At 31.8% G+C, this 280,172-nt stretch overlaps 1 protein-coding gene and 1 long non-coding RNA gene across 2 annotated transcripts; both read left to right on the plus strand.

Annotated features, from left to right (window-relative positions):
• The first annotated feature begins 121,303 nt into the window (after positions 1 to 121,303).
• LOC119602386 (slo-interacting protein 1) lies at positions 121,304 to 239,414 on the plus strand. The gene is made up of 6 exons (XM_037953881.1): positions 121,304 to 122,113; positions 179,739 to 180,179; positions 180,942 to 181,250; positions 181,316 to 182,462; positions 182,579 to 182,811; positions 236,868 to 239,414. The coding sequence occupies exons 1-6, from the start codon at positions 122,081 to 122,083 to the stop codon at positions 237,594 to 237,596; spliced, it is 2,892 nt and encodes a 963-aa protein (XP_037809809.1). The 5' UTR covers positions 121,304 to 122,080; the 3' UTR covers positions 237,597 to 239,414.
• LOC119602387 lies at positions 193,104 to 194,194 on the plus strand. The gene is made up of 2 exons (XR_005231336.1): positions 193,104 to 193,317; positions 193,385 to 194,194. It is a non-coding gene; the product is annotated as an uncharacterized LOC119602387 (long non-coding RNA).
• Positions 239,415 to 280,172: the final 40,758 nt, after the last annotated feature.

The raw sequence follows: 280,172 nt of genomic DNA on the forward strand, positions 1-280,172 counted from the left end.
ATTTTCTGAAAGAGGCTTTATATGGGGGCTAGGGGCAAATATGGACCAAGCCTGATAAAATTTTGTGAGTATATTTATTTTTATTAACATAATTATGAGCTCAGAAGCCCTTTTCGGGGGGTTCTGTTGTATGGGGGCTAGGTGAAATAATGGACCGATTTTAATCATTTTCAATTTCTGATCGGTCTATAATTGGTCATAGTTCCCATACAAGGTCCTTTCCCGAAAATCACTTAAACTCACATAAGTCATTACTTAATTAAGATATGCATATAAAATTTGGTACAATTATTGTTCTTATTAGTGTTTATAAACCGGTTAACCGAAAAACCGGTTTTCGGTTAACCGGGTTATCCGGGTTTTAAGTCTCGGTTAACCGGTTTAAAAAAATTTTAATTTTTAGTACAAAATTGAATGTTTTTTTATTGTGGTTTTTAAAAATTTTGGATAGATAATTCTAAAAATTATTTTCCGTTTGTGTATATGAAAACAGACCTAAGATTGTTAAACAAAAGTTAGGAAAGTTAAACATATCTACATATATTATCTATATAAAATGGAGATTGACAATTTCAGACAATCATGAAATTAGTAAAATGTTGGCATTTAAACCAATAAGAAAGTATAGTCGGACGTGACCGACCGTATGATACCCTACACCAGTTATGAATATTAAATGTGATTTATTTTTCATAGTAAAGCATTTATTTACAATATTCCCTTGTTCCGATACATTTAAGCAATTTATGGATGAAAAACTAATTTTCTGAAAGAGGCTTTATATGGGGGCTAGGGGCAAATATGGACCAAGCCTGATAAAATTTTATGAATATATTTATATGTACATAATATTTTATTGTGCTGAATTTCATCGAGGTATTTGTGTTTATAAGTTAATTGTGGACATTCAAGTAATTTTCTGAAGGGGACTTTGTATGGGAGTTAGTGTCAAATGAGGCCCGATCTCTATGAAATTTGACAAGGTTATCAATGTGCCGCTTTTTATCAATATACAGGTATATTTAACATAATTATGGGCTCAGAAGCCCTTTTCGGGGGGTTCTGTTGTATGGGGGCTAGGTGAAATAATGGACCGATTTTAACCATTTTCAATAGGCTTCGTCCTTGGGCCAAAATTCATCCAATTATCTTGAAAATTGCGACCTGTACCTTGCGCACAAGGTTTACATGGACAGCCAGCCAGCCGGCCAGACGGACGAACAGACGGACGGACAGACGGACATAGCTTAATCGACTCAGAAAACGATTCTAAGCCGATTGGTATACTTGGTACAGAACGAATATTTTTGTATGTTACAAACATCAGCACAATCCCAATATACCCTCCCCACTAAAGTGGTGTAGGGTATAATTACTTGATAGTCCTGGAGATACCATTTTTATACCCTACACCACTATAGTGGGGAGAGTATTATGCTTTTGTGCTGATGTTTGAAACACTCAAAAATTTTGATCCTACACCCACCTTAACGTATACCAATCGGCTCAGAATAACTGAGTCGATTAAGCTATGTCCGCCCGTCCGTCTGTCTGTCTGAGTGTCCCTGCAAACCTTATGCGCACGCTACAGGTCGCAATTCTCAGGATAATGAGGCGCGTACGCCTCATTAAGCCCAAGGACAAACATTACTGAAAATGGTTAAAATAGGTAAATTATTTCACCTAGCCCCCATACAACCGAACCACCCACCAATAGGGCTTTGGAACTCATAATTATATTAAATGTTCTATTATTTCAACAAAAATTGACGAAACTTAGTTTTACAAAAGTCTAAATGATACTGCCGATTTTCGTAATAATCGGGCCTCATTTGACCCTAGCCCCTATACAAAGTCTTCTTCAGAAAATGACTTGAATGTTCAAAATGTTCAAAGATAATTTGAAATTTAGCACATATTCTTCTCTGGATCAAATGAGGAAGACTGCTGAAAATGATTGAAATCGGCCAGCAACTGTACAAACAAACCCAAAACACCCTCCCACAAATGCTTTACTATCTCTACAGACTTTTATATAAGTCTAAATGATACTGCCGATTTTCGTAATTATCGGACAGCATCATCAAAAAGTGGCAGAACTATGTTAATGACCTTGCTGAATTTTATAATAATCGGTCCTTGTTATCTCTCATATATGTATGTATGTAAATCTATCCACCAAATGTTATGTCTTCTTTCAGTAAATCAGTTTTTATACCCTTCACCTTCGTGAGAGTAATTTCTATAATATAATTTTCCGACCCTATAAAGTTTATACATTCTGGATCCTTATAGGTAGCGGAGTTGATTAAGCTATGTATGTTGAAATCAGTTTTTAGAGGACCCCATATATCGGCGAGATCCGAATCTTCAATAATTCTGTTAGACATGCTTTCGAGAAGATCAGTCCATAAAATCCGGGAGAACCTCTGAAAATTTCATAAAAAATTGAAATTTTTTATTCATGCTCAGACAGACACTTTAAACCAACAACAACAAAACACATAATCATACACTAAATGTTTTATTGTACTTGTTTATAAAAACAAAGCTGGGCATGACGTTACTTTACGAACGAAGCAGTGTGTTGTTGCTAGAAACATGAAATTTAGTATGTAGAGCCCGGATTAGGTACAAACACATAAAAGGGGATTTTTTTTGTACTTTTTCGTCTACAAAAGGTACTTTTTGAATTTTCTATAATATTGAACATTAAATTAAGTATGTAGAGCCCGGATTAGGTGAGAACCTATAAAAAGGGGTTTTTTGGTACTTTTTCGTTCTACAAAAGGTACATTTTGAATTTTCTATAATATTGAACCTATAAACATGAAATTAAGTAAATTAACTAATATTTCTGTAAGTAAATTAACTAATATTTTTTATACCCTACGCCACCATAGTGGGGAGGGTATTATACGTTTATGCTGATGTTTGTAACATATTGGTCCTACACCCACCTCAAAGTATACCGATCGACTCAGAATCACTTTCTGAGTCGATTAAGCCATGTCCGTCCGTCCGTCCATTTGTCCGGCTGGCTGTCCATGACCCTAGCCCCCATACAAGGTCCCCTTCAGAAAATGACAATAATTCCCTAATAAACACTAGTATCACGATGAAATCCAGCATACATACCTCTAATGTAAACGTAAAGCCACGTACCAAAATTTGTAAGGATAGGCTCATATTTACCCTACACCACTTTAGTGGGGAGGGTATATTGGGTTTGTGCTGATGTTTGTAACATACAACAAGTAAGAAAGTATAGAAAGTGAATATTAAATGTGATTTATTTTTCATAATAATTCATTGTTCAGATACATTTAAGCAATTTATGGATGAAAAACTAATTTTCTGAAAGAGGCTTCATATGGGGCTAAGGGCAAATATGGACCTAGCCCGATGAAGTTTTGTGAATATATTTATATAATACTAGCTATACCCAGTGTGCTTTGTTACCCTAAAAGCAATATAAATAAAAAATCTTCTTAATAATTTTGAAGATTCTAACTGTAATGTTTTCCAGAGATACATTTTTTCCGAACGTTAATTAAGATTTTAATGTAATCGATGACAAATTAAAAAAAATCTAATATTTTTCCGGATATACGAAATTTTGTATTTAATTCATATAGGCCAAGACCCCATTGAAAGTCCGTCCGTTATTCTCTAAATGTTCACATTAATGTCAAAGATCTTCATGTAGAATTTGAAGATTCTAGCTCTAATAGTTTCTCAGATATAATAATTTTTCTATTTAATTCATATGGGAACTCATAGCCCGCAGATGAAAGTCCGCCCTTTTTTTCCCCAAAATTTTCATATGTATAATAAGGTTCTTCTTGCAATATTTGAAGAATCTTGTTCTATTAGTTTCCCAGATAAGCGAAATTTTGTATTTAATTCATATGTGAGGTGCGAAACCCCCATTGAAAGTCCGCCCGTTATTCTCTGAATGTTCACATGAATGTCAAAGTTCTTCAATTAAAATTTGAAGATTCTAGCTGTAATAGTTTCTCAGATATAATAATTTTCCTATTTAATTTATATGGGGGCTCCAAGCCCCCCATGACGAAAGTCCGCTCTTTTTTCTCCAAAATGTTCAGATGAATATTTAAGTTCATAGTGCAAAATTTGAAGAATTTAGTTCTATTAGTTTCCCAGATAAACCAATTTTTGTATTTTATTAATATGGGAGGTGCTGCTCTCCTCATGTTTACAAAATGTTTACATGGATATTAAAGTGCAAATTTTCAATATTCTAACTGTAATAGTTTCCAAGATAAACGAATTTTTGTATTTAATTTATATGGGAGGTGCCACGCCCCCTAATGCTAATCCGCCTACTTTTTTTCTTAAATAATTATATTGATACTAAAGTTGCTCCGACAAAATTTGAAGACTCTAACGATTATATTATCTCAGATATACTAATTTAATATTTTCTTAATATGGGCGTGGCACGTCGCCCACATGAAATTTCAACATAAAAAGTAGCCTATAGTTCCTTCCAGACATACAGGAAGAAACTGTGAAAATTTCAGGAAAATCGGTCCAGCCGTTTACCAGTCTATAAAGCACAAACATACAAACAACATACATACATACATACATACATACATACATACATACATACATACATACATACATACATACATACATACATACATACATACATACATACATACATACATACATACATACATACATACATACATACATACATACATACATACATACATACATACATACATACATACATACATACATACATACATACATACATACATACATACATACATACATACATACATACATACATACATACATACATACATACATACATACATACATACAAACACACTTTCATTTTTATATATATAGATTCATATGGGAGGTGCCTCGTTCCCTATTGCTAGTCCGCCTATTTTTTGTCCTAAATATTCATGTTGTTAATAAAGTAGCTCTGAAAATTTGAGAACTCTAACTGTTATATTTTCTCAGATATACTAATTTAAGATTTTATTATATGGTGTCACGCCCACTATAGATAGGCCGCCCATTTTTTTCCACATATGTTCATATGGATGTCAAAGTTGTCCATACAAAATCTGATGACTCTAGCTGTTGCAGTTTCTGAGATATGCAACTTTTAATTGTTATTTTGGATGTAGGCGTGGCACCACGCCCACTTAAAATTTCTAAATAAAAAGTAGCCTATAGTTCCTTCCAGACATACAGGAAAGCACTGTGAAAATTTCAAGAAAATCGGTCCAGCAGTTTAGCCGTCTATAGACTTCAAACAAACAAACAAACCCACAAACAAATAAACACACATTCATTATACCCTACACCACTTTAATGGGGAGGGTATATTGGATTTGTGCTGATGTTTGTAACAAACAAAAATATTCGTCCTAGACCCACCTTAAAGTATACCAATCGGCTTAGAATCGTTTTCTGAGTCGCTTAAGCTATGTCCGTCCATCTGGCTGGCTGGCTGTCCATGTAAACCTTGTGCGCAAGGTACAGGTCGCAATTTCCAAGATAATTATATGAAATTTGGCATGCACGTTTTATTTGACCCAAGGACGAAGCCTATTGAAAATGGTTAAAATCGGTCCATTATTTCACCTGGCCCCCATAGAACAGAACCCCCCGAAAAGGACTTCTGAGCTCATAATTATGTTAAATATACAGATATATCGATAAAATACGGCACAACTAAGTTTTATAGAAGTCTTGATGACCCTGCCAAATTTCATTAAGATCGGGCCCCATTTGACCCTAGCTCCCATACAAAGTCCCCTTCAGAAAATTACTTGAATGTCCCAAATTAACTTATAAACACAAATATCGCGATGAAATTCAGCACAATAAAATATTATGTAAATATATTAACAAAATTTTATCGGGCTTGGTCCATATTTGCCCCTAGCCCCCATATAAAGCCTCTTTCAGAAAATTAGTTTTTCATCCATAAATTGCTTAAATGTATCGGAACAAGGGAATATTGAAAATAAATGCTTTACTATGAAAAATAAATCACATTTAATATTCATAACTGGTGTAGGGTATCATATGGTCGGCCTCGCCCGACTATACTTTCTTACTTGTTTTTATATATATAGATGTATATTGTAAAAAATACACAAGATGACAAACATAATTATATGTGAGAATTTGAGAAAAGACTCAAACAACAAGTGCATTTTATTGCATGCAATATTTTTAGGAAGGTACCATAGAGACAGATGTGTACGTTTAATTAGTAAATAACTACTAACAGTCTTATGCAAAAAAAATCTTATTATGACCTTAAAGTGTATATTAGTTAACAACAACTTTTAGCTTAATAATCCATTGTTAAAAAAGTGTATACAAAAACAGTATTTTAACTAAAATACATTTTAATGTTTTTTTAGATTTGATGCTGGCAATACCATTATTTTATTCTGTCAATATTTTCATAATGTTGTATATGAACGATTATTAGTTCATTTGGTATTCGTGTCTAATATTATTTTTTTATGCTTTTATATAAAATAATTGTTTTTAATAACATAAAAATGGGGTTGGAGTTGTTTATTTAATAAAAACAACGTATAAATCAAATAAAACAACTAATGTAATTGCAATATTATATTTTGATTAAAGAAAGTAATCGAGTAACGTTTTCTTTAAATTTGCATTGATATTTTACACATCACTAAACTATTTTATAAACAAAATTTATATTTTTGGCAAAAAGAAAAGAAAAACAAGTAAGAGTGTTATATTCGGCAATGCCGAATCTTATATACCCACCATCAAACCTCGTTTGACTAGAATGAAACTTACTTATGTCGAACTTCATCTATATACTCGTATTTTTAGGCCAGTTATAAGCGTTAAAGTAATTTTCTGAAGGGGACCTTATATAGGGGGTAGGGTCAATTATGGGTCGATCCTAATATAATTTGGTAGACAGAATTTGGTTCGTATTAAATTTATTTGTGTCGAATTTCATCGCTACACTCGTATTTTTAAGCCATTAATGAGCGTTGCAGTCATTTTCTAAAGGGGACCTTATATGATGGGTAGAGTCAATCATAGACCGATCCTCATAAAATTTTTTAGATAGATTTTGACTCGTATGAAACTTTCTTATGTCGAATTTCATCTATATACTAGTATTTTTAAGCCAGTAATGAGCGTTAAAGTCATTTTCTGAAGGGGACCTTATATGGGGGGTAGGGTCAATTATGAACCGATCCTCATAAAATTTTGCATAATGATTTTGGATCATAAGAAACTTCCATATGCCGAATTTTATCGCTATATTCGTATTTTTAAACAAGTTATGGCTGTTAAAGCTGATTTTCGAGGGGCCACTTGTATGGGGGCTATCAGAAAATGTGGACCGATATTGCCCATTTTCAATACCAAACAAACCTTACCTGTTAGAAATATTTATGTAAAATTTCAACCCTCTAGCTCTTTCCATTGGGACTCTATCGTGCTTTCAACAGACAGACAGACAGACAGACGGACGGACGGACAGACGGACAGACATGGCTAGATGGACTTAGAATTTAATGAGGACCCAGAATATATATACTTTTGTGGGTCTATGACCAATATTTCGATGTGTTACAAACGGAATGACAAAATCAATATACCCCCCATCTTTTTTGATGGTGGGTATAACAAGTAAGAAAGTATAGTCGGGCGAGGCCGACCATATGATACCCTACACCAGTTATGAATATTATATGTGAATTATTTTTCATAGTAAAGCATTTATTTTCAATATTCCCTTGTTCCGATACATATAAGCAATTTATGGATGAAAAACTAATTTTCTGAAAGAGGCTTTATATGGGGGCTAGGGGCAAATATGGACCAAGCCCGATAAAATTTTGTGAATATATTTATATTTACATAATATTTTATTGTGCTGAATTTCATCGCGATATTTGTGTTTATAAGTAAATTTGGGACATTCAAGTAATTTTCTGAAGGGACTTTGTATGGGAGCTAGGGTCAAATGGGGCCCGATCTTTATGAAATTTGGCAGGGTCATCAAGAATTTTATAAAACTTAGTTGTGCCGTATTTATCGATATATCTGTATATTTAACATAATTATGAGCTCAGAAGCACAGAAGCTTTACTATGAAAAATAAATCACATTTAATATTCATAACTGGTGTAGGGTATCATATGGTCGGCTTCGCCCGACTATAATTTCTTACTTGTTTTGCATAAGACGGTAAATGTTTTGTTTGTTTTTATGACAAGTAAAATGTTTTTTCTTTTTCAAAACAAAAATTTTAAACCTTAAAAAAATCGTAACAATATATTTATTATTATATATTATAGGTTTTGAAGAAGTAATGTGTCGTACAGTTCATTTCATTCCCGTAGTCGTGATCGAAATAAAATTCGAATCGAAATTAATTTCGATAGTGCATAATTTTCTCATGAAGTTACTCGATACGAAACGAATTGAGTTGTTGCTTCAGTGTTGTAAAAAACTTTCATAATATAAAATGGTTAAAATCGGTCCATTATTTCACCTAGCCCCCATACAACAGAACCCCCGAAAAGGGCTTCTGAGCTCATAATTATGTTAAATATACAGATATATCGATAAAATACGGCACAACTAAGTGTTATAGAAGTCTTGATGACCCTGCCAAATTTCATAAAGATCGGGCCATCCCCTTCAGAAAATTACTTGATGTCCCAAATTAACTTATAAACACAAATATCGCGATGAAATTCAGCACAATAAAATATTATGTCAATATAAATATATTCACAAAATTTTTTCGGGCTTGGTCCATATTTGCCCCTAGCCCCCATATAAAGCCTCTTTCAGAAAATTAGTTTTTCATCCATAAATTGCTTAGGAATATTGAAGATAAATGCTTTATTATGAAAAATAAATCACATTTAATATTCATAACTGGTGTAGGGTATCATATGGTCGGCCACGCCCGACTAATTTCTTACATGTTTTTCATAAGACTGTAAATGTTTTGTTTGTTTTTATGACAAGTAAAATGTTTTTTCTTTTTCAAAACAAAAATTTTAAACTTTAAAAAAAATCGGAACAATATATTTATTATTATATATTATAGGGTGATCGAAATAAAATTCGAATCGAAATTAATTTCGATAGTGCATAATTTTCTCATGAAGTTACTAGATACGAAACGAAAAAACTTTCATAATATATTTTACAATACTGAACGAAGTGTTAACAAAACTCATATATATGTTTCATTATAATTCAAAAATTTAAAGCAAAATTAAAAAAAAAAAAAAAAAAACAAATTAAATGCAGAGAGGAGTTTTTTATGCAAAATATAATATTCCAAGCAGCGTTGCCACTTTGGTCCAATTGGACCAAAATTGGTAGTTTCAAACCTCTAAAATGAATTTTGGTAGTTTGGTTGGTAGGTTTAAATTTTGGTCCAAATTTGGTAGGATGAGATAATTTTGATTTCATGCATATGAATTTATAAACATTTCTGACCTTGTTATGGCAAAGTAATAAGAATTTTAATAAATACGTCAATCTCAGGTTTATCCTTGTTAAGTTTATATTGTTTATTCTAAGAAAATATTAAGTTTCTATGTATTTCAACATTTCTGATTCATGAATGTTAGTAAGTTAGTTGGTTTGAAATGAGGATGTTATATAAAATCCGAAGGAATACTTGTAGGCCTGCATCGGTCCCGTTGTGAACTTCCTAACCAATGCCTCAGGTGGGAATCGAACGCACGACATCAGGTCTGACTATAACATAAACCACTAACCTACTGGAGGCCACACTAATTAATTTTTTTCTAAGAAGCCAGATTCATGAATGAATATATAATTTGGTGGGTCTAATACCTTACAAACGGAATCACAAAATTAATATACCCCAATCCTTTTTTTGATGGGTATAAAAATATTAGGGGTATATTGATTTTGTGATTCCGTTTGTAAGTATATATTTTTTCTAGGTTTTTATTTGATTATAAGACGATATATCCATGTCCGCCAGTCTGTCTGTTGAAACAGTTTTTTAGGAACCGAAATCTATGTCTATTGGTCCACGATTGATCCTATTACAGACATATAGCCCCTTTTACGGAAAATAATTTTATTATCAATAAATAGCAAATTAATTCACCGTAGTATAATAAAAGGATTTATCCATAAAGTCCTCAATTTATACGATAGATGCTGATGGTGGATATACATATATGATTCGTCATAGCCGAATATAATACTATTAAAATTTTCTCGGGAATGATTTTGGTACAAATTTTGTCGAAAACAGCAATTATGTATTTCATAACTATATAGTACCAAAGTATTTGGAAATTTTGTCTAATTACGTAAAAGTAAACCATTGATTTTTTGGAACAAATCATTGTATGATATTACATATTAGTTTTAAAAGTAATGGAACTCTAAACAGAAGCAATTGTCCCTAAGGAAAAATTTGGTAGTTTTTGTAACGTTTTGGTAGTTTTTTGTCGGAACTTTGGTAAGAAAAATAAATTGTGAGTGGCAACGCTGATTCCAAGTGATATGTAAATACAACATGGATCTTTGTTTAGTTATTTACTTTTATTTATTTGGCAGATATTGGTTGCATTGACGGAACAAAATGCTTGACAAATCAAAATGTCGTAAGGGACTTAACATTGGAAATTAATCCTATATATATATAAAACAGACTGTTTGTTTGTGTGTTTGTTTGTTACGCTTTCACGGCAAAACTACTGAACCGACTTACATGAAATTTGGACCTCTAATAGGTCTAACCCCAAAAGGAACAATCGGCTATATAAAATTTTGATCACATTCCACGCCCCTGTTTACGCCCACTTTTTGTAAAACTATTGTTACACCAATTTTGCAATCGCAATATGCAAAAACTACTAAACCGATTAACCTGAAATTTTTCATACCGATAGGTATAAGCTTAGAAAGAACTATAGGATATATATAAGAACTTGATCCGATGCCACGCCCCTTTCTATGCCCACTTTTTATAAAACTATAGTTACCTATATCTTATCCTATAATTATATGATAGAGAAAGTCTGTTTCAAGGTTGGCAACCGAAACGAATAACGGTATCGGTAACGATATCGGTATTAAATTTTTTATTATTTCGGTATCGGTAACGGTATTTGAATTATATCGGTATCGATATACCGGTATAATACTAATATATCGGTATTATAATAAAATGTATCAAACCTAACAAAAAGTAAAAAGAAAAATATAAATAAAATTGATTTTGTATATTCAAAGGGAAATAAATAAGCTTTTAAACATAAGGAACACAAAAGTTTACAAATATTTAAAATTTTTATTAAGAGATCATAAAAAATAAAATTATTATAAAGAAAAAATAATTCATTTAATTAACGAATACTTTAATGTAAAAAAACATTTAAGTAACTTTTCATATCATATCCTAAGGATCACAAAAGTTTACAAATATTTAAAATTTGTATTAAGAGATCATAAAAAATAATTCATTTAATTAATAAATACTTTAAAGTATAAAAACATTTGATTAGCTTTTAATTATTTTTGGTAAATAAACAAAAATAAAGTTTTAATTTTTTAATTTATGAGACTTTACGATAACACATCAACTAATATTTTAAAACAATTCCGCATTAGATCGAATAACTACTACTGACTAGGGGTTCATGATATACTTCACTCCAGAAAATAAACGTTCCACACTTACTTGTGTGGCTGGTACAGCTAGCATTACTTACTCCGGTTTGACTTTGCTTTGTTCTTTCCACCAATTGAGAACATTTACATGTCTTTGTACACGTTTTTCATTCCTAAAAGCATTTAGCAATTCACGTATTTTATCGTTGTTTGGTGTTGAAATGGAATTTTCTTTTTCCATATTTTTGAGGATTGCTTCTACGCAGTCAGAGGACGAACTTGAGCTACAACTTATATTATCATCAAGGGATATGCAAGAGTTTTGGGAAATTATGTCCATTTTAACACTTACTCTTACGATATGGTCAATTGCTCGTTGGACAAGAACACCTTTCAGAACCAGGTTCCAACGAGGATCCATAAACTCCTAGGAAGGCTTCATTCTCAAAAAGAATGTCTTCCTTCTTTTTTATTTCCTCAAGTAATTTATATGAGAAATTATTTTTAACCTTTTGTAGTTAAATTTTACAGGTAAACCAGGCGTCGAAGGCGTCTCCAAATGTTAACTGTTCTTTTTGAAGAATTTTCGTGGCTATAATAGCTGGTCGTAAAGCTCCCACAGCATCTTTTATATATTGCCACATTTCATTGGATATAAAAAAAATCATTATTAGCTCTGGATAAATTTTCACAAAACTGTTTCATTTTGTCATCCACAAGTGACGACAGCATTTCAAAAGTAGACGACCACCGAGTAGTACAATCAATTGTAGGTTTAGTGAGATTCTGATTTTTTAATAACATATTTATATTAGGCGTTCTTAATTTTTTAATAACACCTCGGGCCTTTTCAATAACTTTGAGCATTTCAGGCTCCTTAAGAACAGCATTTACAGCAAGTTGAAGGGTGTGAGCTGCACAGCGAATGCCTGTGTATAAAGAGCTTAATTAAATTTGGCTTTAATACGTGAAAAGTTAAAAGAAAAGTCTTACCTATGCATTTTGTGTTTAAAGTAAAATTTTCGAGACATTCATCAAATTCTAAATCACCGTTCTCTTCATTTTCATTAATTTCTTCAAACTCGTTAATCAATGATATACATTTTAACATATTTCGACCGTTGTCTGTTGTGCATGAATAAATCTGATCTGTAGAGATGTTATACTTCTGAAGTATGTGTTTTTAGATATTCTCCAGTATGACGTCCAAAAAGATCTGATACGGCCAATGTTCTTAGAACAATTTTGTCATCATCTATAAATTGAGCATTTACACCTTAAACAAAAGGTTATATACATACATTTTTAAATAATATGTAGATGTTATAACTTACCTAAAAAAGCTCTGTTTAAATATGTAAGACCATCTATTTTCAACGAAATCAATTTTCTTTCCATTTCTGTTGAAATTCTTGAAATAATTTCCTTATGCTTTTTTATTACTTCTTCTTTAATAATTTTTCTATTTATTGTCGAATTTCCAAGTCCTTTTAAAATGGGATCGATGATTTTGCGGAAACCTGAATCCTCAACAACTGAAAACGGTCTTCCATTTACGGTGCAGAGTTCTACGCAAGACTTGAGCAGAACCTCTTTGGACATTGTTATATGTACTTTTAACATATTTAATATGCTTCTGCTAAGAACTGATGTCGATGGATTATCTTTTTTTACACTTTTATTTTGCATTTCTTTCGAAATCTTCTCCCAAATTTGTTTGTGATGTGTTCTAATATGGCATGCTAAATTGGTACCGTGATCATTCTATGTATAAACAATTTTTATACCCTACACCACTATAGTGGGGAGGGTATTATACGTTTGTGCTGATGTTTGTAACACACAAAAATATTGGTCCTACACCCACCTTTAAGTATACCGATCGACTCAGAATCACATTTTGAGTCGATTAAGACATGTCCGTCCGTCCGTCTGTCCGACTGGCTGGCTGGCTGGCTGTCCATGTAAACCTTGTGCGCAAGGTACAGGCCGCATTTTTCAAGATAATTTGATGAAATTTGGACCAAGCATGTTTTTTGGCACAAGGACGAAGCCTATTGAAAATGGTTGAAATCGGTCCATTATTTCACCTAGCCCCCATACAACCGTACCTCCCGATTTGGGCTTTTTATGCCATAATTACGTCAAATATGCTATTATCTCTCTAAAAATTGGCACAAATAAGTTTTATATAAATATAAATGACACTGCAGATTTTCGTAATGATCGGCCCTTATTTGACCCCAGCCCCCATACAAACTCCCCTTCAAAAAATGTCTTAAACGTCTAAAATTGACTTGTAACCATTTGTATCGCAATGAAACTCAACATAATTAACTATTATTTAACAATATATCCTTTTCCCAAATTTATTGAGGATCGGCCCATGTTTGACCTATACTCCTATATAAAGCCTCATTTAGAAAATTTGTTTTTTATCAATAAATTGCTTAAATACTTTGGAATTAAGGTAAAATTCAACATAAATGTTTCTTTGTGAAAAATTTAAATTTTTAAACAAGTAAGAAAGTATAGTCGGGCGAGGCCGACCATATGATACCCTACACCAGTTATGAATATTAAATGTGATTTATTTTTCATAATAAAGCATTTATCTTCAATATTCCCTTGTTCCGATACATTTAAGCAATTTATGGATGAAAAACTAATTTTCTAAAAGAGGCTTTATATGGGGGCTAGGGGCAAATATGGACCAAGCCCGATAAAATTTTGTGAATATATTTATATTTACATAATATTTTATTGTGCTGAATTTCATCGCGATATTTGTGTTTATAAGTTAATTTGGGACATTCAAGTAATTTTCTGAAGGGGACTTTGTATGGGAGCTAGGGTCAAATGGGGCCCGATCTTTATGAAATTTGGCAGGGTCATCAAGACTTCTATAAAACTTAGTTGTGCCGTATATTATCGATATATCTGTATATTTAACATAATTATGAGCTCAGAAGCCCTTTTCGGGGGGTTCTGCTCTATGGGGGCTAGGTGAAATAATGGACCGATTTTAACCATTTTCAATAGGCTTCGTCCTTGGGTCAAATAAAATGTGCATGCCAAATTTCATCCAATTATCTTGAAAATTGCGACCTGTAGCTTGCGCACAAGGTTTACATGGACAGCCAGCCAGCCAGCCAGACGGACGGACATAGCTTAATCGACTCAGAAAACGATTCTAAGCCGATTGGTATACTTTAAGGTGGGTCTAGGACGAATATTTTTGTATGTTACAAACATCAGCACAAATCCAATATACCCTCCCCACTAAAGTGGTGTAGGGTATAAATATACTCATGGTGTAGGGTATTATATGGTCGGCCATGCCCGACTATACTTTCCTACTTGTTTGTTTTAAAATGTCTTTAAATTTATATTTTTCAATTAAGATGTGCGCGTCACTTTTGATTCAAAGAAAAACTTGTTTTATTGTTTACGAAAATAAATTAAGTAAATAACAAAAGCAGAGTTGCAATAGATGAGTTGAAAATTACTACTTAATTTTTTTGCTACTATTTTCAATCAGTAGTAAAGAAATGGAAATAAGATTTTTTGGTAAAGTTTACTATATTAATACCGGTATGAAAACGGTATTGATACCGATATAATAACGGTATTGTTCCGGTATGATACCGGTATAAGGGTAAAGGGTATTTGAATACCGGTATTTATACCGAAAAACTTATTACGGTATCGGTATCAATACCGGTATTCAATTTTAAACGGTATTTCATCGGTATCGGTATTAATAACGGTATCGGTTGCCAACCTTGGTCTGTTTGTTACGCTTTCAGGGACAAACTACTGAATCGATTTACATGAAATTTAGAACACTAATAGTTCTATTCTAAAGTAGAACAATAGGCTATATAAAAAATGATTTGACGTCACGATTCTTCTTATGCTCACTTTTTTTTCATTCGAGACTTACAGAAAACTACTGAACCGATAGGTCTGATCTCAAGATCAGGATCGGACGCCACGCCCCTTTTTGCACCAACTTTTTGTAAAACAATTATTAAACCAAATTTACGTTGAGGCTTACACAAAACTACTGATCCGATTTTCATGAAATCTGTTATAGTGACTGTTGTGGAATGAACAGTACATATGAAACTCTTTTTTACTATTTCACTACATAACTAATAAACTTATTTACATAAAATTTGGCATTTAATAGGTCTAACCTCAGAAGTTAACAAGTTAGAGTGCTATATTCGGCTATGACGAATCTTAAATCCCCTCCACCAGCAAGCTACTTTTTATTAAAAACCATTTAGCTATCTAATTTTTAGATAACTTGACTTCATATAGGACGAATTACGGGCCTCTCCAGAAAAATTTCGTAGTGTAATTCATATGTATGTATACAAAACATATTTGTGTCGAATTTTATCAAGATAGCTTTATTTAACAATGAAATATCCCTGCCAGCAAATTTGAGTTTAATTTTGGATAAATGAACTAAATTTACACTATTAAGGCTCAAATTCATGTTTCTCAGTGCTAAATAAAAATATTTACAAAAACAAAATACATTATTTTCTAATTTTTATCCCATTTTTGTAAAATTTAAGTTCGATCTAATATACCAAAAAGAAACGTAAATGATAATAATTAGATAGAATAAAAATGTATAAAAAGAACACTTTTTAATACACTAACAAGATAATTTAAGGCAGAATTATTTTTGCTCTCAAAATTTAGAAGAAAAAGTGTTTGTATATTTCAGTAAATATATTAAGTTTATAGTGATCAGTTGTGTGAATAGTAACACATTGTGAAATTTTGTAATGATTTTATTTAAAATTTAATATATAAAAAATAAATTTAATATATAATAAACATAAGTGAGAGATTAGTGAGTATAAACAATTTTAAATTATTCATAAAGTAAGAGAAATAAAGAAAATGTATTATAAAGTCGCTTTTACTACATAAAATAGTGTAAAATTAGATAAATTTCCAGTTTCCCTATTGCTATGGCAAAACTGGAAATTTTACTAATTTTACGCACTTTTATGCTATAAAAAGTGACTAAAAACTGAAACGAAATCGACTCACTAAGTAAGTATTAAACAGGAGGAACAGTTTCTTACCAACGCGGTCACTTTTCTTCCTTTCAAATTGTGCAATATTAGATGTTTTTTAGATATTTTTACCTACACGTTGTTACGTTATGGATACTATTTATATAGCAATTGTTTGCAGGGATGTGAGTTTAAATGTTTTTCGGAAGAGAGCCTTATATGGGAGTTATGACCAGTAATGGACCGATCCGGGGAAAAATTGTTAGACTGATTTATACGTATACAAATCACATTCAAGTTGAATTTTATTTGATGATTTTCGGAAGTGGACCCTATATGGGAGCTTTGACCAATTATAGTCTTATCCGAAAAAATTTCGTAGAGTGATTCATATAAAGACGAAACATATTTGTGTCAATTTTATCAAGATACCTTTATTTGACAATTAAATATGTGCGTTTAAGTGATTTCCGGAAGTGGGCCTTATATGGGAGCTATGACAAATAATGGACCGATCCGAAAAGAAATTTGGTGTAATGATTCGTATGTACACAAAACATATTCAGTTCGAATTTTATTTTTTTCGAGGTAGCCTGAAATTTTTAATCATAACTCTTAACATCGTGAACCGGTTTTACTGATTTTCAATACCAAACTGTACCGGATAATAAGGAATGTTTTGGGGTAATTTCGTGAATTTTTATTGCTTCGTTTTAACGTGAGCGTGTTTTACACAGACAGACAGACGGACGGACGGACATAGCTAAATCGACTCAGAATTTCAAGTATCAAGGATAATGATCAAGAATATATATACTTTGTTGGGTCTCAGATGAATATTTCTTGGTGTTACACACGGAATGACAATGTTATATATACCATCTATCACCACTGATGGTGGTAGAGGGTATAAAAAACTCTATATGATATTGATTGGATGATACACACATTTTTATGTTCACTTTTTGAATAACTGCTATAACACCAAATTTCTAGGCCAAATATAAAAAAAACATAAACCGATTTTCAAGAAATTTGGCAACATACAGTGTTTGAGGAAGAGAATGTTTTATACACCAAATCCAAATAAATACACCTATAGCACTAATTTCGGGCCTGTTGTGATCTTAATGAAATGCAATGACCTTTTTCCGTCCACTTTTTGTTACATTCATAATGCTAAAGATCATGATATATAATTCTCATAGTATATGAGAATTATTATTCAGTTAAATTTTTAATCAAAAATTTATTTTTATATGAAAACTCTAAAATGTTTGTAGATCCTTAACTAACTATTCGATTAGGTAAAATTATAATCTGTATTCAATTTAATTTATTATCAAAAATCGATTTTCATCTAAAGCGTTTTCCACGGGGAAACTGTTTTTATTCAAAAACCTGTAATCTGCTGTATATTCTCAGAAAATAACTATTTTAAAACAGAATCTTTATTAGATCTTAAATGAATGTCTACGATGCCACATTTGTATGCAGAATAAAAACTACTGAACAAAAACCTCTTCTAAAATAGGGAAAATAATATATTCATATTACATTTTCACTTAAATTCTAATTTTAAATCGGCTGTGGTTCCTTCCTTTAACACCTAAATCTATCTAGAAAATCATTCATATCTCCCCTTAAAATTTCTATTTATATAACTCTTAAAAAAATTACTTTAAATAACTCTCAATTTGAGAAAACAATAAAGATCCGTAATCACTCATATTTTCCATACAAATCAAGTTTTATAGCAAAAATAAAAAATTTAAATTTATTGTTAATCTAGATAACAATAAAAATCTATGATCAGGTAAATATGCCATAAAAAATTATCTTGATATAAATTCGGTTGGCATTTTTCAAATGCAGCTCAAATCTAATAAACCATGAAGATATGTATTTGAGTACTCATTAGAATGTCCCGAAAGGCAGCACTTTTGCAAATCTTATATAGGTAGACCTCTCAAACGATGCATATAAAATTTGGATAAAATGATCTTTCGATATCTTTTTATACTTTTAGAAAACTATCCACCAAAACTTCTGCACAACCTTTTCTAATTTTTTTTTAATTAGAGGAAGACGTGGATATTTTAATAAGTAAAATTATTTGGGTATCTGCTTTGTACATCTAACGATATTTGACCTTTATTTCTTCGGATTTAATAACCCAGAGGGAAAAAGAGGCAGTAAAGAGGCCTTACTAAAGGCATTATTTTGCAGACACAAGCACACCCCTCTGCATTGCAAAAACATTTCAATTTTACACGGCGTGTCATTGTCAGCCAAGTGCTTGCCTTCTCGCTTCTATTAAAAGGCTGATAGAAGGCTTCCTTAAAAAGGCCTATTAAACGGTCTTCCGTTGTAGGCCTATAACGTAATGTATATAAGATGGTCTTCCGTTAAAGTCATATTAGAAAATCTTCAGTCAAAGGCTTTGTAAAAAGTCTGTATAGGAAATTATTATAAAAGTTTTAGGGATATATTCATAGGAGTTTATTTTCATAAAAAAAAATTGATAAATTCTTATCCTAAGACTTTTAATATAATTACCTAAGCAGACATTCTACAATGCATGCGGAAGCATGTGTTATTAGGGAAGACATTATTAATAAATTCGACATTAAACATATGAAATTGGTACATGCGTATTTTTAATTATAAAAGCCTACTTTACGAGAACTTTACAACATAAAGTTTTGCAAAAGACTAAATTTTATTTGGAATGTAAAAAAATACATTCTTCTGTTTTCAGGTAGCGGTTTATAAAAAAGAGGGCAAAATAAATTTTATAGAGTCGATTTTAGAGAGCCAATATATAAAAATAATTGCAAACCCAATCATGTTTGAATTTTAATAATTGTTTGTTTGGCATTGTTTTGCAATGCAACATGTAATGTGCATGAATCCTACAAGAAGGGGAAGCTATGTGCTTGTGGAATATCTTCCGCGAGAAGGCAATGAGGAATGAGTATCGCATCTTTTAGAATGAGTAAATATGTCTCTTAGAAGGCCTAAAAATCAAAGTCCTACCATTTTTCCCCGCTGGGAAGTGGTGTCAAAATTCAGTCAAAACATTAGCTAATGAATAAAAATAATATGTTTAAACATACTTTTGTATAAATGGATGTATTTTTGAGAAACAATGATAAGACAAAAATGGTGGTTTTACTCTTAAATGAACTACTCAAAATTATTTGTCAAATTTAAAGTTGTTTTATTTTCACTGTCAAGATTCAAGGGTTCTTCTTATTTTTAACAGAACAGAACAGAAAAAAACTTAATTTTGTTATTTTTAAAGGAATTTGAAATCTTCCAAATTTTTCATAATTTTGTGCAGAATGTTTCATAATCGTTTCAAAGTTTCTTCAATTGCCTGCACTTTTTCAAAAAGAAAGAAAATCGCTTGAAATTTTGTACGGTTAATGGTACGTATTTTTGTAGTTTATAAAACGACCCGAATTTCTCAAAAAAAGTTTCCTAAATGTTTCTAAAAATTAGTCAAAATTTTCTAATTAAAGCTAATTTTCAATTTGTAAATTTTTAAGGGACATATTTGTCCAGAAACTGACTTTAAGTATTAAACAAAATACAGACAAATATAATAACTATTTTATCGTTATAAGCTAAATTTTGACATCTATTAAAAAAAACTTTAGACATTACAGACAGAATAATATTCTCTTTATTTTAGAAGAAACCCGGGCAACACCGGGTACGCGCAGCTAGTATCGATATAGAAACAATTTTTCATATGGTATAAAATCCTACAAACAAAATTTTTTCATTCTTTTTTTGATAATAGACTTACTAGACTTGCAAAAAAATATAATGAAACGAAAACTATTTCAAATGTTTTGGTTTTTATATTTATTTTTAATTTTTATATCCTGTCTATATATATATATATATATATATATATATATATATATATATATATATATATATATATATATATAATGAATGTGTGTTTGTTTGTATGTTTGTATGTTTGAACGTTATAGACTACTAAACGGCTGAACCGATTTTCTTGAAATTTTCACAGCATATTCCTGCATGTCTGGAATAGGTAATAGGCTACTTTTTATTTCGAAATTTCAAGTGGGCGATGAGCCACGCCCACATTAAGAAAATATAAAATCCGTATATTTTAGATAATATAACAGTTAGAGTCCTCAAATTTTGTCGGAGCCACTTTAGTGTCAATATGATCATTTAGGACAAAAAGTAGGCGGACTAGCATTAGGGGGCGCGGTACCTCCCATATAAATTAAATACAAAAATTCGTTTATCTGGGAAACTAATAGAACCAAATTCTTAAAATTTAGCACGAAGAACTTTAACATCCATATAAACATTTTGGGTAATAAATTGGCGGACTACCCATGAGGGGAGCGGCACCTCCCATATTAATTAAATACAAAAATTCGTTTATCTGGGAAACTAATAGAACTAAATTCTTAAAATTTTGCACAAAGAACTTTAACATCCATATAAACATTTTGGGTAAAAAATTGGCGGACTACCCATGAGGGGAGCGGCACCTCCCATATTAATTAAAAACAAAAATTCGTTTATCTGGGAAACTAATAGAACTAAATTCTTAAAACTTTGCACGAAGAACTTTAATATTCATCTGAACATTTTTAAGGAAAAAAGAGCGGACTTTCATCTGGGGGGCTTGGAGCCCCCATATGAATAAAATAGAAAAATTCGTATATCTGAGAAACAATTAGAGCTAGAATCATTAAATTTTACTTGAAGAACTTTGACATTCACCTGAACATTTAGAATATAACGGGCGGACTTCCAATGGGTTACTTGGTACCTCCCATATGAATTAAATACAAAATTTCGTTTAACTGGGAAACTAATAGCACTAGATTCTTCAAATTTTGAACAAATTATTTTAATAATCATCTGAATATTTTGGAGGAAAAAGGGCGGACTTTCATCCGGGGGGCTTGAAGCCCCCACATGAATTAAATTCGTATATCTGAGAAACTATTAGAGCTAGAATCTTAAAATTTTACATGAAGAACTTTGACATTCATGTGAACATTTAGAGAATAACGGGCGGACTTTCAATGGGGGGCTTGGCACCACATATATGAATTAAATACAAAATTTCGTGCATCTTGGAAACTCTTATATTATTCAAATTTTTTGTAGATAGATAGAAATTGGCGATAGATAGAAACTGGCGAACTTGCAATAATTTGCTTGACATCTTTTATATGTAACATATAATAAATCTGGTATTTATTTATACATATTCCTTTTAGGGTAGCAAAGCATACTGGGTATAGCTAGTATATATATATACAGTGATTAAAATGACTAATATATTAGTAACCTAAATGCATATTTTCTCCTATGCATACGTATGTAATATTAAAATATAAATATATTTTATGAATATAATATATTTAATTGTTCCCATTCGAAATATTTCTAGTATTTTTGCTAAAAATATTTACCCATACAAACTATTGCATATTACAGCTTACAGACAAATATAAAATGTTTTCACATACAATATATTACGCAGCAACTCGCTAACATATTTATAATACCCACATATATTTCATATGGCTTGCCTATAATATTAAAATATTTTCCTACACAAATTATTCGAAGTCAACAATATTGAAGCCATGCAAGCAGTAATATACGAACATGAAATGTACGCAAGCAGAGCATATATGTGCCGACGAAAACACGAAACAAAACGATAGTCGCGACTATCAGGTTACAATATTTTTACTATCAAACTTAAATATTATTTACTATAGGAAATGACTTATGGTCTAAAATTTAACATTTCATGTTGAACTTGAAAAATTATAAAATGTGAAAAATGTATGCAAGATATAACCAAATTTTATTTAGAAAATAATTGAAAACGTTTATATCTATGTATGTTTTATGTATATTATGGGAAAAATGTATGCATAAAATAACCAAATTTTAATTAGAAAATTTTTGAATTGAATTATTGAATGTATGTATTTATTAAATTTATGTTTAATTTTTATGTGGAGTATTAAAATGTATGTATTTGTATTGATTGTAATATAATTAGAAAAAATTATATAAATACTTAGAGGATCATATGAATGTAAAAATATATTCAAATATGCAACACCATTTATATCTGGTTTTGTATATACATATGTATGTATGTAAGTATGTGTGAAACAATAACAAAAAACACATTCGTCATAAAAATGACCTGTAACAGCACTTTTCTTTCCTACTTTTCACGCACATTCCATAACGGTGGATTACGATAGGTCATTATACCCTACACCACTTTAGTGGGGAGGGTATATTGGATTTGTGCTGATGTTTGTAACATACAAAAATATTCGTCCTAGACCCACCTTAAAGTATACCAATCGGCTTAGAATCATTTTCTGAGTCGATTAAGCTATGTCCGTCCGTCCGTCTGGCTGGCTGGCTGTCCATGTAAACCTTGTGCGCAAGGTACAGGTCGCAATTTTCAAGATAATTGGATGAAATTTGGCAAGCACGTTTTATTTGACCTAAGGACGAAGCCTATTGAAAATGGTTAAAATCGGTCCATTATTTCACCTAGCCCCCATACAACAGAACCCCCCAAAAAGGGCTTCTGAGCTCATAATTATGTTAAATATACAGATATATCGATAAAATACGGCACAACTAAGTTTTATAGAAGTCTTGATGACCCTGCCAAATTTCATAAAGATCGGGCCCCAAATGACCCTAGCTCCCATACAAAGTCCCCTTCAGAAAATTACTTGAATGTCCCAAATTAGCTTATAAACACTAATATCGCAATGAAATTCAGCACAATAAAATATTATGTAAATTTAAATATATTCACAAAATTTTATCGGGCTTGGTCCATATTTGCCCCTAGCCCCCATATAAAGCCTCTTTCAGAAAATTAGTTTTTCATCCATAAATTGCTTAAGTGTATCGGAACAAGGGAATATTGAAGATAAATGCTTTATTATGAAAAATAAATCACATTTAATATTCATAACTGGTGTAGGGTATCATATGGTCGGCCACGCCCGACTATAATTTCTTACTTGTTTTTTCCCTGAATTGGTGGAGGGAAGAAGATATGTACTAGTAGAAATTCTCTTTCCTACTTTATCATTTTACGCACATTCCTTAACGATGGTTTACGCAAGATCCTTTTTTTTGCTTTACTTGAATTTGTGGTGGGGAGAAGAGGAAAGAAATATCATTATTATTTAGTCTCTCTCATGCAAATTCAAAAGGTTGGCAATGGCATATGCAAATTTATTGACACCTATATATTTTTTTCTTCGCGCCTGTTCATTCATTATTGTAAGATAATTGAGTGTATGTAATAATAATTTATAGAAATGTGACACATGCATATGAAAAACATACTTGTATATGTATGTAATACACTCATACATTTTTGTTGTTTTAACCTTTCACAATGTAAAATTACAAAAACAACTTTTTATGTCCCCTCTTAATTTTTTGCCATCCTGTTACAAATTTCTAAAATACCTATAATTTCCTTCATTATTGATCATTTCATAGACACTACTAATGCATTACTACCTGTTTACAAACTTATTGTCATCCTGTTACAAACAATATGTTTAAATATAGCCTGTAAAAACAATTTTTTACATATATACATATTTGAATATATTTTTACATTCATATGATCCTCTAAGTATTTATATAATTTTTTTCTAATTATATTACAATCAATACAAATACATACATTTTAATACTCCACATAAAAATTAAACATAAATTTAATAAATACATACATTCAATAATTCAATTCAAAAATTTTCTAATTAAAATTTGGTTATTTCATGCATACATTTTTCCCATAATATACATAAAACATACATAGATATAAACGTTTTCAATTATTTTCTAAATAAAATTTGGTTATATCTTGCATACATTTTTCACATTTTATAATTTTTCAAGTTCAACATGAAATGTTAAATTTTAGACCATAAGTCATTTCCTATAGTAAATAATATTTAAGTTTGATAGTAAAAATATTGTAACCTTATAGTCGCGACTATCGTTTTGTTTCGTGTTTTCGTCGGCACATATATGCTCTGCTTGCGTACATTTCATGTTCGTATATTACTGCTCGCATGGCTTCAATATTGTTGACTGCGAATAATTTGTGTAGGAAAATATTTTAATATTATAGGCAAGCCATATGAAATATATGTGGGTATTATAAATATGTTAGCGAGTTGCTGCGTAATATATTGTAAGTGAAAACATTTTATATTTGTCTGTATGCTGTAATATGCAATAGTTTGTATGGGTAAATATTTTTAGCAAAAATACTAGAAATATTTTGAACAGAACCATTTTTTAAATATGCATATTTTTTAATATTTATTTATTTTTAAATATGAGGTAAATGCATATTTATTGCAAAGTCAAAAATAAAAATATAAAAGCATCTACTAATATTTAAACTCTGTATATATATATATATATATATATATATATAGCTAGTATATATATATATATATATAGCTAGTATATATATATATATATATGTATATATATATATATATATATATACTAGCTATACCCAGTGTGCTTTGCTACCCTAAAAGGAATATGTATAAATAAATACCAGATTTATTATATGTTACATATAAAAGATGTCAAGCAAATTATTGCAAGTTCGCCAGTTTCTATCTATCGCCAATTTCTATCTATCTACAAAAAATTTGAATAATATAAGAGTTTCCAAGATGCACGAAATTTTGTATTTAATTCATATATGTGGTGCCAAGCCCCCCATTGAAAGTCCGCCCGTTATTCTCTAAATGTTCACATGAATGTCAAAGTTCTTCATGTAAAATTTTAAGATTCTAGCTCTAATAGTTTCTCAGATATACGAATTTAATTCATGTGGGGGCTTCAAGCCCCCCGGATGAAAGTCCGCCCTTTTTCCTCCAAAATATTCAGATGATTATTAAAATAATTTGTTCAAAATTTGAAGAATCTAGTTCTATTAGTTTCCCAGTTAAACGAAATTTTGTATTTAATTCATATGGGAGGTACCAAGTAACCCATTGGAAGTCCGCCCGTTATATTCTAAATGTTCAGGTGAATGTCAAAGTTCTTCAAGTAAAATTTAATGATTCTAGCTCTAATTGTTTCTCAGATATACGAATTTTTCTATTTTATTCATATGGGGGCTCCAAGCCCCCCAGATGAAAGTCCGCTCTTTTTTCCTTAAAAATGTTCAGATGAATATTAAAGTTCTTCGTGCAAAATTTTAAGAATTTAGTTCTATTAGTTTCCCAGATAAACGAATTTCTGTTTTTAATTAATATGGGAGGTGCCGCTCCCCTCATGGGTAGTCCGCCAATTTTTTACCCAAAATGTTTATATGGATGTTAAAGTTCTTTGTGCAAAATTTTAAGAATTTAGTTCTATTAGTTTCCCAGATAAACGAATTTTTGTATTTAATTAATATGGGAGGTGCCGCTCCCCTCATGGGTAGTCCGCCAATTTATTACCCAAAATGTTTATATGGATGTTAAAGTTCTTCGTGCTAAATTTTAAAAATTTAGTTCTATTAGTTTCCCAGATAAACGAATTTTTGTATTTAATTTATATGGGAGGTACCACGCCCCCTAATGCTAGTCCGCCTACTTTTTGTCCTAAATGATCATATTGACACTAAAGTGGCTCCGACAAAATTTGAGGACTCTAACTGTTATATTATCTAAAATATACGGATTTTATATTTTCTTAATGTGGGCGTGGCTCATCGCCCACTTGAAATTTCGAAATAAAAAGTAGCCTATTACCTATTCCAGACATGCAGGAATATGCTGTGAAAATTTTAAGAAAATCGGTTCAGCCGTTTAGTAGTCTATAACGTTCAAACATACAAACATACAAACAAACACACATTCATTTTTATATATATAGAATAGATATATATATATATATATATATATATATATATATATATATATATATATATATATATATATATATATAAATTAATGTGTTTGTTTGTATGTTTGAACGTTATAGACTACTAAACGGCTGAACCGATTTTCTTGAAATTTTCACAGCGCATTCCTGTATGTCTGGAATAGGTAATAGGCTACTTTTTATTTTGGAATTTCAAGTGGGCGAGGAGCCACGCCCATATTAAATCTGTATATTTGAGATAATATAACAGTTAGTTGTGCTTGAAGCCCCCATAAGAATTTAATAGAAAAATTCGTATATCTGAGAAACTATTAGAGCTAAAATTTCCAAATTTTACTTTACTTTCATCTGAACAATTAGAGTATAACGGGCGGACTTTCAATGGGGGACTTGGCACCTCCCATATTAATTAAATACAAAATTTCGTTTATCAGGGAAACTTATAGAACTGGATTCTTCAAATTTTGCTCAAATTACTTTAGTATTCATCTAAACATTTTGGAGATATGAATTAAGTAGAAAAATTCTTATATCTGAGAAACTATTAGAGCTGGAATCTTTAAATATTACATGAAGTACCTTGACATTCTTGTGAACATTTAGAGAATAATTTGCGGACTTTAAATGGGGGACTTGTCACTTCCCATATTAACAAAATACAAAAATTCGTTTATCTGGGAAACTAATAGAACTAGATTCTTCAAATTTTACATAAATTACTTTAATATTTAACTGAACAGTTTGGAGGAAAAGGTTCAGACACTCATCTGGGGAGTTTGAAGCCCCCACATGAATGAAATAGAAAAATTTTATATCTGAGAAACTATTAGAGCTAGAATCTTCAAATCTTCTTACCTAAAAGGAGAGGCTATAGAAGGCAGAGCTCGCTGGAGTGTTGGCTATTGATTGTTTTTTTTTTGTGTCTGATTGTATTGTCGAACTTGTCCTCTTAATGTGTTGTTGTTCTTCTTTATTTTTGTTTAGGATTTTCTATATGTTTCCTTTTTGGTTTTGCATGTTAACTTTCATGATGTCCGTCCACGAATGTTGTTTTCTACATGTATTTTCAATTGTGTTGTTTTTCGAGTTTCTGTGTGTTTAGTGCGATTTCCTGAAAATTGTAAAATTTATTAAAATAAATGTGCAAATAGTTATTGTAATGTACTTATCTGTTTTCTTTTAGTTTGTCCAGTTCATTCATTAAATGTTTATTTTAGAGATGTTGTTTGTAGAAAGATGGTTGATCGTATCTGCATGTGTTTTGTTGATTGTGTATGTACGCCAGCTACTCGGTGTAGAAACGTCGCTACTATAATGTAGCAACGCAGTGAAAATACTCATAGTGCAGTGTTGCATTTTTTGTTCAGGAATGAAAATTTTAATTTTGGCGGGTTTATAAAAAAATTAAAATAAATTATGAATGGAAATAGTAATTTCTAATTTTTATGAGAGCCTGATACCATATCAACCACGGACAGATATTTAGGATGATAATTAAGGTTCAGGAGGAGAATAGAGGAAGAGTATGTAGCAGGGCACTAAAATCTTGGAAAACTTGACATGAACAACGAATGTGGATAAAAAGAAGAAAGTAACAGATTTAATTATATATTTCAAATATATAATTTTTGGGAAAAATGTATTTGGATTAGTAAACATATACAGTTAAAGGTATGAAAACTGGCAACATACATTTTCCAGTAAATGTCAGTAGTTAAGTGCTAAGGGAACAAAACCAAATTTAAGAGCGATACTGAAGTCAACAAGATAAGACATAGGTTAGGTTAGGTTGATAGGAGGATGTATACTACATCAAATCCGAAGAAATACACCTAGGCCACTATCGGGCCTGTTGTGCGCTCCAATTCAAGAAAGACAAAAAAAAAAAATGTTCACTGGATGTATTATTTTTCCATGTTCAGCAACTCAGTTTCCTGGAAGTAATTCCTAATAATCTTCCAATCGGTGTTGGTTAAGAATGTTATTTCCGGAATAACATCACTTCCAAGATACTTGGATCTAACTTCGACGAATGCCTGACAATGGCAAAGAAAGTGCTCCAGAGTTTCTACATTCGTCTGAATCCGCACGTCCAATTTTGTATAGATGTGCACGTAATCCTGTGTGTCCACTCAGAATACGTACCATCATACTAACCTCAGACTTGCTCATTTTGAGAAGATTTCTCGTCTAGCTCTCATTAGGGTCACCCCATAGAATCTTTGTGGTTCTACCCACCGTTTCATTATTCCAAGAGGCCTTGTGGGATTATCTCATCCATATTTTTAATTCATCTTTTATTGCGTCGAATGGTTTTGCGTTTGTCAGGTTAACTACCTCGAGCTCCCTTCCCTTTAAAGCTATTACATTCGCCCTTTCGTTGCCGACTACTCCCGAGTGGCCTGGTACCCATATGATGTGAACCTTACCTCTGGGAGAGTATTCAGTTAAAGCTTTCTTACAATCCAATACGGTCTTAGATTTAACTCTATCACCTGATATCGCACAAATTTCCTTCTGGCTGTCGGTAAATATATTAAGCCCTGTGGGCGCCATATTTATTCTAATCCAATTTACACATTACGTTATTGCTCGTACTTCTGCCTGGAAGCTTGATTAGGTAAACGGTGGTATATTTCTGTTTCTGGGTCTTCAATATAGAACCCCAGGCCAACTTTGTCCCCTAATTTAGAGCCATCCGTGTAGCAACGGATTCCTACTGGTATTTGCTCTAATGTTCCGCTTGACCAAGACATTCTATCTGGGATTAGCGTTTCAAAGTTTCCGACATATTCAGTGTCTGGTATGCGATCAGGCACGTCCGATGAATGTGTATAACCTTCCAATGTGTCCAGTATACATTGATGACGTGTCCTATAACCGTTTTTGGCCAGTTCGCCTAAAGTAAAGAGCCGTTCGGCTGTAAGCGCCGCCTCATATCTTATATATGTTTCAATGGTTGAAGTAGTACACATGGCACCACTTATACCCAAGCAGCATGTACGCTGAACTCCCTGTAGTAGTTTGATATTACACTTTTTGTCCAAAGCAGTCCACCAGATTATTGAAGCATAAGCTAGAATTGGTCTAATTACACTTTTATAAAGCCAATTTGTCATAGTAGGACTAAGACCCCATTTCATGCCTATGGTTCTCCTACATATCGCCCAGCACCTATGTGCCTCGTTGATCCTATCCTCTATGTGGTGTCTCCATTTTAATTTCCGGTCAAGTATTACACCTAAGTACTTAACTTTGTCTGTCACCGGTATCTTCTTGCCCAGGAAGCAAGGTTCAGTATATGTAGAAATTTTTGTCTTTCTTGTGAAAAGACAGATTTCCGTCTTCGCCAGGTTAACATTGAGGCCTCTCGGTTGAGCCCAGCTCAAGGCCGTATTCAGAGCCTCCTCAGCTCTTCTACACAAGTAATTTGGATCCTTTCCCTTTAAAAATATTACGACATCGTCTGCATAGCAGACAGGTCTAAGTCCTTTCTCGGTTAGGGTCCTTAGGAAGCTATTAATCGTGGTAACCCAGAGTAAAGGTGACAAAATGCCACCCTGTGGTATACCGCGAAATACCTTTTTCCTGATAGTTATATCGTACATCTCGCAGCTTATCCATCTGTTCCTTAGCATGTAGTTGATCCAGTTACGGAGCACCCGGTCAACATAAAACTGGTCTAGGGATTGGATAAGGGTATCAGTGTGCACGTTATTGAAAGCGCCTTCGATGTCAATGCATACCGCCAGTGTATACAGTTTGCTATCGAAAGATTCGCCTATGTAGTGGACAACTTCATTTAAAGCGGTTTCCACCGATCGTCCCTTTACATAAGCATGCTGCTTATATTTAAGGTCTTTGTATGGTATGCTGCTTTTAACCATGCTATCGACTATCCGTTCCAAGGTTTTAAGTAGGAAGGACGTAAGACTTATCGGTCGATAGGACTTAGGTGTCGCATAGGTAGGTTTCCCTGGTTTGGGTATAAATATTACCCTTGCATCCTGCCATTTAAGATAAGACATAAATAAGAAAGTAATTAAGCTGTGTGGTTTTGAAATAATTTGTTTTTTATATATATGTGAGAAAATAAAAGGGGGACGTAAGTTAACGAAGAAAATTGTATATTGAAAGTTTCCTAATTAAAAATTTTATTAACAGCTGGTTATATTATACAAAGAACACCTGAGAAAAACTCAAATGAATGTCTTCCCGAAAGCCACACCGAACTAAACATTGTAGCCAGGTAACCCTTTTGTAAAAAATTTAAATATATGTATGATGCGACGTTTGTTAATATAAATATAATCATAAGCTTATGCTAATAACGTATCCGGTGGTGTAAAAATCGATCTGTGTAATAAGCCTCAATTGGTACGCTTTAAACAATAAAAATAGAGACACTTATAAGCAATTGTTTTAAATTGTTGACTCGCAACTGAGAGGATATAAAGAAAAATCAAAATAAGATAAAAATGATCCAGAATATACATAGTTTAAGTTAGTCTTAAGTGTAGTTGTGTTTTTGTGAGCAAAGTTTATAAATGTCGCGTACAATGTTTTGATTTATGTAATGTTTGTCTTTTATTTTCATTATACATAGCCCTCGATACACATAAAGAAAATGATGATTCGTCTAGAGCCCAATTAAAAACGATTAATATTGATATTGTTTCTATATAGTGACGGACTACTATATATATATATATATATATATATATATATATATATATATATATATATATATATATATATATATATATATATATCCTCAGAGAGCTCTTTTAGAAAATAAACAATAATACTGACGTAACTAAAGAATATAAATAAACGAGGGAAATTTGTATCAATGTTTGTATATATGTCCTTTTTCGGTAGTTTTAAGTTAATAATCCCATAATTTAAGACTACATTAGCTTAATAAATAAGAATGATTGGAATTTGATTCTGTTGAATAGTTTCTTTATTAATTTGGTACAGGTGATGATGGATTGGTAAAGTGAAGGTAAGGTCATGTGGATTTGTGGGTCGTTAGCCAAAATGATGCGGATGCAGCTACGACAAGATCGGGAGGGCAGAAGAGACAAGCAGCTGTCTCAGAATATCTTCATGTGGTTGTTTTGGTTTGTTAGTTTCAGTGTTTCTGTCTATTTTTAGTTTTCTCTTTTTGTTTAGTGTTCGGTTCTGTGTCTGGTGAGTAGGGTTGAAACCGCCTGAGGTCTACACATGCCAAGCTAGCAGGAAACCTCACCAGGAATCACGATCCGTAACAAAATGGCGCCCAATTAAATGAGACAACTTAAGCAACTTCTCAAATCCATGGAAAGTAACTTAAGTTGCGAGGAGGTAGGACACGTACAACACCAAAACGTGTGGCAATAGCCAATTAGACTTTTTTTATAGACCAATTGCAGCCGGGATTCATATCGCATGAGTTGACTGGTTTAACTGCTCTAGGACGATATGGAGAGTGTATGTCAGTGGAACACTTGGATGTGATGATCGGCGAAGAGATGCTTTAAGAGATTAGACACAATATCTTGCGAGTGACTCCGAGTGTCCCCAACTGTATTGTGTTCGTTTCTTTTTTGGTTTTGAATTAATTTTTGAGTTTACTCCGAAATCGTTGTTAGTATGATCATGTGTATAACGAAGTGTGTTGTATCAGCGTTAAGTTTCAGTCTTGCTAGTAACTAATTTTAGAATAAACCTGTAGTTTTTGTTGTTGAGAATCATGTTCAGTCTTAAATGTTGTACAACGTCTGATATCCTGTCATTGATATGTTTCATGAAGTGTGTTGTATCAGAGTTGTATCCATTTGTCCTGAAAATGATTTCAATTTTATAAAGTTATTTATTATGTTAAGTGTTAGTGATACCTGATAGCCTGTCATGATCTGTTTCGTGAAGTGTGTAGTATCAGTGTCATGTGCAATTTAGCTGTAGGTAACTTTGTCTTTTTTGTAGTAATGTTGTTTGTATGCCACATGAAGAATTCAAAACGTTTTGTTAACCGCTTTGACCTCTACATCCGTCCATCATTGCCTACTAGGGTGATCGATTATTCGACATTTTCCAAAAACCGGTTTTCGAATAGTTCGAATAGTTGACATTTAAAAAAAACCGGTTGATATTTTTCAAATTCAGAAAAAACCGGTTAACCGGTTTTTCATTATAAATAAAAAAATATATTTTAATTTGAAAAACTTAATGTTTATGTTTACATTTGATTAATAAAACATGGCCCAAAATGATTTTTAACAGTTTAAAAGATTATAACTTTAGATCTAGTCGTCTGATTTACATTATTTCTTTAATATAAAGAAATTAGGAGAAGTGGGACACTTCTGTTAAACATAAGGTACTATGTAATCCTAGCTTATTTTAAAAGCCCTGTTTAGGAAATTTGCATAGGCATTCCAACACTTCCATAAAATTTCAGCCGTAAATTAATTATTGTAATTGGAATATAACCTTAAGATTGATAACATTTTATCAAACAGTTATCAATTTTACAAATAAATATTTTTAATTAATTAGAAAAATCAAAAAAGTTTAACCAAATGAGCTGTAGAAAAATATACGCTAGTTCCTCGACTCGAATATTTTTAAAATTTAGACGGGCTGTATTATTATTTACTTAAAAATTTCATTTAAATAATCTTTGAATACAAAGCAATAAAAGTATTCGAAACCGGTTTTTAAAAAGTGAAAAAAAACCGGGTTATTCGATATTCGAAAAATCAACATTAAGAAAAAACCGACACTGGTGAAGCAGAAAAAACCGGTTTTAAAACCGGTTGAAAAATCGAGTCGATCACCCTATTGCCTACACCAATAAAAGAAACTTTTAGTTTATGATTGATTATTTTTATTATATTTTAGTTTTATTTATTTAATATCTACATGTTTATTATTTTATTTATTTATTGCATGAGTTTTATTATCCAAATTTATATATATGCCCATGTTATTATAATAATTTTATTGACTTAATTATTTATTGATTATTTACCTATTTATACACTTACTAGCTATACCCAGTGTGCTTTGCTATCCTAAAAGCAATATAAATAAAAAATCTTCTTAATAATTTTGAAGATTCTAACTGTAATGTTTTCCAGAGATACATTTTTTCCGAACGTTAATTAAGATTTTAATGTAATCGATGACAAATTAAAAAAAAAAATCTAATATTTTTCCGGATATACGAAATTTTGTATTTAATTCATATAGGCCAAGACCCCATTGAAAGTCCGCCCGTTATTCTCTAAATGTTCACATTAATGTCAAAGATCTTCTTTTAGAATTTGGAGATTCTAGCTCTAATAGTTTCTCAGATGTACGAATTTTTCTATTTAATTCATAAGGGAACTCACAGCCCCCAGATGAAAGTCCGCCCTTTTTTTCTCCAAAATGTTCATATGTATAATTAAATTCTTCTTGCAATATTTGAAGAATCTTGTTCTATTAGTTTCCCAGATAAGCGAAATTTTGTATTTAATTCATATGTGAGGTGCCAAACCCCCCATTGAAAGTCCGCCCGTTATTCTCTGAATGTTCACATGAATGTCAAAGTTCTTCAATTAAAATTTGAAGATTCTAGCTCTAATAATTTCTCAGATATAATAATTTTCCTATTTAATTTATATGGGGGCTTCAAGCCCCCCATGACGAAAGTCCGCTCTTTTCTCTCCAAAATGTTCAGATGAATATTTAAGTTCTTAGTGCAAAATTTGAAGAATTTAGTTCTATTAGTTTCCCAGATAAACCAATTTTTGTATTTAATTAATATGGGACGTGCTGCTCCCCTCATGGGTAGTCCGCCAATTTATTTCCCAAAATGTTTACATGGATATTAAAGTTACTCGTGCAAATTGTTAATATTCTACCCTCATGAGTAGTCCGCCAATTTATTTCCCAAAATGTTTACATGGATATTAAAGTTACTCGTGCAAATTTTTAATATTCTAACTGTAATAGTTTCCAAGATAAACGAATTTTTGTATTTAATTTATATGGGAGGTGCCACGCCCCCTAATGCTAATCCGCCTACTTTTTGTCCTAAATAATTATATTGATACTAAAGTTGCTCCGACAAAATTTGAAGACTTTAACTATTATATTATCTCAGATATACTAATTTAATATTTTCTTAATATGGGCGTGGCACGTCGCCCACATGAAATTTCAACATAAAAAAGTAGCCTATAGTTCCTTCCAGACATACAGGAAGAAACTGTGAAAATTTCAGGAAAATCGGTCCAGCCGTTTAGCAGTCTATAAAGCACAAACAAACAAACAAACATACATACATACAAACACACTTTCATTTTTATATATATAGATTCGTGCCTCGCCCCCTATTGCTAGTCCGCCTATTTTTTGTCCTAAATATTCATGTTGTTAATAAAGTAGCTCCGAAAAATTTGAGAACTCTAACTGTTATATTTTCTCAGATATACTAATTTAAGATTTTATTATATGGGAGGTGTCACGCCCACTATAGATAGGCCGCCCATTTTTTCCACATATGTTCATATGGATGTCAAAGTTGTCCATACAAAATCTGAGGACTCTAGCTGTTGCAGTTTCTGAGATATACAACTTTTAATTATTATTTTGGATGTAGGCGTGGCACCTCGCCCACTTAAAATTTCTAAATAAAAAGTAGCCTATAGTTCCTTCCTGACATACAGGAAGGCACTGTGAAAATTTCAAGAAAATCGGTCCAGCAGTTTAGCCGTCTATAGACTTTAAACAAACAAATCCACAAATAAACCCACAAACAAATAAACACACATTAATTTTTATATATATAGATATGTTATTTATTTTATTCAATTATACTATTATGTGTTTTCTATTTATTTAATTGCATGCTTAGGTTAATCACTTATATACATATGTCCCATTTTTACTTTAAATTTAAGTTATCAATTACTCACATTATTATGAAATTTTTTTATATTAGTTTTCGTATTCATTTTATTATCTATTTATATATTTAATTATTTATTTACTTGCTTATTTTTTCTCTTTTTTTGCATGCTGTAGTTCTTAAAACACTTATTTGTTTGCTTAAATATTCATTTATTTATCTTTTTTTTTTAATTTATTATTTTATCTTTTTTTTGTGCATGTTTTTTTATTTACTTTTATTATATTAATATTAACGTTTATATTATTATTAATTTTTTGACATCATTTTTTATTGATATATATTGCAGTTTAGATCTTAGTTTATTACTTAATTATTTATTTATATGTTTATTTATATGTTTACTTATTCATTTATCCAGATATTTATGTTTCCAATTCTGCATATTTCTGATTTCACTTTTATCACAATTGATTTATCCTATCACTTCATGTTTCTTTGATTATTATAAATTGAACGAGTTTTTTTTTTGTTATTTAAAACACATATTAAATTCGAATCATTTGCCACTTTTCGTCACTTAATATTCACTAAAATGTTGCCAACTATTTTTTTTTGTGTATATAATACTGTAAGCATATTATTAAAATTTAGGATTTATTGAAATCATATCCTTATATTGTTGCCACGATATTTAGGAGATTCAGAACACTGCGCAAATCTCCGATCAATTCAAAATCCCCAAAATTATCCACCTGCCTTGATTAGCTTATGAGATTTAGTGCAATAGGAAATCCGCAATAAACGATTTAGTAAAACTTGATCAACTCTGTGATATTAGTTTTAGGTGTACTGTCTCTTGTTTCTTTTTTATACCCTTCACCTTCGTGAGAAGGGTATATATAAGTTTGTCATTCCGTTTGTAATTTCTATAATATAATTTTCCGACCCCATCAAGTATATATATTCGGGATCCTTATAGGTAGCGGAGTTGATTAAGCTATGTCCGTCTGTCTGTCCGTCTGTCTATCTGTCTGTCTGTCTGTCTGTCCGTCTGTGTGTTTGTCGAAATCAGTTTTTAGAGGACCCTAGATAACCGCAAGATTCAAATCTTCAATAATTCTGTTAGACATGCTTTCGAGAAGATCGCTATTTAAAATCAGCAAAATCGGTCCATAAATACCGGAGATATGAGCAAAAATCCGAGACAACCTCTGAAAATTTCATAAAAAAGACAATTTTTTTCATGCTTTGACATAAGCAACAACAACACTGCTTATTCATTGAGTATTTCGTTTCATATGTTTGGATGGCTGTGTGTTTCATTGCCTTGTAAATATTGTTTTTGTTTCTTGGTGCATTTAGTTTCGCATGTTTGGATGTCTGTTGTTTTCTTTGCGTTGTGTATTTTGTTTTTGCTTTTTTGTGAGTATTTCGTTTCGTATCACCCAATTTACACGATGATTTTTTTTCATGTTTGCCCAGACGTCTGTTTTCATGTTTGTCGATGGGTAGAGAAGAATGGGGGGTAAGAAAACAAACATGATTTGGGATTTTCATGATTGTTTTTGACATTCCTCTTTAAACTCATTCGTACTGTTGATATTATGCTCATGTAAAAAATAATTATGTCTTTTTTTACATGAAAACATTAAAATTTGCATTAAAAAAATACTATAGCGTGTTATTAATTTTTTTTAAATCAAATTAAATGGTTTTTATGTTAAAAACTTCATTTTAGTTTTATTACGAATAAGTAATTAAAAAGGATTATACAATTAAACATCAAAAAAAGACATGCATAGTTGCATGTAAAAAATCGCCGTATAAATGTTCGTTATTTTTTAGAAGATTCTCAAAAGAGAATTGGAAAAAACAGACGTCTGAAAAGTCTTCATGTAAATTGCGCCTATGTTTCATTGCCTTGTATATATTGTTTTTGGTGTATTCAGTTTCGTATGTTTGGATGTCTGTTGGTTTCATTGCGTTGTGTATTTTGTTTTTGTTTTTTTGTGTATTTCTTTTCGTATGTTTGGATGTCTGTTGGTTTTACTGCCTTCTGTATTTTGTTCTTTTGTGTGTTTATTTCGTTTAGCGTTGTTGTTGTTCGTTTTGCTATTGCTATAATCTATATATATAAAATTCTAACGTTACTGACTGACTGACTGACTGATTCACTGACTGATTCATCATCGCACAGCCTAAACGGTTGAAGCTAAAGAGCTGAAATTTGGACAGGAGGTTGGTCTCCCGCCAAATAGATCCACTAAGACGGGATTTTTGGAAATTCGAATGTTTAGGGGGTAAAAAAGGGTAAAGACGGGTAAATTCGGTAACCTTATATCTCATAAACTAGAAAAGATACAAAAACAGTTTAAAGCTTATCGCCGTTCATTTAAAAAATAAACGGACAGGTGTCTGGTACTTTTTTAAAATTCGGCCCCTTTAGGGAATAAACGGATAAAAACTGTATTTTGGTACTTTTTTCGCACCCCATGTATCTTTTAAACCAGTGCACATTCAAAAAATATTTTTGACTCCTTCATAACTTAACGAAAAAATAAAAATATGAATTTAGTACTTTTTGGATATTCGGACGTTTAAGGGGTTAAAATTGTACCTATTTTTGGTACTTTTTTCATAAAACATTGTTTTTGGTTTATTAACTTATACATATGAATACATAATAACGGGCTCCCACTACGATGTTGCAACTTTTTGGAATAGAATTTTTATTTCGTTAATGGGGAGGAAAAAAGTACCAAAAGGGGTAAAAACGGGAAATTTGATTTTATTCAACCACAATGATCCAATTTAGATAAAATTTTTAAATTTAGAAACACTAAATATCCTAATGGGGTGTTATTTGGAACCTCGGTATCAAGTGATATTTTTTGGTACTTTTCATTCTCCAACTGGTCCTTTTTGAGTTTTCTATGATATTGAAATAGAAACATGAAATTAATAATAAAGGGACTTTTCGCTACTTTTTCGTTCTACACAGGTACTTTTTTGAGTTTTCTTTAAAATTAAACCTAGAAACATGATATTAAGCATGTAGAGCTCGGAGTAAATGGGAATCTATAAAATGGGACTTTTTGGTACTTTTTCGTTCTTCAAAAGGTACTTTTTGAATTTTCTATAATATTGAACCTAGAAACATGAAATTAAACATGTAGAGACCGGAGTAAATGAGAATCTATAAAAGGGGACTTTTTGGTACTTTTTCGTCCTTCGACTGGTACTTTTTGAGTTTTCTATAAAATTTAACCTAGAAACATGAAATTAAGCATGTAGAGCCCGGAGTAAATGAGAATCTATAAAAGGGGACTTTTTCGTCCTTCGACTGGTACTTTTTGAGTTTTCTATAAAATTTAACCTAGAAACATGAAATTAAGCACGTAGAACCCAGAGTAAATGAGAATCTATAATAGGGGACTTTTTGGTACTTTTTCGTCCTTCGACTGGTACTTTTTGAGTTTTCTATAAAATTTAACCTAGAAACATGAAATTAAGCATGCGGAGGCCTTAGTAAATGAGAATCTATAAAAGGGGACTTTTTTGTACTTTTTCGTCTTTCGACTGATACTTTTTGAGTTTTCTATAAAATTTAACCTAGAAACATGAAATTAAGCATGTAGAGCCCGGAGTAAATGAGAATCTATAAAAGGGGACTTTTTGGAACTTTTTCGTCTTTCGACTGGTACTTTTTGAGTTTTCTATAAAATTTAACCTAGAAACATGAATTTAAGCATGTAGAGCCCAGAGTAAATGAGAATCTATAAAAGGGGACTTTTTGGTACTTTTTCGTCCTTCGACTGGTACTTTTGAAGTTTTCTATAAAATTTAACCTAGAAACATGAAATTAAGCATGTAGAGCCCAGAGTAAATGAGAATCTATAAAAGGGACTTTTTGGTACTATTTCGTCCTTCGACTGGTACTTTTTGAGTTTCCTATAAAATTTAACCTAGAAACATGAAATTAAGCATGTAGAGCCCTTAGTAAATGAGAATCTATAAAAGGGGACTTTTTGGAACTTTTTGTCCTTCGACTGGTACTTTTTGAGTTTTCTATAAAATTTAACCTAGAAACATGAAATTAAGCATGTAGAGCCCTTAGTAAATGAGAGTCTATAATAGGGGACTTTTTGGTACTTTTTCGTCTTTCGACTGGTACTTTTTGAGTTTTCTATAAAATTTAACCTAGAAACATGAAATTAAGCATGTAGAGCCCAGAGTAAATGAGAATCTATAATAGGGGACTTTTTGGTACTATTTCGTCCTTCGACTGGTACTTTTTGAGTTTTCTATAAAATTTAACCTAGAAACATAAAATTAAGCATGTAGAGTCCTTAGTAAATGAGAATCTATAAAAGGGGACTTTTTGGTACTTTTTCGTCTTTCGACTGGTACTTTTTGAGTTTTCTATAAAATTTAACCTAGAAACATGAAATTAAGCATGTAGAGCCCGGAGTAAATGAGAATCTATAAAAGGGGACTTTTTGGTACTATTTCGTCCTTCGACTGGTACTTTTTGAGTTTTCTATAAAATTTAACCTAGAAACATGAAATTAAGCATGCGGAGGCCTTAGTTAATGAGAATCTATAAAAGGGGACTTTTTGGTACTTTTTCGTCCTTCGACTGGTACTTTTTGAGTTTTCTATAAAATTTAACCTAGAAACATAAAATTAAGCATGTAGAGCCCTTATTAAATGAGAATCTATAAAAGGGGACTATTTGGTACTTTTTCGTCCTTCGACTGGTACTTTTTGAGTTTCCAATAAATTGAACCTAGAAACATGAAAATAAGCATTTAGAGCCCGTAGTAAATGAGAATCTATAAAAGGGGACTTTTTGATACTTTTTCGTTCTTCAAAAGGTACTTTATGAATTTTCTATAATATTGAAAATAGAAACATGAAAGTATGCATGTAGAGCCTGGATTAAGTGAGAAACTATAAAAGGGGACTTTTTGGTACTTTTTTGTTCTTCAAAAGGTACTTTTTGAATTTTCTATAATATTGAACCTAGAAACATGAAATTAAACATGTAGAGCCCGAATTAAGTGAGGACCTATAAAAGGGGACTTTTTGGTACTTTTTCGTTCTTCAAAAAGTACTTTTTGAATTTTCTATAATATTGATCCTAGAAGCATGAAATTAAGCATGTAGAGCCTGGAGTAAATGAGAATCTATAAAAGGGGACTTTTTGGTACTTTTTCGTTCTTCAAAAGGTACTTTTTGAATTTTCTATAATATTGATCCTAGAAGCATGAAATTAAGCATATAGAGCCTGGAGTAAATGAGAATCTATAAGAGGGGACTTTTTGGTACTTTTTCGTTCTTCAAAAGGTACTTTTTGAATTTTCTATAATATTGAACCTAGAAACATGAAATTAAGCAAGTACAGTCAAGATTAAGTGATAACCTATAAAAGGGGACTTTTCGGCACTTTTTCGTTCTTCAAAAGGTACTTTTTGAATTTTCTATAATATTGAACCTAGAAACATGAAATTAAGTACGTAGAGCACGGAGTAAGTGGGAACATATAAAAGAGGACTTTTTTGTAATTTTTCGTTCTTCAAAAGGTAGTTTTTGTGTTTTTTATAACATGAAATTAACCATGTGGAGCCCGGAGTTAATGAGAATCTATAAAAGGGGACCCTTTGGTAATTTTTCGTTCTTCAACTGGTACTTTTTTAATTTTCTATAATATTGAACTTAGGAACATGAAATTAAATAAAAGAGGTCTTTTGTTACTTTTTCGTACTTCATTGGTACTTTTTGAGTTTTCTAAAATATTGAATATATAAACATAAATTTAAATAGGGGACTTTTTGATATTGCAGATATATATACATTTACAATAATATTTATTTTATTCCATTACGATGAGGGTAGCGAAGCACACTGGGTATAGCTAGTCTATATATAAAAGAGTAGCGTTACTGACTGACTGATTCATCATCGCACAGCCCAAACGGCTGAACATAGAATCACGAAATTTTGACAGTAGATGTGTTTTTGGTTATGGAAGGATTTTTGGAAATTTGTACATTTAGGGGTAAAAAGGGAAAAACGGGTAAAACAGGTTTTCTTTATTATCTTACACAAAATTAGTGATACAATAAAAATTTTAAATGCACCTGTATCTACTCTTAAAATGAGCAGATGAGTGTCTGGTACTTTTTTGAAATTCGTACTTTTAAGGGGTAAAGATGTGTGACAAAGGTGATTTTGGTACCTTTTTTGGCCCTTTATAACTTTTTAACTAAAAAACAAATTAAAATTTTTGTAAATATTTTGAATATATCTCCCAAAATTAGGAGACACCTGTTTCGTACTTTTTTAAAATTCAGTCCTTTTTGGGTGTAAAAGGGAGAAAACTGTATTTTGGTACTTTTTTTAGCACATTAAGAAAACTTTTTCGATCTATGAAGTATTCCTATTGAATTACGGACTAACTCTATAATATTTATTGAAACAAAATTTTTGCTATTTCACTGGCGAAAAAAGTACCAAAAAGGAGGAAAATGGGAAATTTAATTTTATTCAAACTCATTGAGCCAATTTTTATAAAATTTGAAAAAGTAGTTTATTTACTCACACAAAATAAGCTATTGTTATATTATTTTGGGATTCGAGTACTAAGGCCTATATAGGACCAAATACGTGTATATTGTTTGGTACTTTTTGAAAGCACAATTTTTCTGGAACAAATGAATGCAGATTTGAATCGTTTGAGTTTTATTTGTGATATAGATTTAAATACGGAACATTTTGCAAACTTAATACTCAAAAAAGTATGTATGTTATATAATATGAATTGAAAACACATGATTATTAAACATACTCTGTCCTCATTGAATAAGATTCTTTAAGAGAGAACTTTTTAGTACGTTTTATCTCATAAATGGTATTCAACCTAGGAACATAAATTTTAACATACATGATCTTGACTGAATAATATTCTGTAAGTGGGAACTCTTTGGTACTTTTCCATTCTTCAAATGGTACCTTTTGGATTCTCTATAATGGTTAACCGGAGCACATGACATACGGTCCTTATTAAATGAGAATTTAATTGTACTTTTTCGTTTTTCCGATGGCACTTTTTGATATTTTTATGATTTTGAACATAAAAATATAAAATTTAAAATGTAGGGACCTTAGTGAATGACAATCTACGGAAAGGGACATTTGGTACTTTTTCATTCATCAAATTATATATTTTGAATTGTATATAATATTGAACACAGAAACACAAAATTTTTGATTAAATGAGAATCTATAAAAGGTATTTTATAGTACTTTTTTCAAATAGTACTTTCAACATTTTCTATAATATGGAAGCTAAACGAATGAAACTACAAATACAAGCTTCTTACTGAATGCGAATTTTTTCACGTGATATTGAACGTAAAAACTGAAACATAAAAAATTTTAATCAATTGTAATTTCCTATAATAGTAAACAAAATTTTGTATGTATTTAATTTTGATTAGGGTAGCGAAGCACCCAGGGTATTCTAGTAATGGTATAAATGGGAAAATGAAATAAATTAAAATTTTATAGAATTGATATTTTTAAATACACTGTGGTGAAGGGTATATAAGATTCGGCATAGCCGAATATAGCACTCTTACTTGTTTTATATAAATATTATTCGAGGTGCAATATAGTCTAAGTTCTATCTTGTCCTGTGTCCAAAATAAATGAATCTGAAAAGAAAATAATAGTAAACACAAAGTAAAGCTTCTTATCATAATTTGATTATGTATACTTCCCGTAATTACTGCAGATGGAAAGATGCTGACAATGATTCTGAAGAGATATCTGAATCGTTTACACGTAAAAGATAATCAGATATTAGCCATAAAGTGATGGAAAGATTTCTGATTAGGGAATATTGAATTGAGGCATAACCCATCTTTGTTTTTTTTTTTTTTTGCCTCAATAATAAATTGTGGACGTTCGAATAATATATTTAGGACAATTGTGCCCTACTGATCCAATGACAGTAACAGGAAATGTTTAATATTGATACTATGGGTAGCCTATACAATGTTTTCCTCCGGAAAATATTTGGCAGAGTGCCTTTGTCACATAAAACGGCTATAGGATTTCACATGTCGTAGAAGTTGCATCATGAAGTGAGTGCGAGGTTTCCTGAAATCATAGTAGATTAAATCCAAGGGGAAATATTAAATAAATACTACATACCTGTTTTTATTGCACGGCGAACATAAAACGGCTATAGGCTACGCCAGCGAAACCGGAGTTTTGTTGCGGGTGGGTCTTACCTAAAAGGAGAGGCTATAGAAGGCAGAGCTCGCTGGAGTGTTGGCTTTTGATTGTTTTTTTTTTTTTGTCTGATTGTATTGTCGAACTTGTCCTCTTAATGTGTTGTTGTTCTTCATTATTATTGTTTAGGATTTTCTATATGTTTTCTTTTTGGTTTTGCATGTTAACTTTCATGATGTCCGTCCACGAATGTTGTTTACTACATGTATTTTCAATTGTGTTGTTTTTCGAGTTTCTGTGTGTTTAGTGCGATTTCCTGAAAATTGTAAAATTTATTAAAATAAATGTGCAAATAGTTATTGTAATGTACTTATCTGTTTTCTTTTAGTTTGTCCAGTTCATTCATTAAATATTTATTTTAGAGATGTTGTTTGTAGAAAGATGGTTGATCGTATCTGCATGTGCACAGTGGGGCAGAATGGAAATTTTTTGGAAATAAATCTGGCATTTCTAAACGGCAGATCCGATCGGGATAAAATTTGGCGTGAGAGTAGCCAAGGAGTATTCGAGTTTAAGTTCTGAAGATGAACCCCGCAGATGCCCCAGGGACGAAGCTGTGGCGGCTCAAAGTATGGTACCTACGACATGTAAAATTTTTAAACTCGTGCCATTTTTTTGTTTTTCACCCAAAAATTTTGCAAACTTAATACTCAAAAAAGTATATTTCTAAGCGAAAAGGGGAAAAATTGTACTATTTTTATTAGCACTTCCCACTAAGGTACAATTTATTCCACTTTTGGTACTTTTTCTTACTTCAAATTATACTCTCTGTATGTTATATAATATGAATTGAAAACACATGATTATTAAACATACTCTGTCCTCATTGAATAAGATTCTTTAAGAGAGAACTTTTTAGTACGTTTTATCTCATAAATGGTATTCAACCTAGGAACATAAATTTTAACATACATGATCTTGACTGAATAATATTCTGTAAGTGGGAACTCTTTGGTACTTTTCCATTCTTCAAATGGTACCTTTTGGATTCTCTATAATGGTTAACCGGAGCACATGACACACGGTCCTTATTAAATGAGAATTTAATTGTACTTTTTCGTTTTTCCGATGGCACTTTTTGATATTTTTATGATTTTGAACATAAAAATATAAAATTTAAAATGTAGGGACCTTAGTGAATGACAATCTACGGAAAGGGACATTTGGTACTTTTTCATTCATCAAATTATATATTATGAATTGTATATAATATTGAACACAGAAACACAAAATTTTTGATTAAATGAGAATCTATAAAAGGTATTTTATAGTACTTTTTTCAAATAGTACTTTCAACATTTTCTATAATATGGAAGCTAAACGAATGAAACTACAAATACAAGCTTCTTACTGAATGCGAATTTTTTCACGTGATATTGAACGTAAAAACTGAAACATAAAAAATTTTAATCAATTGTAATTTCCTATAATAGTAAACAAAATTTTGTATGTATTTAATTTTGATTAGGGTAGCGAAGCACCCAGGGTATGCTAGTAATGGTATAAATGGGAAAATGAAATAAATTAAAATTTTATAGAATTGATATTTTTTAAATACACTGTGGTGAAGGGTATATAAGATTCGGCATAGCCGAATATAGCACTCTTACTTGTTTTATATAAATATTATTCGAGGTGCAATATAGTCTAAGTTCTATCTTGTCCTGTGTCCAAAATAAATGAATCTGAAAAGAAAATAATAGTAAACACAAAGTAAAGCTTCTTATCATAATTTGATTATGTATACTTCCCGTAATTACTGCAGATGGAAAGATGCTGACAATGATTCTGAAGAGATATCTGAATCTTTTACACGTAAAAGATAATCAGATATTAGCCATAAAGTGATGGAAAGATTTCTGATTAGGGAATATTGAATTGAGGCATAACCCATCTTTGTTTTTTTTTTTTTTTGCCTCAATAATAAATTGTGGACGTTCGAATAATATATTTAGGACAATTGTGCCCTACTGATCCAATGACAGTAACAGGAAATGTTTAATATTGATACTATGGGTAGCCTATACAATGTTTTCCTCCGGAAAATATTTGGCAGAGTGCCTTTGTCACATAAAACGGCTATAGGATTTCACATGTCGTAGAAGTTGCATCATGAAGTGAGTGCGAGGTTTCCTGAAATCATAGTAGATTAAATCCAAGGGGAAATATTAAATAAATACTACATACCTGTTTTTATTGCACGGCGAACTCGTAGGTAGAGTTGTAGACTCTTAATCCCAGGGTCGTGAGAGTTCCCCACGTTGGATGCATTCAAACACAACTCGCACACCGTTCCCTCTGGCTACGCCAGCGAAACCGGAGTTTTGTTGCGGGTGGGTCTTACCTAAAAGGAGAGGCTATAGAAGGCAGAGCTCGCTGGAGTGTTGGCTTTTGATTGTTTTTTTTTTTTTTTTGTCTGATTGTATTGTCGAACTTGTCCTCTTAATGTGTTGTTGTTCTTCATTATTATTGTTTAGGATTTTCTATATGTTTTCTTTTTGGTTTTGCATGTTAACTTTCATGATGTCCGTCCACGAATGTTGTTTACTACATGTATTTTCAATTGTGTTGTTTTTCGAGTTTCTGTGTGTTTAGTGCGATTTCCTGAAAATTGTAAAATTTATTAAAATAAATGTGCAAATAGTTATTGTAATGTACTTATCTGTTTTCTTTTAGTTTGTCCAGTTCATTCATTAAATATTTATTTTAGAGATGTTGTTTGTAGAAAGATGGTTGATCGTATCTGCATGTGCACAGTGGGGCAGAATGGAAATTTTTTGGAAATAAATCTGGCATTTCTAAACGGCAGATCCGATCGGGATAAAATTTGGCGTGAGCGTAGCCAAGGAGTATTCGAGTTTAAGTTCTGAAGATGAACCCCGCAGATGCCCCAGGGACGGAGCTGTGGCGGCTCAAAATTTTTAAACTCGTGCCATTTTTTTGTTTTTTACCCAAATACAAAGATTTTTATATTTTCGCTCGACGAGATCTTTAAAAAACATGCTTGGACATACTACTTATCTCTTATAATATTCGAGTTATAGGCATTTAAAAATTTAGTGATACAAAATTTACCATACCTTGGTCCGCCTTTTTTTGAATACCGGGCGTACTTTTGGACCAAATGGACTCAATTTTTTCGTGTTAGTTAGACAACAAAATTTCCAATAATATACAAAAAATTTCAGATCAATATCATTTACAGATCCAAAAATATACGTTTTTTAATTTAAAAATTCAAAAAATCCGTTTTTTTGCCCAAAATGTGTCTTAACTCTTTTATTAATAAAATAAAATTTTCTTTAAGAACATATAACAATTTTATAGTTTTCTAAAAGGTATCTTTACGCAGAACGCTTTGGCGTAAAAAACTTGTCCTATTTCTTGAAAATGTTGCCACTGCGTCCTTCCGAATATGACCTATTTTTTATCAAAACTTCAACTTTGGGCGACATGTTCTAAAATCCCAAAGCTGGGATCAGAAAACCGAAAGCAGTTTTGGAAACCTCAATATGTTTTCTATTTACTCCAAAAGTATTTTCCCAGCCCTGAAAGAAATGTGGACCCTATGGGCAAAAATGTAAAAAATCCCATTTTTGGGATTTTCATTCCTATTTTTGGGAATTGCGGGATGCCCTTTGACCTTTTCAATTTTTTTTTGCATTTTCTTATTTGAAATGACAAATTTAACAAGCGTTGAAAATTTCATTGAGTTTTGTTCATAAATAAAGATTTTGTCTTATATTACATATTTGTTAAATTTCTAAAACTATGATTTATATCAAAATTTTAATAGGGTCGCAGATAGCTACAACTATTTAGTCCATATTTATCTCTTAATATCATTTTTTAGTTAGATATGGAAATTCTCGACCCTTTACAAAAAAATTCAAGCCAATATCTCAATTACATTCAAAAATATGTTCATTTAAACCTGTATTAGTATTAAATATGACAGAACATGTTTAAATCTTATATTTACCAATTTTCTATTTATTTGCTTATCCTTATAATTGAAAGGTCTTATTATGCTTAAATTTATTTTTTACCTAAATTTTTTCGACAGATCATTTCGTTCTGTTTCGTTTATGATCATGTAGGTAAAAATATACAGGTAATGATAATTTCGATTCATTCACTAATAAGAAATATCAATGACTGAATGAATTACAGGTTATAGTAATATAGTCCTAAATGTTAATAGGTAGACAATTCGTAATTTTTTACTTTGGAATACCTGTATCGGAAATGACAAGAATTGGTATATAAGTAAACTTCTCAGATTTTAAGTACCATATTTAATAAATCTACAATGAAGATTACATTAAAGTACGAAGAGTTGTGTTCCGTTTTATTATGGAGTGTATCTTCAAAAGGGCCAGAAAGAATTGAAGACATTTCAAATTATATAAAAACTACATATAGTAGAAAAGTAGACAAAACAGGCATATCAAAATTTGAAAACTTTTTGATGTAAAAAGTAAGTCTGTGGATGGAAATCAAAAGAAATTTCGATTAAAATTTTGTAGTTGGATGGAAACTACTACGGAAATCTCAACTTACAACACATCAACAGGAGCGCCTTGCTAGTCATACGAAGACTTATGTTCAAGGTAAAAAAAAAGAGGGTCACACAAAAACTTTTTTCAATCTCAAATGAGGAAATTGCTGATACATTTAACGAAATGCTGAAAAAGGAAAACCAACCTATGGATGCCGTACATATTGCAACTATTCTTCCTAATGCATCACCAAAACGACTTAAGCGAATTGTGGAAAGTATACCAACTCCAACATCATAATCATATTTTACTGAAGAGGAAGCAATAGCGCTTATGTTGGAACTGGGTCTCAGTCGAAATAAGTACCAAATATTAAGGACACAATATATTACCATCATACAAGGCGATCCAGGAAAAAAAAACAAACTATCCTACCATCACCTATTGCTGTTAATGATGTGGAAGCTTGTATTGATATATCATCTTTGCTCGAAAACACAGCATCAAGAATTGTGTCAGACTTTTCAGAAGACCAACTAAGGAAAATTCATAACTGTGATGTTGTCTTAATGTGTAAGTGGGGATGTGACGGTTTATCAGCACTTCCAGAATACAAACAAGCTTGTGGAAGTCGGACATTAGCAGACTACAAAAGTGTATTTATGTCATCATTAGTGCCATTACGAATTCTTTCATATTCCCTTAATCCATCATCGTCAAGCATCGGAAATTCATTTGAAGATATATGGATCAATACAACTCCGGGTTCAAAAAATTTTTGTAGACCCATTGGATTTGAATATATAAAGGAGTCAAAGAAAACAACAAAAGATTTAGTGGAATATTTAAAAGATGAAATAAATGTACTGGAGCCCATTTGCATAAAAATAAAGGAATTCTCTATTAACGTATCATATCAGCTAAGCTTAACAATGATTGATGGAAAGGTCAGCAATGCCATAACTTCTTCCTTCTGGAGATGCTCAATATGTAATGAGAAAAAGTCGCAATTCTCAAATATAAACAAAAGCAGAAGTATTAATGAAGAAGTCCTGTCTTTCGGAATTTCACCACTTCATGCCAGAATACGATTTTTGGATTACTTTTTACACATAGCATACGACCTCAAATATAGAAGTGTGCCAGAGAATCTTACTAAATCAACAAAAAATAATGAAGAATTGAAAGAACTGAGAGCTACGGAAAAAAGCAGAATCCAAGAAGAATTTAAAGTTCAGATGGGATTAAACATCGACAAACCACTTCCAAGTTGCGGTAGTACAAATGACGGTAATACGGCGAGAAGGTTTTTTCGTGATTTTGAAATTACTTCAAAAATAACTGGAATCGACAAGGAGTTGCTTCGAAGAGTTAACACTATTTTAATGGCACTGAATAGTAAACATAAAATTAATGGAAATCGATTTGGGGAATATACATCTGAAATTTCTAAATTACTTGTATCTCTGTATCCATGGAGGGAACTAACACCAATAGTACACAAAGTATTGTGTCATGGTCAAATAATAATTGAATCGAATATTCTTCCAATTGGAGAGTTAACAGAAGAAGCCCAGGAAGCGAGGAATCGAGATTTTAAGCATGTTCAACTATTCAGCTCAAGAAAATGCTCCAGGCAATCACAGAATGAAGATATTTTTAATAGTTTACTTCTATCTTCTGATCCTGTTCTTTCAACTATGCGAAAAAGATGGATTTGTTATGAAACTCTATCATCTCAAAACAAGGAAAAGATTTAAAGGACTTATATTACCTTCTGGATATGTATACCGATATGACAGATTATTTTATAGAAAATAAGTAGTGTTAGGAATTAACTATATAAGTAGGTTGTAAGAATTAATTGTATTATGTTTAAGAAAAACAGTTCAAATAAAAAAGCCATTATATATACCATTTCGGTGGGCGGGAAAGGTGGTTTGTGTGGGGTGATTTAGGTGTTGTTGTGCGTGGCTCATAATAAAATTATAATTTTTTTATTGTATATACAATGTTATAGTCTTTAATAAAATAATTAACTAAATAATTTTTAAAAATTGTCCAAATATTTTATTCAACACCAAATGTATGTTCTGTCATACTTAATACTAAAATATGAAATTAAAGGACACAGGTTTAAATGAACATATTTTTGAATGTAATTGAGATATTGGCTTGAAATTTGTAAAGGGTCGAGAATTTCCATATCTAACTAAAAAATGATATTAAGGGATAAATATGGACTAAATTGTTGTAGCTATCTGCGACCCTATTAAAATTTTGATATAAATCATAGTTTTAGAAATTTAACAAATATGTAATATAAGACAAAATCTTTATTTATGAACAAAACTCAATAAAATTTTCAACGCTTGTTAAATTTATCATTTCAAATAAGAAAATGCAAAAAAAATTGAAAAGGTCAAAGGGCATCCCGCAATTCTCAAAAAATAGGAATGAAAATCCCAAAAATGGAATTTTTTACATTTTTGCCCATAGGGTCCACATTTCTTCCAGGGCTGGGAAAATACTTTTGGAGTAAATATAAAACATATTGGGGTTTCCAAAACTGCTTTCAGTTTTCTGATCCCAGCTTTGGGATTTTAGAACATGTCGCCCAAAAGTGAAGTTTTGATAAAAAAATAGGTCATATTCGGAAGGACGCAGTGGCAACATTTTCAAAAAATAGGACAAGTTTTTTACGCCAAAGCGTTCTGCGTAAAGATACCTTTTAGAAAACTATAAAATTGTTATATGTTCTTAAAGAAAATTTTATTTTATTAATAAAAGAGTTAAGACACATTTTGGGCAAAAAAACGGATTTTTTGAATTTTTAAATTAAAAAACGTATATTTTTGGATCTGTAAATGATATTGATCTGAAATTTTTTGTATATTATTGGAAATTTTGTTGTCTAACTAACCAAGGTATGGTAAATTTTGTATCACTAAATTTTTAAATGCCTATAACTCGGATATTATAAGAGATAAGTAAGCATGTTTTTTCAAGATCTCGTCGAGCGCTTTCAGAAAATATAAAAATCTTTGTATTTGGATGAAAAACAAAAAAATGGCACGAGTTTAAAAATTTTACATGTCGTAGGTACCCTACTTTGAGCCGCCACAGCGCCGTCCCTGGGGCATCTGCAGGGTTCATCTTCAAAACTTAAACTCGAATAAGGAGTATTTTATTCCGATCGGATCAGCCGTTTAGAAATGCCAGATTTATTTCCAAAAAATTTCCATTCTGCCCCACTGTGATGTGTTTTGTTGATTGTGTACAAAGTATATTAATAAAGTAGCGACATCTCTTGTTGTACAACAACATCTACAACAACCACATGTATTTTGTTTTTGGAATAATTAAAGATTGTGTCAAGATAAAATTTCCTTTAACAACAATGCGAACAAAACATAAATAAAAAATAGTACTTTTAAGTTGAAAATATTATGGATTTAATTATATTATTATATATTATACAATATATAACACTTTTAAACTACTTTAAAACCACTTTTAATTCACTTTTTCAACTTTTCACAAATTTTAACAAATAGCAAGACACAATTTAAAAATAGTGACGTAAACAATGTTAACAATTTTCAAAACAAACTTTGACAACTTGCTTCATTTAACTAGTTTAAAAAAAATAGTCAGCTGTTCAAGTGATGCTACTTTATTAATTTACTTTGATTGTGTATGTATACCAGCTACACGGTGTAGAAACGTCCATACTATAATGTAGCAACGCAGTAAAAATACTCATAGTGCAGTGTTGCATTTTGTGTTCAGGGATGAAAATTTTAATTTTGGCGGGTTTATAAAAAAATTAAAATAAATTATGAATGAAAATAGTAATTTCTAATTTCTATGAGAGCCTGATACGATATCAACCACGGACAGATAATTAGGATGATAATTAAGGTTCAGGAGGAGAATAGAGGAATAATATGTAGCAGGGCACTAAAATCTTGGAAAACTTGACATGAACAACGAATGTGGATAAAAAGAAAAAAGTAACAGATTTAATTATATATTTCAAATATATAATTTTTGGGGAAAATGTATTTGGATTAGTAAACATATACAGTTAACGGTATGAAAACTGACAACATACATTTTCCAGTAAATGTCAGTAGTTAAGTGCTAAGGGAACAAAACCAAATTTAAGAGCGATAATGAAGTCAACAAGATAATACATACAATAATAGGTCTAACTCCAAACCGAACTATAGGCTATATATAAGATCTTGATCCGATGCCACACCCCATTCTACGCCCAATTTTATAAAACTATCCTTACCTATATCCTATCCTATAATTATATGATAGAGAATGTCTGTTTGGTACGCTTTCAGGGCCAAACTAATGAACCCATTTACATGAAATTTAGAACACTAATAGTTCTATTCTAAATTGAATAGGCCATATAATATCATGAGTGGACATCACTATTCTTCTTGCTCACTTTTTTCTATATAATTGTTATACAAAATTTTCATTCGAGACTTACAGAAAACTACTGTACTGATTTACATGAAATTTAGTATACCGATAGGTCTGGCCTCAGGAGGAACTATCAATTATATATAAGATCTGGATCGGATGCCACGCCCCTTTTCACGCCAACTTTTTGTAAAACAATTATTATACCAAATTTACGTACAAGCATACAAAAAGTACTAATCCGATTTTCATGAAATATGTTATAATGAATGTTGTGGAATGAACAGTACGACACATTACATCTTCAAATCGTATAATCTATATATATAAAAATGAATGTGTGTTTGTTTGTATGTTTATATGTTTGTATGTTTGAACGTTATAGACTACTAAACGGCTGAACCGATTTTCTTGAAATTTTCACAGCGTATTCCGGCATGTCTGAAATAGGTAATAGGCTACTTTTTATTTCGAAATTTCAAGTGGGCGATGAGCCACGCCCACATTAAGAAAATATAAAATCTGTATATTTGAGATAATATAACAGTTAGAGTCCTCAAATTTTTTCGGAGCCACTTTAGTGTCAATATGATCATTTAGGACAAAAAGTAGGCGGACTAGCATTAGGGGGCGTGGCACCTCCCATATAAATTAAATACAAAAATTCGTTTATCTGGGAAACTAATAGAACTAAATTCTTAAAATTTAGCACGAAGAACTTTAACATCCATGTAAACATTTTGGGTAATAAATTGGCGGACTACCCATGAGGGGAGCGGCACCTCCCATATTAATTAAAAACAAAAATTCGTTGTTCTGGGAAACTAATAGAACTAAATTCTTAAAACTTTGCACGAAGAACTTTAATATTCATCTGAACATTTTTAAGGAAAAAAGAGCGGACCTTCATCTGGGGGGCTTAGAGCCCCCATATGAATAAAATAGAAAAATTCGTATATCTGAGAAACTATTAGAGCTAGAATCTTTAAATTTTATTTGAAGAACTTTGACATTCATCTGAACATTTAGAGTATAACGGGCGGACTTCCAATGGGGTGCTTGGTACCTCTCATATGAATTAAATACAAAATTTCGTTTAACTGGGAAACTAATAAAACTAGATTTTTCAAATTTTGCACAAATTATTTTAATATTCATCTGAATATTTTGGAGGAAAAAGAGCGAACTTTCATCCGGGGAGCATGAAGCCCCCACATGAATTAAATTCGTATATCTGAGAAACTGTTAGAGCTAGAATCTTCAAATTTTACATAAAGAACTTTGACATTCATGTGAACATTTAGAGAATAACGGGCGGACTTTCAATGGGGCGCTTGGCACCACATATATGAATTAAATACAAATTTTTCACAGATAGATAGAAATTGGCGAACTTGCAATAATTTGCTTGGCATCTCTCATATGTAACATATTGTTAATCTGGAAAACTATTGTAGTTAGAATTTTCAAAATAGTTAAGTGGGTTTTTTATTTAATCAGTTTAAACGGCTAAACTGATTTTCTTGAAATTTTCACAATATCTTCCTGTATGTCTGGAAGGACTTATAACTGCTTTTTATGTTGAAATTTCAAATGAGCGAGGTCCCATGTATAGAGTCCACAAATTTTGTACAAGTAACTTTTGTTTAAATACAAATATTTTGGACAAAAATAGGGAGTTCAGCAAAAGCTGGCGTGGCACCTCCCATATGAAGTAAATACCAAAATCTAATTATTAAAATATGTATATCTAGAAAACTATAACAGCCAGAGTCCGCAATTTTGGTGCCTCTCACGTGAAGTAATTACAAGAAATTGTATATTCTTATCTATATATATAAAAATGAATGTGTGTTTGTTTGTATGTCTGTATGTTTGAACGTTAGAGTCCTCAAATTTTGTCGGAGGAACTTTAGTGTCAATATAATCATTTAGGACAAAAAGTAGGCGGACTAACATTAGGGGGCGTGGCACCCCACATGAATTAAATAGAAAAATTCGTATATCTGAGAAACTATTAGAGCTAGAATCTTCAAATTTTACATGGAGAACTTTGAAATTCATGTGAACATTTAGAGCATAAGGGGCGGGCTTTCAATGGGTGGCTTGGCACAACATATATGAATTAAATACAAAATTTCGTGCATCTTGGAAACTCTTATATTATTCAAATTTTTTATAGATAGATAGAAATTGGTGATAGATAGAAACTGGCGTACTTGCAATAATTTGCTTGACATCTTTCATATGTAACATATAATAAATCTGGTATTTATTTATACATATTCCTTTTAGGGTTGCAAAGCACACTGGGTATAGCTAGTCTATCTATATATATAAAAATGAATGTGTGTTTGTTTGAACGTTATAGACTACAAAACTGCTGAACCGATTTTCTTGAAATTTTCACAGCGTATTCCTGTATGTCTGGAATAGGTAATAGGCTACTTTTTATTTTGAAATTTCAAGTGGGCGAGGTGCCACGCCCCTATTAGAAAATATTAAATCCGTATATTTGAGATAATATAACAGTTAGAGTCCTCAAATTTTGTCGGAGCCACTTTAGTTTCAATTTATTTAGGATAAAAAGTAGGCGGACTACCATTAGGGGGCGTGGCACCTCCCATATAAATTAAAAACAAAAATTCGTTTATCTTAGAAACAATTACAGTTAGAATCTTAAAATTTTGCACAAATAACTTTAACATCCATGTTAACATTTTGGGAAATAAATTGGCGGACTACCCATGAGGGAAGCGGCACCTCCCATATTAATTAAATGCAAAAATTCGTTTATCTGGGAAACTAATAGAACTAAATTCTTCAACTTTTGTACTATGAACTTAAATATTCGTCTGAACATTTTGGATGAAAAAGATCGAACTTCCATCTGGGGGGGCTTGGAGCACCCATATGAATTAAATAGAAAAAATCGTATATCTGAGAAACTATTAGAGCTACAATCTTCAAATTTTACTTGAAGAACTTTGACATTCATCTGAACAATTAGAGTATAACGGGCGGACTTTCAATGGGGGACTTGGTACCTCCCATATTAATTAAATACAAAATTTCGTTTATCTGGGAAACTAATAGAACTAGATTCTTCAAATTTTGCACAAATTACTTTAATATTCATCTAAACATTTTGGAGAAAAAAGGGCTGGCTTTTATCTTGGGGGCTTGAAACCCCCACATGAATTTAATAGAAAAATCCTTATATCTGAGAAACTATTAGATGTAGAATCTTTAAATATTACATGAAGTACTTTGATATTAATGTGAACATTTAGGGAATAATTGCGGACTTTAAATGGGGGACTTGGCACTTCCCATTTTAATTAAATACAAAAATTCATTTATCTGGGAAACTAATAGAACTAGATTCTTCAAATTTTGCATAAATTAATTTAATATTCAACTGAACATTTTGGGGGAAAACGAGCGGACTTTCATATGGGGGGCGTGGAGCCCCCATGTGAATTAATTAGAAAAAATCTTATATCTTAGAAACTATTAGAGCTAGAATCTTCAAATTTTACTTGAAAAACTTTGACATTCATCTGAACAATTAGAGTATAACGGGCGGACTTTCAATGGGGAACTTGACAACTCCCATATGACTTAAATATAAAATTTCGTTTATCTGGGAAACTAATAGAAATAAATTCTTCAAATTTTGCAGAAATTACTTCAATAATCATCTGAATATTTTGGAGGAAAAAGATCGGACTTTCATCCGGGGAGCTTGAAGCCCCCACATGAATGAAATAGAATAATTGTATATCTGGAAACTACTAGAGCTAGAATCTTCAAATTTTACATAAGAAACTCTGACATTCATGTGAACATTTAGAGAATAACGGGCGAGCTTTCAATTGGGGGCTTGGCACTACATAATTGAATTAAATACAAAATTTCATATATCTTGGAAACTATTATATTATTCAAATTGTTCATAGATAGATAGAAATTGGCGAACTTTCAGTAATGTGCTTGGCATCTCTAATATGTAACATATTGTAAATCTAGAGAACTATTATAGTTAGAATCTTCAAAATCGTTAAGTGGGTTTTTTATTTATACTGCTTTTAGGGTAGCAAAGCACACTGGGTAAAGCTAGTCTATATATATAAAAATGAATGTGTGTTTATTTGTTTGTGGGTTTATTTGTGGATTTGTTTGTTTGAAGTCTATAGACGGCTAAACTACTGGACCGATTTTCTTGAAATTTTAACAGTGCCTTCCTGTATGTCTGGAAGGAACTATAGGCTACTTTTTATTTAGAAATTTTAAGTGGGCGAGGTGCCACGCCTACATCCAAAATAATAATTAAAAGTTGCATATCTCAGAAACTGCAACAGCTAGAGTCATCAGATTTTGTATGGACAACTTTGACATCCATATGAACATATGTGAAAAAAATGGGCGGCCTATCTATAGTGGGCGTGACACCTCCCATATAATAAAATCATAAATTAGTATATCTGAGAAAACATTAACAACATGAATATTTAGGACAAAAAATAAGCGGACTAGCAATAGGGGGCGAGGCACCTCCCATATCTATATATATAAAAATGAAAGTGTGTTTGTATGTATGTATGTTTGTTTGTTTGTTTGTGCTTTATAGACTGCTAAACGGCTGGACCGATTTTCCTGAAATTTTCACAGTTTCTTCCTGTATGTCTGGAAGGAACTATAGGCTACTTTTTATGTTGAAATTTCATGTGGGCGACGTGCCACGCCCATATTAAGAAAATATTAAATTAGTATATCTGAGATAATATGATAGTTAGAGTCTTCAAATTTTGTCGGAGCAACTTTAGTATCAATATAATTATTTATATTTATATAAATTAAATACAAAAATTTGTTTATTTTGGAAACTATTACAGTTAGAATTTTAAAAATTTGCACGAGTAACTTTAATATCCATGTAAACATTTTGGGAAATAAATTGGCGGACTACCCATGAGGGGAGCAACACCTCCCATTTTAATAAAATACAAAAATTGGTTTATCTGGGAAACTAATAGAAATAAATTCTTCAAATTTTGCACTAAGAACTTAAATATTCATCTGAACATTTTGGAGAAAAAAGAGCGGACTTTCGTCATGGGGGGCTTAGAGCCCCCATATAAATTAAATGGGAAAATTATTATATCTGAGAAACTATTAGATCTAGAATCTTCAAATTTTAATTGAAGAACTTTGACATTCATGTGAACATTCAGAGAATAACGGGCGGACTTTCAATGGGGGGTTTGGCACCTCACATATGAATTAAATACAAAATTTCGCTTATCTGGGAAACTAATAGAACAAGATTCTTCAAATATTGCAAGAAGAACATTATTATACATATGAACATTTTGGAGAAAAAAAGGGCGGACTTTCATCTGGGGGCTGTGAGTTCCCATATGAATTAAATAGAAAAATTCGTATGTCTGAGAAACTATTAGAGCTAGAATCTTCGAATTCTACATGAAGATCTTTGACATTAATGTGAACATTTAGAGAATAACGGGCGGACTTTCAATGGGGTCTTGGCCTATATGAATTAAATACAAAATTTCGTATATCCGGAAAAATATTAGATTTTTTTTTTTTTTTTTTTTAATTTGTCATCGATTACATTAAAATCTTAATTAACGTTCGGAAAAAAAGTATCTCTGGAAAACAGTTAGAATCTTCAAAATTATTAAGAAGATTTTTTATTTATATTGCTTTTAGGATAGCAAAGCACACTGGGTATAGCTAGTCTATATATATAAAATTCTAATGTTACTGACTGACTGATTCATCATCGCAAAGCATAAATGGTTAAAGCTAACGAGCTGAAATTTGAACAGGGGTTGGTCTCCCACCAAATAGATCCACTAAAACGGGAATTTTGGAAATTCGAATGTTTAGGGGGTAAAAAAGGGTAAAAACGGGTAAAATCGGTAACCTCATATCTCCTAAACTAGAAAAGATACAAAAATAGTTTAAAGCTTATCGTCGTTCATTTAAAAAAAATAAGCGGACAGGTGTCTGGTACTTTTTTCAATTTCGGCCCCTTTAGGGAATAAACGGATAAAAACTGTATTTTGGTACTTTTTTTGCACCCCATGTATCTTTTAAACCAGTGAACATTCAAACAATATTTTTGACTCCTTCATAACTTGACGAAAAAATAAAAATATAAATTTAGTACTTTTTGGTTATTCGGATGTTTAAGGGGTGAAAATTGTACCTATTTTTGGTACTTTTTTCATAAAACATTGATTTTGGTTTATTAACTTATACATATAAATACCTAATAACGAGCTCCCACTACGATGTTGCAACATTTTGGAATAGAATTTTTATTTCGTTAATGGGTAGAAAAAAAGTACCAAAAGGGGTAAAAACGGGAAATTTGATTTTATTCAAACACAATGATCCAATTTAGATAAAATTTTTAGATTTAGAAACACTAAATATGCTAATGAGGTGTTATTTGGAACCCCGGTACCAAGTGATATTTTCTGGTACTTTTTTATTCTATATCTGGTACTTTTTGAGTTTTCTTTGATATTGAAATCGAAACATGAAATTAATAATAAAGGGACTTTTCGGTACTTTTTCGTTCTACACAGGTATTTTTTTTTTGAGTTTTCTTTAAAATTAAACCTAGAAGCATGAAATTAAGCATGTAGAGCCCAGAGTAAATGAGAATCTATAAAAGGGGACTTTTTGGTACTTTTTCGTACTTCAACTGGTACTTTTTGAGTTTCTATTAAATTTAACCTAGAAACATGAAATTAAGCATGTAGAGCCCGGAGTAAATGAGAATCTATAAAAGGGGACTTTTTGGTACCTTTTCGTTCTACAAAAGGTACTTTTTGAGTTTTCTATAAAATTTAACCTAGAAAAATGAAATTAAGCATGTTGAGCCCGGAGTAAATGAGAATCTATAAAAGGGGCATTTTTGGTACTTTTTCGTTCTTCAAAAGGTACTTTTTGAATTTCCTATAATATTGAACCTAGAAACATGAAATTAGGTATGTAGAGGATGGATTAAGTAAGAACCTATAAAAGGGGACTTTTGGTACTTTTTCGTTTTTCAAAAGGTACTTTTTGGATTTTTGTATAATATTGAACCTAGAAACGTGAAATTAAGCATGTACCTATAGCCCGGAGTAAATGAGAATCTATAAAAGAGGACTTTTTGGTACTTTTTCGTACATCGACTGGTACTTTTTGAATTTTCTATAATATTGAACCTAGAAACATGAAATTAAGCATGTAGAGCCCGGAGTAAATGAGAATCTATAAAAGAGGACTTTTTGGTACTTTTTCGTACTTCGACTGGTACTTTTTGAATTTTCCATAATATTGAACCTAGAAACATGAAATTAAGCATGTAGAGCCCGGAGTAAATGAGAATCTATAAAAGGGGAGTTTTTGGTACTGTTTCGTTCTACGAAAGGTACTTTTTGAGTTTTCTATAAAATTTAACCTAGAAACATGAAATTAAGCATGTAGAGCCCGGAGTAAATGAGAATCTATAAAAGGGTACTTTTTCGTTCTTCAAAGGGACTTTTTGAATTTCCTATAATATTGAACCTAGAAACATGAAATTAAGTATGTAGAGCCTGGATTAAGTGAGAACCTATAAAAGGGGACTTTTTGGTACTTTTTCGTTCTTCAAAAGGTACTTTTTGTGTTTTTTATAATATTGATCCTAGAAACATGAAATTTAGCATGTGGAGTTTTTTAGAATCTATAAAAGTGGGCCCTTTGGTAGACATAAAACTAAGCAATCAGGAACGTGAGTGAATGAAAATTTAAACTGGAATATTTTCTGGTACTTTTTCGTTATTTAATTGGTACTTTTTGAAATTTCTATAATATTGAACTTAGGAACATGAAATTAAATAAAATAGGTCTTTTGGTACTTTTTCGTACTTCACTGGTACTTTTAGAGCTTTCTAAAATATTGAATATATAAACATAAAATTAAACACGCAGTATCCTAATTGAACGAAAATTAAAAAAGGATACTTTGGTACTTTTTTGTTCTTTTACTAGTACTTTTCTATAATATTGAACCTAAAAACATAAAATTGAACATGCAGCTTCCTGATTGTATAAAACTCTGTATGCGACTTTTTTGGTTTCTGGTCATGCGTCATCCTGATTTAATGAAAATATATAAAAAGGCACTGTCTGGTACTTTTTCGTTCTTCAACTGTTTTTTTTTTTTTTTAATTTTCTGTAATATTGAGACTAGAATGATAAAATCAAACTTAAAGAGTTCTCTAAAAGAGGAATTTTTGATATTGCAGATATATATACATTTACAATAATGATATTTATTTTATTCCATTACGAAGATGGTACCAAAGCACACTGGGTATAGCTAGTATATAATAAATATATATGGGACTCTTTTTTTACTCTTTCACTACATAATTTCTAAACAGATTTACATAAAATTCTCTAACCTCAGAAGTTAAAAATGACTCTATATGATATTGATTGGATGCTACGCACATTTTTATGTTCACTTTTAGAATAACAGCTATAACACCAAATTTCTAGGCTAAATATAAAAAACATTAACCAATTTTCAAGAAATTTGGCAACATACAGTGTATTTTTGGAATCAACTTTTTGATCTGGATTTTATGCTTCATGAAATTTTGCATGACAATAGTTCTATCGTGGAAGGTTAGGTAAGTTTGAGGAAGAATAAAATCCGAATAAATACACCTATACCACTAATTTCGGGCCTGTTGTGATTTTAATGAAATGCAATGACCTTTTCATTTTTTGTTACATTTATAATGTTCATGATATATACTTCTTATAGTATATGAGAATTATTATTTAGGTAGTTAAAATTTTAATCAAAAATTTATTTTTGTTTGGAAGCTCTAAAATGTTTGTAGGTCCTTAACTTACTTTACGATTAGGTAAAATAAAAATCTGTAATCAATTTAATTTATTATCAAAAATCGATTTTCATCTAAAGCGTAAAATCGGTTGTAGATTCGTATATTCCATCACTTATATTTTCCACCGGAAAACTATTCTTATTTCAAAACCTGTAATCCGCTGTATATCCTCAAAAAAACTATTTTAAAACAGAATCGGATGTAGTTTACTACGATCGAGAAAATAGCATATGGAAATTTTTTATCAAAATTATATTGTTGTAGATCCGTATATATTACTCCCATCACTTATATTTTCCACCGAAAAACTATTTTTATTTCAAAACCTGTAATCTGGTGTATATTAGGGTGGGTCGAAAAAAAAGTTGAGTCAGTCACCCCCTACGATTAAAAAAAATATAAAAAATATTTTTTTACCACGCCTAGAAATACCGCCCTTTTTGTTTTTTTTTAACGTCGCCATTTTAAGTCCGATTGTAACATATAATATATCAATATTTATGGCTTGACTGTAGCTATATTTCACCCTCTGACAATTTTTTAATTCGACGTCATATTCTATGCTCGACTTCTGATATCTCGGATCCTTCCCCAAAATCTATAAATTGTGGCTGTACTGTAATAAAGTACATTTAATTATATGAGCTATTTGCTTCTAAAATGCTCACTTTTATGCATAAACAGCTATTTTACAGATATTTAAAACTACCTGTATAGTTTTAACTACAAACAATTAATTTGCTAGGGATATGGTCGAAAACTATTTTTTCAAATTAATTTACAATACAAAAATTTCATTCTGCCCCCTATCTTAACACAAGAAAGATAATTTTATTCAGCATATAATTTTATTCATCTATATATATAAAATTCTAACGTTACTGACTGACTGATTGACTGATTCATCATCGCACAGCCTAAACGGTTAAAGCTAAAGAGCTGAAATTTGCCAGGGGGTTGGTCTCCCACCAAATAGATCCACTAAGACGGGATTTTTGGAAATTCGAATGTTTAGGGGGTAAAAAAAGGGTAAAAACGGGTAAATTCGGTAACCTCATATCTCCTAAACTAGAAAAGATACAAAAATAGTTTAAAGCTTATCGTCGTTCATTTAAAAAATAAGCGGACAGGTGTCTGGTACTTTTTTCAATTTCGGCCCCTTTAGGGAATAATCGGGTAAAAACTGTATTTTGGTACTTTTTTTTGCACCCCATGTATCTTTTAAACCAGTGAACATTCAAACAATATTTTTGACTCCTTCATAACTTGACGAAAAATAAAAATATAAATTTAGTACTTTTTGGTTATTCGGACGTTTAACGGGTGAAAATTGTACCTATTTTTGGTACTTTTTTCATAAAACATTGATTTTGGTTTATTAACTTATACATATAAATACATAATAACGGGCTCCCACTACGATGTTGCAACATTTTGGAATAGAATTTTTATTTCGTTAATGGGTAGAAAAAAAGTACTAAAAGTGGTAAAAACGGGAAATTTGATTTTATTCAAACACAATGATCCAATTTAGATAAAATTTTTAGATTTAGAAACACTAAATATGCTAATGAGGTGTTATTTGGAACCCCGGTACCAAGTGATATTTTCTGGTACTTTTTCATTCTATATCTGGTACTTTTTGAGTTTTCTTTGATATTGAAATCGAAACATGAAATTAATAATAAAGGGACTTTTCGGTACTTTTTCGTTCTACACAGGTATTTTTTTGAGTTTTCTTTAAAATTAAACCTAGAAGCATGAAATTAAGCATGTAGAGCCCGGAGTATATGAGAATCTATAAAAGGGGGTTTTTTGGTACTTTTTGTACTTCGACTGGTACTTTTTGAGTTTTCTATAAAATTTAACCTAGAAAAATGAAATTAAGCATGTAGAGCCCGGAGTAAATGAGAATCTATAAAAGGGGACTTTTTGGTACTTTTTCGTTCTTCAAAAGGTACTTTTTGGATTTTTGTATAATATTGAACCTAGAAACGTGAAATTAGATTTAGAAACACTAAATATGCTAATGAGGTGTTATTTGGAACCCCGGTACCAAGTGATATTTTTTGGTACTTTTTCATTCTGTATCTGGTACTTTTTGAGTTTTCTTTGATATTGAAATCGAAACATGAAATTAATAATAAAGGGACTTTTCGGTACTTTTTCGTTCTACACAGGTATTTTTTTGAGTTTTCTTTAAAATTAAACCTAGAAGCATGAGTAAGTGAGAATCTATAAAAGGGGACTTTTTGGTACTTTTTCGTACTTCGACTGGTACTTTTTGAATTTTCTATAACATTGAACCTAGAAAAATGAAATTAAGCATGTAGAACCCGTAGTAAATGAGAATCTATAAAAGCGGACTTTTTGGTACTTCTTCGTTCTACAAAAGGTACTTTTTGAGTTTTCTATAAGATTTAACCTAGGAAAATGAAATTAAGCATGTAGAGCCCGGAGTAAATGAGAATCTATAAAAGGGGACTTTTTGGTACTTTTTCGTTCTTCAAAATGTACTTTTTGAATTTTTGTATAATATTGAACCTAGAAACGTGAAATTAAGCATGTAGAGTCCGGAGTAAATGAAAATCTATAAAAGGGAACCAAAGTATTTTTTCGTACTTCGACTGGTACTTTTAGAATTTTCTATAATATTGAACCTAGAAACATGAAATTAACTATGTAGAACCTGGATTAAGTGAGAACCTATAAAAGGGGACCTTTTGGTACTTTTTCGTTCTTCAAAAGGTACTTTTTGGATTTTTGTACAATATGGAACCTAGAAACGTGAAATTAAGCATGTAGAGCCCGTCCTTCGACTGGTACTTTTTGAGTTTTTATAAAATTTAACCTAGAAACATGAAATTAAGTATGTAGAGCCCGGAGTAAATGAGAATCTATAAAAGGGGACTTTTTGGTACTGTTTCGTTCTTCAAAAGGTACTTTTTGAATTTCCTATAATATTGAACCTAGAAACATGAAATTAACTATGTAGAGCCTGGATTAAGTGAGAACCTATAAAAGGGGACCTTTTGGTACATTTTCGTTCTTCAAAAGGTACTTTTTGGATTTTTCTATAATATGGAACCTAGAAACGTGAAATTAAGCATGTAGAGCCCGGAGTAAATGAGAATCTATAAAAGGGGACTTTTTGGTACTTTTTCGTCCTTCGACTGGTACTTTTTGAGTTTTCTATAAAATTTAACCTAGAAAAATGAAATTAAGCATGTAGAGCCCGGAGTAAATGAGAATCTATAAAAGGGCACTTTTTGGTACTTTTTCGTCCTTCAAAAGGTACTTTTTGAACTTCCTATAATATTGAACCTAGAAACATGAAATTAAGTACCAAAAGGGGACTTTTGGTACTTTTTCGTTCTTCAAAAGGTACTTTTTGGATTTTTGTATAATATTGAACCTAGAAACATGAAATTAAGCATGTAGAGCCCGGAGTAAATGAGAATCTATAAAAGGAGACTTTTTGGTACTGTTGCGTTCTACAAAAGGTACTTTTTGAGTTTTCTATAAAATTTAACCTAGAAACATGAAATTAAGCATGTAGAGCCCGGAATGAATGAGAATCTATAAAAGGGGACTTTTTGGTACTTTTTCGTCCTTCGACTGGTACTTTTTGAGTTTTCTATAAAATTTAACCTAGAAAAATGAAATTAAGCATGTAGAGCCCGGAGTAAATGAGAATCTATAAAAGGGCACTTTTTGGTACTTTTTCGTCCTTCAAAAGGTACTTTTTGAACTTCCTATAATATTGAACCTAGAAACATGAATTAATTGAAAAAGGATACTTTGGTACTTTTTTGTTCTTTTACTAATACTTTTCGAATTTTCTATAATATTGAACCTAAAAACATAAAATTGGACATGTAGCTTCCTGATTGTATAAAAATCTTTATGCGATTTTTTTGGTTTCTGGTTGAAAATTAAACATGCGTCATCCTGATTTAATGAAAATATATAAAAAGGCACTGTCTGGTACTTTTTCGTTCTTCAACTGTTTTTTTTAATTTTCTGTAATATTGAGACTAGAATCATAAAATCAAACTTAAAGAGTTCTCTAAAAGGGGAATTTTTGATATCGCAGATATATATACATTTACAATGATATTTATTTTATTCCATTACGATGAGGGTAGCGAAGCACACTGGGTATAGCTAGTTAATAATAAAATCACGTAGGTACATAAAAACTAAACATTTTATTTTATAAAAATCGATGAAAAATTAAGGAGTTTATAAAAATATTTCATGTTTTTACCATACAATTACTTGCATGTTTCTCGTTTTTTTAACAATTTTCAAAAATGTTTATACTAATTTTTATAAAATGTAATAAATTTATTTAAAGATATATTAACTTTTCTTAAATAGTTATATATTTTTAAAGAAGTTCTTGAAATAAAAACTAATAAAAAACAAGTAGGAAAGTATAGACGGGCATGGTCGACCATATAATATCCTACACCATGAGTATATTTTTAAAATTTTTATTTTTCATAAAAAAACTTTTACATTTAATTTTACCTTAATTCCAAAGTATTTAAGCAAGTTATTGATAAAAATCAAAATTTTCTAAATGAGGCTTTATATAGGAGTATAGGTCAAATATGGGCCAATCCTTATTAAATTTGGGAAAAGGATATATTTTTAAATAACAGTTAGTTTTGTTTCATTGCGATACAAATAGTTACAAGTCTATTTTAGACGTCTAAGACATTTTTTGAAGAGGGGTTTGTATGGGGGCTAGGGTCAAATAAGGGCCGATCATTACGAAAATCTGCAGTGTTATTTATACTTATATGAAACTTATTTGTGTTAATTTTTAGAGAGATAATAGTATATTTGACGTAATTATGGCATAAAAAGCCCAAATCGGGAGGTACGGTTGTATGGGGGCTTGGTGAAATAATGGACCGAATTTGGGCTTCGTCCCTGTGCCCAAAAACATGCTTGGTCCAAGTTTCATCAAATTATCTTGAAAATTGCGGCCTGTACCTTGCGCACAACTTGTAGATGGACAGCCAGCCAGCCGGACAGACGGACGGACGGACAGACATGTCTTAATCGACTCAAAAAAATGATTCTGAATCGATCGGTATACTTTAAGGTGAGTGTAGGACCAATATTTTTGTACACCACTATAGTGGTGTAGGGTATAAATATTAGTGGGGAATGATACCAGTTATGAGTATATCTAAAATGTGTAAAATGCCTATATATGGAAGCTAGGATCAATTATAGACCGATCCCAACAAAATTTTGTGGAGTTAGATATGCAGAATTTTATGATAATGGTAGTGTTTAAGAGGGAAATAACGGCAAGCCACAATTAAAGGCTCCGATTTAATACATCTTCAAACAACTTCGTCCTTTGGTAAAATGAAATATTTGAGCCCATTTTCATAAAATTATCTGGAAAATCTCGATTTGTAGTTTGACAACAAGGTTTACATGGACTGACAGTAGGACGGACATAGCTAAACCACTATATTGCTGTAGGATATATGTAGTTAACTTTCTTTTATTTTGAAAGGAAGTTGGATCTGAAATGGTTTATAACTGAAAAAATTAAAAGGATTTCTGTTTTATATAGTGGCAAATTAATTGTTTGTTGTGAGAGCGGTTGATAAATACTTGAACATTTTTAAATATCTATAAAATAGGTGTTTTTGCATAAAAGTGAGCATTTTAAAAGCTAATAGTTCATATAATTCAATGTACTTTATTTCAGTATAGCCACAATTTTAGATTTTGGGGAAGGATCCGAGATATCAGAAGTCACGCATAGAGTATGACGTCGAATAAAAAAATTTTCTAAGAGTGAAATATAGCAACAGTCAAGCCATAAATATTTATATATGACATGTTACGATCGGACTTAAAATGGCGGCGTAATATATAAAAAACAAAAAGGGCGGTATTTCTAGGCGTGGCAAAAAAATATTTTTTATATTTTTGGAAATGTTATTAACATATCTTTAATCCTAGGGGGTGACTGACACAACTTTTTTTGTCCATAGAGACCGACCCACTCTAGTGTATATCCTCAGAAAATAACAATTTTAAAAGAGAATCGGATGTAGTTTCCTACGATCGAGAAAACTATAAACTATATTAGATCTTAAATGAGTGTAATATAATAGGGTAAAAAATATATTTTTCAACTTAAATCTACAAATCCATCTAGAAAATCATTCATATCTCCCCTTAAAATTTCTATTTACATAACTCTTTAAAAATTTACTTTAAGTAACTCTCAATTCAAGAAAACAATAAAGATCCTAAATCACTCATATTGTCCATACAAATCGAGTTTTATATCAAAAATATAAAATTTAAATTTATTGTTAAATCGAGATAGCAATAAAAATCTGCAATAAGTTAAATAAGACATCAAAAAAATTATCTTGATAAAAATTCGGTTGCCATTTTTTAAATGCAGCTCAAATCTAAAAAATCCTGACATGTATTTGACTATTTGAGGTGGACCTCTCAAACGATGCATATAAATCATTGCTTATATAAAATATGTATGAATTCATCTTTCAATATCTTTCAAAAATTCTGCAAGTATGTAGCGCCATATTTATTTCAAGCTTTTCAAATTAAATAATGATTTTGAATAATTCCAGCACACATTTTCCATTTGCCATTAACAAATTCCGAAATTTTTTAATTCGAGGAAGATGTGGATATTTTAATAAGTAAAATTATTTGGGTAACTTTTTGTATATCTCACGATATTTGACCTTTAAACCTTTATTTCTTCGGATTTAATAAGTGATGTCTAAATCCATCCAAAATTTTCGTCTGGATGCATAAAAGCTAATGAATAAAAATAATATTTTTAAACATACTTTTTTATAAATGTATGTATGTATTTTTGTGAAACAATGACGAAAAAATGGTGGTTTTATACTTTAATGAACAACTCAAAATTGTTTGTCAAATTAAAATTAGTTTTGTTTTCTCTGTCAAGATCAAGGATTCTTCATATTTTCCTAGGACAGAAAAAAAAGTAATTTTGTTCTCTTTAAAGGAATTTGAAATCAATGAGCCCGATTTTTTCATGATTTTGTGTAGAATTTCTCTTAACCGTTTCAGACAGCAAAAAAATCGCTTGAAATTTTGTACGGACCTTTGCCTCTTTACACCAGGGGCACTAATATTCAAAGTACGGTGTTACCTAAGTTAAATTGAACAGTTCTGTTCAGTTCAGTAGATTTACTGCACATGGAAAAAATAAAACAAATAATTTGAAAGTATCCTTAGTTCCCTACCAGTGATTGAAGATGCTGATTTCAGTATAATTTTTCAAAAAAGTTTCATAAATTTTTCTAAAAATTAGTCAAAATTTTCTAATTCACTTTTCATTCTAAATTTTTTAAGGATTTTTTGGTCCAGAAACTGACTTTAAGGATTAAAAAAAGGCAGAAAAATATAATAACTATTTTATCGTTATAAGCTAAATTTTGATATCTATTTCAAAAAAAGTTATTACAGATAGAAAAATATTCTCTTTACTTTTCGAAGAATCCCAGGCAACGCCGGATACACGCAGCTAGTAATAGAATATATCCTTTCTATAATGGTATTAATCCCAAATTCTAAACCCTCTATTGCGTTATGATTTGTCATGAATTTTCGATGCAAATTGGACTTTTTGTAGCATATTTTTAACATTTCATCGAAATACCTTAATGTTTAATTCCATTTTTACCCATTCTAATGTGTTCGAATTGTTAAATAGTGCAAAATTGGCCAAAAATTGCCGGTAAGTTTATATTACCTTTTAATGGTCCTAAAACTTTTTGGACTCTCACACAGAAAAAATAAATTACGATTCAATGCTAGAATTCACCAAACCAAATGCAAAATTGGTTAAAATCGGACATATCGCGAAAATTGTATATTTAGTAAACAGATTCGCACAGAATTAATTGAAAAAAAAAATATTTTTTCTCAATTAAAAAAAATATGCTATTAGCTAATAAATTTATTAAAAATTCACTACAATTTCAAACAAATTTTAAATATTTACTGAATACTGAAAAGAAGAAACATACTTTTTTAATTACAACACTTATAAGAAACTCCAAATTTTATTTCTCATTTTTGTACTGTTAAAACTAAAATACTTATACATTAAATGTTATAAACCAAATAAGAATTATATCAATTCATTTTAGTACATTCCAAAAGTTGTTTTGTTGTTGTATTCCACATGCAGACATAAAAACATAACTCAAAAAAAACATTTATTGAATGAAATAAAAATATTTATAAAAATCGAAATTAAATTTAAACAAGCGATTGTTTGGAAAAGAATTGGTCATATTTTTTTCTGTGAAATCATTTCAAAAAAATAGTTTTATAGGTGATTCAAATACTTTTACTAATTTATTTTATTTTTTATTCATGTTATTTAAGATACATATATATTTTGAAAGTGAGAACCTCGATTCTGCTGTCGGGTTCCATATATTAAAAAAAACTGCTGCTAAAACCAACTTATATCTGAAAAATCTAAACGAAAAGTCTGTTTAATTTTCAGAAATACATTTCTATTTAATTTTTTCAAAAGAAATGAAAAACATCTTTTTTTAAATATTTTGTTACACACCCAATCCATTATAATAACTTGTTTCTATTATTTTTTTGTGATTGCAAAATTGGTGTAATAATGGTTAGGTTAGGTTAGGTTGATAGGAGGATGTATACTACATCAAATCCGAAGAAATACACCTAGGCCACTATCGGGCCTGTTGTGCGCTCCAATTTATGAAAAAAAAAAATTTCACAGAATGTATTATTTTTCCATGTTCAGAAACTCAGTTTCCTCGACGTAATTCCTAAGAATCTTCCAATCGGTTTTGGTTAAGAATGTTATTTCTGGAATAACATCACTTCCAAGATACTTGCATCTAACTTCGACGAATGCCTGACAATGGCAAAGAAAGTGCTCCAGAGTTTCACTGTCCTCTCCACATGCTCTACATTCATCTGAATCCGCACGTGCAATTTTGTATAGATGTGCACGTAATCCTGTGTGTCCACTCAGAATACGTACCATCATACTAACCTCAGACTTGCTCATTTTGAGGAGATTTCTCATCTTGCTCTCATCAGGGTCACCCCATAGAATCTTTGTGGTTCTACCCACCGTTTCATTATTCCAATAGGCCTTATGGGATTCTCTCATCCATATTTTTAATTCAGCTTTTGTTGCGTCGAATGATTTTGCGTTTGTCAGGTTGCCCTGTTTGTCATTCGCCCTTTCGTTGCCGACTACTCCCGAGTGGCCTGGTACCCATATGATGTGAACCTTACTTCAGGGAGAGTATTCAGTTAAAGCTTTCTTACAATCCAATACGGTCTTAGATTTAATTCTATCACCTGATATCGACCTAATTGCCTTCTGGCTGTCGGTAAATATGTTAAGCCCTGTGGGCGCCATATTTATTATAATCCAATTTACACATTCCGTTATTGCTCGTACTTCTGCCTGGAAGCTTGTGTTATGATTAGGTAAATGGTGGTATATTTCTGTTTCTGTGTCTTCAATATAGAACCCCAGGCCCACTTTGTCCCCTAATTTAGAGCCATCCGTGTAGCAACGGATTCCTACTGGTATTTGCTCTAATGTTCCGCTTGACCAAGACATTCTATTTGGGATTAGCATTTCAAAGTTTCCGACATATTCTGTGTCCCCATTCACGCCTATGGTTCTCCTACATATCGCCCAGCACCGATGTGCCTTGTTGATCCTATCCTCTATGTAGTCTCCATATTAATTTCCGGTCAAGTATTACACCTAAGTACTTAACTTTGTCTGTCACCGGTATCTTCTTGCCCAGGAAGCAAGGTTCAGTATATGTAGAAATTTTTGTCTTTCTTGTGGGAAACGACAGATTTCCGTCTTCGCCGGGTTAACATTAAGGCCTCTCGGTTGAGCCCAGCCCAAGACCGTATTCAGAGCCTCCTCTGCTCTTCTACACAAGTAATTTGGATCCTTTCCCTTTAAAAGTATTACGACATCGTCTGCATAGCAGACAGGTCTAAGTCCTTTCTCGGTGAGGGTCCTTAGGAGGCTGTTAATCGTGGTAACCCAGAGTAAAGGTGACAAAATGGCACCCTGTGGTATACCGCGAAATACCTTTTTCCTGATAGTTATATCGTACATCTCGCAGCTTATCCATCTGTTCCTTAGCATGTAGTACGGAGCACCCGGTCAATATAAAACTGGTCTAGGGATTGGATAAGGGTTTCAGTGTGCACGTTATTGAAAGCGCCTTCGATGTCAATGCATACCGCCAGTGTATACAGTTTGCTATCGAAAGATTCACCTATGTAGTGGACGACTTCGTTTTAAAGCGGTTTCCACCGATCGCCCCTTTACATAAGCATGCTGCTTATATTTAAGGTCTTTGTATGGTATACTGCTTGTAACCATGCTATCGACTATCCGTTCCATGGTTTGACGTAAGACTTATCGCTCGATAAGACTTAGGTGACTCATAGCTAGGTTTCCCTGGTTTGGATATAAATATTACCCTTGCATCTTGCCATTTAACTGGGGTATATGCCAATTTTAAGCATACAGTGGATATCTGTGACAGATGTACGGAAACCAGTCTCACCTCCATCTGCAAAAGTGCCGGGAAAATTCCATCCGGCCCTGCAGCTTTATAGGGAGCAAAGCTCTTGATTGCCCCTTTAAGCATGTCAGTTGTAATAACTATTTCCGTGTTACCCTCCCCTTCCTCCAATATCGGTTCATCTATGTTATTCGATATACCGGGTAGGAAATGAGAGTCCATATCCTCAAGCCTCTTGCCCGTGTCATCGATCATAGATTCCGGTTGGACATGAGTTTTGGATAGGAATTTTTTTATCTTCGATACGTCATTTACGCTATCTACCTGTTCACAGAAAAGTTTCCAGGAGTCTCGTTTGACTTTTCGAACGATTTTCTTATATTCACCAAGTTTATTACGATACTCATCCCAGTATACTGCGGTCTTTTTACGCCGTGCCCGGTTAAATAGTTTGCGAAGAGTCTTCCCAAGGTTCCGGATCTCCCCAGTTACCCAGGGTTTTTCCTGGGCAGATCTCCGCTCTCGCAGAGGGCAGCTGTCCTCGAACGATTCAACCAGGGCACTTGTGAACGTTTCCACTTTGGCATCTATATCCTCTTTATTTCGACATTGAAAAGTGTCCTGACCTAAACGGTTCTTTAGTAAGGTCCCGAACATTATCCAATTAGTTTTAGACTTATTCCGAAACTTTATCGGCTTTGATGGTGGCCTTAGTATTTTGAATCTTATGTACCGATGATCAGGAAAGGAGTGCTCGTCCGAAACTCTCCAATCCTGAATTTCGTTTATAAGCTCTTCTGAACATATATCGAAATCGAAAGGCAGGTAAACAGATGCAAGGAATATGTTGCCACGACCTTGCTTCAGCACCGTTGCATCCGATGTTGATAATCCTGTTGAGAGGATAAAACGTAATTTCTTGTGACATAAGATACATGTTCTCGGGCGAGATCCTGTATCAGCATAGAAAAGTTGGAAATTTACGTGATTTAATCAGAAACCTTGTTGCGAATCGTCCAAGGTTGCTGGATTAAAGCTATATGTATTTTTACCTGTGTTAATTTTAGCCATCAGAGCGTTGGTAGCTGTCTCGCTCCGATGGAGGTTTATTTGGATAACCTCATTCATGGTCATCCATTAAACTTTCTTCCAGCAAGTTGGTGGTCACCTCCTCGCTCTTTGGATTTGACTCCTCCGGATAGCCTGAAGTGGCTATTAATGCAGTGGGTACTGTTTATGGCTCTGCGGTGTCCTTATCAGGCATAGGAATAGCAGTATTTTTAATAGACACATTCCCAATTCTGGAGAGCACTGCAGTTCTGTCTTCTGGAGGGTGAGTGATTTCCTCCTCGCTTTTAGGATTTGACTCCTCAACATTGCCAGTAATTGCTAATGATGCTTTGGGCACTGTCTTAGGTGTTTTAGTGTCCTTGTTGGGGCCGGTTTTGACAGCCCTTTCAATCGGCGCCTTCCCAATTTTGGAAAGGGCAACTACACTTTCTTCTGGCGAGTTAATGGTAAATTCCTCGATTTTAGGATTTGACTCCTCAACGTTATCAGTAGTGGATACTGATGCTGTGGTCTTATGTTTTTTAGTGTCCTTTTCGAGGCTTGTTGTCCTTGTCGGTGACAGCTTTAGAGGCGAAGTAAGCCCTACCTTTATTCTTGGCAAGACTAGCCATGGATTTCTGGTCGATACCTATTACAAATAAAGTTCCCTCAGGTTCTTCTTTCCTGTAAAAGACATCCCATTTTTCCACGGCCAGCTCAGCATTTTGACCTCCAAGAATTTCCAGTATACGTTCGTTAGCCAGTTTACTGCCCCATCCTTTTATGTAGACAGTGGACTTTAAGAGCACCGGAAGCTCGCTCTTCTTTGCCAGTCCAGCCTAGCGCCGTCCCAGGGAGGAGGGATACTTTCCACCAAGTTCTTTAGGGTGCTAACACATTGGTGAGATGCCAACCTCATCAACATCACGCCCATGCTGAACTCGCAGCATGGTCTCTATTGGTTGTTTGCCCTTTGAAGCGATTGCATAGTCTCTTATTGTTGTATCTTATACATAGTATCTTATTGTCTATTGGAATTTTGCCTGTCCGATTACCGGCATCGTAAACTGCATAGGAGAGATCGTCCCGGTGCCTACTTCTGGCAACTTTGGCGTAAGATGGCGGCTCTTTTCTTTTCCTCCGTCTAGCTTCTCCTTCCTCATTTTTCGGGGCTTCTTTTGAGGTTCCCTTACCTTCGAGGTTGATTTCGCCGACGTGTTCGTCTTCGGAATATCTGGATTGGCGTTGTCACCCTTACTCGCAGGATTCTCACTTGAGATTCCTTTGAGTGAAGTATGGCTTGTCTTCGACTGTGTATTAGAAGACGGGGAGCTCTTTTTCTTCTACGTTTATTCTCAGTTGTCAACTCCTCGGGAGACCTGATCCTTTTTGCCTCAGATCTTGTGAGAGAGTCCGATTTTTCCTTTGGAGTGTCGTGGGATTGACTAACTATGATTCCTGAAGCATCTTTTTCAACTTCCTCTTCTGTGCTCCAGAAAGTCTTTTCTTAGTAATAGGTAGTTTAGCTATGCTATCACTCTCCTCTTTTACCATTTGCTCTACTTCATCCTTTTGGGATTTGCTATAATGGTATTATTATTATCATCTGAGGATTCAGAGTCGGAACCTTCACCTATATTTAAAGGCTGAGGTAGCTTAGAGCTCTCTCCGAGTACATCCTTCTCTTTCACCCCTATATTTTTGCCAGTGACATGCTGTACACTTGACGCATTGTCCGCCACGGAGGCCAAGGTACCCACCTCCGTAGACTCGCGAGTAAATCAACACTTGCCGCCGGTACTGGGTTATTTAGGCCCTGCACCGTAACTTTATCTTTTTATTTTTATTTTCCATATTTGTTTTTTGGTCCGCGGGGAATATAATATTTCCAGATGGTAAACAATCTGCTCTCCCTCAGCTTAAGTAAAATTAAAGCTGGGAGAGGACAGATGGTCCATGACCACCCCCTATCCGCCACCCGGGGACGCACTCGGTAGGAAATAAAACTGGAAAACTCCCCCGAGTGTAATAATAGTTTTACAAATAGTGGGCGTAAAAAGGCGCGTGGAATCTGATCATATCTTATATAGCCTATTGTTCCTTTTGGGTTAGACCTATTAACGGTCCAAATTTCATGTAAATCGGTTCAGTAGTTTTGCCGTGAAAGCGTAAGAAAACAAACAGTCTGTTTTATATATACAGTGGCGAGCAAAACTGGATACATATAAATCAAGTGTATGTTAAAAACCCAATAAAATCCAGAAAATACTAAAAAAAAATTAGATATTTGTTTTAAAATAAGCAATAGAAGAATAAGAAGATAAAACAATAGAAAAATTCGCGAATATTGAAACTTTATCTCATGTTTTAGCTATTTTATTAAAAAAGTCAATGTATCCACTTTACCACGTTTAAATTTAATTAATCTAGCAACACAAGTAAATTTAAAATTAACAATGAATTTGAGTAGGTACTGCTACTTGATTTACATTTGAAGAAAGCATGAAAACAAACAGTTACCATTTTTGAGTCATATTTGTAATTTTTTGCAAATATTTTAATTTTCTAGTTTTAAATAAGAAAAATATCAAGTTTATTGGAAACCAAATGGTCGAAATGACAAAAAAATAATTACTGTGCTTGTCAAATTGCCAAGAAGTTAGGAATTTGCCACCGAAGAGTGCTACAAGTGCGAAAAAGAAAAAATATAAGCACACCAGAAGTTAAGAAAGGTCGATCGTGCTTGCTTTCGGAGGGAGATGCCAGAACTATAGAGCGTTTATTGACATCCTAACAGGTAAAAACAACAAAAACAGGCTCCTGTCGCCATAAATAAGCCCTTAAGTGAATGGCCAGCCCGGAGAGCTCTTCGTAGAATTGGCCTTATATCAGCCGTAAAGCAGAAAACACCAGCGTAATCAGAAAAAAATTTTAAGGATCGTCGTAAATTTTGCAAAAAGCATAAAAATTGGAGTGTTGATGACTGGAAAAGGGTTATATGGTTCGATGAAACGAAGACTAATCGTTTTCAATCTGATGGCAAGGAATATTACTGGCACCGCCCCTATGAAAGCTTAAAAAAGCACCAAGTAAAAGAAACGGTGAAACATGGGGGTGGTAGTCTTATGGTGTGGGCTTGTTTCACTTGGTAGAATCTCGGTTCTTTAGTAAAATTAGATGCTATAATGAAAAAGGAGGATTATTTGTGTATTTTCAATCCAATATTCCAGATTTTGTGGAAGAATGTGCATATCCAGAGTCAGAGGTTATACTCCAACAGGATGGGGATTCGAAGAATACGGCAAAAATCGTAAAGAATTGGCTTTCAGCGTAGAATTTTCAAACGATGCAATGGCCAACTCAATGCCCGGAAATCAATCCAATTGAAAATTGATGGGCTTTGTTAAAAAAACGTTATGCGCAATTCGATAATGCACCAAGAAATCTTAAAGAACTTTGTTCGAGAGTACAAACGGAGTGGTCTAGTATTCCGCACCGGACCATTGAGACCTTGGTCGAAAGTACGCCTAAACGTATAAAAAGTGTCATAAAATGAAAAGGACTTTGCACAAAATATTAAAAATCAAAATTTTTTTAAAACGTGTAAAACTGGATACTTCGACTTTATTTATAAATATGTTTTAATCTTTAGATTAATATTTAATTATCATAAATTTAATTTTGTTTCATTATTTAAAAAAATTTAAATTAAAAATTTAATTATTTTTCCTTTATTTTTTAAATCGTATTGGCTAAACATGTATCTAGTTTTGCTCGCCACTGTATATAGGATTACCGTAGGCTTACCAGACGTACTGTTTTCAGCAGTACGCGTACCTTTTTTGAGTAATTGTACTTTTAACTGCATAACCCCTAAAGAAGTACGCAAATGTACTTATTTTTAGTATTTGTACTTCTTTTTGTACTTTTTTAATTTTACCTTAATTTTATAATATAGACAAATAGTCTATAGAATCGCTATTTCAAAGGACGTCAAAGATAGTTTGAAAGTGGACTTACTAAGCTCAAAAAGCAAATTCGACTATAAGAATTTTTTTTTAATCATAACAACCAATGCACAGTGGGGCAGAATGGAAATTTTTTGGAAATAAATCTGGCATTTCTAAACGGCTGATCCGATCGGGATAAAATTTGGCGTGAGCGTAGCCAAGGAGTATTCGAGTTTAAGTTTTTAAGATAAACCCTGCAGATGCCCCAGGGACGGCGCTGTGGCGGCTCAAAGTAGGGTACCTACGACATGTACAATTTTTAAACTCGTGCCATTTTTTTGTTTTTCACCCAAATACAAAGATTTTTATATTTTGTGAAAGCGCTCGATGCTTGGACATACTACTTATCTCTTATAATATCCGAGTTATAGGCATTTAAAAATTAGTGATACAAAATTTACCATACCTTGGTCCGCCTTTTTTTGAATACCGGGCGTAATTTTGGACCAAATGGACTCAATTTTTTCTTGTTAGTTAGACAACAAAATTTCCAATAATATACAAAAAATTTCAGATCAATATCGTTTACAGATCCAAAAATATACGTTTTTTAATTTAAAAATTCAAAAAATTTTAGATTTTTGGCGTTTTTTTGCCAAAAATGTGTCTTAACTCTTTTATTAATAAAATAAAATTTTTATTAAGAACATATAACAATTTTATAGTTTTCTAAAAGGTATCTTTACGCAGAACGCTTTGGCGTAAAAACTTGTCCTATTTTTTTAAAATGTTGCCACTGCGTCCTTCCGAATATGACCTATTTTTTATCAAAACTTCAACTTTGGGCGACATGTTCTAAAATCCCAAAGCTGGGATCAGAAAACTGAAAGCAGTTTTGGAAACCTCAATATGTTTTCTATTTACTCCAAAAGTATTTTCCCAGCCCTGAAAGAAATGTGGACCCTATGGGCAAAAAAGTAAAAAATCCCATTTTTGGGATTTTCATTCCTATTTTTGGGAATTGCGGGATGCCCTTTGACCTTTTCAATTTTTTTTTTTGCATATTCTTATTTGAAATGACAAATTTAACAAGCGTTGAAAATTTCATTGAGTTTTGTTCAAGCCAATATCTCAATTACATTCAAAAATATGTTCATTTAAACCTGTGTCCTTTAATTTCATCTTTTTCATATTTTAGTATTAAGTATGACAGCACATATTTAAATCTTATATTTACCTATTTTCCATTTGTTTGCTTATCCTTATAATTGAAAGGTTCTATTATGCTTAAATTTTCAAAAATTTATAACTATTTTTTACCTAAATTTTTTCGACAGATCATTTCGTTCTGTTTCGTTTATGATCATGTAGGTAAAAATATACAGGTAATGATAATTTCGATTCATTCACTAATAAGAAATATCAATGACTGAATTACAGGTTATAGTAATATAGTCCTAAATGTTAATAGGTAGACAATTCGTAATTTTTTACTTTGGAATACCTGTATCGGAAATGACAAGAATTGGTATATAAGTAAACTTCTCAGATTTTAAGTACCATATTTAATAAATCTACAATGAAGATTACATTAAAGTACGAAGAGTTGTGTTCCGTTTTATGGAGTATATCTTCAAAAGGGCCAGAAAGAATTGAAGACATTTCAAATTATATAAAAACTACATATAGTAGAAAAGTAGACAAAACAGGCATATCAAAAATTGAAAACTTTTTGATGTAAAAAGTAAGTCTGTGGATGGAAATCAAGAGAAATTTCGATTAAAATTTTGTAGTTGGATGGAAACTACTACGGAAATCTCAACTTACAACACATCAACAGGAGCGCCTTGCAAGTCATACGAAGACTTATGTTCAAGGTAAAAAAAAAGAGGGTCACACAAAAACTTTTTTCAATCTCAAATGAGGAAATTGCTGATACATTTAACGAAATGCTGAAAAAGGAAAACCAACATATGGATGTCGTACATATTGCAACTATTCTTCCTAATGCATCACCAAAACGACTTAAGCGAATTGTGGCAAGTATACCAACTCCAACATCATAATCAAATTTTACTGAAGAGGAAGCAATAGCGCTTATGTTGGAACTGGGTCTCAGTCGAAATAAGTACCAAATATTAAGGAAAGCTCTGCATGAAAAAGGACACAATATATTACCATCATACAAGGCGATCCAGGAAAAAAAAAAAAAAACAAACTATCCTACTAAATCAACAAAAAATAATGAAGAATTGAAAGAACTGAGAGCTGCGGAAAAAAGCAGAATCCAAGAAGAATTTAAAGTTCAGATGGGATTAAACATCGACAAACCACTTTCAAGTTGCGGTAGTACAAATGACGGTAATACGTCGAGAAGGTTTTTTCGTGATTTTGAAATTACTTCAAAAATAACTGGAATCGACAAGGAGTTGCTTCGAAGAGTTAAAACTATTTTAATGGCACTGAATAGTAAACATAAAATTAATGAAAATCGATTTGGGGAATACACATCTGAAATTTCTAAATTACTTGTATCTCTGTATCCATGGAGGGAACTAACACCAACAGTACACAAAGTATTGTGTCATGGTCAAATAATAATTGAATCGAATATTCTTCCACTTGGAGAGTTAACAGAAGAAGCCCAGAAAGCGAGAAATCGAGATTTTAAGCATGTTCAACTATTCAGCTCAAGAAAATGCTCCAGGCAATCACAGAATGAAGATATTTTTAATAGTTTACTTCTATCTTCTGATCCTGTTCTTTCAACTATGCGAAAAAGATGGATTTGTTATGAAACTCTATCATCTCAAAACAAGGAAGATTTAAAGGACTTATATTACCTTCTGGATATGTATACCGATATGACAGATTATTTTATAGAAAATAAGTAGTGTTAGGAATTAACTATATAAGTAGGTTGTAAGAATTAATTGTATTATGTTTAAGATAAACAGTTCAAATAAAAAAGCTATTATACTAACTGATGATATTGTATTAAATTGTGTTTTATATTTCGGTGGGCGGGAAAGGTAATTTGTGTGGGGTGATTTAGGTGTTGTTGTGCGTGGCTCATAATAAAATTATAATTTTTTTTTATTTTATATACAATATTATAATAAAATAATTAACTAAATGATTTTTAAAAATTGTCCAAATATTTTATTCAACACCAAATGTATGTTCTGTCATACTTAATACTAAAATATGAAAAAGATGAAATTAAAGGACACAGGTTTAAATGAACATATTTTTGAATGTAATTGAGATATTGGCTTGAAATTTTTTGTAAAGGGTCGAGAATTTCCATATCTAACTAAAAAATTATATTAAGGGATAAATATGGACTAAATTGTTGTAGCTATCTGCGATCCTATTAAAATTTTGATATAAATCATAGTTTTAGAAATTAAACAAATATGTAATATATGACAAAATCTTTATTTATGAACAAAACACAATGAAATTTTCAACGCTTGTTAAATTTGTCATTTCAAATAAGAATATGCAAAAAAAAATTGAAAAGGTCAAAGGGCATCCCGCAATTCCCAAAAATAGGAATGAAAATCCCAAAAATGGGATTTTTTACTTTTTTGCCCATAGGGTCCACATTTCTTTCAGGGCTGGGAAAATACTTTTGGAGTAAATAGAAAACATATTGAGGTTTCCAAAACTGCTTTCAGTTTTCTGATCTCAGCTTTGGGATTTTAGAACATGTCGCCCAAAGTTGAAGTTTTGATAAAAAATAGGTCATATTCGGAAGGACGCAGTGGCAACATTTTCAAAAAATAGGACAAGTTTTTTACGCCAAAGCGTTCTGCGTAAAGATACCTTTTAGAAAACTATAAAATTGTTATATGTTCTTAATAAAAATTTTATTTTATTAATAAAAGAGTTAAGACACATTTTTGGCAAAAAAACGCCAAAAATCTAAAATTTTTTGAATTTTTAAATCAAAAAACGTATATTTTTGGATCTGTAAACGATATTGATCTGAAATTTTTTGTATATTATTGGAAATTTTGTTGTCTAACTAAGAAGAAAAAATTGAGTCCATTTGGTCCAAAATTACGCCCGGTATTCAAAAAAAGGCGGACCAAGGTATGGTAAATTTTGTATCACTAAATTTTTAAATGCCTATAACTCGGATATTATAAGAGATAAGTAGTATGTCCAAGCATGTTTTTTCAAGATCTCGTCGAGCGCTTTCACAAAATATAAAAATCTTTGTATTTGGGTGAAAAACAAAAAAATGGCACGAGTTTAAAAATTGTACATGTCGTAGGTACCCTACTTTGAGCCGCCACAGCGCACAGTGGGGCAGAATGGAAATTTTTTGGAAATAAATCTGGCATTTCTAAACGGCTGATCCGATCGGGATAAAATTTGGCGTGAGCGTAGCCAAGGAGTATTCGAGTTTAAGTTTTGAAGATGAACCCTGCAGATGCCCCAGGGACGGCGCTGTGGCGGCTCAAAGTAGGGTACCTACGACATGTAAAATTTTTAAACTCGTGCCATTTTTTTGTTTTTCACCCAAATACAAAGATTTTTATACTTTGTGAAAGATCTTGAAAAAACATGCTTGGACATACTACTTATCTCTTATAATATCCGAGTTATAGGCATTTAAAAATTTAGTGATACAAAATTTACCATACCTTGGTCCGCCTTTTTTTGAATACCGGGCGTAATTTTGGACCAAATGGACTCAATTTTTTCTTGTTAGTTAGACAACAAAATTTCCAATAATATACAAAAAATTTCAGATCAATATTGTTTACAGATCCAAAAATATACGTTTTTTAATTTAAAAATTCAAAAAATTTTAGATTTTTGGCGTTTTTTTGCCAAAAATGTGTCTTAACTCTTTTATTAATAAAATAAAATTTTTATTAAGAACATATAACAATTTTATAGTTTTCTAAAAGGTATCTTTACGCAGAACGCTTTGGCGTAAAAAACTTGTCCTATTTTTTTAAAATGTTGCCACTGCGTCCTTCCGAATATGACCTATTTTTTATCAAAACTTCAACTTTGGGCGACATGTTCTAAAATCCCAAAGCTGGGATCAGAAAACTGAAAGCAGTTTTGGAAACCTCAATATGTTTTCTATTTACTCCAAAAGTATTTTCCCAGCCCTGAAAGAAATGTGGACCCTATGGGCAAAAAAGTAAAAAATCCCATTTTTGGGATTTTCATTCCTATTTTTGGGAATTGCGGGATGCCCTTTGACCTTTTCAACTTTTTTTTGCATATTCTTATTTGAAATGACAAATTTAACAAGCGTTGAAAATTTCATTGAGTTTTGTTCATAAATAAAGATTTTGTCATATATTACATATTTGTTTAATTTCTAAAACTATGATTTATATCAAAATTTTAATAGGATCGCAGATAGCTACAACAATTTAGTCCATATTTATCCCTTAATATCATTTTTTAGTTAGATATGGAAATTCTCGACCCTTTACAAAAAATTTCAAGCCAATATCTCAATTACATTCAAAAATATGTTCATTTAAACCTGTGTCCTTTAATTTCATCTTTTTCATATTTTAGTATTAAGTATGACAGAACATATTTAAATCTTATATTTACCTATTTTCTATTTGTTTGCTTATCCTTATAATTGAAATGGTCTATTATGCTTAAATTTTCAAAAATTTATAACTATTTTTTACCTAAATTTTTTCGACAGATCATTTCGTTCTGTTTCGTTTATGATCATGTAGGTAAAATATACAGGTAATGATAATTTCGATTCATTCACTAATAAGAAATATCAATGACTGAATTACAGGTTATAGTAATATAGTCCTAAATGTTAATAGGTAGACAATTCGTAATTTTTTACTTTGGAATACCTGTATCGGAAATGACAAGAATTGGTATATAAGTAAACTTCTCAGATTTTAAGTACCATATTTAATAAATCTACAATGAAGATTATATTAAAGTACGAAGAGTTGTGTTCCGTTTTATGGAGTATATCTTCAAAAGGGCCAGAAAGAATTGAAGACATTTCAAATTATATAAAAACTACATATAGTAGAAAAGTAGACAAAACAGGCATATCAAAAATTGAAAACTTTTTGATGTAAAAAGTAAGTCTGTGGATGGAAATCAAGAGAAATTTCGATTAAAATTTTGTAGTTGGATGGAAACTACTACGGAAATCTCAACTTACAACACATCAACAGGAGCGCCTTGCAAGTCATACGAAGACTTATGTTCAAGGTCAAAAAAAAAGAGGGTCACACAAAAACTTTTTTGAATCTCAAGTGAGGATATTGCTGATACATTTAACGAAATGCTGAAAAAGGAAAACCAACCTATGGATGTCGTACATATTGCAACTATTCTTCCTTAGGCATCACCAAAACGACTTAAGCGAATTGTGGAAAGTATACCAACTCCAACATCATAATCAAATTTTACTGAAGTGGAAGCAATAGCGCTTATGTTGGAACTGGGTCTCAGTCGAAATAAGTACCAAATATTAAGGAAAGCTCTGCATGAAAAAGGACACAATATATTACCATCATACAAGGCGATCCAGGACAAAAAACAAACTATCCTACTAAATCAACAAAAAATAATGAAGAATTGAAAGAACTGAGGGCTGCGGAAAAAAGCAGAATCCAAGAAGAATTTAAAGTTCAGATGGGATTAAACATCGACAAACCACTTTCAAGTTGCGGTAGTACAAATGACGGTAATACGGCGAGAAGATTTTTTCGTGATTTTGAAATTACTTCAAAAATAACTGGAATCGACAAGGAGTTGCTTCGAAGAGTTAACACTATTTAATGGCACTGAATAGTAAACATAAAATTAATGGAAATCGATTTGGGGAATACACATCTGAAATTTCTAAATTACTTGTATCTCTGTATCCATGGAGGGAACTAACACCAACAGTACACAAAGTATTGTGTCATGGTCAAATAATAATTGAATCGAATATTCTTCCACTTGGAGAGTTAACAGAAGAAGCCCAGGAAGCGAGGAATCGAGATTTTAAGCATGTTCAACTATTCAGCTCAAGAAAATGCTCCAGGCAATCACAGAATGAAGATATTTTTAATAGTTTACTTCTATCTTCTGATCCTGTTCTTTCAACTATGCGAAAAAGATGGATTTGTTATGAAACTCTATCATCTCAAAACAAGGAAGATTTAAAGGACTTATACTACCTTCTGGATATGTATACCGATATGACAGATTATTTTATAGAAAATAAGTAGTGTTAGGAATTAACTATATAAGTAGGTTGTAAGAATTAATTGTATTATGTTTAAGATAAACAGTTCAAATAAAAAAAGCTATTATACTAACTGATGATATTGTGTTTTATATTTCGGTGGGCGGGAAAGGTAATTTGTGTGGGGTGATTTAGGTGTTGTTGTGCGTGGCTCATAATAAAATTATATTTTTTTTATTTTATATACAATATTATAATAAAATAATTAACTAAATAATTTTTAAAAATTGTCCAAATATTTTATTCAACACCAAGTGTATGTTCTGTCATACTTAATACTAAAATATGAAAAAGATGAAATTAAAGGACACAGGTTTAAATGAACATATTTTTGAATGTAATTGAGATATTGGCCTGAAATTTTTTGCAAAGGGTCGAGAATTTCCATATCTAACTAAAAAATGATATTAAGGGATAAATATGGACTAAATTGTTGTAGCTATCTGCGATCCTATTAAAATTTTGATATAAATCATAGTTTTAGAAATTAAACAAATATGTAATATATGACAAAATCTTTATTTATGAACAAAACTCAATGAAATTTTCAACGCTTGTTAAATTTGTCATTTCAAATAAGAAAATGCAAAAAAAAAATTGAAAAGGTCAAAGGGCATCCCGCAATTCCCAAAAATAGGAATGAAAATCCCAAAAATGGGATTTTTTACTTTTTTGCCCATAGGGTCCACATTTCTTTCAGGGCTGGGAAAATACTTTTGGAGTAAATAGAAAACATATTGAGGTTTCCAAAACTGCTTTCGGTTTTCTGATCCCAGCTTTGGGATTTTAGAACATGTCGCCCAAAGTTGAAGTTTTGATAAAAAATAGGTCATATTCGGAAGGACGCAGTGGCAACATTTTCAAGAAATAGTTTTTTACGCCAAAGCGTTCTGCGTAAAGATACCTTTTAGAAAACTATAAAATTGTTATATGTTCTTAAAGAAAATTTTATTTTATTAATAAAAGAGTTAAGACACATTTTGGGCAAAAAAACGGATTTTTTGAATTTTTAAATTAAAAAACGTATATTTTTGGATCTGTAAATGATATTGATCTGAAATTTTTTGTATATTATTGGAAATTTTGTTGTCTAACTAACACGAAAAAATTAAGTCCATTTGGTCCAAAAGTACGCCCGGTATTCAAAAAAAGGCGGACCAAGGTATGGTAAATTTTGTATCACTAAATTTTTAAATGCCTATAACTCGAATATTATAAGAGATAAGTAGTATGTCCAAGCTTGTTTTTTAAAGATCTCGTCGAGCGAAAATATAAAAATCTTTGTATTTGGGTAAAAAACAAAAAAATGGCACGAGTTTAAAAATTTTGAGCCGCCACAGCTCCGTCCCTGGGGCATCTGCGGGGTTCATCTTCAGAACTTAAACTCGAATACTCCTTGGCTACGCTCACGCCAAATTTTATCCCGATCGGATCAGCCGTTTAGAAATGCCAGATTTATTTCCAAAAAATTTCCATTCTGCCCCACTGTGCAGCGCCGTCCCTGGGGCATCTGCAGGGTTCATCTTAAAAACTTAAACTCGAATACTCCTTGGCTACGCTCACGCCAAATTTTATCCCGATCGGATCAGCCGTTTAGAAATGCCAGATTTATTTCCAAAAAATTTCCATTCTGCCCCACTGTGCAATGTCAATCTAGCGTTTTTAGAACAATTTAATTTAATTTTTTTGAAAAAAAAAAAAACAATTGTACTTTTTTTATTCAATTGTACTGTTTTTTAACTATGATGTACGTTTTATTGTTGATTTCAATTCTGACAAACCTAAATTACCGTTAAAAAATTTTCAGGGGTAGGCTTATAGGGGCGGGTAGGGTACGTTACCGACACTTTCCGCATGAAATTTTTTCCGCGAGAGATTTTAACTCGTATAAAACTTATGTGTGTCGAATTTCATCGCTTTACTCGTATTTATAAGCCATTAATGAGCTTTAAAGTCTTTATCTTAGGGGGAGCTTATCTGGGGAGTAGGGTCAATCAATTCGGCGAATATGTTTTGTGTATGTATCAATCAATATAAAGTCAACTTCTGAAATTCACTTAAAGGCACATATTTTATTAACTAATAAAGCTATCGATGTAAAATTCGTGAATGTGTTGTATATACATATATCAATCATTATACGATATTTTTCCCGGTCCATAATTTCAATAAATAAATTAAATGCACAATTTCATTGACAATAAAAGTTATTGCGATAAAATTCAACTTGAATATGTATCACTATACGGAATTTTTTCCGGGTCGGCCCATAAAAAATCATAGCTCCCAGATAAGGTTCACTTCTGAAAATCACTTAATACCACATTATTCATTATAAAATGGTTATATCCGGAAAAAATTCGACATGATCATATTCTGTGTATTGATAAATCATTCTGCTAAAATGTTTTCCAATTGATCCGTTACAGGTCGTAGCTCCCATATAACGCCAACAACATCGTTTAAAAAGTCCACATCCCACAGTGGGGCAGAATGGAAATTTTTTGGAAATAAATCTGGCATTTCTAAACGGCTGATCCGATCGGGATAAAATTTGGCGTGAGAGTAGCCAAGGAGTATTCGAGTTTAAGTTTTGAAGATGAACCCTGCAGATGCCCCAGGGACGCACAGTGGTATAGGAAAAAAAAGAGGGAAATAATTCGGTAACTTCTAAACGGTTAATCCGATTTTAATGAAATTTGGTATGCACAAAGTGGAGTCGAGTTTATGTTTTGAATTTGGACCTTATAGGCCAACCAGGGGCCCGGCGGGGGGTCCTCAAGTTAGGACACCTCGGCTATGTTAAATTTTTAAAACGATCCTATTTCTTCATTTGAGTTCCGATTTAAAAAAAAATATAGAATCTCCTCATCGAGCACTATAAAAATATCATCCATATATGTAACAAATTTAAGAGTTAACCTTATGGATGAAAACAATAGTGCTATGTAAATTTTCTAAAAGATGTTGAGTTTTCCCTAATTAATTTGTCACTTAAAAAACATTAGGTAGGCATGTTATATATCAATGGAAAGGTAATTTTGTCTATTTTTCAAAACTGTATATAATTTTTGAAAATTAAAAAATTCGCGGAATACTTTTTTTAAAAAAAATTAAAAAATGTTTTTTATTCAGTTTTTGCGAAGATACAATTTTTTCAAATTGCAATAAAAATTTTATTTACACTATCGGACAAAATAAAGTGCAAAAGTACTCATGTTATATTCTTTCAGCGAAAAATCTGTTAAATGATTACTGAATATGGAATTTTTTAAAATTCATTTAGTTTATATGCAATGCTACAAAAATTACAATAAAACAAAATCATTCCACCTAAAATTTTTCTGTATAACATCCAAAATTAAAGTAAATTCACCTTTTTGTCGGACAAAATAAAGTGTAAATTTTATATATCATTATTTAAATTTTTTGTATATCAAAATTTTTTATCTATTTTGGTTCTGATTTGAATATCTGGATCTACTTAAGCCATTTTTTAAATTTTTTTACCATTATTATTCGCAATCGCCTTCCCTTCCCCTTGCTTTCCCCCATACGATTATTTTCAAATGAAATCCGTTTTTGTTCGCTATTTCAGCAGAATTTTTATCAATTGTGGTCAAAAATTAATCTATTGGATTTAGGGCGATGGTCTGAGTAGGTCATTCCAATTTTTCAGTGTTTTTTTTTCTTACAGTAATGTTTTTAACCTTTGTCGTGTGTTTGAAGTCATAAATCTGTTGAGGCATTAAGTGTCCCAAATCCATTTTTACGGCATTTATTTAAAAAAAAAATTATTAAATACGCTCGTGAATTGCTCAATTGTTATTGTTTACTCCATCTTCACTAAGATTCCCGCTCCTAAGGTTGAATAATGTACCAATACCGATAGCCCCCCACCATAATGTTTAAAACCTGGGGTATTGTTTTTAAAATATTGTATATTGAAGGGTTTAACTCACACTCATTGTCGACATTTTAAAATTTTCGGTACAAATTAGGACTCATCTGACTATCTACGCAAATTTGAGGTAAAAAATACAAAATTAAATACTAAAACCGAAAAAAAATGTCCATGCTTTTAAATGTGTTGGTGAAAGATTGAACGTATGGGTCAGTTGACTCTTCGTATGTGTTTCATTTTTAATGTTAGCTGTGGGGAACCTGGGGGAAATTTATTCAAAAAGCTCTAGTGAACACTATGTGAGCATATTACAGTCAAATCTTAAGATCAGTGCCTTCGAAGTGGACTTGGGCAACTTTATATCTCGGAAAGATAATAAGCTTAAGCGCTTGATAAAGTTAAAAAATAGCATTACTGTAGGAAAGAACACTGAAAATTTAAATAAGTTGCTCAGAGCACCGCCGTAAATCCAATGGATTAATTTTGGACCACAATTGATCAAAAAATTCCAATGAAATAGTGATCAAAAACGGATTTCTTTTGAAAATAATCATATGCGAAAAGCAAGGGGAAGGAAAGGCGATTGCGAATAACAATGGTGAACAAAATTACCAAAATGGCTTAAGTAGATCCAGATATTCAAATCAGAACCAAAATAGATAAAAAAATTTTGATATACAAGAAATTTAAATAATGATATATAAAATTTACACTTTATTTTGTCCGACAAAAAAATTGAATTTACTTTTATTTTAGAAGTTTTACAGAAAAATTGTAATTACAATAATTTAGTTTTATTGTTATTATTGTAGCGTTGTATATTAACTAAATGATTTTGAAAAAAATTTCCATATTCAATAATCATTTAACCGATTTTTCGATGAAAGAATATAGCATGAGTACTTTTGCACTTTATTTTGTCCGATAGTGTATATTCAACAAAAGGCGAACCAAGGTATGGTAAATTTTGTATCACTAAATTTTTAAATGCCTATAACTCGGATATTATAAGAGATAAGTAGTATGTCCAAGCATGTTTTTTCAAGATCTCGTCGAGTGCTTTCACAAAATATAATCTTTGTATTTGGGTGAAAAACAAAAAAATGGCACGAGTTTAAAAATTTTACATGTCGTAGGTATCCTACTTTGAGCCGCCACAGCGCCGTCCCACAGTGGTATAGGAAAAAAAAAGAGGGAAATAATTCGGTAACTTCTAAACGGTTAATCCGATTTTAATGAAATTTGGTATGCACAAAGAGGAGGTGTTGTCGAGTTTAGTTTCTGAATTTGGACCTTATAGGCCAACCAGGGGCCCGGCGGAGGGTCCTCAAATTAGGACACCTCGGCTATGTTAAATTTTTAAAACGATCCTATTTCTTCATTTGAGTTCCGATTTAAAAAAAATTTCGTATAATGTCGTCGTAGCAGTAAATTATCTCTTATAGTTTAGGAGATATTCGCATTTGAAAATTAAAATTTTAAAATTTTTACCGTCCTTACTTTAGTTTTTTTGATAATAGCGGGTCCAAATATTCCCGATTTTCGCCAAATGGACTCAATTTTTTCTTGTTAGTTAGACAACAAAATTTCCAATAATATACAAAAAATTTCAGATCAATATCATTTACAGATCCAAAAATATACGTTTTTTAATTTATAAATTCAAAAAATTTTAGATTTTTGCCGTTTTTTGCCAAAAATGTGTCTTAACTCTTTTATTAATAAAATAAAATTTTCTTTAAGAACATAACAATTTTATAGTTTTCTAAAAGGTATCTTTACGCAGAACGCTTTGCATTTTCTTATTTGAAATGACAAATTTAACAAGCGTTGAAAATTTCATTGAGTTTTGTTTATAAATAAAGATTTTGTCATATATTACCTGTATCGGAAATGGCAAGAATTGGTTTATAATTAAACTTCTTAGATTTTAAGTACCATATTTAATAAATCTACAATGAAGACTACATTAAAGTACGAAGAGTTGTGTTCCGTTTTATGGAGTGTATCTTCAAAAGGGCCAGAAAGAATTGAAGACATTTCAAATTATATAAAAACTACATATAGTAGAAAAGTAAACAAAACAGGCATATCAAAAATTGAAAACTTTTTGATGTAAAAAGTAAGTCTGTGGATGGAAATCAAAAGAAATTTCGATTAAAATTTGGAGTTGGATGGAAACTACTACCGAAATCTCAACTTACAACACATCAACAAGAGCGCCTTGCAAGTCATACGAAGACTTATTTTCAAGGTCAAAAAAAAGAGGGTCACACAAAAACTTTTTTCAATCTCAAATGAGGAAATTGCTGATACATTTAACGAAATGCTGAAAAGGAAAACCAACCTATGGATGTCGTACATATTGCAACTATTCTTCCTAATGCATCACCAAAACGACTTAAGCGAATTGTGGAAAGTATACCAAGTCCAACATCACAATCAAATTTTACTGTAGAGGAAGCAATAGCGCTTATGTTGGAACTGGGTCTCAGTCGAAATAAGTACCAAATATTAAGGAAAGCTCTGCATGAAAAAGGACACAATATATTACCATCATACAATGCGATCCAGGAAAAAAAAAACAAACTATCCTACCATCACCTATTGCTGTTAATGATGTGGAAGCTTGTATTGATATATCATCTTTGCTCGAAAACACAGCATCAAGAATTGTGTCAGACTTTTCAGAAGACCAACTAAGGAAAATTCATAACTGTGATGTTGTCTTAATGTGTAAGTGGGGATGTGACGGTTTATCAGCACTTCCAGAATACAAACAAGCTTGTGGAAGTCGGACATTAGCAGACTACAAAAGTGTATTTATGTCATCATTAGTGCCATTACGAATTCGTTCATATTCCCTTAATCCATCATCGTCAAGCATCGGAAATTCATTTGAAGATATATGGATCAATACAACTCCGGGTTCAAAAATTTTTTGTAGACCAATTGGATTTGAATATATAAAGGAGTCAAAGAAAACAACAAAAGATTTAGTGGAATATTTAAAAGATGAAATAAATGCACTGGAGCCCATTTGCATAAAAATAAAGGAATTCTCTATTAACGTATCATATCAGCTAAGCTTAACAATGATTGATGGAAAGGTCAGCAATGCCATAACAGAAACTTCTTCCTTCTGGAGATGCTCAATATGTAATGAGAAAAAGTCGCAATTCTCAAATATAAACAAAAGCAGAAGTATTAATGAAGAAGTCCTGTCTTTCGGAATTTCACCACTTCATGCCAGAATACGATTTTTGGATTACTTTTTACACATAGCATACGACCTCAAATATAGAAGTGTGCCAGAGAATCTTACTAAATCAACAAAAAAAATGAAGAATTGAAAGAACTGAGAGCTGCGGAAAAAAGCAGAATCCAAGAAGAATTTAAAGTTCAGATGGGAGTAAACATCGACAAACCGCTTCCAAGTTGCGGTAGTACAAATGACGGTAATACGGCGAGAAGGTTTTTTCGTGATTTTGAAATTACTTCAAAAATAACTGGAATCGACAAGGAGTTGCTTCGAAGAGTTAACACTATTTTAATGGCACTGAATAGTAAACATAAAATTAATGGAAATCGATTTGGGGAATATACATCTGAAATTTCTAAATTACTTGTATCTCTGTATCCATGGAGGGAACTAACACCAACAGTACACAAAGTATTGTGTCATGGTCAAATAATAATTGAATCGAATATTCTTCCACTTGGAGAGTTAACAGAAGAAGCCCAGGAAGCGAGGAATCGAGATTTTAAGCATGTTCAACTATTCGGCTCAAGAAAATGCTCCAGGCAATCACAGAACGTAGATATTTTTAATAGTTTACTTCTATCTTCTGATCCTGTTCTTTCAATTATGCGAAAAAGATGGATTTGTTATGAAACTCTATCATCTCAAAACAAGGAAGATTTAAAGGACTTATATTACCTTCTGGATATGTATACCGATGTGACAGATTATTTTATAGAAAATAAGTAGTGTTAGGAATTAACTATATAAGTAGGTTGTAAGAATTAATTGTATTATGTTTAAGATAAACAGTTCAAATAAAAATAGCCATTATACTAACTGATGATATTGTATTAAATTGTGTTTTATGTTTCGGTGGGCGGGAAAGGTGGTTTGTGTGGGGTGATTTAGGTGTTGTTGTGCGTTGCTCATAATAAAATTATAATTTTTTTATTGTATATACAATGTTGTAGTCTTTAATAAAATAATTAACTAAATAATTTTTAAAAATTGTCCAAATATTTTATTCAACACCAAATGTATGTTCTGTCATACTTAATACTAAAATATGAAAAAGATGAAATTAAAGGACAGATTTAAATGAACATATTTTTGAATGTAATTGAGATATTGGCTTGAAATTTTTTGTAAAGGGTCGAGAATTTCCATATCTAACTAAAAAATGATATTAAGGTATAAATATGGACTAAATTGTTGTAGCTATCTGCGACCCTATTAAAATTTTGATATATAGTTTTAGAAATTAAACAAATATGTAATATATGACAAAATCTTTATTTATGAACAAAACTCAATGAAATTTTCAACGCTTGTTAAATTTAAATTTCAAATAATAAAATGCAAAAAAATTGAAAAGGTCAAAGGGCATCCCGCAAATCCCAAAAATGGGATTTTTTACTTTTTTGCCCATAGGGTCCACATTTCTTTCAGGGCTGGGAAAATACTTTTGGAGTAAATAGAAAACATATTGAGGTTTCCAAAACTGCTTTCAGATTTCTGATCCCAGCTTTGGGATTTTAGAACATGTCGCCCAAAGTTGAAGTTTTGATAAAAAATAGGTCATATTCGGAAGGACGCAGTGGCAACATTTTCAAAAAATAGGACAAGTTTTTTACGCCAAAGCCTTCTGCGTAAAGATACCTTTTAGAAAACTATAAAATTGTTATATGTTCTTAAAGAAAATTTTATTTTATTAATAAAAGAGTTAGACACATTTTGGGCAAAAAACGGCAAAAATCTAAAATTTTTTGAATTTTTAAATTAAAAAACGTATATTTTTGGATCTGTAAATGATATTGATCTGAAATTTTTTGTATATTATTGGAAATTTTGTTGTCTAACTAACAAGAAAAAATTGAATCCATTTGGTCCAAAATTACGCCCGGTATTCAAAAAAAGGCGGACCAAGGTATGGTACATTTTGTATTACTAAATTTAAATGCCTATAACTCGGATATTATAAGAGATAAGTAGTATGTCCAAGCATGTTTTTTCAAGATCTCGTCGAGCGCTTTCACAAAATTTGGGTGAAAAACAAAAAAATGGCACGAGTTTAAAAATTTTACATGTCGTAGGTACCCTACTTTGAGCCGCCACAGCGCCGTCCCTGGAGCATCTGCAGGGTTCATCTTCAAAATTTAAACTTGAGTGCTCCTTGGCTACGCTTACGCCAAATTTTATCCCGATCGGATCAGCCGTTTAGAAATGCCAGATTTATTTCCAAAAAATTTCCATTCTGCCCCACTGTGCATCCGACAATCACAAACAATAATTTTTTTTAGACCTAATTGCTAAATGATAGTACCCTCACTAAAAACAAACAAACAAAACTTATGCCAAGTTAGCTAAAAACTAGTTACTAGGTGGAGAGTATTTAAGATTCGGCATAGCCGAATACATATAGCACTCTAACTTGTTTAAACACAAATTGTATATTATTTTTATTTAATTTTATAAATAACACTCTTAAACACTGTTATATTCGGCTATGCCGAATCTTATATAGGCTGTCTTCCAAAACGTACCAATACAAAGTCTAAGGACAATTTCATTGCGGTATTTCAATCTTGTACACATGTAAAGTTTCAAAACATTGCAACGATGCTTTGTTTATTATCACGTTCTAAAATATAGAAGATGCAAAATATTGTTTTTAGTAAGTCAGCTGTTTGTGTAGTTTTAGCAAATAATTTCAACAAGCATCAACTTTAAAATTGATGCGCTGATTGCCATTTCGCTGCGTTCCTAATACTTGTCGATAACGTTTTGAAACAGTATGCACTATACTTTGTTCGTATACAAAGCAACTGACGTTTTGGAAGTCAGCCATACCCACCATCAAATCGTATGCCGTAAAAGGAATGTTCTACTCTAAACATCAGGGAGATCAGGCTTAAGTCAATTATGTACGTGATCTTCGAATTAACAATATGTTAGTTTTTAAAAACAAAAATTGTTTTGTCCAATTTTTTAACTATAGACATATATGGGAGGTAGGGTCAATTATGGATTGTTTGTCGTAAAATTTGGTATAAAGATTTCGAGTCGTATAACACTTATTCGTTTCGAATTTCATTGCTGTTCTTGTATTTTTAATTCAGTCATAAGCGTAAAAGTAATTATCTGAAGGGGACCTTTTATGAGGTAGGGATAATTATGAATCGCTACCCAAAAAATTTTGTATATAGATTATGTTTTGCCAGCTATGGTCAGCTATAGACCAATCCTCATAAAATTCGGAATGAAGAATTGTAATAAAAATCTTTCTATGGCGAATACAACGATGAAGAACTTGTAATTTTCTCATGGTGGCTTTATATATGAGGGGTAGGCTTAATTGTGGACCGATCCTCATAATATTTGTAATGCGATTTCCATTAATACAAAACATGTTTATGTCCAAAATTGTGTGCAAGCCGATCTTATCAAATGCTTTAGCAAAATCGAGTGGTATTAAAGATATGTGATTTTTCGATCTTAATAATAGGTTTATTAAAAAGTCGATATAAATCAAATTTTAAATTTCCCTTTAATAAAACCGTATTGATGGCTATTTAGTAGGTTGTTTGTTGTCACAAACCACCAAAGCCTATTTGTTATAACTTTATCCAGAACTTTAGAGCAACATGGGTTTAGTGAAATAGGTCGATAGGAAAATATACTAATTTTGTTACCTTCAGGTTTTAGTATGGGAATTATTAAACTGTTTTTATATATTTGCGGAACATAATTATCCATTGTGTCATTATAGAAAGTAATCAGATATGCGACCAATGCCTGGTGTCTTGCCTTTTAGTTTGTTTAGGGCTAGAAGAAGTTCGGATAGGGTTATTTTGTTTTCTATGGATGCAGCATTTCTTCCCGGTATAAGAGTTTTCTGGTTAGAAAGTATGTTTTGTTTTCTTTGTTGAAATTGAAAAGAAAAGTTGGAATCATTAGATTCATGGACCAGTATTCGCAAAAGGTATTTGCAATAATCGCACTGTTAGAGTACCTGTTATTAGAATCATTAGGGTCTTCAATACAGTGAATATATGTTGTCGTTTTTAAGCCACAAAGTCTGCGTATATTAGCCCAAATTTTCGTTGATGGTGTTGAATGATTGATTTCAGAAGTAAAAATAGATAGGGACTTCTTTTAGAGATCTTTATCTTTAGAGAAGTCTCATTTTTTGTTTGTGGTCATATAGATCACTTGAAAAAATGGAAGATATTATTGGATAGTGACCGCTACCCGATAGATCTGATTCTACTTTCCAATCTTGGTAAATAAGAAGAGATGAGGAGACAATTGTAAGGACAATATGTGTAAATGTTTTGTGGGTTGAGAAATGAGTAGGCGAACTGTTGTTTAAAATGCTTAATGTGGATTAGGTTATGAATTTGGATAGAATTTTTCCCTTTTTATTATTAATGCTAGATCCCCAACTACTGTGTCAACTATTAAAGTCGCCGGTTATGATGACATGGTGATTGGTTGAATATAGTAAGGTAAGGTCATTTAAAATTTAAAGTTCTAGATGGAGGTATATAAGTAGAAAAAACGACAAACGATTTTTTAGAATGTATTAGTACGCCTATTGAAGTTACTTTGAGAATTTAGTTTTTCATGGTGGATGGAAGCGTGTATCAGAATGGCAGAACCACCATAGTTGTGATGTATGTTATGTCTGAATGGGGAATGATATAACTTATAAGATATTGGAATAGGAATATTGGCAAGACTGTTAATGTGAGTTTCTTGTATGGAAATTATTTTAGGTTTGTATTTTTTTATAAGAGTAAGTAGTTCATTATAGTTGTTACTGTAACCTCTAATGTTCCATTGAAATATTGTAAGAGACATTATATTGTTAAAAAAAAGGACTACAGGTATATTTTGTTTAATAGTGGTAGTATAATAGAACTACGATTTATAGATAGTAGTCATATAGTCATCAGACCTTCCCAGTAATCAACGGGATAGATAATTTTTAATTATTCTTCCGCCGTGTTTTGATCCGTTCTATCGCTATCCTGACTTCCTTGTGATGTTTTTACCCGTTTGGCCTCGTTCTTAAGTTGAATTCTAGCACGTCGGGATGTTGTTTTTGGTAAAATTTTGATAGTTAAATTTTTTTGGGTGGTGACATAGTTTTGGTTTGAATTGTGTCGATTGAACTTGTGATTTGCTTTACGTTGCCAGTAAAAGTTTTCGGTTGTATGTTTTGAATAGGTGTTGGCGAAGTTTTAATGGAATTAGAGGTAGATGGAGTGATAATTGTGTTATCGATATTTGAGTAGTCAACATGTTGTCTAGTAACTGTAGCAAAAGTCGATTTGTTAATATGTCTCTCGTTGTATTTTTGCATTGCAGTTTTGTTATCGACTTTTTTAAAGTTTTTATGGCTTGAATTTCTTTATATTTAAAAAAAATTGGACATGTGTTGCTTACTACAGAATGTTTAGTGTCGGTGAGTTTATTTTCTACACAATTATTGCACAATTTAGGATTTTCACAAACTTCATTTTCTGCTAAGTGATCGATGTTTCCACAGTTGATGCAAAATTTAGAAATATGCCCGAAGTGGAAACAGTTGTGACATTTTAATGGTAATGGTATATAGGGTCTAACTCTAGTAATTTGATAGCCAATATTAATAGTTTCCGGTAGATTGATTGATGAGAAAGTAATTATTAAAAGACCAGTTTCAACTAATTTATAATCTACCTTTTTCAAAATTTTGTTGACTTCTATAACATTTTGATTTTTTAATTCTTGTAAAATTTCATTTTCTTCTATATTTCTGAGGTCATTACAGTATATAACACCTTTCGTAATATTTAAAGTTTTATGTTCTGATATTTCAATTTTAATAGTAGAGCTGAGTGATATTAATTTGATAAATTTATTAGCTTGCACGGAGTTTTTGGTTTTGGCATGTTTCAACTTTTTCACAAACACAATCAATTACTTTTTTTATTAGAAAAGGAGAAACGTTTGTCAAGGTGTCATCGCTTTGTACTCTAGTCAAAACTAGATATTTTGGACCGAGGGATAAGTCATTCATATGTTTATTATTGCCGAGATCAAACACTGTTTGGTTTGTAATATTAGGCGGTTTATTCATTGTTCTTAGTTTATTTAATATAAAAAGAAGTAACTATTGGCTTTTGCTTATTTGTTTTTAATATAATTGGTAAACGATTAATAAATAATAATATTATTTATGTTATTGTATTTTTTTCTCCGGGGAGTTTTCCCGTTTTTCCTACCGAGCGCGTCCCCGGGTGGCGGATAGGTTGTGGTGTTGGACCATCTGTCCTCCCACAGTTTTAGTTTTGACTCAAGTTAAGGGAGGGCAGATTGTCCACCAACTGGGAATATTATATTCCCCACGGACCAAAAAACTGGAAAAAACAACAAACATCCCAAAAAGGATGAAGTAGAGCAAATGGTGAAACAGGTGAGTGATAGCATAGCTAAACTACCTATTACTAAGAAAGGCTATCTGGAGCACAGAGGAGGAAGTTGAAAAAGATGCTTCAGAAAATCATAGTTAGTCAATCCAACGACACTCCAAAGGAAAGATTGGACTCTCTCACAAGATCTGAGGCAAGGGGATCAGGTCTCCCGAAGAGTTGACAACTGAGAATAAACCTAAGCCGTGGAAAAATGGGATGTCTTTTACAGGAAAGAAGAACCTGAGGGAACTTTATTTGTAATAGGTATCGACCAGAAATCTATGGCTAGTCTTGCCAAGAATAAAGGTTGGGGTTACTTCGCCTCTAAAGCTGTCATATTCAAAATTGGAAAGGTGCCGATTAGAAGGGGACCACAGCATCAGTAGCAGCTACTGATAACGTTAAGGAGTCAAATCCTAAAAGCGAGGAAGCTACTACTAACTCTCCAAAAGAAGGTGCAGCTGCCCTTTCCAAAATTGGGGAGGCGCCGATTGAAAGGGATGTCAAAACCGGCCCCGATAAGGATACTAAAACACCTAAGACGGTACCCAAATCATCATTAGCAAGTACTGGTAATTTTGAGGAGTCAAATCCTAAAAGCGAGGAGGAAATCACTCACTCGCCAGAAGACAGAACAGCAGTGCTGTCCAAAATTGGGAAAGTGTCGATTAAAAAGACTGCTCTTGCTATGCCTGATAAGGCCACCACAGTGCAATCAAAGGTACCCACTACATCAAAAGCCACTTCAAGTTACCCGGAGGAGTCAAATCCAACGAGCTGGGGTGTGGTCACTAACTCGCTGGAAGACAGTTTAAATGGATGACAATGATTGAGGTTATCCAAATAAACCTCCATCGGAGCGAGACAGCTACCAACACTCTGATAGCTAAAATTAACACAGGTTGGATGCATATAGCTTTAATCCAGGAACCTTGGACGATTCACAACAAGGTTTCTGGATAAAATCACGTAAATTTCCAACTTTTCTGCGCTGATACAGGGTCTCGACCGAGAACGAAATTCAGGATTGGAGAGTTTCGGACGAGCATTCCTTTTCTGACCATCGGTACATAAGATTCAAAATACTACGGCCGCCACCAAAGCCGATAAAGTTTCTAAAACTAATTGGACAATGTTCGGGTCCTTACCAAAGAACCGTTTATGTCAGGACACTTTTCAATGTCGAAATAAAAACGACATATACGCCAAAGTAGAAATGCTCACAAGTTGAATCGTTCGAGGACAGCTGCCTCTGCGAGAGCGAAGATCTGCCCAGGAAAAACCCTGGGTAACTGGGGAGATCCGGAACCTTGGGAAGACTCTTCGCAAACTATTTAACCGGGCACGGCGTAAAAAGACCGCAGTATACTGGTATGATTATCGTAGTAAACTTGGTGAATATAAGAAAATTGTTCGTAAAGCCAAACGAGACTCCTGGAAACTTTTCTGTGAACAGGTAAGCATAAATGACGTATCGAAGATAAAAAAATTCCTATCCAAAACTCATGTCCAACCGGAATCTATGGTCTATGATACGGGCAGGAGGCTGGAGGATATGGAGGAGACAATGAAACTCCTAATGGACGCTCATTTCCCACCCGGTATATCGAATAACATAGATGAACCGATATTGGAGGAAGGGGAGGCTAACACGAAAATTGTAATTACATCTGATATGGTTAAAGGGGCAATCAAGAGCTTCGCTCCCTATAAAGCTGCAGGGCCGGATGGCATTTTCCCGGCACTCTTACCGATAGAGGCGGGACTGGTTTCGGTACATCTGTCTAAGATATTTACTGCATGTTTAAAATTCACATATATCCCCATTAAATGACAGGATACAAGGGTAATATTTATACCTAAACCAGGGAAACCTAGCTATTCGACACCTAAGTCTTATCGACCGATAAGTCTTACGTCATACCCACTTAAAACCTTGGAACGGATAGTCGATAATATGATTAAAAGCAGTATACCCGAGAAAGACCTAAAATTTAAACAGCATGCTTATGTAAAGAGACGATCGGTGGAAACCGCTTTGAACGAAGTTGTCCCCTACATAGGTGCATCCTTTGATAGCAAACTATATACACTGGTGATATGTATTGACATCGAAGGCGCCTTCAATAACGTGCACACTGATACTCTTATCCAATCCCTAGACCAGTTTTATGTTGACCGGGTGCTCCGTAACTGGATCAACCACATGCTAAGAACAGATGGATAAGCTGGGAGATGTACGATATAACTATCAGGAAAAAGGTATTTCGCGGTATACTACAGGGTGGCATTTTGTCACCTTTACTCTGGGTTACCACGATTAATAGCCTTCTATGGACCCTAACCCAGAAAGGACTTAGACCTGTCTGCTATGCAGATGATGTCGTATTATCTTTAAAAGGAAAAGAATCCAAATTACTTGTGTAGAAGAGCTGAGGAAGCTCTGAATACGGCCTTAAGCTGGGCTCAACCGAGAGGCCTCAATGTTAACCCGGCAAAAACGGAAATCTGTCTTTTCACAAGAAAGATAAAAATTTCTATGTATACTGAACTTTGCTTCCTGGGCAAGAAGATACCAGTGACAGACAAAGTTAAGTACCTAGGTGTAATCCTTGCCCGGAAATTAAAATGGAGACACCACATAGAGGATAGGATCAACAAGCCACATCGGTGCTGGGCGATATGTAGGTGAACTATAGGCATGAAATGGGATCTTAGTCCTACTATGACAAATTGGCTTTATAAAAGTGTAATTAGACCAATTCTAGCTTATGCTTCAATAATCTGGTGGACTGCTTTAGACAAAAAGTGCAATATCAAACTACTACTTTGAAACGCTGATCCCAGATAGAATGTCTTGGTCAAGCGGAACATTAGAGCAAATACCAGTAGGAATCCGTTGTTACACGGATGGCTCTAAATTGGGGGACAAAGTGGGGCTGGAGTTCTATATTGAAGACCCAGAAACAGAAATATACCACCGTTTACCAAATCATAACACAAGCTTCCAGGCAGAAGTACGAGCAATAACGGAATGCGTAAATTGGATTAGAATAAATATGGCGCCCACAGCGCTTAATATATTTACCGATAGCCAGAAGGCAATTAGGGCGATATCAGGCGATAGAACTAAATCTAAGACCGTATTGGATTGTAAGAAAACTTTAACTGAATACTCTCCCAGAGGTAAGGTTCACATCATATGGGTACCAGGCCACTCGGGAGTAGTCGGTAACGAAAGGGCGAATGTAATAGCTTTAGAAGGCAAGGAGGCAGGTAACTTGACAAACGCGAAACCATTCGACGCAACAAATGCTGAACTAAAAATATGGGTGAGAGAATCCCATAAGGCCTCTTGGAATAATGAAACAGTGGGTAGAACCACGAAGATCCTATGACCCTGATGAGAGCAAGTCGAAAAATCTCCTCAAAATGAGCAAGTCTGAAGTTAGTATGGTGGGTTCGATTCCCACCTGAGGCACTGGTTAAGGAGCGCACAACAGGCCCGATAGAGGCCTAGGTGTATTTCTTCGGATTTGATGTATATACATCCTCCTTTCAAACTAACTAACTAACTAACTAGTATGATGGTACATATTCTGAGTGGACACACAGGATTACGATCTATGCCAAAATGGACGTGCGGATTCAGACGAATGTAGAGCATGTGGAGAGGACAGTGAATCTCTGGAGCACTTTCTTTGCCACTGCCAGGCATCAAGTATCTTGGAAGTGATGTTATTCCGGAAATAACATTCCTGACTAACACTGATTGGAAGATTCTTAGGAATTACGTTCAGGAAACTGAGTTTAAGAACACTGAAAAATAATTCATTTAGTTCCCTTTTTTTCATAAATTGGAGCGCACAACAGGCCCGATAGTGGCCTAGGTGTATTTCTTCGGATTTGATCTAATATACATCCTCCTATCAACCTACCTACCTACCTTATTGTATTTTGTTGTTTTTAGAGTTTTTTAAGTATTGTTTATTTTTACTTAGGTGTTTTGTTATTGTACACAAGAATGTACTTTCAAATTTACGATTTTCTTGTTATTGTACAAAAGAATGCACTTTTTATTTGTACTTATTTTGTTATTACTAAGAAGAATGCACTTGCACTTTTTGTTGTTTTTTATGTTTTAAATATTTGGGGAATTGTAATATTGTCCGTCACAGTAGTAAAGGCAACCGTATAATACGAAAGTAAAGTCAGGACTGTAAAATATATCTGGAATTACTCGAATATTAGTTTTTGCCCTTATAAGATAAAAATTTGATTTTCAACCGCCGTTTCAAACCTCCAATTTCAGTTTTTTTTGAAACTTTGTTAAACAAATTTCAAAATTTTTAGGAGATCTCATGGGGATTTATAGACAATAGATAAGGATATTAAAAGGTAAAAAAAACTAGATCAATATTTTTTACAGACAAGCCGTAGCAGTGATAAGAACTCTAGTTCTAAGATGCATATTAATTCTGTTGTTTATGTAACGCATAAACAATAAATATATGTTAGAGTTAATAATGAGGCATGAAATATATTTATATCACTGATGCAGTTATTACCCCATGCTAAGATAGAAACATTACACTGATAAGACTGAAAGTACACATGTGCACAAGATGTCTTATCATAGTTCTAGTTAGTTTTAAGATTTTTGTATTTAGCTTTTAAGATCTTTAATTTTAAATAAACTCTTAATGTCTTACAAACATTCATTCGAACAGTACGTTCATACATGGTCCTTCGAAAAATAAAACCAGCGCAATAAGATTTAAAAAAAAAAATAAATAAATAAAATAGATAAATAAAAATTCAAAAAGAAAAAGTCGACTTAAATAATAAAAAATATATAAAAAAACATTAAAAATGGCTCAGAGACAAAATTTATACGAATCTCAAAAGCAGATTACAGATCAGTTGACTGCAATTTTGGCGAAGATTGAAGGCACAGAGATCCGTAGTGCATCAATTGCACAATATCAAAAACACATCGATGGCTTAGAAAGAAAATTTTATGAGAACGACACTGTTCTCAATAAGCTTGGAGAGACAACAGAGGACTATTTTGATAAAAAGTTCTTCCGAAATGGAGTTGATCTTATTAAACTGTGCAGAAATGCGATGCAGAAGTATGGCCAAACTTCTGCAGAAGCTGTATTGGCGCCCAAAAAAGCAGAAAACGAAAAAGATAGTCAAATGGAATCCAGCCATCAGAAATCATTAGAATCAATTAGGATTTCTATAAAAGATGACGTGATGGAGCAAGTGAGATTTATGATGCAAGAATTTTTGCATCAGTTAAAACCCAACGTTGCGGAAAACTCTAAAAAAAAGTTAGAAAGAGCTCCAAGAGAGCCTCCAGGAGAGCAAGAAAATACTTCTAAAGAAGTGAAGGTAAAAAACCATGATGAAGCCGGCATAAGAAAAGAAGAGGAAGTGACGTCCAACTTGCTCATTCAATTTCGTAGAGAAATACAAAAATTAGAAGAATGTTTATCTGACATTGAAGCAGAAAACATTCTAATACTCGAACACAAAAAAAGCTCTTGGGAAAAAATCATGGTGGATATAAAACAAATCCACCGTGAATTAGTGGCCAATCACTCCGTAAAAGATGATATTGATGAAGAGTTGGAGTTGATTGACAAGCTATATGGAGAAGCATTAAAGGAAATACTAATAAAAATTTCCGCAATGCCAGAAGAGAAGAAAGCGGTGGTATTGGAAACAATAAAAATACCAATATTCAATGGAGATATGGAAGAATGGTGCTCGTTTCAAAATATGTTCAATCGATTTGTGCATATGAGTAAACTTCCAGCTGTGGAGAAGCTAGTGAGGTTAAAAACTCACGTCAGAGGAGAAGCTCTGAAAATTATACAAAACCTTCCGATAACGGAAAACAATTATGAAGCTGCCTGGGAGATTTTAAATCAAAGATTTGGTAATAAAAGAATTTTGTTCACAAAACTAGTGGATAAAATATTGGATCAGCCCAGTACCAACATAATGTCGGGCAGCAGCTTAAGAAACTTGCTGAATATTACGAATGAAAGCATGCAAGCATTAAAAGCAATGGGAGTTAGATTGGAAGGTGCTGACCCTATAATAGCGAGAATTATAATTAGAAAGCTCGATAAAGAAGGGCTGATTTTATATGAACAAAGCACTCGAAAATCAAAAGATATTCAAATTCTCAAAGATGTGATGCAATTTATTGAATTGCAATGTGAAGCATTGGAGGCATCTACAACAAAGAAACTCAACAATATAGATGGAAATAAAAAACATCATTATCGAGCAACGGTGCTTTCAACAGAGAACAGTTACTGCAAATATTGTAGAAGAGGTGGCCATAAAATCCGTGAGTGCAAAAATTTCATAGCATTAACGGTAGAAAACCGGATTTCCTGGGTTCGACAAGCAAAAATTTGTAATATCTGCCTAAACCATAGGATGGATAAGAGATGTTTCGCGAAAACAAAATGCCAAGTATGTTGAAGAATGCATAATGCACTTTTACATATAAATTTTGTAAAATCAACAGGAACAGCAGCAAATAATACTGCTAGTTCAATGAGTACACATTCACCAGCAAATGTGTTACTACAGCACAAGTGAAGGTGAAGTCCCTGCATGGCGAATATATAATGCTACGAGCATTAATTTATCATTGTTCCCAAGTGACAACGGTATCAGAGGAAGCTTCGCAAATATTGGCGCTTCCCCGAATTAAATGCAAAACCGAAATACATGGTCTTGGAGGTATAATGGTTGGAGTTTCAAAATCGAAAATAAAATTAAAAATGAAACCACGATTTTTAAGCGACCAGTCCATAGAAACAGAGGCGCTGATTTTACCACAACTGACGGGAGCACAACCAGATCATTCATTTAAATTCAATATTGACGAATGGAACAACTTTGTGTTAGCTGATCCATCACTAAATAAATCGGATAGAATTGACATCGTGCTTGACATGAATATCATAACTAACATAATTGAAGATGGAATATACAAAAAAGATGGTATTTTGGCGCAATCCACAATATTTGGGTGGATTTTATCAGGCATGGTGAATAAGAACACGAATCCTAGAAAGGTTTTATCTGCAGTTACAAATTTGGAGCGTTTTTGGGAGCTGGAAGAACTACATAACATTTCCGAAGACTACGAAGAAGACAAAATATGTTTAGACCTCTTCAATGAAACAACCGAAGTTGACAACGACAACAGAATTGTAGTTAACCTGCCAATAAAGAAGGAAGAAAATAAACTTGGAGACTCTAAGAAGCAAGCGATAGCAAGACTTCTTTCACTAGAAAGAAAGCTGGAGTCAAATCTGAAGTTGAAGGAAGATTACCATAAATTTATGAACGAGTACATACAGCTTGGTCATATGGAGGAAGTAATGGTAACAAACAGCGGTAAATATTATTTACCTCATCAGGCGGTAATTAGAGAAAGCAGTCTGACTACAAAATTGAGAGTAGTATTCGACGCATCCGCGAAGACATCAAATGGAGGAAGCCTAAATGACATCATGTATACCGGCCCAAGGCTACACAATGAAATATTTGATATTCTTGTCAAATGGAGGCTGTGGAAATTCGTTGTCACAGCAGACATAGAAAAAATATATCGCCAGGTTAAAGTTGTGCCAAAACATCAAAACTACCAACATATCCTATGGAGAGAAGACAAAAAAAAGGCTATTAAAGAATAGAAATTAACAACAGTGACATATGGAACTGCTTCTGCACCATTTTTAGCAGTACGGGCGCTATTTTATATCGCAGATAGCTGTCCAAATGAAGAAATAAAAAATATTATTAAACAAGACTTCTACATGGATGACCTTATGACAGGAGCAGATACTATATCTCAATGTAAATGTATTCAACATGAGACTATGAGCCAACTTTGAAAATATGGCTTCAATTTAAGAAAGTGGTTATCAAATGACTTTAATATAACTGATGATATAAGCCATTCTACAAATTATGCTGTAATACAAATTAAAGATGAAGAATCCGTAAAAACGTTGGGGTTGCAGTGGGATCCAGTGTTAGATGAATTCAAGTTCAACATAAACTTTTCATTAAATGGCGAATTAACCAAAAGACGTGCACTATCCGAAGTAGCTAAAATCTTCGATCCATTAGGATGGTTGTCTCCAGTAACAATAGTCGTAAAATTATTCGTACAGAAATTGTGGCTATTACAATGTACATGGGACGAAGAATTACCAGCTCAATTAAGGGAAGAATGGCAGCAGTTTACAACAGATCTGCCCGAACTACAAGAAATTCGTGTACCAAGGTGGTTACAGATAAACATATCTGACAAGTTCGAGCTACATGGAAGATAATCCTGCAGCAAAGATAATCCTGCAGACATAGCATCTCGTGGAATAATTGCTTTTAAACTAAAGGCACATATGATGTAGTGGAATGGTCCAGAATGGTTAAAATTGGCGTCTGAGTTCTGGCCTAAAAAAGAAGCAGAAACGGTAAAGATGATGATAACTACAACTTCAAATAAAGATTCTCTGATAATAGAGCTTACGAATAAATTTTCGAGTTTTTCGAAACTGCAAAGAGTGTGGCATTTATTATAAGGTTTAAAAATAAGCTGCACAAAAAATCGTACGCCACTCAATATCTTTCGGTGAAGGAACTAAAAGAAGCTGAAGAATTAATTATACGATGTCATCAAGAAATACAATTGCAAGAGGAGATGGCAGCATTAAGGAAATTTGGCGTAGTAAATAAATGCAGCAGAATAGCGAGTTTGTTTCCCTTTATAGACAAGAATGGAATAATTCGTGTCGGTGGTAGATTGCAAAATTCAAATTTACCATATAATCAACAAAATCCTATAATATTGCGAAAGTCCCATTTGACATCTTTGTTGATAGAAAAGGCGCATATTTCAACATTACATGGTGGTAACCGAATAGTTGAAGCAGCACTAAGGCATAGGTTTTGGATCTTAGATATGAAAAATTCAATAAAGAAATGTTTGCGAAGATGTCCTAGATGTATTCGGTATAGCCAAGATCAGGCGAAGCAACTGATGGGCAATCTTCCAAAATCACGCGTAACGATATCAGCTCCATTTCAACATGTTGGTATAGACTACGCTGGCCCTATTCAAATGAAATTTTCGAAAGGCAGAGGACAAAAATCCTATAAAGGGTATATAGCTGTGTTTGTGTGCATGACGACAAAGGCGATCCATCTAGAAGCAGTTAGCGATCTGACAGCAGAAGCATTCTTAGCAGCATTAAAGAGTTTTTTTGGAAGGAGAGGTGTTAGCTCGGATATTTATTCAGATAATGGAACAAACTTTGTTGGCGCAAATAAAAAATTGGATAAAGATTTTAAAGTGAGGAGCCCCGGCAGCTCCTCACTTTGGAGGTATTTGGGAAGCTGGCATCAAATCAGTTAAATATCATTTAAAAAGGACAATCGATGAAGCCAAACTTACATATGAGGAAATGAGTACTCTCTTAATTCAAATTGAAGCAGTATTGAATTCCAGACCTCTAGTAGCTCTAAGCAATGATGAGCCAGGTCAATTGGATGCCTTAACTCCGGGACACTTTTTAATAGGACGTCCCCTGAATGCCTGTCCCGAACTTGTTGAAGAAGCAAATATTAATTCGCTAAATAGATGGAAACTAATCCAGAAACTAAGAAAAGACTTTTCGGTCAGATGGAAACAGGAGTATTTGACTACGCTACAGCAAAGAAACAAATGGAAGTTTCCATCAGAGAATTTAAAAGAAGGTACAGTAGTACTAATCAAGGATGAAAATACTCATCCAGCAAGTTGTCCGCTAGCGAGAATTGCAGAAGTACATAGCGGCAAAGATAGCAAAGTAAGAGTTGTAACATTGAAACTTGCAAATAGCTCGCTGAAAAGACCTATTAGCAAATTGTGTCCATTAGTATCTACGGATACAGAAGAACAGAATTCGGCCGGCACCAGCAATGAGCTGTGTAACAACGACGAAGCCAGAAAAGAAAAAACTATGTTGGTTACAATTTATATTGATGATGTTGGTGATAATAAACCCAGTCAAAGCACTACCAATTAACATGAACAACGTAGTCTCGATAAGCAACTTATCAGCAAATACAGCACTGTATCTGGATAAGGTTGGACAACTAAACGCCATAAATTCGAAGTGGAATTTAGTTGTTTACTATGATTTATCCTTATATTACCAAGAACTGGAGAGGATTGGCAAACTGATGGGGAAAGTAAGAGAAGAATGTCCGAAATTAAATTTATTTAAGGACTCCTGTGAAATGATGATGTCAGTGATGGAAAGGAGATATAAGTTACTTGATCAAAATAACGAACTTCTCATAAATAAAAGCCTCAAGAAAAGAGCTCCCTTTGAGTTCGTAGGATCTATTTATCATGTTCTTTTTGGAACGATGGACGCAGACGATCGGAAGCAGATGGAGGAAAACATTCAGTAACCAAGATGACTTAAATAAATTAATTTAGTTCTTCCTGGAAAGGCAACTGGTACTGAACTAAAAGAAGTATATCATGGAATGAAGGCGAAGGGTACTATAATTGATGCTCGACTCGTGGTTCAGATAGAAATACCTTTAATACAGAAACATAATTCTGAGGTATACGAAATAATTACACTTCCTGTGGACGTTAACAATAGCGCCGTTATGCCAAGAGTAAAGGATGAGTTCATAGTGTATAATTTCGCAACTAATATGTACTTCCTAATGTCACAATCAAAATTAAATAAGTGTGGGAAGAGTCTTCAAGGTCAGTACAACTGTATTGGAAATATGCCCTGGAAGCCAGCCATAGAGCGGTCTTGTGAAGTATCAGCGGTAAAACAATCCCGGCATGCTGAATGTGAATTTGAAGCTGCCTCAAGGAAAAGTGTGTGGAAGCAGCTTTCTACAGAAAATCAATTGATATTTACCGTATTCGACAATCTAGTCTTAACAATAGATTGTGGTCCAAATAATCGAAGCTGGGTTACTTTACCAACAAAAGGTGTACTAAAACTAGCAGAAGGATGTACAGCAACGTATGAAGGAATAACTCTCTCAGCTTCTCGACACCTAGAATCTGCAGTAAATTCAGATATTCAGGTATCAACATGGGGTGTTGATCCAGACAAAATAGAAGCTAAGTTGGTAAAACCGTTTGATGTTACTATTATAAATACCGCCAAAGATATCAACCATCTAATGAAGGAAGTGCTTAATATAAAGGATACCAAAATCGATCTAAAACGGCTTCATTTTCACATGTTATCTGGACAGACATCTCTAATTTTAATTATTATAATTATATTTATATTCACTGGTCTAGTTCTGAAGAACAAATGTTGTAAACAAAGAGAAGTAGTTAAGATAGATTTTTCTACACCAATGCCATTGTGGGCCCGGCAGAATGTTCAGAATTGAACACGCATTTATTTATGTTTAATTTTGTTTAAGTAATATAAAAAAAAAGATCATAAATTATAAGTTCAAGTGCATGGGTTAGGTCATAAAAAAATGTTATATTCGTTTGTTTGTACTACAAATAAATATGTATTATCGCTCTGTTTTTAGGACAAGCCGTAGCAGTGATAAGAACTCTAGTTCTAAGATGCACATTAATTCTGTTGTTTATGTAACGCATAAACAATAAATATATGTTAGAGTTAATAATGAGGCATGAAATATATTTATATCACTGATGCAGTTATTATCCCATGCTAAGATAGAAACATTACACTGATAAGACTGAAAGTACACATGTGCACAAGATGTCTTATCATAGTTCTAGTTAGTTTTAAGATTTTTGTATTTAGCTCTTAATATCTTTAATTTTAAATAAACTCTTAATGTCTTACAAACATTCATTCGAACAGTACGTTCATACACACAATATTCCTTAATTTAGGATTCTTACGTTAAAAGATATATCTTTTTTTTAATCTTGTATATAACGAATATTTTACGACAAAATTAACATCACTATTGCACATTTTCTTATTTTTACTTATTTTTATTGCAATTTTTCATTAATTATTGCAATTATTGATAAATATCTAATATAGTATTATATTTAACATACATACCCAGCAAAAAAAGAACTTCCAAAGAAGCGAAAAAGAAGTAGAATTTACTCCATGGAAGTACTGAAAAAGACTTGAAGAAGTGATGATTTTAACAAAGGCTTGTCATACGAGGTATGTCCTTTTTATTTAATTCCAAATTCACTACTTCTGAAGTCATTCTCAAGAAGTATTTTTTATGTTATTTTTTTTGAAAGTTATTTGGAATTGAAAATGTAGTATTATAGAATACTTGCTATACCCAGTGTGCTTTGCTACCATAAAATCAATGTATATAAAAAAACACTTTACGATTTTGAAGATTCTAACTATAATTGTTTTCAGATATACATTTTTAGATGCCTCGTAAATTATTGCACGTTCGCCAATTTTTCCAAACGTTGATTTAGATTTTAATGAAACCTATGAAAAAGTTGAATAATATAATAGTTTCCCAGATGTACGAAATTTTGTATTTAATTCATATGGGAGATGCCAAGGTCCCATTGAAAGTCCGCCCTTTTTATACCCTCCACCACCATCAGTGGTGATAGAGGATATATATAACTTTGTCATTCGGTATGTAACACCAAGAAATATTCATCTATGTCCGTCCGTCTGTCTGTCTGTTTGTCTGTGTAAAACACGTTCCCGTTAAAACAATGCAATAGAAATTCACCCAAAATATTCATTATCCGGTACAGTTTGGTATTGAAAATCAGTTCACGACGTAAAAAGTTATGAGTAAAAATTTCAGAATACCTCTAAAAAAATTACTTTTTTTCCCCAATTCTTAAGTAGTTTTCTCAGAAACTACCAAATACAAACTACCCATACAAAGGTGTATATTCCCGCAAATTAGTTTATCGTTAATAACTCCCTCAAATATATCGGTATCAACACCAAATTTTGTACATACAAATATAATGTGAATGGAAATCATACTACCAACGTAGATCTCAGTCGGTCCACAATTGGTCATAGCACCAATATAAGGTCCACCTCCAAAAATCACCTAAACGGACATATTTCATTCATAAATAAAGCTTTTGTGATAAAATTAAAGCTGAATATGTTTTGTTTACATACAAATCATTCTACCAAATTTCTTTTCGGATCGGTCCATTATTAGTCGTAGCTCCCATATAAGGCCCACTTCCGAAAATCACTTAAACGCATATATTTCATTGTCAAATAAAGGTATCTTGATAAAATTCGACACAAATATGTTTCGTCAATATATGAATCACTGTACGAAATTTTTTTGGATAGGACCATAATATACATATTTCATTGTCAAATAAAGCTATATTGATTTCCATGGGCGTTATGACTTACTAAATTGAGTCTAGTGTCCATGGACGTTATAACAATTTCAAAAGTGTCACAATGCATATGAGCAATGTAACATAAAGTCCATGGATTTCAAAGAGTCCATTTATCAAAAGAAGGCTTAATTTAGCGAAGCCGGTATTCGAAATACCCCAGAGCTTAAAACCCCTGCGCCCGGCCGAAGGCCGGCTATCCAGTACCCCGTTTCTGTAACTGTGTGAAAGATTTAAGGATTTTCAAAATACATATATATAATTTTGTTCTACACAAATTGATAATGCAACTAGTTAAATACGGTTAAAGTGCTTTTAGGGGCAGGACCTAGTATGGGAGATATGACCAATTATGGACCCATCGTAAAAAATTTCTAAGCTAAATTTCTGTACATAAAAGTTGTATTTCAGTCAAATTTTGTATCTATATCGTAATTTAGTAATAAGTAATGTGTGTTCAAGTGATTTTCTAAAGGGAACCTTGCATAGGACCGACCGCACCCATGTTATGGACCGATCGTGAAAATATCTTGAAATATAATTTTTGTATACCAAACTAATATTTGTGCCAAATTTTGTATCAATAGCTTTATTTGGTAATGAGTAATGTGCGTTTAAGAGATTTTCGTAAAAGGACCTTGTATGGGAGCTTTGACCAATTATGTATACTAGAGTTCGCCCAGCGGTCGAAATTCGACCAGAACCAATGCTGGAAAAATTGTATAAATGTGTAAAATAAAACCATATTATTGTAGTTTAAATCTATGGTAAAAAATAACTTTATTGATATTATCAAAGTGTATAATTTGCTTTGATTAATGTTTTCTTTTAGAAAATGTGATGGGTTTTAGTAAAAGTCCCATCAGAAGTTTAAAACCTCAATTGTCAAAATTAGTTATACAACTTGTTTTACAAAAGTATTTCAAATATTTTAAAAATAAAAAATAACGAACATTTCTTCTATCGACTTATTATCCCCTGTTCAAACTACAGAGTGGATATGTTCTAAATAATTTGTCAAATCAATAAAAATATTTAAAATAAATAATGTCTTATCTAATTATAAATAAATTTTATTTGGATGTCATTAGTAGTCCTTCCATCAAGTATATGCTGTATAAATTCTCCCCTATAACACTCGACAAAGACTTCAGCAGACCTACATTTATTAAATAAACGATAAATTGCTAAGTACGGTTAAACACTCTTCATCCCAAAAGACATGATTTATATTTAGCAGTTTCATCTAGCAGTTTTATCTATTTTTATATAGCATATAACCATCACCTATTCAACTTACAGTTTTCACTTTACACTACTATTTCCTAATTGGTTAGAATAACCCAAAAAAGAAGAATATCATCAAATCCTCGCTGTGCTAAACCTGCATATAAGCGATATACCTATCCATTTATTGCGGTATATCATGTACCGGCATGACGAACTAAAATTTACTTATATTTTATACAGGCTTTTTTATTACTTACTGACACTGAATCAATTCGTTAATCCATCATTTAAATCTTCCAAATCAATCAAAACTAATAATTATGTATCGCAATTCAGTATTTTATTTCACCGATTTTCGTTAATCCATCATTTAAATCTTCCAAATCAATCAAAACTAATAATTATGTATCGCAATTCAGTATTTTATTTCACCGATTTTTTTCGTTAAACATAATCGAATAATGTAACGACCAATAAAAAGTTCACGTTAATAATTTTATAATTTAAAAATATTCCAATACATAACTATTGACATTCTTATAGTTTTCCGATCTTTGTCTTTAAAATATTCTACGGTCGTTAAAAAGTTAGGGAATTGAAAATTCGTTAATGTAACCGATATTTGTCATTACTTTACGATATTACTGAATTCCGGTACTGATGTCCTACCAATATTTTTCCAGGTCAAACACCAATATCAGTACATTTTTTGGCATATCTTGAGGTGTCCCCAAGCATTATTTGCACATGTTTTTATATTCCCAGTTCGTTGTTTCCTCAGGAAAGTCCTTCAATTTAATTATTTTGAAAAGTTTAAATAACGAAAAACCTTCAATCGAAAACTCTGAATATAAAACTGAAGTCCTACTTCTTATAGAAATATTCGATTTGGTAACAATCGTAACGATGTTATAACAAAATAGATCATTATCTCATTCACAATTTAGCACTTTACATAAAAATATAAAACAATAAAATCCTATTTTCGCATTACCTGAGCCTGTTTGCATACTTATTTGTTTACAAAAATCTTATTAAAAACGACAAAAACAAAACATCATGCAAAATACAAAAAGAAAACAGCAACAGAGAAGTTAAACGTTTCTGCACTCTCCTCTCTTTTTTCAAAAAGCCGTGTTGTTTACTTTTTTGTTTTGTTTCTTGCTTTGTTTGTTTGTTTTTAATTTCAAGAATACGTACGTGTGACTATTGTTTCTATGTATTAGTAACAACTTTAAACGTTTATAGCTCCTAAAATTCTGAACCGATCTCATTAATATATATATTGTGCACATCTGTGAACAAATACCTTTAAAATGATATATTTTTTGCCAAGATCAGATGTATACTGTAAGAGTAAAAGGGGTCACAAAAAATCGTCTTGCCTATTAATTATATAGATATTTAGCAGTTTCATCTAGCAGTTTTATCTATTTTTATATAGCATATAACCATCACCTATTCAACTTACAGTTTTCACTTTACACTACTATTTCCTAATTGGTTAGAATAACCCAAAAAAGAAGAATATCATCAAATCCTCGCTGTGCTAAACCTGCATATAAGCGATATACCTATCCATTTATTGCGGTGTATCATGTATCGGCATGACGAACTAAAATTTACTTATATTTTATACAGGCTTTTTTATTACTTACTGACACTGAATCAATTCGTTAATCCATCATTTAAATCTTCCAAATCAATCAAAACTAATAATTATGTATCGCAATTCAGTATTTTATTTCACCGATTTTCGTTAATCCATCATTTAAATCTTCCAAATCAATCAAAACTAATAATTATGTATCGCAATTCAGTATTTTATTTCACCGATTTTTTTCGTTAAACATAATCGAATAATGTAACGACCAATAAAAAGTTCACGTTAATAATTTTATAATTTAAAAATATTCCAATACATAACTTTTGACATTCTTATAGTTTTCCGATCTTTGTCTTTAAAATATTCTACGGTCGTTAAAAAGTTAGGGAATTGAAAATTCGTTAATGTAACCGATATTTGTCATTACTTTACGATATTACTGAATTCCGGTACTGATGTCCTACCAATATTTTTCCAGGTCAAACACCAATATCAGTACATTTTTTGGCATATCTTGAGGTGTCCCCAAGCATTATTTGCACATGTTTTTATATTCCCAGTTCGTTGTTTCCTCAGGAAAGTCCTTCAATTTAATTATTTTGAAAAGTTTAAATAACGAAAAACCTTCAATCGAAAACTCTGAATATAAAACTGAAGTCCTACTTCTTATAGAAATATTCGATTTGGTAACAATCGTAACGATGTTATAACAAAATAGATCATTATCTCATTCACAATTTAGCACTTTACATAAAAATATAAAACAATAAAATCCTATTTTCGCATTACCTGAGCCTGTTTGCATACTTATTTGTTTACAAAAATCTTATTAAAAACGACAAAAACAAAACATCATGCAAAATACAAAAAGAAAACAGCAACAGAGAAGTTAAACGTTTCTGCACTCTCCTCTCTTTTTTCAAAAAGCCGTGTTGTTTACTTTTTTGTTTTGTTTCTTGCTTTGTTTGTTTGTTTTTAATTTCAAGAATACGTACGTGTGACTATTGTTTCTATGTATTAGTAACAACTTTAAACGTTTATAGCTCCTAAAATTCTGAACCGATCTCATTAATATATATATTGTGCACATCTGTGAACAAATACCTTTAAAATGATATATTTTTTGCCAAGATCAGATGTATACTGTAAGAGTAAAAGGGGTCACAAAAAATCGTCTTGCCTATTAATTATATAGATAAAGACAAAATTTCAAAATTCTGTATCTATATCATTATTTAGTAATGAATATGGTGCATTTAAGTGATTTTTTGGAGGGCACCAAGTATGAGAGCTATGACCAAATATGGACCGATCGTAGAACAGTTTTATAGTGTAATTTATGTATATAAGAGCAATATTTGTTCTAAATGTATGGATATCAATATTTTGTAATTAGTTATGTGCGTGCATATGAGCAATACATGTACCAAATTTTATATGATATCTTAATTTAGTAATGAGTTATGCGCGTTTAAGTGAAGGGACCTCGTATGGGAGATATGACTAATTATGGACCGATCGGAAAAAAATTTCACAGTAATATTTGTGTATGTGAGAGCAATACTTGTGCCAAACTTTATATGGATATTTTAATTTAGTAATGAGTTATATGCGTTTAAATGATTTTCGGGAGGGGACCTTGTATGGGAGCTATGACCAATTATGGACCGATCGGAAAAAATTTCATAGTAATATTTATGTATACTAGAGTTCGCCCAGCGGTCGAAATTCGACCAGAACCTATGCTGGAAAAAATGCATAAATATGCTAAAATAAAACCCTTTTTTTGTAGTTCAAATCTGCGGTAAAAAATTGACTTTATTGATATTATCAAAGTGTATAATTTGCATTGATTAATGTTTTCTTTTAGAAAATGTGATGGGTTTTTGGTAAAAGTCCCATCAGAAGTTCAAAACCTCAATTGTCAAAATTAGTTATACAACTTGTTTTACAAAAGTATTTGAACTATTTTAAAAATAATAAATAACGAACATTTCTTCTATCGACTTATTATCCCCTACATATTTACGCTACGTTAACAATGCTGGAGTACTCTACTGTACACACCAAGATACGTTAGCTGCTCAAAATACAGAGTGGAAATGTTCTAAATAATTTGTCAAAACAATAAAAATATTTAAAATAAATAATGTCTTATCTAATTATAAATAAATTTTATTTGGATGTCATTAGTAGTCCTTCCATCAAGTATATGCTGTATAAATTCTCCCTTATAACACTCGACAAAGACTTCAGCAGACCTACATTTATTAAATAAACGATAAATTGCTAAGTACGGTTAAACACTCATCCCAAAAGACATGATTTATATTTAGCAGTTTTATCTATTTGTATATTGCATATAACCATCACCTATTCAACTTACAGTTTTCACTTTACACTACTATTTCCTAATTGGTTAGAATAACCCAAAAAAGAAGAATATCATCAAATCCTCGCTGTGCTAAACCTGCATATAAGCGATATACCTATCCATTTATTGCGGTGTATCATGTACCGGCATGACGAACTAAACTTTACTTACATATATTTTATACAGGCTTTTTTATTACTTACTGACACTGAATCAATTCGTTAATCCATCATTTAAATCTTCCAAATCAAAACTAATAATTATGTATCAATACATAACTTTTGACATTCTTATAGTTTTCCGATCTTTGTTTTTAAAATATTCTACGGTCGTTAAAAAGTTAGGGAATTGAAAATTCGTTAATGTAACCGATATTTGTCATTACTTTACGATATCAATACTTAAAATTAAAACAATTACTGAATTCCGGTACTGATGTCCTACCAATATTTTTCCAGGTCAAACATCAATATCAGTACATTTTTTGGCATATCTTGAGGTGTCCCCAAGCATTATTTACACATGTTTTTATATTCGCAGTTCGTTGTTTCCTCATGAAAGTCCTTCAATTTAATTATTTTGAAAAGTTTAAATAACGAAAAACCTTCAATCGAAAACTCTAAATATAAAACTGAAGTCCTACTTCTTATAAAAATATTCGATTTGGTAACAATCGTAACGATGTTATAACAAAATAGATCATTATCTCATTCACAATTTAGCACTTTACACAAAAATATAAAACAATAAAATCCTGTTTTCGCATTGCCTGAGCCTGTTTACATACTTATTTGTTTACAAAAATCTTATTAAAAGGAACAAAAACAAATATCATGCAAAATATAAAAAGAAAACAGCAACAGAGAAGTTAAACGTTTCTGCACTCTCCTCTCTTTTTTTCAAAAAGCCGTGTTGTTTACTTTTTTGTTTTGTTTCATGCTTTGTTTGTTTGTTTTTAATTTCAAGAATACGTACGTGTGACTATTGTTTCTATGTATTAGTAACAACTTTAAACGCTTATAGCTCCTAAAATTCTGAACCGATCTCATTAATATATATATTGTGCACATCTGTGAACAAATACCTTTAAAATGATATATTTTTTGCCAAGATCAGATGTATACGGTAAGAGTAAAAGGGGTCACAAAAAATCGTCTTGCCTATTAATTATATAGATGTGAGCAATACTTGTACCAAATTTTATATGGATATCATAATTTAGTAATGAGTTATGTGCGTTTAAGTGATTTTCGGGAGGGGACCTTGTATGGGAGCTATGACCAATTATGGACCGATCTGAAAAAAATTTCACAATAATATTTCTGTGCATATGAGCAATACTTGTACCAAATTTTATATGAATATCTTAATTTAGTAATGAGCTATGCGCGTTTAAGTGATTTTCGGGAAGGGACCTTGTATGGGAGCTATGACTAATTATGGACCGATCGGAAAAAAATTTCACAGTAATATTTCTGTGCGTATGAGCAATACTTGTACCAAATATGAATATCTTAATTTAGTAATGAGTTATGCGCGTTTGAGTGATTTTCGGAAGGGTCCTTGTATGGGAGGTATGACCAATTATGGACCGATCGGAAAAAAATTTCATAGTAATATTTCTATATGTGAGAGCAATACTTATTCCAAATTATATATGGATATCTCAATTTACTAATGATTATGCGCATTTAAGTGATTTTCGGGAGGGGACCTTGTATGGGAGTTATGTCCAATTTTGGGCCCATCTGACGGAAGTTATTAACAATAAACTCATTTTCCGGGAATATATACTTTTGTATGGGAGGTATATGAAATTGTGGACCGATTCTGGCAATTTTCAGCAGGAATCAAGATCTCGTGTAGAAACGAATGTATGATGACTTTCATGAAATTATCTTGCATAGTTTTCAAGAAAATTACATCAGAATGTATAAAAAATGCTTATTTTTTTCGGAGTTGTTTTAAATTTTGATTCATAACTTTTGCCGATGCGAACCGATTTTTCTCATTTTCAACACCAAACTGTACCGGATAATAATGAATATTTTTGCTGAATTTCGTTAATTTCCATTGCTTCGTTTTAGCGTGAGCGTGTTTTACACAGACAGACAGACGGTCGGACGGACAGACGAACATAGCTAAATCGACTCAGAATTTGATAAGGACCCAGAATATATATACTTTGTTGGGTCTCAGATGAATATTTCTTGGTGTTACACACGGAATGACAACTTATATATACCCTCTATCACCACTGATGGTGGTGGAGGGTATAAAAAAAGAAAACAAAAACGTCCATTTTGAAAAAATGGGGGGAAAAATATTAAAAAATGTTTATTCTTAAGTTAAAAAATATATTTTTTGATAGATATCCCACTCGCATCCCATAATGGGACTATAAAGACCTTAAAGTAAATTACCTAAGCTTTCGTTTGAGCAAAAAAATGGGGATTTTCTGAAAAAAAATTGTAAAAAATTATTTTTTGAAAAAAAAAAAAAAAGTAAAAATTATTTAAATTTTTTTTTTTTTAAATTTTAAAAAATTATTTTTTTTTTTGGAAAAATTTAAGAAATAGCTATCTGAACTCCTTTGGAAATTTTTTGCTGGGACCAATAGGTGAAAAGTTATACGCATTTGAATAAAACCCTGTTTGACCAAAATGTCCAACTTTGTTTGACTCCCTCCAAAGGTGGAAGTACACAACACGCGTTGTACGCTGCAACGCGTTATAGGCTTCTGTCAAAAAAAGTTGAAATAGTGTATTTTCATTTAACAAGTTACACATTGTAGTTTGTAACGCGCCTGTCGCGAAAAGTTCAGCAACTTTCAACTTCTGACGCTTCGGCAGCTGATCAGGGTTGTATTTTTTGTGTAGAATAAGAATAAACTAAAATGAAATAAATTTCTTCAACAATGGAAGAAAAATATTAAAAAATATACAAAAACTTTAAATTTTGATTTTTAAAACAGTAATAGTCTTAAAAAACATTAAAAGATATATCAAAATGACGCGTGGTGTGTAACTTGCCGCTTATAAAGCACGAAAAGTTTGCAAAGCGTAAAACGCGTTGCCGCCCCAACGCGTTTTGTGTACTTTCATCTTAAGTCCGGCAGTTCTGGACCGATAGCGCTAAAAATTTGTGTCGCGCCTACTATCCAATAGTAGTACGAAATGTTATAAAATTGATTTTTTGAGTTTGGGTCACGTGATAGAAATTGCCCATATGTAAAGTACATGTCGTCTAATAGCACCTTAAGCTGTGATACACGGTTGTCAGATCTTATAACTTTGTCAGTAAAATTTGCAGAATATTTCTAACAATCATGTGAACTTATAAAAAAGCATTACTGATAACGTTGCAAGAATTACTGATAACGTTGCAAGTCAAAATTTGTAGGTTGACACTGTTGTTAGACATTTTACTGCCAACGTTGTAAAACTGGAGGTTCACCCTACGCGTTTTCGTGTCAAAGCATTGCGTGCTTTTCATACCTTCTTTGCATTAAGTTACATACAATGCTTCTTAAGTCAATTTTGTCAATTTTTGGCTTTATTTATAAAGAACATCGCGTTTTTTTTTTTATATTTTCACAATTTAACTTGTTTTAGTTTATTAAAATTGATAATACACATTCAAAATTTAATACAAATTGTCAAATTCACCTGACATATTCGCGCTGCTTATGACGCTTCAGCTGGAAGTCCACACCACGCGTTCCACGCTTCTTCGCATTCTACGCAGCTGTCAAAAAAGAAGAATCAATGTTGTTGTGTGCTACAATTTACAAGCACAAAAGCGTATGATGCCTTGACGCGTAGAATGCGTAGAAATCCCTTTCAGGTGGATGTACACAACATACGTTTTACGCGGCAATACGTTATTGGCTTCTGTCTAAAAAAGTTGAAATAGTGTATTTTCATTTAACAAGTTACACATTGTAGTTTGTAACGCGCCTGCCGCGAAAAGTTCACCAAATTTCAACTTTTGACGCTTCAGCTGCTGATCAGGATTGTATTTGGTTTTGTGTAGAATAAGAATAAACTAAAATTAAATAAATTTCTAAAACAATAGAAGCAAAATATTAAAATATACACAAAAACTTAAAATTTGGGTTTTTAAAACAGTAATAGTTTCAAAAATCATTAAAAGAAATATCAAAATGACGCGTGGTGTGTAACTTGCCGCTTATAAAGCGCGAAAATTTTGAAAAATGTATAACGCGTTGCCGCCCCAACGCGTGTTGTATACTTCCACCTTTAAGTAGATATATTTTCTATTTCTGTAAGCGTCATAAGCGGCGCACGAATATGTCAGCTGATTTTGAAAATTTATATTCTATTTTCTATATGTATTTATCAATTTTAATAAACTAAAACGAGTTAAATTGTGAAAATATAATTAAAACACTTAAAAAACGCGAAGTTCTTTGTAAATAAAGCAAATAATTGACGCTTAAGAAGCGTAGCATGTAGCTTGATGCATAGGATGCAAAGAAAATATGAAAAGAACGAAATGCTTTGCCGCGAAGACGCGTAGTTTCGACCTCCCGCTCTACAAAAGTAGAAAGTAGATCTACTTTAAAAATTCTACGCGTCAAGACATCCTACGCTTTTGTTTGCTTATAGCATACAAAACAACATTGATTCTACTTTTTTGACAGCCGCGTAGAATGCGAAGAAGCGTAATACGCTTGGTGTGGACCTGCAGCTTAAATTCTAACAACCGAGTATACATAGATTTTAAATCATAATTAAATTTTAGCTGACTATGTTGCATGCCACAATGTGCCGAAGTCGCCAAACAGAATAGTGCCGCCGTTAATAATTTTGAATAGACTTGGTTCTCTCGTCTAAAAAACAGAACTTTTTGTTGTTAAGTAGAAAAATCTGCATAAAATTCCTGAAAAATTGTTTGTTTTCGTTTTCAAGTTAACATTAAATGTTCCCTTAAAGAAACAAGTATGAACGTGTTTGTGTTTATTTAATATTAAAAATGTTTTAAGATTTTTGTGGTTGTGACAAGGCTTAGAAAAAAGGAAAATGTTTCAATGTTGATTGTGTTATTAAAAAATAAGTCTGCAGTTGCAAACTACCTTTGAGACTTAAATACAATCGAATATCAAAGATTTGCATAATTTTTCGTTCTCTCAACGTTCCTGTTAGTCGAAAAATAATGATGGCCAATGTAAATTTTGTTGTATTAAAGGTACGTACCATATAATAATACGTAAAGGAATTTAAACTCATAAAACCTTTTATGTATGGAAAGAAGGACAATGGTGTGAGTACATTAAATGACTGACTGGCTGTCAGAAGGGTCGCCTGGGAAAAGTGAAAATAAATACATATCAATCTATATAGAGTTAATTTACTTTAATTGTAGCAAATGTCGAAAGTACGCACTCTTAAAAATTCAACTATTGTAATATTTTATTACAAATTATTGTGTTCGGAAAATAATATTTGATATGTATACAAATGAACTACAATTTGTCGGTCAAAGCATATTGGACAAAAGTAACGGTACATATTTATGGAATAAAAAAAATATTTACTCCCTTATAAAAAATTACATTCCTGTAAAAAACTTGAATTTTGGATTTAATAATAACACTTATCATATTCATAATTCAAAAGTATTTATACCCTACACCACTATAGTGGGGAGGGTATTATGCGTTTGTGCTGATGTTTGTAACATCCAAAAATATTGGTCTTACACCCACCTTAAAGTATACCAATCGGCTCAGAATCACTTCCTGAGTCGATTAAGCTATGTCCGTCTGTCTGTGTGTCCATGTAAACCTTGTGCGCACTCTACAGGTCGCAATTTTTGAGATAATTCGATGAAATTTGGAACATGCACTTCTCTTAGTCCAAGGACGAACGCTATTGAAAATAGTTGAAATCGGTCCATTATTTCACCTAGCCCCCATACAACCGGACCCCCCGAATAGGGCTTTTGATCTGATAATTATGTTAAATGATCCACTATCTCTACAAAAATTGGAAAAATTTAGTTTTATATATGTCTTAATAATTATAGTTATTTTGGTAAAGATCGGGCATTATTTGACCCTAGCCCCCATACAAAGTCCCCCTCAGAAAATGACTTGAATGTCAACAATTCACTTATAAACACTAGTATCACGATGAAATTTGGCACAAATGAGTTTTATATTACCATAATTCCCAACAATAAATTTTATAGGGATCGGACCAAGTTTTACCCTAGCCCCCATATAACCGGACCTTCCGATTTGGGCCTTTTAGCTCATAACTTTGTCAAATATACTACTATCTCTCCAAAAATCGGCACAACTAAGTTTGATATTATTATAAATAACACTGTCGATTTTTATAATGATCGGGCATTATTTGACCCTTTCCCCCATACAAAATTCCCTTCAGAAAATGACTTGAATGTCCACAATTCACTTATAAACACTAGTATCACGATGAAATTTGCCACAAATAGATTTTATATAAACATAAATGTCGACATTAAATTTTATAAGGATCGGACCAATTTTTGCCCTAGCCCCCATACAACCGGACCTACCGATTTGGGCCTTTTAGTCATAACTACTATAAATATACTACTATCTTCCCAAAAATTGGAACAACTAAGTTTAATATAATTGTAAATAACACTGTCATTTTTCGCCATGATCGGAAATAAAAAGTAGTCTATTGCCAGACATACAGGAATGTGCTGTGAAAATTTGAAGAAAATCGGTTTAGCCGTTTAGTAGTCTATAACGTTCAAACATACAAAGATATAAACCCACAAACAAACAAACATATAAACATACAAACAAACACACATTGATTTTTATATATGTATATATATAATTCCCAAAAACACATTTTATAAGGATCGGCTCAATTTCTGCCTTAGCCCTCACACATCCGGACCTTCCGATTTCGGCCGTTTATCTTTTAACTACGTCACATACAATGGGTCACACACTATTTTCTGGATCCACTGACGTTGGCTGTTGAAAATGATTGAAATCGGTCTTTTATTTCTCCTAGTCAGCATACAATCGAACATGAACAGACATTATTTGGAACCTATATAAGATTAACAGAAATGCTTTATTATTGAAATTAATCACATTCAATATTCGCAATTGGTGTAGGATATCATATGGTCGGCCACGCCCGACTATAATTTTACTTGTTTTAAATTAAATTGGAAGTAAAGAATAAATGCCACAAAAAAATATTGAATGATCATTTGTTTTTATTGTTGTTACAGTTCGAAGGTGGCCGAAAGTTCGTTAACTCTGATCGATTAATAGTATTTTATTTTAGTATTTATCATAAGGTTTCAAACGATTAATTCTTATGAGTTATAGCATCGATTTTTTATGTGATTCATATTAGGGAGATCGATTCGGCTTTCTTCAAAAACCGGTTTTCGGGATGATCGGACTGTTTTCGTTTATCAACTTTCTTAAAACCGGTTAACCGATTATATTCAAATTTTTATGTACATACAGTGTTGCCATATATTTTTTGAAGAAAACTTTTTATTTTTATGAAAAAAACTTTTTTTCAACAAAAAAAAAACTTTTTTTGTACTAAAATTACAAAATACCCAAGAAAAATTAGTGAAAAAATGAGCAAATTGAGGAATTTTAAATAGCTTAATGATAATTGGTACAGAACTTTTCCTTAACATCAGTAGCAAGGAATTACTGGATATTGTGGTCTGAGACACCATAAATTTACACTTGAAATGTCATGATGAATCTATGTAGATTCTGTGTACTACAAGAGGAAACCTCTGAACTTTTGTAACTACCCGTCATTGGGAACTCGAAACACGAAGATTTTGTCTTACCCAGACCCAGATGATATCTTCAAACACTCACCGATTAATCCATTTATCTTCATGCGCGAATTTGGCCTAGTATGGTGAACCAATGGGCTGCACAAAATCTCTACAATATGGTCGAAGTGCATTGTGTCCTCAACGTCTATTCTAAGGGATTAAGGTCATCAACACCGGTCAATTTTTTTCAGTTTTTAGGAATATCTCGCATATTAATGGTATAAAATATTATTTTGTTAATGGTAAACATTGTTTTTTTATTTTAAACTAATAAAAACTGAAAAACTGTATAAATTTTCAAAAAACTTTTTTTATTGGCATAAAACTTGAAAACTTTTTTGAATCTCAAAAAACTTCCAAAAAAAGGGAAAACTTGACATATGGTAACACTGTGTACATATTTGAAAAGACAATGTAGGTATCATTTCAGAAAATAATTAAATATTAATTACCAGTGTACCAAATATTCATTAATTTATCACTCATGTTCACGTAAATGAAAAAATGCGTTATCACCTGTTCATGTACGAAAAGGACAGTTTTTGATTTAATTCTTGTATGTATTGTTTTGTTTTTTATTTTCATAAACGAAATTGAGAAAAAAAGAGAGAAATATTTTTTTCAAATAAGTTAAAGAGTTTCTTATCGTGCTTTCAACCCCAATTTTTAAATAAATTCACTGTAATGTATTGATGGTGGGGAAGCTAGTTCCTATGCGCATTTCGCCGGTTGCTTAAGCCAGCTCATCAGGAAACCTTTCCCAATATTCTAGGAAAACTAGAAATGTCTTATGAAAGAATTATTTTAAACTCAATAAGAATTCAAAACGCATCTTTCACAAAACATTAAAGTTTTGACAAAACACCAACAATAACAGTGAGTTTATTTTTTCTTACATTCCTTTCTACACTTGGCTGGTTGTTTTCCAACTCTAAATGCAGTTGTAAGGGAAAAAAAAATAAAAAACAAAATAAACAACTTCTATTTTGTTGTTTATAAAAACAACAGAATAGGGTATTCAGTTTTAAATGCACGGGCACTTGCAAATTTAATTTAAAAATTGATTTCGGGATTTTTATTATTTTTTCAAATAAGTTAAAGAGTTTCTTATCGTGCTTTCAACCCCAATTTTTAAATAAATTCACTGTAATGTATTGATGGTGGGGAAGCTAGTTCCTATGCGCATTTCGCCGGTTGCTTAAGCCAGCTCATCAGGAAACCTTTCCCAATATTCTAGGAAAACTAGAAATGTCTTATGAAAGAATTATTTTAAACTCAATAAGAATTCAAAACGCATCTTTCACAAAACATTAAAGTTTTGACAAAACACCAACAATAACAGTGAGTTTATTTTTTCTTACATTCCTTTCTACACTTGGCTGGTTGTTTTCCAACTCTAAATGCAGTTGTAAGGGAAAAAAAAAAAATAAAAACAAAATAAACAACTTCTATTTTGTTGTTTATAAAAACAACAGAATAGGGTATTCAGTTTTAAATGCACGGGCACTTGCAAATTTAATTTAAAAATTGATTTCGGGATTTTTATTATTTTTTCAAATAAGTTAAAGAGTTTCTTATCGTGCTTTCAACCCCAATTTTTAAATAAATTCACTGTAATGTATTGATGGTGGGGAAGCTAGTTCCTATGCGCATTTCGCCGGTTGCTTAAGCCAGCTCATCAGGAAACCTTTCCCAATATTCTAGGAAAACTAGAAATGTCTTATGAAAGAATTATTTTAAACTCAATAAGAATTCAAAACGCATCTTTCACAAAACATTAAAGTTTTGACAAAACACCAACAATAACAGTGAGTTTTTTTTTTTTTTTTTTTTTTTTTTTTTTTTTTTTTTATACATTCCTTTCTACACTTGGCTGGTTGTTTTCCAACTCTAAATGCAGTTGTAAGGGAAAAAAAAAAAAAAAAAACAAAATAAACAACTTCTATTTTTTTATTTATTTTTATTTATACCTATATTTTTGCAAAATTTTCTTAAGTGAATGAGCATAGTTTCATTTTGCGCACTACATTGGAAAATTAAAAGCAAATAATTTTTTCCTTCAGAATGTACATGAATATTCATTGTTCATAAAACACGAACGTTTTTGCAATAATTTATATACAGCTGCGTTCACAAAAATTGAAGTGAGACTTAAAAATTATTGTGCTGCTTATTTTTAAAAAGAAACATTAATTTATTTATTCAAAGTAATATAAAAAGCCTTCAAGGCCAATAATTATATACATATTACAGATGTAATACCCAAATAAATATATATTTACATATGTACTTATCTCTACATTATAAAATAGATAACTACTTGGCTCCCCAGCCAAATGATTTTTTAAAAATAATTATAAAAATTATAAGAGTCCCATAAGTATTAGCAAATAACAGATTATCAGCTTAGAGTATTACAAAAGTCTATTAAAATCAAAATAAAACATTAACCCATAATAATTCTTCAGGTTGATCATTGTAGAAACTAAATTGCAGCCAGTTTGAGAAAAAATCATTAACAGTTTCAAGCGAAAGGCATTATTAGAATAAGAAAAAATGCGAAGATCCAAAGGTAAATAATTCCGAATTCTAGCTACCTTTACAATAAAAGAGCTCAAACAAACCTCATCTGATTCTAGGTGTAATAATTTGGGGATTTCTAGTAGAGTGTGAGAAGGAAAACTCCGAACAAAGGCGATAAGGCAAGCCAGTTTTAATAACTCTATAAAAAAGAGTAACCTACGTATATCCATAAAGTGTCTAAAATAACATCCCAAGAATGTTCTCACAAATTCCGAAATGTGAACCCACCTACGAACTTTATAAACATAACGCACTATAATATTAACTAGACGATTAAGCTTAGTTGTTACACAAGATACAGTACCAGTCACCACCTCAAGACCATAAAATATATGTGGCATCAAGAGAGCGTAAGCCAATTTATACCTTATCTGACAAGGTAAATATATTATATTAGAATATATTCGGCGCATACTTCACAAAACTCTACCAAATACATTATTAACATGACACTCAAAGTTCAATAGATAGTCAATATATACACCTAAGCATTTAATATTGTCGACAAATGTTATTCTCTCGCCACCAATTAAAATATTCAACAAAGGTCCAGTACTACCAAAAAGTATTGCCTTAGTCTTAGAGAAATTAACTAATAGAGAATTATTTGATGACCACTGCAAAAAACGGGCTAAAAATTATTTTAATAATTTTTATATAAAAGTTTTCTATAACATGCAATATTATCGCGATTTGTCAAAATTTCCATAACAATGATTTAAAGAACAATGTTCTGTTTAAGATAATGTAATACAAATGCAAAAATGTTGGCAAAAATATTAATTTTCTCATATAGAAAATGTAAAATAAATCCCGGGATTTTTTCGGGATTAGGATATCCCGAAACCCGGGATTTTTCAAAATAAATCCCAGGATTTGTTTCAAAAACTGTTTTTATTTTCTTTTTTTGAGCCATAATTTTCATTAATTTGAAAATTACGATCTTATTTTATTTTCAACTCATGCAAAACAAAATTCCGCAGAGCTAATTTTATACATATTTGAACCTTTTATTTTTTAAAGTGGTATGATTCCATACACATAGCACATATAAATTTATTTATTCACTTCGTTTTTATACCCTACACCACTTTAGTGTAGGGCCAATATTTGCCCTAGCCCCCATACAACTGAACCCCCCGAATAGGTCTTTTAAGTTCATAATTATGTTCAATATACTCGTATCTCGACAAAAAGCTGCAAAGCCAAGTTCTATACTAGCCTTCATGACCCTGATGTATTTTTTGATAATACGGCCTCATTTGACCCTAGCTCCTATACAAAGCCCCCTTCAAAATATGACTTAAATATAAACAAAATATGACTTAAATTTATTCAACAAAAAATAGCTATAGTATATCTGAGGCAAGGTACAATTCAACTTAGATGCTTTATTATGAACAATAAATCACATTTTATTTTTATAACTGGTGTAGGGTATTATATGGTAGGCTTCGCCCAACTATAACTTCTTACTTGTTAACACATCGAAATGTTGGTCGTAGACCGACCCAAAAAGTATACACATTCTGTGTATGTAAGCTGAAAATACGAGTTAGAAGACTCATTCTATTTGGGCTGCAAATTTGGACCAAAATTGACACAAGAAAACCTAATTGGACCTCCTCTGAAAATCACATTGATGCTGATATTAATATAAATACATTACAATATTTTGATGGTGGGTATTTAATTTCGGCACAGTCGAATACAAACTTTATTTTTCAATACTAGAGGATTTTACATTTCTAACTTTCTACAAATCTGAGTGATACCGGTAAAGGTAAATTACCTTGTTCTGAATGCACATAAAATTTTAAATTAATACTACTCATGGCGAATCTGGCAACGCTGCCATGAGTAATTAGCAAAAGTTTTTGTGCTAAGAAAAATAATTAAAAATTAAAAAGTTTTATGTTTTAAAGTAGCATTTTGTATCTAATAATCTAAAAAAAGAACATTTTGTTTAATAAAAGTTTTATTTATTGAGTGCGCTTTTGTTTTGTTAAAAAAGTAAACAAACAAAAATAAATAAATACAATACAACGTACAATAACAGCTTGTAATTGGTAGCACTGTTTAGTGTTTGGTGTTATTACTGATTGGTTGCAGTTTATTTACTTTTTGCACAAGGAATAATCATTTAAAAAGCCTGTGTTACCCGATTGGATTTTTATTGGAGTACTCATTTATTTGCAACACGTCTCTTCCGTTTGGCTACTCTTCAAAGTACATATTTGGTTAATTTTGAGACACCAGTTGTTTCATCTGCTGTTGTTTATATCGGGGCTGGGATTTGCAGTGTATTTAAAATTGTACTATGGCTCCACACAGTGAGAATTTTAAATGTCCACAGTGTGACAAAAATGTTACCAAGACCCAAAGAAGTGTTGGTTGTGCTTATTGTGGTGAATACTTTCATATAAAATGTGCCGACATTTCCTTAGAACAACATAGTATTTTATTAAAAAATAAAGTTTTAAAGTATATCTGAAAGAGAGATTGAATGAGAAATTTTCTGAATTATCAAATTCTCAACCAATCTGTGATGTAGAACTGATAAAATCTGATTTGAAACATTGTTTCGATGTAGTCAAAGTGGTTGATAATGCGGCCAATAGCAAATTAATTAAACTTGAAACTCAGGCGAGTATATTGCAAAGAAGGCTAAATAGAGCAAATGTTGTTATCTGGGGGCTGCCTAAAAAAATTAAGGATCTTCGTACTCCTGTTAGAAAAATTTTTTCTTTGTGCAATGTGTCAGTATCGGATACGGATCTTCAGCATTGCACTTATTTTGCTGGCGGTAAAGCTGTTTTGGTAAAGTTTAATTCAATTCAGGTTCGGGATATTGTTATGTTTAATTACAACAAAGCTAGAAACATAAAGCTAAGTGATGTCATTCCCTCTTCTGTTCATTCTAAAATAATTATAAATGATCATTTAACTGATGCAGCAAGAAAGTTGATTTCTGTATGTCGGAGGCTGAGAAATGAAGGAAAATTTGTTAAATATAAATTCAAAAACTATGATATTCCGAAAGCTAGCATTACAATGAATGATGGGTCGGTGAAGTTGCTCTCTTATAATCAATGTATTGAACTATTTGGCGATTTAAATAACTGCTCACTTTCTCCAATTAATACTTCCAATCCCAGTTTTTTGTCAACATAACGTTTTTTTTTTGTTTGTTATTTATTATGATTGATCTCGTTTCCTTATTTTCGTATTTATTACTTATTTATATTTATTTATTGTGTTTTAAATTTATTTTTATTATAGTATTTTTATTGCACACTTGTCCCTCCATTTACGCAGTATTTTTTGTTTTATACATATATGTATGTATGTATGTATGTATGTATGTATGTATGTATGTATGTATGTATGTATGTATGTATGTATGTAGTATGTATGTATGTATGTTGTATGTATGTATGTATGTATGTATGTATGATGTATGTATGTATGTATGTATGTATGTATGTATGTATGTATGTATGTATGTATGTATGTATGTATGTATGTATGTATGTATGATGTATGTATGTATGTAGTATGTATGTATGTATGTATGTATGTATGTATGTATGTAGTATGTATGTATGTAGTATGTATGTATGTATGTATGTATGTATGTATGTATGTATGTAGTATGTATGTAGTATGTATGTGTGTATGTATGTATGTATGTATGTATGTATGTATGTATGTATGTATGTATGTATGTATGTATGTATGTAGTATGTATTGTATGTATGTGATGTATGTAGTATGTATGTATGTATGTATGTATGTATGTAGTATGTAGTATGTATGTATGTTATGTATGTGTATGTTATGTGCACATTCCTTTTTTAAGTTTTTATTCCAATTAACACGTAATTACTGGCGTTTTTAATTTGTTTAATATACACATGCATATGCTTGTATGTATGTATGCATGTGTATGTTATGTACACTTTGCTTTTTTTTAAGTTTTTATTGCAATTAACTCATAATTACTGGCGTTTTTAAATTTGTTTAATGTACACATACATATATTTATTTATATCTATGTAAATTGAGTGGCATTTGTGTCTCCTTTTTCAAAAATTTATATTTTGTTTCTTTTTTTATAATATTGATTGTTATTTTGGAAGTTGTATATAACAATTTAATTTATTTTTTTCTTTTTAATTATTTTTTTTAAGCATTTTTACATTTTTAAATATTTGTCATGTCTGCTCGAGATAATCTTGGTTACGTTGTAAGTGACAATAGCTTATTACGATCTCAACTATCTGTTTTCAATAGAAATTTTAATGTGGCCCACCTTAATTGTACAAGCTTTAACTTAAATCCGAACTCTACTAAATTTGCAGAGATCAAACGTCTGCTCGATGGTGGATTTCTAGATGTTTTCGGTTTAAGTGAAACATGGTTAAGGGAAACAGTTTCCACTAGTGTCATTGATATTTCAGGATATGTGTGTGTTAGAAATGATCGGCCATGTGGTAGGGGTGGTGGTGTTGCTCTTTACATTTCTAGGAATATTGAGTATAGAGTTGTATATATAGGTCAAAATTATGGAGTAGTTGAGTGTCTGTTTGTTGAAGTTGTTTTTGGTGATGTCAAGGTTTTAGTGGGGACAGTTTATCTTCCTCATGGTGATTTTGCTTCACTTGAGGGTGAAATATCTGACATTCTTGTTCGATATTCAAACATTGTTATTATGGGTGATTTTAATAATAATTTGTTTGATCCGGTAAAGTCTTTGAGAGTTAGGAATATTTGTCATGGTTTAAATCTTTCTCCTATTCACAATTCAATGCCTACTCATTTTGATGTTCGTCATAATTCAACTTCTTTATTGGATTTTTTTTTGGTGTCTTCTCCGGATTTGGTGGAGAAATCTGACCAATTTCAGTGTCCGGGAATAACTCGTCATTCTTTAATTTTTTTGTCGTTTAAGGTGCCGCGACAGGTTGCTGCACAATTTTATAAATTCTATGATTATGATGCAGTCAACATGACCTCATTGGAAGCCATGATGTTGGATTGTGACTTTGGTAGCATGTATTTAACTGATAATGTTGATGAGGAATTGGGAATTTGAAATGAAAATATGCAGTTGTTACATTCTGTTGTTCCTTTAAAACGGCGAATGGTTCGTACTCATGGTGATGATTGGATTAAGGCGCCTGAAATAGGTTATCATTTGTCAATTAGAGACCTGGCCTATAGGGCATATTTACATAATAGAAATGAAAGTAATTGGAGAATATTCTGTCGATGTAGAAATAAGGCTAAGTCAGTTATTAGAAAATATAAGTGAAGGGCGCATAGTGCATTGTTCGAAGATGGTGACAGTAAGAAGATTTGGTCTATTTTGAATAGGAATGGGGTTGTGGATGGGACTGATAAGTATAATGATGTTGATCCTGATGATTTAAACGATGCTTTCTCCTCTAATCAGTCTGTTGATTCTAATGGCTTTGTAGATTTTTCCGGTATTTCATATGATGGATTTTCTTTTCGTTCTGTAGATATTTATGAAATGTTTGATGCCTTTGATCTGATAAAGTCAACTGCTGTTGGTTATGATCGTTTTACGCTCAAGTTTCTTAGACTTTTAATGCCATTAGTTGGTAATCATATATTACATTTAGTTAATATGATTTTAACTACTTCAACTTTTCCATTGTTATGGAAAATTGCTAAGGTTATTCCTATAAGGAAGAACAGTGTTTTAATTGGTCGTGATGAATTTAGACCTATATCATTATTGCCTATCTTATCAAAGATGGTTGAGCATCTAATGAAGAATCAACTTGTTCAACATATTGATGAAAATCAACTGCTTCATGATTGTCAATCGGGTTTTAGGTGCAATAAAAGTACAACATCCTTGCTTCTTGGTTTAACTGACAACATTAGGAGTAATCTTTCTGGAAAAGGTATTTGTGTTTTATTATCTTTGGATTTTGCTAAAGCCTTTGATAGAGTAAATCATTTGCTTTTAATTAATAAGTTGCATAGATATTATGATTTCTCCAGATCAGCTTGTAGGCTAATATATTCTTATCTATCTAATAGAATGCAGTATGTTTATTGTAATAGTCGTAATTCTGGAATGCTGCCAGTTTATAGTGGGGTTCCGCAGGGATCTGTTCTTGGTCCGCTACTTTTCATTATGTTTATGAATGATCTTTTCAGTGTGGTTTCTAGCAATATGTGTTCATTATGTTTATGAATGATCTTTTCAGTGTGGTTTCTAGCAATATGTGTCTTCCATTTTCATTTGCGGATGATGTTCAGCTGCTGTTCAAAGGAGATGCTGTATTTTCTGATGTTTTGCAAAGTATGATTAACTTTACTGTTGGACTGCTTTTGAATTGGGTTACTGATAATCGTCTTTCTATAAATACGGATAAGACTAAGGCAATGTTTTTCGGTAAATGTACAATTTTTTTTTACAATTTTTCAGTTAACTTTGATGGTATAATGATAGAGTTTGTTGATAGACTTAAGTGTCTTGGTGTAATTATTGATACTGGTTTGAGCTTTGAGGGTCATGTTAACACTGTTATTTCTTGGATTAATTTTACTTTACGTTTTTTGTTTTTATTTTACTTTAGATTTGTTGTTGCCTTTTCATGTTAGAAAGAGAGTTGTTCATGCACTGATAATGCCTATATTTTTGTATGCCTTAGAGGTATTTTCTGGTACCTTTGGCTGTCATAAGAAAACTTAGGTTAGCTTTTAATCGAGTTATTAGGTACCTATATTCCCTTAGAATGTCACAGCATGTTTCGTCTTATGTCTCAGATTTCTTGTGGTTTTCCTTTATGGAATTTATAAATATAGAAATTTGTTACACTTTTATAATTCATATAAATTGCAGACTCTAGGATATTTAATTAGTTTGTTTCAATTCTGTAGATCTACTAGGAGTAGACAGCTGAAAATACCTAAACTGACTCCGATATTGGAACGTTCATTTTCTGTTAGAGTGGCGCAAACTTATAATAAGTTGCCTATTTCCCTGAGAATATTTGATTTTTCTGCTAATACATATAGAATGAAGCTATTTCAAGAACTCGCTTGTAATTGTTTGATTCTGTAGGTATTATTGAATTGAAATCTTTTTTTTGTGAAATTTGTTTCTGGTTATATATTTGTATTACTCTTGCGCATGATGAGTATTTCATGGTTGGATTTTGTTGGCAAATTTATTCAATGTCTTGCAGTGTACTATTTTATGGTTTGTGATAGTGTCCTGATTTCTTGATTTTTGTATGTTACATTGGTATCAAACTTGTAATTCTTGACATATGATGCGATGTGTTGATGTATTTTGATGTTATGTAGATGCCTGATTGCTCTACTTTCTTTTTTTTTTTCTCATGATGCAGATGGGCAATATGTGAATATTTGTTTTGTGCTTGCACTTTTCTTTGACATTTAGAGGAACAATGATTATTTTTGTTGTATGGTTTTATTAAAGTGGATTTTCAGAGTGTTTCAGTGTTTCCATGTTTCTTAAAGAAATTAAATTTTATCTTTAATTGTAACTTTATATTTAATTGTATTTGTACTCTTTCTTATGCTATGGTAGTGGATTGGGCGTTGTGGCTTATGTTTAACTGATCAATATTGTTTCCTTTTTCTTATCATCATTTTAGGATGAATGATCTTCAGTGTCCCAGTTTTATATGTGGTTTTTGCTCTGGAATCATACTTTGTATAATTGCGGGAAATTCTGCATTAATTTCTTAATAGAAGCTTTTCATTATCTGTGATATATTGTGTAGGATCCGTATTGTTTGATTACATTTTTAATGATATTTCATTCTCTGGTGAACAGTGGTGTATTATATATGGGTCTCTCTTAGCCGTAAATTTAAATTTCGGAATTCTACAATGACGACTACTTTTATTACATATTAAGGGTTTTCATATAAACGTTCAAAAGCCTCGCAAACTGTGCAATCTGTGCATTTTCGACTTTACATTGAATTTGTCACAAATTGTATGGGATTTTACTTCCACAACACTGATGCATTTGATCGCCTATTTGAACTGATAATTTTAAACTAAATTTTCACTTCTAAATAATACGGATAGTCATTTGTGCAAATGTGCAAGTTTGCACACGTGTTTCATGAATACCCTTATTGTTTTTTGTGATTGATGGCATATATTGTTCTACATCTTGTGTTGGTTAGACTTTATGTTTTGTGTAGCTTGTTGTTTTGAGCTTATGATTTCTTTTATTATAGGGGTTTTAAAAAAAGCATGGTTTTTTTTACATAATATCCTTTGCTAGGATTTTTATATCTTTTTGGTTGTTAGTTGTTGAAGTTGTATTGTGATGTTGCTTCTATTTCATCCGATTTTTGATTGCCAACATTTGGGTTTGTGTCTTTTTCAGAGGTTTGTTTTGTAAGTTGGCATTTCATTGTTGTTTACATACAAAACACATACATACACATACACATACAACAGACACAGACAGACAGACATACAGACAGACATACAGACAGACAGACATACATACAGACAGAACAGACAGAACAGACAGACAGACAGACATACACAGACTACAGACAGACAGACAGACAGACAGACATACACTACAGACATACACATACACAGACATACACATACAGACATACAATACATACTACAGATACATACATACAGACCTACATACATACATACATACATACATACATACATACATACATACATACATACATACATACATACATACATACATACATACATACATACACACTTTCATTTTTATATATAGATATACATATATAGATAAAACTAGTCATTTAAGAGACTATTTACATTTTTATATGAGGTGATAACACTCTTTTTCAGAAAATAAACAAAGAACAGCTGTTATTTGACGCTGTTTGATCTTACATTTGGTTTGCAAGATCAAATAACGGTTAAGACAAGACGGTTAAGCAATGGATAAAGAGCTCGGAAACATTTGGTAGCTTTGTCCACAATGTGTTCTGCGTGGTCTGCAAATGTCAATTTTCTGTCGAGTTGTACCCCAAGGTATTTAGCAGTATTACTTAGAGGTATATTAACGTTCTCGATTTTGAGAGGAATAGAACAATATTGCCTGAGTTTTGTCCAAATTAATTTTAATTTTCCATTTATTATAGTATTCATTGCATTTGTGTAGACTTTTCTCGAGTTTATTATCATTTGAAAGTTTGCCTTTGACGATCATAGCTAAATCGTCAGCATGGAGCCCTATTTCAGTACCTTTTTTAGTTACAAAGTCCGATACAAACAGTGAGTACAGTGTAGGAGAGAGTACAGCTCCCTGAGGTACTCCAACAGGTATACTTCGTGCAGACGAAGACTTTGAACAATCAATCTGCTAGAAACGATTTTATTATTTTTTATTTTTAAAATATATGTTGGGAAGTTAAGCATATTTAATTTATACTAGAGTTCGCCCCAGCGGTCGAAATTCGACCAGAACCAATGCTGCAAAAATTGCATAAATATGCTAAAATAAAACCCTATTTTTGTAGTTCAAATCTGTGGTAAAAAATTAACTTTATTGATATCAAAGTGTATAATTTGCTTTGATTAATGTTTTCTTTTAGAAAATGTGATATGTTTTAGTAAAAGTCCCATCAGAAGTTTAAAACCTCAATTGTCAAAATTAGTTACACAACTTGTTTTTCAAAAGTATTTCAACTATTTTAAAAGTAAAAAATAACGAACATTTTTTCTATCAACTTATTATTCCCTACACATATACGCTACCTTCACAATGCTGGAGTATTTGGATGTCATTAGTAGTCCATCATCAGATATGCATATGCTGTATAAATTATCCCTTATAACACTCGATAAAAACAGCCAGACCAACATTTATTAAAACACTCTACATCCCAAAAGACATGATTTATATTTAGCAATTTCATCTTTTTTTATATAGCATATAACCATCACCTATTCAACTTACAGTTTTCACTTTACACTACTATTTCCTAATTGGTTAGAATAACCCAAAAAAGAAGAATATCAACAAATCCTCGCTGTGCTAAACCTGCATATAAGCGATATACCTATCCATTTATTGCGGTGTATCATTTTCCGGCATGACCAACTAAACTTTACTTATACTTTATACAGGCTTTTTTATTACTTACTGACACTGAATCAATTCGTTAATCCATCATTTAAATCTTCCAAATCAATCAAATCTAATAATTATGTACCGCAATTCAGTATTTTATTTCACCGATTTTTTTTCGTTAAACAGAATTGAAAAGTATCGGCAGTTGTAACGATCAATAAAAAGTTCACGTTAATAATTTTGTATTTTAAAAATATTTCAATACATAACTTTTGACATTCTTGTATTTTTCCGATCTTTGTCTTTAAAATATTATACGGTCGTTAAAAAGTTAGGGAATTGAAAATTCATTAACGTAACCGATATTTGTCATTACTTTACGATATCAATACTTAAAATTAAAAAAAATTACTGATGTCCTACCAATATTTTTCCAGGTCAAATACCAATATCACTACATTGTTTGACATATCTTGAGGTGTCCCCAAGCATTATTTACACATCTTTTTATATTCCCAGTTCGTTGTTTCCTCGGGAATGTACTTCAATTTAATAATCTTGAAAAGTTTAAATAACGAAAAAACCTCCAATAGAAAACTCTGAATATAAAACTGAAGTCCTAATTCTTATAAAATAGTCCTTTCGATTTGGTAACAATCTTAACGATATTATAACAAAATAGATCATTATCTGATTCACAATTTAGCTCTTTACAAAAAATATGAAGCAATAAAATCCTATTTTCGCTTTGCCTAAGCCTGTTTACATACATATTTGTTTACAAAAATCTTATTAAAAACAACAACAAAAACAAATATCATGCGAAATACAGAAAAAAACAGTAACAGAGAAGTTAAACGTTTCTGTACTCTCCTCTCTTTTTTTAAAAAAGTAAACAACACGGTTTACTTTTTTGTTTTGTTTCTTGCTTTGTTTGTTTGTTTTTAATTTCATGAATACGTACGTGTGACTATTGTTTCTATGTATTAGTAACAACTTTAAACACTTATAGCTCGTAAAATTCTGAACCGATCTCATTAATATATATATTGTGCACATCTGCGAACAAATACCTTTAAAATGATATATTTTTTGCCAAGATCAGATGTATACTGTAAGAGTAAAAGGGGTCACAAAAAATCGTCTTGCCTATTAATTATATAGATACTAATCCATCATGCCAAATGCTATCGAATGCTTTTTCTATATCTATAAGAACAACGCCAGTTGATAGTCTTTGACGTTTAATTTTATGAATTATATTTGTTAATCTTTTTATTTGATGTACCGTTGAATGTTGTTGGCGGAATCCAAATTGTTCTTTATTCTTTATTGATCAAATTGTTATCATCGATAAAAGTATTTAATCTAGACAGAATCATTTTTTCAAAAATTTTATCAACCGAACTTAATAATCTTATTGGTCTATAGTTAGTAGCTAATTTCGGATCCTTACCTCGTTTATGTATGGCTACAACCTTCGCACATTTAAAGCTTGTCGGGAAAAAACCTAATTTAAGGCAGGCATTAAATCGGTAATTTTTTTAAAAATATGTTAAGGATTCCATCATTACCGGGTGCTTTGTTATTTCTCAGTTGCATGACGTGTTGTTTAACTTCTTCGGTTGTTATAAGAATTTCACTGTCGAGAAATGGAATTTGTTCCTGATTCAAGTCGGCAATTGCTTTAGCAACTTTCTCCTCAACTCTATGTTTTATATTTGCTATTATTTTATGAGATTTTTCAAACTTAACTTCAAACTTAAACTAAGTCTAGCTTTATCAACATCTTCATCAAAGTCTAAGTTATTATGCTTCAGAGTTGGAATTTTATTATGTTTTTTTCCCTGTAAGGGTAATACACCAAAATCGTTTGGATCCTGTAGGGAGCTTTGATAGAAATCGATTCCAGTTTTCATTCCTGTCTTTGCACACATTTTTCTCTATGAGTCTGTTTAGCTGCTAGATAATTGCCTGAAGTGTAATTTTGATGCTGTTAATGTTTGTCCTTTGTAACTGTCTTTTCATTTTATTTCTCCATTACTTGACTTTTGGTGTTCACATTAATGAAACAATGAGAAAATATTTATTTGCCAGCAAATCAATTTGTTTTATGAAAATCATCCACATTGCTGTCTGTTATCATGAAATATTTTGTGTTCAGATTCGACAAATAAAGTTTTTTCAATCGTGTTATATATTAATATTATAGATAGACTTATTATATAAATTTAATTTTAAACCTAATAAAAATAGTTAAAATTAAAACAAATTGGTAAATTGTTTTTTTTTTTTTGCTGCAAAACATGTGTGTGTGTCGCTCGTTTTAATAAAAGGTCGGCAAGAATAAACAACAGTATGATTTTGGCAAAGGCTTAGTTTATTATCTAAAATTAAGTAAAGTATCTTTAGATTAAACAAAAACTTACTCGGTCGATCTCTTGTAGGCAATATAAAACGAGGACAAGTTGACAACTACGTGACAAAACTGACCTTAGAAATGGTTGCTTTGTAACAAGTTACTTATTTAAAAAATGGACAATTCCATTTTACATAAATTATTGGCTTTAATATACAAGAAACCGTAAGTTGTTTCCCTTTATTAAACATACCCAGTAAACAATTTTTTTAGACATGTCTGATGTCAGAAATTTTCTGAAATAATTCTTATACTTTATCAGAATTTTTAACGAATTTCTAAATTTCCTTTAGACATTTTACAGAATAATCGGCAAACTGTTTGTTAGACTTTTCTGCACATTTTCTGAAGTATTAAACGATTAACATCAGACTTGACTGCACATTGTCGAAAGGGAATTTCAGTGTTACGACAATTATGAGACAAATCTGCACATTGGCGGAGGACAATTTGCTTTTTATTCCTATATCATTTTTTAGACATAAAGGAGAATAGTCTGTACATTTTCTGAAGTAAAATATAAAATGGCTTAAGAATTATATCCGATAAATCTGTACATAATCTGAAGAGAATTGTTTTTGTAACTTCTTCAGAAAATTAAGCGAATAATATAAATTTCCTTTAGATATTTAACAGAATAGTCTGCACATTTTCGGATATTTTTTGCTCGGTCATTTTGTTTCCATTTTCAGTACTTTTGTAAGAAAACTTTGCGACAACTCTGCACATTATTTGAAGAAAATTTTGTTTTTTTTTTAATAAAAATCATGCACAAACCTGTTTATATTTTGAAATTCGTCAACTGTACTTTAAAAGGGAATTTAAATTCTATTTTCTTTTATTTTCTCAGTTGGTCTTTGGAAATCAAATAAACAACATCTGCATATGTGATGATTATTGTTTAAATTTCTTTAAACTTTGTTAATACACAAAAAAATTTTACATAATTTTTAATAGTTTAATTTTATAATTTTTAATAGATGTATATAATGAACTCTATTTTCCTATATACTATGTAAGTAGTATGGTTTAATTTTATTAATTTTAAGAATAATCTATAAGTTTCTATTATTTATTTATGTACCCTTAAAGCCCCCTTCACACGAGCACACAAGTAATATGATCTGTCAAAATTTTGTGTAGAAGAGAACGGATGGGATCGTCTAAGCGCAATATGTAATGAAACCATCACACATTGAGAGAAAATACGAATGGAAAATTTGACAGTCGTATGGCTCTCTTCATTTTTTGAAATGGTTCAAAAAACAAGCAAGTCGCATTAGATCAGGGATGTATTTTTATGTAAACACACACAAAAAAAGTGAAACAGCTGTTCCATCTTTGTTATTGTTTTATACCAATCGTGTAAACACAAAACATATAAATCATACGACTTTTATTCTCTTTTTTGTCATAAGGATGGAATTTCATTTTACTTTTTCATTAGACTTGTCGTACGTAAAGTGTGACCGTGAAGGGCCCTTAAGAAGTCATGAATAATTGAAGCTTATAAATTATTATTAAAATTAATAAAATTAAACCATAATAAATTATATATATGAAAATAGTTTTCATCAGACGTTGATCAGAATAGTCAGACAATTTTCTTATACTTGATCAGACATGGTATCAGACATTTCTCCGATTTCAATCAGATTTGTCGAAAATTCCTTCAGAATTTCCCCAGGATTTTATATCAGATTTCGTACCGAATTCTGACCGACAACTCTGCACATTTTTTCGAATTTCCTCAGACAAAGAGTTCCGAATTCCGAGCAACCATTCATACGATTTTCGTAACGAATTCTGACGGAATTCGGATACGAAATCGGCAACTTGTACAGACTGTCGGTACGAATTCGTTCAAAATTGTTTAGTGGGTAGATACTAGCAACATTTGGAACAAACAAAGATGCCACCTAATAATAAACGATATATCAAACAGGATTGCCCTCAACGACATCCCCGCCCCCGTGAATCGACTCCATGGGCTGAGATTCAATACATCCATCCGCTACATCTAGTACAGCTAACTTGTTGATCGGTCTGCTTAAAACTCCAGTTGATGTACGTATATCTGCGGAACGGGCAACTCCATCTTTACCAAATATTAATCTTAAAACTCTTCCTCTCTTCCACTTTGAGCGGGGTTCATTCACATCGCAAATTAATACAAGGCTTCCAGAACATAATGGAATGGATGGGGCAAACCATTTAGAACGGCGTGTAAGTTCTGGGAGATACTCTTTTATCCAACGCTTCCATACTCCATTCTTTAGATTTTGCAGTATACGCCACTGTTCTCTTGATGCGCAAATACGATGTTCATATTCTGCGGGGGTTTGGGTTGAACTGGTACATTCAAGTTTAAAATGATTTGGTGGTAATGGCTTGGGCTCGTTAGGTGTTATCGGAATATGAGTAAGTGGTCTTGAATTCACCATATTTTCGATCTTTACCAACAGACTATATAGAGTTTCTAAGCGTGGGGTATGTTCTTTTAACATTGCGTATAAAGCTCTTTTTACTGATTGAACCAATTTCTCCCATGCTCCACCAGCAGATGGCCAGATGGTGTATTAAATTTCCATTTTATGCCAAGAGGAGCGAGGCCAGCAGTAATGACTTCATTATCCCAAAAATTCCTCTCACCATGTAATTCTTTCTGGAGGCCTACCAAATTTGTTCCATTATCACTCCTTATTTGTATTGGCACTCCTCTGCGATTAGCGAAATTTCGTATACACATTAAACAAGCATCACTAGAGAGATTTGTAGCGATTTCCAGATGCATTGCTCTGACCGTAAGGCAAGTGAATAACGCAATCCATCTTTTTTCTCTTTGACGTCTTAAAGTAACCTCAACCGGCCCAAAATAATCAAGACCCGTATATGAAAAGGGCCTCAAGAACGGTGTGACACGGTCAATTGGTAATGGCCCCATTATTGGTTGACTAGGCTTTGATTTACGAATTTTACATATACAACATTTTGTTTGAACTTTATTTATTACACTTCTGATTGATGGAATCCAAAATTTATGCCTTATTTCGCATATTACCGTGTTGACATTAATATGGTTGAATCTATGATGATACCACAAAACCAACAGTTCTGTGAACCGGTGTTTTCTTGGCAATATACAAGGTCTTTTTGTACCCATGGCAACAAATGGTGCCATGGGTACGTCCATACGCACGAAGCAACCCAAAATCATCCAAATATGGGCACAACGTTTTTAAATCACTTCGAGCCTCAATAGGTTTGTTCATTTGGAGGCATTTATATTCAGAATGGAATGTTGATTGCTGTACCATACGACACAAAATCTTTTCAGTGCGATCTTCTTCTTCAACTGATAATTCGCCTTTGATTCTACCTTTGTTTTCATATATTTTTGAATTATTAATAAATCTCATTATCCAAGCCATGGCTCTTTTTAATCTACGAAAATTAGAATATCGATTAAAATCAAGTAAAGGTGAACATACCACAGAAGTTAAGACAAATTTTCTGGAAGATACAAAAATTCTGGGCCATTTTTCCACCGACTATCAAATTCAAATTTTGGTTTTGACCGCGTTGCACCATCGGCAGGATTTTCAGTTCCCGGTAACCACCGCCAATTATCCACTGTCGTGGTTTCTAAAATTTCACCAACTCGATTCGCTACGTACTGTTTATATTTTCGTGAATCAGATTTTATCCATCTCATTACTGTATGAGAATCTGTCCAGAACTGCACACGATCAGGTTTAACACAATAATGATTAATTATTTGGTTTTGAAGTCGAACAGCTATAACAACGGCTTGAAGCTCCAGTTTTGGTATTGAGTAATATATTGTCGGTGCACAATTAGTTTTACCACAAACAAATGAAATTTTATAACCAGTATTTGTTTTTATTCACCAGTAACCGACAACCGCCATGGCCTGTTCGCTAGCATCACTAAACAAATGTAACTCATTAACAATATTACAAAAATTACGAGATATTTTATAGTCCTTTACCTTTTTTATTTCACACAGCCAAGCAACCCACCTACCATTCAAACAATCCGGTATTTCATCGTCCCAGTTTAAATCGTATTTCCATAGTGTTTGCATCAGAATTTTTCCCGCTACTGTATTGCCAAAAAACCATACGGATCAAAAATAGACATGATTACACTTAACATTTTTCTTTTTGTTGGTTTGCGACGTAATTTAATAATATCTTCAGTTATTCGATAAAATTTTAAAATAAAAACAAATTCATCAGTAATTGGATTCCAATGCAAACCTAATATTCTTTCGACACCATCCGTTGACACATCTACTGAACATACATTAGAGCCATGAAATGCGTCAATAACATTCTGGGAATTTGAAACTATTTTGTATAAATCAAAACCAGCTTTTTTATGAATCTTTCTTACCTCTGTTACAACCGCGTAATCATCCACATAATGACGATAAATTATAGCATCCTCGGCTCTTGGGCTTATTTCCGGAAATGTCTGGGCATTTTTGTTTTTAATAAGTTGAGCTATAGTAGGAGAGAAAGCGGCGCCAAATATCATTCTTGTCATAACACAATGTTGTATGGAATCATTACAATCTAAACCTCTCTACAAGAATCTTTGACAATTTATGCCATCATTCTTTATGGCTACTTGCAAAAACATTTCACGAATATCTCCGCAAACCGCTACCTGTGCTTCTCTGAATTTAAACAATACTGAAATAAGTGAATTGTTTAAATCAGGGCCAGAAAGAAATGCATCATTGAAAGAAATTCCCTGGACTTTGGATGCAGCATCAAAAACGACGCGAATATCATCTTTGTTTTGGGTTTTTAACGGCAAAATGAGGCAAATAAAAGGTTTTTGGTGTAATAGCTTGCTCTGATTGGCTTAACCGTCTGGCATATCCCTTTTTAAACAGATCTTCAATTTTGTCACAATATTTCTTAGCATATACATCATCCCTTTTCAATTTGTTTTCAGTTAATTCTAATATTTTTCGGGCTATTTCATAAGTTGGTGGAAATGAGATGTCGTTAGTTTTAAGCCACATTCATAACGATCACCAATGAACTTTGTTGTTGTGTTCATTATATCTAATGCTCTTTCATGTTCACTTGACAAAATTGTTTTTATATTACTTTTCACACCACAAGATTCAACCTCAAAGTAATTATACATCATTTCCTTTATTTCTCATCGGCCGATTAATTATACAAGTTTGTCATTCCGTTTGTAATTTCCAAAATATAATTTTCCGGCCCTATAAAGTATATATATTCTGAATCCTTACAGATAGCGGAGTCGATTAAGCCATGTCCGTCTGTCTGTCTGTTGAAATCAGTTTTCTGAAGACCCCAGATATCTTCGGGATCCAAATCTTCAATAATTCTATCAGACATGCTTTCGAGAAGTTTCCTATTGAAAATCAGCAAAATCCGTCCATAAACAACGGAGATATAAGCAAAAATCCGAGACAACCATAAAAAATAATCAACAACAACACTGCTTATTCATTGCGTTGTGTATTTTGTTTTTGTTTTTTTGAGTATTTCGTTTCGCATGTTTGGAATCCAAACTTTGGATGGCTGTGTGTTTCATTGCCTTGTGTATATTGTTTTTGTTTCTTGGTGTATTCAGTTTCGTATGTTTGGATGTCTGTTGGTTTCATTGCGTTGTGTATTTTGTTTTTGTGTGTATGTATTTCGTTTCGTATGTTTGGATGCCTGCTGGTTTGCCTGCCTTGTGTATTTTGTTTTTTGTGTGTTTATTGTTGTTGTTTATTTCATTTTGCTATTGCTATAATAATGATATAGTCGGGAAAATGAAATAAATATAAATTTTATAAAATTGATATATTTTAAATACACTATGGTGAAGGGTATATAAGATTCGGCACAGCCGAATATAGCACTCTTACTTGTTTTTTACTGCATTTGTACAAAATACTTGCTTGGCCGTTGAATCACAATTTTTCACGGGACCATAAATAATTAAGCCCAATTTACATTTTATAACAATCGGACCAAAATACGATGAATTTTCTATAACATCATTGGGAACTGTTAAAAATGCGTGAGCAATACTTATTATCATTTTTGGTATAATTGAAATGTATTCGTTAATTGGTATATTTGTCAAATGGGGATAATTAACAGTCAGCTGATTTTTAACAATCGATTGGGTTGGCAATTCTAGATTTTTTGAGAAGTAAATTCTTTTCATTTCATATTTGATTTTATTATCGTCAATAGCGCTTACATAAACATCAACAATTTCTGTGGATTCACTAGACGAGCGACCATTTAACCATTGCAGCTTTAGCGTATCTGCTGTGCCGTGTAGGTCTAGCTGACGAGCAATATTGTTGCATTAGCCCCATCATCTATAAAGGCGTAAATAGACACTTCTTTGCCATTATTGTAAAGCTTTATTGGGATAATCTGGAACAAAACATTATCAAGTTGGCAGTCTACATGACAATTAACAGCGGATGAAATAGTTGAACAATTTGTGGACATTTCTCGGCTAATATTATGTAGGAGATTATGATGTTTTTGAGGATAATTATTTATACCACACACATGTTTGGCGTAACAGGATTTTAATGGATGATTCGGTTTTAAGCATCAAAAACACAAGTGTAATACTTTTACAGTCTTCCAGCGATCATCTACTTCCATGCTCAAAAACTTTTCACAATTACAAATGTCATACAGTTCAGCCAGTTACTAAAATCAATAATATTGGCTGTCTTATTTAAACTTAAACATTTTTCTGCCCATTGCATTTGTTTAGTTGTTGGCAATTTTGAAACCAATTCGCTCAACAGCGATGGATTATATAAATGGTGTCATCCTTTTATATAACTTCAGAAATGTGGCCATGTTGTTAACTTTATTGGCAAAACCTATAAGTTGGTCCAATTTACCATCGGGAACATTCGGATATAACCACACTTTTTGAATCTGGCTTTGTATTAGCATTTCAGGACGTCCAAATGTTTCTTTTAATGTTTCAATTATGGCACTCACGTTTTTTGAACTGGAAAGAAGGCATTCCACGGTTTCTCGTGCAACATTTCGAACAAACAAAGATGCCACCTAATAATAAACGATATATCAAACAGGATTGCCCTCAAGGACAGTGTGTTTGAACCAAATTATTTCACGTACCAAGACATGTGTTTTGGATAGTTTTTCTGTTGAAAAATAAATTGATTAGGTTTTTCATTTTCGTGGAACTGTCATGCAAATTCTGCTTTAAAATTGACAAATAGACCTTCTAGTCTACAATTACATTAATAAATTTTACCTGTACAACACAACCCCAAACTAAAAATATCGCCAACAAAATCCGCAGCAACTCTTTTTATAACTTGGACTAAGGAAGTAGGGCTAGAACTGCATGTGACAGTCGATGGCGAAAAAATTACGACGGTAAATCACCCCAAAATACTTGGTGTCACATTCCTTTTGTCCTCCGCGCACACCACTGCAACAAGATGCGAAGTAGAAACAATGTACTCAAGTCTCTAGCCCTCAGCACTTGGGGAATGGATAAAGAAACCTTGTTAACAACCTACCAAACGATTGGCCGGTCAGTGGTAAACTACGCAGCGCCAGTGTGGACACCCAGAGTTAGCGACACACAATGTAAGAAGCTCCAAGGCTCTCAAAACGCAGCCCTTAGAACGGTAACAGGCTGTATTCAAATGACGTCTGAAGAACACCTGCATGACGAAACGAAGATGCTTTCAGTCATAGAACACAACATCATGCTGTCACAGCAGTTCCTACTGGAATGTCATCGGAGGGAGCACCCGAACCACCATCTAACGGAGGTGGAACACCCCCCCTAATTTCCTGTAAAATTTTTTTGTAAAATGAACAAATTTTTATACCCTCCACCACCACCAGTGGTGATAGAGGGTATATATAAGTTTGTCATTCCGTTTGTAACACAAAGAAATATTCATCTGAGACCCAAAAAGTATATATATTCTTGGTCCTTATGAAATTCTGAGTCGATTTAGATATGTCCGTCTGTCCGTCTGTCTGTCTGTATAAAACACGCTCACGGTAAAACGAAGCAATGGAACTTAATGAAATTCACCCAATATATTTATTGTTATCCTAAGCAGTTTGGTATTAAAAATCAGCGAGATCGGTAGAATAGGTTCTGAGATATGAGTAAAAATTTGGGACAACCTCGAAAAAAATTGTGTTTTTTCACATATTTAATTGTACTTTTTACAAAAACTATTGCAGATAAATTGATGAATTTTGTCAGAAATACAACACTTGGTGCCAGGATCAACTATGTTAAAAATCGGTAAAATCGGTTCACAATTTCATATACCTCCCATACAAATGTACATATTCCAGGAAATTAATTTATTGTTAATAACTTCCGTTATAATGCCGATATCTTTACAAAATTTCACGAGTGAAAGTTTTATGCCAATAGAATTCATATAAAGAATTAATTTTCTGAATAGGTCCATAATTGGTCATAGCTCCCATATAAGGTCCCCCTCCGAAAATCACTTAAACGCACATAACTCATTACCAAATAACGATACACATGTCTAATTTGGCAGAAATAGTGCTTTTGTATACAGAAATGTTAATGTAAAATTTGTATACGATCGGTCCGTAATTGGCCATAGCTCCCATACAAGGTCCCCTTCCGAAAATCACTTAAACGCATATTTCTCATTACCAAATAAAGATATTCATACAAAATTTGGCACAAATATTGCTTTTGTATACATAAATGATACTGTAAAATTTGTTTACGATCGGTCCATAATTGGTCGTAGTTCCCATACAATGTCCCCTTTCGAGAATCACTTAAACGCATATTACTAATTACTAAATAATGATATTCATAAAATATTTGGCACAAATATTGTTGAATTTTGTCAGACATATAGTTTTTGGTACGGTGATCCACTGTGTTAAAAATCGAAATCGGTCCACAATTTCTTGTACCACCCATAGGGACTCAAAAATGTATTATTTTTCGCAAAAAATTAAATAAAAAGTGTCCATGACGAACAGGGTTTGAACTTAAGATTTCTCAGTTGCCAGTTCTACGTCATACCCACTACACTATTATCTAGATTCGTAATTGTTTGCAATTAATGATGTTCACATAGAAATTGTCTTTCCTGTTTGTGTAAAAAATTGTTGCTAAACCACGATCAAATAAAATGTACACATTGAGAAAGTGTAACTGTTTATTTTTTTATGCTATTCAGCAACATCAGTGTTAATAAAAGTTATTCAGCAGCAATGTTTTGTATAAACAGGAAATAACACGGCATTTTTATATGAAAAATATTAGTTAACGAAAGACAAAATAATGATGTGGTGCAATGGATGAAATAGAGAATTAACAATCCGAGCATCGCCGGTTCGATTCCTGGTCGATTTAAATTTTTTTGTCATAAATAATAAACATTTTTAAAAAATCCAATTAAATGTGTAACTTTTTCTAAAAACATTTGATTTCTGATTAGATTTAGCCACGTATGACCGTCTGTCGATTCATAATTCTTTTCACGATCAAATTAATAATCTTTGGCCAAAATTTTGATTATATTCTTATGTAGCTTGGCATTGAATATTGAAAAATTCGGCTCAACAATAAAAATTTAAAAATAACATTTTTTGACAACATTGAAACAAAATCTTGTTTTTTTTAATTTTTTTTCATAAATTAATCATATTGCCATACATTACTCATATACATTAATCATATTGCCATACATTTTTCCCACACATTGAAATTATTTTAAATACATAACATACGTTAACATTTGTTACATTTAGTACGCTCTTTAACAGTCTGTTAAGTGATAGTTTTGTTATACCCACCATCAAAAAAGATGGGGGGTATATTGTTTTTGTCATTCCGTTTGTAACACATTGAAATATTCGTCTAAGACCCATAAAAGTATATATATTCTGGGTCCTTATTAGATTCTAAAACGATCTAGCCATGTCCGTCCGTCTGTCTGTCTGTTGAAAACACGATAGAGTCCAAATGGAAGTAGCTAGCGAGCTGAAAATTTGCATAGATACTTCTAGTTGATGCAGTTTGTTTGGTATTGAAAATGGGCAATATCGGTCCACGATTTCGCCTAGCCCCCATATAAGGCCTCCTCCAGGTAATGACTTTATCGCTCATAACTTGCTAAGAGAAGCATCAATAGCGGTGAAATTCGGCACAAACATGTTTTATGGAAACATAAATCTCTTCGTAGAATTTTATAAGGATCGGTCCATAATTGACCCTACCCTCCATATAAAGTCCCCTTCAGAAAATGACTTTATCGCCCATAACTGGCTAAGAGAAGCATAAATTGCGGTGAAATTCAGCACAAACATGTTCTATAGGAACATAAATCTCTTTGTAAAATTTTATAAGGATAGGCCTATAATTGACCCTACCCCCCATATAAAGTCCCTTCAGAAAAGTACTTTATCGCTCATAACTGGCTAAGAGAAGCATAAATAGCGGTGAAATTCGGCACAAACATGTTTTATGGGAACATTAATCTCTTTGTAAAATTTTATAAGGATAGGCCTATTATTGACCCTACCCCCCATATAAAGTCCCCTTCAGAAAATGACTTTATCGCTCATAACTGGCTAAGAGAAGCATAAATAGCGGTGAAATTCGGCACAAACATGTTTTATGGGAACATTAATCTCTTTGTAAAATTTTATAAGGATAGGTCCATAATTGACCCTACCCCCCATAAAAAGTCCCCTTCAGAAAATGACTTTATCACTCACAACTGGCTAAGAGATGCATCAATAGCGGTGAAATTCGGCACAAACATGTTTAATGAGAACTTCAATTTCTTTGTAAAATTTTATAAGGATAAGCCTATAATTGACCCTACCCCCCATAAAAAGTCCCCTTCAGAAAATGACTTTATCACTCACAACTGGCTAAGAGATGCATCAATAGCGGTGAAATTCGGCACAAACATGTTTAATGAGAACTTCAATTTCTTTGTAAAATTTTATAAGAATAGGTCCATAATTGACCCTACTGCCCATATGAAGTCCTCGTCAGAAATTGACTTTATTGCCCATAACTGGCTAAGAGAAGCATCAATAGCGGTGCAATTCGGCAGAAACTTGTTTTATAAGAACCTAAATCACTTCATAAAATGTTATAAGGACCGGTTCATAATTGACCCTACCCCCCATATAAGACCCCCCTTTAATGCTCTTATCTGACGTTAAGAAACATATATACATACATATATATAGCAATAAAATTCGACATAAAAAAGTTTTATAGGAACTAAAATCATTTTCTTAAATTTTATGAGGATGGGTCCATAAGTTTATTACTGACGCGAAAATGTGAGTACAGCAGTAAAATTCTACATAAACAAGTTTTGTGCGAGCCAAAAATTCTTTATCAAATTATATATATAAGGATCGGTCCTTAATTAACCCTATCCCCCTTGTAAGGTCCCCTTCAGAAAATGACTTTAAAGATCATTACTAGCTTAAAACTGCAAGTGCAGCGATGAAATGCTTAAGCCCTTAATAATGGCCCTCTTCCAAATATTTCCCTGATGTTTATGTTAATATAGACATATGATTCAACATAGATCGATAATATCAAAGTTTATTTATAAGGATGATTTGATGGTGGGTATATAAGATTCGGCATGGCCGAATATAACACTCTTACTTGTTTTTAATTGCATATGTAAGGCGTAATGTAAAATGTTAAGGTAAATTTGAATCAATCCATAAAATTTGATAAATTACGCAACCAGTTTAAGGTGGAGGGTATTTAAGATTCGGCAAAGCCGAATATAGCACTCTTACTTGTTTTTTTCTAAAATTATATAAAATTATTTTGTGTTTTACTAAAATATTTCGTACAATTTCGTATATATTACGAAAGAATTTCGTGGTGCGAAACCACGAAGCATTTCGTACAATGTACGACATTTTTCGTGTATATTAGGCATGGATTATTTTCAGTGTAGGTTTTTCACCTGAATTTGAAGCACTTCGGGTTACTAGTTGTGTTGAAAATTCTACATCCTTTTCCACACTTTTTTTGCTGGTCCCAGCAAAAAATAATTGATGTCATACTTCACAAACGACATCTTAATCACATCTAAAAATGCGATTGCATATTTTTCGCTTTTATATACAAATGAAAACACAGTTAAAAATGAGGAAAGAGATGAGGACAAACAACATATTCGAAGTACATCAAATTCTGGTGAAAAACCAATGAAATTTATTTAAGCGTGTCATTGAATGAATGTGGTTTATTTTTGACATCCAAATATCGGATTTTTACTGCTTCTAAAAATAAGATTAGATGTAGTTCAAAGTTGTCAAAAATTAACAAAATCCATCCAATGACAGGCTAATGTAAAATTCATAGGTTACTAGTTGTGATGAAAATACTACATCTTTTTCCACACTTTTTTTGCTGGGTAAATATTCCATATAACCATTACCTGCATACGAAATACGAATACTTTTGCGAATACTTTTGCGAAGTACCTGAAATTATCATTTTTGGATTTTTCCCATTTTCTTGGAAACCATGGATGAGTTTTTATCAGTTTTATTTTATTTCGTAGAAATAATAAAAATTAATAAAATTTCATTCAAAAAGTTTAAATATTGTTGTTGTTGCTTATTTATTAAAACAATTTTCTTCTGATGAAATTTTTAGTGGTTATCTCGGATTTTTGCTTATATCTCCGTTATTTATGGGCGGATTTAGCTGATTTTAAATAGGAAACTTCTCGAAAGCATGTTTGACAGAATTTTTTGAATATTTGGATCCCGAAGATATCTTGGACCTTCAGAAAATTGATTTAAACAGACAGACGGAAGAACATGGCTTATCTATATAAATTCAGAATATACAGTAAAACAAATTAGAGGACAAAAGTTCAGTTAAATGGCTTTTTTTGGTCGACAACAAACCAAAATATGTTAAAAGTACAGAGAGGAGCTGCTTGGAAGTGAGTGACATGTTTGCAGTTCCCAGTATAAATTCTAGATCCCAATCCAATAGATAACATATGAAATGATATGGAACATCAAATAAAAACAGAAATCCCTAAGAATTTTGCCAATTTATGGCCTGAAAATTAATATTTATGTCATGAAATTTCTGGTGGGTTCTGGTGAAGATTATGTGTTACGCATATAAAAGAATTTCTTAAAAAAGTAGCGACCTATGAGAAATATTTTATGTTATATTTAACAGATACCAAGTGTGCTAACCTCATGGCCGCCACTGTATATACAACTTATAGGGTCGGAAAATTATATTGTGGAAATTACAAACGGAATGACGAACTTATATATACAATTCTCACGAAGATGAAGGGTATAAAAATGCAATATATCGCTCATTTTCTACAAGACCGGCAAAAATCAAGATTGATGATCTCCATCGTGATAAGGGTACATGAGCAAAATCAAAAATTTTTAAGAATCGATGAAACTGAAATAAAATGTCTCGTATTACTGCACATTTCGGTATAGTTTTAGGCAATAATTTGATGTGTTGTGTTTTATTTTTTCATTTTTTGTAAATTTAAGAAACATATTATTTTAAACTTTATTTTAAAAACAAGTAGGAAAGTATAGTCGGACATGGCCGACTATATGATACCCTACACCATGGGTACATTTTAAAAATTATTTATTTTTCATAAAAAATTGTTGAATTTTACCTTAATTCCGATGTATTTAAGCAATTTATTGATGAAAAACTAAATTTCTAAAAGAGACTTTATATGGGAACTAGGGCCAAATATGGGCCGATCCTCAAAAAATTGGGAAGACACACAATTGAAAGAAATGTGTCAAAATTTTTCGCTTCATGTTTATTGTTTTTCTATATACATATATACAGTGGCGAGCAAAACTGGATACATATCAATCAAGTTTATGTTAAAAACCCAATAAAATCCAGAAAATATTAAAAAAAAAATAGATATTTGTTTTAAATAAGCAATAGAAGAATAAGAAAATAAAATAATAGAAAATTCGCGAATATTGAAACTTTATCTCAAGTTTTAGCCAATTTTATTAAAAAAGTCAATGTATCCACTTTTGCACGTTTAAATTTAATTAATCTAGCAACACAAATAAATTTAAAAATAACAATAAAGCATCAAAACCAACAGTTACCACTTTTGTGTCAAATTCTTAATTTTTTGCAAAGATTTTAATTTTCAAGTTTAAATGACAAAAATATCAAGTTTATTAGAAAACCAAATTGTCGAAATGACATAAAATAATTACTCTGCTCGTCAAACTGCCAAGAAGTTAGGAATTTGCCACCGAACAGTGTGAAAAAGAAAAAATATAAGCACACCAGATGTTAAAAAAAGTCGATCGCGCTTGCTTTCGCAGAGAGATGCCCGAACTCTGGAGCGTTTATAGACATACAAACAGGTAAAAACACCAAAAACATGCTCCTGACGCCATAAATAAGCCCATAAGTGAATGGGCAGCCCGGAGAGCTCTTCGTAGAATTGGCCTTATATCAGCCGTAAAGCAGAAAACACCAGCGTTATCAGAAAAACATGTGATGGATCGTCTTAAATTTTACAAGAAGCACAAAAATTGGAGTGTTGATGACTGGAAAAGGGTTATATGGTCCGATGAAACGAAGACTAATCGTTTTCAGTCTGATGGCAATGAATATTTCTGGCACCGCCCTTATGAAAGCTTAAAAAAGGTGGTAGTCTGATGGTGTGGGCTTGTTTCACTTGTTAGAATCTCGGTTCATTAATGAAATTAGATGCTATAATGAAAAAGGAGGATTATTTGAGCATTTTCAATCCAATATTCCAGATTTTGTGGAAGAATGTGCATATCCAGAGTCAGAGGTTATACTCCAACAGGATGGGGATCCGAAGAATACGGCAAAAATCGTAAAGAATTGGCTTTCAGCGTAGAATTTTCAAACGATGCATTGGCAACTCAATGCCCGGAAATCAATCCAATTGAAAATTTATGGGCTTTGTTAAAAAAACGTCTTGCGCAATTCGATAATGCACCAAGAAATCTTAAAGAACTTTGGTCGAGAGTACAAACGGAGTGGTCTAGTATTCCGCACTGGACCATTAACACCTTGGTCGAAAGTACGCCTAAGCGTATAAAAAGTGTCATAAAAGCAAAAGGACTTTGCACAAAATATTAAAAATAATTTTTTTTTTAAAACGTGCGAAACTGGGTACTTCGACTTTATTTATAAATATGTTTTAATCTTTAGATTAATATTTAATTATCATGAATTTAATTTTGTTTTCTTTTTATATTGTTTTACTGAATATTTTAAATTGAAAACTTAATTATTTTTCCTTTATTTTATGGGTTTTATTGCATTTTTAAGTCTTATTGGCTAAACATATATCCAGTTTTGCTCGCCACTATATTAGGGTGGGTCGAAAATAGGCTTTTCTCTCGGATCAATTTCTAATAGTGAAATTATGTTGTATTTTAACGTCAAATGGAAGACTGTAAAATATTATTCCATTATTTTGAGGGTAAGAGCCCGTGCATCGCCGCAAAGTTTGTAAATGCGATATGGGAGAAAATGGCACTTTTTGGAGTTTTTTTTTCACAAAATGAGGCTTTCAGTATTATTAATTGCACCATTTTATAGCAAAACCGTAAATTTTTTTAGTTTTGAAATATTTTACAAAAAAATACTATGTTTATCTTTATAAGATTCATAAATGTGTACAAAGTACGAATTTTTGTTCAAATTGGATTGGCTATTATTTTAACAGCATTTCCAAAACTCAACTCAAACTTTAAGAAATTTTGTTAAATCGATTTTTAAAAATTAAAGTTTACTATAAAGGATATACACACCTGGACAAAAAAATAAATAGGTACACTTACATTCAATACATTTTAAGTGTTAGTGGAAGCTCTATGTTATTTTATCTGTTTCGATAGAAAGCAAAATTATCGTTCATTTTAAAATTTTGGAATTTTTTGTTCGTGAGGAGCTTTCATTGCATGGACAAAAAATAAATACATTTTAATTATATTTGTATTTTTAAGTTTTTAATCGGATTTTTTGAAAAGGTTTTATTGAATTCCCTCTTAGTTATTATAAAATAAATGGGAAAATATTTAATAGATGATTTGAGGCAGGCTTTGTACTACCCAAAAGAGGGGAACTACGTTGACGCTAAGAGATAAGAAAAAAGTCTTGGTTTTATTACTGGAACCTTGGATCGTCCCTTATCTTTTGTACAAAATGCGCTTAAGAGAACCATCAGCTGAACACCGTGGAAGACCAAAGAACACATCTCCAACAACGGATAATAGTGTAATTGTTATGGCAAAAAAATACTCTTTCATCTCTTCCAGAGCTATTTCTGCAGATAATGGTAACGTAATTTCGTCCCGAACGGCTTGTTGAAGACTATATAATGATAATTTACCTGGTAGAATAGCAAGAAGAATTCATTTGCTTAGGCAAAAAAAAAAAATAAAGAAACGGCTTACTTTCGCCAGAATTCACTCAAATTGGTCCGGACCAAAAAGTGAAAAAATATGGCGTAATATCGTATAGACCGACGACACTAAAATTAATATGTTCGGAAATGACTTGGCTAGGAACGTACAATGCCCCAAAGGTAAAGAATCCCATGTTCGTTTTAGTAAGAAGACGGTCAAACACGGCGGAAGCAACATAAAGGTTTAGGGCTGTTTTTCGTCTAACGGTATATGTCCTATTCATCGGATTTCCGACACCATGACAAGATTTCAATACATGGGCATCCTAGAAAATATTATGTTGTCCTCTGCGGAAAAAATATGCCTCTCAGGTGGGTTTTCAACCAGGATAATGATCCTAAGCACACCTCAAAGTTGTGTCAGAATTGGTTTAAGGATAACGAAGTTGTCTTACTGGACTGGCCAAGTCAGTCACCTGACCTCAACCAAATATAAAACCTTTGGGGAGAGTTAAAAAGAAGATCGGCTAATGAAAGTTTTCAAAAAAATAACCGGGCCTTTATCCAGAAAACGTGGTACGAAATACCAGTGGAAACCTACCGTAAACAGATCACCAGTATGCCAAAAATGGGTGGACAAAGTTATTTAGTAGTTACACTGCATACTAGCAAACAAAAGTTATAACGAACAAAAAAAAATTAAAAATATTGAATTAGATTTACTTTGCTGAATGTACTTATTTTTTTGTCCACCATTTTAAAACATTTGTCAGAAGACTGAAAGCTGTTTAGGATTTTAATTTATTTTTCTTTCGTATTTTTATTTTAAATCTTCTAAAAAAATTAATTAGGTTTTTAATTTATCTTCAATAAATATTTTATTATAAGCTGTTAAACAGAACTTTTACTGCTGTTTTTATTTTTTTGTCCATATGTGTATATAAGAATTAAACACAAAAATATTATTAATATTATTACCAATTGTTGCTTAATTTTGATCAAGTAAATTGTGATTATTATTTTCGAGTCCACGGAAAGTTATTTCTGATCACATTTCCAAAATTAAAAATCATTAACCTTCTAAAAACCGGGGTCAAAATCAAGTTTTTGTATATTTAATATTCTTTATTAACAATAGCAAAATATTGTGTATTTAATTATCAATACATTTTGAAAACTACAGGAAAATATATCCAGAAATCTAGGAATCAAACTTCTCCAAAAATTAACAATTTGTCGTACTTGGGGTCAATTCAAGACCGTTTTTTTTAAAACAAAAAAAAAAAAAAAAAAAACATTTTAAAAAGAAATTTTGTAAAATTAATTTTCTTAAAGAATTAATGGATATATATACAATATTTGGTTTATCCTATTATTTGAATGTAGTAAAAATAACTTCTAAGAAGTTTCATTAATATCCATCAACAAATTAACAACATCATGCTCTTATTTCTTCAAGAACATAAAATATTCAAAATTTTGATTTTGACCCCAGTGTTTAGAGGGTTAATGATTTTTAATTTCGGAAATTTGATCAGAAATAACTTTCCATGGACTCGGAAATAATAATAGCAATTTACTTGATCAAAATTAAGCAACAATTTGTAATAATATATTATGGCCAATAGGCTAGGTTTATTTGGAAATAAATTAAATTAAATTAATATAATTTTTACTTAATTATTGGCAAAAATTGAATTTTTCCCGAAATCCTTCAACTAAAACTATGAGAGTTATTGAGCTCATTCTTTTTGTGTTTAATTGGTAAGCGTTATCCAATTTGAACAAAGGTTCGAACTAGCACATTTATGAATCTTATAAAGATAAACATAAAATTTTTTTTGAAAAATTTTTCAAAACTAAAAAAATTCTCGGGGGAAATTTTAATAACTCAAATCTTTTTTAACCAATTTTGAGTGTTTCTATCTTTTTGGAAAGACAATTTTGTAGACATTCCGATTTTGCTAAAATGGTGCAATAATTAATACTTAAAGCCTCATTTTGTGAAAAAATTCCAAAAAGTGCCATTTTCTCCCATATAAACGCATTTACAAACTATGTCGGCGATGCGCGAGCTCTTACCCTCAAAATAATTGAATAATATTTTACAGTCTTCCATTTGACGTTAAAATACAACATAATTTCACTATTAGAAGTTGATCCCAGAGAAAAGCTTATTTTCACCCTAATATACACTATCGGACAAAATAAAGTGCAAAATTGCTCATGCTATATTCTTTCAGCGAAAAATCTGTCCATAATTTCATATACCTCCCATACAAAAGTACATATTCCCGGAAAATTAGTTTTTTGTTAATAACTTCCGTCAGAATACTGATATCTTCACAAAATTTTACAACTTAAAATCTTATGTCAATAGAATTCATTAGGAAAAAAAAAATTTCCTGGATGGGTCCATAATTGGACATATGTCGCTCCCATACAAGGCGCCCTCCCGAAAATCATTTAAACGCGCATAACTCATTACAAAATTAAGATATCCATATAAAATTTGAAATAAGTATTGCTCATGTGCATATGAGAAATATTACTGTGAATGTTTTTTCCGATCGGTCCATAATTGGTCATAGCTCCCATACAAGGTCCCCTCCCGAAAATCACTTAAACGCACATAACTCATTACAAAATATTGATATCCATACATTTAGCACAAATATTGCTCTTATATACATAAATTATACTATAAAATTGTTTTACGATCGGTCCATATTTGGTCATAGCTCTCATACTAGGTCCCCTCCAGAAAATCACTTAAATGCACAATATTCATTACTAAATAATGATAAATATACAGAATTTTTAAATTTTGTCTTTATATACTTAATTGGTCATAGCTCCCATATAAGGTCCTTTTACGAAAATCTCTTACACGCCCATTACTCATCACCAAATAAAGCTATTGATACAAAATTTGGCACAAATATTAGTTTGGTATACAAAAATTCTATTTCAAGATTTTTTCACGAGCGGTCCATAACATGGGAGCGGTCGGTCGGTCCTATGTATATTGAAGGGCTTAACTCACACTCATTGTCGACATTTTAATATTTTCGGTACAAATTAGGACTCAACTGACCAATAGGTATATTTGAGCTAAAAAATAGAATATTAAATACTAAAATCGAAAAAAAATGTCCATGCTTTTAAATATGTTGGTGAAAGATTGAAGGTATGGGTCAAATGACTCTTCATATGTGTCCAATTTTTAACGTTAGGTGTGGGGAACCCAGGGGAAATTTATTCAAGAAGCTCCGGTGAATACTATGTGAGCATATTACAATCAAATCATAAGATCAGTGCCTTCGAAATGGACTTGGGAAACATATCAGAGTTCAAAAATACGAACACTTAAATTGATACTTTCGCAATAAATAGACATGAATGAAATTAGCAATTTATGTTTTTTATTTACACATTCGGAAATGAGAAACTAATTTTTGTTTTATTTTAATCACACATAAATGAAAACATTTGTATTTTTTATTTTAGCACATATTTGTAAGGTGAATAGTGAAAAATAAAAAATGCCAAATACTCAAATATGTGAAGTCTTCTCATCACACTCATTAATATTTGTATACATGTGTGAATTGTTTGAAAATGAACAAATAAAAACAGGTTTTTTTGCACAATAAACAAAAAACTCAACAAGCACAAAAAAATACAAATATTCCATTTAGTTGCTTGACAGCATTAAACAAAGTAGGTTGCCGTCGCTTTGTTTCAGAAATTGCAAACATAATTTGTAAAACTAAAAACAAAAATAGCAAAAACGTCCGTGTTTTATCAACAATGCTAGAGTGCAAAATAAAATATGCTTAAAAAAATCGGTAATGGGTTGTACTTCCATAACCACTTACTTTTCAATGACTACTACTTACCGCCTCTCTAGTAATGACTTTCTTATAATCTCATATAGAAGTACTTTATTTTCGGCTTAGTCATTTTGTTTGCACATTTTATTTAATTGCGTATTAAGAATTGTGTTTTACAAAAAAGAAAACAAAATTAGATTTGTATGTAAAATCCATTATTTGACGCGCAATAAAATAGCATAGCAGTGGTGCAGTGAGTAGAACATTTGACTAACAAACCGAAGTCCCGGGTTCGTATTCAAGATGGCTCTTTTTATTATTAAAAAGAAAACAACTTACTCAACAACAGTTTTGTAAGAAAAATTGCAAGTACTTCTTTAACTCCCTATTTGTAAGCGAGCGTAGAAGTACTTGCCTCCAATGACATCACCGTGTTTAAATAATGACTAAAAATGCTAATAAAAAGTAGTGCAAAGAAGTTTTATTAGCTTTTTAACTCATTACTTGCAATGTAAGTTTTTCCTAGGACAATCAGCGCATGTTAAAATATTTATCGCATATTTTTGTATCATATCAAATTATTACAACTTTTTTGGAAAAAATTACAACTTAACAAAAGCAGTTGTAACAAATTACATATCGCAACTCAATTGTTTAGAATAGAACGAAGTAGAGTTTTTTTTTAATTTTCTTAAATTTCATTAATCACTGATTTCAAACGAATTTGCAATACAAAGATGTTCAATACTTTTGTCATTTACGAAAAACACAATTTCACAAATTTTTTACTTAATTTTATGACAAAAAAGCACTTTTTTAGGTTGGTAACATCAACGCAATTTCAACTGAAATTAGTTGTAATTCATAATACCAAAAAAAGGTTGAGTTGTTTCAATTTCAACTCAACTGAGTTGAGTTGTAAATTATAATAGGGACAATAATTTTAATTATATGTCATTATTATGTATGAATTCATAGTGAATGTCTTTAAATTGCTAAACATTTTCCTATAAATGTGAATTTATTTTTGAGGTTATGAAATCCTTATTTAGGTCGTAATCCTTAAAATATTTTAATGCGCACCGGATTTCGGCATAATGCAAAAAGAAAGCTTTTATTTGACACTAATATTTACGCAAATCATATGGCGCTATAGCTATAAAAAAAGAAATTTCATTTCTCTTAATTTTTCGTAAATAACTATGAATTTCACATTCAAAAATGTCACATTTTTAAAAAATTTACGTCTATTATTGCCAAGTTTGTAAAGGTCCTGCTCTGTCCTTAGATCTCTGATTTCAACAAGATATACGTTAAATTGCGTGAAATTACTACACCTATTAAATACCGTTGCTTAAATATAATCTGATCAATGCGAGTTACGATGAAACTCACCTTAAATGTTATATCCCTAATTTTTCCTTCTAATATAAGTAGTTTTTTCTTTATCCTATTTTCCTTAATGTAATCCTTAACTCTACTTTTTCTTTTCCACTACTTTCTACTTAACATCAGACAATTTAATTGTAGGTTTTATAATTTAGTCTTTAGTTGTTACTCATTGAATAAACTTTAATTTGAATTTAGAGAACAATAAAGCTATTTTTACATAACTGGCACAGTCATTCATCGAACCTAAATAAATATTTAAAAACTAAAGTTTTTAAATAAAGTGTAAAAAGACGTTATAGAATTAATATTAGAAAAGTTCAACAATTTATATTAAAACAAGTAAGAAATTATAGTCGGGCGAGGCCGACCATATAATACCCTACACCTTTGACAAAAATATAATGTGATTTAGTACCTTGCCTTAGATATACATACTTAAGCCGTTTATTGTTGAATAAAATTGTGGACATTTAAGTGAAATTTTGATGGGGGCTTTTCATAGGGGCTAGGGTCATATGAGAACCTATTATTATGGAATTCGTGGGGGTCATCAAGTCTTGTATACAACTTGGTTATTGCAGCTTTTTGTCGAGATATGAGTATATTAAACATAATTATGAACTTAAAAGCCCTATTCGGCGGGTTCAGTTGTAAGGGGGCTAGGTGAAATAATGGACCGATGTGAACCATTTTCAACAGGCTTCATCTACGGTACCATAAAAGATCATGTGCCAAATTTCATTGAACTATCTCCAAAATTGCGACCTGTAGTTTGATTACAAGTTTTAAAAGCCCTATTCGGGTGGCTAGGTGAAATAATGAACCGATGTAAACCATTTTCAACAGGCTTCATCTACGGTACCATAAAAGATCATGTGCCAAATTTCATTGAATTATCTTCAAAATTGCGACCTGTAGTTTGATTACAAGTTTTAAAAGCCCTATTCGAGGGGTTCAGTTGTATGGGGGCTAGGTGAAATAATGGACCGATGTAAACCATTTTCAACAGGCTTCATCTACGGTAACATAAAATATCATGTGCCAAATTTCATTGAATTATCTTCAAAATTGCGACCTGTAGTTTGATTACAAGTTTTAAAAGCCCTATTCGGGGGTTCAGTTGTATGGGGGCTAGGTGAAATAATGGACCGATGTTAACCATTTTCAATAGGCTTCGTCTACGGTACCATAAAAGATCATGTGCTAAATTTTATTGAATTATCTCCGAAATTGCGACCTGTAGTTTGATTACAAGTTTTAAAAGCCCTATTCGAGGGGTTCAGTTGTATGGGGGCTAGGTAAAATAATGGACCGATGTGAACCATTTTCAACAGGCTTCATCTACGGTACCATAAAAGATCATGTGCCAAATTTCATTGAATTATCTCCAAAATTGCGACCTGTAGTTTGATTACAAGTTTTAAAAGCCCTATTCGGGTGGCTAGGTGAAATAATGAACCGATGTAAACCATTTTCAACAGGCTTCATCTACGGTACCATAAAAGATCATGTGCCAAATTTCATTGAATTATCTTCAAAATTGCGACCTGTAGTTTGATTGAAAGTTTTAAAAGCCCTATTCGAGGGGTTCAGTTGTATGGGGGCTAGGTGAAATAATGGACCGATGTAAACCATTTTCAACAGGCTTCATCTACGGTAACATAAAATATCATGTGCCAAATTTCATTGAATTATCTTCAAAATTGCGACCTGTAGTTTGATTACAAGTTTTAAAAGCCCTATTCGGGGGTTCAGTTGTATGGGGGCTAGGTGAAATAATGGACCGATGTTAACCATTTTCAATAGGCTTCGTCTACGGTACCATAAAAGATCATGTGCTAAATTTCATTGAATTATCTTCAAAATTGCGACCTGTAGTTTGATTACAAATTTTAAAAGCCCTATTCGAGGGGTTCAGTTGTATGGGGGCTAGGTGAAATAATGGACCGATGTAAACCATTTTCAACAGGCTTCATCTACGGTACCATAAAAGATCATGTGCCAAATTTCATTGAATTATCTTCAAAATTGCGACCTGTAGTTTGATTACAAATTTTAAAAGCCCTATTCGGGTGGCTAGGTGAAATAATGAACCGATGTAAACCATTTTCAACAGGCTTCATCTACGGTACCATAAAAGATCATGTGCCAAATTTCATTGAATTATCTTCAAAATTGCGACCTGTAGTTTGATTACAAGTTTTAAAAGCCCTATTCGAGGGGTTCAGTTCAGTGTTGCCAACTTAGTGCTTTTAGCACTATTTGCGGTGCCTTTTGGTGTGCCAAACGCGGAAAATTTTGCTCATGGTGCCTTTTTTCAAAAAGGCACTACAGTGGTGCTTTCTAATTTTATGACAGTGCATTTAGTGCTTTTTATACCCACCATCAAAAAAGATGAGTGGGGTATATTGATTTTGTCACTCCGTTTGTAACACATCGAAATATTGGTCGTAGACCCACAAAAGTATATATATTTTGGGTCCTTATTAAATTCTAAGCCGATCTAACCATGTACATCCGTCTGTTCATCTGTCCGTCCGTCTGTATGTTGAAAGCACGATAGGGTTAGATCGGAAATAGCAAGCGAGTTAAATTTTTCCACAAATATTTCTTATAGGTAAGGTTTGTTTGGTATGGCAAATGGGCAATATGGGTCCGCAATTTCGCATATCCCCCATACAAGTGGCCCCCCGAAAAACAGCTTTAACAGTCACAACTGTTTTATACATACGAGTATAGCGATAAAATTTGGCATAAATAAGTTTTATATGCGTCAAAATCTCTGTACCAAATTTTATGGGAATCGGTCCAAAATTGACCCTACCCCCCATACGAGTATAGCGATGAAATTCAACATAAGTAAGTTTTATATAAGCCAAAATCTCTACTAAATTTTATAGAAATAGGTCTATAATTGAGCCTAACCCCCATATAAGGTCTCCTTCAGAAAATGATTTAAACGGTCATTACTGACTTAAAAATACGAGTATAATTTTTCCACAAATATTTCTTATAGGTAAGGTTTGTTTGGTATGGCAAATGGGCAATATGGGTCCGCAATTTCGCATATCCCCCATACAAGTGGCCCCCCGAAAAACAGCTTTAACAGTCACAACTGTTTTAAACATACGAGTATAGCGATAAAATTTGGCATAAATAAGTTTTATATGCGTCAAAATCTCTGTACCAAATTTTATGGGAATCGGTCCAAAATTGACCCTACCCCCCATACGAGTATAGCGATGAAATTCAACATAAGTAAGTTTTATATAAGCCAAAATCTCTACTAAATTTTATAGAAATAGGTCTATAATTGAGCCTAACCCCCATATAAGGTCTCCTTCAGAAAATGATTTAAACGGTCATTACTGACTTAAAAATACGAGTATAGCGATGAAATTCGGCATAAATAAGTTTTATATAAGGCAAAATGTCTCTACCAAATTTTATGGGAATCGGTCCATAACTGACCTTACCCCCAAATAAGGTCCCCCTATGAGTGCAGCGTTGAAATTCAACATAAGTAACTTTTATATGCATCAACATTTCTCTACCAAATGACATTAATACTCATTACCGACTTAAAAATATTCGACATAAATATGTTTTATATAAGCCAAAATCTCTCTAGCAAATTTTACGGCAATCGGTCCATAATTGACCCTACCCCCACATATGGTCACCTTCAAAAATTGATTTTAACGCTCTTTACTGACTTAAAAATACGAGTATAGCGGAGAAATTCGAAATAAACAACTTTTATACAAACGTAATCTTCCTACCGAATTTAATTCGGATTTTTCGGTAACCTACCCTACCCCCTATTAAGGTCCCCTTAAAAATATGAGTACAGCGATGAAAATTGACAAAAAATAAGTTTTATACAATTTTTTTACACAATTGAACCTATCCCTAATATATAAAGCCTCCATGATTACTTCATCGTTGTACTCGCAATAAAAAGATTTTTATTATAATTCTTTATTCCGAATTTTATGACGATATAACTGACCAACAAAACAAAATCTATGTACAAAATTTTATGGGTATCGATATATAATTGTCCCAACCCCATATAAGTTCCCCTTTAGATAATAACTTTTACGCTTATGTCTGAATTAAAAATTCGAGATCAGCAATGAAATTCGAAACGAATAAGTGTTATACGAAGTCTTTCTACCAAATTTTACGACAAACAGTTCATAATTGACACTACCTCTGATATATATATATATATATATATATATATATATATATATATATATATATATATATATATATATATATATATATATATATATATATTTTGTTTTTAAAAATTAATATTTTGTTAATTCGAAGATCACGTACATAATTGAATTAAGCATTATCTCCCTGATGTTTACAGAGAAGCATTCCTTTTACGTCATAAGATTTGATGGTGGGTACATAAGATTCGGCACAGCCGAATATAACACTCTTACTTGTTAAAATATTTTAAAATAATTGTGAATTTCAGGAGGTAATTTATTTAATTAATATTAAACATTTTCTCTATAATGTTAAGAAAACTGAGGGATCATTCTTTGATCTTTCTATTTGTACCACTTTTTGTTGTTTATTAGAATACGATCAGTTTAATAGTTTACACTAAGGACTAAATTTTTCTTAAAAACTGTTTTATATTTTTTTACACGGGTGCTCTAAAGTTTTTTTTATTTGTGTTAAGTTTTAAAAGCAAATATTCTTCAAAAACAAAAAACAAAATATTCAAAATACGTTAAAATAAGTTATGTTATTCACTATCAGTGAAATTAAAAATTTTTCCAGAACTCAAAAAACTTAAAAATAATATATATAGATTTTGCAAAAAAAATATATTTCATAAGTTTTGTACAATTTTACAATTTGGGTGTGGTTACATCGGTTCGCCAGTTGGTAGTGTGCCTGTCAGTTTGAATGTTTAATGACATTTTACTATTTTTAAAATAACTTTTAAACAAATCAAGGAATTTGAAAATTTCTCCTCTTATTTATCTAATATTCGTCAAACATTAGTTTTAGTTCTTACGTTACTAAAAATCTAACTCACACAGATGAAAGACTTTAGTATGACGCATGTTTTGTTTTGTAGCCCAATGTTCTAAAAAACGAATTTTGGAGTCTTGTAGGAAATGAGCGAAATAATGTGCAATTTTTATTAAAATAAACAATATTTGACTAAAAAACGTTAGTGCTTTTTTACCCATTTTCAGTTAGAAAATTACGCTTTTTTACCCCTTTTTAATTTTTTTGCGCGCGTTTTGCTTGACCAATGTTGGCAACACTGGTTCAGTTGTATGGGGGCTAGGTGAAATAATGGACCGATGTAAACCATTTTCAACAGGCTTCATCTACGGTAACATAAAATATCATGTGCCAAATTTCATTGAATTATCTTCAAAATTGCGACCTGTAGTTTGATTACAAGTTTTAAAAGCCCTATTCGGGGGTTCAGTTGTATGGGGGCTAGGTGAAATAATGGACCGATGTTAACCATTTTCAATAGGCTTCGTCTACGGTACCATAAAAGATCATGTGCTAAATTTCATTGAATTATCTTCAAAATTGCGACCTGTAGTTTGATTACAAATTTTAAAAGCCCTATTCGAGGGGTTCAGTTGTATGGGGGCTAGGTGAAATAATGGACCGATGTAAACCATTTTCAACAGGCTTCATCTACGGTACCATAAAAGATCATGTGCCAAATTTCATTGAATTATCTTCAAAATTGCGACCTGTAGTTTGATTACAAATTTTAAAAGCCCTATTCGAGGGGTTCAGTTGTATGGGGGCTAGGTGAAATAATGGACCGATGTTAACAATTTTCAATAGGCTTCGTCTACGGTACCATAAAAGATCATGTGCTAAATTTCATTGAATTATCTCCGAAATTGCGGCCTGTAGTTTGATTACAAGTTTTAAAAGCCCTATTCGAGGGGTTCAGTTGTGAAATAGGGCTAGGTGAAATAATGGACCGAAATAATGGACCGATGTTAACCATTTTCAATAGGCTTCGTCTACGGTACCATAAAAGATCATGTGCTAAATTTCATTGAATTATCTCCGAAATTGCGGCCTGTAGTTTGATTACAAGTTTTAAAAGCCCTATTCGAGGGGTTCAGTTGTATGGGGGCTAGGTGAAATAATGGACCGATCTTAACCATTTTCAATAGGCTTCGTCCCTGGGACAATAAAAGATCATGTACCAAATTTCATTGAATTATCTTCAAAATTCCGACCTGTAGTTTGATTACAAGGTTTACATGGACGGACGGACGGGCAGACGGACGGACATAGCTAAATCGACTCAGAAAATGATTCTGAGCCGATTGGTATACTTTAAGGTGGGTGTAGGACCAATATTATTGTGCGTTACAAACATCAGCACAAACCCAATATACCCTCCCCACTAAAGTGGTGTAGGGTATAAAAAAAGTTGATCATCTATATATATAAAAATGAATGTGTGTTTATATGTTTGTGGGTTTGTTTGAAGTCTATAGACGGCTAAACGGCTGAACCGATTTTATTGAAATTTTCACAGTATCTTCCTGTATGTCTGGAAGGAACTATAGGCTACTTTTTATTTCGAAAAAGTAGGAGAGGTGCCACGCCCACATACAAAATAAGTATTAAAAGTCGCATATATCAGAAACTGCAAGAGTTGGAGTAAAATTTTGTATGGACAACTTTCACATCCTTCCATATGAATAAAAAAAAATTCGTTTATCTGGGAAAATAGCACAGCTAGCTTCTTAAAATTTTGCGAAGAACTTTAATATTAATTTTAACATTTTGGGGAAAAAGGGCGGACTTTTAAGGGGAGTTGCTTGGAACTTGCAATAATTTGCGTGGCATCCCCAAAATGTAAAAAATGTATATCTGGAAAACTATTATAGTTAGTTAGTTATATAAGTGTTTTTTTTATATACATTGAATTTAGGGTAGCAAATCACACTGGGTATAGCTAGTATATTATATAAGTGATACAAATAGCATTAACAAAACATATTAAATGAACATTGCCAATAAGCATTGTAATTTTCTTAATAATATGCAATACAGTGGACGTCCACTAGTACGAATTATATATTGTCAGGCCCTTTCGTAGTACCGAAAAATTCGTATTATTGAACAACGCATTTTTATGTTCCAATTCAAATAATTCACATATAATATTTAGATTTTATTAATATATATATATATTTTTTTATAAAAAACTACATAACGAAAAAAGATATAATTAATTTGTAATATTTTGAATTAATTTTTTGTACTTAAACAGGCACGAAAGAACATACTAATGTATGTACATATACATATAACAAAAAAATGAATAATTTACTTATTTAAAAAATCCGTCATTAAACATTGACGTTTATTACTTTTTAAACTGATTTCTACAGCCTTTTCATGAAGACTTCTCAATAATAGTATTTTCGATTTTTCAATGTTGTTCTCAACAGCCCATTTAATACATGTGTCAAAGCAGTTTATTGCATCCCCATGTTTTACTTTTGTAGAGTTATTGTCAGGAACTAATAAAATATTATCCTCATCGACATCATCATCCAATTCAATTTCTTCACTTGGATCATTACGATTCCATTCAAATAAATCATGAAAATCAAATTGTGAATTTGGAAAGTTTGCATGTAGTAAATTGTTCATTTTGGAAATTGCTCTTATCTCCTCACTGTCACGCACTACTGATAGTGGAATATCATCCTCGTCCTCAAAATTGTCTTCGCCCAAAATTTTTTTCCAACATTTCTTTATGGAATCACTGGATACTTTTTTCCAGGCTAAGGCAACCAATGAAACGGCTTCAAATAAAGTGGTTTGTTTGAGGGACGTTTCTAAATTTTCGTTGGAAGATACAATTTTTGACAGTAAACTGTTACGGTAATGCAGTTTTAAGAGCCTTATTGCATTCTGATCCATGGGCTGTATTAGTGGAGTTACATTGGGGGGCATATACATTACCCAAATCTGTCCATCTTTAGTATCATGAACCAGTTCATCTGCCGGTGGATGACTTGGAGCGTTGTCTAATATTAGAAGAGCCTTAATTGGCAGTTTGTTTTCTTTTAAAAATGTCTCTACCTGTAAATATATTTTTAATTTTTTTAAATCATTAATAACAATTAAATTATTTACTAAAACTTACTTCTGGAATAAATTTATCAAAAAACCATTTTTTGAACAGAGCTGCATTCATCCAGGCAGATTTAGAGTTTCCGTACTCAATAGGAAGAATTTTGTTCCGAAAAGATCTCGGTTTTTGAGCTTTTCCTATTACAAAAAGTTTAATTTTCTTAGTTCCTGCAGCATTAGCACACATTAAAAATGTTAATCTCTCCTTTGACAATTTTCTACCTGGAGCAGATTTTTCTCCACTGTGAACATATGTTTTGTTTGGCAACATTTTCCAGTAGAGACCGGATTCATCCGCATTAAAAATTGCCTCGTTTGATAGCCCATGCTCCATAATGGTAGACGCTAACTTATTAACGAATGGCGCAACAAGTTCTTTAGAAGAAGATAATTTCTCACCAGACTCTTTTAACAATCGTATTCCATAACGCTTTTTAAATTTTGTTAGCCAACCATCACTGGCACAAAACTGACCATTGTAGAATTTTTTGTGCAGCTCCACAGCTTTGCATTTTAATTGTTCTCCACCGACTGTGATATGGAATTTTCTTTGTGCTAAAAACCACTCGTTAAGTGAATCCTCCATTTTTTTAAATTCACCACTTGTAAGTCTATACCGATTTTTTAACGAACTCATGGAATTATCCAGTAGTTGCGTTTTTTGTTTAATGATTGTACATATAGTGGATTTGGATAATCCATATTTATTTGAAATTTCAAACAACGATGTTTTATTTTCGTGGTCTGCTATAATTTTTAATTTATCTTGCAAAGAAATTGTCTTTTTTTTACATCGTTTTACTTGCAACATTTTGACAGTTAAAACACAAAACACTTTTAAAAACAAAAAAACTTCACAATAACTTCGCTAAACGTGGATGACCGCGGAAGAATGAAGTAAAAACATAATAAAGCTTCATTCATACGTAAATAAAACAAAAATTATCATAACAAACTACCATTCGCACTATCGAATAGAAAAAATGCCTATCTATTCGTACTATAGAGTAGTCAATGCAAAAATTTTGCCATTCGTATTACTGGAAATTCGTAATAAAGAGCGTTCGTACTACTGGACGTCCACTGTACATATTATAATACGTCATACAACAACTATTTTGTACAGTTTGTGACAAAACGTATAACAAAGAATTTTTCTAAAATTGTTGATGACATTGATTTGAAAAAAAATATACAACAAAATCGAACAGCAATAAAGTCCATACCAAAGTATTAGATATAACAACAACATGCTTACTTCGAAACAACAAAACTAAAACAGCAATACAAAACAACAATAGCAACACATAGAAGAACAACAAATTTTCAAATATTGTAACGAACCAAATTATTAAGAACAACAATACAAGACAAAGTGGCCGTTAACATCAGAACATTCAAATTTGTTGTTTGTAACGACTAGAATGAATATTTTCAAACAATAAAAACAAAAGCGAATTTAAACAAGTTAGAGTGCTATATTCGGCTCTGCCGAATCTTTAATACCCTCCACCTTAAACTGGTTTCATAAATTATCAAATTTTATGACTTACTTTCATTACGCCTTACAATATGCAATTAAAAACAAAACTACCACTTAACAGACTGTTACAGAGCGTACTAAATTTAACCTATGTTCTGTATTTAAAATAATATCTATATGTGAGAAAAATGTATGGTAATGGTTATAGTTATAAAACTTATATAATTTTGTACGGGAGGTACAATAGATTTTCAACGTTGTTGATATTATGAAAAAAAATAGCGTTTAAACTTTTATTATTGAACCGAATTTCGACACTTAATTTGATTTTTAAAAAAATAATTATTTGTGATAAAAAAACATAAATCGACCTGCAATGCTCAGTTTGTTAATTCTCCGTTCCATCCACTACACCACTTCATTATTTTTTCCTTCGTTAACTAATATTTTTCATATAAAAATCCCATGTTATTTTCTGTTTGTACAAAAAGTTGCTGCTGAATAACTTTTATCAACACTGATGTTGTTGAATAGCATAAGAAATTAACAGTTAACAACAATTTTTTACACAAACAGGAAAGAGAATTTCTATGTGAACATGAGTTGCAAACAATTACGAAGCTAGTTAATAGTGTAGTGGGAATGGCGTAAATCTAGTAACTGGGAGATTTTAAGTTCGAATCCTGTTCGTTTTGGACACTTTTTATTTAAATTTTGGCGAAAAGTAATCAATTTTTGAAGCCCTATGGGTGGTACAAGAAATTGTGGACTGATTTCGATATTCAACTCAGTGGACTCCCAAACTATATGTATGACATAATTCAACAATAAATATTTGTGCCAAATTTTTTATGTATATCATTATTTGGTAAATAGTAATATGCGTTTAAGTAATTCTCGAAAGGGGACCCTTAAATGGGAATCGTGAAAAAATGTACAGTAAGATTTCTGTAGATAAAAGCAATATTTGTGCCGAAATTTTGCACGAAGCTCTTTAAAAACTATGAGAACATTTTGGGGAAACTGTAGGCTACTTTTTATTTTAAAATTTCGTGTGGGCAAAGTGCCACGCCCACATACATAATAGGTATTTAAAATCACATTTCTCAGAAACTGCAACAGCTAGAGTCCTCAAATTTTGTATGGACAACTTTGACATCCACATGAACGTATGGGGACAATATGGCCGGACTAGCTATAGTCCAGCTAGAGTCCTCTAATATTTCGGAGCCACTTTAGTATCAATATGAATACTTAGGACAAAAAATTAGCGGAATAGCAATAGGGGGCGTGGTACTCCCATATGAATTAAATACAAAAAATCGATTATTTGGGAAACTATTGAAGCTGGAATTTAGTACGAAGCACTTTAACATCTATGTGAACACTTTGGAGGAAAAATTGGCGGACTAGCAATAGTGGCCGTGGTACCTCCCATATGAATTAAATAAAAATTCGTTTATCTGGGAAACTATTAGATCTAGAATCCTCAAATTTTGCACGAAGAACTTTGACATTCATTTTAACATTTGGGTAATAAATTGGCGGACTAGCAATATGGGAAGTAGCACTTCCCATGTGAATTAAATACAAAAATTCGTTTATCTAGAAACTATTAGAGGTAGAATCTTAAAATTAACATAAAAGTGAACATTTGGAAGTAAAATGTGCGGACATTCATTTGGGGTTCTTAGAACCTTTCATATGAATTAAATACAAAAATTTGTATATCTGAGAAACTATTAGAGCTAAAATCGTTAAATTTTGCGCTAACAATTCTGACATGTGAATATTTGAATCTAGAATCCTAAAATTTTGCACAAAGAATTTTCACATTCATGTGAACATGGGAGTTACTATACCCCTATTTTGGACTATCAAAAGGGCCTATAGTACCTCCCATATGGATTAAAATAAAAATTCGTATAACTGGGAAACTAACAGAACTAGAATCTTCAAAAATCATAAAGTGCGATTTTTATTTATACTGTTTTTAGACTAGCAAAGCACACTGTGTAGGGTAGAAGGGGGACCATGCCACTTTTTTTTAGGCGGCCTCAAATAAAACCACAATACATATTATAAATTTTTTTCTTGGTTCGGATACTTAGATATGTTGGCTTTAGATTTATTCCTTTCAATCTTTCCTAAGTCATCCTCGTGTACATATTTTTTTAACTTTTCCTCACTGACCAAAAACGGTATAATAAACCAGATATTTATTGTTTATTTCACAAAACTTAACAAAAAAAATTAAAACAAATTATTACTGATTTTTTCTATATTTTAACCAAATTTTGTTCTACATCACAAGCATTACATATATTTGGCTCATGTGCCCCACGGGCAGTTCTGGGGTTTAGTTTCAATTTTTTTCGGGCTTCAAATTATATTATCGAAAATATTATTATGTCTTATTGTTCACTATTATTGACGTTCTAATACTGACCAATATATTTTTTCTATCACAAAAACTAAAAAAGTTAGCACAAAAAGTTCACACAGTGAAATATTTTCACAGCCCTTTGAAAAATAATTAATCATGTCTGCCTCCCATCATATGTAAAGTTAATGTTTCAAATTTTCAGGGATGATAGATAATCGATAAACGAAAACAAAATTTGATAATGCGATAAAATCGATTACTCAGTTTTCAAGTTATTCGCTATTGGCAGATGTGCCCCTATGACGTATGATCCCCCTCCTACCCTATACCTAGTTTTTTATAAAATAGGCTTATTGGACTTCTAAAAAATTAAGTTTTTTATATTTAATTTTTATATAATAGGACATATCGTTTCTATGATGATATTAATCCCAAATTCTAAACCCACTATGGCATTATCATATGTCATGCTTTTTCGATACTTATTGGACTTTTTGTATTTAATTTAACTTATTTTAGCATCTTTTTTAACATTTCATCAAAATACCTTGATGTTTAATTCCATTTTTACCCGTTCTAAATTGCTTGAATTTTTAAGTAGTTCAAAATTGGCCAAAATTTGCTCTGAAAATCGGCAAGTTTTCGATATCAATCAATGGGTTCAAAACTTTTTCGACTCTAAATCTTTTCAAAAAAATAGTTGTATAAGTAATTTTATAACTTTTACCAATTTATTTTATTATTTATTCAGCTGTCAGGTTCCATACATACAATAAATTGCTTATAAAACCAACTTAAACATGAAAGATCGAAGGAAAAAGCCTATTTTATTTTTTCAGAAATACATTTCTTATTGAAACTTCTCAAAATAAGTTAAAAAATATATTTTTGAAATATTACTTTATGTTCCAAGGCAATATAATAACTTTTTTCTATTATTTTTTCCAATGACTATTTCAGTTAAATTATAATAAAAATTTCTCGAGTCCAAAAAACTATAATATCTGAATAACAGAAGAAAGTAAACATAAATAAAGCTATTGAGATATTGATCATCAAATTCTACGATATAGTTTGGTTTTAGATTTTCCACTGAAAAAACTCCTTGTTTCTATTTTTTTGCCGGCACTGTAGGTCATTTCGTGTCAAGTGGCCCAACTTTAAAAATCGTTGTCTTCCTATTTTGATGAAGGTTAGTACTATTTAATAGTAGGCCAGACACAGTTTTTCAAAAAAATATTTCTTAAATTAAGAATAAGATTTTTGTCAATATTTGGCACTTAATTATTCCCTCATTTTTCAAAATGGACGTTTTTGTTGCTTGTTTTTTGCTCAAAGTGCTTTGGGGATACTTAGTGGGATGCGAGTGGAATATCTATAAAAAAAATTTGAACTCAAGAAGCAATGTTACATATGAATATTATTTTAAATTACTTAAAAATTTTATATATTTTCCTTGTAATTTGAATTCGTATTATGTTTGTTTCTTTTTCTTAATTTTTTATGGTCTCAGTGGAGCATTACATTTTCGTTGAACTTTTATATGCAATTCTGTTGTATGCGCTTTCTTATTTAAAACCCAAGTGAATTGTTTAATGCTAGTGTATAGTTTAATGCGAATTTGTATTATGCGATTTCTTGCGAAACACTATTATTAAATTAGTATTCTCGTTTCTTTAGACCTGACAAAAGCATTCAATTTTATAAATTATTTGAGGATAATTGATAAACTTCGAACAAAATATGCATTTTCTTTGTCAGCCTGCAAACTCATACTATCGTACGTTAAAGATAGGTCTCAGATCATTTGCCCTAATGGTGTTGAGTCAGTGTTATGACCCATTGTTGGTATTATATTAATATGGCAACACTGAATGCAAATAATAGTTATTGCATTCCTTTTTCTATTGTTATTCTTAATTTTAAGTTCGTTGAATCTAGATGTATTGAATTATTAAAAAAAAAACGCGTGTATATTACTTACATACTTTTCAAATAAGGAATAGAAAAGTGGCGACGAGTAAAAAAGAGTAAAATAAATATTAATGCATCAATAATAAAAAGCGGAAAAGGGTATTAACCAAAATTAAATAGGAAAACTTCAGGATGGATGCTGCTCAATTTGCCCAATTATTAGAAGCCTTCAATAAGACTCAACGCGACCTGCTACAACAATTAAATGCAAGTTCTAACCTGCAATCACAGCAGCAACAACAAAATCAATGTACGCAGCCATTACAAGTGCTGTTGCCGCCATTTGAGAACTCTGACGAGAAAAATTAAAATTTCAAATTATACCGTCAGCGATTCGAAAATTATTTAACTATGAAAGGTGTTTTTGCAAATAAAACACTTTGTCATCAAATGTTGGTAAACTCAATTGGTTCTACACACTTCAAGTTGTTAGTTTCGCTTATTGCCCCCAAGACAATTAATAATGTTGACTATGACGACGTAATAAAAATCTTGGAGGCACATTTATGTCCGAAGAAGAACTTTCTAGTAAGTCAACACAGATTTTTGTCAACATATCAAAGTGAGGATCAACGTCGGGACATTATTGAATGTGAGTTCAGATCAACATGTAATTGTAATGCAGATATTTCAAATATTTTTGACATCAACAAAATTTTAGCCGGTACCTCAAGTCGCCGTAGAAGAAGGTTAAAAAATCGTTCTTCTTCAACGTAACGCAATTCCAAATCGAGATTAGATTATAGGAAATTGGGATTCCCAACAAATTATCAATTTCCAATTTGGGAATTTTGTGTTTACGTTGTGGTAGAGACAACCACAAAAAAAAAATGACTGCCGCACTAACAAACATAACCTCAAATGTAACTCGTGTGGAAAAAGAGGACATCTCCAGCGCGTGTGCATAAAAACCTTAATCAAATCTTCAAGGGAAAATATAAATCATGAGAATGATGAGACAATCCACCAGATTTATGGTATCAACCAAATAGTGGATATATTTTCAAATGAATTCAAAGTAAATGATATCGATAAATACTACGTCGAGGTTGATATAAATGGACGCCGCCAAAAATTTTAAGTCGACACTGGTGTTGGATTCGAATATCTTGGACATATTGTAAGATATAATGAAATATCAAAGTCACCAGGAAAAATTGATGCAATAGTTAATATGCCTCGCCCAGCTAATGTCGATGATGTTAGATGATTTTTAGGCATGATAACGTATTATTCCAGATTTATTCCAGATATGTCTTCAATAACTTATCCGTTACGTTAATTGCTTCAGAAAAATTCGACATTTTATTGGTCTTCAAATTGTGAAGCATCGTTTATAAAACTTAAAAATATAATCTCCAGCGACCAAGTACTTATGCTATTCGATCCAGAACTTCCAGTTATAGTAGCATGTGATGCCAGTCCTACAGGTATAGCAGGTGTACTTTTACATATAGTAAATGGTATAGAACGTCCAGTTGCATATGCATCGAGATCATTGTCCACAGCTGAACGAAACTATAGCCATATAGATCGTGAAGCACTTTCAATTGTATTTACATTGAATCACTTTTTTAATTACCTCTACGGAAGAAAGTTTCAACTTATTACAGACAATCGACCATTGACACGCATTTTTCATCAACACAATAAGATGCCAGCTATAACATCTGCCAGATTGCTACGATACGCAGAATTTTTATCAAGTTTCAATTATGAAATTGTCTTCAAAAAGGGCTCTGAACATATTAATGCTGATTGACTCTCTCGTGCTACGCAGCCTCAAGAAAAGCTATATACAGATAATCTCATTAATGAAGAAGTTAATGAGTTGTGTTTTGAATCAATTTTCAATATTTCTAATGAACACGTGAATGCCGAATTTGGTATTTTCCAAAAACTAATTGCTCCAGGACATCCAAGTACAAATGGATTAGCAGAGCGAAATGTTCAAACACTGAAGCGTAAATTGAAAGCAATGTCATCCGATCCGGCTTCAATACAGAAAAAGGTTAACGAAATTCTTCAAAGATATCGAGCTACACTACACCTCTGAACTGTGGAAAGAGTCCAGCTGAACTCTATTTTAAAAGACGTATTCGAATTAAATTGGATGCTTTAAAACCTACAAAGGCGTTCGTCAAATAGGCGTGGGAGAAAGAGTGCAAGTTCTACACATTAGAAACAACAAAACTGTATGGAAAATGGGCAACGTAATCAGGAAGTTTGGAAACCTACATTATTTAGTGAAATTGGATGATGGCTATACGCTTAAACGCCAAATAGACCAACTGAAAATTACAAATGTTCAGAAACGGGAAGTACATTTTGCCCCAAGCATTGATGGAAACAATACTGATTCTACTAACCGTCAAAATCAACAGGCTCATGATTATAACCAGTATATATTGGAAGCTCCAAATCTTCAAAATCAGTCAAATCCAGAATCCCAGGAAATTCAAGAAACTACTAGTCATGCTGCACTTCAAGATCATACAATGGTACAAGGAGCGCAGAATTCTCAAGAGCAAACTATTCGTAGATCTGCAAGATTACGCAATAGGCCAACATATCTTCAAGATTACGTTCCAGAAAAAATTATGTACTATTTTATTAATTTATTTTCGAATTGATTTTTTTCAAAATGACAAGATCCTATTAAGCGTAGACTGTTATGACCCATTGTTGGTATTATATTAATATGGCAACACTTTTTCCTTTTTCTATTGTTATTCTTAATTTTATGTTCGTTGAATAAAGATGTATTGAATTATTAAAAAAGAACGCGTGTATTACTTACATACTTTTCAAATAAGGAATAGAAAAGTCAGATATATTACAACTTCATTCTGGTGTTCCTCAAGGGTCCGTATACTTCTTTATGTAGAACTTTTATATATGCTAACGATGTGGTTTTACTTTTTAGTTGTACACGAGAATTTGTAGATGTTCTTCAAAGTAACATTAAATATTCCATTCGGCTTATCTGTGACTGGACAACACGTAATTTCTTTGCGACTAATGCTTTAAAAACTAAAGACACAATTTTTAGTCGTTTTGGTAGATTTAATGTAAATTTGGATATTTATATTTGTAGTGTGCGTGTCGAGTTTGTTGAGCAAATGAAATTCTTGGGGATCATTCTGGAACTAAACTAAACTTTGCGTAAATTATGTTCTACTAATGCATTTTATCCTCAACATATTAGCTGTAAATTAGAGTATTCTCTTCTAATGTCTCAAGTCTTATATGGGATTGAGATTATATCTGACATTAGCTCTGTGGATTTATCTAAGATTAATCGTATTGTCAATACAATAGTGAGATTTGTATACAATGTAAGGCGCAGAGATCATATTTCACTTTATGTTAGAAATTTTTTAAAATGTTCCTTTTCAGATTTTATTAAACTTCGGAGTATGATCACTTTTCATAAGATTATTAGATCTGGATGTCCATCACAATTGTTTAATAAATTCACTTTTAGTAGATCGACTAGAAATCCTCAGATTTTGGTGTCTCGTTGTTAGAATTTTTTACCAGTTGAATTACGTGTTTTCTCTCATACAAATAATGTTTTCCGTCTCAAACTTTTAAATTTGTTCACAAATTATGAAGCTGCATAATGTATATGTTGTTCTCTTTTTACTCTGAATTATTATGTATTAGTTACATTTATTGTTCGTTCGTGCTTGAGAACATTGAATACATTTTATATTTCAGATTTGATTATGCTGATTTAATGTGAAATTTATTATAGTGAATTTTCTTATTTTCATTGTTGCTATTAATTTGGACCTTTTATTAATTTTATTAATTTTCTTTGTACATTATGGTTGGGGAACCGTTATAAATAGGATAAATTCTGATTGAATATTATTTTGTGTTATTTATTATAGCACACTTTGTAAATATTTTAGGCTTAGTATTATTGCTAAGTAATATATAAGTTTGGCCTTGAAGGCTTTGTATTACTGAATAAACTTAATAAATAAATAAAATAAAAAATAAGGATAAATATTTTTTTTGCAGATTAATGTGAAACGCATTAATCGCATAAATTAAGGTTTGAGTGAATATATAATTAATAAGGAATAAATATTTTTTTTTTTTTTTTTGCAGATTAATGATATTGATGTTAGTCAATTGCCACAACAGCAGCAAAAGACTGCTCTAAGCATGCTGTTAAATGAAGAGACTGATAACGTAGTGCTGGAATTAAAGCGAAAATCTTGTTGGAATACAAACCAGAATGTAGACTTCGATGATATCGAAATTAGCAAAAAACTGTGTTATCTAAAAATTCATCACAATGCCCCTTTGTTAGATAATAATGTAGATAATAATTCTTCTTCAACAACAATAGGTTCGGATATAATTGTTAATCTGCACTTGCCAACTTCAACTCTTCAACAATATTGTATGGCAAAATCTACGCAGACTGAAGATATAGCTTTTTATGTGCACGAACATCTACGTAACATACAAAAAGATACAGAACGTCTTATAGAGCATGAACACAATTTATTTGAGCAGAGTTTGGCCCCAGAAATAGATATTGAAGTAAGTCTTAAAATCCAAATTTTGTAGAAATAATAGTGTGTATTATACAGTTTTGAGATATCTATTTATTATTGTTTGTCAAAAAATATACATATATCACATGAATTCATATGAATATTAATTTTAGAGAATTTATAATACCTCAAAAAACATCATATATATCAGACCTGGGCTATTTCCATTAATTTTGCATTAACATGAAATTAAAAAAAAATTTATTAATTAATATATATATGTATATATATATATATTATATATATATATATAACACATTCAATTTTACTTGAGTTTAGTTAGAAAAAAAATAATTTAATGTAAATAATATTTCTGAATTTAGTGCATTAATTTTACATTAACATTAAATACATATATATATATATATATATATATATATATATATATATATATATATATATATATATATATATAGCGCTGTATTTTTATTTTTATAAATTATTTTATACATTAATGTTAATGGAAAATTAATGCATTAAATTCAAAAATATTTAATGCAAAATTAATGCATTAATTTCAAAAATATTTAATGTTAATGTAAAAAATATTTCATGTTAATGCAAATTTAATGCATTAAAAGTACCCATGTTAATGTTGATGCAATAAACTTGCATTAACATAATTTTCTTTAATGTTGAAAAAATTGTTAATGCATTAACACATTTAACGCATTTATCCCAGGTCTGATACATATATCTTGATGTTTAGTAATTAAAAGAACAATTTTAATATTTTTTTTCCTTTTAGGAAATAACATTAAGAAAATCTGATAGTAATGAACGTTTGGGAATAACTGTATGCTATAGCAATACTGACGATTATGCGGAAGGTGGAGGTAATACCAGTGCAGAAATGTATAATGAAACAGTTGTAACCGAAGTATATATCAGTGATATCCATCCAGATAGTGTTGCTGGACGTGATGGGCGTCTAAGACAAGGCGATCAAATATTACAAATAAACGGTAAGGACATAAAAACCCGTCCGGAGACAGAAACACTAATTGCGGAAAACAATAATGCTGTTACGTTATTGGTTAGCAGATATTTATATGCTGTAAGAATTTCTCAGTTGGATTTATTATATTGTGTGCAATTAATTATTTTATGTTTATGTATTAGGATGAGGATGATTTTAATGATCCTTCAACAAATGAAGATGATGATGAAGTTCTTGTTGTAGAGGACGACGAAGACGATGACGATGAAGATGATGAATTCTATGAGGATAATAACATGACGTATGTTAATTGTGTGATAAATAACGATTGTTGTATTAACGCTACTGAAGAACTCGACAAAGCTTTAATGTCACAAGTAGCCCAACAAGAACAATTGCAACAAACTGGAGAAAAACTGGAAAAGTTAAGAGAGAAATGCAATATAAATACTTCTACCTCTATGACCCATTCAAATTCAGCATATCAAAGTACGAGTCTCAAGTCTACCAGTGATGGTCAAAAAGAAAAGCTTGTGAAAAATGAAAGGAAATCCTGGATAACTGGATCATCTTCAAGCACAAAATCTGGGAAGAATTTAAAATCGAATTCAGCCAAAATAGAAACAATCCCAGGCGTTAAAACACACGATGACTATGAAACTGAACATATATATGAAACGATCCCCGAAGATCCTGAATCTGAGCCATTTTACTGCTCACCTTATGATAGTTCGGTTTATGTTAATGCCATGACATCATGTTCTTCTTCAACTATTACCGATGCTTTGCAGCATTTACAACAAAAACAGCGAGTTGCGCAATGGTTGGGTATTAAGCCCTTACAGGATCTTTGTGCAACGACTGCTCCTCGGCAGTCTGTGCGTAGCAGTTATGGAGGAGGACGCTCCTCAGCATTTTTTAACAAAAGTGGGACTGGTACAGTTCGAAGTGCTATAACTACATTGACGAATGGATCGGTTGACTGTATTGTAGGCAATATTACTCTTCCTGGTAATTGCCAACTCGAAGATCAGGATAATTCATCCAGTGCTTATAACACGGGTGGCTCCAATAATAGTGTTTCTCCTCTTACATTAATGTTAAATCCTAAAAATCGTTCCGACCAAAGTCATACTTTAGCTACATCTGTTATTAATCCACCAACGAATGGAGTTATCGATGATGGTATTGGACTCCAACAAATACATCAAAAATCTTCCGCCCAACAGAAAACACACTCTCCAAAAGATAAGTCAAAAATCACCAGTCCCAAAAGTGGTACTTTTCAAATTAAAGCAAATGCCGGTCCTCATAAAGTGGCTGTTATGGGTAAGTAGTTAAACCTTTCAAAGGTATACTGTTATTTTCTGAATAAACTTAAAGAGTTTATCTAATAAAATAAGTATAAATTGAAAATTCTTATGAATTATTTTTTTTTTGCGCAGACGTACAAATGCATCCAAATATTTTAGACAAAAACAAAGAAACTAATGTTCATCGAAATATGTTGCTAAAACAACATTTATTTAATCAAAAAATGTGCTTGGAGAAATCACTACAACCTCACCCTCTTCAACAAAGAACGCCATGTTATTACCAACAGCAACCAGATCAAATACAGTGCCCACAGTTTACAGCTCCTAATTTAAGTCAATATCATTTTGTAAGCAGTCAAGAGGTAAGTAATATATACTATTGGTCTTATATATATATATATATATATATATATATATATATATATATATATATATATATATATATATATATATATATATATATATATATATATTATATTTAACAAATGTACAATCAGTGTTGGCTAACATGATTTGACAAAGATAACATAAAAATTATTGCCCATGTTATTGCAGTGTACTAAAAAAAATTCTATTTAGCTGGTCAAATTAAAGGAACTCCTTAACGACTCTAAACGGCTCCAAATTTTTTAATTTTTTTTCCATTGATCGTACTTTTAATACGGAATGTAACGATACTATTTTTTTGGTGCTCTCTTATAGTTATGGAGTTATAGACGTTCAAAAAAAGGATTTATAAAGTTAAGGGGTTTTTTTTTTTTTGTAAAAGTGCCCATAATTCGAAAAGCTTTCAGGTGATGTTCAATGTTATATGAATTATTAACCCATTGAGTGCCAAAAGTATAAAAAGGAGTTTTTTTTTTTTTGTAAAAGTGCCCATAATTCGAAAAGCTTTCATTTGGTGCCTGTAACATAGTTAACCCTTTAAATGCCGAAAATATATATAGTTGAATCCTGAAGTGTAGACTAACAAAAAAAAACGTGATGCACTAATGGGTTAAAAAGCGTCGCAGATGCAAAAAGGATTTAATTTTTTTATTTTATCCCACAGAAAAAAAATTCTTAACATTTTGTGAAATAATTAAAAAGTTTTATGAAGTTTTTGTTGTATTCTCTGGAAAAGCGCCATAGTCGCTGTTGTATCCCACAGAGAAAATTCCTAACAAAAAGGCAATTATGTATTTAAAAATTATATTTTAATAATAAATATTTTAATTGGTTGGGGTCTCATAATATAAATATATCGAATGAAAAAGTATGATTTTGTTTAAGCAAATCATATTTTTCAATTTAAATATGAATATAATAACTAAACGTCCGAAATAAATGAATTAATTAAAAAAAATATTGAGTTTTTAATTCATTAAATGGGCTAGGAATTTGCAGTGTACATCAAATGAAAGCTCATTCTATCTCCTATTCAATTTTTCAGTTTATATGTTGTGTTCATATCGTAAATTAAAGAGAAATTCTTAAATTTGCATAAAAATCCTAAATAAAAGTCACATTTTTTCGAGATTGCGTTCAATGGGTTAATGGAAGGGGTTATGTTATACATATAAAAAGTAAAATTTGGATAGATAATGCGGAAGATATTCTACATTATATTATAAATCATTAATTGTCTGAAACTCCTAAACCAAATGAGAGCAAGAAAAAATTTTGACACCAAACAATTTTAAATTAAGTTTGCTACACCTGGTTTAAATATTATGAAAATCGCAGCCGTTTAGAGTCGGTAAGTTATGCCAAATTAAATTTTAGCTTGAAACTGGACCATCATCAATAAAGCTGGACAATCCAGCCAAGTCTAGCCAGGCTAGCAACCCTAGTACCGGTGCTATCTGTTGCTGCTTGCTGTTGTTAATTTGCTTTGTTGCCAAATTTACTTTTGTTTATTTACAACAACTAAAATATAAATTGTTGCATCTAACTAAAACTTTTAAATGCGGTTCCTGCAATGATAACATTAACAAGAACCAAACTAGCATTCAATGTAAAGAATGTGCCCAGTGGTCTCACATTGCATGCACCAAGATTTCTGAAAAGGTTCTTTCAGTGTTGAAAGATAGCAGGTTATATTTTACTTATACCTCTTGGAATAATGATCCTCGGTCCGGATTTGAGACTATGTTGAAAAATGAAATTAGCTCACCTAATTGCAAAATAGATGACTTTATAAGCAAGGTTGATAGTGAACAGACATCGATTAAGAATGCGTTGGCGGTTACTGTTGCTTCCTTGAAAACAGAGATTGCTTCTTGCATTAAGGAAATGAAAAGTGAGTTATCAACTTCCAACAAAATTACTGCTTTAGAGGAGGAAAATACGGGCTTAACCGTACTAACATTATAGTTACTGGTTTGCCTGCCGGTATAAATGATCTGATGCCTGTTATTATGAAATTAGGAACAATATTTGATGTTCAAATTTGCACATCTGACATACAATATATTGGCTATATAAATAAAAGGAAGTCTATTTTGGTGAAATTCAATAGTATCTTTGTTCGGGATAAAATAATGAGTCAGTATTTTAAAACTCGGTCTTTGAAGGTTCGTGATTTTGTGGATGGTGATGTTGGTTTAAGAGTCTATTTGAATGACCACTACTTTCTTGCTGCTAGCAGGCTTAATATGATTTGATTTGTAAATACCTAATTAAAAAGTTCCGAATAATGAATAGTGACAGATTGAGAGTTAAATTAACATTGCCTGATGATTCTGAGGTGGTCTATAGTCCTTCTCAATGTGCAGATTTGGTGGATGATGCCCGTTAGTATTTTAAATCTGTTTTTTTTTGCACTCTTTGAGTTTAAATTAACGTACATACATGCTTACATGAGAGTTTTATATTACTTTTTTCATATTACATTCATTGTCTTGTCACTGATGTTTATACTTACTTTTGTTAATGGTCCCAAAACTTTCTGTAATCACATGTAAATTGTATTTATTGCTAAATGCTTATGATAACAAGTTTCTGTATTCCAAATAGGTACTCTAATTGAGTAATCAGTTTTATGTGGTTATTCATTTGATTCGAAATAACTATATATTGATTTATTCTGTAAATATTATGTACATATGTATGTATTTGAGGAGTAAATTGATTTTTGTTTTAAATAACTAAATATTTTTGATAAATATTCATGTGAATAAGGAATGTTTTTTACTTGAGTTCTTGAATCAACATCACCGTTACTTCTCTATTAAACTTAATTTTTTTGTGTTGCGGTAGTTAAAAAGGGAATTTGTCGTAAAAACATAAATTGGATGAAATGTAAAGAAATTCTATTTGCCCAAAGTATAGAGCCTATTTGTCTAATCGCACAGAGAGTAACTGGAGAGTTTTCTGTAAGCTTCGAAATAAAGCCAAAAACGTTATTCGTAGAGTAAAGAGGTTACATTTTTTTAAATTTTTTTGGGGGGCTTGATTCATCTGCTGTTTGGACGGTTCATAGGGGTGCTGTCTGTGTTGGGATTGATTTAATGACATATGAGTGTGATATTAATGAATTAAATGATTTCTTTGTTTCGGGTAGCAGTACAAATTCCAATATTGACTTAACGGACTTTCATAATTCGATTGATTCTTTTTTATTTTTTTGTAATTTAATTTAATTTATTTTAGTTCGCATTATTGGTGGAATTTTTTACCATATTTTTTAATTTAATTTAATTTATTTTCAAAATAAACCTAGCCTATTGGTCATAATCGGTTACAAATTTCTACTTAAAAAATATAATCGTAATATAATATAATAATAATATAAATATAATATATATAATATAATATAAAATATATAATAAATAAGAATAAAAAATAAATTATTAATAATTAAATCAATTGCATTGTATATATAAAAAGTTGTACCACCAAAATTAAAAACCTAACTTAAAATGTCAAAATATTAATAATGGAAGTTCATCACAACCATCCAAGAAAAACAATCTCACCAAAGCCAGGATACTGTATCCCTGCCATAAAAACAATCGACCAAATTAAAAGATAGAAGCGTGATCCCCAATCTCTAAAAAGTAGAAAGTACAAGAACATGAGTGACTGTTAGCTAACCGCACCCTTAGCTATACAAGATAATAGGAATGACTACCCAACATAGAAAACAAAGTCCAAAAAAAAAAAAAAAAAATATCTAAAACCAAGTTCCACATTCAAATAATGTAATCAGAAGTATGTACAACAACAATTGTAAAATACGAAAAGAAATCAAGATACAAATATTTGCAAGCAAAATAAACTCACTCCGCTCACCAATTCAATGACAGCACACTATCCGCAAATTAAACTCCAAAGCAAAATAGTTTTGACGCCTCCACAAAATGTCTAAGACTAACAATTCAATCAGTCACTAATATTTCAAATAAAACACCACGACAACTCACCAACTTTTTTAAGAATATACGACCATAACACAACCTAATAAACTGTAAACCCCATGATGCACGAGAAGAAAATGAGTGACATATAAAAAAACAAAAAATATTGAAAACAAAGAATGAATCAAAAATTAAATACCAACGATTACATTAAACTAAGTATCCCTTAAGAACTGCATCAGCTAATAATCATAATGATAAGAAGAACAGCAACTGAAATAGACATCTAATTGCAAATAGAGTCCAAACCATAGAACAATTCGCATAACAGAAAAAAAAAACAATTTCAAGACTCCTGGCAGAATAGGAAATGGACCAAAAAAATTAATTGAAAACAAAGCAAAGAACTCATGTATATGAACAAATGAGAGAACAATATGAAGATGAAAACTATAAGAATAAAAAATGGCTAATCCGATGGAAAAAATAATACAAAAAATATCTCTCCCAATGACCAAGACACTCTCTCACTATAAACAATCTGAGAATTAATCAAACATTAAAGATATTTCCACACATCAAAAGATGAAAACTCACTCAGCACTATAAATACAAATAAAATATTACCAGCCTTGCCATAAATAAAACAATATCTGAAGCAATGAAATTTCATACTCAAACAACTTAAACCACTAATACCAACTACAGGAATCCCACCACACCCCATTAATAAAACAAGACCACCTCAACTCTAACAACATACTGAAAAATGCTAAGCAATAATCCAATATGAACAAAAACACTGTAACAATAGCACTAACAAATCTAAACCCATATAAGATACCCCTATCAAAGCATCAAACAACAATGAAATGCCAACTTACAAAACAAATCTCTGAGAAAGACACAAACCCAAATGCTGGCAATCAAAAATCAGATGAAATAGAAGCAACATCACAATACAACTTGAACAACTAACAACCAAAAAGATAAAAAATCCTAGCAAAGGATATTATGTAAAAAAACTATGCTTTTTTAAAAACCCCTATAACAAAACAAATCATAAGCTCAAAACAACAAGCTACATAAGCTACAAGAACAATATATGCCATCAATCACAAAACACAATATGTAATAAAAGTAGTCGTCATTGTAGAATTCCGAAATTTAAATTTACGGCTAAGAGAGACCCATATATAATACACCGCTGTTCACCAGAGAATGAAGTATCATTAAAAATGCAATCAAACAATACGGATCCTACACAATATATCACAGATAATGAAAAGCTTCTATTAAGAAATTAATGTAGAATTTCCCGCAATTACACAAAGTATGATTCCAGAACAAGAACCACATATAAAACTGGGACACTGAAGATCATACATCCTAAAATGATGACAAGAAAAAGAAAACAATATTGATCAGTTAAACATAAGCCACAACGCCCAATCCACTACCATAGCATAAGAAAGAGTACAAATACAATTGAATATAAAGTTGCAATTAAAGATAACATTTAATTTCTTTAAGAAACATGGAAACACTGAAACACTCTGAAAATCCACTTTAATAAAACCAAACAACAAAAATAATCATTGTTCCTCTAAATGTCAAAAAAAAGTGTCATCCATGCAAACACAAAACAAATATTCACATATTGCCCATCTGCATCATAAGAGAAAAAAAAGCAAGTAGAGCAATCAGGCATCTACATAACACAAAAATACATCAACACATCGCATCATATGTCAAGAATTACAAGTTTGATACCAATGTAACATACAAAAATCAAGAAATCAGGACACTATCACAAACCATAAAAGAGTACACTGCAAGACATTGAATAAATTTGCCAAATTCTAGGAAAAACCAGAATAGCAAATTAAAAATAGCCAACAAAATCCAACCATGAACTACTCATCATGTGCAAGAGTAATACAAATATATAACCAGAAAAAAATTTCACAAAAAAAGATTTCAATTCAATAATACCTACAGAATCAAACGATTACAAGCGACCCAGCAAAATATTTGCTTACAATGATTACCATTAAGTACTTTATTAATGACTTACTTTGTATGTAAAGTCTAAAAAAAATCAAAATAAAGAAACAAACAAACATAAAACAGTTACTTTTTCTTTTTTTTTCCTTTTTTTGTGCACACGATATCAAATATCTATTTTTAGACAAACAGAAAATAAACTAGTATTTGTGTGTGAAGACTATTATTTGACGCACAATAAAACAGCTAAGCAGTGGTGTAGTGAGTGGAGCATGCAACTGGCAGACGGAAGGTATTGAGTTCAACCCCAGTCTGTGTCGACTTTTTATTTATTTTTTTTTTTTTTTTTCATAAATATTCTATAAATAACTCTACTAAAAAAACAACTTATTTCCAACCAAATAATATTGACTTACTTTTGGAACATCTCAAACAAAATTAAGTACTTTTTCTAGTAGAATTGTAAGCACTTTACTCGATGAATTCTGGTGATTTTTCTAGTGAATTTGTAAGCAAATATTTTGCTGGGGAGTTCTTGAAATAGCTTCATTCTATATGTATTAGCAGAAAAATCAAATATTCTCAAGGAAATAGGCAACTTATTATAAGTTCGCGCCACTCTAACACAAAATGAACGTTCCAATATCGGAGTCAGTTTAGGTATTTTCAGCTGTCTACTCCTAGTAGATCTACAGAATTGAAACAAACTAATTAAATATCCTGGAGTCTGCAATTTATATGATTTATAAAAGTGTAACAAATTTCTATATTTTGTAAATTCCATAAAGGAAAACCCCAAGAAATCTGAGACATAAGACGAAACATGCTGTGACATTCTAAGGGAATATAGGTACCTAATAGGGTGATCGACTCGATTTTTCAACCGGTTTTAAAACCGGTTTTTTCTGCTTTACCAGTGTCGGTTTTTTCTTAATGTTGATTTTTCGAATATCGAATAACCCGGTTTTTTCACTTTTTAAAAACCGGTTTCGAATACTTTTATTTGCTTTGTATTCAAAGATTATTTAAATGAAATTTTTAAGTAAATAATAATACAGCCCGCCTAAATTTTAAAAATATTCGAGTCGAGGAGCTAGCGTATATTTTTCTAAAGCTCCTTTAGTTAAACTTTTTTGATTTTCCTAATTAATTAAAAAAAATTTATTTGTAAAATTGATAACTATTTGATAAAATTTTATCAATCTTAAGATTATATTCCAATTACAATAATTAATTTACGGCTGAAATTTTATGGAAGTGTTGGAATGCCTATGCAAATTTCCTAAACAGGGCTTTTAAAATAAGCTATGATTACCTTATGTTTAACAGAAGTGTCCCACTTTTTTCCTAATTTTTTTATATTAAAGAAATAATGTAAATCAGACGACTAGATCTAAAGTTATAATCTTTTAAACCGTTAAAAATCATTTCGGGCCATGTTTTATTAATCAAATTTAAACATAAACATTAAGTTTTTCAAATTAAAATATGTTTTTTATTTATAATGAAAAACCGGTTAACCGGTTTTTTCTGAATTTGAAAAATATCAACCGGTTTTTTTTAAATGTCAACTATTCGAACTATTCGAAAACCGGTTTTTGGAAAATGTCGAATAATCGATCACCCTAGTACCTAATAACTCGATTAAAAGCTAACCTAAGTTTTCTTATGACAGCCAAAGGTACCAGAAAATACCTCCAAGGCATACAAAAATATAGGCATTATCAGTGCATGAACAACTCTCTTTCTAACATGAAAAAGCAACAACAAATCTAAGCTATATAATTTACGTAAAGTAAAATTAACCCTAGAAATAACAGTGTTAACATGACCCTCAAAGCTCAAACCAGTATCAATAATTACACCGAGACACTTAAGTCTATCAACAAACTCTATCATTATACCATCAAAGTTAACTGAAAAATTGTAACCACTACACTTACCGAAAAACATTGCCTTAGTCTTATCCGTATTTATAGAAAGACGATTATCAGTAACCCAATTCAAAAGCAGTCCAACAGTAAAGTTAATCCTACATTGCAAAACAACAGAAAATACAGCTTCTCCTTTGAACAGCAGCTGAACATCATCCGCAAATGAAAATGGAAGACACATATTGCTAGAAACCACACTGAAAAGATCATTCATAAACATAATGAAAAGTAGCGGACCAAGAACAGATCCCTGCGGAACCCCACTATAAACTGGCAGCATTCCAGAACAACGACTATTACAATAAACATACTGCATTCTATTAGATAGATAAGAATATATTAGCCTACAAGCTGATCTGGAGAAACCATAATATCTATGCAACTTATTAATTAAAAGCAAATGATTTACTCTATCAAAGGCTATAGCAAAATCCAAAGATAATAAAACACAAATACCTTTTCCAGAAAGATTACTCCTAATGTTGTCAGTTAAACCAAGAAGCAAGGATGTTGTACTTCTATTGCACCTAAAACCCGATTGGCAATCATGAAGCAGTTGATTTTCATCAATATGTTGAACAAGTTGAATCTTCATTAGATGCTCAACCATCTTTGATAAGATAGGCAATAATGATATAGGTCTAAATTCATCACGACCAATTAAAACACTGTTCTTCCTTATAGGAATAACCTTAGCAATTTTCCATAACAATGGAAAAGTTGAAGTAGTTAAAATCATATTAACTAAATGTAATATATGATTACCAACTAATGGCATTAAAAGTCTAAGAAACTTGAGCGTAAAACAATCATAACCAACAGCAGTTGACTTTATCAGATCAAAGGCATCAAACATTTCATAAATATCTACAGAACGAAAAGAAAATCCATCATATGAAATACCGGAAAAATCTACAAAGCCATTAGAATCAACAGACTGATTAGAGGAGAAAGCATCGTTTAAATCATCAGGATCAACATCATTATACTTATCAGTCCCATCCACAACCCCATTCCTATTCAAAATATACCAAATCTTCTTACTTTTTACGCACTTTCTCCCAATCTAATAATGTTTTTAAACTAAAACTGTTATAATTTTTTAATTCTGGAATTTAATTTTTTTCCATAATTACTATTTAAAGGAATCGGTTGCTGAGTGGACCATTTTCCATCTCAATGTTTATACCCTACACCACTTTAGTGGGGAGGGTATATTGGATTTGTGCTGATGTTTGTAACATATAAAAATATAATACCAATCGGCTTAGAATCGTTTTCTGAGTCGATTAAGCTATGTCCGTCCGTCCGTCCGTCCGTCCGTCCGTCTGGCTGGCTGGCTGGCTGGCTGTCCATGTAAACCTTGTGCGCAAGCTACAGGTCGCAATTTTCGAGATAATTGGATGAAATTTGGCATGCACGTTTTATTTGACCCAAGGACGAAGCCTATTGAAAATGGTTAAAATCGGTCCATTATTTCACCTAGCCCCCATAGAACAGAACCCCCCGAAAAGGGCTTCTGAGCTCATAATTATGTTAAATATACAGATATATCGATAAAATACGGCACAACTAAGTTTTATAGAAGTCTTGATAACCCTGCCAAATTTCATAAAGATCGGGCCCCATTTGACCCTAGCTCCCATACAAAGTCCCCTTCAGAAAATTACTTGAATGTCCCAAATTAACTTATAAACACAAATATCGCGATGAAATTCAGCACAATTAAATATTATGTAAATATAAATATGTTCACAAAATTTTATCGGGCTTGGTCCATATTTGCCCCTAGCCCCCATATAAAGCCTCTTTCAGAAAATTGGTTTTTCATCCATAAATTGCTTAAATGTATCGGAACAAGGGAATATTGAAGATAAATGCGATATTATGAAAAATAAATCACATTTAATATTCATAACTGGTGTAGGGTATCATATGGTCGGCCACGCCCGACTATACTTTCTTACTTGTTTTAAAATTGATATGGCTGGGGAGCCAAGTGAAGGTTAAATTGATATGAGAATCTGAATATTCTATAGAAGGGACTTAATATAAATATTTCTATGTTGAATTTAAATTTGTATTGAAATATGTAGATTTGTATATTTTATTTATATATTATAGTATTTATATATGTATGTATATATTTTTTATATGAGCTCAGGCGTTATACATATATGTGTAATGTCAATATTTTGGCCTTTGTAGGCTTTATGTTTTCAATTTCTTTATTCCAATAACCTAGCCTATATAGGCCATAATTACTACTATAAAAAGTTTTCAAATTTTTTTTGTTATACTAAAATATAAAATACATAGCCAGAACTCAAATTCTTTCAATTCCACTTTTAATTTAAAGTTATAAGTTTTAAAGTTAGTCAGAGAAAAACAAACTCAACCGGTTCCAGAAATATTTAGAGGTGTGTACAGAAATAACTAACCAAGTTTAAAAAAAGTAACATACTCCTGACAACCTTTTATTCGGTGAGAAAAAACTATAAAGAAAGAAATTATCCAAAATGATAAGTAATGTCACAAGAAGATGAAACATCCACACCAAGTCCGACACTCAACGCTGATATTAAAAGTAGGTTCAACAATAATCTCTAAAAAAACAATAAATCCTCAAGAGAAATTAATTAATTAATTCACAGGGGGATAAAACCAACCTCAAATCCGAATTCAGTGCCAACACACTATCCGCAAATTAAATTCCAAACAAGTTATTATTGGATGTCCAATCCATATGCCCAAGTACAACACGCCGATCAGTCGCTAATAAGCCAATAAAAACTCTACATCAAATCACCAAACAATTTATGTACTCACAGTTTTAATATAGTCAAGAAAGTCTAAAAGTAACCACACTGAAAGAATAGTAATCAACTGATATGTCAAAAACTAACAATGCAGAAAATATATGAAGGAAAAGGGAGACTTTAACAGCAACTACATGAAATCAAACCTCCTAAAAGACGATTAGTAGTAATCAAAACAATAAGAGGACCAATGCTACCTTAACAAAATATTCCCGCAATTCAGAATCAAACTACAGAACAATTAACATAAGATAATCAATTAACATAAGATAATAAGATTGGTACTTAAAGAATTTGGCATTGGAAAAACTAATAGAAACGATTCACAGTAATACACTGGGGACACAAGCTGTGATTTCATAAACTGCGTTTTGTATTTATTTTAAAAATTTTTAATTATAAGTGAAATTCTTAGAGTCTTGCACTATCGTTAAATACGTTCGGATCATCTTCCAATCAACACGAAAATAAACTTAAAATACGAGGAAATAAAAAATGAGTACTATAACTTTAATAAAGCAAACTGGTCTCGCTTTAATAAATATATAAATCGAAATCTTCCCGATATTAGTACCAATGAAATAACTAACACCTCTCAGATAGACTCATTGTTAGATCAGTTTAACTCATGTATAAAAATGGCTATACAAGATTCTGTACCAAGTTGTAAAATTTCACTTCCTATCAAACCACTACCAAGCCATATAAAAAGAACGATACAATTCAGAAACATTTATAGGCGTAACTGGAAAAGATTTAGAGATATAGAAGATCATCGCCAAATGACCCGATTAAATAAAAAAATTAAAAAGGAAATAGAACAGTTCAGAAATGAACTTACCATCATGTTTAATGCCTGTTTAAAATTATGTTACTTTCCTACTGCTTGGAAATTATCAAAAACTATACCAATACTCAAACCAAATAAGAGAGCAGAATGTCCAACATCGTATAGACTAATTAGTTTACTGTCTTCAATTAGCAAAATCTTGGAAAAAAAAAACAATATTCTCCCTGTACAACAATTCGGTTTCAGAAAAGAACACAACACAACTCAACCTCTGTTAAAAATACGCAATCTAGTGAAAAATAACTTTCAATATTGAAAATCTACTGAAATGGTTCTCCTAGATATAAAAGCCGCATTTGATTCCGTATGGCATAATGGCCTTATATATAAATTAAAGAAATTAAAGAGTTTCCTTAATGACAGGTCCTTTAAAGTTTATTTAGGTTCGGTCCACTTCCAACGAACAAATATAAACGCAGGTTGTCCTCAAGGGTCTTGCATATCACCCATTTAATACAACATCTTCACTTCAGATATACCTACTTTTCAAAATTGCATTACATCAATATAGCGCTAACTGATGAACATATTTCATATTTGCTCAACAAAATAAATGTGATGAATAGAATGATGTACCCAATTATAAACAGAAAATCTGAACTTAACTTAAACAACAAAAAATTAATTGTAAAATCAATTTTTCACCCATTATTTTTTTATGGCGCTCCAGTATGGTCGACTTCTACAAAATGTCATATAAATAAACTCCAAATTGCTCATAATAAACTATAAAAATTAATTTATAATCTACCTTGGCATTACTCAACGCAACGTTTACATACTCTCGACAACCTTGATCTTGTACATGTTAAAATTGAAAGACTAACTCATAATTTCCACACAAGATGTCAATATTCCCAGTATAATCACTTAAATGATCTGATACAATCTTAATTTTTTTGCTTTTATTTATTTTACACATAGTTTAAGTTTTTACCTATACCCAGCTTTAAAAAGGTTTTTTGTTAAATTTTTACCTTCCTTTAATAATTATTAAAACATTTTTGTATATATTAAATTTTGAAATAATTGCTAAGTAGAAAATGAACGTAGTTCCTAAACTCTTTACTGTACTAAGCCAATTTTAAAAATTTATTAATGACAAAATAAACACTGAATAAATAAAAAAAAAATAAAAGTGAAATTCTTAATATAAAAGTATACTTTTACTTTTATGTAAACATTTGATTTTACGAAGCTTGATTGACTAAAGGTTCAGATAGTGAAAGAAACGACTTATAATGGTTAAATTATCTAAAAATAAGATTTTGAGAAGATTTCGAGAAGAAAAAGTTTTGAACGCACTTATAGATAACGACAATCCACCGATTTTTGGGCCACCGACCCGTTCTTGGTGGTTAAAAAGGGGTTTAAATATATAAAAATAAGTATATTGATGGATTTGTGAAATAATGCTAAAATAAGTATTTAACACAAAAAGTTCATAAAATCTAAAAAATTTTAAAATTCAATTTGAATTGTAGGTAGATTATTGTAACGTAAGTTTAGATAAAATGCATCCAATCATATTAAAACATCAGAAAGAATATTCTTTGTATTTTTATACACTTCACCAGAATTGTATGTTTTATATCTTAAATAAAAGGTATTTAACACTACTTCCTTATGATACATAGAGTTTACAAGTTTTTTTGATCCATCGTATTTTATTGGTATTTGAAATATTTAGCATTGGACAAAAAAATAAAATAATGAGCTAAAATTTCTTGAACGGCGTTTTTGTACTTATTTAAAAAATTTTAATTGCAAATGATATTCCCAATATCAAAATATACTTTTTCCTAGATTCTTTATGTTAACGTGTGTTTTTTTCAACGCCTTGTTGACCATATGAGCTCTGACGGCTTGGAGCCACGGCTTTCAAATTTTCTTAAATAAAAAGTAAAAACAGTGATGGAATATACTTAACATTGTTAAATTACTTAAAAAATAGTTCTTGAATAGATTTCGAGCCGAAGAAGTTTTGAATCCGCTTAAAGATAAGAATAATCCACCGATTTTTGGCAGATTTTGAGCAATATTTTACATTTTGGCAACTCAAGCCGTTCTTAGTGGTTAAAAAGGCGCTTAAATATCAAAGTATCTTGATGGACAGGTGAAATAAGTTGAATTTGAAACTAAAATTTCAAGAAATGTAAAAATTTCGAAAATTAATTTTAAATTTAGGTATAGTACTGTTTGGGAATTAATACTTGTATATAGACCCAATACGATCTATTGCAACAAATAAAACAGAATGTTCTTAAATTAAGAAAATAAGATATGTTTTTTATTTCATTACCTTTTCTAAGATCTAATACGTTTATTTTATGAAAAAAAATATAAAGAATATTCTTTCTGACGTTTTAATATGATAGGTTGCATTTTATCTAAACTTACGTTACAGTAAACTACGTACAATTCAAACTGAATTATAAAATTTTTTTAGATTTTGTGAACTTTTTGTGTTAAATGTAACTTATTTTAGTATTATTTCACAAGCCCATTAATAAACTTTGGTATTTAAGCATTCCAAAGTATTAGCAGATTGCTAATACTTTGGAATGCTCCAGGAAGATGGTTTATAATGCCCTAAGACATATTCAGAATTATAAAACATTTAAAAATGTTACACAGGCTCCTTGGCCCAGAAAAACTTCACGTAAAGAGGACTCTTTAATATACAGAGCCTCTGTCGAAGATCCTTTTAAGAGCTCCACCATAATCCAGAGAGAAATTTCAGAAAAAATGGTATCAATGTGTCCAGCAGAACGATAAGAAGAAGACTTAATGAAAAAAATGTACGTGGATGCATTTCTCAGCATAAGCCACATGTTTCAAAAAAGAACATAGAAGCTCGGTTGTGCTTTGCTCGTGAGCATTTGGAAAAACCGTTAATTTTTTTTGGAAAATTGTCCTCTGGAGTGATGAATCTAAATTTTGTAGATTCGGGTCGGATGGTAAGAGGTATGTATGGCGTCCTCCGAACATGCAACATAATCCAAAGTACACCAGTAAAACAATAAAACACGGTGGGGGTAATGTGATGGTGTGGCAGCATTTTCTGGGCATGGTGTTGGTCCTATAAAAAAGATTGATACTCGTATGGACCAGTATGTATACCAGAATATACTTCTAAATATAATGATACCTTATGCAGAGGACAACATGCCACTTAGGTGGCGATTTATGCAAGATAATGATCCAAAACACACCTCACGCTTAGTGAGGTGTTGCTTGGAATCGAACAATATAGACGTGTTAAAATGGCCAGATCAATCTCCGGATCTCAATCCTATTGAGAACCTTTGGAATGATGTGGAGCAGCATATAATGAGAGAAAAGCCTAAAAATTTGGCCGATTTATGGAAGGAAGTAGAAAAAGCTTGGAGTGGAATTTCAGTGGATCGCTGTATGGCTCTTGTAGAAAGTATGCCAAGGAGACTAGCAGCTGTGATCAAAAATAAAGGGTATCCAACTAAGTACTAAGTTTTTAGTGAAATAAGTTTTTTTGTTTTGTTAATTTTTTTTAATATGAATAAACATTTTTATTTGTGCTAAAATACTGTCCAGTGGTTATTCTATTCTGGATAGAAAAACGTAAAATATATATAAAGGAATAATGTTGGACATATTAGGACATGATCTTTGAGGGATATGTAACACGCATGCAAAAGAGATAATAAAAAAATAAAAAATAGAGGAAATATTAGCGTTTAAAAATAGCAAGTAGCTAGTGTGCTAACCTCATGGCCACCACTGTTCTTAAAAACAAAACAGTTTAAAAATTAAATTCATTTATTAGTATTTTTCTGTAATTTAAGGCCAGAAAATTACATATATCTAATTTCCCTTAACACGGGACATCTACCTAAGAAATGGAGTAGTGTTTCTTCTTCATTTAGATTGCAGAGCGAACATATTCTGCTTTGTACTGACATGTATGGATTACCATTTAGGCAAAGGAGGTCCCTACGAGTTCTCATTATAATTAATATCAGATTACTGTTAAAGTTCTCATTACAGTACGAGTTTCCTTTAAAATGATCTAAATATACATATGTTCTTCCAGACTTTGTAGAGCAGAAATATGGTAATCATATGTTCACATTATCAAAACCTGTATAACCCCACATTTGAGATCCATAGGATTCGATTGCCCTCACAACTGATAGAAATAAATTCCATTTTGCTTTTAGTGACACATTCCTCTTACCAATAAATTCTTTCCATGTAATATTAATACAAAATTTAGCTGCGTCAATTCTAGAACATATGTGTTTTGTGAATACCATTGTTGATGTTAACAGGAAACCCATATATTTGTATTCATTTACCATTTTGACTTTCTCATTATTAAATTTCCATTTTTCATTTGATGCCAACCGACCACTTTTTCGAAATACCATTATATTTGATTTAGATAAATTTACTTCCATTCCCCAAATCTTACAGTATTTTTCTAAATTTCCAATAATTTTTTGCAAAGTACATATATGTATATTGTTCGACAACACAACAATATCATCTGCGTACATTAGCACTCTTATATTTGTATTAGCTATAAATAGACCACCACCCAAGTTATCATGTAGATCATTTAAATACATTGCGAATAGTAATGGAGATAGTAAACATCCCTGAGTTTGTAACAAAGTACTCTGAGAGCTCTGTCCCAGTCCACACAGCAGATTTGGTACATTTATATGCGTTTTCAATAAAATTTACTATTTTTGTAGCAATTCCTAATTGATAGAGTTTATATATTAAGGATTTTCTTGGGACACAATCGAAGGCAGCTCTAAAATCGACAAAGAAAGCGTAAACCTTCTTCTTCTCATGGAATTTGATATTTACTATAGCAGTTAGATTATAAATATTATCAATTGTTGAATATCCTTTGCGAAACCCAGCTTGAAACTCATTAAGTATTTGGTATTTATTTATCCACTCCGTCAGACGTTCGTGTATTGCTCCCATCATAATTTTGGCTATACAATTCATGAATGAAATGCCTCTATAGTTATTAGGTAGACTGATATCCCCTTTTTTGTATAAAGGTAAAATAATACTTTTTTCAAATTTTTCTATTGAACAATTTCCATTTAATAATTTTGTATAAACATCAGCCAATGATCTTAAAAAGTCAAAAGTCAAAAATTCATATGGTATTCTATCTTCTCCTGGAGCCTTATTTTTCTTAACTTTACCAAGCATTAGTTTAATCTCTTGTATATTAAAAGGTTTTTCAAGATCATCATCAATAATTCGATTTATTGCATACTCATGTACCATAGAATCATGTGTAGGATTTAATAGTGCTTCGAAATATTCTTTAAAATAATAAGCATTTATATTACTTTCAATACAATTGTTATTTTGCTTTAATTCTTTTGCTAACTGCCACCATTGTTTGCTGTCAGTAATATAGTTTAGTTTCAGTTCTAGTAAATCATAGTAATTTTGCTTCTTATTTCTACACAACTCTTTGAATAGTTCTTTCTTCTCTAAGTATCGTTGTTTAACCTAATTTTTTGAGTTTTTCGGAACTTATTTAAAGCATTAAAAGTCTTTTCTCTAGAAACTTTACACTGCACATAGAACCACTCGCGCTTAAAATCAATTTTATTTCCTCTTGTTGTAGGTGATATATAGGAATCAACTATTACTTGATTCCTATATATCTTGTAAATCTGGTCTTGTAAATCAGCCTCCGGTTTATACAAACTCAAGTGATTCAGATTCTGGTTAACTCTGATACGGTAATTGTCTTTATTCTTTTCATTCCACATCAGTTTAGGTATTAAAATTTTATTTTTTACGTCCCTTAATGAATTTTGTATGTTTATATTTAATTGTATTGGCTGGTGATCTGACCAAATTTGACACTCCACTGTAAATGATTTTATTGCTTTAAGGATATTTGGTGAAACAGCACATATATCGTTTACCGAGTTTCCAGAGCTACCAACAAACGTAAAGCAACCTTCTTCGTCTCCAATTGTCCTTCCGTTCATAATAATCAGGCCGTATTTATTACAAAATTCCAAGAAATGTTTACCATTTGTTGTTGTGATTTTATCCATAGATTTTCTATCAATTAACCCTGCCTGAAATCCATATTCCAAAATTCCAAAAAATGTTTACCATTTGTTGTTGTGATTTTATCCATAGATTTTCTATCAATTAACCCTGCCTGAAATCCATATTCTGCCATATTTTCTAAGTCTTGCTGTTCATTTCCTATTCTAGTATTAACGTCTCCCATAAGAATTGGATTAGGTATATCATTTTCATGTACTACGGTTTTTAAAGCTTCAAACTCATTTTTCCAATCAGCACCACGAATATAAATAGGAATTAAAGTAAACTCAGTTGCTTTAGTTTTAATATTAACCGTATCGGCGCCTCTATGCATTTATGCGTTACTCCAATATCCTTTAAGTTTTTACGGACTCCTATTATGTAACCACCTTTACCTCTTCCATGTGAATTATTGCGAGTTGCAGGTCTCCATTTCACGTTTCTGAATCTGTATTCAAATTTACAAATTTTGTTAAGTTTTATATGAGTCTCCACCAGAATGAATATATCTGCATGTTCTATGTATTCAAAAAAGTCCAGATTGTGAAATTTGTTTTCAAGGCCGTGTATATTGTACGATATTATGCTAAGTTTACAATTATTATTTTCATTACAATTTTTCTTATTATCTAAACATAGATTTACATTTTTACTTCCGGCTACAATTAGTTTTTTTGATTCGACAAAGTCTTATAGCTTAAGTTTACAGAATTTATTTGATCTTTAAAAATACTTTCTAATAAATTTTTTCCATTTTTACTACCACTCAATACAACATAATATTTATTCAAATAGAACCATTCATTATTTATTTTCATTCTATCATTTCTTACTAAGATTTTTTGATTTCTATCTAAATTTCTAAGTTGTTTTTTCAGATTTAGCATAACGTTTTTATTTTGTAATTTTTCTTCAGTAAGATCCCTATAAATATAAATAACTGTTCCTGCCAAGTTTTTTGCGTTCTTAAATACTTGTTCTGCCATTTCTTCTGTTTTAAATTCCGCTACAGCACATACCTTATCTTCTGTTTCAAAAAGCTTTCTAACGTATTTTACCTCTATATCCAAAATTTGCATCTTTTGCGTACAAACTTTCTGAATATTTGTTTTCAATGGTCCATTTTTGTCGACTCCACGGAAAACTACATTTTTCTTTTATTTTTTTTTTTTTTTCAACCAGACGCATTAATTCCAGGTGGTCTTTCTTTCAGCTTTCAATACGTTTACTTCTTCTTTTAGAGCTTCATTTTCCATCTTAAGAAATCCTATTTGTGTACAGCATTCTTGCATAGATTTATTTATCTCTACTATATCATCTTTTGTTTATAGATTTTTAAGTTTTTCATCTAATATAGTTTGGATAGATCCCTGAATTATATTAACAACATCTGATAACTGCATACTACTCGGTAACAGCCTATTTTCTTCATTGGACATCGCATCTGGTGATATTATATCCGTATGCTTTCTTTTGATTTATGGTGTAGATTTTGGTGTTGCCAATTTTCCTTCCTTTGTTATAGTACTTTGCATCCTAAAAGTATGCTCCGTTTTCACATCAAGGGTTTTTAAATTAAATTTGGGTTTCTTATAGTAGAGCTTATGTTCCACAAAAAAGCTTTTGAGCTTTAAGTTGCTTACTGCTATATGTAGCATAATTTATTTATGTTTATTAGTTACATATTACACCATAACCGGCAACATTTCGAAAACAGATGATCTTCGTTAAAGTTATTATTTTTGTCTTTACTTTGTAGTTTTCTTATCATTGTGGGATTTATTTAACAAAATCAATAACAACACGGAGTAATTTATAATCGCGTTCTTACACTTTCACCAGGGTATATATATATAATATATATATATGTATATATATATATATATATATATATATATATATATATATATATATATATATATATATATATATATATATATATATATATATATATATATATATATATATATATATATATAATTGTCTTTTTTATGAAATTTTCATAGGTTGTCTCGGATTTTTGCTCATATCTCCGGTGTTTTTTAAATAGCGATGTTTTCGAAAGCATGTCTAACAGAATTATTGAAGATTGGGATCTCGCCGATATCTGGGGTCCTCTAAAAACTGATTTTAAGAAACACACAGATGGACAGACTGGGTTCGGATATATATATATATATATATATATATATATATATATATATATATATATATATATATATATATATATATATATATATATATACATATATATATCCGAACCAATAAAGTATATATATTCTGGATCCTTATACGCAGCGGAGTTGATTAAGCTATGTCCGTCTGTCTGTCAGCCTGTTTGCTTGTCCGTCTGTGTGTTTGTTAAAATCAGTTTTTAGAGGACCCCAGATATAGGCGAGATCCCAATCTTCAATAATTCTGTTAGACATGCTTTCGAAAATATCGCTATTTAAAATCATCAAAATCGGTCCATAAACACCGGAGATATGAGCAAAAATCCGAGACAACCTATGAAAATTTCATAAAAAATACAATTTTTGATTTTCAAAATTTGTTTCAGTTTTTGCTACAATTGTCCGAAAAATCATTTACCCGATATTCTGTTAATTGATTCAGCAACTCAATTAAAAGACACCCGTTTAATTGCTCCAATGAATCAATTAAACGTTCATATATTTATATACAAATAAAATGCATTATTTTACATTGCCCCAGTTTTAAAGCTTTAATTCATTTATTAGAAACAATGTTTATAACAATAACTTCTTAAAATAAACAATAACAAAAAGTAAATAAAAGGTAAAAGGCAAAAAATTAAATTAACTTCACATAAAAATGAGATCTATATGTATAATGAATGAAAAAAAAAAGTTAATACCATAAATGGTACTTTAAAGCTGTACTGAAAAAAGTACATGTTAATTAATATTTATATTTAAAAAAAATCAGTCATTAAGGTTTGAATTTGTTGTTTGTAACAGTTTTCGATTATATAGTTTTCCATATTATCCAGTTCTTGTCAATAAAGATTCTTTGGCAAAAAAAAAAAATCCCGAAGGATATTAATAGAACAAAGAACTTCATTACTTGAAGGAGGATTGTTAACAACATCTTCATTTTCTTCATCAGAAGAATTGTCTGATGTTAATTCTTGACAAATTTCATTAATTATTTCTTGATCAGTAAGTTGTCCATAGCATGGTTTGTATCATCGCAGCCGACGTAATTTTCAAAATCAGCTGATTCTTGTTCCACATCAAGGCATACTTCATGTTCCAATTCAGTAGGCTCAGTAGAAGGAAAAAATTTTGACTAGAATTTTAAGAATATACACATGTATGAATAAAGTGACAAATTTCATTAATTATTTCTTGATCAGTAAGTTGTCCATAGCATGGTATGTTATCATCGCAGCGGACGTAATTTTCAAAATCAGCTGATTCTTGTTCCACATCAAGACATACTTCATGTTCCAATTCAGTAGGCTCAGTAGAAGGAAAAATTTTTTACTAGAATTTTAAGAATATACACATGTATGAATAAAGTTTTTATAGCTACGTACAAATAAATGTAAGATTACCTTTTTAAAGCAGTTATTTATTGTCGTCGGTTTAACTAGCCACCAAGAATTTTGTATAACGTGCATTGCATTAAAAATGCTGAAACTTTTCATAAAATCAGCAATCGTTTTTCCGTTTTCCACTGCAGAAATTTGTTTACGTAGCAAATTTTGTCTGTAATAACACTTAAAACTGTGAATAATACCCTGATCTAGCGGTTGTATTATTGATGTTGTGTTTGCTGGTAAAAACTGTAGATCAATATTTTGAAACACTGCTGATGTCTTATGACAAGCTGCATTATCTACAAATAATATTATTTTACGTCCTTGTTTCCCCATTTCATCATCAAGCGAATACAAAATCTCTTGCCATAAACTTTGCGTCATCCAAGATTTGTTTTGTAGTCACCGGTTGCATTACAAATAGAAAGCAATGTCAGTCGTTCTTTAGAATTTTTAAATCCTCGTTTTGATCACCTTTTTTGTCAATGTTGATTTTGGTAAAGCTTTATAAAAAATGCCGCTTTCATCAGCGTTGAATATTTCTGATGGCTGATATTTGGAAATTAAGTCTGGCAAAACAGATTCACAGAAAGCATTTGCAGCATCATTGTCTGCAGACGCACCTTCACCATGAATTTTTTTTAGAGTAATGCCTACTCTTTTTTGCCATCTGTGAAGCCAACCAGGTGTGGGTCTTCATTCATCTCAACAGCAAATTGTTTTGACTTTTCTAATAACATATTGCGTGAAATCACGGCACCCGATTCTCGTATTTGATTGAACCACAATAAAAGGGCCTTTTCTACTTTTGCACATGCTCCACTTCGATCCCTTTTGGTGGAGCCGTTGACTGTCTTTGATTTTTCTATTAGTGAAGTTTTATTTTTTAATATTCTATTTATTGTGGCCCTGGAGCACTTACTTGTACAAAGTTCTTCTTTGTCATATTTTTATACCCTCCACCACCATCAGTGGTGATAGAGGGTATATATAACTTTGTCATTCCGTGTGTAACACCAAGAAATATTCATCTGAGACCCAACAAAGTATATAAATATTCTTGGACCTTATGAAATTCTGAGTCGATTTAGCTATGTCCGTCTGTCCGTCCGTCTGTCTGTCTGTATAAAACATTCTCACGTTAACACGAAGCAACAAAAATTAACGAAATTCACCCAAAATATTTATTATTGTCCTAGGCAGTTTGGTATTGAAAATAAGCAATATCGGTTCACACCGGGAAAAGTTATGAATCAAAATTTGAAACAACCTCGAAAAAAATAAGCATTTTTTACACATTTTGATGTAATTTTCTCGAAAACTATGCAAGATAATTCCATGAAAATCACCATACATTCGTTTCTACACAAGGGCTTGAGTCCTGCTGAAAATTGCCAGAATCGGTCAACAATTTCATATACCTCCCATACAAAAGTACATATTCACGGAAAATTGGATTTTTTGTTAATAACTTCCGTCACAATGTCGAAATCTTTACAAAATTTTACAAATTAAAATCTTATGTGAATAGAATTCATTCAGAGAAAAAATTTTCTGGATCGGTCCATAATTGGACATAGCTCCCATACAAGGTCCCCTCCCGAAAATAACTTAAACGCAAACAATTCATTACTAAATTAAGACATCCATATAAAATTTGGTACAAGTATTGCTCTCACATACAGAAATATTACTGTGAAATTTTTGTTTCATCGATCCATAATTGGTCATAGCTCCCATACAAGGTCCCCTCCCGAAAATCACTTAAACGCGCATAACTCATTACTAAATTAAGATATCCATATAAAATTTGGTATAAGTATTGCTCATACGCAAGGAAATTTTACTGTGAAAGTTTTTTCTGATCGGTCCATAATTGGTCATAGCTCCCATATAAGGTCCCCTCCCGAAAATCACTTAAACGCGCATAACTCACTACTAAATTAAGATATCCATATAAAATTTGGTACTAGTATTACTCATATGCACAGAAATATTACTGTGAAATTTTTCTCCGAGCGGTCCATAATTGGTCATAGCTCCCATACAAGGTCCCCTCCCAAAAATCACTTAAACGCATATAACTCATTACAAAATTAAGATATCCACATAAAATTTGGTACAAGTATTGCTCATATGCACGAAAATATTACTGTGAAATTTTTCTCCGAGCGGTCCATAATTGGTCATAGCTCCCATACAAGGTCCCCTCCCGAAAATCACTTAAACGCACATAACTCATTACAAAATTAAGATATCCACATATGCACGAAAATATTACTGTGAATTTTTTTTCCGATCGGTCCATAATTGGTTATAGCTCCCATACAAGGTCCCCTTCCGAAAATCACTTAAACTAACTAATTACTAAATTAAGATATTTATATAAAGTTTAGCACAAGCATTGCTCATATACAGACAAATATTACTGTGAATTAGTTTTCCTATTGGTCCAGATTTGATCATAGCTCCCAAGGTCCCTTTCAGAAAAACACTTAAAGGCACATAACTCATTATCAGATAGTGATACCCATAAAACATTTGGCATAAATACTACTTTTGTACACAGAAATGTTATTTGAGCATTTTTTCATGATCGGTCCTACTTTGGTCATAGCTCCCATACAAGGTTCCCTCCCGAAAATCATTTAAACGCACATAACTCATTACAAAATATTGATATCCATACATTTAGCAAAAATATTGCTCTTATATACATAAATTAAACTATAAAATTGTTTTACGATCGGTCCATATTTGGTCATAGCTCTTATACTAGGTCCCCTCCAGAAAATCACTTAAATGCACAATATTCATTACCAAATAATGATATAGATACAGAATTTTGAAATTTTGTCTTTATATACATAATTGGTCATAGCTCCCATACAAGGTCCTTTTACCTCCCATACAAAAGTACATATTCACGGAAAATTGGATTTTTTGTTAATAACTTCCGTCACAATGTCGAAATCTTTACAAAATTTTACAAATTAAAATCTTATGTGAATAGAATTCATTCAGAGAAAAAATTTTCTGGATCGGTCCATAATTGGACATAGCTCCCATACAAGGTCCCCTCCCGAAAATAACTTAAACGCAAACAATTCATTACTAAATTAAGACATCCATATAAAATTTGGTACAAGTATTGCTCTCACATACAGAAATATTACTGTGAAATTTTTGTTTCATCGATCCATAATTGGTCATAGCTCCCATACAAGGTCCCCTCCCGAAAATCACTTAAACGCGCATAACTCATTACTAAATTAAGATATCCATATAAAATTTGGTATAAGTATTGCTCATACGCAAGGAAATTTTACTGTGAAAGTTTTTTCTGATCGGTCCATAATTGGTCATAGCTCCCATACAAGGTCCCCTCCCGAAAATCACTTAAACGCGCATAACTCACTACTAAATTAAGATATCCATATAAAATTTGGTACTAGTATTACTCATATGCACAGAAATATTACTTTGAAATTTTTCTCCGAGCGGTCCATAATTGGTCATAGCTCCCATACAAGGTCCCCTCCCAAAAATCACTTAAACGCATATAACTCATTACAAAATTAAGATATCCACATAAAATTTGGTACAAGTATTGCTCATATGCACGAAAATATTACTGTGAAATTTTTCTCCGAGCGGTCCATAATTGGTCATAGCTCCCATACAAGGTCCCCTCCCGAAAATCACTTAAACGCACATAACTCATTACAAAATTAAGATATCCACATATGCACGAAAATATTACTGTGAATTTTTTTTCCGATCGGTCCATAATTGGTTATAGCTCCCATACAAGGTCCCCTTCCGAAAATCACTTAAACTAACTAATTACTAAATTAAGATATTTATATAAAGTTTAGCACAAGCATTGCTCATATACAGACAAATATTACTGTGAATTAGTTTTCCTATCGGTCCAGATTTGATCATAGCTCCCAAGGTCCCTTTCAGAAAAACACTTAAAGGCACATAACTCATTATCAGATAGTGATACCCATAAAACATTTGGCATAAATACTACTTTTGTACACAGAAATGTTATTTGAGCATTTTTTCATGATCGGTCCTACTTTGGTCATAGCTCCCATACAAGGTTCCCTCCCGAAAATCATTTAAACGCACATAACTCATTACAAAATATTGATATCCATACATTTAGCAAAAATATTGCTCTTATATACATAAATTAAACTATAAAATTGTTTTACGATCGGTCCATATTTGGTCATAGCTCTTATACTAGGTCCCCTCCAGAAAATCACTTAAATGCACAATATTCATTACCAAATAATGATATAGATACAGAATTTTGAAATTTTGTCTTTATATACATAATTGGTCATAGCTCCCATACAAGGTCCTTTTACGAAAATCTCTTAAACGCACATTACTCATTACCAAATAAAGCTATTGATAAAAAATTTGGCCCAAATATTAATTTTGTATACAAAAATTCTATTTCAAGATTTTTTCACGATCGGTTCATAACATAGGTGCGGTCGGTCCCATACAAGGTTCCCTTCAGAAAATCACTTAAACACACATTACTTATTACTAAATTACGATATAGATACAAAATTTGACTGAAATATAGCTTTTATGAACAGAAATTTTGCTTAAAAAATTTGTTACGGTCTATAATTGGTCATATCTCCCATACTATGTCCTGCCCCTAAAAGCGCTTTTACCGTATTTAACTAGTTATACCCTACACCACTTTAGTGGGGAGGGTATATTGGGTTTGTGCTGATGTTTGTAACGCACAATAATATTGGTCCTATACCCACCTTAAAGTATACCAATCGGCTCAGAATCATTTTCTGAGTCGATTTAGCTATGTCCGTCCGTCTGTCCGTCCGTCCGTCCATGTAAACCTTTTAATCAAACTACAGGTCGCAATTTTGAAGATAATTCAATGAAATTTGGTACATGATCTTCTATTGTCCCAGGGATGAAGCCTATTGAAATGGTTAAGATCGGTCCATTATTTCACCTAGCCCCCATACAACTGAACCCCCCAATAGGGCTTGTAATCAAACTACAAGTCGCAATTTTGGAGATAATTCAATGAAATTTGGCACATGATCTTTTATGGTATCGTAGACGAAGCCTATTGAAAATGGTTAACATCGGTCCATTATTTCACCTAGCCTCCATACAACTGAACCCCCGAATAGGGCTTTTAAAACTTGTAATCAAACTACAGGTCGCATTTTTGGAGATAATTCAATGAAATTTGGCACATGATCTTTTATGATAGTGATACCCATAAAACATTTGGCATAAATACTACTTTTGTACACAGAAATGTTATTTGAGCATTTTTTCATGATCGGTCCTACTTTGGTCATAGCTCCCATACAAGGTTCCCTCCCGAAAATCATTTAAACGCACATAACTCATTACAAAATATTGATATCCATACATTTAGCAAAAATATTGCTCTTATATACATAAATTAAACTATAAAATTGTTTTACGATCGGTCCATATTTGGTCATAGCTCTTATACTAGGTCCCCTCCAGAAAATCACTTAAATGCACAATATTCATTACCAAATAATGATATAGATACAGAATTTTGAAATTTTGTCTTTATATACATAATTGGTCATAGCTCCCATACAAGGTCCTTTTACGAAAATCTCTTAAACGCACATTACTCATTACCAAATAATGCTATTGATAAAAAATTTGGCCCAAATATTAATTTTGTATACAAAAATTCTATTTCAAGATTTTTTCACGATCGGTTCATAACATAGGTGCGGTCGGTCCCATACAAGGTTCCCTTCAGAAAATCACTTAAACACACATTACTTATTACTAAATTACGATATAGATACAAAATTTGACTGAAATATAGCTTTTATGAACAGAAATTTTGCTTAAAAAATTTTTTACGGTCTATAATTGGTCATATCTCCCATACTATGTCCTGCCCCTAAAAGCGCTTTTACCGTATTTAACTAGTTATATCCTACACCACTTTAGTGGGGAGGGTATATTGGGTTTGTGCTGATGTTTGTAACGCACAATAATATTGGTCCTATACCCACCTTAAAGTATACCAATCGGCTCAGAATCATTTTCTGAGTCGATTTAGCTATGTCCGTCCGTCTGTCCGTCCGTCCGTCCATGTAAACCTTTTAATCAAACTACAGGTCGCAATTTTGAAGATAATTCAGTGAAATTTGGCACATGATCTTTTATGACACCGTAGACGAAGCCTATTGAAAATGGTTACCATCGGTCCATTATTTCACCTAGCCCCCATACAACTGAACCCCCGAATAGGGCTTTTAAAACTTGTAATCAAACTACAGGTCGCAATTTTGGCGATAATTCAATGAAATTTGACACATGATCTTTTATGGTACCGTAGATGAAGCCTGTTGAAAATGGATTACATCGGTCCATTATTTCACCTAGCCCCCATACAACTGAACCCGCCGAATAGGGCTTTTAAGTTCATAATTATGTTTAATATCTCATATCTCGACAAAAAGCTGCAATAACCAAGTTGTAACAAGACTTGATGACCCCCACGAATTCCATAATAATAGGTTCTCATATGACCCTAGCCCCTATGAAAAGCCCCCATCAAAATTTCACTTAAATGTCCACATTTTTATTCAACAATAAACGGCTTAAGTATGTATATCTAAGGCAAGGTACAATTCAACTTAAATGCTTTATTATGGCAACTAAATCACATTATATTTTTGTCAAAGGTGTAGGGTATTATATGGTCGGCCTCGCCCGACTATAATTTCTTACTTGTTGCATTATCAATTTATGTAGAACAAAATTATATATATATTTATTTTGAAAATCCTTAAATCTTTTACACACATGCATACATGCAAATTACTAAATATCGCTAAGCGCTATAAAAATATAAAGAAAATGGTGTTTGTAATGTTCAATAAATCATGGAATTGTAATAGATTTAAGCTGTTTAAATCTTTGTATACCCTACACCACTTTAGTGTGGAGGGTATATTGGATTTGTGCTGATGTTTGTAACGCACATTAATATTGGTCCTATACCCACCTTAAAGTATACCAATCGGCTTAGAATCATTTTCTGAGTCGATTTAGCTATGTCCGTCCGTCTGTCCGTCTGTCGTCCATGTAAACCTTGTAATCAAACTACAGGTCGCAATTTTGAAGATAATTCAATGAAATTTGGCACAATATCTTCTATTGTCCCAGGGACGAAGTCTATTGAAAATGGTTAACATCGGTCCATTATTTCACCTAGCCCTTGTAATCAAACCTTGTAATCAAACTACAGGTCGCAATTTTGAATATAATTCAATGAAATTTGGCAGATGATCTTCTATGGTACCGGAGACGAAGCTTATTGAAAATGGTTAACATCGGTCCATTATTTCACCTAGCCCCCATACAACTGAATCCGACGAATAGGGATTTTATGTTTATAATTATGTTTAATATACTCGTATCTCGACAAAAAGCTGCAAAACCAAGTTCTATACTAGCCTCGATGACTCTCGTGAATTTTATAATTATAGGGTCTCATTTGACCATAGCTCCTATACAAATCGCCCTTCAAAATTTGACTTAAATGTCCACAATTTTATTCAGCAATAAATGGCTTAAGTATGATTCAAGGCAAGGAGAAATTCAACTTAAATGCTCTATTATGAAAACTAAATCACATTTTATTTTTGTAACAGGTGTAGGGTATTATATGGTCGGCCTCGCCCGACTATAATTTCTTACTTGTTTCTATTCAAGACATGAGAAAACTTATTTCTACAAATATTTGATCAATTAGAAAAGTATTAATATATGTATGAGTAGCTGGTGGAGGATACTTAAGATTCGGCTCAGCCGAATATAGCACTCTGACTTGTTTATAGTCAGAAATTACATTTAATTTTTGTTTTATGTTTAAACTTGTGTGTTTTCTTGCTGCACTTATTTTTATTAACACTAGATTTTTTATCACTTTTAGATATGATTTTTTTTTTCATTACTTCTTGTAGTGCAGAAAATATGTAAATAAAAACATATGTTTAAAATAGTTGCCACATACTTTTTAAGATATTGATATTGTAGAGAAAAGTCAACTTTTATGTTTTGCAATCGACTTTTTTGTTTGAAAATTATGCGGATTTTTTTGTATTGCTTTCAAAATTAAATTCTTAATACATAAGAGGGTAACGCAAATAAACGAACTCAAACGAAAAGTTTATTGAATATATTGTATGAAATTTAATGTTAGCGTTTTTTCTTGATCAAATAAGCGGGCAAATCAATAAAGCGGGGGACAATTAAGAGAAACTACTGTATACCCACCGTAAAGTATACCGATCGACTCAGAATCACTTTCTGAGTCGATTTAACGATCGTCCGTGTGTCCATGTAAACGTTGTTATCAAAGTACAGGCCGCAATTTTCAAGATAATTTGATGAAATTTGGAATACACGTTTCTTTTGACCCAAGCACGATGCCTATAAAATCGTTAAAATCGGTCCATTATTTCACCTAGCCCCCATACAACTGAAGCCCCCGAAAAGGGCTTTTGAGCTCATAATTATGTATAATGTAAATGTATCTCGATGAAAGTTCGCACAACTAAGTTTTATACAAGCCTTGATGACCTTGCCGAATTTCGAAATGATTGGACTTCATTTGACCCTAGCCCCCACACAAAGCCCCCTTCAGAAAGTGACTTAAATATCCACAATTCATTTATTAGCACTGTTATTGCAATGAAATTTAGTACAGACAAATATTATATATATATTATATAAATACAAATCTATCCAGCCCATTTTATCGGGACCGGTCCACATTTGCTCCTATCCCCCATATAAAGCCTCTTTTAGAAAAAAAGTTGTTCGTCAATAAATTGCTTAAATAAATCGGAATCAAGGTAATATTCAAGATAAATGCTTTATTATGAAAAATAAATCACATTAAATATTCATAACTGGTGTAGGGTATCATATAGTCGGCCAAGCCCGACTATACTTTCTTACTTGTTTTTGTTTCTTGGTGTATTCAGTTTCGAATGTTTGGATGTCTGTTGGTTTCATTGCATTGTGTATTTTGTTTTTTTTTTGTGTATTTCGTTTCGTATGTTTGGATGCTGTTGGTTTTACTGCCTTATGTATTTTGTGTGTTTATTTCGTTTAGCGTTGTTGTTCATTTTGTTTTGCTATTGCTATAATAGTGATATAAACGGGAAAATGAAATAAATTTAAATTTTATGAAATTGATATTGATAATAAATTGATATTTATTAAATACACAATGGTGAAGGGTATGTAAGATTCGGCACAGCCGAATATAGTACAGTGGTTTCCTGGTTTAACGAAAGATATAATTTCAGGCCCATTCGTAAAAACGAAAAATTCGTTAAACCGAATAACAACTTTTCTATGATTTAATGGTAAAAATAGGGTAATGGAATGCAGGAAGTCAATTTTTTAAATCTTTTTGAATGCACACTAGTGTTTATAAAAAACCGACTTTTGGAAAAACCGGTATTTCGGTTAACCAAAAATTTACCATTTCTAGAAAACCGGTTTGTCGGATAACCGAGTATAAAAAAATCGGTTAAACCGGTTAACCGAAATGTTTGGAAATCTTTAAAATATTATAATTTTTAGTTGAAAAATTTCATTTTCCGAAATATTATGAATTACTTAATAAGAAGTACATAATAAATCATAAGAAAACTAACTTTTACAGATCCGAATCATTAATATTCGTTAGGTTGTCATAGGAGGGATAAATTGACCTTGACTTAATAAGACGTACATAATAAATCATAAGAAAACAAACTTTTACAAATCCGAATCAATAATATTCGTTGGGTACATGGAAGTTGTCATAGGAGGGATAAATTGACCTTTGAATATAAAATGCATCTATATCAATACCTAAACAAGTAAGAAACTATAGTCGGTCGTGGCGGACCATATGATACCGTACACCAATTACGAATATTATATGTTATTCATTTTCAATAATAAAGAATTAATGTTGAATTTTTCTTTGTTCCAAATTTATTAAAGAAAAATTGATTTACTGAAAGAAGCCAAAAAATTTGGTTGATAGATTTACATACAAACATACATACATATGTATATGAGAGATAACACGGACCGATTTTTATAAAATTCAGCAAGGTCATTAACATAGTTGTACCACTTTTTGAAATAATGGACCGATTTCAATCATTTTCAACAGCCTTACTCATTGGATCCATAGTAGAATATGTGCTAAATTTAAACAAATTATCTTGAAAATTGCGAGCTGTAGCGTGTACACAAGGTTTATATGGCCACAAAGACGGACATAGCTTTATCAAATCACGATTTATGTTTATATAAAAGTCATTTGTACCGAATTTCATTGTGATACTAGTGTTTATAAGTGAATTGTGACCATTCAAGTCATTTTCTGAAGAAAACTTGGTATGGGGGCTAGGGTCAAATGAGGCCCGATCATTACGAGAATCGACAGTATCATTTAGACTTATGTAAAACTAAGTTTTGCCAATTTTTGTTGAAATACTGGAACATTTAATATAATTATGAGCTCAAAAGCCCTATTCGTGTGGTTCGGTTGTATGAGGGCTAGGTGAAATAATGGACTGATTTCAACCAATTTTAGTAATGTTTGTCCTTAGGCTAAAGGAGCAACGCGCCAAATCATCAAATTATACTAAGAATTGCGACCGGTAGCGTTCGCACAAGGTTAACATGGACACACATACAGACAGACGGGCGGACACAGCTTAATCGACTCAGGAAGTTATTCTGAGCCGATTGGTATACTTTAAGGTGGGTGTAGGACCAATATTTTTGGGTGTTACAAACATCAGCACAAAACCATAATACCCTCCACACTATAGTGGTGTAGGGTATAAAGATGGTATGTCCAGGACTATAAAGTATAAATAGTTAATTTTTTATTGGTTTAAATGCCAACATTTTACTAATTTCCTGATTGTCTGAAATTGTCAATCTCCATTTTATATGCATAATATACATATGTTTAACTTTCCTAACTTTTGTTTAACAATCTTTGGTCTACTTTCATATACACAAACAGAAAATAATTTTTAGAATTATCTATCCAAAATTTTTAAAAATTCGAACCACAATAAAAAATCAAAGAAAACATACAATTTTATACTAAAAATTTAATTTTTTTTTAAACCTGAGGAAATTCGGAAAAATATGCAGAGATGTCGGTCAGAAGTCGGTACGAAATCTGATGTAAATTCCTGGGGAAATTCTGAAGAAATTTTCGACAAATCTGATTGAAGTCGGACAAATGTCTGATACCATGTCTGACATTCTTTCGACATTTCGTACGAAAGTCTGATCAAATATAAGAAAGTCTGATATATGTCGGCTAAATGTCTGATAAAATGTCCCACAGTTCGATCAAAAGTCTGATCAAGTATAAGAAAGTCTGATAGATGACGGATAAATATCTGATAAAATGTCCGACAGTTCGTACAAAAGTCTGATAAAAAATAAGAAAATGGCCTGACTATTCTGATCAACGTCTGATGAAAACTATTTTCATATATATAATTTATTATGGTTTAATTTTAATAATTTTAATAATAATTTATAAGCTTCCATTATTAATGACTTCTTAAGGGTACATAAATAAATAATGGAAACTTATAGATTATTTTTAAAATTAATAAAATTAAACCATAATACTTACATATTATATACCAAAATAGAGTTCATTATATACATCTATTTAAAATTATAAAATTAAACCATAAAAAATATGTAATTTTTTGCTAATTTTTATGTATTAACAAAGTTTAAAAAATTTTAAACAATAATCATCACATATACAGAGAGAAATGACAGAAAAGTACAAACAGTTTGCAGATTAGTCTGTAAAATATCTATAGGAAATTGAGAAATTCGTTAAAAACTCTGGTAAAGTATAAGAATTATTTCAGAAAATTTCTGACATCAGACATGTATGAAAAAATTGTATACTGGGTATATACACTATCGGACAAAATAAAGTGCAAAAGTGTTCATGCTATATTCTTTCAGCGAAAAATCGGTTAAATGATTCTTGAATATGGAACATTTTTTCAAAATCATTTAGTTAATATACAACTCTACAAAAATAACAATAAAACTAAATTATTTTACTTAAAATTTTTCTGTATAACATCTAAAATTAAAGTAAATTAATTTTTTTGTCGGACAAAATAAAGTGTAAATTTTAAATATCATTATTTAAATTTCTTGTATATCAAAATTTTGTATCTATTTCGGTTCTGATTTGAATATCTGGATCTACTTGAGCCATTTTGGTAATTTTTTTCCCATTGTTTTTCGCAATCGCCTTCCCTTCCCCTTGCTTTCCCCACATGATTGTTTTCAAAAGAAATCCGTTTTTGATCACTATTTCATCGGAATTTTTTGATCAATTGTGGTCCAAAATTAATCTATTGGATTTAGGGCGGTGCTCTGACTAAATATCGGACTATATACGATAAATTCCAGTCATTTTTGGTAAATATGGCCGACAAATAAATATTATTTCGATATGGTACACTAAGAATTCCCAAATATTGCGAAATTTGACCTTTGAACTAGTGCTGTAATATTCTACTACTTTTGATTACTCAATACTACTCAATACTTTTCGTTTGAGTACGCAATACTACTCGATACATTTAATCTTTTAAGGGCAAAAACTAATATTCGAGTAATTATAGATATATTTTAAGTAACAAAATGATTCTTTAGAATATATCCCAAAAAAAGTAAATTTTTTTGTCACATTTCGAATTTATGTGCTGTGAGACACTTTAATGGCCTGGGGAATTTGCAATAACTTTTAAAGTTTGCAAGCAATTTTTGTGTTTTACAATAAAGTTCAAAATTTATTACTAAATGGCCAAATTTGAGCAAAAACTGAAAAAATCTACATTTTCCCCTTGTAAATGCATTTGAAAACTTCAGAGCCGTTGCGGCACCTGTTAACGTTATCCAATCAGCCTAACAATTCTAGAGGGGGCGACGGCCTGTCAGGCAAAATTTTTTTTCCTTCATACAAGCTTGAATCACTCTACTGTGCATGTTTCCATTCTCGCAATTATATTGTATGGGAATTGATTTGCACAACACTTATACATTTGAGCGAGTATTTAGACTGTCAAACTTGAACAGTCTCATTGTGCATTTAATAGAACCGTCCTGTATTCATCACTTTTTTGGACATAAGCACTTTAATATTTACATTTTAAATCCATTTTTTATAATTTTTTGTTTAAATAATTAATTTTTTAGTTTTTAATTTCGTTTGACATAGTTTTAAAATGTTTACAAATATTGTAATTGAACATAATTTGAACAGGGGTTTCATGAAACAAGTCGAATAAACTTGCACACTTGTACAAATGTGAAACTTGACAGTTTAATAATTATATAATTTACGCAATTGCTTAAATTTCTATTAAATGTCACAACTACTTTATCTCAGATTTCTATTTTATAAAAAACTAGCTATAAACTAGCTATACCCCTACCCTAAAAGCAATGTAAATTAAAAAATACTATACCAAATGTTCATATTGATTTCAAAGTTTTCGTGCAAAATTTGAGGATTTTTGCTATAATAGGTGCCACGCCCCCTATTGCTAGTCCGCCAGCTTTTTTGTCCTAAATATTCGTGTCGATACTAAAGTGGCTCCTTTACAGATATACTAATTTAAGATTTGTTTATAGGTGCCACAACCACTGTAGCTAGGCTGTTCATTTTGTCAACATGTGTTCATATGGATGTCAAAGTTGTCCATACAAAATTTGAGGACTCTAGCTGTTGCAGTTTCTGAGATATGCGACTTTTAATACTGATTTTGTATGTGGACGTGGCACCTCGCCCACTTGACATTTTGAAATAAAAGGTAGCCTATAGTTCCTTCCAGACATACAGGAAGACACTGTGAAAATTTCAAGAAAATCGGTCCAGCCGTTTAGCAGTATATAGACTTCAAACAAACCCACAAACAAATAAACACACAATAATTTTTATATATAGATAAAATAAAACCAGTCATTTAAGCGACTATTTACATTTTTGTATGATAATAACACTCTTTTTCAGAAAATAAACAAAGAACAGCTGTTATTTCACGCTGTTTGATCTTACATTTGGTTTGCAAGATCAAATAATTATTTTGCCAAAATGATGTAAATTATTTGACTTTTGGTGTTCACATTGATGAAACAATGACAAAATATTTATTTGCAAGCAAATCAATTTGTTTTATGTAAATCATCCCCATTGCTGTTTGTTAACATGAAATATTTTATTTTCAGATTCGACGCACAAAGTTTTTTCAATCGTGTTATATATTAATGTTATACACTTTTATTATATAAATTTAATTTTAAACCTAATAGAAATAGTTAAAATTAAAACAAATTGGAAAATTGTTTTTTTCTGCAAAACATGTGTGTGTTTGAACCAAATTATTTTTGCACTGTTTGATAAAACAATACCATCAAATATTTGTTCAAGTCTGAACATGAAATAAATATTGCGTTTGTTTGACCCAATTTCATAAATATTTTATAACAAATATTTGGACCAAATATTTTATAGGTGTGAACGTAGCTTTACGAATTTATCAACGTGGATGTCTAATAATAACCTTAGTAACAATTGGAAGAAAACAAAGTATATAACTTTTGGAAGTCCCCATGATTATGTTTTAGATATATGTAGGTATATGTTGATTCTAGGAGCTTGGATATTGTGGATGATTTGAAATGTTTGGGAGTAATTATCAATAAGAAACTTAATTTTGATAGATATATTGATGCCGTGGCTCCAAGAATTATTTTTATATTGCGCCGATTATATAATGCGGATATTTACTTACCACTGCGTATTCGACTTACTATTGCTCTTGCAGTTTTAACATCGCTGTTGAATTATTTGTATTGAAGTGACATCTGGTACCAACAATACATATTTTTGAAGATTGGAGAAAATCCTCAACATGATTATCTGTTTTGTTTTTAATGTGGGGATAAGAGAACATATCACCCCATATGTTCTGAGTTTCTTGGGATGAACATTTCGTAAATTTGTCAATTTTAGGCTATTGATATTTTTGTATAGACTTATTATTACCTCGATACCACCCATTTTTTCAAGGGCTAGCAGAAATGTACATATTATTCTACCTCGTATTTCCACTCCTATTTTTGAACGATCATTCTTAGTAAGAGTATCTCGTCTTGGGAATAAATTGCCTAGAAATTTAGGAAATTTTGCATATTCAAGAAATGTTTTTTTAAGCCATGTCCGTCTGTCTGTCCTTGTCTATGTTAAAATCAGTTTTCAGAAGACCCCAGATATCTGCGAGATCCTAATCTTACATAATTCTATCAGACATGCGATCGGGAAGAACGCTATTTAAAATTAGCAAAATCGGTCCATAAATAACGAAGGTAGGTAGGTTACGTGGGTGCTCGCTAGCAAGCGAGTTCACTCGGAGGTCTCGTGGCCCATTGTAATACCCTTAGAATTACCATTCCCTAATATTGAGAGAATGGTTTCCCTCGCTAATTTCGTTGACTACTTGGTTCGTTCGGTCTCCGTGTAAACCAGCCGGTGCTATTAATAAAACCGATCATGTTTATTAGTGACGCATCTCTGAGACAGTCTAGATCTTGGAAAAGAGCTCTACCAAGATAAAGTAGTCTGTGCTCTTTTGAGGCTGGGCAGTCACATAGAAGGTGTTGTACCGATTCCACTATGTATGTCCAATCATACAGTGCCCAGTAATTATTCCAGTTAGAAGCCTAATCGAGTTCTTACTAAGAGACAAGAGAGTCCTAGTCCTTTCTGTTGTCAGAGTGGGCCAGAGCAGTCTCGATATTCTACAAGTGGTGATATTTGACCACCTCAAATATCAAAGCCCATTCATCTGTAAATTTTAATAGGGTCGTTAGGGGAGTGTGAATATCCTTTTGCGCAAGGGTTAAGTCTAGGGACGACCCTTTGGTTGTTCATCAGATATTTCATTTCCCCGGATGGCCTCATGTCCTGGAACCCATATCAACTCAACATGATGTGTCAGTTGTGCCAATGATTGAATACAATTGAGAAGACATTTCGACTTAATAACATTGGAGTTAAGAGCCTTGATTGATGCAAGGCTGTCCAACTATATATGTATATTCGAATTTTCGAGATTTAGTTCCCGGATTTTTCTCGCGGCTGTATAAATGGCATATATATCTGCCTGAAGTTTTAGTTTTTCGGAAAAGATCCCCGATCCCGTGTGCCTTTCTGTCTTTGAGCCATCAGTATAGATTGAGATCACGTCGTCCCTTAGGACAGTGTTCGCGGCCCAATCATCCCTTGTCGGTATTGTGGTCTTGAATGACCTATTAAAATTCAGTGTAGATAGAATGTAGTCTGTTTCCTGCCCCATGATTGGCCTGCCTATCTTTTGTAGGATGGTGCCATGACCAATGCGGTCGTGCTTCAATCCGTTCGACTGTTTAAGTCGTAGAGCAGATTTAGCAGAAATGCATTTGAGGTATATATCAAGGGGAGTTATGTTTTGCATCGTCTCTAGACTAGCATGAGGGGTGGAGCTAGGGTTGCCAGATTCCGATTCACAAAAAGCTGGACATTGGGTTTTAAAAAGCTGGACAAAACAAAAAAAGATGGACATAAAAAATGCTGAAAAAATGTTAATTTTGGTTTGTGTAAATAATTTCACAGTGGTACACCAAAAAAATGCAGGGGTTCCCATATACCAATTCCGTTTTGTTATAGTCCATAGAGTAAGAATATATTTTTAGTTTTCCCCGATCACTCCGTTAACTTGGTTTTTAAGAGCAAAAGATGTAAAAAGCGCCATGTTTGAAGTTTTAAATTTAAAAAATCATAAGTTCGTAAGATGTACGTAAAGAAATTGACTATCGCTCGCAATAATAGGTCTTTTCGCGTACTTTCCAGTAACTTAATGATAGAGAGTAATTCTTAATTTATTCTCAATCAAAAAAGTACGCGAAAGCCAATTTTTTAAACAAATTTGCAAGTTTTTGTTTATAAACAAAGAATCGCTAACAAAACACTAAAAAACAAATAATTGAAACTTTGATTTTTTTTTTTCCTATAAATAAATGGATATTTAAAGTTAACAAAACATGTAGTATCATTAAAAATATATTATTGTTTTAAAACTTCATGATACTACCATATTATTAAAATAAAAATTTACACAAAATCGCTAAGAGACAGACAAACTAAATTGTTTTAAAAACGCTAGATTGACAATATTTGTTATGATTTTTCACAACAAATAAACTCTTTTAAAAACTAATTTATGATAAATAAAATTAAAATAAATCTAATTACAAATAATTTTTTAATATTCGTGTGTAATTAATTTATATATTTCTTTCAAAAAATGTAAAATTTACCAAATTTCTTTGGTTTGTTTACATATTCAAAAATCAAACATATGTTGTGAATATATGTTGGATATTTTTTACTGGGGACAAAATATCCAGTAAAATCAAAAAATTCTCTATCGACGAACTGTCATTTTTATCGCTCTCTTGCTCCCTCGTTGCAAGTTTTCAAAAGTACGCGAACGGAATCCAATAACAATTGTTGCAAATTGTTACAAATTATCCAGTACGCGAACAGACCTAATATTTATTACGACATCAGCTGTTCAAGTGTTGAGACATGTTGTCATTGATGATAGAAGAGGGAAATCATAACTTAGTTGTATAACAATCAGTGTTGGCTAACATGATTTGACAAAGATAACATAAAAATTATTGCAGTGTACTAAAAAATTTGTATTTAGCTGGACAAATTAAATTTTAGCTTGAAACTGGACAAGCATCAAAAAAGCTGGACAATCCAGCCAAGTCCAACCAAGCTGGCAACCCTAGGTGGAGCTCAAACAGCCGCTGTGTACAACCAGTGCACAATGTATGGTTTAAGACGCCATCTTCTGGAATTTTGTACCTCCTAGTGAAAAGAACCAGTTCAGTTTTGGCCGGGTTGACACCCAGACACTTTTCCTTGGCCCATGACTTATTGTGGGAAGAAATTTCCCTTGAATAAGAAGCACAACGTCGTCAGCATATGCGACTACTTTGAAGCCTATCCTACTGAGTCTGAAAAGGATTTTATTTACGACAAGATTCCACAGGAGTGGAGAGATGACACCACTTTGTGGTGTGCCCCTTGTCACAACTTTACTTGTCTTGCCAATACCCATATTAAAAGTAATGGCCCTGCTCTTAAGCATGTTTTCTGTCCAATTTTTTATCCGCTGATCAACACCTAGGTTCACGTTGTTAAACGCACCCTCAATGTCTAAGAAAGATGCCATAACATATTCTTTTATGTCAAGTGCCTTCTCTATAGTTCCGACAACGTCATGTAAGACTGTCTCCACCGACTTCCCTTTCAGGTATGCGTGTTGTACCCTACAGAAATTATCACGAGAGATGATGTTCCTGACATGGATGTCGACCAATCTTTCCAATGTTTTCAATAAAAACGATGACAGACTGATCGGCCTATAGTCTTTGGCGGTACTATGGTTTACTTTTCCCGTACTTTAGGAATATATCCTCTTTCCAGGCTGCTCCTAAATATCATAATTAGCCATGGCATGATGGTGGTGATCGATTTCTGGAGTAGTGCTGGGAATATGCCATCTGGCCCTGGAGATTTATAGGGCTTGAAGGATGACACCGCTCATGAAATTTTCTCCATACTAACTGGAACTGACTCATTTTCATCATCTCTGCAACCCGGAAAGTGTGTCTCCATAAGCAGTTCCAAAGTTTCCATCCGGTTTCATCAGGAATCCAGGCGTACCGGGGTCTTTGGATAGCACCTTACGTAGACGTGATGCCTCCGTGGTACTCCCCAGCTCCTCACAGAAACGCTTCCAAGATTCCTTCTTAGCTCGTCTGGTTTCGATCTTGAAAGTATTAAATCTTTGACGATAATCGTCCCAGCTTAACGGGTTTTTATCCCTCTTCGCTTTATTAAATAGTTTCCTACATTATTTCCTTAGCTGCATTAGTTTAGGATTCCATCATGGTTGCCGGAATTTCCTAGGTACCTGCCGCTCCCTACATGAAGCATAGTAGGCTTCCCTTAAAGTCCTGGATAGATAATCTACTGAGTCGTCCAAATCTTGTGTACCATGTAGTGCATCCATTTCTGGAGGTGGTATGGTATCAATCAGATTTCTGAATTTGACCCAGTCGGTTTTCCTAGGATTTCTAGAGGGGCTTTCCCTAGCCAGCGTAAGCTGTATCGTAAAGATTATTCTGTGATGATCGGAGAATGAGCATTCTAGTGATACTCTACAATCAAGAATTCTGACTGAATCAGTGTTCCCTACCAAAGTACTATCAATGACCTGTTTCCTGATCCTATTGAAAAACGGGTTGGTAGCCCTTGTCTCTCTAAAGCAACTACCGTTAAATCACCAGAACTGTAATTAGAAAGAAGGAAAACTTTGATGTCTTTCCTGACCAAAATATAGCTCCTTATTTTACCTTCAGGGGTTAAAGAAAGGAGCACATAGTTTCGTGACCGGACGCCTCGAACTAGCTGCAAGCCACGGTTCTTGGATTAAGGTCACGTGGATAACTTCCTTCTCCATAAAACGCAGCAAGTCGTCCGTTACTGCTTCGGAGTGGTGCAGATTAATATGATTAATACCTTCAGGCCGCTTGGATTCACCACTGCGTTTCTCTGCGGGTATGATCAACCGAAGTTGGTTGAGCCTGTACTTTATGACGCCTTAAGAGGAACGAAGGAGTCGGAGGGATTCTGAACCAGTTTTGATCCAGAGATCCTTACCTTCTCCCTTATCCCTCGTGCGTCCTCGTTCAATCGTCCAGTCGTCAGTACCAAGTGCCTTATTCTGACTCTTAATTAGTGTTAGTATGGATTTGTCCTCCAGAATAGGAGGAGGAACCCACACTCTCACCATTGTACGAAAAGGTACTTGGTCCAATGTGACGATTTCAATCTTTGCATTCGGCCAGGGTTCGCCAACTCCTCGTATGCAGTTTTTGAGAAAGCCTAGGGCTTTCTCATTACCACAACCGATGATTTTGACACCCTTTGACCATTTGGCGCCATCGAACGCAGTAAAGGAGTCATCCTCACTGCGTGCGAGTTCGTCAACTAGTGCCCGCAAGATCTTCTCCTCCAGAAGTAGCCATCTGTCCGTAGTCATTTTCCCATCGGAATGACTACGGTCTATAATGGCTACTTGCAGCTCAGGTGCTGATGTTAAACTTTGATGTTTCATGGTTGATGGTTTCAACCACTTACCCTCAGACACCTGCGTTTCACCTGACCTTTGCCGCTTTATACTACGCCTGCTTGCTGGACCTTTGGTAACCGTCGCAGTACCTCGAGAAGAGGAAGGTGCAGACAGTCCTTTGGGTGTTGTGCTAGCAGACTTTGTCATGCCGCATTGGTCATCACATCTCTTTGGTCCCGACGTGGCCTTCTTTGATGAAGATGGCTGTACGTCAAGATTCTCCGAGACGGTGATCGTGTTCGGTCCAGTGCTGGCATGGGGCACATGCTCTGGTTTGATTCCGTCTTAGTCGTGGCTGGCCTGACCTCCACAACCGTAGTATTTAGCATGGCTTCATACTTCTGTATGTGGTATAGTATATTTATGCCGCAAACGCTTTTCTCGGGTGGTTAGAGTCGCAGGGTCCCGAGAGTCCAGCGATCTGACATACCGGAGAGAGCGTTTGTAGCCCGCCAACTTTTTCCGATCGTCCTGTTCCGTGTCTTATCCTTTGTTTGTCTGTTTTTGGTCTCCCTTAACAGAGTTTCCCTTTGCAGGGTCTCTTTTACATGGTCATGGGCCTCCGGATTTTGTCCGTTTTCCTCCGCGTTTTGCGGCTCAGAGGACACCATGCGCGCGGCCTCCTCATCAGTCTCATAAAAGTTTAAATCCTTCAGACCTGAGAGGTTGTCGTCCGAGGTTACTCTGTCCTGTCTGGTCAAAAACTTGTCGTTTTTGCATCTTCGACTACCAGACCTGGGGTACTTGTCCGTTTCGTTGCAGTCATAGTAGCTCCAGTGGCACTCAGACCTGTGGCTTCCACCTGAGTACTCACGTTACCCTCACCCTCGACCACCCTCACCGTCTTTATTTTCTTAAGGCAAGTGCACCTTGAGAGCGTTTTCCAAATTGTTCTCCCTGTTGAAAGTAGTTTAAAATATCATAAATCAAAACTTGCTATTTGTTATATTATATAAGAATTTTTTTATTAAACGAATATGCAATCATCATTTTTCGCGATATTTCGAAAATTATTTTTTTTATACCCTCCACCACCACCAGTGGTGATAGAGGGTATATATAAGTTTGTCATTCCGTTTGTAACACAAAGAAATATTCATCTGAGACCCAACAAAGTATATATATTCTTGGTCCTTATGAAATTCTGAGTCGATTTAGATATGTCCGTCTGTCCGTCTGTCTGTCTGTATAAAACACGCTCACGGTAAAACGAAGCAATGGAACTTAATGAAATTCACCCAAAATATTTATTGTTATCCTAAGCAGTTTGGTATTGAAAATCAGCGAGGTCGGTAAAATAGGTTCTGAGATATGAGTAAAAATTTGGGACAACCTCGAAAAAAATTGTGTTTTTTCACATATTTAATTGTACTTTTTACAAAAACTATTGCAGATAAATTGATGAATTTTGTCAGAAATACAACACTTGGTGCCAGGATCAACTATGTTAAAAATCGGTAAAATCGGTTCACAATTTCATATACCTCCCATACAAATGTACATATTCCAGGAAATTAATTTATTGTTAACTAGCTATACCCTGTGTGCTTTGCTACCCTAAAAGGAATATGTATAAATAAATACCAGATTTATTATATGTAACATATGAAAGATGTCAAGCAAATTATTGCAAGTTCGCCAGTTTCTATCTATCGCCAATTTCTATCTATCTATAAAAAATTTGAATAATATAAGAGTTTCCAATATGCACGAAATTTTGTATTTAATTCATATATGTTGTGCCAAGCCACCCATTGAAAGTCCGCCCGTTATGCTCTAAATGTTCACATGAATTTCAAAGTTCTCCATGTAAAATTTGAAGATTCTAGCTCTAATAGTTTCTCAGATATACGAATTTTTCTATTTGATTCATGTGGGGGCTTCAAGACCCCCCAGATGAAAGACCGCTTTTTTCCTCCAAAATGTTCAAATGAATATTTAAGTTCTTCGTGCAAAATTTGAAGAATTTAGTTCCATTAATTTTCCAGATAAACGAATTTTTGTCTTTAATTAACATAGGAGGTGCCGCTCCCCTCATGGGTAGTCCGCCAATTTATTACCCAAAATGTTTTGATGGAGGTTAAAGTTTTTCGTGCAAAATTTTAAGATTCTAACTGTAATAGTTTCCAAGATAAACGTATTTTTGTATTTAATTTATATGGGAGGTGCCACGTGCAAAGTTTTAAGAATTTAGTTCTATTAGTTTCCCAGATCAACGAATTTTTGTTTTTAATTAATATGGGAGGTGCCGCTCCCCTCATGGGTAGTCCCCCAATTTATTACCCAAAATGTTTACATGGATGTTAAAGTTCTTCGTGCTAAATTTTAAGAATTTAGTTATATTAGTTTCCCAGATAAACGAATTTTTGTGTCTAATTTATATGGGAGGTGCCACGCCCCCTAATGCTAGTCCGCCTACTTTTTGTCCTAAATGATCATATTGACACTAAAGTGGCTCCGAAAAAATTTGAGGACTCTAACTGTTATATTATCTAAAATATACGGATTTTATATTTTCTTAATGTGGGCGTGGCTCATCGCCCACTTCAATTTTCGAAATAAAAAGTAGCCTATTACCTATTCCAGACATGCCGGAATACGCTGTGAAAATTTCAAGAAAATCGGTTCAGCCGTTTAGTAGTCTATAACGTTCAAACATACAAACATACAAACAAACACACATTCATTTTTATATATATAGATAACTTCCGTTATAATGCCGATATCTTTACAAAATTTCAGGAGTGAAAGTTTTATGCCAATAGAATTCATATAAAGAATTAATTTTCTGAATAGGTCCATAATTGGTCATAGCTCCCATATAAGGTCCCCCTCCGAAAATCACTTAAACGCACATAACTCATTACCAAATAACGATACACATGTCTAATTTGGCAGAAATAGTGCTTTTGTATACAGAAATGTTAATGTAAAATTTGTATACGATCGGTCCGTAATTGGCCATAGCTCCCATACAAGGTCCCCTTCCGAAAATCACTTAAACGCATATTTCTCATTACCAAATAAAGATATTCATACAAAATTTGGCACAAATATTGCTTTTGTATACATAAATGATACTGTAAAATTTGTTTACGATCGGTCCATAATTGGTCGTAGTTCCCATACAATGTCCCCTTTCGAGAATCACTTAAACGCATATTACTAATTACTAAATAATGATATTCATAAAATATTTGGCACAAATATTGTTGAATTTTGTCAGACATATAGTTTTTGGTACGGTGATCCACTGTGTTAAAAATCGAAATCGGTCCACAATTTCTTGTACCACCCATAGGGACTCAAAAATGTATTATTTTTCGCAAAAAATTAAATAAAAAGTGTCCATGACGAACAGTTAACGAACAGTAGTTAACGAAACAGTAGTTAACGAAAGACAAAATAATGATGTAGTGCAATGGATGAAATAGAGAATTAACAATCCGAGCATCGCCGGTTCGATTCCTGGTCGATTTAAATTTTTTTGTCATAAATAATAAACATTTTTAAAAAATCCAATTAAATGTGTAACTTTTTCTAAAAACATTTGATTTCTGATTAGATTTAGCCACGTATGACCGTCTGTCGATTCATAATTCTTTTCACGATCAAATTAATAATCTTTGGCCAAAATTTTGATTATATTCTTATGTAGCTTGGCATTGAATATTGAAAAATTCGGCTCAACAATACAAATTTAAAAATAACATTTTTTGACAACATTGAAACAAAATCTTGTTTTTTTTAATTTTTTTTTCATAGGATCAACAATATTGAAAATCTATCGTTTTAAAATTAATCATATTGCCATACATTTTTCCCACACATTGAAATTATTTTAAATACATAACATACGTTAACATTTGTTACATTTAGTACGCTCTTTAACAGTCTGTTAAGTGATAGTTTTGTTATACCCACCATCAAAAAAGATGGGGGGTATATTGTTTTTATCATTCCGTTTGTAACACATTGAAATATTCGTCTAAGACCCATAAAAGTATATATATTCTGGGTCCTTATTAGATTCTAAAACGATCTAGCCATGTCCGTCCGTCTGTCCGTCTGTCTGTCCGTCTGTCTGTTGAAAACACGATAGAGTCCAAATGGAAGTAGCTAGCGAGCTGAAAATTTGCATAGATACTTCTAGTTGATGCAGTTTGTTTGGTATTGAAAATGGACAATATCGGTCCACGATTTCGCCTAGCCCCCATATAAGGCCTCCTCCAGGTAATGACTTTATCGCTCATAACTTGCTAAGAGAAGCATCAATAGCGGTGAAATTCGGCAGAAACATGTTTTATGGAAACATAAATCTCTTCGTAGAATTTTATAAGGATCGGTCCATAATTGACCCTACCCTCCATATAAAGTCCCCTTCAGAAAATGACTTTATCGCCCATAACTGGCTAAGAGAAGCATAAATTGCGGTGAAATTCAGCACAAACATGTTCTATGGGAACATAAATCTCTTTGTAAAATTTTATAAGGATAGGCCTATAATTGACCCTACCCCCCATATAAAGTCCCTTCAGAAAAGTACTTTATCGCTCATAACTGGCTAAGAGAAGCATAAATAGCGGTGAAATTCGGCACAACATGTTTTATGGGAACATTAATCTCTTTGTAAAATTTTATAAGGATAGGCCTATTATTGGCCCTACCCCCCATATAAAGTCCCCTTCAGAAAATGACTTTATCGCTCATAACTGGCTAAGAGAAGCATAAATAGCGGTGAAATTCGGCACAAACATGTTTTATGGGAACATTAATCTCTTTGTAAAATTTTATAAGGATAGGTCCATAATTGACCCTACCCCCCATATAAAGTCCCCTTCAGAAAATTACTTTATTGCTCATAACTGGCTAAGAGAAGCATCAATAGCGGTGAAATTCGGCACAAACATGTTTTATGGGAACATTAATCTCTTTGTAAAATTTTATAAGGATAAGCCTATAATTGACCCTACCCCCCATAAAAAGTCCCCTTCAGAAAATGACTTTATCACTCACAACTGGCTAAGAGATGCATTAATAGCGGTGAAATTCGGCACAAACATGTTTAATGAGAACTTCAATTTCTTTGTAAAATTTTATAAGAATAGGTCCATAATTGACCCTACTGCCCATATGAAGTCCTCGTCAGAAATTGACTTTATTGCCCATAACTGGCTAAGAGAAGCATCAATAGCGGTGCAATTCGGCAGAAACTTGTTTTATAAGAACCTAAATCACTTCATAAAATGTTATAAGGACCGGTTCATAATTGACCCTACCCCCCATATAAGACCCCCCTTTAATGCTCTTATCTGACGTTAAGAAACATATATACATACATATATATAGCAATAAAATTCGACATAAAAAAGTTTTATAGGAACTAAAATCATTTTCTTAAATTTTATGAGGATGGGTCCATAAGTTTATTACTGACGCGAAAATGTGAGTACAGCAGTAAAATTCTACATAAACAAGTTTTGTGCGAGCCAAAAATTCTTTATCAAATTATATATATAAGGATCGGTCCTTAATTAACCCTATCCCCCTTGTAAGGTCCCCTTCAGAAAATGACTTTAAAGATCATTACTAGCTTAAAACTGCAAGTGCAGCGATGAAATGCTTAAGCCCTTAATAATGGCCCTCTTCCAAATATTTCCCTGATGTTTATGTTAATATAGACATATGATTCAACATAGATCGATAATATCAAAATTTATTTATAAGGATGATTTGTTGGTGGGTATATAACACTCTTACTTGTTTTTAATTGCATATGTAAGGCGTAATGTAAAATGTTAAGGTAAATTTGAATCAATCCATAAAATTTGATAAATTACGCAACCAGTTTAAGGTGGAGGGTATTTAAGATTCGGCAAAGCCGAATATAGCACTCTTACTTGTTTAGTTTAAGTTAGTTCAAATGCATATACGTATCTATATATATAAAATGAATGTGTGTTTGTTTGTATGTTTGAACGTTATAGACTACTAAACGGCTGAACCGATTTTCTTGAAATTTTCACAGCGTATTCCGGCATGTCTGGAATAGGTAATAGGCTACTTTTTATTTCGAAAATTGAAGTGGGCGATGAGCCACGCCCACATTAAGAAAATATAAAATCCGTATATTTTAGATAATATAACAGTTAGAGTCCTCAAATTTTTTCGGAGCCACTTTAGTGTCAATATGATCATTTAGGACAAAAAGTAGGCGGACTAGCATTAGGGGGCGTGGCACCTCCCATATAAATTAGACACAAAAATTCGTTTATCTGGGAAACTAATATAACTAAATTCTTAAAATTTAGCACGAAGAACTTTAACATCCATGTAAACATTTTGGGTAATAAATTGGGGGACTACCCATGAGGGGAGCGGCACCTCCCATATTAATTAAAAACAAAAATTCGTTGATCTGGGAAACTAATAGAACTAAATTCTTAAAACTTTGCACGTGGCACCTCCCATATAAATTAAATACAAAAATACGTTTATCTTGGAAACTATTACAGTTAGAATCTTAAAATTTTGCACGAAAAACTTTAACCTCCATCAAAACATTTTGGGTAATAAATTGGCGGACTACCCATGAGGGGAGCGGCACCTCCTATGTTAATTAAAGACAAAAATTCGTTTATCTGGAAAATTAATGGAACTAAATTCTTCAAATTTTGCACGAAGAACTTAAATATTCATTTGAACATTTTGGAGGAAAAAAGCGGTCTTTCATCTGGGGGGTCTTGAAGCCCCCACATGAATCAAATAGAAAAATTCGTATATCTGAGAAACTATTAGAGCTAGAATCTTCAAATTTTACATGGAGAACTTTGAAATTCATGTGAACATTTAGAGCATAACGGGCGGACTTTCAATGGGTGGCTTGGCACAACATATATGAATTAAATACAAAATTTCGTGCATATTGGAAACTCTTATATTATTCAAATTTTTTATAGATAGATAGAAATTGGCGATAGATAGAAACTGGCGAACTTGCAATAATTTGCTTGACATCTTTCATATGTTACATATAATAAATCTGGTATTTATTTATACATATTCCTTTTAGGGTAGCAAAGCACACAGGGTATAGCTAGTATATATATACAATATGATTCATCATCGCACAGCCTTATGATGGGCTCCTACTACGATATTGCAACTTTTTATACTAAAATGTTTATGACTTCAATAGGGAAAAAAAAGTACCAAAAGGGTGAAAAACGAGAAATTTGATTTTATTCAAACTCACTGACCCAATTTTAATAAAACTGGAGAAATTGACAGATTTAGTAACACTAAATATACCAATGGGGAGTTACTTGGAACTCCGGTACAAAGAAAAATTTTTTGGTACTTTTTCGTTTTTGTGTTTTTTATAATGTGATCCTTGAAACATGATATTAAGCATGTGGAGCCTGTAGTTAATGCAAATCTATAAAAGGGAGTTTTTGGTACTTTTTCTTTAGAAGGTAATTTTTGAATTTTCTATAAAAACATTTTCTAAGAACATGAAATTAAGCATGTAGTGCCAATGTAAGTGAGAACGAATAAAAGGGGACTTTTTGAATTTTCTATAATATTGAACCTAGAAACATGAAATTAAGAATGTAGAGCCCAGAGGAAGTGAGAATTTATAAAATGGGAATTTTTGGTACTTTTTCGTTCTTCAAAAGGTACTTTTTGAATTATTTATAATATTGCACCTAGAAACATGAAATTAAGCATGTAGAGCCCGAAGTAAGTGAGAACGTAAATAAAAGGTACTTTTTCGTACTTCAAAAGGTACTTTTTTGAAATTAAGCATGTAGAGACCGGAGCATGATTACCTGTAAAAGGGTAATTTTTGATACTTTTTCGTTCTTTAATAGGTACTTTTTGAATTTTCTATATTATTGAACCTAGAGACATAAAATTAGGGATTTAGATCCCGGATTAAATAAGAACCTATAAAAGAGAACCATTTGGTACTTTTTCGTTCGTCAACTGGTACTTTTTGAATTTTTAATTATATTAAATATAGAAACTCATAACTAAGCATTCAGGGACTAATGGTACTTCAGGTACTTTTTTGTTCATTAACAGTTTTTTTTTTTTTTTTGAATTTTCGATAATATTGAATATAGAAACATGAAATTAAATAAAGATGTCTTTTGGTATGTTTTCGTCCTTTAACTCAACGGTTCCCAAAAGGGGGTCCGCGGACCCTAGTGGTCCGTAGCAAAATCCTAGGGGGTCCGCAAAGACGAACGAAAAAAATCATGAATAAAAAATATTCTCTATATGTTACAAAATATTAAAAATATCTCCAAATTTTTCATAAATACTAAAATACACAATTTTTATTCAATAATCCCAGATTTGTTGGTGACTCTTTGAATTTTATTGTTTCGGTCGTTTATCAGGATGAAGCTAGGAGCTACAAATTTATTGTTTCACTTTTATAAAGTAAAGTATTACGTGATTTGTAATTTTTATAAATATATATGTATCGAAATAAATGTTTTTATAGCAGACGGATAATGATTTGCCTTAGAATTAAATACTGATACTGGTATCCCGGAATATGAAGTTAGGTCACATTTCATAATATTTTTTTAAATTGTAAGCAAAAGTGTTAATCTGGTTAATTTTAAATATGAATATTCCATTCCAACGTGATACACAGATTTTAACTTAATTTTGTTGTCCAATATTATTAAATCAACATCAGAAAATTCATAGCGTTTTGCGTAAATAGTCAAAACCACGCAGTAAAATAATTCGTAGGTATTTTAAAATTCAAATTTAAGATCCAAATTCACAGTACATTCGCAAAGAGTTCAGGTCATATTTTATGTGGGTAACGCATTCCGCAACAACATCGAAGAAGTCTAACTTTCACATATTTTCCCGAAAACTTAGCTTACATACTCAGCTCACTCCTATGCAATCGCAAAAAAATTTAGAAACATGACTCTTTAAGCACATGTCGACAATACTTGTTAAAGAAACCTTTTCTCTACCTTGACGAGAAATGAACATGAAAGCTCTCACGATCATAAAATTAAACATCATGTTAGAAGTCATTCTATATTTAAAACCATGAAATTGAAAACATCTCCGAAATACTAAATGTTCTCAATGTACGGGAATATTTTATAGGGTTTATGGACCAGGACTAAGACAATTTTCGGACGAACAATTACACAGTGATACAGCAAAAAAATGCAAGGGTTCTCATATACCAATTCCATTTCGTTATAGTCCATAGAGTAGGAATTTATTTTTAATTTTTCCCGATCACTTCGTTTAGTTCCTTTTTAAGAGCAAAAGTTGTGAAAAAGAGCTATTTTTGAAGTTTTAACTTAAAAAAATATATATGTTTGGTAGTTTGCAACCGATTTTCAAATTGGATATTTTGTTTTAAAGATACAAGTGTTGTCTTTCAACCCAAAAAAAAAAAAAAATCCAAAATATATGATTAATGTCTTGGTTACGGCCATTTAAGTAAAAAAACTCACACTTTTTTCACAATTTTTAATTTTCATACTGCTCTACGTTGGCCATGAAGCAGTAACTTTAGCTTTTATTACATTTGAAAAAAGGCACATTAAGTTGGGTTTCCAATGATGGTCAATTTATGATAATCGATGAAAAAGGTTATGAGTTGTGCTAAGTTTTATAAAAATATAGCATATTTCTTCCATACAAAAACGTTCATGTTTCTGGTTTTCTTTGTAACAAGTTTAAAAAATGTTTATAAACATTTTTATACAAAAATTAATTTGTATGGAGAAAACCAAAAATTCGAGAAACATGCTATTAGAAAAATTGGCATAAATCATCCAGTTTTTCATAGATTTTTATGAAATAACAAGTTTCAAAAACCTTCCTTTATGTGATTCTTCAGGAAAGTAATAAAAGATGAACTCACTGCCTCATGGTCAAAGTAGAGCATGATGAAAATGAAAATTTTTTAAAAAAGTGTGAGTTTTTTTACTTAAACGACCGTAACTCAGACATTTTACCATAAATTTTGGATTTCTTTTTTTGGATTAAAAGACACTTGTATCATTAAAAAAATATTGGATTTGAAAATCGGATGAAAACTACTAAACTTATGATTTTTCAAATTTAAAACTTCAAAAATGGCTCTTTTTCGCATCTTTTGCTCTTAAAAAGTAAGTTAACGAAGTGATAGGGGAAAACTAAAAATATATTCGTACTCTATGGACTATAACGAAATAGAATTGGTATATGAGAACGCCTGCATTTTCTTTTTCTTCACTTTTGTATCACAGTGTTATTTATAACAATAAGATATCAAAATATGTATGGGGGTCCGTGAAATTAAATAAATTCCTCAAGGGGTCCGCGAAGTAAAAAACGATGGGAACCGCTGCTTTAACTGATACTTTTTGAGATTTCTAAAATATTGAATATATGTATAAACATAAAATGAAACTCGTAGTGTCCTGGTTCAACGAAAATATATAAAAAGAGACTTTCTGGTACTTTTTTTTTTAATAATACTTTTTGAATTGTCTATTATATTGAATCTAAAAATATAAAATTGGACACGCAGCTTCCTGAGTGTATAAAAATCTGTATGAGAGGAGCTTCTGGTTGAAAATTTAACATGCAGCATTCTTATTCAACTAAAATCTAAAATGGGACTTACTGTATATTTTCTGTATTATCTATATTTTCATTCTTCAACTGATATTTTTTGAGTTTCCTGTAATATTGAAACTATAATCAATCAATATTGATTGAAAATCTATGAAATATTGACCCAGGAACCTGCATGAAAATCTATAAAAGAGGACTTTTTGATATTGCAGATACACATAAATGTATATTGGACTGACTGAAAATTTACAATAATATTTATTTTATTTCATTACGATGAGGGTAGCGAAGCACACTGTGTATAGCTAGTTTCTATATATAAAAACAATATTATATATTATTTGGTAATGAGTTATGTGCCTCTAAGTGATTTTTGGGAGGTGACCTTGTATGGAAGCTATGACCAACCGATCGTGAAAATATTTTACAGTATAATTTCTATATATAAAAGCAATATTTGTGCCAACATTTTTATTGATACCATTATTTAATATTGAGGTATGTGTGTTTAAGTGATTTTCAGGAGGTGTACTTGTATGGGAGCTAAGACCAAATAAGGAACGATCACGGCAAAAAAATTACAGTATCATTTCTATGGCATAGTTTTTGTGAAAACTGTTTTAGAATGTGTTAAATAGGCTTAATTTTTTCGGAGTTTTTTTTAATTTTGATTCATAACTCTTTCCTATGTAAACCGATTTTGCTCATTTTCAATACCAAAAGAGGACAAAAGAGAATCTTTTGGCCGATTTTCATTAATTTATTTAGCATTGTTTTTACGTGAGCGTGTTTTGCACAGACAGACGGACATAGCTAAATCGACTCAGAATTTGATAAGGACCCGGATATATACTTTGTTGTGTCTCAGATGAATATTTCTTGGTGTTACACACGGAATGATTAATTTATATACACTATCGGACAAAATAAAGTGCAAAAATGCTCATGCTATATTATTTCAGCGAAAAAATCTGTTAACTGATTATTGAATATGAATCTTTTTTAAATTTAATTAGGTTATAGACAATGTTACAAAAATAACAATAAAACAAATTTATTCCACCTAAAATTTTTCTGTATAACATCTAAAATTAAAGTAAATCCACTTTTTTGTCGGACAGAATAAAGTGTATATTTTATATATTTCTTGTATATCAAAATTTTTATCTATTTTGGTTCTGATTTGAATATCTGGATATACTTAAGCCATTTTTGTATTTTTTTACCATTATTATTCACAATCGCCTTCCCTTCCCCTTGCTTTCCCCATATAATTATTTTCAAAAGAAATCTGTTTTTTACTATATTTTTTTATACAAAAGATGCCTTTTAATGTATTTTTACTGATTTGTTAAAAAAATATTAAAATATATTAAAATTACGGCGTCCCACTGTGGAATGTTTTGACCACTACTGTATATGAATGTGTACATTTTTGGCAACAGAATTTCAATATTTGCATGTCAATTCTGATTAATAATTTACTTTAAGTTTATTTAAGTTATGTAAAGTGCATAAAATATTAATAAATTTTAAAACTTTCCATAATAAATCTTTTAAAAAAAATCGGAAAAGTAGTATATAAAATAATATGCTTAATATTACAAAAAATATTTGAAAACTTGTATTATTGTAAAAATCTTTTGGAAAACCGGATTATTCGGAAATGAGCAATTATCAAAAAACCGAGTTCACCAATTTTAAAAAATCGATAAAACCGAGTCGATCACCCTAATGTTTATGTAAATTTTTGATATAGTATTATATACACAATTTCAATCCCATTACTTTCTTTTGCAGGTAAACAATTTGTCACTTAACAACAAAATGCCAAAATCCTCCACCACTGTAGCCTCAACCATCGCCAATAATCCTAAAAAGGAAGAGGAGACAATGGTTTGGAAAGTGAAACGGCGACCCGATGGTACACGTTATATTGTAAGAAGACCAGCAAAAAATCGAGTAATTAAAGATCGTAACTCACGTATGAATGTGGAGCGTTTACGGAACGACATAACTACAACAGAGGACGACACCATATCTGAAATTAAAACTGGTCGTTACTGGACAAAAGAAGAACGTAAAAAGCACATCGAGAAGGCTAAAGAAAGGCGGCAACAGCAGCAGTTAATTCAGCAACAGCAAAATAAGGCGCATCTAGTACATGATGATTCAACTGCTGCCACCTTGTGTATAGGAGATACAATTCTGCAGGATCCTTGTGAGAGGGACAAGATTAAGCATCAGCAATACCTAAATTTAATAAGACAGCACCAACAAAAAACCTCACAACAACAGCAACATTACCAATTGCAATTTAATTCCGCCGAAGATCATAAACATTCTGCATCTTTACACAACATGGAAAGTCCAACAAAGAAAACTTCATCAACATTACCAACAACTTCAGAAGAGTTTTCTACCGTAAAAGCGAACATGGATCAATCAGAACTTTTAAATCCTAATGTTTTTTCATCCTCAGAACACAATCAAATCAATAGTTCACTGCAATCAGTTACAACCACATAAAAAATTTTATTTTTAGAGTAAGGTAGACAAAAGTGGTCGGTGAAAATCGACTATATAATATCCTACACCGTATAAGAGCAGCACAAATAATTTGTTACTCCTTTTTTGGTGCTTTTAGCATTTTGTTTTTTGTTAAGCGATTTCATAAATACGTATTACATTACAATTCATATACAGAAAATACATACGCTGATCTCAAATTTCATTTATATATGTATGTATGTACAAGGTAGTGTCAGAGTTTTTTAATTAATTTTTAAGCGGAAATGGAAATATGCAATTTAATGTTATTAAAACTTTAACCGAAATTACTGGTAGTTTGTTATCAAAGAACATACTTTATTCAATAGGAATTATTCAAAAATTATACAACAACATTGAGGTGATTTGTTTCACTATATCGACAAAATTAAAATAAAAAATAAATTTCTTTCAAATCTTAGTTTAAAATAAGTTCTTTCTCCTTTTTAAGCAATCCACCACCCTCACTGGTGATAGAGGATTTATTTAAGTTTATTGTTCCGTGTGTAACATTGAAAAATATCCATCTGACTCCCGTCAAACTATATACGTACGTATGTATGTACATATATTCTGGTATGAGTTCTTCTGTCGGATAAATTTGAATATAATTCAATTTTCAAATTTAAAATTCAACATAGCCGAATAAAGCACTTTAACTTGTTCTTACACTATTTTTGTTTTGGAACTGGGGACAACAAGTATGTTGGAAAATAAAAAGTGATGACATTGAGTAACCCGAAAACGAAAACTCCAACTATACAATTGCTACAATTGAGTCAATTTTTTAATTACGATTAAAATTGAAAAATGAACAGTAAAATACTTTAACTTGAATTAAAAAAGAGACTGCTTTGTTTTTCCTAATATTTTTGTTTTAACGCTATTAAAGCATTGATTTTTGAGAAGTTTTGATATTTCCCAATTTTATTACAACCTTTAATAAATGTTACAAAATATTTAAAAATGGACTCAAATCTCAGATTCTGTGGAAGATATATATTTGTTTCATTCTAATTATTGTAAGAAACATCATAAAGAATAATTTGATTTTGTTAAACAAAATTAAAAAGGAGAAATAAGAATGTTGAAAACATACAAATTTGCCATTAATAAATAAAACTATTTTTCAATAAATATTTTACTAAGAAAATATAATTTCTTAACTGTAAATTTTTAAAACTTATCACCCGATTTGATTAAAATTTTCAAAGTTCTACAACTCAACTAAACTACAATCCTACAAATTTATCAAATAAAAGGTTACCAAAAACTGCAGTAACCAACAGTTTTAAAATTTTGCTCTCGTATGTAATAATTAAGTTCAATAATTAATTTAATTTTTATATACATTATGAACAAATCCATTAATTTGTAAATAAGTTATATGTTTCCTACTAAGTCTCCCGCATTTTATTATTAATACAGTTTAAGCTAATATTAATAAAATATTATTTTTGGTAGGAATTAAAATCACACTTACGTTGTTATTTAAAATACAAAAGAAAAGTAATACTGGTAACTAAATTGTGTATTATACGTATTATAAAATGGTGCTGGATATTAATTAAATAAATATAATAGCACATTCAATATACAATTAGTTATATTTCTAAGTTTGTTTGAATAGTGCTATAAACATTTAGTTAACTATTAACTTAAGAGTTAACCCAATTTACCTGCCTAATTATATAAAAAATAATTATTATAAAGTCTCTGTTAAAACAGTTGTACTCTACAAATTAAAAACAGCTAACAATGCGCCAATTTGTATTAATTATTTGTTAAAAAATAAAACATGTTAACGTGTTTTAAGTTTGAGAAAACATTATGGTAAGATCCTTCCTATAAACATAAAAATTAAGAGATATTCATTGCTATTTAGCGCAGTAACAAATTTAATGTGTTAAATTTTCGGGCTTATTTATTTCCGGGAATTGATTCCAGAACAAACTGTAAATTTTTTTAATGAAAAAGTTAGGATACGGATAGCGAATTGCATTCGATCCAATTAATTTTCTCGCGAATAAATCTTTTTGGCTCACGAGTTTAAAAATTAAGCTCGCGAAAAGAGTTGAAAAATTAATGAGTGTTAGATAGAACTCGCTCGTGATTCGAGTCAAAACGAATAAATCGCGAGTTTTATAATTTAATTTAAATTTGATTTTATGATTCTAGTCTCAATATTACAGACAATTAAAAAAAAGAGACGAAGAACGAAAAAGTACCAGACATTTTTTATGAATTTTCATTAAATCAAGATGATGCATGTTTAATTTTCAACCAGAAATTCGTCACATTCAGATTTTTATACAATCAGGAAGCTGCGTGTCCAATTTTATATTTTTATGTTCAGTCTATCTATCTATATATAAAAATTAATGTGTGTTTGTTTGTAAGTAACGTATTTGAGATTTACATTCTTTAATACGAAAAAAAAAACAACCTGTTTATTTGGTGGTTGGTTTTAATCTAATTTTATTTTTCATAAAATTTTTAAAGCTAGATACAATTAAAGTAAACTAAATTACAAAAACTCAAATTACAAAAAGTATTTTATTACGTCTGGGAAACAAATAAAAGCAAAAATCAGCAACTAAATCTATGGGAATAAATCTATGGAAATAAGTTTCTTATGCTACTTCTCCCCCCTTCAAGATCATTCGCGTCCTCGCGAATATCCTGACTATTTATATCATGTTTTTTGTAATATTGGAACATTATTAATAAAATTAATATAATCACAATAACTGTTAAAATTACATAAGTAATATTGTTTCCCCTTTTCATTTTATGTAGGGTTAATTTTAATTCACTTAAAGTAGCGTTAGGTAATTCTATCAATGTCTTATTGACGATATCATTAACATATGGAACATACAAAAAATTATTATTATCATTAAAGGATTCAAAAACAAGTTCATTAATGCTTATTTTACAGTTTGAAAAAAAGATCAGATTGTGATTTTTTATTCTTAGTTCTAAATCATTACAAGTTTGTTTCAAAATCGTTTCATTAATATTTTTGTGATAAAGATATGATAAAGCTGTGTTCAATAAAATTTATTTCTTTTTCATGTTTAATTAAGAATTCACATTCACTTTCATTTTTATTTAACAAATTCCTGATACACTTATTTTCTAAAAATGTTATCTTTGAACCTTTTATTTCATAAAGCAAATTATCAATATTTGTTATTTTCTTACTCATGTCAAAATTCAACTCAAAATGATTGTCACGTGAAGGAAAGGGAACTACTTTTAAAATGGGATAAGATTTGATTGTATTAGGAATGTGAACTATGAAATACAACACGTCCTGCCCTTGCCATAAGGAAGTTTTAATATATTCTAAATGATTTGTATTTAATTAAGAAATTTTATCTGGGTCTATTAATTTCGGATTTAGAATGCCTTGTTTATTTAAAGTCAGTCCTAATTGAATGTCTTTTAAATGTTCGTAATAACTTTTGATGTTATCCAAAAATCCATCCGATACTACCTTCCTAACCATCTGATTCTGTAATACATTAGTGGCATTTTTCAAATTTTTAATAAATTGAGTTTCGTTGTTTATGTGATATAAAATGTTGTTAATGTCGTCCTGTGTTAGCGTGCTATCTTCTATTGTCTTCAATCGGCTCTGAATTTCATGTCTGTCTTCGTCATCAAGAGTTCCAAACAAAAATTTAATTCCACTATCTAAAGCGTTGAAAAGTCCGCGTTTGTGTCTAATGTTGAACAATTTCCTTTCAGCGTCAGCTATTTTAAGGTATCTCCTAATCATGGTTGTCTGCAAAAATTCATTTTCATTAAATTCTGTTTCTATTAATTCATATGCTAATTGAATTTCTGTTTTATTAATCTTTATTATGAGTTCATTATACTTATCAGGTATGTCTCTTGTTCCTTTCTTAAATTCTGCTTGTATTTTTTCTATTCCGTGATGCAACCCTTTCAAATGTATAGTCAAAATTATTTCTTTGAACCTATCATAAGATGTTATATCCTGCAATAATTTTTCCTGCAATAATTTAAATAGTCTATAATAGTTCTAGTATTTCTAAATATAATTTTTAGTGTTTGTTTTTTCAAAGGAGCTCGTCTAAATAAAAACTGTCTACGAAAAACATTTAACGGTCTCTCTGTTATGAATATAAAGTTAGAATTGTCTTCATCTGCTGAGTGTATGGTTGCCATGTCAGAAGCTATATCATTCATATGACATTCGAAATTATTTATTCGCGATAGGGCATCGGCCACTCTATTTTCTTTCCCCGGAATGTATTTCACATCATAGTCATATTCATTTAACTTTATTTTACCCCTCTGTAACTTGGAGTTGGGTTCTATTAAATTATGCAACCACTGCAGGGGTTTGTGGTCACTGTTAATGGTAAATTTCCTACCATATAGGTAGTGCCGAAAGTATTTGGTTGCCCAAACAATCGCTTTCTCTGTTCTTTCTCTGTAGCAGAGTAGTTTATCTCATGTTCGTCTGGACTTTTCAATATAGGGTCACTTGATATTAGTAGTTTTATTGTTTCGAATTCCTTAACATATTCGCTGTTATAACAATCAAATTTGTATCCTTTTTTCAAACAAGTGGTTAGGGGTTTGCATATTTTTGCAAAATCTTTTATAAATTCCCGATAAAATCCAGCAAGCCCTAGAAATTGTTTGATTTGTTTCTCATTTTTTGGAATTGGAAAATTTTTAAGAGCTCGATCTTTTTTGGATTCGGTTTTATGCCATTCGAAGTCACAATGTGTCCTAAAAATTCTGTCTCCGATCTCATGAATTCGCATTTATGTATCTGTAGTTTTAAATTCGCTTCCTTTAACCGCATAAATACCTTATCCAATGAAACTACATGTTCTTGCAATGAGGTACCAAAGACAATGATGTCATCCAAATAAACAAGACAATGAGTACGAACTAAACGACTTGCTTCATCAATTTCCACCTGATGAAACCCCTTTGCCAAGTCAAGCGTAGTAAAATAAATATGAAATATGATGATTTCAGGCAAGCACTGAGTTCATTAGCCGGTGTTGAGCCAGGTATCACAGGACGTGTCTGGCGAAAATCACCCGCTAAAAGAATTAATTAACCTCCAAATATATTAGAATTACTTCTCATGTCCTTTAAAGTGCGATCAAGCGCTTCTAAGAATTTTTTGTGCGCCATGGTGCATTCATCCCACACTATTATTTTATATGTTTGCAGGATTTTACCCATTGAAGAATTTTTCTTAACATTACATGCATAATCTTCAGAAAATTGTGTTTTCAACGGTAATTTGAGTGCATAATGCGCAGTTCTGCCTCCATCTAAAAGTTGGTAATCGAATTTAGCTAAAATTAATGAGATGAGAAAGGTTTTTCTGGTTCCTCCTGGCGCATCAATGAAATAAAATCCTCCTTGTAAGAAATAATATATGTACATAAATATCATTAATTAATAAAGTACATTAAATATCAAACTTTCTTTGTCTTATTACTTTGTGGTTTGGGATAGTGACAAACAAATATTAATAAAATTCTTATAAACAAAAAATGTATATCAATATATTTTGAGAATTTTTTATTTTATATCGACAGGAGTAGCAAAGCACGCCGGGTTTTAGCTAGTATCCATATAAAATTTTGTGCAAGTATTGCTCATATGCACAGAAATATTACTGCGAAATTGTTTTCCTATCGGTCCATAATTGATCATAGCTCCCATACAAGTCCCTTTCAGAAAAACACTTAAAGACACATAACTCATTATCAAATAGTGATACCCATAAAAAAAATTGGCACAAATATTAGTTTTGTATACAAAAAATATATTTCAAGATTTTTTCACGATCGTTTCATAACAGAAAATTACTTAAACACACATTACTTATTACTAAATTACGATATAGATACAAAATTTGACTGTAATATAGCTTTTATGTACAGAAATTTGGCTTAAAGAATTTTTTATGATCCGCCTATAATTGGTCATATCTCCCACACTAGGTCCTGCCCCTAATAGCGCATTAACCGCATTATCAATTTGTGTAGAACAAAATTATATATGTATGTATTTTGAAAATCCTTAAATCTTTCACACACATGCATACATGCAAATTATTAAATATCGCTCAAGCGTATCTTAGGGCTCTATAAAAATATAAAAGAAAATGGCGTTTGTAATGTATAATATATCTTGGAATTGTAACAGATTTAAGCACAAATATTTGTAGAAAACTTATTTCTACAAATATTTGATCAATTAAAAAAGTATTAATATAAAAGTAGCTGGTGGAGGGTATTTAATATTCGGCTCAGCCGAATATAGCACTCTAACTTGTTTTAAATTTTATTAAAAAACTGGATATTTTTCTCAAAATATACCAAGAAAAATATCCAGTTTTTTAATAAAACATTTTTTCATTAATAAAAAAATAATTTAAAACAAGTTAGAGTGCTATATTCGGCTGAGCCGAATATTAAATACCCTCCACCAGCTACTTTTATATTAATACTTTTTTAATTGATCAAATATTTGTAGAAATAAGTTTTCTACAAATATTTGTGCTTAAATCTGTTACAATTCCAAGATATATTATACATTACAAACGCCATTTTCTTTTATATTTTTATAGAGCCCTAAGATACGCTTGAGCGATATTTAATAATTTGCATGTATGCATGTGTGTGAAAGATTTAAGGATTTTCAAAATACATACATATATATAATTTTGTTCTACACAAATTGATAATGCGGTTAAAGCGCTATTAGGGGCAGGACCTAGTGTGGGAGATATGACCAATTATAGGCGGATCATAAAAAATTCTTTAAGCCAAATTTCTGTACATAAAAGCTATATTACAGTCAAATTTTGTATCTATATCGTAATTTAGTAATAAGTAATGTGTGTTTAAGTAATTTTCTGTTATGAAACGATCGTGAAAAAATCTTGAAATATATTTTTTGTATACAAAACTAATATTTGTGCCAATTTTTTTTATGGGTATCACTATTTGATAATGAGTTATGTGTCTTTAAGTGTTTTTCTGAAAGGGACTTGTATGGGAGCTATGATCAATTATGGACCGATAGGAAAACAATTTCGCAGTAATATTTCTGTGCATATGAGCAATATTTGCACAAAATTTTATATGGATACTAGCTAAAACCCGGCGTGCTTTGCTACTCCTGTCGATATAAAATAAAAAATTCTCAAAATATATTGATATACATTTTTTGTTTATAAGAATTTTATTAATATTTGTTTGTCACTATCCCAAACCACAAAGTAATAAGACAAAGAAAGTTTGATATTTAATGTACTTTATTAATTAATGATATTTATGTACATATATTATTTCTTACAAGGAGGATTTTATTTCATTGATGCGCCAGGAGGAACCAGAAAAACCTTTCTCATCTCATTAATTTTAGCTAAATTCGATTACCAACTTTTAGATGGAGGCAGAACTGCGCATTATGCACTCAAATTACCGTTGAAAACACAATTTTCTGAAGATTATGCATGTAATGTTAAGAAAAATTCTTCAATGGGTAAAATCCTGCAAACATATAAAATAATAGTGTGGGATGAATGCACCATGGCGCACAAAAAATTCTTAGAAGCGCTTGATCGCACTTTAAAGGACATGAGAAGTAATTCTAATATATTTGGAGGTTAATTAATTCTTTTAGCGGGTGATTTTCGCCAGACACGTCCTGTGATACCTGGTTCAACACCGGCTAATGAACTCAGTGCTTGCCTGAAATCATCATATTTCATATTTATTTTACTACGCTTGACTTGGCAAAGGGGTTTCATCAGGTGGAAATTGATGAAGCAAGTCGTTTAGTTCGTACATTGTCGTACATTGTCTTGTTTATTTGGATGACATCATTGTCTTTGGTACCTCATTGCAAGAACATGTAGTTTCATTGGATAAGGTATTTATGCGGTTAAAGGAAGCGAATTTAAAACTACAGATACATAAATGCGAATTCATGAGATCGGAGACAGAATTTTTAGGACACATTGTGACTTCGAATGGCATAAAACCGAATCCAAAAAAGATCGAGCTCTTAAAAATTTTCCAATTCCAAAAAATGAGAAACAAATCAAACAATTTCTAGGGCTTGCTGGATGTTATCGGGAATTTATAAAAGATTTTGCAAAAATATGCAAACCCCTAACCACTTGTTTGAAAAAAGGATACAAATTTGATTGTTATAACAGCGAATATGTTAAGGAATTCGAAACAATAAAACTACTAATATCAAGTGACCCTATATTGAAAAGTCCAGACGAACATGAGATAAACTACTCTGCTACAGAGAAAGAACAGAGAAAGCGATTGTTTGGGCAACCAAATACTTTCGGCACTACCTATATGGTAGGAAATTTACCATTAACAGTGACCACAAACCCCTGCAGTGGTTGCATAATTTAATCCAAGTTACAGAGGGGTAAAATAAAGTTAAATGAATATGACTATGATGTGAAATACATTCCGGGGAAAGAAAATAGAGTGGCCGATGCCCTATCGCGAATAAATAATTTCGAATGTCATATGAATGATATAGCTTCTGACATGGCAACCATACACTCAGCAGATGAAGACAATTCTAACTTTATATTCATAACAGAGAGACCGTTAAATGTTTTTCGTAGACAGTTTTTATTTAGACGAGCTCCTTTGAAAAAACAAACACTAAAAATTATATTTAGAAATACTAGAACTATTATAGACTATTTAAATTATTGCAGGAAAAATTATTGCAGGATATAACATCTTATGATAGGTTCAAAGAAATAATTTTGACTATACATTTGAAAGGGTTGCATCACGGAATAGAAAAAATACAAGCAGAATTTAAGAAAGGAACAAGAGACATACCTGATAAGTATAATGAACTCATAATAAAGATTAATAAAACAGAAATTCAATTAGCATATGAATTAATAGAAACAGAATTTAATGAAAATGAATTTTTGCAGACAACCATGATTAGGAGATACCTTAAAATAGCTGACGCTGAAAGGAAATTGTTCAACATTAGACACAAACGCGGACTTTTCAACGCTTTAGATAGTGGAATTAAATTTTTGTTTGGAACTCTTGATGACGAAGACAGACATGAAATTCAGAGCCGATTGAAGACAATAGAAGATAGCACGCTAACACAGGACGACATTAACAACATTTTATATCACATAAACAACGAAACTCAATTTATTAAAAATTTGAAAAATGCCACTAATGTATTACAGAATCAGATGGTTAGGATTCTGTAATACAAATATTTGATCAATTAAAAATGTATTAATATAAAAGTAGCTGGTGGAGGGTATTTAATATTCGGCTCAGCCGAATATAGCACTCTAACTTGTTTTAAATTATTTTTTTATTAATGAAAAAATGTTTTATTAAAAAACTGGATATTTTTCTTGGTATATTTTGAGAAAAATTTGGTACTGTGCCTTTAAATAAATTCGAATATGATTTTTTTTATCAATATTTCATTTACCTTGCGGCAAAAAATGTGATGTTGTCTCACCAAAAACTAAATAAAAAGAACCGTTTATGTCAGGACACTTTTCAATGTCGAAATAAAGAAGACATAGACGCCAAAGTAGAAATGCTCACAAGTGCCTTGGTTGAATCGTTCGAGGACTGCCCTCTGCGAGAGCGAACATCTGCCCAGGAGAAACCCTGGGTAACCGGGGAGATCCGGAACCTTGGTAAGACTCTTCGCAAACTATTTAACCGGGTACGGCGTAAAAAGACCGCAGTATAATGGGATGAGTATCGTAGTAAACTTGGTGAATATAAGAAAATTGTTCGTAAAGCCAAACGAGACTCCTGGAAACTTTTCTGTGAACAGGTAGGTGAACCGATATTGGAGGAAGGGGAGGCTAACACGGAAATTGTAATTACATCTGATATGGTTAAAGGGGCAATCAAGAGCTTCGCTCCCTATAAAGCTGCAGGGCCGGATGGCGTTTTCCCGGCACTCTTACAGATGGAGGCGGGACTGGTTTCCGTACATCTGTCTCATATATTCACTGAATGCCTGAAATTTACATAAACCCCCATTAAATGGCAAGATGCAAGGGTAATATTTATACCTAAACCAGGGAAACCTAACTATTCGACACCTCAGTCTTATAGACCGATAAGTCTTACGTCCTTCCTACTTTAAACCTTGGAACGATCGGTGGAAACCGCTTTAAACGATGCTGTCCACTACCTTGGTGCATCCTTTGATAGCAAACTATATACACTGGCGGTATGCATTGACATCGAAGGCGCCTTCAATAACGTACACACTGATACTCTTATCCAATCCCTAGACCAGTTTTATGTTGATCGGGTGCTCCGTAACTGGATCAGCCACATGCTAAGGAACAGATGGATAAGCTGCGAGATGTACGATATAACTATCAGGAAAAGGGTATTTCGCGGTATACCACAGGGTGGCATTTTGTCACCTTTACTCTGGGTTACCACGATTAATAGCCTCCTAAGGACCCTAACCGTGAAAGGACTTAGACATGTCTGTTATGCAGACGATGTCGTAATACTTTTAAAGGGAAAGGATCCAAATTACTTGTGTAGAAGAGCTGACCGAGAGGCCTCAATGTTAACCCGGCAAAAACGGAAATCTGTCTTTTCACAAGAAAGACAAAAATTTCTACGTATACTGAACCTTGCTTCCTGGGCAAGAAGATACCAGTGACAGACAAAGTTAAGTACTTAGGTGTAATCCTTGACCGGAAATTAAAATGGAGACACCACATAGAGGATAGGATCAACAAGGCACATCGGTGCTGGGCGATATGTAGGAGAACAATAAGCATGAAATGGGGCCTTAGTCCTACTATGATAAATTGGCTTTATAAAAGTGTAATTAGACCAATTCTAGCTTATGCGTCAATAATCTGGTGGACTGCTTTAGACAAAAGGTGCAATATCAAACTATTACAGGGAGTTCAGCGTACATGCTGCTTGGGTATAAGTGGTGCAATGTGTACTACTTCAACCAAGACTCTGGAAACGTTGCTAGATATTCCACCCATTGAAACATATTTAAGATATGAGGCGGCGCTTACAGCCGAACGGCTCTTTACTTTAGGCGAACTGGCCAAAAGCGGTTATAGGACACGTCATCAATGTATATTGGGCACATTGGAAGGTTATACACAATCATCGGACGTGCCTGATCGTATACCAGACACAGAATATGTCGGAAACCTTGAAACGCTGATCCCAGATAGAATGTCTTGGTCAAGCGGAACATTAGAGCAAATACCAGTAGGAATCCGTTGTTACACGGATGGCTCTAAATTGAGGGACAAAGTGATGTTATTCCGGAAATAAAATTCCTGACTAACACTGATTGGAAGATTCTTTGGAATTACGTTCAGGAAACTGAGTTTATGAACACTGAAAAATAATTCATTCAGCTCCCTTATTTTTTTTCATGATTAGGAGCGCACAACAGGCCCGATAGCGGCCTAGGTGTATTTCTTCGGATTTGATGTAGTATACATCCTCATAGCAACCTACCTACCTAAATAAAAATGAATTGATACTTCTTCTTCTTCAATGCTTCTTCTGCTTCAATTTTTTGTTAAAATCAAAAGTGTTTTGATTTTCATCAAACCAGTGCGTGTGAGTTTTTTTTCACGAACACAATCAAAACAAGTAAAACTACCTAAATAAAAATGAATTGATACTTCTTCTTCTTCAATGCTTCTTCTGCTTCAATTTTTTGTTAAAATCAAAAGTGTTTTGATTTTCATCAAACCAGTGCGTGTGAGTTTTTTTTCACGAACACAATCAAAACAAGTAAGAAAGTATAGTCGGGCATCATATGGGTATCATATGGTCGGTCCAGTTATGAATATTAAATGTGACTTATTTTTCATAATAAAGCAATTATCTTCTATTACCTTGTTCCGATACATTTAAGCAATTTATGGATGAACAACTAATTTTCTGAAAGAGGCTTTATAGGGGGGCTAGGGGCAAATATGGACCAAGCCCGATAAAGTTTTGTAAATATATTTATATTTTTATAATATTAATTTGTGCTGAATTTCATCGCTATATTTGTGTTTATAAGTTAATTTTGGACATTCAAGTAATTTTCGGAAGGGGACTTTGTATGGGAGCTAGTGTCAAATGAGGCCCGATCTTTATGAAATTTGGGAAGGTCATCAAGGCTTGCATAAAACTTAGTTGTGCCGTTTTTATCGATATACATGTATATTTAACTTAATTATGAGCTCAGAAGCCCTTTTCGGGAGGTTCTAATGTATCGGGGCTAGGTGAAATAATGGACCGATTTTAACCAATTTCAATAGGCTTCGTCCTTGGGCCGAAAAAAGCCAATTATCTTGAAAATTGCGACCTGTACCTTGCGCACAAGGTTTACATGGTCCTACCCACTAAAGTGGTGTAGGGTAGTAAAATTTCAGTGTGTGTAAATTTGTTTGATCGTTGCCATGACCCTCAAAAATACTTCTTAATCTCTAAAAAAATATTAGTGTATTCTGTTGTTGTTGTAACAGGTTGGCTGTAACTGGATGTTCTTCCCTGAAAATATTCAATAAGATTAATTATTATTGGTGTCATGAGATGTTTCTGGAAACTGGAGGTCTTTGGGAGTTAAGTTAGTGGGCCTATGGGGACAATTAAATAGGTGCACTGTATCATGAGGGCTTTGGAGACAGGCAGGACTGCACCTGTCTTTAAGTTTAGTTTAGTTTAGTTTAAGACTTTATTACGCCTGTAGCCATTAATGGCTTCTGTAACCGTAGTTTGGTGCAATGCCTTCTGCGCGTTTATTACCAACAATCTGTCGACGTCAGATGGGATGACGTCCTGGATGTCTGTAATATAACACCGAAAGTCTGACCGAATGTGTCGAGGGGGGGATCTTGCATCAAAATTTGATTTTTGGGACGGGATGGCTGATGACATGCCAATAGGAACTGTCTAGCCAGCAACACATTATGTTGCTTGACAGACATCATCCTGGTTTTCTCGTAAAAGTGATCCACGTTTGTCATCTTGACACATCCGGTTGCTATTCGAAGTGCATTATTTTGGGACGTCTGCAATACTCGCCATTTTGTGTCACTGAGATAAGGGGTCCATATTGGGCAGCATAATTAAGGAGAGAGCGACCAATTGCTTTATATGTCGCAGTTATTGTCTCCTTATCCATGCCCCAGGAGGTGCCTGCGAGTGCTTTTAGGACTTTATTTCGTGATTTCACTTTATGGTTGATGTGGGTGGCGTGTATTCTATTGTTGTTAACTGTTAAAGAAAACACGTTGTCTTTCTTTATGTTTCAGAATTTGTAAAAAATTTGTTCGGTTTTCTGAAAAATGAATTTTGAGTTGTGTCACTTGTTTTACCGATTTTGTTTAAATTTTCGCAGTGTGTTACTGGAAGGAAAAACAGGCTACCATTTATTTTGAAATTCCAAGTGGGAGAGGTGCCACGCTCACTTACTTAATGAATTCTATTGACATAAGATTTTAAGTTCTAAAATTTTGTGAAGATATCAGCATTCTGACGGATGTTATTAACAAAAAACTCATTTTCCTGGAATATGTACTTTTGGGGGGGCATATGAAATTATGGACCGATTCTGGCAATTTTCAGCAGGAATCGAGATACTGTATAGAAACGAATGTATGATGACTTTCATGATATTATCTTGCATAGTTTTCGAGAAAATTACATCAGAATGCCTTTTTTCGGAGTTGTTTTAAATTTTGATTCACAACTTTTCCCTATGTGAACCGATTTTGCTCATTTTCAACACCAAACTGTACGGGATAATAGTGAATATTTTTGCTAAATTTCGTTAATTTCCATTGCTTCGTTTTAACGTGAGCGTGTTTTACACAGACAGACAGACGGGCGGACATAGCTAAATCGACTCAGAATTTCATAAGGACCCAGAATATATATACTTTGTTGGGTCTCAGATGAATATTTCTTGGTGTTACACACGGAATGACTAACTTATACTATATATACCCTCTATCACCACTGATGGTGGTGGAGGGTATAAAAATTTTAATAAGCCACTAATGTATTACAGAATCAGATGGTTAGGAAAGTAGTATCAGATGGATTTTTGGATAACATCAAAAGTTATTACAAACATTTAAAAGACATTCAATTAGGACTGACTTTAAGTAAACAAGGTATTCTAAATATGAAATTAATAGACACAGATAAAATTTCTGAATTAAATACAAATCAATTAGAATATATTAAAACTTCCTTATGGCAAGGGGAGGACATGTTGTATTTCATAGTTCAAATTCCTAATACACTGAAATCTTATCCCATTTTAAAAGTAGTTCCCTTTCCTTCACATGACAATCATTTTGAGTTGAATTTTGACATGAATAAGAAAATAACAAATATTGATAATTTGCTTTATGAAATAAAAGGTTCAAAGATAAAATTTTTAGAAAATAAGTGTATCAGTAATTTGTTAAATAAAAATGAAAGTGAATGTGAATTCATAATTAAACATGAAAAAATAAATAAATTTTATTGAACCCAGCTTTATTATCATAAAAATATTAATGAAACGATTTTGAAACAAACTTGTAATGATTTAGAACTAAGAATAAAAAATCACAATCTGATCTTTTTTAAACTGTAAAATAAGCATTAATGAACTTGTTTTTTAATCCTTTAATGATAATAATAATTTTTTGTATGTTCCATATGTTAATGATATCGTCAATAAGACATTGATAGTATTACCTAACGCTACTTTAAGTGAATTAAAATTAACCCTACATAAAATGAAAAGGGGAAACAATAATACTTATGTAATTTTAACAGTTATTGTGATTATATTAATTTTATTAATATTGTTCCAATATTACGAAAAACATGGTATAAATAGCCAGGATATTCGCGATTACGCCAATGACCTTGAAGGGGGGAGAAGTAGCATAAGAAACTTATTCCATAGATTTATTCCCAAGTAGCATAAGAAACCTATTTCTATAGATTTATTCCCATAGATTTAGTCGCTGATTTTTGCTTTTATTTGTTTCCCAGACGTAATAAAATACTTTTTGTAATTTGACTTCTTAATAATTTTTATAGTTTAAATGATGCTTACGTTGTAATTTAGTTTACTTTAATTGTATCTAGCTTTAAGAATTTTATGAAAAATAAAATCAGATTAAAACCAACCACCAAATAAACAGGTTGTTTTTTTTCGTATTAGAGAATGTAAATCTCAAATACGTTACTTACAAATATTTATACGAATAGTTTAATTCCATTTAGATCCTTGTATGAGCAAATCTGCCCTGAAAATCACACAAAAGCATTTCCAGTACGGCATTGATAGACTTACAAAAATACGCTTCCAAAAACAGGACAACGAACAGCAGCCACCTTAATCTTCAAATATTTATTAATATTATTGAAATATGTAACATATACTAAGTATAAATTTATGTATGCATGAATTCATGTATTTTTTAATATAAAATGTTTTTACATGCAATTAAATGTATAAATATGAAATAATTTTTTTTGTTTTTTAAAGTTCATAATTAATATTGCTAAATACTCGCCATTGATATTGTAAGCAAAACTTCGAGATCGAAAGATTTGCTGCCACAAACTGAGCGACAGGTGAGCTCTAGGTACACATTCTCTTGTCGCTTTCGATAGCCGTTTTCGAATGTTTTACCCGAGAAATTATTGAGAAAACATCGATGGTGAATTCATTATCGATAACCGTGTTCAAGTAGGATTATATAAACCATGGCGAAACTAATAAGGTGAAGTCATTTCAACAGCTGAATCATTTCAACCGAAAATCACTTAAACGCACATAACTCATTACTAAATTAAGATACTCATATAAAATTTGGTACAAGTATTGCTCATATGCACAGAAATATTACTGTGAAAGTTTTTTCGATCGGTCCATAATTGGTCATAGCTCCCATACAAGATCCCCTCCCGAAAATCACTTAAACGTACATAACTCATTACTAAATTAAGATATCCATATAAAATTTGGTACAAGTATTGCTCACATATACAGAAATATTACTATGAAAGTTTTTTCCGATCAGTCCATAATTGGTCATAGCTCCCATACAAGGTCCCCTCCCGAAAATCACTTAAACGCACATAACTCATTACTAACTTAAAATATCCATATAAAGTTTGGTACAAGTATTGCTCTCAAATACAGAAATATTACTGTGAAATTTTTTCCGATCGGTTCATAATTTTTCATAGCTCCCATACAAGGTCCCTTCCGAAAATTACTTAAACGCGCATAACTCATTACTAAATTAAGATATACATATAAAATTTGGTACAAGTATTGCTCATATGCACAGAAATATTACTGTGAAATGTTTTTCCGATCGGTCCATCCTTGGTCATAGCTCCCATGCAAGGTTCCCTCCCGAAAATCACTTAAACGCACATAACTCATTACAGAATATTGATATCCATACATTTAGCACAAATATTGCTCTTATATACATACATAAATTACACTATAAAATTGTTTTACGATCGGTCCATATTTGGTCATAGCTCTCATACTTGGTCCCCTCCAGAAAATCACTTAAATGCGCAATATTCATTACCAAATAATGATAAAGATGCAGAATGTTGAAATTTTGTCTTTATATACATAATTGTTCATAGCTCCATACAAGGTCTTTTTACGAAAAACTCTTAAACGCCCATTACTCTTTACCAAATAAAGCTATTGATACAAAATTTGGCACAAATATTAGTTTGGTATACAAAAATTGTATTTCAAGATTTTTTCATGATCGGTCCATAACATGGGTGCGGTCGGTCCTATGCAAGGTTCCCTTCAGAAAATCACTTGACCACACATTACTTATTACTAAATTACGATATAGATAAAAAATTTGACTGAAATATAGCTTTTATGTACAGAAATTTTGCTTAAAGAATTTTTTTACGATGGGTCTATAATTGGTCATATCTCCCATACTAGGTCCTGCCCCTAAAAGCACTTTAACCGTATTTAACTAGTTGCATTATCAATTTGTGTAGAACAATATTATATATATGTATTTTGAAAATCCTTAAATCTTTCACACACATGCATACATGCACATTATTAAATATCGTTAAAGCATATTTTAGGGCGCTATAAAAATATAAAAGAAAATGTAATGTTCAATAAATTTTGGAATTATAACAGATTTAAGCTGTTTAAATCTTGGGGTTTTTCTATTTAATACATGAGAAAACTTATTTCTACAAATATTTGATCAATTAAAAAAGTATTAATATAAAAGTAGCTGGTGGAGGGTATTTAAGATTCGGCTCAGCCGAATATAGCACTGTAACTTGTTAATAAATTGAGTTTCGTTGTTTATGTGATATAAAATGTTGGTTATGTCGTCCTGTGTTAGCGTGCTATCTTCTATTGTCTTCAATCGGCTCTGAATTTCATTTCTGTCCTCGTCGTCAAGAGTTCCAAACATAAATTTAATTCCACTATCTAAAGCGTTGAAAAGTCCGCGTTTGTGTCTAATGTTGAACAATTTCCTTTCAGCGTCAGCTATTTTAAGGTATCTCCTAATCATAGTTGTCTGCAAAAATTCATTTTCATTAAATTCTGTTTCTAATAATTCATATGCTAATTGAATTTCTGTTTTTTTTTAATCTTTATTATGAGTTCATTATACTTATCAGGTATGTCTATTGTTCATTTGTGCAGTATTACGTAATTCTGGTCGTTATGAAATTCTGAGTCGATTTAGCTATGTCCGTCTGTCCGTCCGTCTGTCTGTCTGTGTAAAACACGTGAGCGTGGGAGTTTCCCCAGTGGTTGAGTGTGTTATGATATGATTATAAGTGAAAACTGTTTGCTCAATTGCTACTTGCTTTAATTCCTGATCATTGCCAGTGTTAATAATTTTTAATTTCTCATTTAAAGTTTTATACAGTCTTTCAATATCTGCTATTCCTGTTTTTCCAGTTGTAATTTCGAGTCCTATGTTTAAAGTCTTATACCATTCCACAGTGGGGCATGAGCGTAGCCAAGGAGCATTCGAGTTTAAGTTTTGAAGATGAACCCTGCAGATGCCCCAGGGACGGCGCTGTGGCGGCTCAAAGTAGGGTACCTACGACATGTAAAATTTTTAAACTCGAGCCATTTTTTTGTTTTTCACGCAAATACAAAGATTTTTATATTTTGTGAAAGCGTTCGACGAGATCTTGAAAAAACATGCTTGGACATACTACTTATCTCTTATAATATCCGAGTTATAGGCATTTAAAAATTTAGTGATACAAAATTTACCATACCTTGGTCCGCCTTTTTTTGAATACCGGGCGTAATTTTGGACCAAATGGACTCAATATTGTTTACAGATCCAAAAATATACGTTTTTTAATCTAAAAATTCAAAAAATTTTAGATTTTTGGCGTTTTTTTGCCAAAAATGTGTCTTAACTCTTTTATTAATAAAATAAAATGTTTATTAAGAACATATAGCAATTTTATAGTTTTCTAAAAGGTATCTTTACGCAGAACGCTTTGGCGTAAAAAACTTGTCCTATTTTTTGAAAATGTTGCCACTGCGTCCTTCCGAATATGACCTATTTTTTATCAAAACTTCAACTTTGGGCGACATGTTCTAAAATCCCAAAGCTGGGATCAGAAAACTGAAAGCATTTTTGGAAACCTCAATATGTTTTCTATTTACTCCAAAAGTATTTTCCCAGCCCTGAAAGAAATGTGGACCCTATGGGCAAAAAAGTAAAAAATCCCATTTTTGGGATTTTCATTCCAATTTTTGGGAATTGCGGGATGCCCTTTGACCTTTTCAATTTTTTTTTTGCATATTCTTATTTGAAATGACAAATTTAACAAGCGTTGAAAATGAAATTGAGTTTTGTTCATAAATAAAGATTTTGTCATATATTACATATTTGTTTAATTTCTAAAACTATGATTTATATCAAAATTTTAATAGGATCGCAGATAGCTACAACAATTTAGTCCATATTTATCCCTCAATATCATTTTTTAGTTAGATATGGAAATTCTCGACCCTTTACAAAAAATTTCAAGCCAATATCTCAATTACATTCAAAAATATGTTCATTTAAACCTGTGTCCTTTAATTTCATCTTTTTCATATTTTAGTATTAAGTATGACAGAACATACATTTGGTGTTGAATAAAATATTTGGACAATTTTTAAAAATTATTTAGTTAATTATTTTATTATAATATTGTATATAAAATAAAAAAAATTATAATTTTATTATGAGCCACGCACAACAACACCTAAATCACCCCACACAAATTACCTTTCCCGCCCACCGAAATATAAAACACAATTTAATACAATATCATCAGTTAGTATAATAGCTTTTTTTATTTGAACTGTTTATCTTAAACATAATACAATTAATTCTTACAACCTACTTATATAGTTAATTCCTAACACTACTTATTTTCTATAAAATAATCTGTCATATCGGTATACATATCCAGAAGGTAATATAAGTCCTTTAAATCTTCCTTGTTTTGAGATGATAGAGTTTCATAACAAATCCATCTTTTTCGCATAGTTGAAAGAACAGGATCAGAAGATAGAAGTAAACTATTAAAAATATCTTCATTCTGTGATTGCCTGGAGCATTTTCTTGAGCTGAATAGTTGAACATGCTTAAAATCTCGATTCCTCGCTTCCTGGGCTTCTTCTGTTAACTCTCCAAGTGGAAGAATATTCGATTCAATTATTATTTGACCATGACACAATACTTTGTGTACTGTTGGTGTTAGTTCCCTCCATGGATACAGAGATACAAGTAATTTAGAAATTTCAGATGTGTATTCCCCAAATCGATTTTCATTAATTTTATGTTTACTATTCAGTGCCATTAAAATAGTTTTAACTCTTCGAAGCAACTCCTTGTCGATTCCAGTTATTTTTGAAGTAATTTCAAAATCACGAAAAAACCTTCTCGACGTATTACCGTCATTTGTACTACCGCAACTTGAAAGTGGTTTGTCGATGTTTAATCCCATCTGAACTTTAAATTCTTCTTGGATTCTGCTTTTTTCCGCAGCTCTCAGTTCTTTCAATTCTTCATTATTTTTTGTTGATTTAGTAGGATAGTTGGTTTTTTTTTCCTGGATCGCCTTGTATGATGGTAATATATTGTGTCCTTTTTCATGCAGAGCTTTCCTTAATATTTGGTACTTATTTCGACTGAGACCCAGTTCCAACATAAGCGCTATTGCTTCCTCTTCAGTAAAATTTGATTATGATGTTGGAGTTGGTATACTTTCCACAATTCGCTTAAGTCGTTTTGGTGATGCATTAGGAAGAATAGTTGCAATATGTACGACATCCATATGTTGGTTTTCCTTTTTCAGCATTTCGTTAAATGTATCAGCAATTTCCTCATTTGAGATTGAAAAAAATTTTTGTGTGACCCTCTTTTTTTTTACCTTGAACATAAGTCTTCGTATGACTTGCAAGGCGCTCCTATTGATGTGTTGTAAGTTGAGATTTCTGTAGTAGTTTCCATCCAACTACAAAATTTTAATCGAAATTTCTTTTGATTTCCATCCACAGACTTACTTTTTACATCAAAAAGTTTTAAAAAGTTTTCAATTTTTGATATGCCTGTTTTGTCTACTTTTCTACTATATGTAGTTTTTATATAATTTGAAATGTCTTCAATTCTTTCTGGCCCTTTTGAAGATATACTCCATAAAACGGAACACAACTCTTCGTACTTTAATGTAATCTTCATTGTAGATTTATTAAATATGGTACTTAAAATCTGAGAAGTTTACTTATATACCAATTCTTGTCATTTCCGATACAGGTATTCCAAAGTAAAAAATTACGAATTGTCTACCTATTAACATTTAGGACTATATTACTATAACCTGTAATTCAGTCATTGATATTTCTTATTAGTGAATGAATCGAAATTATCATTACCTGTATATTTTTACCTACATGATCATAAACGAAACAGAACGAAATGATCTGTCGAAAAAATTTAGGTAAAAAATAGTTATAAATTTTTGAAAATTTAAGCATAATAGGACCTTTCAATTATAAGGATAAGCAAACAAATAGAAAATAGTTAAATATAAGATTTAAATATGTGCTGTCATACTTAATACTAAAATATGAAAAAGATGAAATTAAAGGACACAGGTTTAAATGAACATATTTTTGAATGTAATTGAGATATTGGCTTGAAATTTTTTGTAAAGGGTCGAGAATTTCCATATCTAACTAAAAAATGATATTAAGGGATAAATATGGACTAAATTGTTGTAGCTATCTGCGATCCTATTAAAATTTTGATATAAATCATAGTTTTAGAAATTAAACAAATATGTAATATATGACAAAATCTTTATTTATGAACAAAACTCAATGAAATTTTCAACGCTTGTTAAATTTGTCATTTCAAATAAGAATATGCAAAAAAAAAAATTGAAAAGGTCAAAGGGCATCCCGCAATTCCCAAAAATTGGAATGAAAATCCCAAAAATGGGATTTTTTACTTTTTTGCCCATAGGGTCCACATTTCTTTCAGGGCTGGGAAAATACTTTTGGAGTAAATAGAAAACATATTGAGGTTTCCAAAACTGCTTTCAGTTTTCTGATCCCAGCTTTGGGATTTTAGAACATGTCGCCCAAAGTTGAAGTTTTGATAAAAAAATAGGTCATATTCGGAAGGACGCAGTGGCAACATTTTCAAAAAATAGGACAAGTTTTTTACGCCAAAGCGTTCTGCGTAAAGATACCTTTTAGAAAACTATAAAATTGTTATATGTTCTTAATAAAAATTTTATTTTATTAATAAAAGAGTTAAGACACATTTTTGGCAAAAAAACGCCAAAAATCTAAAATTTTTTGAATTTTTAGATTAAAAAACGTATATTTTTGGATCTGTAAACAATATTGATCTGAAATTTTTTGTATATTATTGGAAATTTTGTTGTCTAACTAACTAACTAACTAACTAAATTGAGTCCATTTGGTCCAAAATTACTAAATTTTTAAATGCCTATAACTCGGATATTATAAGAGATAAGTAGTATGTCCAAGCATGTTTTTTCAAGATCTCGTCGAGCGCTTTCACAAAATATAAAAATCTTTGTATTTGAGTGAAAAACAAAAAAATGGCACGAGTTTAAAAATTTTACATGTCGTAGGTACCCTACTTTGAGCCGCCACAGCGCCGTCCCTGGGGCATCTGCAGGGTTCATCTTCAAAACTTAAACTCGAATACTCCTTGGCTACGCTCACGCCAAATTTTATCCCGATCGGATCAGCCGTTTAGAAATGCCAGATTTATTTCCAAAAAATTTCCATTCTGCCCCACTGTGCATTCTTGTAAACTTACATTGACTAATCCTGCATCTTGATCAGTTTTAATTACTTTTGGAGGACCCATGGCATTGAACACTTTCAATAATGCTCTTTTTGCTTCAACCCAATTAGTGTGGTTTACATTTTCTATCATAGCATATTTATAGAAAACATCAATGCAGGTTAGGTAGGAACAATTGTCCCACTTCCAAATATCAATAATATATTTATCTCGAATATAGTATGTAGGAGGTGTGACTTTAAAAGGCATTCTTGTAACTCTGTGGTCGAATTTGCATTGATTACATAAGTCGCAATTATTTATTATATTTGATATCTCCGAAACATAATTCGGATAGTAGTATTCTTTCTTAAATTCTGCTTGTATTTTTTCTATTCCATGATGCAACCCTTTCAAATGTATAGTCAAAATTATTTCTTTGAACCTATCATAAGATGTTATATCCTGCAATAATTTTGTAACCCTTAAAATACGTTTTTTCTTCGTTTGCCTTACAAGATTCGCATATACAGACTGAAATAGTGAAATTATGGTTTTCGAAATATACTGTTGCTGTAATACCCGCAAGTTTTTCCAAAATAATTTTCTATGCCAAGTCTTGCGTCATCTCAACATAGTCTATAATAGTTCTAGTATTTCTAAATATAATTTTTAGTGTTTGGTTTTCCACAGGAGCTCGTCTAAATAAAAACTGTCTACGAAAAACATTTAACGGTCTCTCTGTTATGAATATAAAGTTAGAATTGTCTTCATCTGCTGAGTGTATGGTTGCCATGTCAGAAACTATATCATTCATATGACATTCGAAATTATTTATTCGCGATAGGGCATCGGCCACTCTATTTTCTTTCCCCGGAATGTATTTTACATCATAGTCATATTCATTTAACTTTATTTTACCCCTCTGTAACTTGGAGTTGGGTTCTATTAAATTATGCAACCACTGCAGGGGTTTGTAGTCACTGTTAATGGTAAATTTCCTACCATATAGGTAGTGCCGAAAGTATTTGGTTGCCCAAACAATCGCTAGAAGTTCTTTCTCTGTAGCAGAGTAGTTTATCTCATGTTCGTCTGGACTTTTCAATATAGGGTCACTTGATATTAGTAGTTTTATTGTTTCGAATTCCTTAACATATTCGCTGTTATAACAATCAAATTTGTATCCTTTTTTCAAACAAGTGGTTAGGGGTTTGCATATTTTTGCAAAATCTTTTATAAATTCCCGATAAAATCCAGCAAGCCCTAGAAATTGTTTGATTTGTTTCTCATTTTTTGGAATTGGAAAATTTTTAAGAGCTCGATCTTTTTTGGATTCGGTTTTATGCCATTCGAAGTCACAATGTGTCCTAAAAATTCTGTCTCCGATCTCATGAATTCGCATTTATGTATCTGCAGTTTTAAATTCGCTTCCTTTAACCGCATAAATACCTTATCCAATGAAAGTACATGTTCTTGCAATGAGGTACCAAAGACAATGATGTCATCCAAATAAACAAGACAATGAGTACGAACAAAATCACCTAATACCGAATTCATTAGATGCTAGAAAGTAGCAGGTGCATTTTTTAAACCCGTTGGCATTCTATGAAACTCGTAATGGCCGTCTTGCGTTGAAAAACTGTTTTTGCACGGCTTGCTTCATTAATTTCCACCTGATGAAACCCTTTTGCCAAGTCGAGCGTAGTAAAATAAATTTATCCAATATTTCATCCATATTTGGAAATGGATCATCAATTGTTATATCATTTAGTTTTCAATAATCTATAACAATTCTCTACTTAGCTTCTCCAGAGGCGTCCATTTTCTTTGGAACAACCCATAAGGAGCAGAATAAGGGGATTGGCTATGTTTTATTATATTTTGCTCAAGCATATCTTTAATTTGCCTATTATGCACTTGTGGGTAACGATACGACTTGACATACATATATTGGGTTTTCATGTTTCGTTAAAATTTTGTGTTTAATCCCATTGGTAAACGTTAATTTATCATTATCGAAATGAAAAAGCGATTTATATTTGTTTAAAAGGTTTTTTAATTCGGCCTTTTCTTCATTATTTAAATGGTCGGTGCTAAATTTATTGTCAATTTGTTCCTCTTCCAATTTATTTATGGCAAAATTCTTTACTAAGTCATTATAAAAATCTAATTCTTCATTAATGAATTCATAAATAACTTTGTTTAGTTCTGCAGTTTGTTTTCCCAGGTCAATTACTGCATTTAACTGTCCTAGATTGTCATATCAAATCAACCCGTCGTAATTATTCGAAAAATCATAAACATAGAATTCCAATTGTTTTCCATATCTCTGATCAAATATATCTTGTTTTGTACCTAATATTATATTTTCTGTCACAGTAGTTACCGTTATTGGCTCTACTTCCCTAATTTTATTTTTTAATACTCCAGGCCTGACCAGGCTTACGGAGGAACCTGTATCTATCATTTTAAAAAATACACAAAAGGACGCTTTGAAAAAATCAAAAATACCTTGAAAAATTGAAAAAATTTAAATTTGATAAAGAAAAAAAAGTCATGCAAGAATAAAGCAAAAATTTGTTATTAAAGATAAATATTTTTGAAAACTAATAAAATAAAGTTTATTGTGGTTTTTTTATTCCTAAAATGTAAAGTTAGTTGGACTACAAACATTACTAAATTGAAGTTTTATATTTATAAAGTGGATTTTGCAATTAAATAAAATTTACATAAAATTGTATTTTTTTTACACCGCCAAAAAGATAAACAAAAGAGAATAAAAAAAAGAACACAGCCAAAAACAAATAAACAAAATTGATGCTGTTGTTTATAATAACACTGCAAATTTTTTTAAAATTTTACGTGTTTAATTATTGAACATTGGTATTTCATTAACTTGTTTAAGTTTGTTCCTGCATCTCTGAAGTGTTCATCTCTGGCTGCCTACTGTTTATTTTTCATCTTCATTTGTATTGCTATAACAATATTTGCTGCATATAAGATATAATGGCGCCCCAACATGAAACGTATAAATGTCCTACGTGCCAAAAGAATGTGACAAAAACACAACAATCAGTTGGTTGCGCTTGTTGTGGTTTATTTTTCCATATTAAATGCGCCAAAATAAGCCCAGAAGAATTTAGCTTTTTGGCAAAACACAGAACTATAAAATTTGTTTGTGTGACTTGTCCGAGTTCTACTCACACCAGTAATATACAGGATGAGTTGGAAAAACGCTTTTCCGCATTATCAACTTCTTTGGGAAAAGAATTTGATTTAAAACTAGAGGAGTATAAACGCGTCCTGCAAGAAAATCTTGATGATGCTGTGAACGTCATTAAAATGCAGATGGATGAGCTTATCAAGCAATGCTTTGAAAATAAATCAAAAATTAATGAAATTAAATCTGATGTTAAAAATTGCTATAAGATGATTAAGCAGATTGATGATGCGACGGAGGAGAAAATACATAAACTGGAAACACAATCTAATATAGACCAGAGGCGCATGAATAGGTCTAATATCATCATTAGAGGTTTGCCAAAAAATATAATGAACTTGAGGGAACCTATTATCAAAATTGGCTCTTTATGTGATGTTATCATATCCAACTCTGATATACAACACTGCACGTATTTTGGTGGAGATAAAGCTGTTCTAGTAAAATTTAATTCTGTCCAACTCCGGGACCAGGTAATGATTAATTATCATAAAAATCGTATAATTCTCCTTAAAGATGTGATCGAAGGTAATATTGAGTCAAAGGTATATTTAAATGACCATTTGACTATGGCTGCAAAAAGAATTGTATCCGTGTGTAAAGATCTGAAGCTGAAGGGAAAAATTAAAAAGTATACTCACCTGAATTATGATGTTCCTAAAGTTAGGATTGAAATGAATTGTGGAACTGTAAAAATATTTAATTATGATCAATGTATCAGTTTCCTTAATGAATCACCTAATTCTGTTCCCTCTAATCACACAGTTGCTGCTGAGGTTTCTTCCAATCGAGCGGATGTAGATAATACTTAAAGATTTTTTATTTAAATTGTTTATGTTTTAGCCCACCTTTTATTTATTATTTAAATATTTACACTTGCCGAATTGAAATATTTTATAATTTTTAGTAGACTTTCAAAAAAGACAACCCCATATTCAAGTAGTTTTCTTATATATAAAATGTATATACATATATGCATATTATACATACATATATGTATATTTTTTTAATTTTTCTCCATGATTAACGGTGTATTTACTTTTCTGCAGAGTCTTGTAGACTTTTGATGTTGGCAACTATGGTCATGTATGTATGTGCAAATATTTATATATTTCATATTATATATATATTTATTGGAGGAGTAACTTATTTTATGGCTTATTAATTTAAATTATACCCAATATGTGTAGAATTTTAGTAGTTATTTAACTTAAATGTTTTTTTTTTTTTTTTTTTTTGAGCAAATGAAAAAGTTGTAAATTTTTTTACACTTATGTTCTATGTAACGCCATATTAACTTTTTTTATACACAAATCACTATTATTTTTTTTTTTTGGAAGACTTTAATAATGGTTTTACGTGTGAAGTTTTTTTTTACTATTATTTTTTATTTATATATTGTCACAAGGGTGTGATTGAGCCTAAACTTGTTATTATGCTCTAATGTTATTAATGTACATACATACATGCTTCGAAGTTCTCTTTTTAATTTTTATTAAAATAATTTATTACGCACTTAATGTTCAAGTCATACGATAATTGTGTTACTTTTACAATAATTTAAATTTATGTTAATCATGTGGTAAAATGTTATTTGGAGTTACTGTTGTTTTTTTTTTCACCATGCTTTGTTGCATTTTGCATATTATTTAGTATCTCAACTTGGCAATGATGTATTATATACTCGGGGCTGTTACTTTTATTTTAATTTTCTTTAAAATATTTTCTTAATAACTTTATGTACTATTTACTATACAATTTATTGCCTGAAATTATTTCTTGTAAAATCTAATTTATTTAATTTCTCTATTCTGTATTATACTTATACACACTCATAATGAATGCTGAAAATTTAGGTCCTATTTGCAGTAATTTGCAGTAATAATTCATAATAGTTTAAACAACTTCCAAAGTTTCTTAAAAATCGGACATTGGAATATAACTAGTTTTTGTGCATCTGCAGGTTCTGGTAAGCTCAATGAGATAAGGCATATTCTGGAAGGGAATTATTTGGATATTGTAGGATTGAGTGAGACTTGGCTAGGGCCTTATATTTTATCACAAGCGATAAATATACCGGGTTACAAGATTTGTAGAAATGATTGATCGGATGGGAGAAGAGGTGGAGGTGTTGCGCTGCTGTTATCAGAGAGTTTAGAATACAGAACAGTTTTTATATCAGATAGTGGTGACCTTACAATCAAATATTCTCATTGTGTGATTATGGGTGATTTCAATACAAATCTCTTTTCTCCCATTGACTCGTTGTTAGTCCGTTCTATGTGTCAAAGACTTGATTTGACATATCATCATAATTCTTTGCCCACTCATTATCATGTTGGTTGCGATAGAACATCTTTGATTGATTTTTTCCTTATAAGTAATAAACTATCCGCTGATATATCCGGCCAAATGCAGTGTCCAGGAGTATCCAGACATTCCCTTATTTTTATGGCCGTTGACATTCCAAAGCCATCTTGTCCGTTATTTGTTTCGTACAAAGATTATAAATCGTTAAGGTTAGAGGATATTGAGCTTTCAATTAATGATTTTGATTTTAGTGGTATGTATTTGACCAATAATGTTAATTTACAACTTGGGATCTTAATGTCGAGTATTAACGCCTTACATGATTTAGTTCCTATAGTTCGTCGTAGGTTTAGTGTGAATGGAGATAACTCGTTTAACAATAGGGACATATGTTACCACATTTCTCTAAGAGATTTAGCATATGCTCATTATCTTCGTTGCAAAAGTTCATTGAATTGGAAAATTTTCTGTAGATACAGAAATAAGGTTAAAAGCGTTATAAAGAGACTTAGAAGTCGTGCTCATGCTCAAATCTTTCAAGATTCTAGCCCTGAAAATTTGTGGGGCTTCTTAAGAAAGAATCTGGGGAACATTTAAATTTGTCCGATCCAGATAGTGTAAATGACTATTTTACTGCTTGTTAAATACAAGACCCAGGGTATTATGATGGCAGTGTTGGTAATCAATCTGTTTCCAATTTTTCCTTCTCATGCATTAGTCATGATGAGCTATACCTGGCATTTAAGAAAATAAAATCAAATGCCATTGGTCATGATGCCATTCCATTAAAATTTTTGAAAATAATTTTTCCTTATATTTCATCACATTTGCTTCACCTTGTAAATACCATTATCACAACATCGACTTTTCCTCTCTACTGGAAAATTGCTAGGGTTGTTCCAATCACAAAAGAAGGACAATCAACTGAATATGATAATCTTCGCCCTATTTCAGTTCTTCCGGTTTTTTCTAAGGTAGTGGAACATATATTAAAGGACCAAATGATTGAACATCTAGAACGTAGATCATTGATTCACCTTTCACAATCGGGTTTCCGACGTGGCCATAGCACAACTTCATTGTTGATTTCTTTGACTGATTCTATTAGACAGTTTTTAGACAGTCGTAAGAATGTTGTATTAATTTCGGTAGATTTTTCTAAAGCTTTGATAGGGTAATACATTCTAGATTACTTATTAAGTTGTGTCAGAATTTTGAATTCTCCTCTCAAGCTTGTAATTTAATTAAATCTTACCTACATGATAGACAACAGTATATTTCAATTGGAACTTCGCTTTCCCACACTCGACGAATAACTAGTGGTGTCCCACAAGGATCCGTTATTGGGCCACTTTTTTTTATGATTTATATTAATGACCTTTTGCTCAAGTTCAGTGGTGTTTCTTGTCTGCCTTTTGTATATGCTGATGATGTCCAATTTGTTTGTTATTCTGATAATGAATTTGTTGATGTATTAAATGAGGGTATTAATTATATACTTCATGTTGTTGCATCATGGGCATCAGAAAATAGTTTCCTTGTTAACCCTAGTAATACTAAATTAATGGGGTTTGGATTTGATACTAATAGAATGAATGTTATGATTAATAATTCACCTGTTGTATTCGTTAATAAGATAAAATGTTTAGGTCTTGTTGTTGATAACTTATTAAATTTGTCTCCACATATCAATTATCTGTCTTCTCGAATATCGTTTCTCTTAAGAAGATTGTATTCAATAAATTTTAATTTGCCTTGTTCAATAAGAAAACGGGTCGCTTCGGCTATCTTAATGCCCCATATAATGTATTGTTCTGAAATATTTACGGGTACAGGAGCTCAGATGCTTAGGAAATATAAACAAATCTTCAATAGGATTATACGTCACATTTTTGGTCTGAAAATACAGGATCATGTAACACAACATACCCTTAATAACCTTGGTTCATCTTTTGATTATTTTATTGATATTAGGTTATTATTATTTTTTTACAAATCAATTGTTAGAGGTTATCCTATTTACATTGTTGACAAATTTCAGTTTTCTCATTCAACCAGAAATACCCAAATTATATTTCCTATAAGGCACTTAAATTGTCTCCAGAAATCTTTTCAAATTAGAATCTCTAAAATTTGGAACGCGTTGCCTAGAGACTTAAGAAAATTTTCATTTTCACTAAATCAATTCAAATTGAAATTATTAGAACAGGCAGAATAGGCACCTTAAAATGTTGTTTCTATTTTTTTTTACATATAATTTATTTAAACTGTATTTCAAGCTTTTAATTTTTTGGACCTGAATACATGTATGCCAGCATTCATTTTTGTGTACATATGTATGTATTTATATGTTACTTACTTATTTTTGATCTTACTTAACATTTATAGATCTCATTGAATATTTTTTATTTCTAATTTAATTGTACCATTTAAAATTTGCAAATGTTTATATTTATATATTTTTTTTTGCTGTTTTGTTGTTATTATAAAGCTAGTAGCTTTAATTTGCCATATAAGGCCCTAAGGGCTCGGTTATGTAAATGAAGAATTAATAAAAAAAATGTATAATATATATTATCTATTACTAATTTCATTTTTGGTAATGCCCCGAGGTTCTTGCATGAAAATTTTCGGGGTCAACTTCCATAGGCAAAGGAGGACCATAGCGTCTAACTCTCGATTGGGTTGAGTCATACTCTCCTTGTCCGTTTAAATTTCGATAGGCATAGTTATATTGAGGGTAGTTTGGATTAGGGCAATTAAAATTATTTTGTGGGTGATTACCTGATTGAATGCTTTGCTTGTAAGGGTTAGTATAATTTCCTGAATAGTTTGGTGGATAGTTGTTGCTTAAATAATTGTCTGAAAACTGTCCTGTTTGAAAGTGCCTTACTTGTGGTTTATTGTTTGATTGATAACCATAGTTTTTGTTTCTAACGAATGTTCTTTGTGGTGTGGTGGGGTTTAGTTCACCGTTTTCTTCTAAAATTTTGATTGCAGTTTTTAGGTCTTTAGCTAAGTTTGCATTTATTAATGCCGTTAAATGATTTGGTAACACTTTCTTTAATTGAGATAAACACACTCGATTCAATTCGATATTTAAAAAGTTCCTAGTAGAAATATCATCTGTTTTTAATCTAATTTCATCTTTAATCTTACAAACCTCACTATTCAACTTATCGCAAAATTCTTTAACATTTTTATTAAATTTAATATTACTTATTTCTAATATAAGCCTTGTAACAGGCGTTCGCTCACGGTTTTCACGGTTTATTTTAAAACATTTTATTATATTTTTTATTTTATTACTAAACTTAAATAAAACTTAACACAACGGTTCTTTTAGCCGACTGCGCCAGTAACTTATTTGAGATTTACATTCTCTAATACGAAAAAAACAACCTGTTTATTTGGTGGTTGGTTTTAATCTGATTTTATTTTTCATAAAATTCTAAAAGCTAGATACAATTAAAGTAAACAAAATTACAACGTAAGCAAAATTTAGACTATAAAAGTTATTAAGAAGTCAAATTACAAAAAGTATTTTATTTGGGCATTCAACAAAGTAGCACAAAGTATACAGAGGTGTCATTTTTGACAGTTCAAAATCACTAAAATCAGATTTTTTTGAAATGGTCTCCGTAGACAGAGAAAACTAATTTTTGGATTTAATACACACAGTGCGTTAAAACAAACATTTTTGTAAACAGAACAACAAAGCAAAAGAAAATAAACAAAATTAAAATAAATTTTGTGCAAAATTTTAAAAAGTTTTTTTATTTGCATATAAATTATGTGTTTTATTAATATATATATATACATATTATGATGTTTTATTTTATATTTTTTACAGCAATTAACTAATAATTTACTTACCTCTAATAAGAAAATTAAAAAGAAACCCAAAAAATAAGACTAAAACAAAACAAGTTGAAATGGTATCGTGCGAAAGAGACAAATATATTTTTTGTCGTGACGCCTCTGTATACTTTGTGAAAGTAGGTTGATGTTGCTTTATTCCAGAAATTACATTACTATGGAATGCATAATAATCACTGTTGCTAGATAAAACTGGCATAAAATCGTCACAACTAGTCTTAAAGATCGGCAAAATCTTCAAAATAATTTTTAAATCAATAAATCGGAAAAGTAAAAAATATATTATTCAGTATTTAGTATTTCCGATAATACAATGGAATTCAATTATTTTTTCACAGCGATATTTATTAATAGCGATCCTGTTTTTTGTCAGTAGGCCACCGAAAAATCGTTCTTGCTCCGGACTGTTGTATGTGGAACAAACCAAAGTATATTAATATATATATTAATATACTTTATACTATACTATATATACATACTAGCTATACCCAGTGTGCTTTGCTACCCTAAAAGCAGTATAAATAAACAAGTAAGAAACTATAGTCGGGCGTGACCGACCATATATATGATACCGTACACCAGTTATGAATATTAAATGTGATTTATTTTTCATAATAAAGCATTTATCTTCTATTACCTTGTTCCGATACATTTAAGCAATTTATGGATGAAAAACTAATTTTCTGAAATAGCCTTTATATGCACAGAAAAAAATGGAATTCAAAATCAAACAAAAAATTCATAAAGCCAAGTAATTTTTTTACTAAAATAGGACCTATCACGAAATTCGTAAAATCAAGTACTCAAATTCGTAAATTCTTTATTGAAAAAATTTCAGGATTTTTCTTATTAAAATAATATACTATTTACGAAAAACATTAATAAATAATCGCAACATTTCCAAACAATTATTTTACTGAAACAATAACACAAGTCATTAGTATTTGTACTGAAATTCAAGCAAATATGTTATCTGAAACAGTTAAATTATTTATTGTATTTTGGCAATAATAATAAGCAAAATTTTTTATTGATTCTATAAAAATTTTGTTTAAAAATATATACTAAATTTTAACAAAAATTTTACAAAAAATATTTAAAACTAAAATTAGTAAAAAAAATTACATATATACTTACAACATTTTTAAGAAAACGTTTCTAATTCTAGAAACTATTATTTTGTACTCTGAAAACTGAAACACTTATACATTAAATGTTATAAACCAAATAAGAATTATATCAATTCATTTTAGTACATTCCAAACCTGGTTTTATTGTTGTATTCCATATGCTGACATAAAAATAAAACTCAAACAAAAACATTTATTGAATCAGTAAAAATATTTACTGAAAATTAAATTTATTTCAATAAAGTTTTTGTTAGAAAATATTTTCCTTCTGTGTGAACATCAAACAAATTCGTTATAAACCCAAATAAAAATATTTATAAAAATCGAAATTAAATTTAAGCAAACGATTGTTAAGAAAAAAATTGTGCATATTTTTTTCTGTGTGGGGGATAGGAGCAGCTATGGACCAAGGCTGATAAAATTTTGTGAATATATTTATATGTACATAATATTTTATTGTATTGAATTTCATCGCGATATTTGTGTTTATAAGTTAATTTTGGACATTCAAGTAATTGTTCCGATACATTTAAGCAATTTATGGATGAAAAACTAATTTTCTGAAAGAGGCCTTATATGGGAGCTAGGGGCAAATATGGACCAAGCCCGATAAAATTTTGTGAATATATTTATATTTACATAATATTTTATTGTGCTGAATTTCATAGCGATATATAGAACGAATATTTTTGTATGTTACAAACCCAATATACCCTCCCACTAAAGTGGTGTAGGGTATAAAAACCCACTTAACGATTTTGAAAATCCTAACTACTATAGTTTTCCAGATTAACAGTATGTTACATATGAGAGATGCCAAGCAAATTATTGCAAGTTCGCCAATTTCTATTTATCGCCAATTTCTATCTATCTATGAAAAATTTGAATTATTTAACAGTTTTCAATATATACGAAATTTTGAATTTAATTCATATAGTAGTCTTTCATCAACTTTCATAGTGGACAGACATAAACTCTTTACGCAAGTAAAAAAATTTTCTAAATAAATCACAAATATTTAAAGTTGAAAACAAAAAAAAAAAACAAGTGAAAAATATTAACGACCTCAAATAAACACCATGGATGCTGATGATGGTGATGCTGATGCAGGTAGTGAGACAAACGAAAATTTAAACTGGCAGATAATAACAAAAAGGCAAAGAAAGCGAAATTTGAGTGAATCCCCAAAAATTTACAAAAACAAACGTAGAGCATTCCTGAGTGATGACATTCCATCGAATAGCAACAAATTCGCAGAGCTCCAGAACGATGATAATGATGATGATGTTAGTGAAAATGATAGTAAAGATGAACGTTCGTATAGAGTTGTTATAAAGGGACTCCACCACTCTACACCTATTGAAGACATTAAGGCCGAATTGATATGCTTAGGACATCAAGTGCGTAATATAGCTAACGTTCGAAGTAGATTGACCAAAGAACCATTACCAATGTTTTTTATTGATCTCGATCCCCAACAAAATAATAAAGATATATATAATATAAAACACTTAAATAATTACGGTTGAAGCACCTAAAAAAATAAACGAAATCGTACAGTGCCACCGATGCCAATTTTTGGCCACACAAAGACTTATTGTAAGAGACCTTATAACTGTGTAAAGTGCGGTCTTGGTCATCCAACTGCAGAATGCAAAAAAGACTTAAACTCCCCAGCTCGTTGTATCAACTGTTTAAAAAGTCACACTGCCAATTACAAAAGGTTGTCAAATATACCAAAACTTTATTGCTAAACGACAAACTACTCGCAACCGCCAATCTAATTATAATCCAGAAAATTCTCATAATTTTCCTCAATTTAACTCTAATAATACTAACCAGAGGACCCATCAACACACTAACAATCAATCTTATTCTGAAGCTTTGAGAAATAATAACTCTGAAAACATTAATTCAAACACAATGGATAGAATCGAATCCATGCTAACAAACCTCCTTAATATGATCACCATGCTAATATCAAAATTATGCAAATAAATTTACGGTTAGCAATATGGAACGCCAACGGTCTTTCAAACCACAGAGAAGAACTTGAAACATTCATAAATATTAATCATAATGACATTTTTCTTATATCTGAGACACATTTTACCAATAAAACACATTTCAAGATAAATGGATTTGACCTTATTTCCTGTAATCATCCTGATAATAGAGCTCATGGAGGTTCAGCATATAGTAAACATAGTAAAAACATCTTTAAAATATACTATCCTAGATAATTATCAAAAACCTTCATGCTGCCGGTATACGCGTTAATATATAATATAAAATATGATGATTAACAACATTTTTTTTAAAAAGCTTGGAACAAAATTCATTGTTGGCGTTGACAATTTGTTGAATATTTTAGACTCGGGTGATTTAAGTTCAGATCACTCGCCTTTGATTGTAAATTATGACACTTGTTTACATAAAAATAGTAAGTATAAAGTTATATCAGCACAAATTGACTTAGATTCCTTTAAATACTGGTTAGAGCAAAATATAAATCTTAATATAAAAATAAAAGAAGCTGCTGATATAGATAATGCTGTTGAAGACTTGACTAACCTCATCCATGAAGCAGCTTATTTATCTTCACGGAATGAATCTGTAGCTAATGACCGAAATAGGGTTTTGGTTTCGGCAGAAATAAGGAACATGATTAGAGTTAAGAGGAGTTTGAGACGAATTTGGAAAAGAACAAGAACCTTATTAAACAAAACAAACCTTAATAGAGCATGCAAAGAACTGAAAAGTAGGTTACGGGAATATAAAAATGAACAATTCAGTAACTATCTTAGAAACATTGGGAACTATCAAAACTCGGAATACAAACTATGGAACGCTACAAAATACTTAAAAAGACCTAGCAAGAGGAATATACCAATAAAGGATGAAAATGGTATTTGGTGTAAATCGGATCTCAAAAAAGCTCAAGCTTTCTCTCAATATTTGGAGACAACATTTCAACCTTTTTCTTTTAATGACGATAGTGATCAAAACTATGTTAATCAGTTTTTGGATAGTGCCTGCCAAATGGATTTGCCTATCAGACATATAACTCCCAAAGAAGTAGAGCGAGAAATTTCAATACTGAACGTTAAAAAAGCTCCTGGATATGATCAAATAGGAGCAAAAGACATAAAAATGTTGCTTAAAAAAGCGATACTCCTTTTAACTCTTATTTACAATTCTATATTAAGGCTAAGATATTATCCATTACAATGGAAATGTGCAGAAATTATAACAGTGGCTAAACCAAATAAACCAGAAAATATTATAAGTTCCTATAGACCAATTAGTTTACTCTGTACTTTTTCAAAAATATTTGAGAAAATCTTTCTAAAAAGACTTCAGCCAATTTTAGATAACAAAAACCTTATACCGGATTACCAGTTTGGTTTCCGTCATCAACATGGAACGCCAGAACAATGCCATCGCATTGTTAATGTTGTCCAAAATGCCTTAGAAAGAAAGCAATATTGTTCTGCAGTTTTTTTTAGACGTTAAGCAAGCCTTTGATAAAGTATGGCATCCTGGCCTTCTTTTTAAACTAAAGCTACTTCTACCTGCTCCGTTTTATTTGCTACTTAAATCATACTTAAATGACCGTTATTTTTATGTTAAAATTAATAATACTGCATCTAATATATGTGAAATAAAAGCTGGAATACCACAAGGCAGTATACTTGGTCCTGTTCTTTACACTATTTATACGTCGGACATGCCTTTGGCAGATGATGTTACAGTTGCCACATATGCTGACGATACAGCTTTAATTACAAATAATGGTTGTCCAACAAAAGCCTCAAATTTAATTCAAAACTATTTAGACAGATTATCAGTCTGGCTTAAAAAAATGGAACATTTGTGTAAATCCTGATAAATCGAAGCATATAACTTTTGCGTTACGAAAAGGCGATTGTCCTTCAATTTCTCTAAACGGTGAGCAGATACCAAATTCTAACTGTGTCAAATATCTTGGAATGTATCTAGATAGAAGATCAACTTAGAAAGACCACATTAAGAGCAAGAAAGAACAGCTTAATATAAAAACAAAACGCATGTATTGGCTACTTGGCAAAAATTCAGAACTAAGTCTAGAAAATAAACTAATGCTTTACAAAACTATCCTCAAACCCATATGGACATATGGAATACAGTTGTGGGGAACCGCGAGTAATTCGAATATCGAAATTCTACAGCGTTATCAATCTAAAACTCTAAGAATGATAGTAGATGCTCCTTGGTTTATTACTAATAATAACATCCATAAAGACTTAGGAATATCTAAAGTTAAAGATGAAATCAGCAGATTTTGTAAAAGATATGTTGACAGACTTAGTAACCATAGTAATTCGTTAGCGATTGCTTTACTAGATGATAGTGAAGAAATTATAAGAGAAAATAAAAAAAAATATTATTTAAGAGATTAGAATATAAATATGTATGTTTTAACCTCGTTGGAGATTAAAACGAATGTCATGTATATTTTTATACCCACCATCAAAAAAGATGGGGGGTATATTGATTTTGTCATTCCGTTTGTAACACATCGAAATATTGGTCATAGACCCACAAAAGTATATATATTCTTGGTCCTCATTAAATTCTAAGACGATCTAGCCATGTCTGTCCGTCCGTCTGTCTGTTGAAAGCACGATAGAGTCCGAATGGAAAGAGCTAGAGGGTTGAAATTTCACATAAATATTTCTTATAGGTAAGGTTTGTTTGGTATTGAAAATGGGAAATATCGGTCCACGTTTTCGGATAGTCCCCATACAAGTGGCCCCTCGAAATGCAGCTTTAACAGCCATAACTTGTTTAAAAATACGAATATAGCGATGAAATTCGACATAAGTAAGTTTCATATGATCCAAAATCACTATGCAAAATTTTATGATCGGTACATAATTGACCCTACCCCCATATAAGGTCCCCTTCATAAAATGACTTTAACGCTCATTACTGGCTTAAAAATACTAGTATATAGATGAAATTCGACATAAGTAACTTTCATACGAGTCAAAATCTATCTAAAAAATTTTATGTGGATCGGTCCATGATTGACCCTACCCCCCATATAAGGTCCCCTTCAGAAAATGACTGCAACGCTCATTAATGGTTTAAAAATACGAGTGTAGCGATGAAATTCGACACAAATAAATTTAATACGAACCAAATTTTATGAGGATCGATCCATAATTGACCCTACCCCCCTATATAAGGTCCCCTTCAGAAAATTACTTTAACGCTTATAAATATACGAGTATATAGATGAAATTCGACATAAGTAAGTTTCATTCGAGTCAAACGAGGTTTGATGGTGGGTATATAAGATTCGGCATAGCAGAATATAACACTCTAACTTGTTATAACTAAATTTGCTTATTATTGTATCTAAATAGATTGCAAATAAATAATTGAAGAAAAAAAAAATAAAATTCATATAGTATGTGGTGCCAAGCCCCCCATTGAAAGTCCGCCCTTTTTCCTCCAAAATTTTCAGATGAATATTAAAGTAATTTGTGCAAAATTTGAAGAATCTAGTTCTATTAGTTTCCTCGTTAAACGAAATTTTGTATTTAATTCATATGGGAGGTACCAAGTTCACCATTGAAATTCCCCCCGTTATACTCTAAATGGTCAGATGGATGTCAAAGTTCTTCAAGTAAAATTTAAAGATTCTAGATATTATAGTTTCTCAGATATACGAATCTTTCTTTCTATTATGGCTCCGACAAAATTTGAGGACTCTAACTATTATATTATCTCAAATATTCGAATTTTATATTTTCCTAATATGGGCGTGGCTCCTCGCCAACTTGAAATTTCAAAATAAAAAGTAGCCTATTACCTATTCCAGACATACAGGAATACGCTCAAGAAAATCGGTTCAACCGTTTAGTAGTCTATAACGTTCAAACATACAAACAAACACACATTAATTTTTATATATATAGATATACTATATTAATATACTTTGGAACAAACAAGTAAGAGTCCTATATTCGGCTGTGCCGAATCTTATATACCCTTTACCATAATGTGTTAAATAGAATAGCCAGTACAAAAAATTATTACAAAAAATCAAAAAATTCCAGTTGTAAAACGAAAAACTATCAGAAAGTCCCCTTTTATAGATTTTCAATCAATCTGGGTGTTGCATAACTGCATAAAAACCAAAGAATGTATCATTCATAGAACAAACAAGTCGAAAAAATTGTTTCCTCCAGATTTGTATTAACTTAAAAGTACTAAAGAGTCCCACTTTACATGTTCTCACTATTAATACAAAATTTCATGTTTCTTGGTTCAATATTATAGAAAATTCAAAAAGTACCTTTTGAAGAACGAAAAAGTACAAAAAGGTTCCCTTTTATAAGTTCTCATCTAATCCGGGCTCTACATGCTTAATTTCATGATTCTAGGTTCAATATGGTAGAAATTTCAAAAAGTGCCTTTTGTAGAACGAAAAAGTACCAAAAAGTCCGCTTTTATGTGTTCTCACTTAATCCGGACTCTACATATTTAATTTCATGTTTCTAGTATCAATATTGTAGAAAATTTAAAAAGTACCTTTTGTAGAACGAAAAAGTACCAAAAAAATCCCCTTTTATGTGTTCGAACCTAATCCGGGTTCTACATGTTTCTAGCCAATAACAACATACTGCTTCGTTTTTTACATGACGTCATGCTCAGCGTTGTTTTTATAAACAAGTACAATAAAAAATTTACCGTATGATTATGTGTTTTGTTGTTGTAGGTTTCTGTTTGAGCATGAATAAAAAATCTCAATTTTTTATGAAATTTTCAGAGGTTGTCTCGGATTTTTGCTCATATCTCCGGTATTTATGGACCGATTTTGCTGATTTTAAATAGCGATCTTCTCGAAAGCATGTGTAACAGAATTATCGAAGATTCTTATCTCGCCGATATCTGGTCCTCTAAAAACTGATTTCAACAAACACACGGGCGGAATGCACATTTGTATTATTGTTGAGTAAAGGCAATTCAAAAGCGTGAATGGTTTCATTCTGTTATCTGTTAGGCACATATTCGCGTATATGAATTGTGAAAAATAAAAAATGTATAAATTTGAGAGACCTTCTCATCACTCTCATTAAAGTAAATACTCATTAATGTTATGAGTATTTATATATCCAGTGTGCTTTGCTACCCTAAAAGCAATATTAATAAAAAACCCACTTAACGATTTTAAAGATTCTTACTACAATAGTTTTCCACATATACAATATGTTACATATGAGAGATGCCACGCAAATTAATGCAAGTTCGCCAATTTTCCCGAACGTTAATTAAGATTTTAATGTAATCTATGAAAAAATAATAGTTTACCATAAAATAATAGTTTACCATATGTACGAAATTTTGTATTTAATTCATATGGGAGGTGTAAAGCCCCCAATTGAAAGTCCGCCCGTTATTCTATAAATAGGCTTGCCAGATTTGAAATCAACGAAAATCGTACATCGTAGTTAAAAAATCAGTACAATTGAATAAAAGAAGTACAATTGTTTATTAAAAAAAAAAATAAATTAAATTGTTCTAAAAACGCTATATTGACATTGGTTGCTATGATTTTTCACAAAAAAAATTATATAAAACTAATTTATGACAATAAAATTAATCCAATTATAAATCATTTTTTTAATATTAGTGTGCTATTAATTTATATATTTTCTTTAAAAAGTGTAAAATTCCCTAAATTTTAGTTTCGTTTGGTTTGTTTACATTTTCAAATATTAACGATTTGTTGTGAACATATGTTTGATATCTATTTATGGAGAAAAAATGTCCAGTAAAATATAAAAATTCTCTATCTCTAACTGTTACCAAAACGTTACAACTTTTACTCTGTTATTCAAATTTGTCATTCTTCAAACATCGTGCTACATGCTACGAAAAATAAGAATGGCAGTATAGTTTTTTAAAAATCGTCCCACAGCGGGACTGGATAAAGCTATCGAATAGGTACCTACACGACGGAGCATTATGCATTACATTGTAACATTCAAACATGTCCTTCACATTTGCAGTCTTTTTTATGCCGAAAATTCATTAGAAACTTTCAATACAGTGATATCTTAATCAAAATTTAACAACTTTAAAGCATTTTGAATAAACGCACTATTTTATGCATGATAAATGCATCGAAACCTCTTATAGTTGAATTTGCCTCTCTGAGCTTAGTGAATCCACTTTCAAACTATGTGTCTCTGAAGTCCTTAATTAGCGATTCTATATAATATTTGTATATGGTCATGATTACATCTATAAAATTATGGTTAAATTCAAAAAAGAAGTACAAAAAGAAGTACAAATACTAAAAAGAAGTACATTTGCGTACTTCTTTAGGGGTTATGCAGTTAAAAGTACAATTACTAAAAAGAAGTACGCGTACTGCTGAAAACAGTACGTCTGGCAAGCCTATCTATAAATGTTCACATGAATGTTAAAGTTAATTATGTAAAATTTCAAGATTCTAGCTCTTATAGTTTTCAGATATACAAATTTTTCTATTTATTTCATCAGATGAAAGTCAGCCTTTTTTTTCTCCAAAATGTTCAGATGAATATTATAGTTCTTCGTGCAAAATTTGAAGAATCTTTTTCTATGAGTTTCCCAGATAAACCAAATTTTGTATTTAATTCATATGGGAGGTGGTAAGCACCCCATTGAAAGTCCACCCGTTATTCTATAAATGTTCAGATGAATGTTAAAGTTCTTCATGTAAATTTTGAAGATTCTAGCCCTAAGAGTTTCTCAGATATACGAGTTTTTCTATTTAATTCATATGGGGGCCGCAAGCCCCTCCAGATGAAAGTCCGGCCTTTTTTCTCCAAAATGTTCTAATGAATATTAAAGTTCTTTGTAAAAAATTTGAAGAATCTAGTTCTATTAGTTTCCCATATAAACAAAATTTTGTGTTTAATTCATATGGGAGGTTCCAAGCCCCCATTGAAAGTTCGCCCGTTATTCTCAAAATGTTCACATGAATATCAATGTTCTTCATGTAAAATTTAAAGATCCTAGCTCTAATAGTTTCTCAGATATACGAATTTTTCTATTTAATTTATATGATGAAAATCCGTCCTGTTTTTTACAAAATGTTTAGATGAATATTAAAGTTCTTTGTACAAAATTTGAAGAATTTAGTTATATTAGTTTCCCATATAAACGATTTTTTTTAATTAATTTGTATGGGAGGTACCGCTCCGCACATTGGTAGTCCTCCAATTTATAACCCAAAATGTTTACATGGTTGTTAAAGATCTTCGTGCAAAATTGTAAGATTCTGGTTGTAATAGTTTCCAAGATAAACGAATTTGTGTATTTAATTTATATCCCAAGCTCCGCCTACTTTTTATCCTAACTAATCATGTTGACTCTAAAGTTGCTCTTACAAAATTTGAGGACTCTAACTCAAATATACCGATTTAATATTTTCTTAATATGGGCGTGGCTCCTCGCCTAATTGAAATTTTTAAAACAAAAAGTAGCCTATAGCCTCTTCCGAATATAGAGGAATACAATGTGCAAATTTCAAGAAAATT

The sequence above is a fragment of the Lucilia sericata genome, unplaced genomic scaffold (genome assembly GCF_015586225.1).
Source record: "Lucilia sericata isolate MDLA Ls3-8-SP2 unplaced genomic scaffold, ASM1558622v1 Contig000225F_arrow, whole genome shotgun sequence".
Taxonomy (NCBI): domain Eukaryota; kingdom Metazoa; phylum Arthropoda; class Insecta; order Diptera; family Calliphoridae; genus Lucilia; species Lucilia sericata.

Excerpts from the sequence above, each read along its gene's own strand:
- LOC119602386 (XM_037953881.1), top strand. The coding sequence starts at position 122,081 with ATGATGGCCAATGTAAATTTTGTTGTATTAAAG. Across the intron at positions 122,114-179,738 it reads TAAATTTTGTTGTATTAAAG|ATTAATGATATTGATGTTAG; the intron begins GTACGTACCATA and ends TTTTTTTTGCAG. Across the intron at positions 180,180-180,941 it reads CCCCAGAAATAGATATTGAA|GAAATAACATTAAGAAAATC; the intron begins GTAAGTCTTAAA and ends TTTTCCTTTTAG.